The sequence below is a fragment of the Haliotis asinina genome, chromosome 1, assembly GCF_037392515.1.
Source record: "Haliotis asinina isolate JCU_RB_2024 chromosome 1, JCU_Hal_asi_v2, whole genome shotgun sequence".
Taxonomy (NCBI): domain Eukaryota; kingdom Metazoa; phylum Mollusca; class Gastropoda; order Lepetellida; family Haliotidae; genus Haliotis; species Haliotis asinina.
The window spans coordinates 33,877,035-34,113,685 of record NC_090280.1 but is presented as its reverse complement, the minus strand read 5'-3'; the positions used below and the strand labels follow the sequence as shown (position 1 = coordinate 34,113,685).

The 236,651-nt window shown below is 40.0% G+C and overlaps 7 protein-coding genes, 1 long non-coding RNA gene and 1 pseudogene across 9 annotated transcripts; 3 read left to right on the top strand and 6 right to left on the bottom strand.

The window, feature by feature from the left end:
- Positions 1-21,929: 21,929 nt before the first annotated feature.
- Positions 21,930-77,683, bottom strand: LOC137290613 (A disintegrin and metalloproteinase with thrombospondin motifs adt-1-like). The gene is made up of 20 exons (XM_067821675.1): positions 77,381-77,683; positions 54,902-54,995; positions 53,165-53,359; positions 52,390-52,578; positions 50,851-50,998; positions 50,134-50,201; positions 49,370-49,558; positions 42,417-42,605; positions 41,614-41,808; positions 40,847-41,035; positions 40,350-40,538; positions 39,463-39,660; positions 38,277-38,465; positions 37,473-37,661; positions 35,254-35,454; positions 30,806-31,000; positions 29,372-29,560; positions 28,703-28,891; positions 27,324-27,494; positions 21,930-23,628 (listed from the first exon to the last, which is right to left on the bottom strand). The coding sequence occupies exons 1-20, from the start codon at positions 77,681-77,683 to the stop codon at positions 23,426-23,428; spliced, it is 3,672 nt and encodes a 1,223-aa protein (XP_067677776.1). The 3' UTR covers positions 21,930-23,425.
- Positions 77,684-81,873: 4,190 nt separating this feature from the next.
- On the bottom strand, positions 81,874-85,175 carry LOC137271967 (uncharacterized; annotated as a pseudogene).
- Positions 85,176-93,388: 8,213 nt separating this feature from the next.
- LOC137278558 (uncharacterized) lies at positions 93,389-95,325 on the bottom strand. Its single transcript, XR_010956666.1, has 2 exons — positions 95,234-95,325; positions 93,389-93,488 (listed from the first exon to the last, which is right to left on the bottom strand). It is a non-coding gene; the product is annotated as an uncharacterized lncRNA (long non-coding RNA).
- A 1,781-nt stretch (positions 95,326-97,106) lies between these two features.
- On the top strand, positions 97,107-103,532 carry LOC137278548 (uncharacterized). Of its 2 annotated transcripts, none has more exons than XR_010956665.1 (2): positions 97,107-97,175; positions 101,725-103,532. XR_010956665.1 is itself a non-coding variant. In XM_067810984.1 (2 exons), exon 2 carries the CDS (start codon positions 101,817-101,819, stop codon positions 102,987-102,989), a length of 1,173 nt encoding a protein of 390 aa, XP_067667085.1. In that variant the 5' UTR covers positions 97,136-97,251; positions 101,725-101,816; the 3' UTR covers positions 102,990-103,053. The 2 variants fall into 2 exon arrangements, 1 of the variants encoding a protein (XP_067667085.1); XM_067810984.1 differs by having other exon boundaries at positions 97,136-97,251; positions 101,725-103,053.
- A 3,343-nt stretch (positions 103,533-106,875) lies between these two features.
- On the top strand, positions 106,876-113,624 carry LOC137278542 (uncharacterized). Its single transcript, XM_067810972.1, has 2 exons — positions 106,876-106,967; positions 108,714-113,624. Exon 2 carries the CDS (start codon positions 108,847-108,849, stop codon positions 112,621-112,623), a length of 3,777 nt encoding a protein of 1,258 aa, XP_067667073.1. The 5' UTR covers positions 106,876-106,967; positions 108,714-108,846; the 3' UTR covers positions 112,624-113,624.
- Positions 113,625-114,444: 820 nt separating this feature from the next.
- On the bottom strand, positions 114,445-128,255 carry LOC137290581 (protein amalgam-like). Its single transcript, XM_067821625.1, has 8 exons — positions 128,096-128,255; positions 124,313-124,449; positions 123,291-123,507; positions 121,590-121,750; positions 119,564-119,675; positions 119,107-119,257; positions 118,191-118,336; positions 114,445-117,479 (listed from the first exon to the last, which is right to left on the bottom strand). Exons 1-8 carry the CDS (start codon positions 128,154-128,156, stop codon positions 117,355-117,357), a joined length of 1,110 nt encoding a protein of 369 aa, XP_067677726.1. The 5' UTR covers positions 128,157-128,255; the 3' UTR covers positions 114,445-117,354.
- A 4,862-nt stretch (positions 128,256-133,117) lies between these two features.
- On the bottom strand, positions 133,118-144,673 carry LOC137290573 (lachesin-like). The gene is made up of 7 exons (XM_067821612.1): positions 144,397-144,673; positions 142,171-142,277; positions 140,796-141,048; positions 138,463-138,623; positions 137,939-138,140; positions 137,102-137,335; positions 133,118-136,124 (listed from the first exon to the last, which is right to left on the bottom strand). The coding sequence occupies exons 1-7, from the start codon at positions 144,443-144,445 to the stop codon at positions 135,991-135,993; spliced, it is 1,140 nt and encodes a 379-aa protein (XP_067677713.1). The 5' UTR covers positions 144,446-144,673; the 3' UTR covers positions 133,118-135,990.
- An 11,858-nt stretch (positions 144,674-156,531) lies between these two features.
- LOC137278538 (esterase OVCA2-like) lies at positions 156,532-164,830 on the bottom strand. Its single transcript, XM_067810958.1, has 8 exons — positions 164,738-164,830; positions 164,381-164,403; positions 162,837-162,907; positions 161,606-161,674; positions 160,784-160,902; positions 159,930-160,011; positions 158,962-159,099; positions 156,532-157,042 (listed from the first exon to the last, which is right to left on the bottom strand). The coding sequence occupies exons 1-8, from the start codon at positions 164,765-164,767 to the stop codon at positions 156,903-156,905; spliced, it is 672 nt and encodes a 223-aa protein (XP_067667059.1). The 5' UTR covers positions 164,768-164,830; the 3' UTR covers positions 156,532-156,902.
- An 8,768-nt stretch (positions 164,831-173,598) lies between these two features.
- On the top strand, positions 173,599-220,724 carry LOC137290562 (multidrug resistance-associated protein 1-like). Its single transcript, XM_067821601.1, has 30 exons — positions 173,599-173,723; positions 189,652-189,828; positions 191,360-191,476; positions 191,964-192,092; positions 199,027-199,152; positions 199,923-199,984; positions 200,374-200,514; positions 201,136-201,414; positions 201,880-202,060; positions 202,243-202,563; positions 203,482-203,619; positions 203,930-204,076; positions 204,213-204,297; positions 204,754-204,823; positions 205,047-205,173; positions 205,825-206,001; positions 206,901-207,068; positions 207,451-207,637; positions 208,065-208,158; positions 208,308-208,434; positions 209,347-209,578; positions 210,183-210,493; positions 211,710-211,909; positions 212,395-212,518; positions 212,683-212,784; positions 213,323-213,469; positions 213,934-214,092; positions 214,868-215,034; positions 215,503-215,697; positions 215,918-220,724. The coding sequence occupies exons 1-30, from the start codon at positions 173,676-173,678 to the stop codon at positions 216,030-216,032; spliced, it is 4,653 nt and encodes a 1,550-aa protein (XP_067677702.1). The 5' UTR covers positions 173,599-173,675; the 3' UTR covers positions 216,033-220,724.
- The last annotated feature ends 15,927 nt before the right edge of the window (positions 220,725-236,651 follow it).

Sequence of the window (236,651 nt, the reverse complement as noted above, 5' to 3'; positions counted from 1 at the left end):
AAGTGTATTGCTAATGGGAGGACACCAAACATGTTGATTCTGATAAGCAGACTCTGTGACAGAGAAAACTCAGTGTCTGGTTTATTGGCACCTACATGTCTGTCTGCCTGTCTGCTAATGCACAACTTCAATTACTGACCATTCGCAATTTGAAATTAACACCCATCGGTCTTGTAAGCCATAAACAAAGGGCCGGCTATGCGTATCGGTATATAAACCAGTGCCCAATGACAAGATGTCGTTACACTTGAATGCACACCTAGGTATCGGTATCACAGCTGCTTCGTTTTGAGGGAGCTAAACTGAAGTAAAAATATTGCACTTTTGATTTGCGATTATATTTATATTATTTGTATTTTCACAATCACCGATGCGTTATATATTTGTTATATATCATGAACATAACACTTTGATAACAGTGTTTTGGTTGCATGTGAAATGGTGTTAAAGAGAGCATACATTTAAGAGCAAATGTCAATCTGAGTTTTCCAAGATATCTGAGTATCATTACCTTGGGTATGAAATATATATATATAATGTTCAGCTTTATCTTTTGTTTAATGTACTGGGAGAGATTTAATAAAGTGCGCACTGGTATAAATTGTAATTTATCTTTGTCATGGTGGGGATAAAAACAATATACCAACTGAATTGGGTCAATACTCAGGATTATTTTCCTTTCTTTTTTGTCTCTCGTTTTTTTTGTCCTGGGGCATCGTGGCGATCAGTTCACCCAGAGACAACAATCAGAATGTATGGGTTTTTTTATAATGCCACATCAACATGTAAATTTAAGAAAAGATAGGAATGGTTTCAAAATTGAGGTCTCTGGATGACACAGATAACTAAATGACTTTCCTCAGGAACTCCCTGGAATACACACGGGCACGTGCGTCTTTCCTCATTAACTCTCTGGACGCCATTGGGGCATATATGTGTTCCCTTAACACCTCTCTGTATGACACAGGGTCATATCTGTCTTTGACGTTAACTCTGAGAAAAAGAGAGTGGGTTATATATATGTCCTACCTTATTGACTCTGAGTGTGATATGTGGGCATGTATGTTGTTTTTCATTTGCTCTCTGGATGACACAAAGACATACATGACTTTCCTCAATAATTTGTCTGTAATCACTAACTCTCTGGATGACCCAAGGGTACATATGCCTTTCCTCATTAACTCTCTTGATGACACAGGATCATATTCCATGCTAACTCTGAGGAAAACACGGAGGGTTATATGGACATGTATGTCTTTCTTCATTTGCTGTCTTGATGGCACAAGGGTAGATGACTTTCCTCGTTAACCTTCTGGGTGACACGCACGGGAGTTCGAGCATATATGTGTTTCCTCATGACCATAGGTGCATATATAACTTACCTCATTACCTCTCTGGAGGAAACAGGGGCACAGATGTCTTTCCTCATTAACTGTCTGGATAACACATGGGCGTTTATGTCTTCTCTAATCAACTCTCTGGATGACACAGTGGCATATAGGTGTTTCCTCATTAACCTAATGCATGACACAGGATCACATCTGTTTTTCCACGTTCACTCTGAGGAAAACACAGGGGGGCTATATATATATATATATATATATATAGCTAATTCGGAAAGATACACACGCCCCTATGCCATCCAGAGAGTTAATTCAGAAAGACACATATGCCTCTTTGTCATCCAGGGAGTTTATGAGGAAAGTCATATATGCATCTGTGCCATTTCCTATCTTTTCATAAGTTTTCATATTGACATGGCGGCATGACAAACATACATTTAAGAGCATAATTGCTGTCGATCTGGGTTTCCATTTCCTGTGTCATTACATTGAATACGAAATATATATAATGTTCAGCTTTATCTTCTGTTTAATGTATTGGTAGAGATTCAGTAATGTGCTCACTGGTATAAATTGTACTTTATCTTTGTCGTGGTGGGGATAAAAACAGCATACCAACTTAATTGGGTCGATATTCAGGCGTAATTTACTTTCTTTTTTTTCTGTGTTTTATTTTAATTTTTGCCCTGGGACAACCCATCCATCAGTTCACCCTGGGACAGGATCGGTTTGTCAGACTCGCTTACTTGGCTGACACATGTCATTAGATACTTTTGATCACTGGATTGTCTGGCTCAGAGTCGATTATTCTAAAACCGTCACCATATTGCTGATTCAACAAAAAACAAAATAGATCATCCTTTGAGACAGAAAAAAACGACTAATACTATTCACTGAGTGTTTCCTTTGCATGGGAATGACAAGCACCCGTCAAATTATAAATGAATGGCTTCGTATTTCTTCCACAGACTGATAACACTTGAGGCGAATAATGAAGGTAAAAATGTCATCACTCATCAAATGTGCGGAGTGCAGATGAATAGATCTTGCTCTTTCCGCCACATAAGTTATAAGTTGTTCTGGTCACGAAGGGGACATGCGTTGATGTACCCTCGATGTCTGTGTATGGTCCCCTCCCCCTTCGGGAGAGTACATAAACAAAGGGACCCGGAGGGACCAGGGAATACAGTATTTATCTTACTGAACACCTGAATGTTAATTTGTAATTGTTTGAAGCACGGGTACAAATCTGTTTGCAGCCATCACTAGATTTTGCAGGAAAAAAAAACAGATTTAGAACTATCTCCTTTTATAGATTTGCATTCGCAAATTTCCGTATATCATACTTGATTCGATGCTTTTTGAGATAAAGAATTACTGCCACAAGGTACAAAAACAGTTCGGTATTCAAACCAGCCTTTCCACCGGGGTAAATTGAAATGGTACCCGCTTGTAAGCGGGGTACTTTGAAGATATTCCAAGAGTGGTCAGCTAACCAGACAGTGAGATTTATGTGTGAGGTAAGAAAATGGTGTATGTTGCAGTGGATCGACTTGCAAATAAACAACCAACTCTTAACTAAGCCAGTGAATCATCAATTTAAATTTATTACAGTGAATAATAGAAATGATGCACTTGCATATAAGTTCCTAGTTATCATGAGCACATTTGATAATGATTCTTTGACTGAAGAATAAATGGATTGTTGGTAATGAAGAAATATATCTAGGTATGCATGTATGCATATATTTCATTCAGCACAAACACGTTTGTGTTTATCTATTCCAAAAAAATAGTATAACATTAAGGTATAATACAAATATGTTTAGCCTCGGCTTTAAGACTCAGCTCATATTTTGTCAGGAGCTTGAGCCAATTAATAAGAGAGACATTTGTGTAAATACTAAGGTCCAAAACATTGAAACTGATGTAACTACTGAAGTCCAGCACTATGACAACGGTGAAAATCATGGAGTCCAGCACCATATGACATCTGTTCTGTGGTCCAACTTTTTGACGCTTCTCTGAGTACCTCGTTCCACAACTACCATTGAATTGCCAAAGCCGTATTAGCCAGGATGGTGAGCGCTATAAATTTGAATTTTATTTGTGTAAGTACAGAGGTTCAGCACATAAATGCCTATATAAGTACTAACGTGCTCACGGGAAAACAGCTAATATGACTTTGGCTTATATGTGTGTATTATGTCATTAAGAGAGGTAGTTTTAAGAAATATTAAAACATTTTTCCCAACTATGTCTTTTCATTTGATCCTCTGATGATCACCCAAATGGTCATTTTCCAGGCATTACGGAAATATTTTTTTTAAAATATTATCACATAATCAAGTCAGAATAAACAATGGATAGTAACAACTACCTGCAACACTGTTTAAAATTGCGTCGGCAGTTGCATTTGACAATCAATGCTATGAATTAACTCGTACAAACTTTCAAGAAGAGTATAAGCTTGATAAGTCAACTGAGAAAATCATTCTTAAAAAAATATTCTGGATATCAAAAAAGGATAAAGGAAATAAAGGATGAATAATATATGCCGTTTTTCATGAAATATATACTGCACGCAAATCTGTTGAACTCATTTACATACTATAGCAAGAATCCGAGACGTCTACACATTGCGTCTGAGGAAATTTCAAGGGGTAAAATTGCCACGATTTGCTGTCCTGTAAACGCCTTTATTTCGGATGACTTTACGAAAATTGTTTAAAAAAAACAATACAAAAAAGGAAAAACGATAATCACAGTATATTCAAAAGTGAAAGTTCAAACCTAAGAGACATTTTTTTTCTATTTTCGTGAGTACTTTCATGATCGGGAAAAAGACAACCGTGAAAGTACTGAGATCCAGCACTATAACACCTGGGTTAGTGTAGACATCCGGCACTATAACACCTTGGTTAGTGTAGACATCGGTACTATAACACCCGGGTTAATGCAGAGATCCGGCACTATAACACCTTGGTTAGTGTAGACATCGGTACTATAACACTCGGGTTAGTGTAGACATCGGTACTATAACACTCGGGTTAGTGCTGAGATCCAGCACTTCAACACCTTGGTTAGTGCAGACATCGGTACTATAACACTCGGGTTAGTGCTGAGATCCAGCACTTAAACACCTTGGTTAGATCTATAGCACACAGGTTAGTATTGAGGACAAGCACTGTAACACCCAGGATAGTAATGGGGACAAGCACTATAACACCTAGGTTAGTGCTGAAGTCAAGGTCTATAACATTTGAATTAGTACTGAAGTCTAGCAGTATAACATCTGGGTTAGTACTGAGATCCGGCACTGTAACATCTGGCTTAGTAAGGAGGACAAACACTATCACTGAGTACTGAGTACATATACTGCATCTGGTTAAGTAGTGAGGTCCATCGCCAATACACTAGTGTCTGGCACCTCATCTCAACTTCGTGTACGGAGGCGTCCCCAGAATTTGCAAAGGCTGGTGGTCACAAGTCCATGCCCCAGATTTGTCCACCAGCGACACATTTTGTTCTATATGGCTATGTTCAGGACATAAAGTACCACATGTGAAGTGTTTTATGTTTACTATATGTGAATGTGTGCGTGTGTGTTGATGTTGACGTTTTCGCGTGATGTAGCTGGACTATCCCTGGTGGAAAACAGTTCAATAAGAAATATGGCACTCACCTCCAGGTCCTGAATCACCTTTACCACCAGCACCACCAGCGCCAGCTGCCCCATCTTCCCCAACTGCCCCACTTGCGCCACATGAACAGTTCTTTGGGTTGATTTTGTAGCCAGCCCTGCAGCCGCAGACATGGTCAATACACTGGGTCAAAGAATCCACACATTCACCATCATTGGAACACCTGTCACCATAGTGACGGCCCTTACAGGGATCTGAAATTATATGGCGAGTAGGGTTCAAGCTAAATTACGGTGGTGTGTAATCAATCGAGACTGAGCCAGACAATTCCGTATTCAACATCATATGCATCGATCCTTTCAGTTTGGACACATACGATGATAATGTGTTGATCACGTCAGCGAACCTGACCACCCATCCCATTAAACGGTTCTTACGACAAACATGGGTTACTAAAAACCATTCCTAACATTCTAGCCCATATCGTCATGGATATTGGATTCGTTACAACGGCTCCATTACGTGCTCTTTACTGTGTTACCGTCTATCCATAATCAAACCAGAACCATACCATCCGATGATTAACCCCACGTGCATCGATGTACATAATCTGCATATGTTGACTTGTATCAACCAAGACAACGAATTTGGCCAGACGATCCCTTTGCTCTTTCAACAGTAAAGGTATCATAAGTCCGAATGGTCTGCAAAGGTGATCTACCTTCGGCTGTTCACCGTCTTACGGTCTGTACCTTGACATACATGGTATTCTGTATAGTTGTAGATCTACGTGTTACTTTTATGTCTACATCTGCGATGTTCATGTGTCATGAATGTGTAACCTGTTGTAGACTAGATGTGGCTGCAATGCTGTGAATGTGACTGAACATCCAAACTCATTCACTCATTCTAAGGTGCCGTTATTTGGTGGACGTATGTTTTCAACAGCTACGAAGTATACTAATAACAAGCTTTACGTACCCATTACTGTGTAATATTCACGGCCGTGGACAGTACTTTGTCTGCTTTGGGAACGGTGGAACAAGGTGCAAGATGATGCTGAACGTCGGTGCTGAAATGCAAAACATGCTGTTCTCATACTGCATTCAACACTGCACTTCAGCAGCGAGAAACGCCGGTGTAGGGTTCTAGTTGCCCTTAAGTTGTCAGGTGCTTTGCACTTCTTAAATTCCCACTTCTGTAAATACGTTCCCTCTGATACAACTGGCAGTAGCATCATGGACGAACATAGAGCAGCAAGCATCATCGTCCTCATCTTGGCTGTACGCGCAATGTCGATCTGGGGGGCTGTTTGCTGAGCCACGTCTTGTGTGGAGTACAGTTCTGATCAAAATTATTATCCCCGCAATCACATGCACATTCTGAAGTGTAGGCTGCACATCTGTGCAACAATTATGTTCCTACTGTCAAGATATTATACGACTGCACTACTGTTTTCTCGATACAGTTCGACACATATGTTCTGCATTCGGTGGTTTCAATTTTCCTTTCAGCAGCATTACTGAAATGTCGAACGTGATGTATTTGGTGTGAATATTGCAGGTTGTGTTCCCAACGATTGGTTTGCTTGTTTCGACGACTGTTTTATGTCTGGGGCCACTTTTGTGACGACGTTAAAACACCTACTCACCTCAAAATTATGAGTTATTGGAAAATATGGCAGTAACTGTTCAGCGGGTAATCGTTTTATCGGTTGTTTTTATCGGTAAAATCTGAACAATCCGAGTTCCTGCTGATAAGGGAATACATCATTACCAGTTCAAAAGGGTGATTCTAACCTCAATCGTAGATATTTTCTGTTTAAGCCAAAACTGTGTAGTGGTAAAGATAATAACAATAAAACTTAAGAGTTCTACAAGAAAATATCAGAAACGATCTCACAAGTCTTACAGAAAACATATTATCAGAGCTAACAATTGAAGGGTTGAGAAGCAGAACGATTTGACCTAAGTCAAATTAGATCAGGTTGTTATGACATAATATCCTATTAGTCATGATGTTGACATCTACATTGTGGTGAAATTTCAAGTTGATACACTAATATTTCACAGAATTACAGCCTGTTAAATATGCATGTTTTATGGAAAAAAAGACCTAAGTCAGACTTCGGTCTTCATCTGAACGCACTTAGGTCATTTTGCCGGGTAAGCACATGTCACACTGGAAGGAAGCTCTGAGAAAATTTCAAAATTACTTCAATTCTTTGACTGAAAGTAGTACGTATTGAGCAATACCTTGTGTGAAAATGGCAATATATGTATGTAAAACCAGACAATCCTGTGATCAATAACAAAAGCATCGATCTGCCCAATTGGGAACTGATGACATGTGTTAACCAAGTCAGCGAGTTTGACCACCCGATCCCGTTAGTCGCCTCTTAAAACAAAGACAGTCGCCTTTTATGGCAAGCATGGGTTGCTGAAGGCCTATTCTACCCCGGGGCAATTCACGGGTGTTATGATAGTGTCATCAGTTAGATTCATAGGAGACAGAACTATTTTGGCTAAATAATGGAATTTGTAAATCCCATTTTCTCTTGTTGGGGTGCCTGTAGACTTCAATGAACGGATTGCCATCGGAACTCCAAGTTGAAGTTCTGCAGTATATTTCCCCATATGCATTCATACAGAATACAAGGGTTGTCTGTAGACTGTTCCGCGAACTAGTGGGAAGTCGATATCTGTGGTCACAATTCACATATGTCTGGACCTTCTGCTCCTGTGACTGTTGAGTGAAACGTGAGAGGCATATAAACTTTTCCAGGTATTTGCAATTGTTCATAAATCTTCAAAAGTTAACTGTGAGCATACAACATGCCCCCTTCATGAGTTATGTTGGTCAGATTCCCAAGCTTACAAATCTGACATTTTTAGGGTAGATTACTTACGGTATCTTAGATGTCTTGGGTGCTTTAATAACATGTGCGAGTTTGACAGATCTCATCACTCATGGACTAAGAGATTTAACTGAGGGTCATCTTTTAGAAATTGTTAAGAGGGTAACTTGTACATTCATAACTCCAAACCTGTCTCAGCTGAAACAATTCGGTAGATGATATCAACCAGGAAAGATTTGCTTTCATGTCTGTATATCCGAAAGAGGACCAACATGCTTGGCCGAGTGTAGCAGACAGACAGACAGACAGACAGACAGACAGTTTTATTCGGTAATATACGGGTCTATGGCCCAATTTACAGTTGATATATACTGAGTTTATAATGTCACGTGAACACAAATATAAAATAATTATCTAGCAAAAAATATATGTTTTAACAAAGTTGCAACTGAATGTATAACAAGAGGATTTTCGGATGTTAGTAAATTTTCCATTTACATAATGTTTTCATGGACATGTATAATTTGTGGAAGATATCTCTCTCTCAGATAATAGTACATTAAATACATCTTCAATAAAACCCAATTTACAGTTTGCACATTTAATTAGCTCAATATCTTCTTGTTTGTGCCTTCTGGAAAAATTAACATCGAAATTGTGCAGGGAAAGTCTAAATTTACAGATGGCTCTTGGTTTCTAATAATGTTAAATATTTTTCTTGCTCTATAGCTGATTTTATCGAATTATAATGACATAAAAGGATGAAGATGAAATACTATTGTGCCAGTTTTGATAATACATATCTTTGTTGTTATGAGGATAGATATAGCTCTTCATCACCCAAGTCTTGCTCAATCCAGACAAAAGAATACCCACAAGTAAACAGCAAAGTTCTAACATTTGAAACCCAGTTACAACTGGTCTTGCCATTTTCATCAAGAGTTTTTAATAAATTATAACAATGATAAGGATATCGATGTCGTTCCATCTTTAGAAATTTACTCCAATATTTGACCACTCAACTTGGCTGAGAATGGAAAGAAGATAGTGCCCTAATCGCCTAAGATGGCCTTATTTGAAGCAAATTTTGTTGGAGAAATTTGGGCATAGCATTATGGATTATATTTAACATACTTTTAAGAAAGAAATGGATTTACTTTCTTCCATATCCACAGAGACCATGTGCATCTGTTGACAGTAGACAGTGACTGTATGAATTAAGTAGGCATCGCCGCTTTCATCTCTTCTATTCAACATGGAGAACTTCACAACTGTAATTGTAGCAATGCACATGCTTTTAGTGATGATTCAGAGAGTGGCACTGGTTCAACATTGGAACTGAGGAGCAGTCAGAACACACTGAATCTGTGACGCTCAGTTCCAGTGTGTTCCAGTTTGCATGAGTTTGACATTATTCCGTTTGGTGACTGACGCTCAGTTCCAGTTTGCATCAATTTGTCATTCAATTCGGAGACTGACGCTTAGATCCAGAGAGTTCTAGTTTGCATGAATTTGACATTCAATTTGAAGACTGACGCTTAGTTCCAGCGTGTTCCAGTTTGCATCACGTTTATCTACCCTCAGAAAATTCACATCAACATGTTCTACTATTTCAGCTACAGGTTCTCTAACAGAGCAGAAATGTGAAAATTTCCTGGAATATTTAGGAAATGTTTATATTTATTGATTGAATGAAGACATTTACACATTTCCTGATTTGAAACTTTTACTGTAACATACATATTATATTCCATAAGGATAAATTGTTTTTTTACAATTTCATGTTCAGAATATTTCATGTTTGAATAAATTTGGTAATAATTCTAATATGGAGATATTTTTCACTCATTATGACAGTATTGCAGTCTGTAAACACGTGGACAAGCATTACTAGTCTCCTGTAAGTTTGAATTGAGCCTCAGAAAAAAATACATCGTTATAAAACACTGTATCCCTCTGAAATGTTCACAACGGACATGTGCAATGGGTGCATTCATCTTGTTTTGTATCTTTCTCATACATATCGCGCTATTTCTTGAAATGATTTTATGCATAATGACTTACGTTGTTTTGCTTCAAGTTAGTGATTCAAGTTGTTCTGATACGACCAGGTTTCGACTTAGGTCATTCTGACAGGAAACGGAAATTCCATAATCAGTCATTAAATACATCGTTTTTTTAAAGTCTCACGAGTATCAAAAACCTCTGTCCACATTTCCGATATGTGTGGGAGGCATATACACAGGCCTTTTGAGGGGATGCTTGTTGTTTTTTCATAAATCGCCAAAGACCGAGTTGCTGTGCCGGAAGTATACAAAATTAGGTCGTCAGCGACGGCTTTACGACCTCCGGTAATCTGATTGGCTAACACTTTTATGTACAAAACACACTCCAGTTTTTTCACCCAAGTGTTGGAAAAGTGTACTTATCAAGGCAACAACGAGTTGAGACGCAGGGTAGTGCGTGTTTCCGTGATCATCAGCACTGGTATCGCTTCGTGACTCAAAGGAGGCCATACGTTTCATTCGTGGGCTCGTCTTTTAGATGGTAGATACAACAATGACGAACTTGTTGAACTGTTTGCAACCCTTCGATATTCCCAGACGGCAAGGAGAATCAATGACACGGACACGCACATTACTGACGAGAAGAGAATGGTCAGTGCCCACACGTTTGACAATGACATTAGAATCTATGTTGTAATGTCTGTATGGAATAAAGAAAGCGTATATCTTTACAAATGTCTTTATTATTTATCATCACGTCTGGAATGCCTATCAAGGAAATTAAATGAATTGAGTGATGTTTCATTTTCTTTTTCTGAGAATTGTGTATGGGCTTTTAATGTGTTGTTGAGATCATATATTGATATCCTTTCTTTCCTTTAGAGTTGGAATTTGTTCTTCGAATTGTTAAGGAGAAACCACTGGTGTTTGGGGGTATTCAAGTTGTGACAGTTAGGGACTGGTGGCATCTTTCTCCGGTTCTAAATAAAGAGATAAAGGACGATGGAAAACATTGCTTTCTGTGTGATGTCTTTAAAGAGATATTCAAGCGCAAGGTGATCCTTTCAAGGTGGCGTTTTGAGGCAGTCTAAAGTCCAGCTCCTCGAATCAGTAAATGAATTTGAGAGAGGATGTGCATCTCAAGAGACACATGACCTTATCCAATCTTTATCTCGACCACTGATGTTTGATCGTGGAAGTTCTACATTCCTTTTTTAACAAACATTGAGGTGGACTGACACATTACCAACAAATTTTATGAACTACCAGGAGACATCCAACGTTACCACGCTGCAAATTACAACAAACTTAAAAAGGATCACAGCTAAGAAAACCTTATGCCTGAAAGTAAATGCCCCTGTACTGCTGTTTAGGTAGGGGTGGTTTTGTCAATGGGTTCATTGGCAAGGTGCAAACTTTTGAGGCAGAGGGACCCACATTCAAGTTTCTAAATGACACCTTGAAGCTTCCGAAAGAGACATTTATATTTGGTGTGTATGGTGGCACAATTAAGACAACCGTTGCAGAGATAATTCAATTCCCCATTACCCTGGCATGTGCCATAACTATTCACCAAACACATGGAACGAGACTGCCCAATCTAGTGACTAATTGTCGCAACATTTTTAGCCCAGGATGCTGTGGTGTTGCGCTCGGGAGGGTGGTCTCCTCAGAAACTGTTCATGCTGTTGGATTCTCAAAGGGATGTATCAAGAAGCATCCTGCAGAAGTTGAAGTGTTTTATAAGGAAGAGGGAGAACCTATACAAGAAGATTTGACTCGTTGTTAGTATGTAAGTACAACCTGAACCTACATTATCCACTATTTTTAATAAATTGTTTCTATTTATAATCTATATTTCATCTGAGAACTACTATAAATTTTAGCATGCAGAATCACAACATATGTTTTGACAATGACATTAGCAATTCACAGGTGCATATATGTTGTTGAAGATATTGAAAGAATAAATGTTTCAACATCTCTTATATGGATATTCTTGCTCTGTGCTGATGGATTTTCTATCAAAAGGAAGAGCAGACATTCTTTACTTACTGTATGAAATAGAATTATGAACTGAAATATTTTGTTGAGGATTTGGTAAGTGGCCATAATTTGTATGTATGTGTAGCTTTCATTGCCAGTTTAGTTCTGATAACACACTGAAGTGTGTTTATATTGTTTTCCAGGACACACCAGCTGCAGCGGACGAAGACACTGCTGGGGGCCATTTCTCAGCGAAGGACACATGTTCCATTCTTGAATCCTTAAGGCATTCTAAAGCATTCTCACAGGAACATACAAACTTCAATAAGGCTGTGATGACCACCCCACACAGATTGAGAAGCTTCTTCAACGAACAGTTTCATCTGCTACGCAATATGCTATGTGAAGACGACCCCTCTGCAGTGCATAAGATGACCAGCGTCTTCAACATGAACCATCTCGATGTGTCATATGATGGGTTTACAACTGCATGTAAAACCCTGTTCTCTCCTGCACCACCTAACAAGCTCTTGTGTGCCTCCATTGCTTCTACAATTCGGAAGAAGGTTGTATAATTAGTGCAGCTGGAGAAAGTAGAGTCTGAACAGTCTGCATCAGCTCCTTTTGAGATACCTCAGTCAGGATATAGCAAGGTGAGATATGTGGGAGGTTTCACTGTTGCTAAAATAAAGCTTCACTACATGAATCGAGTGAGAAATGAACTCTCATCTAAAAGCTGTGTGATGGATACAGTAGCCTAAACAGAAGCTGATTTGCTACAGTCTGTGATAGTGCAGCAGAGTGACATTCTCACCACATCCAAATAGCCAGGCAACTTCATAGACATTTCAAGGAAACAGAACCTATTTGGACTTACAAATGTTTCAGATGATATATCGCAGCAGGAAAACGCACAGGAAAGAATGTTCCCATCATCTACTCAAAGGCAGTATCATGCATGGCAGTAAGTCCGAGTTGAACAGTTTTACAAAACTAGAGTCCATGATCATAGGATCTGCTCATGAGCCATCCCTTCAGAAGCACATGAAGAAAGGTCTCATGATAACGAAGCTGGCAGACAAGGTACAGTCGTCTGATGGCATAGTTCATGTGTCCACCTTCGAAAATGACACCTTTGAAGGGAAGACACAAGAGAGGAAGTTGTCAGCAACAGGGGTGGGAAGAGTAAAAGAAAAAGAAAAACAAAGAAGAACAGAATCTTCCAAGGATGATGACGATGAACAACGTAGGAGGTGTGATGGGGTATTTGGTGATAACGAAGATGAACTCATGTGTACTTTTTGTGACAATTGGCATCACAGATCGTTTGGTGGCATTAAAGAATGTAAAGAATGGGAACAAGTTTCTGGAGAAAGGGCATCATGGTTATGCCCGATGTGTTCTTAGGTTATCTAAGTTTCAGTGGGGTAATAATGCTCAAAGGGTTTTCAGAGAAAGTAAGCATTCCGTAATATTGTAATGGCACTGACTACTGAAACTCAAAAACATCTGCCATGGCTAAAGTACACATTTTCTACATTAGATCATTATAAGCTATGATTACAGAGATGTGTGAAAGGTTGTGCGCCAATGTTTCTAGTTTTCTTTATGCATTCGACTTGAGAGATATAACATTCTTATTATGCTGTTGGTAGCTCTTGGGTGCCGGTAGTAGTTGGGGCTTGCCGCTCCATGGTACATCCCACGTTGTTGGGAAAAATGGTTTTACACTATATCGCTGTTCACATATAATGGTGTCACTGACCTTCAGATTCTTGGTGACAACATCTACTAATTTCACAAAGCCACTTAATAGGAAGCCAACATCTTCTTTTGCCTCCCATGACATAAGGTGGTTTAGTGTTTCACTCTTCTCCCAATCAACACACCACGAGAGAATGTTCCGCTGTTCAGATACATGGCAATCTGACAAGCTTATGGTGGCGCGTCTGTCATGAATTATATCAGCGAGCTTCCTTGTTCTTTCAAGCAGTGATACTGCACTCTGCAGAACTGAGCCAGATTCTCCCAAACCCTTCTGGTATTGCCCCATCAAGTTGAGCACATCAGAGTCCAAAACGTCTTCAGCAAGATGATTTCGCAACTTTTCTGCTGAATTGGGGCTAATGTGACCATTTGTTAATTTGTTATGAGGAGACAGCCCATGCTGTTTATCCCACCCACGACTGCCCAAGCCTCCTCAACATTTTCAAATAAATGGGTTTGCCATCAATCATTAGGTGCCTTGTATGATAGTTCCCGGTCCCACTTTTCAGCAGATTGTTCCTGATTTTTTCAGCAGGTGTTATGGGTCAGCTATGAGGTTGTTGGAATATGGGTTGACAGGAAGTGATGTCAACTGAGACCAGATGGGTAAGGACGGGTACAGAGGTGTAAGGTTTGTTTGTTTATTTTCTTAAATATACAATTTATTTTTCTCAGTGCATTGTGTGAATGTGGTGACCGAGTGTATTGTAATACATGGCTATATATATATATTGTCCAATTGTTCAAGGATGGGTTTTGTTGGTGGAATCCATGTGAATTCATAACTGAAAGTCTTCCGAGAAATAAACGTCTTCACCTCTGCCAGCGTTGGCTGTTATATGAAGAGCTGGTGACATTTCAAAATGCATTTTAATGAAGGCTCGATTTGTCGCAGCTCCATCAGTGGAGCAATATAGGACATGAACGCCACACTGCTCCAACTTTTCAATGTTATCCCAAAAGGATTTATACAGTTGCGGTGCCCATTTAGAAAGCGAAACCCATTTAGACCACTGGAAAAAAAAGGAAGTACGTGGTTTGCCAGAGGAACTTCATTATCACGTTTATTTGACTTTGAAGCTTCCCACGCAACTCCATTTGCATTTACACCAATTAATTGGACCTCTCCATGCCTCCTAACGATTTGATTTCATCAAGCACAATCCCACCGTAATACCCATGTTTTGGCAGATCTCTGTTTTTAGCCTCAGGATACATCCATTTAAAGGCATCATCGCTGACACCCGCATCTTGTTTAACAGTTTTTGTATCTCGACAGAGCGACTGCACTCGGCAAGAGGAGGCAGCCTCTTGATATAAGCTGCTCATATGATTGGGTTCTAGTCCAAAGTGATAGACAAAGTTTTATCATTTCAGGGTGCGACCTTCTATGGTGTTCGTAAGATACACTTGCATTTTTAATTTGGGCAAAGATCATGGAGAGCTCACTTTCACTGAGATGTGGTGCAGCAGTTCTAAGCATCAAAATAATTTGTTCTGGACTTGGTGGTGTCTGGCTGCACTCAGTGCTAGATTGTGCGTCTTCAATTATGTTACCTGTCTTGTTGATGTGACGTCATTTCCTATATTGTCTTAAAAAATGGTGCTACTCACTACAGATGAAAGTCAGTTCCTGTTTCATTACCAAATAGCCTGTTTGCCCTTAAACTGGGCTCAGTTGATGCTGTTGTGATGATCACTTTGATACTACCAGTATATATTTTCACATATGTTGAATATTGTGTCCACACATCAAAACGCTATAACCCTATGTTACATTTCGACTTCATTTTACAAATTTTGTATAACAAATTATCTATAAAAATAACATTTCATTGTGTAGTGGGTTCTTGCATTCTAAAAACAACAAGAAAGTGATGAACAGTCTTTAAGTAATGAATATGGTGGACGAAATAAATCAGAGATCACAGAGTGACTTGAATATTCATAATCATCACCGATTCATAGTTACATTGGTCACCATTTAATAATCATGAAAACGTCTGTTTATCAATTTATTTTTTTCATCGGTGCATCAGTAAACCATTATTTATTCAGTAGGTGCACTATATACACCTGCTTGGTCCCTAGTTTATTCTGTCCAGATAGTGAAAATACACAAGAAGAAATATTTGGTAATGGACTAAGTTCTGGTAATTGAAGATGTTCATAAAATCCATCTCTCGTATGCTGGTGTTGAAAAAGGCCATGGCATAAAATTCTGGATCTCACATTAACCTTGTAAAGTAGAAGGTAATATGTAATGTGTGAATATTTTAAACACTCATGTGCTTTGAGATTATGTTGTAAAATAGTACATCCAACTGGTATATTTCAACATATAATTATTTCATCCAATACTTTGATAAATTACAACATCAAAAAATGGTAAACAAATTTACTTAACATTGAAATATAATTATGTTTATATTCTATGGCAGAACACATAACACTGACTAAATGATTTATTATCTGGTTCTTTACAAAATATGGTGGATAGTAAACCGGGACTTAGTTTATCGATTTTCGGACCCACGGTGGGCGCCTGTGGGTGCTTCAGCACATTACAGTAGTGACATCGAACTTGACGACTTCCGTAACGGTAAAGATTATCACCACAGTAAAACCCTAACGGATAAATTTAATCGGAAGACACATTTTAGGAAATAAAACTGAAAGTTACTAAAAACCTTAACAAAATAATGAACCTCGAACGTATAAATATTTCAGTGTTTACATTCCCGGATGTATTCCCGGATACATCCATCGAACACTGTCGTTATCATAACTGCAAATTTTACCTTGACTGCTGAAAAATAAATTCTGTATCTGTTCGGATTTCAATTAATACATATCATAGGCAAATGGCTTGGATACAGGTATGCAGTAGCTAGTTTATTCAAAACGTAGTCAGGGTTGGGATGGTGCCACGGCTGTATATTGTCAACTGGTGGAATCGTCATCAATATTCATGTCGGTCTTGACGCAAGAAATACTTCCAGATTGAAACTGTTGTATGTATGTGATATTATTATCTGTCGTTTATCAGTATCTAGTATATCATCCAAATCCAGGTTTGACTCCTGGTCTGATTTATTTGCTAAACTAAAAGCAGACCTCGGGTATTGTATTTTCCTTGTGTTGATGTTGTGACTCTCGGGTATGACGTCACGCGACCACGTCACGTGACCGGCTACCTCATTACCTTGCGACATGCTTCCGAGTTTTAGATTCACAATATAAGCTGTATTATGAAATGTTACTGTTTAAAACTGTTTTTTATACGTATATGTATTTTATATGTATAGTATATGTACCTAGGTGTTCATTACGTTCTAAACAATGTGTAGAGGCCTTTGTACAAATCTTTTAAGGTTTATTTTTAATTCAGTGATGTGCGGTTGTAAGTGAAGGTCATATTCAAATTGAGTATAGTGGCTGAGAAACACTGAACTGCAAATATCATTGTGCTACGTCTGGTAGGCTATATGTATGGTATGATGCGTGGTTCGAAAGACCACACGACGTCATAGACGCCTTTGGGGTGTGAACATCTACCCGTCTAGCAGTGCACCGTGAAACATGTCAGACATGGAGGGACCTCCGACGATGAGGCAAATTTCCGAGGGTTTATATCCCGACAAAGGTTCAACTGGGTGTTCCTGATATTGTTGGAATATTGCTAAAAGCGGCGTACAACTTCACAACTTCACTCCCTCACTCACTTGGTAACATGGGTCGTGCCAACAGGTGTCACCAAAAGTCATGTTCTTTAGAACGTCACTGAAAACGATTGCTTTGTTTTTGCTTTTAAGCGTATTCTGTAAAAATGTAAGCGATACAAACGTAAAAGTAAAGTATATATGCATTTATTTCAAACAGAGAGTCAAATTTATATTTATGATGATATCAATTTTCACGTGAATCAGCTGAACACCACACGGAAAAAAAACAATCTACGCCATCACACCCCTTCCATCTTTCTCCACCCGGCCTATTTCACATAATACCTTCGAGCTGTTGCAAAAAATTATCATCTCCTTTAAGTGAGGTCTAGGGTGATATTCCGCTGAACATCTAATGAGGTAGTGTTCTAAGACTACCACGTGTCTTGCAATGGTCAAATACAGCAGACGTCAATAAAACATGCAACCATAAAGAGTGGTTATCCTTGCCATTATCAAATTTGGTATGTGAAAAGGAAGTTGATAAAATACCTATATACGAACAGACCGCACATCTACAAAATTGCAAGCAAGTATTTTAATAAGCAAAATTCAACAAACAAACTTTAGTGAATTTGGAAATTACATCACACATGGTCAATCAGACCGTCCAAGTTAGTAGAGAATAATTAAAATTTTCTCAACATCCACACCAGTTAGCCGCATTATAGCTGGGATATTGCTCAGTGCGACGTAAAACAACAACCAACCAACCCAACAGAAACACAATGTCCTTCAAACATCTCTGATGCATATATCACAAAACGTTGTCGTGAACTGAACGCTCATATTTTCTTCAGTTCATAACCAACATAGCCTAACGGATGTATTTTACCTGCTCTGTTGTCAGTTTGAAGCCTTAAATATCACTTTTTGAAAAAAACATTTTAAGTATTTATTTGAACCTTGCAATCACAAACGTTTATGAATTGTGCATGGAAATCATGGTATGTTTGTGTCGCTCCGTACTACATAACCAAAACATTCAATAGCATACAAGGGAAGAAAACGTAAATTCACTAAGCGTACAAAGTTGCATATTTAGATATAAATTCATGACGATGTACATACCGCTGTAACCATCATTTCATAAATCATTTGTGAGTTTCAATGCCATATTTACACACAGGCACTGTAGCCTTGTAAATTTATTCAAGTGTGTACATCGTCGTGGCTAAAAAGATAGGGTAATCAATGTTCGAGGGCCTGATTGACGAATACCATTGTATCCCAATTGCGTAGATCGATACGCGTGTTGTTCATCAATGGATTGTCTGGTCCAGTAATTATTCATGAGACACCAGTTGCCTGTTTCATCCTGTGATGAATGCAAGAGTTCACTTCAAGCATTGTGCACCCATCTTCTAGTTCAAAACTTGACAAAAACAGTTGCGTTTCTTTTGCTGTGAAGTATATATTGGGGCGTTTGTTGGAGGCATACTGGCTCAATGAGTGATGACATGCATGTTTTTCCTCTAAGAGGTATCAACCAAAATGTTTTACATCAACCCTCATTCGACTTGGCATCCAAAGAAGAATCATCGTGTTGCCTAAAGGTTGGTAGCCTTGATAAAATCGTCTATACCCCAAAAGAGGAAAGAGGATTGGGACTATCCGTGTTATTCTAGCCAAATGTTTGACAAATAGACGGGTGTGCTTTGTTGCAGTCTTCATCATCCAGAATCCAGGCATCAAATTTCAGACAGTTTTGACTGCCCGATTTGGAAAATTCTTGGACAGGTTCGCCATCCAACCAGAACCACCGGTCATTGCTGTCCTTGTCGTGCCCGCCAAGGTACACGTCGATGTTTTTGTTGCCTATTATATCTGAAACATCCAGTGATAACAGTAAACACAAACAGTTAGAATCTTTTCAAAGGTTAATATATACTCTCCTATCCTGGGATTGGATTTGAGCAAACCATGAGAGGATTGTGACAATTTAGTTTGTAACAATTTTGCAGATTTTCATGTCAGCCACTGGACTGATTCCATTAAGTACAGATCGATATGGTACACCTGGAATATGGAATATCGATAAATGAATAAAGATATATATGCATATCTTTCAAAAGAAGAAAATAAATTTGATAAATAAACAGCAGGTGACAACTTCATTCGTTGAAGTATGCATTCACTCCCGCATGGCCAACTTTACAACTTTTTAGTTTTCTCAGACCTTCAGACATCTGAAATGGCGACCTGATGTATATTTAATCAGGAAACCCGCCCTTGGATTCAGGTGGTGCTTAATCAGTTGTGTACATGCAACATCAGCGTTCAAAATACACGCCTGACCGACCCGCCCGTCACGGGTTATTTTAGCACGGACTCCCAAATTCTCAAATTGACCTGCGCGACGGTGGAGTTAAAACTCAGACATGTTTCATTACCAAATAGCCTGTTTGCCCTTAAACTGGGCTCAGTTGATGCTGTTGTGATGATCACTTTGATACTACCAGTATATATTTTCACATATGTTGAATATTGTGTCCACACATCAAAACGCTATAACCCTATGTTACATTTCGACTTCATTTTACAAATTTTGTATAACAAATTATCTATAAAAATAACATTTCATTGTGTAGTGGGTTCTTGCATTCTAAAAACAACAAGAAAGTGATGAACAGTCTTTAAGTAATGAATATGGTGGACGAAATAAATCAGAGATCACAGAGTGACTTGAATATTCATAATCATCACCGATTCATAGTTACATTGGTCACCATTTAATAATCATGAAAACGTCTGTTTATCAATTTATTTTTTTCATCGGTGCATCAGTAAACCATTATTTATTCAGTAGGTGCACTATATACACCTGCTTGGTCCCTAGTTTATTCTGTCCAGATAGTGAAAATACACAAGAAGAAATATTTGGTAATGGACTAAGTTCTGGTAATTGAAGATGTTCATAAAATCCATCTCTCGTATGCTGGTGTTGAAAAAGGCCATGGCATAAAATTCTGGATCTCACATTAACCTTGTAAAGTAGAAGGTAATATGTAATGTGTGAATATTTTAAACACTCATGTGCTTTGAGATTATGTTGTAAAATAGTACATCCAACTGGTATATTTCAACATATAATTATTTCATCCAATACTTTGATAAATTACAACATCAAAAAATGGTAAACAAATTTACTTAACATTGAAATATAATTATGTTTATATTCTATGGCAGAACACATAACACTGACTAAATGATTTATTATCTGGTTCTTTACAAAATATGGTGGATAGTAAACCGGGACTTAGTTTATCGATTTTCGGACCCACGGTGGGCGCCTGTGGGTGCTTCAGCACATTACAGTAGTGACATCGAACTTGACGACTTCCGTAACGGTAAAGATTATCACCACAGTAAAACCCTAACGGATAAATTTAATCGGAAGACACATTTTAGGAAATAAAACTGAAAGTTACTAAAAACCTTAACAAAATAATGAACCTCGAACGTATAAATATTTCAGTGTTTACATTCCCGGATGTATTCCCGGATACATCCATCGAACACTGTCGTTATCATAACTGCAAATTTTACCTTGACTGCTGAAAAATAAATTCTGTATCTGTTCGGATTTCAATTAATACATATCATAGGCAAATGGCTTGGATACAGGTATGCAGTAGCTAGTTTATTCAAAACGTAGTCAGGGTTGGGATGGTGCCACGGCTGTATATTGTCAACTGGTGGAATCGTCATCAATATTCATGTCGGTCTTGACGCAAGAAATACTTCCAGATTGAAACTGTTGTATGTATGTGATATTATTATCTGTCGTTTATCAGTATCTAGTATATCATCCAAATCCAGGTTTGACTCCTGGTCTGATTTATTTGCTAAACTAAAAGCAGACCTCGGGTATTGTATTTTCCTTGTGTTGATGTTGTGACTCTCGGGTATGACGTCACGCGACCACGTCACGTGACCGGCTACCTCATTACCTTGCGACATGCTTCCGAGTTTTAGATTCACAATATAAGCTGTATTATGAAATGTTACTGTTTAAAACTGTTTTTTATACGTATATGTATTTTATATGTATAGTATATGTACCTAGGTGTTCATTACGTTCTAAACAATGTGTAGAGGCCTTTGTACAAATCTTTTAAGGTTTATTTTTAATTCAGTGATGTGCGGTTGTAAGTGAAGGTCATATTCAAATTGAGTATAGTGGCTGAGAAACACTGAACTGCAAATATCATTGTGCTACGTCTGGTAGGCTATATGTATGGTATGATGCGTGGTTCGAAAGACCACACGACGTCATAGACGCCTTTGGGGTGTGAACATCTACCCGTCTAGCAGTGCACCGTGAAACATGTCAGACATGGAGGGACCTCCGACGATGAGGCAAATTTCCGAGGGTTTATATCCCGACAAAGGTTCAACTGGGTGTTCCTGATATTGTTGGAATATTGCTAAAAGCGGCGTACAACTTCACAACTTCACTCCCTCACTCACTTGGTAACATGGGTCGTGCCAACAGGTGTCACCAAAAGTCATGTTCTTTAGAACGTCACTGAAAACGATTGCTTTGTTTTTGCTTTTAAGCGTATTCTGTAAAAATGTAAGCGATACAAACGTAAAAGTAAAGTATATATGCATTTATTTCAAACAGAGAGTCAAATTTATATTTATGATGATATCAATTTTCACGTGAATCAGCTGAACACCACACGGAAAAAAAACAATCTACGCCATCACACCCCTTCCATCTTTCTCCACCCGGCCTATTTCACATAATACCTTCGAGCTGTTGCAAAAAATTATCATCTCCTTTAAGTGAGGTCTAGGGTGATATTCCGCTGAACATCTAATGAGGTAGTGTTCTAAGACTACCACGTGTCTTGCAATGGTCAAATACAGCAGACGTCAATAAAACATGCAACCATAAAGAGTGGTTATCCTTGCCATTATCAAATTTGGTATGTGAAAAGGAAGTTGATAAAATACCTATATACGAACAGACCGCACATCTACAAAATTGCAAGCAAGTATTTTAATAAGCAAAATTCAACAAACAAACTTTAGTGAATTTGGAAATTACATCACACATGGTCAATCAGACCGTCCAAGTTAGTAGAGAATAATTAAAATTTTCTCAACATCCACACCAGTTAGCCGCATTATAGCTGGGATATTGCTCAGTGCGACGTAAAACAACAACCAACCAACCCAACAGAAACACAATGTCCTTCAAACATCTCTGATGCATATATCACAAAACGTTGTCGTGAACTGAACGCTCATATTTTCTTCAGTTCATAACCAACATAGCCTAACGGATGTATTTTACCTGCTCTGTTGTCAGTTTGAAGCCTTAAATATCACTTTTTGAAAAAAACATTTTAAGTATTTATTTGAACCTTGCAATCACAAACGTTTATGAATTGTGCATGGAAATCATGGTATGTTTGTGTCGCTCCGTACTACATAACCAAAACATTCAATAGCATACAAGGGAAGAAAACGTAAATTCACTAAGCGTACAAAGTTGCATATTTAGATATAAATTCATGACGATGTACATACCGCTGTAACCATCATTTCATAAATCATTTGTGAGTTTCAATGCCATATTTACACACAGGCACTGTAGCCTTGTAAATTTATTCAAGTGTGTACATCGTCGTGGCTAAAAAGATAGGGTAATCAATGTTCGAGGGCCTGATTGACGAATACCATTGTATCCCAATTGCGTAGATCGATACGCGTGTTGTTCATCAATGGATTGTCTGGTCCAGTAATTATTCATGAGACACCAGTTGCCTGTTTCATCCTGTGATGAATGCAAGAGTTCACTTCAAGCATTGTGCACCCATCTTCTAGTTCAAAACTTGACAAAAACAGTTGCGTTTCTTTTGCTGTGAAGTATATATTGGGGCGTTTGTTGGAGGCATACTGGCTCAATGAGTGATGACATGCATGTTTTTCCTCTAAGAGGTATCAACCAAAATGTTTTACATCAACCCTCATTCGACTTGGCATCCAAAGAAGAATCATCGTGTTGCCTAAAGGTTGGTAGCCTTGATAAAATCGTCTATACCCCAAAAGAGGAAAGAGGATTGGGACTATCCGTGTTATTCTAGCCAAATGTTTGACAAATAGACGGGTGTGCTTTGTTGCAGTCTTCATCATCCAGAATCCAGGCATCAAATTTCAGACAGTTTTGACTGCCCGATTTGGAAAATTCTTGGACAGGTTCGCCATCCAACCAGAACCACCGGTCATTGCTGTCCTTGTCGTGCCCGCCAAGGTACACGTCGATGTTTTTGTTGCCTATTATATCTGAAACATCCAGTGATAACAGTAAACACAAACAGTTAGAATCTTTTCAAAGGTTAATATATACTCTCCTATCCTGGGATTGGATTTGAGCAAACCATGAGAGGATTGTGACAATTTAGTTTGTAACAATTTTGCAGATTTTCATGTCAGCCACTGGACTGATTCCATTAAGTACAGATCGATATGGTACACCTGGAATATGGAATATCGATAAATGAATAAAGATATATATGCATATCTTTCAAAAGAAGAAAATAAATTTGATAAATAAACAGCAGGTGACAACTTCATTCGTTGAAGTATGCATTCACTCCCGCATGGCCAACTTTACAACTTTTTAGTTTTCTCAGACCTTCAGACATCTGAAATGGCGACCTGATGTATATTTAATCAGGAAACCCGCCCTTGGATTCAGGTGGTGCTTAATCAGTTGTGTACATGCAACATCAGCGTTCAAAATACACGCCTGACCGACCCGCCCGTCACGGGTTATTTTAGCACGGACTCCCAAATTCTCAAATTGACCTGCGCGACGGTGGAGTTAAAACTCAGACATGTATAAGTAATAGTACCTTTTGTGGGCATGTATCCTTTTGTCAGGTCTGGCCGGTTAACATCTAACCAGGCCTGTGATCTGGCTGATTTCTTGCGGAGTTCCTTACCCTGCATATAAGTTGTCATTTGAAAGGATTGGTTGGAATGGAACCAATGACTGTGCCAGTTGCAAGTCTTTTTTGTGGGCGTTGCACAGGGGAAATCAACTGAATTATCACAAAGTGAACTCTGACCCTCAACTGGCTTTCCATTGTTTAACTTGGTTCACTTGGTTGACGCGTGTCATCTTGACCTAATGGCGCAGAACGTTGAGCATGGCGTTGATCACTGGACCGTCTAGTCCAGGCTCGATTATTTACGACATATAGCTGGAATATTGAGTATTGAGTGTGGAGTATAACTAAATTCACTCACCCATTCACTCGCTCAGACTAACGGGAAAAGTATTACATAAAACTGCACAAAATAAAATAACACTAAATAAACCTGCTGAAAAGTACTTTGCATTAATGTTTATGTCATGTACCGCGCGTGGCACGTGCACTTTGTGCACAATAAACTAAGTCACTTTTTCTAATGTGAAACCTGAATGTTGTGCATAACTATGCGTACTTCATGTCGCGGCTTACAGAAAACCAGCATCCCAGCGCCATGGACATGCTGGAGACTGGAATGGAACAAAATACAGTAGCCAAACAGTTTTGTGTCCCTCGAAACAAGAACTCATCTCTATGGAGACGTGTCTAACGTGATGGGAACCTGAGCGATTTGCCTCGGACCGACAGTAACCTCGTGACGTCACGTCGCCAAGACAAACACATTCAGCTGACAAACCTATTCAGACCATGCCCAATCAGGCCCAGGACTGTAAGAACAGACAGAGGGAGCACAACGTCCGGCCCCGACAGCCTGTAATATCTCCAGTTTTGCTCCAGCCTCGCCGACAGACACGTCTTGCCTGATGCTGTCATTTCCGGTACAGGCGGTAAGATTAGGATGGTGGTATGTTCAGTGGGGAGTCGAGTCTACATTTCACCTGGACAACTAAGATGACCGGTCAAGGGTGTTCTGACGGCGAGGTGAACGGTATGCTGATTCGTGTGTTGTTCAAAGTCAATAGTTTGGTAGCGCATCCTTATGATATGGGGAGACTTTGCATCTCATGGTCGGACACAACTTGCCATTGTCAATGACAATGTGACGGGTCTGCGATACAGGGATAAGATCAGTGGGCTTCGTGTGCAGCCTTTCCTTCAAGAACAGTGACGTGGTTTTTTGCACTTCCGAAGTAATACCCGTCCACACGTAACTCGTGTTGTGACCGATTTCCTGCGACCGCAGAACATTCCGGTTCTACCCTCGCCAGCTGTTTCTCCAGACCATAAAGAGACGTTTACGTCAATCTCTGAATCAGCCATTTACGTTAGTTGAACTGGGACAAGCGTTGATTCAGACACAAACAATCCCTAGACTTTCTTCATCTTCTACGATTGGTCGATGTCCTGGGCATCAATGCCAACAGTGATAAGATATATACGATACTGAAGTTGTGAACTGACATTTGTCATCAAGGGTGTGTCCCGATGCCTAGTGTCAAATCATACAGATCCCGATATTATCCTGTCAACAGTTAAACACTGATTAAGGAAAACACTACAAATCAGGTCATCTGTTTTCATGAATGGCTTAACATAAAAAAATGCACAGATGAGGTTAATGTGCACCAAGGGGTCGTTTCGTTTTATCTAGACATTTCGTGCTGGTGACGAGGAGCATTTGTAATCTGATTCTGAGATGTGTGGGGAATTCAGAATTCAGTTTGTGGCAGCTGGCTATGACAAACACGTGATGTAAATGGCGTCGCAATACCGGCCTTCGCGAAACGTGATTTTGTAAGCACAATCTATAAATCCGATATGGCGTTAAATCAGTTAGTGTAGTTTCGAGACTACACAACTGATTAAGTGTCCATAGGCAACGTTTCAAAATTATCATGAGCTGTTACATGAATCATTAATATGCTATTTTTGAAATTCAGTTCTCCTAGTGATTATCAGATTTTCATAAATGCAACAAATACGGCTGTGAATAGCGATTTCGTCTTATGTCCAAAATGGCGACATTTACGATGAAGCATATTCTGCAAGGATATTTTAAGAATGAAGATTTTTATGGATATCAACTTCTTTATGAGAGAACACAACGTTTCGGAGTTAATGCTTACTCCTTCATCAGGTGAAGGAGTAAGCATTAACTCCGAAACGTTGTGTTCTCTCATAAAGAAGTTGATATCCATAAAAATCTTCATTCTTATGTATTTTCACTTCTAAATGACATTCAAAGACAGGATATTTTAAGACATTTAGCTTTGTCTGAGACAATAGTGGATGATATCGAGAAACAGAAAGAATCCCATAGACTTCAAAACTATAAAGTATATTTGTGTGCGTGATATATTTGGAATTTTTGAATTTCAATGTAAGTGAGTGTTGAAGAGGAAGGACACAAGGGGGTTATCGTGCAGGCTTGTCATAGTGATTGTACAGGCGCTTCCAACATTTTTAGGAAATGTAATGATAAATCGCTACGAATTTCAAACATCATATTACATATGTATGTTATGTAACTAATCATCTTTAATCTTTAACATTGGGCGTATATCTCTGGGAATATGTTAGTATATTGTTTTGCGTCATTACTATATTTTTCAGAGAATTCATTGAAAATCCTATATCGGGACACACATCGTTTCTAGATAATGAATGTCACGTGACAGCGATTCATGTACACGTGAATATCCATGTGACGTATTTATGGTTTACACACGAGTTATTCAGTCATCGCTCTCAGGCAAGTGAGATTGTTCTACATTTCCTATTTTCTCGAAGCAAAAAATGGGTATCCGGTGGGATAATTCATGTGACCATTAACCTTCTAAATGACAATTAATATTATCACTATGTTCATGCGATTGACCACTGGACTGTGTTGTCCAGACTCGATTATTTACATACCATCGCCATTAACAACGTAGCAACGTAAAACGTACTTGTGTACGGAAACTGATATATGACATGTCATTAATGGATGTCTCAGTGGACCTGATATTTCGAGAATGTGCAGAAATATTTCGAACTTACCTCGAATGACATCCTCAAAAAAACTGTGCATGGCATTCGTCTTGTATATGACAAGGTGTCCTCCGTGCCCCTCACAGTGTTCCTGCGCTTTCGCCCATTTCCGTTTCTTGGATTCATACTTATAGCACATGTTATGGGCCTCCACCTTCGTGAAACCCTTTGGACATTTGACTGAAACAGAGACGGTGCGTTCACAACACTGTACAACGCGTGCGTGTGCGTGCGTGCGTTCGCGTTTGCAACAGTGACAGTGTCTGTTTACAATACCTTCTATGTGTGTTGTTTGTTGATGGTGACCGTGTTAATCAATGTTACAGATAATGCATTTATGGCGGTGGTTGAAATATTGAAAGCACGTTGTGTTATAAAGCTTGACACCTCAACTTGTGTAGTCGTAATAGTGTGATTGCGAGTGTGAGTTCTGTGATAGCGTGATAGTGTGTCTGTGTGTGTGTGTGAGAGAGAGAGAGAGAGGGAGAGAGAGAGACAGAGAGAGAGATATTTTCTGACATACGTTGTGTGTGAATTAGAGAGTTGATGTGTTTAGATAAACCTAAAGTGTGCTCCTCACTATATATTAGGTCATCTCTTGTTCTCCCAGAATAATCGCATTTGAGGTTTTTGTTTCGAAAGGACAGATTTTACTTTTGCTAGAAAGACCTCTTAACAGCTTTTATTTTTCGTCAGTAAGATCGCTTCCCAGGTTTTATTTTTCCAAACTTTATATCAACATCAACAATCAAATGTGAGTATTTGATATCAATCTAAAAATATCGTTCGAGATTACGCTCAAAGTACAAATGATTTCCCTATCCAGACTGGAACTGCAGCTATCAGATTCGTAGGCAGACGCTCCACCGCAAGGCCACCAGGCCGAGGAATGTGGTACTGTTAAATTATCTACAGCCGTGCCCCATTTATCCGAACGTCAGATATCCGGAAAACTCGCCTTCCGAACAAAAATTCCTTAAAACGAATTCACAACGTTGTAAAATTACTCACATATCGGGAAATCCGGCTTCCGTAACTGTACGGTCATGTTCACATACAAAACACTAAATTATGTGCATTTTTGTCTCGTACATCCGGATGGCTGAGCACCTGTATGTTTACACACGCGATTACCGAGGGCCTCGCGTGCCGTAACAAAGAAGTTGGCGGTCTATGAAGCGTACTTGTAGTTACTGTGATTAAATTGATTTTATGTGCGCTTCAGTTAGTGTCAACAGACGCACGCGCACCCATACACACAAACACACAACGCACACATAAACACGATGCAAACACGCACGCACGCACGCACACACACACACACACACACACACACACACACACAGACAAACACACACTCCATCGCACAAATAATGAACCGGACATACGTGGGCAGTTTTCAGTGTTACAATCTGTCGTTTCCTGCTTGGTGCTCTGCCCGCCGCAGTGGGCACCCCCATGTTGTGGGGCGGGGTTGGTACACGTGCGTTTGTACTGGATGGTCTGTGTTCCCCCTCCACACGTCTTGGTACAGGCCTGACGTTCGTCCTCGACCCACGCAGACCATCTCCCGTCCACTGAACAAATTATAATATACACAACGATTTTCTACGGAATCCCAGAAGAGACATTGTCGCGCTTACGTCGTTACAAAAACAAGGAAAAAGTGATAAAATTAACCAAAAACGCAATATTTTAGGGAGTTAAGTGGGTGAGTTAGTCTTTATCGTCACATTGGCAGCCATATCTTGACTGATATTTTGGTCATTTGTCGCATTGTGTCGCTATTATTAGATTCCAGTGCCATTGACGCCCAAAGTAAAAAGGTGTAAAAATGCGACACATGATAACAAAACAGTCGGTTAGGCCTGGTCTTCAGCAGCACATGCCTGTCGTAAGGCTTGATCGGATGGTCAGATTCCCCGACTTCCCCAACAGATGACATCGTATCTAAATTACATAGATCGATGCTCGTGATGTTGATCACTGGATTTAGACCACCGCCATATGACAGAATATTGCTGAGTGCGGCGTTGAATAACAAAAACAGCTTTTACCTGGACATGGCCCGTCGTTACAGGCACCTGTCTGTGTGTCGATTCTCACACCTGAGCATGCTGCTCCGCCGTTTGACGGGAGGGGGTTGTTGCACGACCGCGTTCTGTTAATGGTCTGCGCCCCGTCCCCACACGTTACGGAACAGCTCCCCCTGCTGGTCTCTCGCCAGTTGCTCCATCCACCATCAACTGGGAGTCAGTAAGTTACACTGCATGATACCGTCATCAGCCAAAACTAGCTACCACAAAACACATTATACAAGGTGACACTATTGCTGGCATTAGTCCAAATCTTATTCTGTTCTTCAAAAACCCATTTGTCACCACGTTTACACACTAAAGAGCAAAAGAAATTATACTAACTCGAAATCAGTGATGTTACAAAACGACAAAACATCATTGTGTAAAGGGAAAGTGAATTGTAATAACAAGCGTATAGGGTACATGCACATGCAGTGATTTGGACTTGGTATCGTTTCTTTTGCCCTTTAATTTAGTACTAAACGCGTCCTCCACACGTTTTAGTGTTTGTTGTAAAAACATTCTAAAGATGAGAATTTATGGGTTTCAACTTCTTTATTTGAGGAACACGAAGTTTCGGAGTATATTATTTCTCCTTCCTCTACTTTAGTGTTTCAAATAATTTCATATGCAGCTATCTGTTTCCTTGTTGTTCCCTCGCTTGATGAAGGAGTAAGATTACACTTTGAAACACTGTGTTGTCAGCCATTCAGAAAGGTGGGGGATATTCCATTTTGCAAGCATATAACTAGTCAATTCCAAAGCATATGAGAAAAAGTCATATACATCCATACAGATGAAACATTTCCAAAGGAATGGGTTAAATTCTCAAATTTTCCCTTAAATTCTCTTCATCACCTGTTTCCTCCTTGGCTTCATCACGTGCATTTTAGCAATCTTGGAAATCGAATATCCTTCAGGGACCAATTTCGTTCGACAAAATCGATCGGTTGATAGGTAAATGGGTGAGTGTGTTTTAAGCCGCTTTTAGCAATATTCCAGCAATCACGACAGGAGAAACACCATAAATGGGCTTCACACAGTTTGCCCATGGGGGAACTGAAGCCGGGTCTTCAGCATGACGAGCGAGCGCTGACACCACAAGATTACCCCAACGCCCCCGATCGCTTGATAACAATTGGCAACGTGGTCGGTTGCTTGTCATGATATCCCAGTGTCATGAGCTGTTGCACTGTGTCTGGGGCCCGTGCAGATCCGGGTTAGAATTGGTCTTCATAAACATGTGCCTGTTGAAAGAGGCGACTCATCTTTTACGATTGTTTGGTCCATTATTTACAGATCGCCGCCATATAGCTGTGGCATATATTTGCTGAGTGCGGCGTTTCACAACAAACTGGTTACCATTTACTATTTACAGCCACGCAAGAAAGCTGTTAAGAAACTAAACGTTACCAGGACAAACTTGTTCGTTACATCTATTAATCTCCGTGGATGTTGAAGACCCGGAACATCCAACGCCGCCGTTAGCTGGAGCAGGATCGGTGCACGACCTCGTTGAAGTCACAGTCTCCTCCCCTCCCCCACATGTCGCCGTACATGTCGACGTAGAGGTGACCACCCAGGGGCTCCAGTTGCCGTTTACAGGCTCTGCAAGAGTGAACTGTCAGTCATCCAGAGAGTGAGGATAGTTTCATTTTAACGTTACGGGAAACAGCTGCACAATAAAGTGAGTGAATGAGTTTAGTTCTACGCCATACTCAGCCATATTCCAGCTATATGGCGGCGGTCTGTAATAATTAAGTCTGAACCAAACAATCCAATGATCAACAGCATGAGCATCGATCTACGCACTTGGGATACCACCACATGTCAACCAAGTCAGCGTGTCTGACCACCCGATCCCCTTAGTCGCCTCATGACAATCATGGGTTGCCCTAACCCGGATCTTCACGGGTTATTTTATAAAGGGTGTGACACTAGGCAGGACACGTGTTATGTTAGGCCGTCCAGCCTTTAAAGGACCACTAAACTCAATTTTTTTGTACTCTTTTTATCACTGCATATGAAAGACTTTTGGTTAGTCATAAACGAAACACCATTTATTTTTTTTTAAAAACTTGTGGTTAATTAATACCAAGCGCATAAAAGTTGATAAAAAGCCGTCTGCTTCTCTCTCGCCCGCAAACGAAACTGCAGACAGGTTACGTAACACTGTCGTCAGAGCCCTACAGTGACGTCATAGAAGGAACGTTTTCCCGTTAAATGTATACATTAGAAAATGTGTTGGAAGCTCGTCATTTTGCTAATTTCTCGACGTCACCAAAGACATGCCGAAATGTTGTGTTGCCGTCAATTGTCCCTTGGGGTCGGGTGATGGTGTCACTATGCACAGATTTCCACCAGACTCCGTAGTTTGTGCTTAAATTGGTTGTTAGTGTGTGCGAAGTGAGCTTTGTGGAAGCCTGTGGTGTATACTAAATCGGATGGTTCGCCCCCTACCACGCTTCCAGGATAGAAAATGGAGTTTAAGTTTCATCGAGTTTATAAAATTAAGACTGCTTACTACACATTGCTGATCAAAAGGATTTTGCATGGATATAACGCTTTCTTCCTCGGAAACGAGGTTGTGGTCGAAGTGACAATATTATCGTAAGTAATCTTATATTGACCCCTTATATTGACCGATTCCAAAAGTGAAATTGTTATGCTATAAGCAATGTCATGTAAAATCCTAATGTCCATCAATAAAATACGTATTTTACTACCAGTAGAAAGTAATTGTGATTTTGTAAGTCGGTGAAAACAAACTTAAATGGCATTCATCCTCAGACAGGGCGTCGCCATGTTTGAAAATCCTGAAGTCACGGGCTAAAGTCCGTTAGAATTATTGAGATTATGATTTGTTCTCATCAAGTTAGAAAATCAAAACTACTTTTTACTGGTAGTTGAATATGCATTTGAATCATGGCCAAAAGGACTTTGCATGACACAACTTTTAACATAAGGACTTGTTCCAAGGAAGCAAGGTGGGGGTCGAAGTGACATTTATATTGCAAGCAATGTTATATTGACCTCCACCTCACTTCCAAGAGTGAAATTGTTATGTTATAAGCAATGTCATGCAAAATCCTATTGTCCATCAATAAAATACATATTTTACTATCAGTAGAAAGTAATCGTCCTTTTGTAAGTCGGTGAAAACAAACTTAAATGGCATTCATCCCAAGACAGGAGGCCGCCATTTTTGAAAATCGTGAAGTCAAATCCATTTGAATTAATGAGATTATGTATGGTTTGTTCTCATCACGTTAGAAAATCAAAACTACATAAATATGTATTTGAATCATTACCAAAAGGAGTTTGCATGACACAACCTGTAACATGACCTAAACGAGATTGGGGTCAAAGTGAAAATACTGCGCGATAAATTTCTTCACTTGCTAAATTTACTTGGTTTGTAACGTTCACTCACCAGTATGTAGACACATGTCAATATACGTCTTTATACTTGGTCTCATAATCCTAATTACTTTATAATCATACTTGTATGCATTTTGAAACTTAATAAAAAGAAGCGATCTGCGAATGGATAACAGGAATGTAATATGTAGACATTTCATAGTTTTCCTGTATGAATCATAATTTGCACGCACGCCGTAGTGTATGTCGTCTGCATCATAACACTTCACGACGAAAAGAATGGTTCTGTTGAAAGCTACAACTTATCAAAAACAAAAATGCAAATATTGAAATTAAAGTTATAGGAGCAGTTGTCAGGCTATTACCTTCTTCGAGGAATGTATCCATCAATATCCACAAAAACAAGTGATATATAATTCATCTGCAGATATCCCAAGTGATGTGTCTTTTAACAGTCTAATATAAGAAAACGTGATGTATCGTTTCATGTTTTTCACATTGCTGTATAGTTTCATTGGTTACCCAAGATAGCACACCTGGCAACTAATTGCATAATGTGCGTCATTCTTTTTAAAAAGTTATTTAGTTAGCCGATAATGCGCAATCAATCAATGTATTGGCGGTTAATCCTTTGAAAGAAGGGTGTTGTTTTACATAGACACAGACACGACAGAGTGTTTTCAGTATAGATTAGTAAATGTACATAAACACTACCTTTTGAAAAATCCCCCATTTAAATCCCCATAAAACTAATTAATCAATCAGAGTGTTATCGGTTAATCCTTTGATCGATCCAGACAAAAGAAATGCCAAATGGGGGCCTTTGTCGGGTAATCTAAGTGGCGTTATCACTAATTATACCTGTTATAAATTCATTAACTGAGCATCAAGTGAATGATGACAAATAACGTGTAGGTTTATACCACCTAACACGGATTACAACCTAGCGACACCAAGTGATTTTGACAGAATCGTCTATGAAAACAAGGGTTGTAACTCGACAACTAGGCAAAACAGGACACAAAACTAAATGATAGTAGATTTTGAGAACATATAGCTTTCATTTTTCTCAACAGATTTCGCGATTCCAGGTTTGTACAAACCTGTAAACGAAATAGTTTAACCCCTGAAATGTAGATGAATACTGCACAGACCCTCATTTCTATACCCACTATTACGTCACGGAGACGTGCCGCTCTGATTTGTTGAAATTTCGTTTGCGGCTGAGAATTGTGCACTGTTGACAAAAAGGTCGATTTAAGGTAATTAAAGATCGAAATGAGCAGTTGTAATGACGGGGTTTCATTTACAACGATGTCAGCAAGTGATTTTGCATTGGTACCCTATTGGAGTATATGTGACCTTTAAGTATGGCTCCACAGCTACCTTTAACAATACATGTATTCTTAAGTGACACTTAAGTGACATCACATAACTCGCCAGCTTGATGGGGAAACCAGAAACACTTACAGAAGGAATTATAGCAAGTATTTCAAATAGTTTCCAACTTTGCCAGCTAATCAGGCTAGTCATGCTTGAAGATTACTAGCCCACAAAATAATTACTAGCCCGATATATAACTCACAACAAAACTTTAGAAACATTTAGAACACGCACTTTCTTGTGTATATCTATATGGTTACATCGAAGATTGATTTCACCACTAACTTGTGGGAACTGACTGCAAACGTTATGCAGATGAAATGTTACGACAGTCAATTCCTGGAAATCACATTGCTGAAGGTATGTGCAAATACTGTGCATATAAACAGCTGCGTTATGGTGTTGAGGATTCGTCAATTAAACTCGTTACGATAATCCTCGCAACGTTACACATCTGTTTTCTGATTCATTAGTTCGTGTATAAACAGTACCTGTAAACAGTATGGAATAGTTTGCAAAATAGGTTAGAACAGTTGTCTTAAGTAAGTGGCTATATTTACTTTAGTGGGTCTAAACTTTTGATGAGAAGTATATGCATGTACCAGCGGGTCTTTATATCATTGCAACACCTCACCTTCCCTCGACCTTCAACCCTTCAAATCACGTCTTTGTATCTTTGCATCACACCCCTACCCTCAACCTTCAACCCTTCAAATCACGTCTTTGTATCATTGCATCACACCCCTACCCTCGACCTTCAACCCTTCAAATCACGTCTTTGTATCATTGCATCACACCCCTACCCTCGACCTTCAACCCTTCAAATCACGTCTACTACTAATCTCTATTTACAGGGATCCGGTGGAGACGCCTCGTGGTTGACGCGTTCGCGCTTCGAAACACCGACCACATGGGATCAGTTGTCCACATGGGCACAATGTGTCAAGCTCATATATTGTGTCCACCCCAGTGATATTGTAGGTATACGTCTACAAGCAGCGTAAACCAAACTCACTCACTCACTCACTCTATCTGCAGTACAAAAGAGTTACAAATCCGTATTGTAGCATGTTTTCGATAAAATGTGATATACTCACGTGTGCATGAGAAGCGGTTGCAGAACTCCATGTTGAATTTAGTGGTGCCGAGATAGTATTGTGGACACGCTTTTCCACCATAAGCGGGTGCTGGGTTGGTACAGGATCTTATGTATGAGACTGTGCGTCTTCCCCAGTTCCCACAGGTGCGACTACAGCCTCCTTGTGAGCTCACCGCCCACTCGGACCAGGCTCCGTCCACTACACAAAGAAGCATATTACAGATTACAACTATTACTTCCTAGGGAAACGAAAATGCACATCTAATGTGGTAGCCTAGTGGTTAAAGAGTTTGCTCGTCACGCCGAAGATCAGTGTTCGATTCCGATTCTACAATGTGTGGAGACGAGGAAAAGATCAGGTTTGGTAGCTGGAATTCTTCTGAGGCTATACATGGATCTATTCCAAAGAAGCTTAAAGCTATCATTTTCCACCATGGATAGACTTCCAAACCCACAGGCATGGCAAAGACGATGTAACAGTAGAAGGATTGAGCCATGCAATCATGTGTTTAAGATCTGCTGTTTGTGCCATGGAAGGGCATCTCCTATAAAGGTGTTGGGCAGTTTCTGTAACCTCTTTGCAATATCGGCATTTCATACTGAAGTTTTGTTCAAGAATCACATTTAGGCGATTGCGAGAGAGAAATGACTGATCCTCAGCATCAAAAGGGAAGCTTAAGCCTTTACTTGAAGTTTCTCCACAAATGACCGACTCTGATATGTGCATGTGCACAATAAAATTCACGAAGAGCCTCCACATTAATCAAAATCCGACCTCCCGAAATGAATGGCATAAATAAACGATTAAGACAGGAACAATGTTGGTGGGCTCTGTTATCAGACATGATCCTTCTGGTCAGGCAGTCAAGACTCTGGATATCTTGTTTAGTCCAATCAGCTTCTCCTAAGGAATGGGAAAGGATGGCACAGCAAATGTTTTGGTGACTTTAACTTTGTTTCGAGATTTTAGCTCTGACCTCCAAATTTTCTCCAAGAGAGATTTATACTCGGCCCGAGGTTTATCTTCACTCTGGGCATTCTGGATCTTACTGATTTTCTTCCGATCCGCACAAAAGTCAAACATTAATGTTAAGAAGGTATAATTTGCATATTATACGGAAACACGCACCGTACGTGGAATTCTGTATGTTTCAGACAAACCCATAATTGTGGTCACCTAAATCTGACTAATCTGATCCGATGACCAACGTGTGCCAGTCTGTGACACAATATCGACAGTGGAGAAAGACTGTGTTTTATGTCATCTGAACTCTCTTTAAAAAGCGAAAAAAGTCATACTAAAAACCTAAAATTGTCACGTCGTAAGTGAGTTTTACACCATTTATGCAATATGCCAGCAATATCACGGCAGGGGACACGAGCAATGAGCTTCTCACATTGTGGAAAATCAAACCCGAGTCCTCTTCGTGACTACGCTACCCCATCATCCCATGTCACGAAGAAGACAAAAAGAGGGAATACTTCTTGCTCAAGAGAGGGTAGTGGGGTGGCCTAATGGTTAAAGCGTTGACTCGTTACCGGTTCGATTTCCCACATGGACACAATGTTATGTCATTTCTGGTGTCCGCCGCCGTAATGTTGCTGGAATATTGCTAATAGAGGCGAAAACCTAAACTCACTCACTCGTGCTCAAAAAATGATACGTGACATGTGATCCTGTGTACACAGCCTCGGCCAAAAATCAGTAGAAGATAAGTGGTGTTGGCCATACCATTGGTGGGTGATCGTGTGAAGCAGCTTGCCCCCTGAGGGTTTCAGGACATAGATCCTGCCCTACAAGGAATCACACGTCTAGGCAACTGTAGTTTGTTCGTAAACTGCCTATTTTCATCCAGCAGTGAATGGGTACCCGGTATGATAAGTGATGTCACTGTGAATCTACGAGCTCATCACAGACAGCTTGGGTTATTATTATATCATTACAGGATATTTATACAGCACACACATCCACGCAACTCGTGCTTCCCCATGGCTCTGGCATTTTCCCCTCGATCATTGGATGTCAGTCTCACGGCACATCATGTTATCAATCTCAACATCCTTGGGAGTATACGACTCTTGCTGCCTCTAGGTGCACAGATGTGATGACGGCAACATGTGCTTTCTAACATAGGGCAATAGCCATAATTATCTGATATCTGTCAAAAAGACAAAATAACAAAACAAATATGTTGATGTGAAATGGCAGTACTATACCTGGACAGTTGTCAGGGTTACAAGCCATATCTTCTGATTTATAACTGTCCCCGGTGCAGGGCGCTCCTGCGCCGACGGGGGAGGGGTTATTGCATAACCTGCTATAGTGACGCTTCTGCGTTCCACCTCCGCAGGTAACAGAGCAAGCGTCGGCCGAGTTCTCTGTCCAAGTGCCCCACTGGCCGTCCACTGGATCAGAAGAAGAGTGAGTCATATGTATGTGTGTATACATGTGTGTATGTATGTATGTGTGCGTATGTGTGCGTATGTGTGTGTGTGTGTGTGTGTGTGTGTGTGTGTGTGTGTGTGTGTGTGTGTGTGCAGTGATCGGTGCCCCTTAAAGTGTGCCTCATAACGATTATTTTTTATGCCGATTTTACTATTTCAGTTGAATCAAGCAGTACCATGTCTAGCTCTTTGATAACAGAGAGAACACAGGTGACACAGAACGACGTTATACTACTTACAAAGCTAATAGCATAGTCAGCGTGAATCGTGAGTTTGAACCTACGATCACAGGATTCTGATACGCCAAGTGGACGCAACTCTCAACATCATTAACCGACACATACGTTATATTGTGATTATATTTTAGAAAGTGTACAAATCTAAAAGAACTAGAATTTGTACTTTACTAAATAAGTGTAATCCCAAATATAACATATGTTACATTTGTCCATTTTCTAAATGGCATTGTGTAATCATCATTAACTGTCGAAGACACACGCAAGGAGAAGAGGTTGTCATAGGCATAGAATACCGTTTCTTGAAGCCAAAAGCATAAGTTTGGATATACCCACGTACCCGGACAAGTATGACTATTGCATTGAAGGTCCCGTACGTCTTTTGGGGAGCCACTGCATAAAGCTCCCCCAACGCCTGGGGGAGGGTTGCTGCAAGTTCTTGTCCGTGTTGACGTCATGGTGCCTCCGCCGCACTTCACAGAGCAGTCGTCGTTGCTAGGGTTACCCCAGCTGCTCCAGTTTCCGTCAACTGAAACAGGGCATCATAAACAATATAATTATAAATCCTGTGAGGTCCGGGTTACAATTGGTGTCCGGCAACCCAAGATGCGATCGTGTCCCTATTGTTTAGGTCGATTATTTTCAGATCGTCGCGATATAGCTGGAATGTTGCCGAAGGCGTTAAAAACAAACGGCATAAAACACAACATATAGTATTACGATTCAACGACGTTCCTAACACAAGATACGTTGTTGTTGGCACTGGTTTATTGTCAGTGTGATATGTGTGTTAGTTGTTCAGCATGTCAGATTGAGGTAGAGTGCGGGGGAACCGTAGATCATTGGATTTCGAACCCATCATTGCAGGATATTGACAATATAGGGCGTATCTAGACTCAGATCCAGTTAAGCAGCATTAGACGTGCAGGATTCTTGGATGGGTGACCGTCCTTGGCAGCTTGGCTCTCGGAGGCACATGTGATACCTTAGGCAAGTAAGTTTGTTCAAACATGTCTATGTCCATCCAGCAGTAACATGGGTACCTGGTATGATACGATGGTAGTCTGAGTTTGGACCTTGAGCGCCTGACAGGCGACTTGTATTCTCCACAGCGAGTGTTCAAGATTCGTTGTCAGTGGTAACATGTCAGCTCCTCCTAACATATCATTGTGCATTGATGAAGACACAATTTAAATGGAGTATTAATACTCTTAGAGAACTATTCTGTGTGCGCATGACTGAAATGACTTCACTCTCACAATCAGCTATTTTGATTGACTGAGGACATTTCTGGGCTAACCTGTCACACACCGACATGATACAGACACTCACACTGAAAATGGACATGTACACAAACGCACTCGCGCACGCACATATACACGCACGCGCACTACAAAGAGTATTGTAATAGTGCATTATGTCTTAGAATCCTCTAGCTATAGTGTTCGAATATTGCAAACAGTGACACCTAACTAAATTTACTAACTCACTGCCTCGCTCAATTCCCGCCGCGAAAGCCACAATACCTGGACACGCCCCATCGTTACAGTTTTCAGGGTCATTGTCAGTGTCTGACCCTAAGCAGTTGTTCCCGCCATTAGCAGGCGCTGGGTTCGAACACGTTCTCGTCCGAACTCTGTCCCGTGTCCCGGGCCCGCAAGTCACAGAACATGACGATAAAACATCCGACTGCTCCCATGGAGCCCACCCACCGTTGATAGTAACTGGAATATAAATAAGATGGATGATGGAATGCTTTCGACAATGTTGGTCGGTTGGTAGGTTGCCGCACTCAGCAGTATTCCAGCTATATGACAACGGTCTGTAAATGGTCGGATCTGGACAGGATAATCCCATGCTCTACAGCATGATGATCAATCTGCGCTAATGGGATAGGTTTACATGTGTCAAGCGAGTCAGTGAGTCTGACCACCCCATCTCGTTAGTCGTCTCTTACAGCGAGCATGGGTTTGTTGATGACCACTTCTAACACTGACATTCACGTTTCAAATTATCTAAGAGGCTATAAAAAGAAATCTGATGTAGTCTATCATAATTTCATTAAAGAACAACTGAGCGTACAAACATTCCACATTTTAGAGTTCATTATTCGCCCGGACGCCCCGTTGCTGGTTGAGAATGACGATGAGAAACATATGCTGAGAGAAAAATATAAAGGATCACAGGACAATTCAAGCGTTCCTTTGATATTTTCCAGTTTCCATCACTTTAACGCCATTCACAGTTGGTGATCCTTTATTTGTTTCTCTCAATATGCAGTACCTACAATAAAGTTTAAACTTATCACAATTTCTAAATTTCACTTTTAAATAAACACAAAGTATTTCTAACGAAACACAATACACGATACAATTCTTGTGGAGTCTTTCATAGAAAATGCGAAACGACTGACCTGAACAATCATGAGTGTTGCACCTTTTAGTCTCGTATTGGACCGGTGACCCCACGCAGTTGGAACCTCCATAGACAGGGGCGGGATCTGTGCAGCCTCGTTCTAAAACCTCCTCTCGGGTACCCCCACCACAGCTGACGCTGCATGTACCGTGTGACGCCTCAACCCAGGCGGACCAAGCTCCGTTTACTGTTTTATACAGAAAATGCTAGCATTAATTTAAATTATTTTGGTTGTTTTGGTTAAGTTGTTTTGGGTGTATTTTGTTCATGTTTTTTCTGTTTGTTTATGTTTTGGTGTTTATGTTGTTTCAGGTTTAATGAGGATGATAGGGGCGGGGTAGAGCTCAATGAAATCAATGAAATCAATCAACAAAGTTTAGTTTCAGTAGTTTCATGTATTTGCCCCTTTCGTTTTGGTTTTGATTAGTTTGAGGGCTAGGGAGTAGGGGGATGGGAATGATTGGGGGAGGAGGGTTGCATCATACAATCACTCACCGGGACAGCCCTGCTGATTGCACGGAACTTCCTCCGTCCTGGACCGGGAACCCGAACAGTAAGCGCCACCGTAGGAACGTCGTGGGTTGTTGCACCAGCGGTAGCTGTACTCGCGCTTCGTCCCTCCCCCACAGGTCGCGGAACACCTACTGGTCCATCTAACATACCACTGACTCCAGCCTCCGTCCACTGTGTCTCGGGAGGGGTCAATTTCAGAGAGGGAAATCGGAAGAAGAAAAACAATGAGAATTGGGCAATACATTCCTGTCCTGTGCAACTGAGTGATTTGTGTTCAATGTCATGTCCTTGCAAAATGCAAAGGTGGATAGGGACGTTGGGCTAGCCTAGTGGTGAAAGCTTTTGCACGTCACACCAAAGACCCGGGTTCGATTCCCAATATGCGTCTAACGTTTGAAGCCTATTTCTGGAGTCCCCCGCCGTCATATTCCTGGTGTAGTAATAAACAATATTGCTAACAGCGGCGTAACGGTTCTGTTTCAGGCTTCATGAGTAAACATACGAGTGTTTTCTGATGAAGACAGATTAACAAGAAATCTCTGAAATCAACATATCTGACAGGGAGAAAATGTGCATAGTAAAAATAAAACATAATAGGATGAAAAGAAGCCCTGAAACTTTCTTTATTTTCAGAATCTGTGGAAATCTAGATATGCCACATTTTGAGCTTACGTGGTCTTTCTTGCATTTATTTTCTTCAGGGTCTGTTTAACAGACTAGGGTGAAGACAATTTCAGACTTAGTCTTACCTGGGCAGCTAAATCTATTACAGCTGTACGTGTAATCAGAAGTGGCACTGCCTGGACAAGTGGCTCCACCACTGGCAGGTTCTGGATTGTCACAAGTTCTCTCCCTTGTCCGCGTGATTGTCCCATAACCACATGTTTTGGAGCAAGTGCTTTTCCGCCACACCCAACGACTCCAGGCGCCATTAACAGGATCAGCTGAAGAAATGCACAGTGTTTTCACGAATCATTTGGGGCTGATCTCCACAATTTGGGGAGCTTGAGTAGCAGATTAGTTGGCTCGCTATGTCCAATGAAGGGTTCGGTTTCTTACATGGGTATAGTTTGTGAAGATTATTCCTGGTGTAACCCACACTGGTGCTGTTGGAATGTTGTTAAAAGTGGCGTAAAACCCAGTTCACTCTCTCGAGGACTTGTTGTTGCAGCTGAATCTACGCCGACATTTTCTCGGAAAATCAGCAGATTCAAAGGTTAGACTCTCTAATACTGTTATAAGGCCTTGCTTTGAATTGCAACCGACCAACATTGTCACTCACCTGATACGTGGAACTGGTTGGAACTGGTCTTCATCGAAGTATACTTGTCGCAAGAGACGCCTAATGAATTGGTCAGGCTTGCAGACTTGGTTGATACATGTCATCGTATTCCAACTACGTAGATTGATGCTCATGATTTCAATCACTGGGTTAACTGGTACCGACTCTATCATTTACAGACCACCTGCACATAGCAGGAACACTGATGTACACGACGTAAAAACAAACACTCTTACAAACACATAAACAAACAAGCAAACACTCCCTCACGTGAACATTCGTGGGTGTTGCATTCCTCCATGACAGTCTCAGACTGGTCGCCTTCGCAAGATTCACCACCGAAAGCAGGTTCCGGATCACTGCATGACCTTTCGGACACGACTTTCCTTCGACCTCCCCCACAAGACTTTGTACATCTGCCGACCGATGTAACCGTCCAGTTTGTCCAGCCGCCGTCCACTGCAAAATAGAAAATACAACTGTTTTGGGGCTGCTACTCTGCATCCCGAAAATTTACACATTCAAACTCGGCCTAACTCGGCATTCAGTGGGATGGATAATTGGATATCCAGAAAGAACAATGCTTACTCGTAAAATGGCGCAAAAAGTTAGAAAAATACGGACAGCTGCTGAAAACAATAGATCAGACTATAGTTGGCAATAAGGTCGCTCAGCCAGGTATGACGACGGACCGTCCACTCAATTGGCATGGAATGCACGTGCTGCCTACGTGCACAAGGGGTCATCTCCAAGATATTTTATGCCTTTCCGTGTGTGTTCAATGTGTCCCATCCGTTGATTAACATCGTATGTGTCTTTTTTCATAATGTTTATGGTGAGATAGTAAAAGTGTAAGATACCCATAGAAAAGCTTAATTCAACAATCTTATTAAGTGTCTCGAAATATATAGGTAGCATGACCACCCGATGATCGACAGGACTGGATATCATTTGTGAATAACATGCCGTTTGCTTCGCCAGTTTAAAGTCCGTTTGAGTCAGAAACGGACCTATGAATTGCAAATTTTATCATTGTACAAAACTGCCACCTGAATTTAAATTGTACGTATGTTTATCATTTACTAATACCAAACAGCTTTCTTATATTTGAACATTTTCAGGACTCCACGCAAAAGTTGTTAGCAGTCACAGCGGGGTGAAATGACAGAAACGGAACAGCCACTAGCTCGTCGTGCGCGGGATACACACGCCTGATGAAAAATGAAGTTGAATGCTGACGTGAAACAGTTTATGATTAAAGTGTACGATGTTTTCCGTGCTGAAGCCGAAAGGGGCAAACCACTTTATGCCATTAATAAATTCCGTAGGCTGGCATCAAAAGCATTAGGAGTATAAGCATGGATACTGACAACTGTTCTAGAACGCAAACATTGTGAGGGTGATGCGAAGCAGGAAGGGATCGTGTCAAAATTACACAAATTAAAACATTTGGACAACTTTCAAAAGAACCTTGTAAGACGGTCTATACACAAGCTCTATTGAGAAAACAAATAGATGTCGCTGAACACTTTTTAAAAGTACTTGAAACTAGAACACAACATCAGAGTATCAAAGTACACACTCTTACACTCTTCCGGGTATCATTATAAGAAAATGTCGGGGGAGATTAGGCCAGTACTCTGTGAACGCTCTGATATCGTTCGCATGAGAAATAATTTTCTCAGGGTAATGAAGAAGAAGCGCGAGGAAGGGTTCGAGTCAGTGTAATTGGACGCGACCTGGGTCAATGCCCCGCACACAGCCAGCAGTCAGTGGGTACCCGATGGGGGTGATAAGGGGTCACCTAGAAAGCTGCCTCTAGGGAAAGGTGAGACACTAATCATTTAATGCTGGATGCTCCAGCAAAAGCTTCGTCCCAGGCTGCGACTTGGTATTCAGGGCAAAGTCCACAAATAACAGAGACTACCATTCCGAGATAAATGGCGCGGTTTTCCTCGACTGGGTTAAAAATAAGTACCAGCTCTACCAGAGAAGTCTTTTATCGTAATGGACTCCATGCCACAGCGTGCAGGACCCCGAGAGTAAAGCTCCGACATCGAACAGTCGAAAAGGTGATATCATATCATGGCTCGACATATTTCAAACCGCACGGCCTTCATAGGCAACGAAACCTCAGCTATATGAGATCATAAAGCCCACAAAGGTGAACCTTTCTACAAAGTTGACAGTTACATAGAAAGTAAGGGTCACAACATTCTGACACTTCCACCCTATCACTGTGACCTTAACCCCATTGAAATGATATGGGATATTGTCAAAGGAGATGTTGTCAGCTCAAACACAACTTTTAGATTACGTGACGTAGAGGTTTTGGTTAAGGAATCCTTTGACAGGTCATCGGCACCCTTCCTCTGCAAGCTGTCAGCTTCTGCTGTTTTTTGTTGACAGTTATATACATTGATTCTTTCATACAAGTGCATAAAATCGGTGATTTACAATGTGATTAACCACCCGCATCTTAAACCTGCAACCAAGCAACTCACGGGCAACAAGTCATAAAGTTCTGCACTGGAGAATTATTTCCATACGACGGCATCGGCGGCAGTTAGAGGTCAGGTAGTTACTGCAGCGGTTAATCAGTGCATGTTACTGATCAGTTAAAGTTAGTCATTTCTCATGCAAAATAAACAGCCTTCCTCTCTCCATAGATTCCGCGTAGCTTTAATAGTTAACTGCACGAAGCTACCCGGGGGAGCTGACGATAGAAGACGCCAACATTCTATATTCATGAAATCGATCCTTTCATGTGGCATCCGTCCTCGTATGCATTACCGTTACACAGTAGCCAAACCATTCTTTAAGATTTAATGTGTCCCATTCCATTACAACATTACTAAAGGAATGAAGTTAGCTTAATTCCTGGAGTAATTACCTGAGGAGCGCACTTGTCGCTCTTATGATTTATTGTAGTGCGAAGATATCCTGCATACAGAGAGTAAATATAAAGTGGTTACCGTCTATACATGGAATAATGATTTATTGTGATAACATCCGTTTACAGAATAGTTTGTTGGGAATGTTTATTATTTTCTCTACGATTTGCAGATTAAAAATGACATGCAGCAGAGAGGGTTCGGGTGATCCTGGCACATCCAGACTGGTAAGGCTCAGCAGCAGCACAGAGCCCTTGCCCCCTCTACACGAATGGGACGTCTCCCAGGAAACACTGACTAGTCGAACTACCAAGAACTTTCCGGAGAATGCGTAGACTCCCCCACACTGCAACCTTCTGCATTATCCAGACTGTCAGAAGGGCTGTGCTCGCGATGGAGAAATCGTGCACTCTCCTGATCTGTGCCAAGAGATCAGGAGGTACCAAACCAAGAGCACCGAGAACAACGAGGAGCCTGACGACAGTGTACTTGGAATGCAAGCGAGGCATTTCAAAGATAAATAGAATGCTTTTCCTGAATCTCGCCAATCACATTAATCCATTGGCTTTATCTCAAGGACAAGATCAGATTTGTTGGACAAATATGACTTTACGAAAACTTTGAACTCATTCCTGAAAACAAGAGCATCCCAAGTCAATCAAAGTGAAAAATTATTGCCAAAACAGCATTGAAGAAGAAAGGGGAGAGCTGATGGTGAGATCGAATCTCCTCTGACCTTGACCTTCAACATTTTATATGTCAAAGACTGAGATCTCCACTCACATTGCATGGCATGTGGCGAAGTCTGATCCACGGCTCAAACTTGCTGCAAACTTTGCTGTTAACATGAGTACGATTTGGCGTCTAGAAGCCGTGTATGGGGATTGCTCAAACTGTGGACAGCAGTGTAATGATCTCTTGACTCAGGTGATCTGTCACTGTCCCAGCTACCAATGCCAGAGAGACAGTCTGTGGTTCTCACTCACTGCCAGCCCGCCAGAAGTAAGTGTTGCACATCACGCCAAACCAGACACAGAGTTGGCGACATGTCCTTTGTCCTGCAGACCTCCTGTCACCTCAGAAACATGGTGAACTCTATTCATGATTACAATTAAACTTACGTCCTGTAACTATTGTTATAGTGCGTATTTCTGGACAGTCATCGTCCAGATATTTCTAAAAACAAAACCACTATGTAGCCAAGCCACGTGGGACTTGTTATTATTTAATTTGCATTCTTAATCTTATCACTACCGCAGGGTACATTGTCTTGTCCGCCACCCTCATCCTGTTTGCCACTTCCATTAATTACTGTTTAAGGCCTTCATTGGTCATCCCCTATGGCTGTGTCTGTCGTCACATCAGTTGTACAAGGAAGTGTTTCTCTATCTGTCCATTGTTGAGGCTTTGACTGTCCAATGTGGTCAAAAACGGTATATATATGCTCACATCTTTGTTGTCAAAGGGAGTCTGGTATTCCGACAGTCTGTGTAGTTAGGACCGCAAACAGGATTATGTCGCTCGTAGGAAACGCCCTGGGACTGAGCTGGAACCCCGCTCACTTCAAGCATGTGTACTTGCCTGTCATGTCTTGTGTAAGCAACTAAGGAAGTTGGAATTCAACTTTGCCTTTGACTTCGTAAACGTGCACTTTATCTCAATTAAGAGCTAGTTTCCCAGTCGAACATATACTACGCGTTGACACCATGGACACATTTTTCTCTTGTTGTATCTCTCCTGTGGAGGAATAAAGAAATTATACAGGCCACGACCGCGGTTCAGCACTTGCCAGGACCGTAATCAGTGGGAATCATGATCATCGTGTCGATTCTAATGTGCATTGTTTCGTAGAGAAGAGAAACCTTTCCGACTGCTTCATTTTGATTCAGTCTTCTGAACTAACAGGTGATATTGCCTATGACAACAGAAATACTTGCCGAAGCATAACCTGTATGATCACTCTTTACTCAGTGAGGAGCGAATGGCGAAAATGTTAGGCGGGTAACCCGGATACCCGGACGGGAGGGTAATGAGTTGTACCTTGGATACGTCAAGTTTATGTTACTATTAAACGACGTATTATGTTATTCTTTCATGCTTAAAAGGTTGCGTTGTCATTGAAGATTTAGACATAATTACAGTAACGTTTCTGAAAAATATAAATGGTTACGGTAGTGAAAAACACCAAATTTTGGGTCTACGAGATGAAGAATATTTTGCCCTTTCTTGCAAATTTGATGTCAGGAATTAACATAACGGGTATACGGGTAGGACTGTGTAGTAGGGGATGGGGTACCCGGGTAGAGAAATTGGACCCCTTCCAGTTACATAGAGAGATAGACAGACAGACAGACAGCTAGATAGACAGTGTGTGTGTGTGTGTGTGTGTATGAGAGAGAGAGAGAGAGAGAGAGGGATTCGCCCACACAGTGTCTAATCATGTCAACTGCAGCATGCCGGCTGTGTGGAAGCACGTGAATTTGCGGAAAAAATGTCAAAACGTACATTTTGGAGATTTTGCAGAATGCTTGTCGAGAGTTGGTATAAAAGGCCAGAGAATCGGTGGCCGAAAATCTCCACTAACAGAAAACTACTGAAATTATGTCACGGCTGACAGAGAGAGGTGGGGTGGGGTGGGGTCTAGTGTGGTAGGGGGAGGCATAGGTACGAGGCAGATGGGCACCAACAACAGCCATATTGCAAGTGCCCTGAACTGTATTCGTGGAACCATCATCAGGCTGTTCCAGCTTTATGATCAGACTGGCAACACCCGAGACATGCTACGATCAGGCAGACCACGTGTGATGACCTCCGGCTGCGCACACTTCATGTGCGCAACCGCGTCATCTTGACAACGTAAACAGCGGCAGCGGCTCTAGGACATGTCATCAGTTGACGTACCCTGCGTGGAATGGCATTGGCCCATGAACATCGTTGTTGTAGGTTACAGTGGCCAAGCACTGTACGCTGCTGGCTGGTACGAAGTTAGTACCAATTGGTTTCTACAGACCATGTTCCATAATGATGACCGGGTGCGAGTAGACAATGGCAGGGGGAGAAACACTAGCAATGAACTGTGTCGACGATTGGTCGTAATACGTGGAAACTTGAACACTAAGAGATACAGAGATGACATTCTCCAAAATGTAGCAATACCTTTTCTTCGCCAACAACAACAGGTAACACTTCTGCAGCACAACAACGCCAGGCCCTACACAGAGCGAATTGTCCAGAACTTCTTGAACGCCCCGAATACCTAACCTCTCCCACGCTAGCACGCTCAACGGACTTTAACCCCATAGAGAACTTGTGGGGTCACCTGAATCGCCATGTGAGAAGACGACCAAGACCCCCAGCGAACCGACAAGAACTTGCAGACGCTCTCGGGAAAGAGTGGAATATGATTCCGATTGACGTCATTCGTCGGTTGACGGCATCGATGAGACTGCGAATCTGGGCGTTTATTGCTGCTAGATGTGGCCACATTCGTCGCTAAGGATGTGTTTGCATGACCTAAGACTTGAAATGACTGAGACATTCAATGACTGACTCTTGTGAACTGTGCTATTCCTACCCGCCTGTCCATTACATGACACGTGCTCTTATCTGTGAGTTTCTCCTCGACACTGTTGGTGCATTGTCCCAAATGTTGGCTTCATTAAATGTACTATAACCTAAAACATTGCATATTTTGCTTTGATTTTCTAAATTATTAATAAGGGTGTTCTCTTCTTTTGTCAGTTAGTTGATATTCGGAAACTAAACATTATTCGCTACACTGCTATACTGAGCCTAACAAACCCCAGTAGAGAGTCGCGTCAATTAATCCTTGAGCGACCTGTGACCGTCCAATCAAATGCAAGTCGGTGAAATGGATTTAACCAATCAGGCAGCAGCTAATGCTTAGGGTTCGGTGTGACCAACTTTCCCAGTCATATCTCAACAAACGCAGATATTTGACCTGCGGTGTTTTCGCTTTGGACTTTCTGATGACACAATTACCATTAGCTAATATTTTCGCAAGCTACATCCTTGAATATTGACAAAGAGGCTATTTTTCTAGCGTTTGTTAGACTCGGTATTAACAGTATAACGAATAATACTGAGGCCACGTTGACCTAGACTGCCCCTAAAGAACTTCAGCCCAAATCTACCAATTATGGAAGACCCAATTTCAGGTTGTTTGGCTTCCACAGACTCAGTGTGGTGATCGGCTCTTTCCGGCATCTTCCGTCACAGGTCATGGCCTTGACCTCCGGTTCTGACCGTGGTGCTGGTGATTTGCACATAAGGTTAATGGTAAGTTTAATAGTTTACATTGTGACATACCTGGACATTCGTCTGTGTTGCAGTTCAGTTCATCTATTAGAGTTGCATCCCCTTGACAGAACTCTCCTCCACCAGAGGGAGCTGGGTGGGTGCATTCTCTCTGACGGGTCCGCTTTTTAGATCCACCCCCACAAGTGACAGAACATCCGTCCATGTCCACATCCACCCATGCGCTCCATCCTCCGTCAACTGAACAGACAGAAAGATGATCACTTATCACCAACGATAACACAGCATGCAGCTCTGGTCTTTCATGACTGTTAATCCACCCTTCACAGTTGATCCGTTGGTTTGTTGTTTAACGCCACATTTAGCGATATTCCAACTAAATGTAATTTAATCTGGACAAGACAATCCAGTAATCAACAGCATGAGCATCGACCTACGCAACTGGGATACGATGACGTGTCAACCAGATCAGGAGGATGACCATCCAATCCCGTCAGTCATCTTTTTGACAAGCATGGGTTACAACCATTTCCAACCCGGATCTTCACGGACCACCTTTTACCGAGTGTTCTTAGCGGTCTGTAAATATTCAACTCTGGACCAGACGAATCCAGTGAATGACACCCTAAGAGTTGCGATGCGATTACATGTGTGGGATACGATTACATGGTTGCTGAAGACCAATTAAAACCGCATCATCACGGGTCGTCAGAAAGCTAAAAGAGAGCCTCATATCCTCCAGTTCACTAACAATCTCCATCCCATTTTTCCGTCAGTCCTACGCAGATCAGACCTCCGCGGGCAGGGCGTCATACCTGGACATGCGTCCGTCATGCAGGTCACAGTACTCCGGGCTGTCTCCAATAACGAACGTTGACCATCACTGAAAACAGAATGGGTTTAAGTGAACGTTCCACGATTGCAAATAATATGATATACATGCATATTTAGAAACTGACATATGCCTGTGAATATTAATCAAATGTAGCCATCAATTTCGAATTTGAGGAAATACAGTCTTTGTCTTTCTAAGAGGAAAATACGTTCCAGTCGATACGGCCGCCCCCGTCTGTTTGTATGCCTTACCATCAGCAAACGTTGCTTGATCCGTTCAATGATGTAGACAATTAGTCTTTTTCAGATGTTGTACACTCTATGTGGTCCGAGAAATAGACGTAACAAATCACTCAAGTTAATGTTATCTTGTCGGTCTTCTTCTGACTACGACTTCGACGTAACTGGAATATCGGACACAGACACGAAACAGTCGACAGTTCCTTGGTAAGAAAAACCTCTTTTGCCGTTATATACAAATATATACATAATAATAAGCAATGTTTACAGAGCAGGACATTGTATACAGGCCGTCAGTTCAAAATTACCCGTTCTTCAAATACTCAGTAACACCCGGAATTTGGCCAACACATGACGTTTACCTCCTATCTCACTCGCTATCTCGCTTGCCAACCAGCGAACAGTCTTACAAAGTGAACCCACAGACAATGGTTGAATCAGAAACTATGTGCAGCTACCTTTGCAAACACTCCCGGCCACTGCCCGTTGGTGCTGGGCTGTCACAGTAGCGCTCCTTCTTGATGACCTGTGACCCGCCCCCGCACGTGACTGAACAGTCTCCCTCCTCCACTACTGCCCAGTCTGTCCATCCACCATCAATATTAGCTGAAACCGGAAACCATTAAATAGGTAAAAAATGTATTTCCCGAGAAAATGAACTGCACGGAATGGGGTGTGATGTTTTGGGTGTATAACAGCAAGCTCCCAGTATCGGCAGGTCGTTTGCTATACCAAACTACCTGTTTGCTTGTTTGTATGTTGGTTGGTTGTTGTTTGTTTTAAAATTGGTTGGTATTTGTTTAACGCCGCCCACAGCAATATTCCAGGTTTATGGCGATGGTTTGTACACATTTGAGTCCAGACAAAATTGTGATCAGCATGATAATCAGTCCACGCCACTGGGATACGATGGCATATGTCAACCAAGTCCGGAATCCCGTTAGTCGTCGTGTGATGACTGCTGTGACGCCGAAAACTATTCCTGCAAACAAACTGTTTTGTTTTAACATTTTCATTCTTAAAATAACTTGGTGCATTTCTTTGGTTTGTAATCTGGAAGTAGTTCATCAGACCACATGAAGGTCCGGGTTAGAACTGGTCATCAGTAACACCATCCTCGATATCTCCGGGGTATACGTAACCATAAGTCTTCACTATACCCTGGATGCATCTACGGCTCGGCCCGATAATTTTATTACCTCCATTGGCTGGCTTTTTATCCAATCATGTGTCTACGCTGGGAAGTTGAGCGAACCAAACACAACTCACTTTCGCTTTTTAAATTATCTAACCGATTAAACTTGGCAAAACAAACCATGGTTTTCTGAAAGAGGTCGAAAGAGTTCTTGTATATATATTTTAAAAGTTTCGAAGCTTTTAATTTGTCTGTATGATTTCCCCAAAATCTGAGTCGCACTGCGAGCAAACCTTCGCAGTTGAGCCTGCTACCTTTGTTGACACTGGCAAGCTCGGTTATAACGGCGGCCTAGCTGATTGATTGGCTACTGTGAGAAAGGGAGGTAATAAAATTGTCGGGCTGAGCCGTAGATGCATCCTGGGTATAGTGACGACTTATCGAAACGTATACCCTGGAGATATCGAGGATGCAGTAACACATGCCTGTCGTAAAACGGGATCAGGTGGTCAGGTTCGCTGACTTGGCTGACACATGTCATACTATACCAGATACGTAGATCGATGCGCATGCTGTTGATCACTAGATTGTCTGATATGGACGCGATTAATTACAAACCGCCGCCATATGACTGGAATATTGCTGAAAGCAGCGTGAAAAAACAAACAACTACAGTTTGCAGTATTGCTGAAATAAGGGCTGAAGAAAAAAGATAAGATATACTGGACGAAGATAGTTAGGGATATATATAAATATTTAAATTTTGAATAATGATGTACTTATTCACTGACACATTGATAAAATATCCCTCATAAAATACCATTGTCCCTAACTTATTTTGTCCAGTATATACTACACGTACGTGTGCAGTCCTGGGTATTGCAGGGCTCTTCATCAACCTCTTTAACTTCTCCAACACAATGTGTACCGTTGAACCTTGGCTTCGGCTTGTTACATCTACGTCTGGACGTCACAAACCTGGTACCCCCTCCGCATGAGCGACTGCATGTGCCGATTGTGCTCACAACCCAAGGAGACCATCCGCCATTCACTGCGAAACACAAGGTGAAATACACCTAAACGTCGTAACATACCACACGAGATTGAGTTTTACTTGCCTTAATTACCATATCCACAGCATACTCATATAAACACTTGATTTACCTCCGCATGTGTTTTCAACGGTGTTTTCGGACGGTAAATATTGTGTGAGGAATAGACAGCAAGGCGCGCAAAGATAAATAAAAATCACTTGTTCCTAGTACAGAATACATTTTCTACAGGACACCTAGTGTACGCATGTGTATTGCAGGTGTACGTTTTCATGTTGAGTAGGAATAGGTGTACTGTAGTGTACACACAAGAACTTGAATATGTATTGTGGATGTGCTATATTGGACTTACCCGATAATGAGGCGTATTTCAGGTGCATGTTTCCGTTGCTATGGATGTCTAGTGCACTACATTGTAAATGTACTATGATGTATTTATCCGGACATCGATGTGTATTGTACACGTATGTTTCCGTTGTTGGGAAGACATACATGGGTGCTCTAGTGTACTCACATGGACACTGATGTCAATGGAAAGTGTATCGATACTGATGATAGGGCCAGGGTGTACTATAGTGTACTCACCTGGACACCGATGTTTATTGCAGATGTATGTTTCCGTTGTAGAGAGGGGTCCGGAGCACGGCCGTCCGCCATTGTAGGGGTGAGGATCAGTGCACGTCCTGTTTTTAATCACTGTCAGTATACCGCCCCCGCATTCTACTGGACAAGTCCCTTCATCTATCACTGTCCAGTTGGTGAAGCCTCCGTCTGTCTTAACTGTGAAGGTAATGTGACATCAGTATATAAACAATGAAATAATGTAATAATGATACTTTCACCTGTAGATTTGGGATGTGGTTCCTGATGTTAATGAACACACGCAGTGCCCCTCATGCCTGTTGATGTTTGCGTCGGTGGCAGAGTTTTCAATTGTATTTGAATAATAAACACGTTGCTAAATTTTCATGTCCATTTTACATTCTAAAGACCTCATTGGGGTATTCTAGTGGTTAAAGAGTTCTCCGTTCTTGTATGAACTATTGCGCAGGATACAAATCAGACAATACATACAGGACAAAAACATTTAGGGGTCATGAAAATGTTTGGAGATGGTTCTGTTAAACTGTTCTCAGTTTTCACTAGTAATGAAAAAATGTTTATTTTGTTTGTTTTTATTTCAATATTTTTCATTAAAAAAATAAAAATGATGGGAGCTTGTGTACGAAGCTGTTCGAGAAGATAATTGATTTAGATTTTTCCGTCGTTTATTTCCCTTCATGAAAAATATTATCAGTTTCTACTTATGTCTATATTGCCTTCTTTTAATGAGGCATGTTTCATGCGAAACAAAAACAAATTAACTGTATTTCATATAATTTCAACACAATGTTCCTTCCAGACGAGTCAAGTCAAATATTGTCTTTGTACTTAAAGCACATGTTTATCATAGAATAAAGTATCCGCTTCAATACAGTGGTTTCCAATGTTTAGTATTTTATTAGCAATAGATTTCTATGGACCAACACATCATCCACAACACCGAGAGTTAATTTGTGTATTTTCCCTTCATACGTTAATAAGCTCCATGCAATATCAATGTAGCAAACCGACATTATTTTGTCAAGAAGTTGTTAAGTAAACATGGCCTAAGTACTCTTAGAAACGTTGCAAATATGGTCAAATCCTTTTGTGCTATGTTGACTAACATCCCTAATTACGTAACCCGTCTGCTTGACATAGCTGTTATCTAGACAGTAATACACACAAATGACAAGATTCTAAAGTGCTTTGTTCGTGTGATACATACACAAAAATTAAAGACCAATATGGAGAGAGGAAAATATTTTACTCTGCGTGAGGGCAAGGGTGAATATAACACGCCACTATTCAAATTTGGAAAATCCAGAAACGTGCAGTTATGACGAATATACACCGTGAATGATAAAATGAAAAACGACTCTAAATTTACATTACCTGTCCACTGGTTAAATTATTTACTTTCACTAAAAATTCAAACTTTTGGGGGCAGTAATAAATGTAAGTATGTATATAAGTATCATGACACAACATTCAACTTATTTAAGCAAATTTAGATGTGTATTAACATATATCTCCAATACCTAATATGGTTATTTGGATTGAGAGGTTACCGGACTGACCAGGCTTGTTGTACACAGATCAACGCTCGACATAGTTATTAAGGTAAACATAATTATGCGTGTAGTTATATGCACGTAATACTAACACTGGTATTTGGAATGGGAGGTTAACGGATTGATGGGGGTTTGTTGTACACAGATCAACGAAAGGCATACATACATGCTGGCAGACATAAATGAGATGTCGCTGCTTTCACGGGGATGCAGATTTCATTAGGGGCACACGGCTGAATGGCACAAGCATGTTTGGTATTCTGAAAACAGAATAAAGAAAATAAGCGTTGTATCAAAATCAGGTAATTATTCATTTCTCAATCCCGCTCCCCATACATCTGCATTGTGGCACCACTCCTAATCGGGTAGCGTCCGTTGTGTCATGTTATAACGAACAGGTTGTGTGGATAGTATGTCGTCATGTTAGTGTAACGTTCTTTCAAACGTGTAAGAATTACAGTCCTACAGAACTCTTCTTGTAGTAATATTTGGTGTATTCTATCAGCCAAATGGACCTTGATTGATTTGCTTTGTACAGGACCCGTGAAAATCCCGGGCCTTCAGCAACCCATGCTTGCCATAAAAGGCGACTATGCTTGTCGTAAGAGGCGACTAACGGGATTGAGTGATCAGGCTCGCTTCCCAATTGCGCAGGTCGATGCTCATGTTGTTGATCACTGAATTGTCAGGTCCAGACTCAATTATTTAAAAACCGCCGCCACATAGCTGGAATATTGGAATAAGTAAACTCATCCACTCACTCGTTTTGTACAGAAGAATAAATCCCATTAATGTATAGTTATTGTGAGAATCGTTTGGGTTTTTTGTGTGTGTATAAAAACACTTAAATCATCAGTTTAATATTCTTACAAAACATTCCCACGGGGTTCGAACTCGGATGCAGTAGTCATCCAGTGCAATACAGCATAAACCTGCAGATCTATCTGCAGCGTCTCTCAGCAATGTCTTCGATTAAAAGAACGATTCCCTCGTGAAAGGCTAAGCTTTTGATGTTTTTCCTTCCACGATAACATCAAATGATTGTATGCTCAATTGATTTCGCCAGTCATCATAATACCACTGCGTGCTACCTGCTGAAATTCTAAAGCTTTAAACACAGTTGAATGTTACGGCTGCCTCCATGATTCTAAATGAGTCCTAAACCATCATACAAAGAACCGTTACATTGTTACAAGAGTTCTATGGAACGCTTACTCGGTAAGACTAAACGAGGATACAATATAAGAACAGAATCATTAATGTGTTAGTCATTGCGTGGGAAAGTGAGTACAATCGTTCGAATGCAATTACGTAACAATTGATGGATTTAGTAAACATCAGTAAACAAAGAGTGCTTTCATCCACGAAAAGAAAACGAAAATTTGGTTACGACAAAGCAATTAACGCCCAAGGGACAGGGTCATTTCGGTTGAAATATTGATGCCCCACTAACAGTCTTGAACCACTTACTCTGATTCAAAACATGTCTCTTGCGGTTAAGCTGGGTGTCGATATGTAAAACCTACACGTTGAAAATATCACTTGGGGCATTGCAGCTGTATGGTCTCCGGGCAGTTCTATGTTTTGATGTAAGTATGTTTATCTGCCTGGACGATGGCATTCCGTCACCAACATCATCCGCATCTATCTACGTAAGTGTCATATGATGACATGGGTCAGCCAGGTCAACGAGCCTGACAAACGCATGCTGAGACACCTGAGTAAGAGGATAGGAACACCTGTATTTTCATGTGTTCCTGTATTCGTTTCCATCAGTATATACTACAACCCGCATGTTCTTTCATCAATATATAATAAAACCAGTATTCGTTTCCAGCAATATATACTACGACCGGCATTCGTTTGGATTAATATATAAAAACATCAGAACTACTTGGGTCACACACATTCGAGATATCTTATTTAGATTTGGGTTTGGTTTTGTCTAGGTTTCCCATCAGATTGGTTGCATAAAATCTTCCATCTCCTTATGTCAGTATGTGAAAAACTTTACAGTACATGGAATCGGTGACTTAATCAACAAAGCTGGTCTAAACTCATCTCCAGCGTTACCTGATCATTCAGTCTTAACTTCAATATATACAAGTACTGACACTAGAAACATTGGAAAGCCTGCAAAATACACTCTTCCAAAAAAAAAAAAAAAAGAAACGCAACATGAATTAAAAAATGATGCTTACAATTTTGTACACATATGTAAACTCAAACATTTTTAGGGTTGCACATTGTTTCTGGAATGTTTTAGAAGATCATGTTTGACCAAACAAAACCAAAAATGATTTTGAGCGATTTTATCAATCAGGACTGTGAAGATGTGCGTGAATGTCGTGCAGCACGAATATCAGGCACAATGATTGTTTCTCACGTGCAAATGAATCTCACAATTTTGAAGATATTCCTTTTGATTTCCTTCGCAACAATGAAAACATGAATCTGTTAAAGAATCGGGTATCACAAATTTGAACCAGACAGGCATAAATGAAATAAATCATTCTAGTGTCAACCATTAAAGAGGAAATGGACACCAAACTTGAACACTCAACGATTCATAGCAATCGGGACATAAAGAAGGTGGGGAAATCAAAATCAAAAACATACTGGTGTGAAGAGGGCCAAGTAAAGTGGGACACTGAGTGTGATAGAGAAAAGAGGTGGTACAGCGCAGCAAGAAAAGAATTTTACAAACTCCTGTGCAAATATAAAAGAAATTCACCGAAAAGAAAAACAAGCTGAAATCACATATTCCTTATGCAAACCAAGTAGTTTTTGGATAGATATTGGGAAACTTGGTATCAAAAAGTAGAAGAAACTCATGATATTTGAGGAAATAATCACAGAAGGATATAAAATTATGACTAAACTTGTGATGGACAGACTGAAAATGATTTCTCTTCTTTGTTCAACTGCACCATAAATATAGGAAACCTGTGGGCAATTCCATATATCCCATATAAAATCTGCTCAAAACCTTCAAACTACAGAACATCTACCTGGCTGCAAAAAACACAATCTTCTATCACCTGTGCAAAATAAATTTTAAAAAAGACGCTCGTCAGGACAATATTCATGCATGCTCTTCAACATGTACGTGCTCTATGAAAAAAGGTTTTGACTTTGAACAGAAATCTCCTCTGGCACAAGCTTACGCTTACAACTGTGTATGGATTTCATGGAGCTATGTTAAATGCTGTTCAGCCACCCTGTCGTGATGTTCAAAGCTGCATCAAAGTCAGTACTTAGAGAAAAAAATGGTTTGATCTCTCTTCAAGAGTGAAAAAGGGTGTTGTATGTTGGCTGTCACCAACGTTATTAGCCATGTATGTGATTGATTTAGCCGATAGCGTACAAAATCTGAAATGTGGAGTTGACATTGATAACATCAACATACCTATTTCGTTATATGCCGATGATGTTGTGCTTTTTATCCGCAAAGGAAAGTAAACTGCTAAATCTCCTACATGAGTGGTCTCAACGATGGAAACTCCTCATCGACAGATAACACATAGATCCTTCACTGGAGACCGGTGGCAATGCCTAGATCTACAGTGCAGTTCAGTTGTGGTGATTTGATAATAAAACAATTTGTTCAAAATAAATGCTTAGGTATGTGGATAAATGAATTTTGTGCAAAAAGGGATGTGTCGAGAGATGTGTAAATCACATGGTGTGATGAGCAAGTTTAATGCTCTGGGTGGCCTCAGCCACTCTGTGTAAAACCAGCTATGTGTAGCCTATACCAAATTGCAGGGTCTCTGTCTGGGGTATGAATGTGTACCAGAAAATGAATTAAATACAAAATAAGACCATCAGATTTCTCTTTGGGGTGAGGAAAACAGTTCTAACATATCTGACAGGGGTTATAGTGAAAACGGACCTCAGCGAAAATGGCCAAAGTAAAATTCGAGAAAACGGCCACAGATACGCATTCTAGAGAGATACCCAGAATAGAAACGAACCCTATCTATCAAATCTAACAATATTTCAATTCTTTCTTAAAGCGATATAATTCAATTCTTTATTCTCAAAAAAAAACAACCTTGGTGGTACAACAGCATATAATCTAAACATATATACAAATACAAAATCAGCTCAGATCCAGGATGGCAGGAAAACAACGTATTAACATCTTTTTCTGACAAGGGATGATAGTTTTACAATATATTTTGATAGATGCACTATATCTTCCGAAGTTTTAACAGATAGTATTTTCGTGAACTTTATTTCATTAGGAAAAATGATTAGATTGGTGGGTAGATATTGCTTCCTCAAAGTATCTAATGCTTTACAGTGGAAAATATAATGATACTCGTCCGCAATGTTTTAAGAAGTGCATAGCTGGCACGTTCTCTCGTCCCATGGAATATTATACCAGCGGACCGTCTCAGTAGGTAAATTATGGTTACATGTTCTAAATCTCAACAGTGGCAATGAAATACGTTTTGGGAGGAAGAGATATTCATTAAAATTAGGAAACGGCTTTAGATGTTGATAGCAAATTCCCTTGGGGGTAGAAATAATGTCATTGTGCCAGTATGGGATAAGCTGATCCTTAAGAATATATTCAACTTTTGAGACCAGCCACTGGGTTGTGCAAGTTGAAAAAGCATAAGAGTGTCCAGTAGTGTCTAATATACACTAATGTCCAAACGAAAATTGATCCCTAACATTGTTGATTAAACTTAAAAGTTTAATTTTGAATAAAGCAAAATACGACGTTATAACATTTCCTTTCTTCACAGACACTGAAAACATTTCGAAATCATGCTCTACAAGGCAAGTTTTCCCAAAAATGGTTTTCTTGCTTGTGCACGAAACCCTTGTGCAATTTTGTGTATAAAGAGTGAGTGCACACCTCACTGTCATCGCAGTAACCAGTAAAACCACCGAAAGAATGCCAAGACTTACAGCGGAGCAACGTGAAAGAGCTATCGGTATGATCTAAATGGGGGCTTCTCGAGGCCATGTTCCAAGAACCTTCGGGTGCTCGACCATAACGGTATCCAACCTGATCCAGCGGTACCAATAGACTGGCAAAACAAGGGACCGTCCCAGATCAGGGAGACCACGAATCACAACCGCACAGGAAGACCGGCACATCTTCATCTACGTAACCGCTTCCTGACGGCAACGTCAGCAGCAGCAACAGGGTTACGTCGCCGCCTCTGTCGACAGACCGTGGCTAGACGTCTTCGTTCCTTTGGCATCAGGAACTACAGACCCTACAGAGGAACGTTGCTAACCCTTGCACATCGGCAGCAGAGACAACGTTGGGCACGTCAAGTACGACGGCTCTCCTCTCGGACGAAAGCAGGTTGAATCTGTTCCAGAACGATGGCAGGAGACGAGTTTACCGCAGAGTGGGTGAATGACTCCTTGCTGCATTCAGGAGACCGAACCTTTCGGCGGGGAGAAGTATTATGAACTGGGGAGGTATAATGGGAGCTCAGACCACTAGACTCGTTGTCTCTGATCAGAACTCGACTGGACAACGCTACATTGACTAGGTTTTGAGGCCAGTAGTTCTTCCTTTCCTCCGTCAACAGCAGCGGGGCACTCTACTTCAACATGACAACGCCAGGCCCCTTGCTGCTCGAATTGTTCAGGACTTCCTAAATCGCAATAACGTCAACGCTCTGCCTTGGCCTCCACGTTCTTTTGACATGTCTCCGATCGAGCACCTGTGGGACCACCTGGATCGTCGTATCAGACAACGTCAAACACCTCCACAAACCCGTCAACAGCTGATTCATGCGCTCAGAGAGGAGTGGCAGATAATCCCTAACAACGTCATCAGACGGCTGACGTCATCAATGTGCAGGCGTGTGTTTGCATGCATCCAGGCACAGGGAGGACACACCCGTTACTGGCATTCACTTAAACCAGTCTGAGAGCTTTTGTGTGATTGAAGTCTGTGTCCATTTTACCATGTAAATTTCAATTTTCACCTTCTCTTTAAAGATTACGTCACATCATCATGAACTTTCGTGGCAACGCCATAAGAGTTTGTAATTTTTTGGTCAATAGATGCCGGTTCATGATACATAGGGTTTCAGTGGCATTGTGCCAATAATGTGCACACGATCAATATTTTAGCGGGTATCAAGTTTCTTTTTTGACGTGAGTATATATTTTAACGTGCTGTAGCCAGGGATTATATTTTTTACTTGTTCTTCTTTGGAATGATAGGTAATTGTAAATTAAGTTGTATAAATGGGCACCGTCTGGCTGATCTGGGTCAAGTGTGTCTGTCATCACCTCCTCAACAATAGTGACAGCGGACCGGAAAGGATTATTTCGTGTCAATATAAACACTACGTTATTTCCCTCCTTTTCTATCATGAACTAATCTTGCCTGTAAAATACGCATTCAGTCAAACTGTTTTGTTCATTGTGACTATCGAAACAACCAATCAGAAAGCTTATCCGCAATGAAGTAAATCCCTAATATTTAGGATATATATTATCATATAATCTCCTTTGATGCAACAATGTTGGCCGTTTTCTCTAAGCAATAGAAGCCGTTTTCTCTGAGATCGGAGTCCGTTCTCGCCTGCGCGGTGGCCGTTTCCTCGATTTGAGGGGATCCGTTTTCGCTGGGGTCTCCCTATTCCACTGTCAGAGGTGACAACAAAAGTCAGGATGGAAGTGCTGAGACAGTACCATAAGGCTGAACATGCAATAGTGATTCTTTACCTGCTGTTGTTCATAAATGGTCAGTCAGAAAAAAATCTGGGACTATAAAGGTATGGAACTTGTGAAGAAATTTCAGGTCCATGAAGAGCGTGATGTTATTGATTATTGTCTGTCAATAAACAGATCCCACCACCTCAACTGTGTTAGATTAGTTGTGTTAGATGTATGGGATAGAGAGAATTGAAACTTATTTAATGACAACAATAGTTGGTTAAATGGTAACAAGTCAAGAACTTATAGACTGTTTAACCAGGAAATATCTTCTTCAACATATGTCAGAATGCATTTCAAGTTGTTTTTACAGACAGAAGAATGACATGTGTTGGCATGTACATCGTCATGTTAGCACAGACTTCTAGGCACAAATGAGGGTGTAGATGTATAAATAAATAGATGCTAAGCGAAAATATTATTACCGTTGTGGGCATATTAGTAGGTCAAACTATATATGTGGTAAGTTAAGGAGTCATCGTATCGTATCTGAATGTTGCTATTTCTTAGTAAAACATCTACCATGGTTATTTATCATTGAAATAAAACTTTCGATATAGCATGTGTCCTTAAATATCTTGAGAAATTATGAAAAGGATATATCCTGCTGTTTAAAGTATAGACTGATCTTTTCGCTAGTAGTAATATGTGATATACTACTCGGTTAATCGACAGCAATCCAGACATGATGATCCAAACATGATGATCCAAACATGATGATCCAAACATGATGATCCAAACATGATAATCCAAACATGATGATCCAAACATGATGATCCAAACATGATGATCCAAACATGATAATCCAAACATGATGATCCAAACATGATGATCCAAACATGATAATCCAAACATGATAATCCAAACATGATGATCCAAACATGATGATCCAAACATGATGATCCAAACATGATGATCCAAACATGATGATCCAAACATGATAATCCAAACATGATGATCCAAACATGATGATCCAAACATGATAATCCAAACATGATAACACAAACATGATAATAAATTTAGATAGTTTCATATTGGTTTGGGGGTTAGCATTAAGGAATTCTTCAGCATGAAGCTAAACGTTCTGAACAAGTTGACATTCAAACAGGGGATGCGATATATTTTCTGACTGAGTTTACAAAATGTATCATGACAGGAAAGAACATTAGTAGCGTACTGGTATGGGTACCTGCCTCTCAACATTGACAGAAGTTGATACACCAAGCTTATTGCTCCCTATTACTCCCTTACAAGAGAGATTGTGACAAAGGTCGAGATGAAAATGAGATTCATTTTCTGCTTGAATGTTCATATTAGAGTGACGTAAGAAACATACTTATAACTTCATGCAATAAAATCACAGACTCTTTCCAGAGCTGAAAAACCAGGAGAAATTAATCTGGCTTAAGAACACTGAAGAAATCGAATATGGGCAAGCCCGGTGAATACAAGCGATGTACCATAAGCAACGATTAGCGATGTAATATATCAGTGATATTTATAAACTTCTGAATGTAACAGCTTTGTGATTGTAATGGTGTGTAAGGTATTACGTATATTGGCATCAGTCAGCGTGTTTGTCCATGTGAGTAGGCTTGTGAGTTCGAGTGAGTCGGTATGTATGAGTAAGTCGGTGTGTCTGTCCGAGAGAGCATGTGTGTCTGTCCCAGAGAGCATGTGTGTCTGTCCCAGAGAGCATGTGTGTCTGTCCCAGAGAGCTGGTATGGCTGTTTCAGTGAGTCGCTACATCTGTACAAGCAGATCGGTGGGTCTGTCCGTGTGAGTCAAAGTGTTGTTCTAGCGAGTCGGTGTGTTTGTCCGAGTGATTCGGTGTGTTTGAGTGAGTCGTTGCGTTTGTGAGGGTGTGTCAGTGTGTTTGAGCGAGTCGGTGTGTTTGTCCGAGTGAGTCGGTGTGTTTGAGCGAGTCGTTGTGTTTGTGAGAGTGAGTCGGTGTGTTTGAGCGAGTCGGTGTGTTTGTCCCAGTGAGTCAGTGTGTTTGAGCGAGTCGGTGTCTTTGTCCTAATGAGTCGGTGTGTTTGAGTGAGTCAGTGTGTTTGTGAGAGTGAGTCAGTGTGTTTGAGCGAGTCGGTGTCTTTGTCAGAGTAAGTCGGTGTGTTTTTGAGCGAGTCGGTCTCTATGTCTGAATGAGTGAGTCAGTGCGTTTGTCCGAGTGAGTCAGTGTGTTTGAGCTAGTCGTTGTGTTTATGAGAGTGAGTCAGTGTGTTTGAGCTAGTTGGTGTGTTTGTCCGAGTGAGTCGATGTGTTTGAGCGAGTCGGTGTGTTTGTGAGGGTGTGTCAGTGTGTTTGAGCTAGTCGGTGTGTTTGTCAGAGTAAGTCGGTGTGTTTTTGAGCGAGTCGGTCTCTATGTCTGAATGAGTGAGTCAGTGCGTTTGTCCGAGTGAGTCAGTGTGTTTGAGCTAGTCGTTGTGTTTATGAGAGTGAGTCAGTGTGTTTGAGCTAGTTGGTGTGTTTGTCCGAGTGAGTCGATGTGTTTGAGCGAGTCGGTGTGTTTGTGAGGGTGTGTCACTGTGTTTAAGCGAGTCGGTGAGTTTGTGCGAGTGAGTTGGTGTGTTTGAGCGAGTCGGTGTGTTTGTCCGAGTGAGTCGGTGTGTTTGAGCGAGTCGGTGTCTTTGTCCGAGTGAGTCGGTGTGTTTAAGTGAGTCATTGTGTTTGTGAGAGTGAGTCGGTGTGTTTTTGAGCGAGTCGGTGTCTATGTCTGAGTGAGTGAGTCAGTGTGTTTGTCCGAGTTAGTCAGTGTGTTTGAGCGAGTCGGTGTGTTTGTGAGAGTGAGTCAGTGTGTTTGAGCTAGTCGGTGTGTTTGTGAGGGTGTGTCAGTGTGTTTTAGCGAGTCGTTGTGTTTGTGAGAGTGAGAGTGAGTCGGTGTGTTTGAGCTAGTCGGTGTGTTTGTCAGTGTGAGTCAGTGTGTTTAAGCGAGTCGGTGTCTTTGTTGGAGTGAGTCAGTGTGTTTGAGCACGTCGTTGTGTTTGTGAGAGTGAGTCAGTGTGTTTGAGCGAATCAGTGTGTTTGTCAGAGTGAGTCAGTGTGTTTGAGCGAGTCGGTGTGTTTTAGCAAATCGTTGTGTTTGTCAGAGTGAGTCAGTGTGTTTGGGCGAGTCGGTGTGTTTGTCAGAGTGTGTCACCGTGTTTGAGCGAGTCGTTGTGTTTGTCAGAGTGAGTCGGTGTGTTTGTCCGAGTAGGGATATCTATATATATTCTCCCTGGTCCGAGTGAGTCAGTGTGTTCTTCTAGTGTGTGGGTGTGTTCTAACGAGTCGTTGTGTTTGTCCGATTGAGTCTAAATTGTCTAAATAATATTTGAGTTTGTTTAACAGTGTATGTGTGTCAATATACAGGAATGTTTTAAACGTGGTGGCTTTTAAGCCTAACGAGGCCCAGTTGTTACATATACATTACTGTTTTATACATTCTGAAACAACATGACACAGTAATAAATTAGTCCTCTCTCTTTATTCAGACAAAGCTTTCTATTTAATTTGCAACAGTCATGGATTTCAAGCTTAAGTACCTCTCCCAAGTGTAACTACTACAGTTCAAGTCATTGTTAAAGATAGAATCATATTTGTCGGCTATATTCCTTATTAATTAAGATCTTCATTGGCTAGCTTATGTTGATCGGCTGCCGCAACAAAACATGGTTGATGGGATAGTTTGGGGCTGTGTGTACAGACATTGAGTCTTGTTTCAGAGCTTGTATATTCCTTGCTGCGATCTTCAACAACAGGCACATCTATGGTACATGAAGTCCATCTTAATTAATTCAGCCATAATTATACACGAGACCAAACCTTACTCAACCGCTTCCAAGTAAACTAACGGACAAAGGGAATCACCGATGTTACAAACCGACAAACCACTATTGTGAAAAAGGAAAGAACATGTCACAATTTAATTCTGGACTCACGAATGTCCAGAAACACTCCGCACTGTGCCCACTCTCTCACAAGGGATTTGACAAAAATAAACATGCAGCTGTTATGAATATCTGCTAATGATGACAAAAGATATAAAACGTTTTTTGAAAACTCAAAATTTAAACTCGTTCACCCATAGCCAAGCCCATGGGCTAACAGGGTCCCATTCTGGAAGTTGTAAATGAATGAAAGTATGTTCATAAGTATCATGATACAAATTTCAGCTCGTTGTGACTTGACTCCGCATAATTGAGAGCAATCTCGCCGCTAAACATTTTAGCCCTGGGACGAGAATATTTACTTTTACTCGAAATACATGTTTGTTTTCCATGATTTGCAGTTTGTATATGAATGGAAGTATATTTGAGAGTGTTATGACACGATATTCAGCTCATTTTGACTTAATTCTGAAATTTTGTGTGTGTGTTTGATTTGTTTTAATTCGGTCTACATTAACTGAATTAAGTGAAAGTGAGTTGAATTTTCTGTCAGGATACTCATAAATGTAATTTCTTTCATTTCCAACCTCCAAAACATGGAAATATTCGCTCTAAATTAACGGAATCAAGTCGAAATGAGTTGAAGTTTGTGTTATGAAACTTATGAATATACCCTCATTCATTTATAACCTCCAAAACATGGGAAAATATGTATTTTGAGTAAAAGGAAATAATTTTGAGGTTTTTCAAAATCGCTCTCATTAGCGGAAGTAAGTCAAAATGAGATGAAATTTGTACCATGATCCTTCCAGAACATTAATTCTGGACGAAACTAAACATTCTCGCCCATGGGCGAGTTTAAATTTTAAGCTTTCGAAACACGTGTTTTTCCTTTTTTTTCATCCTTAGCAGATATTAATAACAGCTGCATGTTTATTTTTGACAAATCCCTTGTGACAGAGTGGCCACAGTGCGGACAATTTCTGGACTTTTGTGAGTCCAGAATGAAACTGCGACGTGTTAAAGTAAACTTAAATATCAGGTGTCTGCGCAACATGCCCATGTTTCTTTGAAACATTCGAAACACGCCCACTGTTGTTTTCATGTCTCTGTATTATGTTCATGTCTAATATGCCTACGAAAAGAACCGAAACAAAATCCAATAAATATCTTCTCTTTACGCTTGATCTGTTCTGGAGGATATCAATCAGGATACCGACTTGGGGTTGTTAAAATCAACACAAGATCATTTGCTGTGAAGTTTCAGGTTTTTCATGATTTGTTATCGCTGGATAACAATCAATAAATCAATATCCTTCCACTAATTTACCTTCCTTAACTATACATGAATGAGGCCACTGAGACCACTTTGCCTGTTTCATATTTCAATCTTTGCATAGAAATTCAGAGTGAAAGAATACTCTTTAGAAATATGTTTTACAATGAATGAAGAAGAAGAATGAAGAAGAATACCAATCACGCGCCTTTCCAGGCTTGATGTCTTGCTAAAGCGCACAAGTTGAGTAGACAAGAACAATGACTTCAACTCTCCTAGTCGACATTCAAACAGCTACAGACATTGGTGCTTAACATATGACAATTAAATGTGCTCAGGTAACACACTGCATACACTAGCAACACCACGCCACCCCTTATGGCTAAAGGCTGTGTAAAACTAAAACCACTGACCCACGCACCCACTCACTAGAGCAGGTGATATGTCATAGCCCACTGACAGAACCTTTTATCGAATATAACGCTCACAAAAGCGTTTCCCATTAAATAATTGTGTAAGGATTTCAGATCTAGCACACAGAAAACGAATGCCTCGCTTATGATAAAGTATGGAGGGATAAGAGGGCGATGGAGTAAAATGCGACCACGTCAACACTTGTATGTTCATAATGTTGTGGTGGAACAATTGTTTTCAAAATCAATCCAGATAATAGAAAGAAATTATCAGTGTATGTGTGTCGGTAATAAGACACTCCAACGGGAGTTACGAAAGGTTGGCTTCTGCTTCTAGAACTGTTTATCAAGATCCCATTTTGTGCATATGAGAATGCCCACCACAAATTGCAACAGAAATGATTTCAACTGTTTTAAGACCCGTAACCTATCCTTTATAACATATATAAAGTCTAGGAAAATCTCAGTGGTGGAACAAGGTCAAATTCGATCCTCAAGGTCATAGGGGTAATCTTCGCTTTTGAAATCATTGATGGCAATGCAAACGGATTCTACTCAATTGTGTCATGTTATATATCAAATGAAAGCTCTAATTACAGGCTTTTCAAAACTATATGGGATTAGATTTAATTTAATAGGGATTAGAATTTCTCATTTTTGCTTTGTTTTCCTCCGAAACAATTCCGAAAAATATGAAGATTGTTTGCCGACAACAATTAAAATATAATTAAATATATGATTACGTATAAAATATCTGCTAAAACAATGCTTTATTATTTTTAAAACATTGTTCTTTAATGTCTTTAAAAATAAGGAGAAATATTGCAGGGCATCAAAACAAGGTCACGGCTATGACGTAATTTTTCTGAAGTTGTCAACATTCTCATGGAAATAAGGTATGTTTTCCTTACATTATTCTTGATATAATGTTCAGGTATCATCATGATATCATAGAAATGGTCTGGAAGCTCTCTTCTATAAGTAATTGTACTTTGAAGCATATAGTGTTTGAAAGTCCCTCCTTGCAAACTTCTTGATTGATATAATACTTTCCCAACGACTACTATTACTGAACAGCCTTTAACAATACCTCAAACGATTTATATATTTTTTTATGGAAATAAGTCCTAATTTCATTGAAAACCTTTTAAACCTGATTTATAGAAGCTGAATTAATTTCCCAAACATAATCGATTACAATGACGATACAATATTGTTTTTGAATTATGGACCAAAATGATTAGCCCCAAAACAAAAGTTGTACTGAATGTTTATCAATCTTTAAAATGTTTTCAATTTTGCTGATGAATAATATCAAGGTTCCAGGAATTGATTTCCTACTTGCTTAAAAATAATCATCCAAAAGACATTTTTTCATGTATTTCAGTGTCTATGGAGTCAGGTTTAATGGAATGTGTGGACATCCTCTGGATAATGGTGAGGCGTCAGTGGTGTTGAGGAAAAAGGGGAGTGCTGGCATTAACATAGCAAGTTCCCAACGTGCTGATACTGTAGTTGTGAAACCAGGACAATCTGTCCACATCAAGAGCAGAAGAAAATATATAAATCCAAATGATATCATTGCGAGCCGAAATACAGAGACAATTCCTACCGAAAACCGAGAGTTGAGGTCACAGGAAATATCTTTTTCATTTAGAACTGACAGTATATTTTGTGGCAAATCAGCAAAATTCTCAGATAAAAAGAAGGGGCATGATGTATTCCAAGTTTGGACACAAACTTTTCAGAGTAACATCGAAAACATATGCGACATGCGAAATAACAGTTGGTCCACCAAGGTAAAAGCCAGACTGGCGTATGTACAGGACTTGAATGCTGCTGGTGCCATCAAACCTGCAGTGTCAACTTCAGAACAAACAAGAATATTCCACAATCATGCCATCTTCATGACAATGATTTTCCGAAAAAGTCAAAACTGATTCAAGGAAAGCAGATGCTTTCAATTATGTCATAAAATATCTTGAAGACAATGACGCAGGGCAGATTACCATCCAAGATCTCATATCTATAATGGAAGGCAGACTTGCTGGAAGTGATTGTGATGCGTATGGCTTTACATTCATGAAACAACAATTACAGGCGCATTTTGGTGATACAATTTTGATATCAGAAGTTAATGGCAAACCCAACAGTGTTACCTTCAGAAAGACAGCATCCAGTATATTGCATGAGTATTATAGCATGCCAAAGATCCAAGATCCTGAAAAAGAAAACCTGAGACTTACTGAAACAGCATCAAAACTAATCGCAAGTGATATCAAGTCAATGGCTGTCCCTCAACAATTCTACCCATCATCTGATGAACTCGCCAATGTGGATGAACATTTGAAGTATCGTCCAGAGTCCCTCAAGGTATTTCTACAACCATTTTTCTCCGAGAAGAATTCAGACCTCAAAATTGCGTCCATTGGTCAAGCTATTGTGCAGTCTACCAGACCAAAACTCCTTAGGGCACCACTTCAGCTTGGGCTTGGAATAGATCTCCATCACAGATTTGCCTCAAGATCCCTTATTGACGAACTGCATGACTTGGGTTTCTGCTGCTCTTACACCGAAGTCAAGAAGTATAAATACAGTGCTGCCTTTGAACAAGGGTCCGATATTCCACATCTTATATCTGAGTCTTCACTGCAATATATGGCTGACAATGTGGATCATAAAGTTAGGACTTTAGATGGATTCAACACTTTTCATGGAATGGGTATCATCGCCACAGTTACACCAGCAAACAGAAAGCCACAGCAGATGATATTGTAGCAATAGGGAGAATTAACATGCGCTTCTACCAATCTCCGTCTACTGGATTTCAGAGCCTCAGGTACCTTCCGATGACACAAATAGATGGGAATGACCCAACTTCAAGGATTGACATTCTTTGGAAGAGTCTTTGGCTGCTCAGTCCCACTCGGCAAAATTGGTCACGCATGATGCAGGCAATCCACAATGGACATCATCCAGGACAAGCTTCAGTTGTGTATCTACCAATGATTGACATGAACCCAATGTGACTTGTAATGTATATGCACTACACTAGTGTTCATCACGACACAAGCCATGAAAAACAATGTCACACCAATCGTCACTTTTGATCAACCTCTATGGTTCAATGATAATTTCCAATGAACCTTCATCAAGGGATTTGAAGAGCATCATCTTGAGGCTTGGAGGACTTCACACACAGATGAGTTTTGTGGGATACATTGGAAACATCATGTCTGGATCGGGTCTGTTTGAACTTTTGGAAGTGATATATGCCAGTACCACAGTTAGTCAAATTCTCTCAGGGAAAGCTGTTGCCAGAGCTATTAGAGCTCACTTTCTTGTAGACACAGCTCTCAATGGACTGTTGGTATCAAGAACGTTTAACGTGAGCCTTCCTAGCTTTGTGATGAAGCTGATCTTTCCATTCCCCTTCCTGATACTGATGATGATGATCTCAACATGGCCGCAGTGCTGTACGATGAGCTGATGAGCGAATCCTTGACTGTTGGTGAGGTATCTTCTTCAAACACATTAGAAAGCATTCACCATCGGTTAAACCAAGACAGAGATGAATTAGGCAAAATGAGGACAGCAAAACGTTGGATCCAGTACATGAGCATGGTGGATATCTTGAGGGATTTCATTAAAGCTGAAAGATTAGGAAACTGGAAAATGCACCTAAAGTCTATTTCTGACATGTTGCCATTCTTTGCAGCAGCTGGTCATAACTTGTACACCAAATCAGTTCCATTGTACCTTCGAATGATGACTTCCCTACAAGCAACACATCCACAAACCTTTGAACACTTCAACTCAGGTCATCATGTTATACGCAGATCCGATCGTTATTGGGAGGACTTTCAACAGATCTGGTGATTGAACAGGTGCTCATGCGGAGCAATAAGACAAATGGAGGACTTACAAGGGGAACAGGCATGTCTGAAACACAGAGACTTGTCTGGCTTATGTCGATGCCATTGTGCACTGAAGTCAGCAATGCCATGAATGATCTAACAAGTTGTGGAAACAGAAACTCTGAACTACACAAAGACATGTCTAACGCAAGACATTATAGAGACAAAAATGATTCCTTGAAACTTCTCCATTTTCTTCAAGAGAGAGACCTCAGAAACATTGCAAATGGAGTTGTTGCAAGTGTAACTGTGAATGCAGATGAAGCATGCAGTGTTGGTAACTCTATTTTGGACTCTATGACAAACACTACCACTTGCGATTACAAATTCTAAAGGACAGATCAAGTTGTACAAATAAACGAGATGTCTCTTACACCACAAGATGATGACATCTGCAACATTGGTCCGGTTTTATTGTTTCAACGGTTCCTGATTGCTGCTCGGCAGTCAACACATGACCTCCAATCTTTACTAAAGTTTGAACTTTGCAGTTACCCACCTGCACTGTTTTGACTCTCCCTTGTTCCTGAAGGAAGCAAACAAACCTGCACTGGCTTCTGATGCTGTGTATGTTCTCGATGGAGGGGCTTTGCTTCATACTCTGCCTTGGCCACGTGGAGTATCCTATGCTGAGTTGTGCACCATGCACTGCACATATGTCAAAAGACACTATGGTGGAGCTACAGTTGTGTTCGATGGATACTCAACTTCATCGACAAAGTTTACACATATGAGACGAACTGGTGGACTTATTGGACCAACAGTTAAATTTGATGATAGTATGATCTTACAGTCAAGGAAAGAATCATTCCTCGCTAATAATCAGAACAAAGAACAGTTCATCACGATGCTGTGTTCCTATTTACAAGCTGAAGGAAGAGACACAGTTCACGCAGCTGGTGATGCTAATGTTGTTATAGTTCAAACAGCAGTTTCGCTCGCATGCCAGTCACCAACAGTTGTCATAAGGGACGACACGGATCTACTAGTCCTCCTGTGCTATCACGCAAATCTGGAATTGTGCGATATTTCCTTGCAGTCAACCCCCAAGAAATGTTCTTTGAAAAGAATTCCATTTTGGAATATTAACGAAACCAAGAAGAAGCTAGGAGAAAACGCTTGTCAGAACTTGTTGTTCATACACGCTGTCTTAGGCTGTGATACAACAAAAGAATCCATGGAATTGGAAAAGCAGTTGCCATGAAAAAGTTTCAGGAAGAAACCAGCCCATTGAATCCATAGCAGCAGAACAGATCATTGAAGCTGGAGAGAAGGCCATGGTTTGTCTCCTGAATGGAGAATCAGGTGAAAGTCTGGACTTACTCAGACGCAGACGTTTCTGTAAGAAGGTAGCCTCAAGCCAGATGCATGTTCATCCCCAGAATCTTCCTCCAACCTCATCAGCAGTCAAGTATCACAGCCTCCGGGTTTACTTTCAGATTCAAGAGTGGAAAGGAAACCATCAACCGCTGAATTTGAGAGATTGGGGGTGGAAGAGAGATGGTAAGAGGACCTTACCCTTGCAAACAGATCTGCCCCCAGCTCCAAAGGAACTGTTGGCAGTGATCAGATCTAACTGTAAAACAAATATGTGCACTTCTCAAAGATGCACATGTAAGAAGCATAGATTGAGATGCACTCACTTGTGTAGTGTGTGTCGTGGTTGTGCATGTCTGAATGCTCAAAGGCTCGACCTCAGCGATGAATGATGCAATCAGAGAGCTGTTGTAAAGTAAACGGGAAAAGGACATTGCCATGTCAGTCAAAGAAGATTAGCTAAGGAATTCATAATGAAATACCATTTATGGAGTTGAGTAGTAAACAATTCTATTATAATTGACAGAATGACTTGTTTTTCATCATTGTATCTGATGGAAAGGTGTTGACATAAGAATCCCATTCTTTATTCTATTTCATCATTATTTGGAATGCCTATTGATAGATACAGATTTATCACAATATTTCATCATGTAAAACTAGTCCAAAAAGGGAACAATGATAATTTTGTTTTCATAATCATAGCAGTTTTGTCCAAGTGGATATATAACATGACACAATTGAGTAGAATCCAAAAACGTTTGCATATCCATCAAAGATTTCAAAAGCGAAGATGACCCCTATGACCTTGAGGATCGAATTTGACCTTGTTCCACCACTGAGATTTTCCTAGACTTTTTATATGTTATAAAGGATAGGTTCCGAGTCTTAAAACAGTTGAAATCATTTCTGTTGCAATTTGTGGTGGGTTGGGTCAGAATCTTACCAGGATGACTGGACTAGAAAGACTTTCTCGAACAAGTTATCGGTTCATTCGGGAAAAGGTGAAAGGATGTTCTGTAATGGTTCAGTTTTAAGCTGGCACATATTGAATATAAAAGTGATTAATAAGAGAATATATGTATGGCCCCAACGAGACTGTATTCATGAATGCACCCCCTTTCTTTCTTTTACAAAGGAAATCGCACGCAAATATTGTATTACTTTATCATATGCACAAAGAACTTAGTTAAGCACCCCCTTGACATACCTCACGATTACATGTGTCCTAGTCTTTACTGTTTGGAGCATTTGGGGGACATGACTGGCCGTCAAAGAGAGCCTGAACAGCTGGAACCCTCTTTACACGAGGAATGACCTGGACTGCCCCTTCAGAGGGTAAGGATGTAGACATGGGTATGAGGAGGAGAGTGCAAGCTCTCATACAGTGACATGGAGGTTACACTCAGTATTGACCTTGAATCGCGTAAGAGAGGCAAAATGACGCTTTAAATGTCCACATTCACAAACAAATTTAACATTAAACATTCCAGCGCCATACATATACAGACGTGGATTTGAATGGAAATCGGTGTTTTTGTTTTTGAAATGAGCAACTATAATCATAACAACAACATGGGTCATTTTGCAGGGCTGTTTATCAGCTGAGGATCATACGGTTAAAAAAGACTCAATCGGGTACCCCTCATGACGTGTTGATTGCCCGCCACTGCAAAATGCAGGGGTGGTGGTGGTTGGTGGTGGTGGTGGTGTGTGTGTGTGTGTGGTTAAGAGGTACCGTTCTCAGCAGGGTGCACGAGGACATATAGTCACAGTACTTTGTTCAGGTTTACTGCACGTTGCTGTGCTCGCAACTATTCATGTGGACACCATCTGGTGATATACCAACGGATACATGGGTTCTTTTAAAGTGCACAGGGTTGTGTACTGTACACTAGGGATTGTGACAACACTGAAAGAGACTGCACACAATGTTGACTCCAAGGCTTTTACACCCAGTCACAGGTGGGCTCGATCTCCTGGCATCTCTAAGCTCGCTGCATTACTCGACTGGCGCCTGAGACATCTCGCCCACCGCATCCCAGCAGTGCAAATAATATTCGGTGTGAGAAAGGATATGTCTCGAACAGCTAACTACTTGAATGTGATCAAACAACAAATTATTATTATTATTATTAATTGAGCATGGTTTGTCATGTTACGTTTAGCATTGATCACACTGATCAGGATAACAAATATAATTTCCGCTATTTTCAACCTATAAAACAACGATCTGTAAATAATCGATTTCAAACCAGTCAATCCAAAATAACAATTCAGGGCAGCGTAGCTGTAATGCTATTGTACAGACTATAAAAATGTTTCGAAATTCAACACTGTTTTCTAACAGAGCTGACACTAACACAACATAGACGTCTGCATATCTTCTGTTCTAAAACTATTCATCAAAGACCCACTTAATTATTTACAGCGGGACCAAAGAATGCATCAACGGTTTGAAGAAAGTTTAAATTCACGGAACAAGCATGCATATGTGACGTTGGGGAGACGTTTTAAATGTTTAATCATTTCCTTAGTCACTATTCCAGTGTCCCTCTAGGGGATGTTCTCCCCAGAATGCCAACAAACATACTGGTCTCTGTGTTGTTTCTGTTCATGTCGCATCTACCCCAGACAAATGAAATGTTGATCTGCCGCCTTCTCCAATTCTGATCTCGCGAGAATGGACGAGACACGACAGAATCCTTAATAATGCACCTTGGTGAAAAACACCTGTTCAGAATTGACCGACCTCGTAAAATAATGAGAAAACATCAGAAGTGGGTGAGTGAGTTAGTTTTACCAGGGATAATCTACAACATATAGCCTCCCTGGTTTTACTGAACATGTTATGGTCCAGCATTACCTGGGGGTACTCCTCAGCATTAGTTTATAATTTGGAAATGAAACCTGATGAATGAAAATTGAGTAACGGTGCACTCCACATTCTGTATTACAGTATATCTGTTTGGGTAATTAAGCTAGCGGTTGATAGCATGAGCATCGACCCATACCGTTTCGAGCTGAAGCTATAATATACGTTTAAACATTCAGAAACAAAAGTGACTGCTTGTCAGATTCCTGTCACAAACCCTTCCCCAGCAGCCTATCCAGGTGAACTGGTTCAGGTATCAGGTGTGAGTCGATGCTCACAATATCAATCACTACATTGCTTCGAAATAGCACTCTAGGAATTGCATACAATAATAAATAGACAGGGGGAGTAGCAATCGATTGACAAGTATATCGCCTGATTGGAAGTACAAATTGATTCGCTGGAGAGTAACAACTTCTAGTATGACTATTCTCAAATGGACCTAGCTTCAGTACATTAAAGGATTCATTATCTCCCGAAAGACCGGACTGGGGATGCGGGCGAAAACTTATAAATCGATGCTTACAAAAATAAATATGACACCTGTGATGACGAAAAGGACAAGTCCTGCTCAAACGAAAGCACCAACCAATCGCACAACAAGAGGACAGTGTGTCGGTGTGGTCAACGCTGTAGAATAGTCCTCCTAAACTTCGACAACTGTCCAGAACAAACCCGACAATCTAGTAACGCGATGAAAGACAATGTGTTTTCAGATTTCGCTCAAACTGAAAAGCTAAGCTAACACTGTTGCGTTAGTTTCAACATTTATATCGAGGTTCCATCATGCTTAGAAGTTTGTTATTGATTATGAACGACAGCTTTTCCTCGTTGATATGGCATAAAATACTAGATGGAAGACAGTGAAAAAATGTCCCTTGTGACATCCATTAGCGCACTGTTTGGAAACAGATTCATTAAAATCAGAGGATTGGAAAAAGTTATTGAATATCACGAACGTTTATGGAGCGTGCTGAATAAAGAGTTAGTGTGTATTTGTTTCTCAGAAATCTGTTTGGATGACTGAGTGTTGTATAGATCAGAAGCCGTGTTTTGTGTTTGAGGGTTTTAGGTGTATGTTACACTGTTGCATTTCATTATCGGGGTGAAGACGTGTAACATAACGGTTTGACTGTAAGTAACAGATTTAGTTTATTGCATTCAACAACATTAAAGCATATGTCAGAACACGAAAATATGTAACAAAAATTTTGGATTTTGTTGAACAAATGGAGCTGGGCATAAGAAAAGTTTTGCATGTATTATGTTTAGCAGCATGGAGATGCGTAACAAAAATGTTTCCTCGTGTTTAGCAACATGAAATCGTGTAACAGGACAATGTTTTATTGAGTCCCACAATATGAAGATATGAAAGAGATATGTTGCATTGTGTTTAGCACGATCAAGATGCGTAACAGAATTTGTGTGCGCGCGCGCGCGCGCGCGTGTGTGTGTGTGTGTGTGTGTGTGTGTTTGACAAGATGATTATTTGACACAATGTCTTTTTATAGTGGTTAACATGAAAATGTGTTACCAAACGTTTTCATTGCGTTTAACAAACGTGAAGATGTGTCACATAAATGTTTTATTGTCTTTCACATCAATAAAATGTTTAACACATGTGTGCCATATGCACGGGTGTATGTAACACTGTTGTGTTGTATAGAGTTTAACAAAGGAAAGTGTTTCTAGGAACTATTTTATAATGTTTAAGAACGTGACAATGTGTCACAGAGAATGTCTTTTTCTACACTGCAGCCTGAAAACATGTAACACTGACTATGGATTATGTAATTGTCTTACACTTCATGAAAATAGTGTCACAGATTTATTTTATAGTGAGATAATGTGTACTACAACTCTTCTATTATGCTTAACAACATGTAAATGTTTATTACGGAACATATGGATCAATGTACAACAGACAGACAGGCAAACATTTTTAAAAGTGTCTGTCAGTATGTAAAACTGATCATAGTGTTCAACAACATATAAATGTTGCGAGTTATAACGTCACATCCTTTAGTTCAGCCATGTTGTGCTTGGGTGTGTGGAACACAGTGTGTCAGACCACCGTAGCAGTAATACTATTTTACAGATCATAAGAAATGTTTCCAAAACCAACAAAGTTTTCTAACAGAGCTGACTCAAAGCAGACCATACACAAAGATCTGCACCTTATTGGCAGCGGCCGAGATACCGACCACGTCATATTTTCCTAACAGGTCTCACTCGAACGGAACATAAACGTGTACAGAAAGATCTTCACCTACCTGACATGGAACAGATTTAACATCTGCTCGCAAACTTTTCATCCTGGGCCGAACATTTGTCGGGGAGGTATCTCCGGTCTCCGCCTTCATGTCGCACCTGTTGTTGTCGATGTCCATGTTGACGGACCTGCAGTTCCGTAAGTACCAACACATGTGGGAACACCTGTAGACGGAGGACAACATGCCGGACTTTATGGACTTCATGTCCAGTTTTTCACTCTTGTGTTGATTAACATTACACTGGGCTTGCAGAGTCGCCGGCAGCATGCAGGCCAACAAATACAACACAGCGGACAAAAACATTATACTCCTAATCCAAACAACAGTATATCGGACACACGTCCAACTCTTGAAGTAACGAATGCCGCGTGCAAGATGAGGTACTTCGTGATTGTTATTCATGAAGGTTATTGATCCTGCAGGTTATCCCAAGAGAAACCTTATTTGTGCTGACAAAACGGCATTGTTCGTGGATACTCTACAATACTTAAAACGTTAATTATAGATAGCAAGTCTCTAACTTCGTGATAGTGCGATTATCTATATTCGACGTATTGGCTGTTATTGTTGTTGACTGTTCTCTTGGATACTGGATTGCGGGGAATGTTGGCAATGGACGCCTGACGCTGGGCGGACTTCCACTGGAAAGTGAGTTTAGTTTTACACGCTCTTGAGGGAGGTATTGCAAGATAGGTTTTGCAGAGATGTACTGCATTTTTAATGGAGTGACGGGTGACGGCTCACCAATGATCTACAGCGGTGTGCCATATATTTAGAAACAAACATGGGTGACGTCACTGGCGCAACTCACAGCAGCATCAAATTCATTCTCGCATAAAAAGTAAATTACTGGAGTACTGACCTCAGTATTTAGTGATGTATCCGCAGACAAATATAGGTTTTTTATATGGTTCACAGATATATTATCCCACACATTTCTTGCTCCAAGTCCTCACGAGTATTGATGTAAACAATACCTAGATTTTTCAGTCAAGAATATCAATATGTTTCTGAGCATTTGTGTTACCTTCCACAACAGTTAGTGTCTCAACACCGTTCCAAGTAACACAGGCCCAGAGGATCACAGAAAGACGTGCACGACACCCGGCGCTCAAACACTGAGGGGTGTACTCTTCTCCTGGTCTTCTCCACACGTACACACGGTTATTGTCTCCAATAACTATTTTACATTCATCACTCAATATGACACATATCCACTCTTCATTACCTCGCCATCGAAGTTTCCCTCTGGCCCAAGCGAGACGGTTTTTCACAGTCACTTCTCTAATCCTGATGTTCTTTCGAACGACACGTCTGTGATAATTATTTTCGAAAAATTTCCTTTGAATTGTACGCTTGGAGACAGTCCTGATCCTATTCTGGTTATATGCTGAGGTAATTTCTGATAACGGAGAAATGCGCCTGCTTTTCACTAACTTTAAAAGTTGGCGAGTATCTCGTTCAGTCAGCGATCGGCGACGTCCATTTCTAGGCCGATTTTCTGTGCTTCCTCATTCTCGAAATCGTCTTCAAATCGTCTCCAAATCATTGTAAACTGTATTCCTGGCTAGACCAAGACCACTGGATATTTCACTGTATTTTTTGTGCTGTTTACGATTGTGCTGTATGATTAAATCTTTGACGAACTATGACAATTCACAACTCTTCCCCATGCTACCGGAAATCGTCAGTGTAAACAAGCAGACGACAGAATACGTTACGTGATTATCACAAGTTCAAGGAGAAGGTTTTCGTTTAGCGTCAGGTTAAGTTTCACGACTGTACTTCACCTATGACTTACAGAATCTGGATTTCAAGTGAATACTAAAATTTTCAGATTGTCGCTATTGGGGATTTGTTCCTAAGTATATGGCACATCGCTCTACAAAGCTCGGGGCGGTGAGGTAGCTTACTATTTCTCTCCTGGATGCGTGGCAGGGGGCGAACCATCCGATTTAGTATATACTACAGACTTCCACAACGCTCACTGCTCACACACTAACAACCGATTTAAGCATCGCTTCGCACACACAAACAACCAATTTAAGCACAAACTACGGGGTCCAGTGGAAATCTGTGCATAGTGACTTAGTTTTTATTTTACAAGAATGGTGTTCCGTTTATGACTAACCAAAATTCTTTCATATGCAGTAGTAAAAAGAGCTGTACCAAAAAATTGAGTTTATTCGTTCTTTAAGGCGTTCGCGCGTCAAACTGAAGACACGGGTTTCGGGATGGATACAAAGTATGAAGAACATTACTGGTGCATTATGCTGTGATATGGCTGGAATGTAGCGTAGAGCTAACTTAGAAACGTTCTGAAAACGTTTGAGAAACGTTTTAGTGAACCGAGTGTAGAGATATAAGAAACGAAGGACATCTGATGTCACTGCAACTCTATGTTACCAACACTATGCATTTTGAATCTCCTCCAGTAATTACATACATGTAATTCAATATATTAATCATGTCACCCGTTATTATCTACTAAAATGAAAACAAATCAACGATATGTTTTAAAGAAACTTCATTTCATCAACACTTATGGAAATTAATCAGCCATCTTTCTCACCGGGCTCGTCTTGCGTCTAAGTTGACTTCTGAATAAAACAGAAATTTTATAAATATTTACTGTCACTTCACTCTTATTGAGGCTGATTTACTGCCTAGTAATATTTCTGCGTTGAACTACACTGGCCAAAATATGTTAGGGATATTGGTATGTTTATGGCTGATATTTTATCAGTGTGTCAATGAATAAATAGATCATATTTCAAAATTTCAAAATTTCCATATATCCCTAACTATTTTTGTCCAGTATTTGTTGAAGGGTACAAATTCTGACCAGTATTTATTGAACATTTACCAAGTTAGTACAGATCAATCAATCTAGACCAATCTATACATACCAAAAGAATCTAACAGCAACCAAATAAAAACAATTTATCAATTTGTGCAGCTGATTTCATCTGGTTATATTGGACGATACTTTCCCATAAATACGGGCGTCATTTAAAGAAGAAAGTTTTTACACGCAATAGTTTCACGGGACTAAATACTATGTATTTATTACAGCTGATCCAAGTTAGAAAAGATATTTTGCCTTTTAATGGTAGGATAAACTTAAATGTAAAAGTATTTCTTCAAGACATCTTCATTTCTTTTTTAAATGTCGCAATGATATATTTACTTATGAGGGGCAGACATCTGTTGTGAGAAATCACAGTCTGGTTGTTAGGGAAGTGGCGTGTTGTTTATGCTACAAAATGACGAACTAGACTTACTAACGCGAATGTAATGCGGTCCCCTGGGTTCCACTACATCGCAGATAAGAAGCTATACCGAAACGTCGCATCATAAAAATAAAGAAGTTGTCATCCACAAAGTATTATACTTTTCTATTATCCATCAACTTCTAAAATGCCAAACAAACAGATAAAAACGGTTTCTTACCTCACATAAATTTTTTTTTCTGTTTGGTTGCGCGTTCTTCTAGCCGTTTCAATGTACCATTTCTAAGCACCCAGCTGGGAATGCCGAATTCATTTGGTACTTTGTATTAGTAATTCTTTGTCTCGAAAAACATTGAATCACGTATGATCTACGGAAATTACCGATGTTTTGCGAATGCAAATCAACTGAAGAGACAAAATTCTAAATCTGATTTTCTTGTACGCAAAATCTAGCGATGGCCACAAAAAGATTAATACTCGTGCTTCGAACAATTCAGATTTAATAGTGAGGTAAGATTAATACGCTGTTCACTGGTCCCGCGTGACCCATGGGTTGACGAACGCTCAGTGTCGGTAACATCAAGGTTACGTCAACCCATGTTTCCCTCATGGCCAGTGAACAACTTATATTATGTTCTAATTCTCTTCGATCAACCGAACATAAAATATTTATTTTGTATAACAAACACACAACTTGGGTTATGTCTACCGCAGGTTACAGGCGAGCAGGTTTATTCACAAAGTACACGTTCAGTGATGTTTTCACAGTGTATCAGGACGCAATCGTCTTCCTGACATATCCAGGATATCGTCTGCTCCGCCGTCCGTGGTCTGTACATGTGCCTGTCACATCACAGCTACATACAAACATCACTTTTCCAAAAGGATTGAGCATACACACAAGTAACCCACGGTTTTAAATGCCAAACAGCATTATCTTCCATACGAAATCATTAAATCGATGTATGTGAAACTGCTCGCCTGCACAGTGCGAAGACCTCGAATGATTAAACATTCCTTTTCAGACACCAAGAAATCTCTCTCACGTGACTTCGTGACACCACTTTCACGTGCAACTCATACTGCTGCGTTAGCCAAACCTTTACCGTATTTTACCCAAAATAAATTCATTTATGTTCTAATTCTCTTCGATCAACCGAACATAAAATATTTATTTTGTATAACAAACACACAACTTGGGCTATGTCTACCGCAGCTCGAAATTAAAAGAACGGGTAGATGTTTTGCGACATTTTATTCTTACAATCCCAACAACGATGTAACACTCAACAATTCTTTTACATTATCTTTGACATATCCATCTTTTGCATTTTCAGAAACCCAGCGGCCATGTCTTTTGAACAAACGGTCTGGTACACCTGCACTGGCAGCAGTAGCAGCGCCGCCAGAACGAAAACTGTGCAAGCCAATTTTCTTAACATCTTCCCCTACAAGTTTGAATTTTTTTCAATAAATATCTCTGGCTCTGGAATATGAAATATGTGCGTCTCCCCTCAGAATGTGGCATCCACGTTTTTTACAAAAACATAACTTTCTGAACAGGTATTCCTGCGAATATTCGCAAATTCCAGCTTTCTCTATGTAACGCCGAAGCATAGTAACAGGACAAAGTTCGGATCCAGAAGCTGAAATCAATACATATTTACCGTCTCTATATACATCAGTTTTGCTTTTTTCTATAAAAATGCACATGTACCCATCAAAGAAATTTACATCTGACCTTCTTATACAAACAACTTCAGCAAATCTGAAAAAAACTGCAAACGAAATGAGTGACATTGCAAGAAACCTTAAGTCTAACAGTGAACAATCCTTTTTACCGAACTCAGAAACTAGCTTTCGCAACATGTCAGTATCAATCGGTTCTTTCTTCTGTACAGGCTCGCTGTAATGCCTCTCTGATGTTTTTGATAAGATCATTCCGGCACGGATCCTGCAAACACGTCATTCTGTGAGCCCAGCTTATACCATATATAGCTTCAACTATAGTTGGTGAATGTTTACCTTGTTGAATAAGGGAGGTAAGATACAATCCAAACTGAAAAGAATTTGCCGGTAAACAGCTCACTTCATCAAACGCTGATGCCCACTTTTGCCATAATTTAAATGCTCTTTTGTATTTTTGAATCGTTGAAGTTGCTTTTGATTTATAAACAATATGAGGCATGCTCTTGGACAGATTGAGCAAATCTTCATGGACCAAAGATTCCTGCTGCTTCCATATGCCAACCGAAAACAAATCTGCAAAATTCAACAAAAAGCGTTAATTCTAATGGCAATAATGTGCCCACTGAATTTATCAAATAAGTCTTTTTTGCTGCCCCCTGTAATGGAATTGTGAGCACTAAGCTGTATCATATCTGCAACAAAGTGTCTAGATTCGTCCTTCGAAAATAACATAGGCCAATAAGGGGCAGAAATCCACTTATGAAGAATTAGTGTTGTTTGTGCTTGGCTATTCAGAACGAAGCGAATGGTCTTTGGTAAGGTGTACCCAGTTGTTATCCCCCGCCCATTGCTGTGTGAACGTGTCTACCGCTTCTGTGTCAGGAACCCAAACCCTGGAATTAAACCTCGCTAACTTAGTGTTAATGTGATTTGCAAATCGGTCAATGGAATGTGGTCCCCACCGTTTATCCAGGAATCTGAAAACCAAATCGGTTATACTCCAGTCATCAGAATCTTGAAACCTGCTCAAAGCATCAGCCTTTTCGTTCTCCGATCTAGGAATCCAGCTGAACTTTAACTTTGTTACAGCTAGTCTTCACAGAATAAAGATTGACATCGCAAGTTTTTGTAGCTCTGTCTTGAAACTTCCGCACGAAGCAATGTGACAGCAAGGTTTACTATCTGTAAACCATTTTACCGATGTTCCACTTAATAAGTTTGCAAAAGCATTCAAAGTTAATTCGATAGCCTTCATTTCCCTCCAAGTTGAGCTTAACATTGCTTGTTCCGAGTCCCATGTACTCTGAAAAACATGCCAAGAGTTTTCAATATGGCCTGCACAACCGGTATCGCTCGCATCAGAAAAAACAGCAATCATAGGCGTACAGCTCACTGACAACGATCTTGGTTTTAATAAATGAAGATTGTCTCTCCAGAACAAAAGTTCATACACACATTCTGGATTATTCATTTTCAAAACTTTATCCCAGGAGGGAGACTTCTGAATCTCTGCATGCATCTGCCTAGAAAGCAGACGACAAACATCACCAAATACTGGAGTCAACGATATAATCTTGCCTGTCAAACTAGCCAATCTTCTCGCCGTAAATCTAGGTAAAGCAGCCACAAAGCCTTTAAACGCACATATAATATCTTCTACCTTATTCTCCGAATCTGACAGTACACCATGATCTAAATCCCAAACAAATCCGAGCCATTCCATTTTTGTTTTTGGAACCCACACTGATTTTTCAACATTATGCACAAAACCAGATTTGTACAAAGTATCTTTAACCATATCAGAGTGTTGAGAGGACAATTCTCTTGATTCGTCATATCCAAAACCATCATCCAGATATACCACAATGTTTATAGAATTTGTCCTCCAATGTTTAACTAGAGGCCGTAAACACTTTGTAAAAATGTACGGGGCAGAAGATAGTCCAAAAGGCAGTACTGTAAAGCAGAAATATCTTACACAACCTTGAAACTTCCAAGCAAAACCCAAAATCTGCAGCTGGCTTGGGTGGATATCAATATCATGGTAACCTGACTTGAAGTCAAATTTAAACATGTAACCAGTCTGTTTGATAAAATCTAAGGCAGTTTTGTGGCCCTCAAAAACAATCTTCTCTTTCCACACGAACTGATTTACAAATCTCAAGTCTAAAATGAGTCTTTTTACCTGAACGTTGTGTGGAAACCGACAGAGGATTGACAACTTGGGGTGAATTATCTAGCTGAATAACACACTTGTTTTTTAGCAATTCCTGAATGGCGTGAGTAACAAAATCTGCATTTTTGATAGCCGATATATTATTTTTAGCAAAATATGTAGGTGGACTTTCTATGAAAGGAATGATGTAACCGTGGCGTATAGTATCAATAACAAACTTTGGAGCACCAATGCCAACCCAAAACAATAAATGCCTCTTTAGACTACCTTTGACACTAACTGACGATGTGGATTCGAACTCATACGTTCTAAACTCTTGTAAACAAGCCAAATCTGATTGTACAAAAGTACCTTCAGAGCCCGCAGTATGTCCACCCTGTGTTCCACTGTCTAGCATTTGACTGTTCCCCTTGTCCAGACTGAATCTGTTGTTCTCGTGTGACGTTGCTGACTCTGACAAGCTTGTAAGACGATCTGACGAAGTACTACTTATTGAGAGTTTCTCTTGGTTGGTCACGCTCGGTTGAACTGGATGTCTGGGCTGCACGTTGTGACGCTGCAAGGGGGCAAGACGCCCTCCAGTGTCCAAATCCACCGCAGTATAAACATTGTTGGTTAGGAGACGGGCCTCGTTTGATAGAACGAAAGGGCTGATTCTGCACAGGGTACAAGCTTGATGTGTTAACACTAACGTCATTGTTAGGAGAAGACACCGTAGCAGACATATTCTGATACTTTCCTCTAGGTCTTAAGGAGGAAGCACGGCGCTTACGCAAGGCTTTCGTCTCCGCTTTCTCAAACCTACGTTCTTCCTCTGAACCTGAAGCAATTTCATCGCCTTCCAACTCTGATACAATACCCCAACCAGATGGAGAACGCTCAGCCAGCCTGATATGCTTGTTACGCCTGTGAACGTCAGCAGAAAGTGATTGCAGAGACTCTAAACCCTCTGCGTAACGCTGTGTTTTAATAAGCCTGAAGGATGTATCTATCTTATCCAAAAGACCAAAATTGAACTTGTACTGTAGTTGATTTCCTTTGAAACAGAAAGACGTGATTTCAGAATCCTTGTAAGCTCTTTTAAAGGCAGTGATAGATCTCTGTTTAGTCTCTTCTATAATCTCTCTTTGAACAGTTTTTAATTTTATGTCCATATAGTCTTTAAACAACTGAAATGTTTCATACCCTTCTACTGTGTCCTTTTGTGTTCCATTTCGTTGCTCGTCTGATTCCTGGGGACGTGAAGGATGTAATACTGACTGTTGATCCATTGAAAGACACGTAGTGGTGAAACTGCTCGCCTGCACAATGCGAAGACCTCGAATAATTAAACATTCCTTTTCAGACACCAAGAAACCTCTCTCACGTGACTTCGTGACACCACTTTCACGTGCAACTCATACTGCTGCGTTAGCCAAACCTAAATTCATGTATCACGCTGGACAGTTAAAAGTGGATGTTGTAAATTATAAAACGTCTGTAGTGATAGGGTGACTGGAAGTGCCTGCATGGAGGCAAGATAAGGACTCTGAATAGATGATGAATGTTTCAGACTGGTTTTGTTTAGCATAGAAAAACATGTAAAAATAGGTTTGGTCTCAGCGGTGAATTCGAAGGTTGAACTATTGTCTGGAATTCATCACACTTTCAAACAATGTCCAGAGCATACAGATTCTTTACGTGTACCGAGAATGGTAGGTGGCGGTCTACCTTAAAAACGAGGTGTTTTGCCTCTTATAGAATGCGTTGCAAACCGAAAATCACTTAGAACAGGGAGCCTATATAGATGTGGTTGTAGATTATCACTGCATAGAGTAAGCAAATGAATCGCGTATTCCGGGCTGCAACAGCTCTAAGCGTCAGTCTAAGTAAACTTACGCTAGTGGAGTGTAACGAAAAGTACTGAGAATAAGTTTACTTACACCAGTGGAGTGTAACGAAAAGTACTGAGGATAAGTTTACGTACACCAGTGGAGTGTAACGAAAAGTACTGAGGATAAGTTTGCTCGAAGCGTTTACCGCTCTTCTAAAAATGGCGGAGCGATTACCGTTTGCTCGTCTGGCGCTTATAAGCAACGTATTAGGATAGTCTCGATGATGAATTTGTGATTGTTGATGACTACATTGAACCAGTGGAACAAAGCTGATTTTTGCCAAATGGCAGCCGAACAGGTTTGTTCAGCCTTCGAATTCAAATTTTCCTTAACCGCCATTTTGGTTTGAGAACGAGGCGACCTCATTCAGCGATTGCTGCGATTGCAAGCGGCTGAAAGTTAGCGCTCCGTTGTCAGGTGAATCACCGTACATCGCATGCAAGCGATTGGTTGTTTGCAACGCACCCTTAGATGCGTCGGTGCACAGATGATGAAGAAGAAGAATTTTTATTCAAGGATCTAGCGTATATACATACATAAACATTACCGCAAGTTACGATTTATCCAGTTAGACTTATCAAATACTGGCTTTCAACATAAAGTGATTTTACTACAATTTTTCGTCAGCATAAAATGCAAATGAGTAAGAATTTATAGTTCTACGTCGCTCTTAGATATATTCTAGCAATATCACGACAGGGGACACAAGAAATGGATTTCACTCATTGTTCGCATATAGGAATCAGCTCGGGTGTTCAGTGGACGCTTTAACCAATAGGCTATCACACTGACAGGGCTGGAATGTTGCTAAAAGCGGCGTTAAACCACACTCACTCAGTGAATATCAGTTTCCCGGCAGCAGATACCAACGAAATTGTACAACAGAATTAATGTCAATGCATCATTACAGTTCGATAGTCGCAAATCAGCTGCGACTCTAACATACTATTAACTGCTTATAACTCTTTAATGTGTCTAGGTTGTTGTTTTTTTGTTTGTTTTTTGTTCTGAGCCTTACTGCAGAACCGCTTCTTTGAAATCTGCTGTTGCTGTTTATCATTAATACATATATTTCACTTTTGACAAACTCAACGGATGGGATCCGTATCGCCGTCTGTTCCAGTCAGTCGATCTCGTTATCTTTTTTCTTTTGTCAGTTACATAGCAACTCCTGTTTTTTTTTTCATGCAAATTGTAATTGTGCAGGCTTTTCCAATGCAAAGATCCCGTGATTATTTGCGTTTATCATTTATTTAGCAACCTCTGCACTTTGTCAAGCAAATTGTGATTGTACAGGCTTTTCCGGTCCATCGATCACGTGATTGTTTAAGTTCATCATTTATTTAGCAAACCCTGCATTTTTCACGCGACTTGTAATAGTAGAGGTTTTTCCTATCCATCGATCACGTGATCGATGGTGGGGCAGGGCATGTGAGTCAGAGTCTCAAACACCGGGTGTCATCAATGATGTTCAGAGATCAGTTTCGCCGTCGTACAGCTGGAACATTGCTGAGTGCGGCGTAAAAGTATACTCTCGTAGAGTCCTGTGCCAGGATTTTCACGCGACTTGTAATAGTAGAGGTTTTTCCTATCCATCGATCACGTGATCGATGGTGGGGCAGGGCATGTGAGTCAGAGTCTCAAACACCGGGTGTCATCAGTGATGTTCAGAGATCAGTTTCGCCGTCATACAGCTGGAACATTGCTGAGTGCGGCGTAAAAGTATACTCTCGTAGAGTCCTGTGCCAGGATTTTCACGCGACTTGTAACAGTAGAGGTTTTTCCTATCCATCGATCACGTGATCGATGGTGGGGCAGGGCATGTGAGTCAGAGTCTCAAACACCGGGTGTCATCAGTGATGTTCAGAGATCAGTTTCGCCGTCATACAGCTGGAACATTGCTGAGTGCGGCGTAAAAGTATACTCTCGTAGAGTCCTGTGCCAGGATTTTCAAAGTTCTCCTAGCGCTAAGATGGTCGTAAATTAAAGCTAACGTATGGCACTTACGACAATCTTAGCGCTAAGAGAGCTTCGAAAATCTAGGCCCTGGAGTTTCCTCGTGCTACAGGGCAATATTTAAGTGATTTTCAGAAAGTAACTTACTCTCGCTATTTTTTTCCACTTGCCCTGATTTTTATGACGTAAACATTATGATGTATTTATGTAAGAACAAGTCAACAAGTGATCATCAGCAAAGAAGGACAACTGTAGCTACTTTTTTTTATCATTGCAAAATGTAGTAGCCACATTTTGATCAGATATGATATGATATCAATGTTCACTGGCAGTTTGAAACCTATAGCGGAAATTGTCTAATAATCCCTGGACAAGTAAGAATCCATTGTTTGACCACCCGAAACGAATACTGACTTGTCCCGGGCGTCGGGCGATGGGGTTTTAACCCCGTTTAGGGACAACTGCCTTTTTCACCAATAACCAATGTTTATTGTTTTTAAATTCATCCTTGTTTGTCCTATGAACTAGGTTAGCGCTATCAGGTTCAGAACTGGAAAGAATTCCGACGTTGGCCCAACATCAATTTCATGTCGTTTTTGCCCTGTCTTTATGGTAAAGATGCGGAGTACATTATAAAATTTGATGCATCGGTGACAAGCATGTTGTCCGATCAAGTTCCCTATTTTGACTCGTACCACACTTTCCCGAACTATTTCAGATGAACAGTCGACTACTCTGTCATGGATTCTGTGGTTTGTTTACATACAACGTTATACAGCCGTTCTACTGCTGAACCAAATGTTCATGATATAATCACAATTACCTGCTTTCGGATTTCTTATGAATGTGGGATCGCTTCTATTTCGTGACGTGGAAACCTCTGAGAGTGTGGAGAACTGTCACGTATATGTACTTGAGTTACTTTGCAGTTTGCCTTCTTTAAATCAATCTGATCTTATCATTAACTCGAGTACATGGATACGATGTAGTAAACCCATAGAGTTATGTATTATCGTATACATGTACTGTAATTCTAATGTCACTAATTCAGTTCCTTTACCCCGGTTGGAACACAGGCCCTCATGTCATTGCGAGGATTAAAGATTATTTTTTAAATTAAAGACTTTGAGATAACCCCCGACTTCAAACGCTTCACAGTACAGATTTTTTTTAGTATAAAAATTTTAAGATGACCCCTGACGTCAAACGCTTCACGGTACATTGTTTAGATGAAATGTACTGTGAAGCGTTTGAAGTCGGGGGTCATCTCGAAATATTTATATTTTTTTAAAAAATCTTTAATCCTCGCAGTGACACGAGGGCCTGTGGGTTGGAACTGGTCACCAGAATAAAGTGGTTCTTATAAGAGGTGACTATGAGGACTGAGTGGCCCAGTTTTCCCCTGCCTGCTTGCAAGAAAGGATAATGATAAGTGTTCAGGTGCTCGTCACACCTTCCCTGACAAATTTTGTTTTAGTGACAATGTCAAAGCGAAACATTCAGATAAATAGCTACTTTTGAAGATTCGCGTTAGAATTGATCCGCATCAAACGTTTGGAATCACCAGTGTAAATGTAGCCACTTACTTCAGTCAACTGTTCGAAACTAGATTTTGCAAAATACTCCATACTGTCGAAAAGAAATGTTCACACATGCACTGATATATTGTTAGCAAACATTGTAACGTTGAAAATATTATTGTGATGAGTTCAATTGATAGTGAAGCTCAGAGACAGTCATATCAAATCTTCACACCATATTTGCATAACAATTTAATGCATGTTTATCGACCAGTTCATCTGTATAAAGTCTGAAGTTGGTTCCCTTCAAGTTAGTGGAGAAATTCATCTTCCATGCAACCACTTATACATAACATATAGTGTGTGTTTGAAGTGAGTCTACACGTTTGATGGGTAGTGTAACTTATACCTAAAACACAGACAATTAATTGGGGAAAAAAACAACAACAAAAAAAGATGATGCAGCTTAGTAGTCTCTTCAGTCTTTCTAATTTGAATTAATAATTCAAAATATTATTTCCTTGTATTACAATCCGTCGATTATTTGATACTGCAAAGAATGTTGACATTTAGATGACTGATATATTATTAATTATTACTGAAGTCTAAAACTGCATATTTAGAAGTTTAGTTTGATGGCAAATGTCGATGACAGGAATATCAAATGAAAATTTTAGGCGGTTTACCTGGACCTCGCTATTGATATATGAATGTTTGGCGATAGGGTAGTCAAGTGGTTAAAGCGTTTTCTCGTCACGCCGAATACTCGGGTTCGATTCTCCACATGGGTACAATATGCGAGGCCCAATTCTTGAGTCCCCACTGTGATATTGCTGAAATATTGCTAAACGTGACGTAAAACTATACTCACTCACTCAATGAATAATTGACGAATGTAGATCGGATGAAAAACAACGTGTCTGACGGGTTTTGTGCACTGTGGGTGTCCATGGCCATGGCATTCCTTTATCTCTGATTGGCAAACACTTCTACCTTACATCGACTAGTGTAAACCTCGTCTAAATTCGACGGAAATATACTGGACAAAAATAGTTAGGGATATTTGTAAAATGTTGAAATTATGAATAATGATGTAGATATTCATTGTCACACTGATAAAGTATGAGTCTAAAAAAATCAATATCCCTAACTTATTTTGCCCAGTATGTGAACAGTGCAGACAGAATAGAAATACATGGAAAGGCAAGCGGAAGATTTGAAACAGAACTGAGATGAGCATGGGTCAAACTTGAATATGAGGGCTTGACCACTCAGACTGGTCTTCAGCAACCCCTGGTGTTCTTCAGGTAACCGAGTGCTGTTTTGGTTGGTGCATGTCAATATATCTGAATTGCCTAATCTCTCCTCATGATGACAATCACTGGACTGTCTAGTCCAGAACTGATTATTTACAGATCGCATAGCAGCATTGATATCAATCTTTATCAAAGATTAGAGCAATGACACTGCTGCATAGTACATTCATAGTACATTTCAAGTACAGAGAAAAACAAGAGTCACGTTGTAATAACTATCAAGAAGTAATACTAACAATAATAATATTTGGAAAAACAATACTTTCAGTCTGTATCATGAGTTGTACACAGAAATCTAAGCCTTTTCAGGCCGAAGGAGATGTGACACTACTGCTTGACAAGTATTAGATGAGCCAGCGCAGTGAACGCGTTTGTGACAAGCAGGCGGGGCAAGTAATCTGGACGAATACACTTGGTGGATACAGGATTAATTACCGTAATGCACTTACCTGATAATTTCATAGTACTTTTCAAGTACTAAAAGAAAAAATAAAACGAGTCCGTCACATTGTGGTAAATATCACAACAGTCAACTAATGGTAGCTGGTATATCAATGTTTATCAAAGGTTGCCATATCTTACTAAAAGTGTTGACTTTTAGTTTCACATTTACACTAAGTTGTTCAATGTTCACTATATCCTTGACGGTTTTTACAGACCAGTCAAACCCAAACTTTTTTGAGTTAATCCTGTTATTGTGAATGAATATTTTTCGCGTTCAGCTCGTGACACTGAAGAACCGGATTCGATTCCCTACATGGGTACAATGTGAAGCCCATTTTCTGGTGTCCCCAGCCGTGATATATTGCTGGAATACTGCTAAAAGCGGCGTACAGCAAAACTCACTCGAAAAAAAGAAAAGGAAACATTACCCAGGTTGTTATCAGTAGCTCCATGCATACATGGGCACGGTCTAGCCGTGAAACTACAATACAAGAAACTCTGGCTAACTTATCATGGTAAAGTTCGAGCACAGGCAGCTCAACACATCAGCCCCAGTTCCGGAGCAATTGTCAAAATATGCCAGTACACACACTCATTCAGCATAAGTCATCGTGTTAAAAAAGGCAGTGTATGTGTTTAGAATAAGGTCAGTTCTAATTACTGAGTGGATGTACATTTAAAAAAGAACAACATATATTTATATTACACAATCACGGCTGTACATAACATGCCTCCATCAGCTCTTAAGTTTAATATGATACTCGCTGGTGGAGCAACTGATTTTATTTAGTGCAGGTGAACCTGTAGGTTCTACTACACTAAATCAGAATAACATGCTCCCCAAGCGAGGACTGTTTGGAAACAACTCAAACGGACAGAGGCCTGTGACAGCTGTGATTGGATGAAATAGTGTAAGATATATGTGTTTTAAAAGCACATCCATCCAGTAATTAAAACTGATCACAATTTTAAGTATTCATTTTTTATCACCATGACTTATGCTTATGTGTGCACCGATATTTTCAGGTACATGTGTAGGTGACATTTGGTGCGTAATGGAGGGTTGATGTGTTCCGCTTCCTGTGCTGGGAAAAATCAACGGACAATTTGTACACAATTTGTGTTTTATTGTAATTAAATGCTAGACGGTACCCCTATGTACATAGATTGGTTGTTGATAGCCTGGATATATTTTTTTTTCAAAAATATAAGGTTACTATAGAAGTCTAACATTTGGTGTCGTGTAACCTGTAGCCTCCCAGCTAACAAAAGTACGTTTTGAGGACGTTGTCTCAACGTTACGTTTACGTCCCCAGAACGTCAGCATATAACGTCCCACTTACGTCTTTTTTGTGGAGTCGAAAACACGTCCTCACAACGTTATTTTCTACGTTCATACGACCCAAAAATAACGTCCCCGCGACGTTATAAACATAACGTTGTCACAACGTTATTTTCTACGTTCATACGACCCAAAAATAACGTCCTCGTGACGTCATAAACATAACGTTGTAACAACGTTATTTATAGTTGTTTTGGGTATATACGTACTCAGAACGTACAGTAGTCTGAGGATAAATATTTGTATTAGGTTTCTGGGTTGTTGTCACCATGATCATAACAATATCCAGGGCTAAAAGTCATAGTTTCCGTTGTTTTTGTTAGATTTAAATTACGAATGCTGAAAAAAGGTAAAGTGATCAACAGTTCGAAAACTCATTTCAGCAATTATGAATGTGTGGTTTGCATTTTTCGAAACTGTCTACTTTGAGCCCTGGTAACAAATAACAGAGATTCTTCTTTTGTTTACACTGAACCATTTATTCCAGTATAATACATTGCTTAGAAACGTTTCACTCTAGACTTGCACTTCCTCATCTTTCCCAGCGGCAGCGTGCATCTGAAAAAAGAATAGTTTAGCTTTAAGACTAAATGTTATTCAAAAGCACACGATTAGAACATGCCGTTACATTTTTAACACCCTGAATGCCGAGGTTTTTTTGTTGTTGTCTGCATACAGCTATAAAATTACACAGAAAATGTACAAATCATGTTCATCAATATTATCAGTTTTACTTATAACTTTGAATTAAATTGCTGTTTATTAGCCTGTTCATATGAAACTGCAATGTGTGTCCCAGCATACTGAATATTGTACATCACAGGAACTGAAGCACATGTTGCAGTAATGGCTACGTGTGATCCTCTAACAGTTGTGTAGAGGCTTTAACTGTGATAGATCCTATAGTACACTACTGAGTCAATTTCCCGTGTAAATATTCAAACAATGAAAAGCTTTCAATGAATGAAAACGCATACCCTATATCCACATATGATATGATGATGATGAACAAGGATATATCAAGATACTGACATTAGTTTCATGAAAAAGTATCTGAACGAAAAATATAAATCACAATGCTGAAAGTGCAGTCGGAATGATATGGCCATTGTGTTTGCTCTTGTTCAACTGAGCTTCACCTCCAAGAAATTGCCTAACATGTGCAACGATGTTTGCGTGTGACATCACTATCGAGGGCCGATTTCTTTCAAAATAGCGGCCTCGCTGACATGGGTACACAGGATTTTGCGAGCAGTTTCCTTGATTTAGGGATGTTTTGTACATGAAAGTGAGATGTAAGTAATCAGAATTATTCTGACTCTGTGTATTTATATGTATTTATCGTTTGCATTGTAAATGACAGAAGAAGCCAGAAATGCCGATAATTACTGCTGTCGTTCAGCGTGATTTTGCGTCAGTCATGGTGTCACGCTGCACTTACTCGACAGTTTTTTTTTATGAATGATCAAATGATTGCATCGTATCTATTTTTAATTTTCTATTTCCTGCTACGATACTCTGCCTCTGAATATTCAAAGCGTATTGAGCCACTGTAAGCAATGATTAGACGGCTAGATGTCTGAAAATTTCCGAAAATGCTACGTGGTGTAAAATCGGATTTTTTTCATTTCAAAAAGATAACCACGTGGGTGGGTTGAGGGAGGGGAATGGTATTTCACACGGCAGAAATGTCCTCTTATCTAGATTTGCCTCTTTGAAGGATAGAATTACATCCATGGGCCTAGCCATGGGCCTCCGTACCGCCTTGGAGCATGCGACAGTTATGCCTACGTTTAATAACACTTGTGTAACAACTAACGGTTTCAGATGTGGTATACTACACTCAATATGACTATATTTATGTAAATATTATTCAGACAAAGAGAAACACTCAAGAATAAAATCGCTTACCCTGAATCAACGTACGATATGGTATGTAAACACTACTCAGTATCCAAAATGGCGGAACTTTTACACGCACTTACTGTTAGCATGTATTTTTGAAAACATCCCAGCCGATTCTAGGTTCATCGGCAAAGTTTCAGAATTATCATTGATGATTCCATGCAAAATTGATGTCAGTGATCATTAATATGTTATTTAGAAATTCAGAGCTCCGAGTAATTATCCGATTTTTACAGTTAAAAAAATATATCAAATGACACTGTGAATTTCGGATGTGTAAAAAGTAGGACAAGTAATTAGATCTAATCAAGAGTCAGTTTCATTATTCTTAATGAGTACATTCTGAATTAATACATATAATTTACTAATCTAAACAAAACAATAAACAAAATACTCACTGTTATGGCGATGAGCCCGTTTTAAAAGTGAGGAACAGACACAGAACCCTGTACACGTAGGACTGGCAGCCGCGCGAGAAGTGTGATGTCAGCGAGCGGGAAAGTGCTCGCACAGGCAATGACGTCACATGAAGAAGTCATGTGTAATGTGCCTCAATCTGGATCTTGTGGGTTAAAAGATCTAGAAGGAGACATGTTTCATAACTTCCCTGAAATGAGTGAAGTCAAGAGCACAACAACAAGTGTATAATATAATAATAAATTGTATGCAACAAAAATAAGGTAAATACTATGAATAAACTTCATTATATACTGAAGAGATAGATCTATATGGTAATTTAAATAGAAAATATCACATGCTTCGATCCTGTTAAATATGATATTCCATCAAGTAAACTCCGGGATGAGGAGAATAAGATGTAACGATGTTCCAACGGGTCAGTGCTGGCAAGCCGTGGACAGAACGTCCTCCCAACGTTATGCGAACGTTGCACCTTGGTCTGAAATACACGCTGTTACGACGTCCTGGTTACGTAAACCGTAACGTTGTGACAACGTCTGTAAATGACATTCTTATAACCTTCAAACGTGAAGTTATCTATTTGCTTCAGTTGAACGCATTTAACAAAGCAAACAAAACAAATTTATTCAAAAGTTGTTCTAGATTCGATATCGTCTTGATAAATAATTAGATGGTCAACTGCAAATACAAACACCTTCTAACAGGTCAAGTAAACAAAATATATGAAACGAACGTCCTGACAACGTTACAAGTACGTTACACCAAAGTATGAAAAATACGTTGCAAGGACGTAGAGAGAACGTAATGTGTAACGTTGTGGCAAGGTTGTGATATGACGTTATCCTAGGACGTTCTAATAACGTCCTAGTTACGTCATTTCCCGACGTAACCAAACCCTGACGTAAACATAACGTTGTGGGAACGTCGCGTGTTAGCTGGGCTTCCATAGACGCCACGATTATCCGAACGAGCCTCATTACGTTCATCACAGCATCGACAATATAGACATGTGGAACATAAGTATGGCTCTACGCCACCTTCAGCGTCTTCACTAGGGAAGACATGCTTTTTAATCAATGCAAGGCATATGATGGAAAGTTTAGGGCTTTTGACGAAATTGCTCATGATATCACTCACGCCGGTCTCTGCTTTATACAGACGTCCTCATAATAGCTCCCTCCCGTGAAGATCCGGGTTGGAACTGATCTTCAGTAACCCATGCTCGTCGTAAAAGGAAACAAACGGGATCGGTTGGTTGGCACATGTCATCGTATACCAACTGTGTAGATCGATGCTCACGTTGTTGATCACTGGATTGTCTGGTCCAGACTCGGTTATTTACCATATAGCTGAATACGGCCTAAAACTAAACACACCCACTCCAAAAGCTCTATTGAGCATGGCGTGTAATATACACGGAACAAACACAATGAATTCCAAGCATACAATGGCAGCGAAAGCTATACTGCTGCTAATTAAATTAACATTGTTGGCAATTTGATATATGACAAAGAATGGAAAAAAATGATCTGCATGATAGCGCTGACATCTCAGCTGACGGCTCAAACCTGAGAGTGCTAATTGTGTGAAACTTTAGAGGCACGCATCACAAATTGTGTCCATTTCGAATATGCCGAAATGTAATTAAACAATGTGATATCAAATATATTTCACAACGTAAATCGATCTTGCGCACATACTGTAAGATGCACGAGTTGCCTCCCCTATATCAATCGCTGGCCATCTCAAGACAGCGTATGCTACTTTCGCTTCGTTTTGCAAAGAAAGAAATCACTGTAAGGAGCTCGGACAGAAACCGTACTAGTTTCTGTCTATTGATAGTTTTGCGCAAATCAATTCATCGACCAGTTTTATCTTCCAGAGTCCAATCGAAGGGCTTTGATCAGCTGCTTACAACAGGTGGGTGTGTTCAGGCGTACACATGCTATAGTGATTCTGGGAGGAACTTTGCCTGTCTGTATGTTTATGACACCCTGTGAGTATGCATGACTTAGTGTCTTACGACCTCAATGGGGCGATAGGTTGTGTCGCGTGTCAAAATCCTAGTCCAGCCCTACTAATTCCGTGCTGTAGGTTACGTTAGAACTTGTACAGTTGTAGCCAATGTAGGTGTTCTAAGTAACCTCAAACTCTGTTCCAGTTGTCAAGGGATTGAAAACTCTTGCGTGTTAATAGGTTAGTACAGTTCTAGACTAACGCTTAGTCCCTGAATCTGTTTGAAGTTATCAGAAACTAACGATTTAATTTAAATTGAAAAGGAGCGCGCCAAGGAGATGGGAGGTTCTAAACCAGAGGGAACCAAGAATTGCTTCATTGAGGCTTTTAGCATTACAGAAATAGCTGGGTGTAAGGCAAGTTGCAGATTAGGAACAGTGACACAGGCTAGTAATGTAGTTTAGTGCTAACATTCCATTATGAACTTAGGTTAATTATATTACCTAAGTAAAATATTTGTCATGCCAGCAGACCCTCTCATCATTGAATTTATAAAATACCAGCCATCACATTTGTCACTCATAGACACCGACAGATGAATAATTTATTCTTTTGATATACCATTTGATAGAAAGGAACAATTTCATTTATAACTGAAGTAAAGGAGCCCCAGTGGAATTGGAGACAGACCAGAGCCTAAGGAAATGTTGATTTGCTTCAGTTACAGGTTTACCATCACAGAAAGGACTGGAAAATATAATTGTTCAAAGACAAAGAGACTGACAAGTATTCAAACAGTACACTGTGTGATTAGACTGAAAGGTATCTTAGTATCTTGATAAAATAAGTCAGGGTATGTTTTGACTGCTGCAAGCCATTGCACACACATGAGCATGTTGTGCTGTACATATATGCAATAGAGAATGTAATGTTAAACCCAAATTTCAATCCGCTGCACCCCATTTCAACCAATATCAACGTACTTCACTCAACTGACAGGGACAGAAAACAACATTCACTTACTAGGTGAAGAAAAAACTAAGCAGTTGTCTTCCCATTTTTGGATTGCAGGTGAGGATACATCACCAATCATAGTCTGTCTCACAGTGTCTCAACCACATTATTTTCCTAAATGCCCAGCCCTCCATGCAATGCTAAGGCCGTAAGTCTAGTTCCTCAAGTTCTGAATTTCCCATCTCACAGGGCCTCATTTTCACTTCATTTATTTGTTTATATGAAGCAACCAATGAATAAAGACCTTAGTTTGTTTTTGTCTGAGTAAATTAAAATTGTATTTCATCCATTTTGGTACAATATTCTTGATGAAAAAATTTAAATGTAAATGAATTATTATTTTTTCCTGCAATATTGATAATTAGTAATTCACCAAGGTCTCATTACACAATCCCTGTGGAGACTGCTATCAGGATCCTTATAGTGAATGAGTGAATTTAGTTTTACGCCGCACTCAGCAATATTCCAGCTATATGGCGACTGTAAATATTCGAGTCTGGACCAGACAATCCAGTGATCAACAACATGAGCATCGATCAGCACAATTGGGAACCAATGACGTGTCAATCAAGTCAGCGAGCCTGACCACCCAATCCCATTAGTCGCCTCTTATGACAAGCACAGTCGCCTTTTATGGAAAGCATGGGTTGCTGAAGGCCTATTCTACCCCGGGACCTTCACAGGTCCAGGATCCCTATAAATTTGAATTTTGATTAATATGATATTTGAATGACATTCATAACTGTATACACATGATGAATTATGAAAGAGAAAGATAAACTCCAAAACACTGTGTTTCTCAAAATAGAGATGTCCATAAATTTCGATCCTTTAATTTGTTTAACATCTTCTAAAAGCTCCAATGGTTGGAGATTGCAGTTCAACATAAAAATATAATGTTCTAGGATTTCCTGAATAAAAGATCTGAAGCGAGTAATTAGACCGTCGTTAAGAAATTATTTCAGCTGTAGCAAGTAAGTTAGTCAATTTGTATGCAGCTTTTAGCAATATTCCAGCAATATTGAGCACACCGGGAACGGGATTCACACATTGTGGAGAATCGAACCTGGGTCTTCGGATTACCTTACATGTCATATCAGAAGCTATTTCCAATGCTGATAGTAATGTTTGGTAACATCGTATTATGTCCATGCTGTTGTGCCTGCAGATATTTACCATCCTGTCATCATATATTAAATTATCAACATATTCACTGAGCAACAATATGCTGTTCACAGGTGTTGCAAACTTGGGATCCATTGATTTTGATTCATGTATATTACAAGTCACACTGAATTCAACTGCTGGAGTTTGGTTTTTCGCCACACTCAGCAATATTCCTGCAATATGATGGCAGTCTGTAAATAATCAAATCTGGACCAGACTGTTCAGTGATCAACAGCATGAGCATCGATCTGCCCAATTTGTATTGTCCACCAGTTCCGGTTAGTTGCCTTTTACGACAAGTATTGGGTACTGAAGACCAGTTGTAACCCAGAACTTTGTGGATTCTGATAGTAATGACAGTGATGGAATATTGCCAGAGTGGCATAAAACAACATTCCATAGCTCGTATAAAATTTGTATTATAATATAAGTTCAATATGCTGTTTTCATAAGAACAAGTGTTTTTGTTTTATATCTCTAAATTGCTTCAATCACTCAGAATGATTGGTAAATTTCTGTACAAGTCATCAATTATACTGTACTCGGTTTGAAAATGTATAACTTTATCAAGTCACATTATGGCTGAAATAATGCCAGTGTGACACTCACTCACTCACTCACTCACTCACACACTCACCCACCCATTGTCTGAAGATGAGTAGAAAAACCTTTAGGTGAGTCTGTACAAAACATGTCTGGCTTGAGTTTGGCTCTTAGAATCATTTTCAGTTGAATTAAATGTCATTTATGAGCTGATCTTACTGGACTGAACTGAATTGTTTGGACTACGACTTCAGACTAGTGGATAAAGAAGCAGATTGTGGAGTCAGTGCCTTAATACTAATGATAAAACTTTAAGATTTAGGCCTGTGATTGAGATTTGTTTAGGCAGGAGCCAGTATACATTAAGTCAAGACTGAAGAAACCAGCGGTTGATACAGCAAGCATCAGGCTGTGCAGGTACAATGATGTGTAATCGAGAGAGTAGACTGACCAACTAAACAGTATGTCAAATATAGTTAGTCTGACAGACTTGAACACATTTTCTTAAAATGATGTGAGATCTTTGTTATGTAGAGAGACAGTGTCATGGATCTCCTTGTAACCCGTAATAAATCTTCAGTGTACTTCATCTAAAAAGGAAGTAGTATTTTCTACAGGGGGTGTAGCCTAGTGGTTGAAGTGAGTGAGTGAGTGAGTTTAGTTTTACACCGCACTCAGCAATATTGCAGCTATATGGCGGCGGTCTGTAAATAATCGAGTCTGGACCAGACAATCCAGTGATCAACAACATGAGCATCAATCTGCGCAAGTGGGAACCAATGACATGTGTCAACCAAGTCAGCGAGTCTGACCACACGATCCCATTAGTTGCCTCTTACGACAAGCACAGTCGCCTTTTATGGCAAGCATTGGTTGCTGAAGGCCTATTCTACCGCGGGACCTTCACGTGTACCTAGTGGTTAATGCATTCATTCATCACACCAAAGACTTGGGTTTAACTCCCCACATGTGTGAAGCCCATTTCTGGTGTGATATTGCTGGTTATTGCTGAAAGCTGAAAAAAAACCTCACTCACTCACTCACTCACTCACTCACTCACTCACTCACTCACTCACTTACTCACTCAGTACAGCTGAATTTAGGTGTCCCACCACAGTCTTTTTGTTTACCATTTTTTTCCAAAGAATGAATTAAAACATTCAAATTACATGTGAGATTGTTAAACTAAAATTTGAAGTCCAACTTCTCTGCATACAGAAGACTATGAGTGAATAAACTACACATGGGTAACAAGTAGACCCATGCATGCCGTATGAGGCTACTAACAGGATCGGATGGTCAGATGCGCAACATGTCACCATATACCAATTGCATAGATCAATGCTCAGGTTATTGATCACTGGATTGTCTGGCACAGACTCGGTGATTTACAGACCGCTGCCATATAACAGGAATACTGCTGAGAATGGCATAAAACAAAACTCACTTTCTCAATCCTAATGAGCTAGTGTCACAAGCTTTACAAATGTTACAGTGTATATGATAGTCTTTTCATGAGATGGTGATTGTTAAGTCCATATATTGGAGCATTGGAATTTCCTGTATTCGGTGTGAAGTGTTTAAAAGCTACACCTGTTTTGAAGTGTAACTTTATTTTAAGGAATTTCAGAACTGTGTACGGGTCATCAGTGAATGCATGATGCTATCAGACCATTTTTACATTATGGCTGAATTTGCCACGAATAGCTCTAAAATTGCTTATCCAGCATTAAATATTCACTGACTCATTCACTTACTCACTCACTCACTGTTTCCTCCTGTATTTCAGGGTCAGGACAAAAACATCTATGACACACAACATAGCACTGAAAGAATACAAATTCTAGGCAGGACATTAGCATTCAGAAGAACTTGCCTAAAATGGACGGGAAGGACATCCAATGCCAGGGAGACATGACTCCACAAGACCCACCTAATAGTGTTTGTACTGTCATCTTCGATAATCTCCCTGAAAGTAAATCAGAGTCAAACTTGCACCTGGAAACCTCTGCCGTTTTTGATGAGAGTTGCTTAAGGAAAAGGAAAAGGATTCTTTTGTCATGTCATAAACAAATCTTGGCAAAGGTCAGGGAGCAAAGATTGATGTCAAAGAATCGTCAAATGTTCAGTCAGAGGTTTCCAGCTTCCACACATAATGATGAGCAATGCCAGAATGATACAGGTTCCAGTCCTCTGATTGTTTCAGTGAGACCAATATCACAAACTGCCTCTGGAAGCATGAAGTTGTCCTACACTATAAAAGATGGTTGGCTCTCAACATCTCTTCAGAAGGCTGGACAGAGCATTAAAGATGACACAAGCATTTCTAATGAAATAAATCAGCAGGAGGCAGGGTCAGTGTGTCTTGGACAGTTGAAGATAAAAGAATACCCTAAAGAAAACATAAGCATTCTTGCGGAAACAAATCTTCCAGAGGTCCGGCCAATGTGTCTTGGACAGGTAAAGATAACAGAACACCCTAAAGAAGACACAGGCGTTCCTGCTGAAAGAAATCATCAGGGGGCAGGACTTGAATGTCTCGAACAGACAAGGATACCAGGGATCCTTGAAGATGACCCAATCATTCCTGCTAGAATAAATCTTCAGGAGGTAGGGCTTGAATGTCTTGAACAGACAAGGATACCAGGGATCCTTGAAGATGACCCAAACATTCCTGCTGGAACAATTCTTCCGGAGGTATGGGCTGAACGTCTTGAACAGATAGGGATTCCAGTGTGTTTGCATGGTAACCAAAAGGTTCCTGCTGAAACTATATTTCAGTTGGCAGGGGTTGAATATCTTGGACAATTGAACATGCCAGAAGGTTTTCAGGATGACCCCATTGGTCATGGAAGAGCACTTGGTGAAATCCAGACAAATTGCAGTTCAAGTCTGGAGAATCTTGAGTGGGTCAGCTCTCTTGGACCTGAACATGCCATAACTGTGTTATATACAAGTCCTAGTGTTGACAATGGCACGAATAATGAACATGACAATAAACTAATTGAGGAACAGTATCTGCAGCCAGTGAAAAAGAGAAAGGTAAAGAAGTGACTGCTGCCACTGAATTAGAATTGGATAATTGAACATGACTTCCACCCTGCAGCAGAGTAGGCAGGGAATTACCCGTATGGATTAGGAAGTGGATGGAAGACCAAGGAATAGATCTCAAAATTGTTGATGGTTTCTGAGAGTGATGTTTGTGTCTATTGCCTTGTGTTTGTGTTCGGCATGTCCATTTCTACAGCCATGGAGGAATGTGTTGGGACAATAACACCCATGAAATGTATAAATCAGGGTGAAGATCGCAGGAAGTGCTGAGGAACTGGCTACCTGTGAGGACACCAAATGATAGCCCCAGAGATTTCAATTAAACAAGAGGGAGATATCAAGAGAGGAAGGTGGTGGAGAGGTCCTGCACATGGAAGTAAATTTTGAAGATGGTCATCAGTAGGGATTAATTTTTTTTAAAGTCACTTACCACAGGGCAAGAAACTTTAAGAAAAAGACTTGTCCAGAAAATTTTCCACGTGCCCTGATTTAATGGCATGATCATGATGATGTAATTATGAAAGAATAAATCAACATGGTTCTTGGTGTTACCGTTTACTGGATCATTAATCAAACAGTAATAAATAGCAAAGAAATATAACGCTACTTTATTATGGTTGCAAACATAATGACTACGTTTTGAGCAGATATGAAATGCAATCCAAGCTTATTTCCAGTTTCAAACCATAAAGGGAAATTGTCTAGTAGCCCACAGACAACACATAAGATACTGTTATTCGATTGCCCACAATGAAAAGTGACCCAGGTGTCGGGCGATGGGATTTTGAACCCCTGATCAGCTTACATGGAAGAAAGCTTTGAAGATCTCCAGTGATCTACGTGTATGATGAAAAGTTTGAAGATATGCAGTAGCTTCTGGTCAAGAAACATGAAAGTCGGAGATTTCCACAGTCATTAGAAAGATTTGAAAACTTCCCGTGGCCTATAGAGAATGATGTCATTGAAGTGAGGAAGGGTTTGAATACCTCTAGTCATTCATGAAATTGAAGGACCTGTACGAAGAAGAGAAAGGTAAGGAAGTGGAGTATCAAAACAAAGGAGGAGGTTTTGATCAAACATATGAATCTACAAAAGATATACTTTTCATATAATTTTGACATTTCGTATTTACTGATGAAATCGACAGCTGACACCCTGACGTGCACCTGCTGTTCGGATGATGCAGTGTGCAGCTGCACTACCCATCTTGTGAGGAACACATGGTTCATACTTACAATCTCATTCTTCACAGCGATCTTTCGATCTTTCGTAGCCTTGGAGATAAAACCAAGGTAGTAAGCAATGGATTGCAGGTTTGAAACCAGGCATTGGTGCAATGTATTGGAAGTTTTCAACAATGTGATATCTTACGAACATATTCAGTGACAGCATGACAAAGTTATGACTCTCACAAGACCTCTGAATTTGGGATTTCCATCAAAAATAGTCAGGAATCACTGATATTTCATGATACATGGAAACAGTCAGGAACAAGGGACAAATCTGTTGTTTTTGCTAATTTGTCAAGAGTGAAAAATGAGCAAGTCTCGTCGGGGTCGTGCTACGTCGTCGCATCGCACTCAGCGTCTCCGTTATCTAAAAGTATCCACTTGGTTGTATAGACATTACCTTCTTCTAAACTGGTTTAACATTTCATACAGTAAAGTCCATTTGTGGACGAGTTATACATGTTTGAAAATGGAATATTTTCACAACAGATTTCTCGTCTATATGATTCCTTCTTGGATAGTATATGTGCAGGTAAATTAGAAACCAAAACAATGAAAGCGACAAAATATAAGTTAATAAAACTGGCATCGATCTGCGTGCCGGATAAGCCTCTTATAGCATCGTGGGTTCTGCATTGCGGCATTTGCTTCTGGCTTTGTTTTATCCCTCAATGTTTTTTCTATCCTCCAACCGCCGGAGATGGAGCATAGCCTCTCCTAATTGCTCTTTGCCCTGTACTCCCCAAATCTCATTGCACGCATCAGTGCACACTAATCGGTACAGTTCGCGTGTGTGCCGGATAGCGTATCGCTGTCACAACAAACTGTGTAGCTAAATATTATGCCCTGTAGTTATTTTTCCCTGTAGGCATTAGTAAACCAATTCACCAGATTACCAAGGAACAAGGTTTGGCATCCAACCAACCAACAGGAATTAGCACCAGCAGACACAGCATCTCTTACACTATAAGACATAGTGTTATGGATGTCAACTTCTCTTTTGTTTACACAACGTTTTGTGTAAGCAATAAAGAAGACGTTCACATCCATAACCCTTTATCTTAAATTAGAATACCGACTAAATGCCTCTCAAGAACCTCATCTCTAACAGTGATGTAAAATGATTATTTATATGGTGTTCATGTTTGTGTAATATATGAATACGAATATTTAGTAAAAATTTCTCGCTCTCGCACTCGCTCGAACAAATTAAATTTCTCACTCGTTTCCCATACAAGTCGTATGACTCACTTGCTCATGTAATCTTTTCTTTATTACCATTTCTACAGCAACCCATGCTTGCCATAAAAGGCGACTATGCATGTCGTAAGAGGCGACTAACGGGATCGAGTTGACTTGGTTGACACATGTTCCCATTTTACGCAGATGGATGCTCATTTTGTTGATCGCTGGATTGTCTGGTCCAGACTCGATTATTTACAGGCCGCCGCCACATAGCTGGAATATTGCTGTGTGCAGCGTAAAAGTAAACTCACTCACTTTATTGTTATTTATTTTATTCCTGTACATTTGTACAATAAAACGCTGTTAGCATGAGTGACAGTACTCTTCAATGACGTCACGTTCAGTTGTTTAATTAATTCACAGAAGACACATTACAGACACAATAGTTACTAGGCAAAACTAATATGTGCACATATTATATATGACACTGGTTATGATTCACCATGTTGGTAATAAATATCATTATAAAAGGGTTCATTCATGTGTAGACACGAGCCGTTGTCCGGTCGGTAAGGCAGCAAGCTGGGTGAAGCATTCGTTCGTTAAAACCTTCATAACACCAAGGCTCCTTTCTACTTAGCAACCGTCGGAGTAAGACAATCTTTACTGTAACATGCACGTGTGACAGTCGGAGAAGCGGTGCAAATGCTAAACCGGGCCCATTCGTTCTTCGTGTGTAATCCAATTCTGGTTTCCCCACCATAATGCGCCTTGAATATAGCGCGCGCACGCACGCACGCACGCACGCACGCACGCACGCACGCACGCACGCACGCACGCACGCACGCACGCACGTACACGATCACACACACCTTTTGGTCCTGAACATTTGTCAAATGACAGGTGAAAACGTGGGAATGAAGTGTGCACCCACCCACACTTACCCTACCCCAAGAGTGTCAAATAGACTGTACGCCCTGAATACTCTTAATAAATCTGAAACCTATGAGAAGCGTAGAGTCTTCAGTGATGTATTGCATGTACAACGTCTGAAGATAGTCACCATTTGATTCGGATATCAACTGACCATTTGATTTTACAAAACTATCAGACCATATCAACCAACGATTGACATCGTTATTTGCGACAATAAAAAGGAAGCTCTTCATGAAGAGTAGAAAAATTCACAATTGCAAAAGTATATTATATTTCATGATATTGCGTTTTGTGCGTGCATATATTCGGTCAAGCAACCTGTGTGTTTGAGAGCGCTTTCAACTCATATGTTTGAGAGCTCATATATTACGAAAAAACCTAAGCCGATGTCATTTCGTATGGATAGAAGTGAATATGTTTCACACAGTTACACACAAAAATGCGTAAAATGGAATAATGAGATTCGATCCCTGATCTACAATTTCACCGCAAAATGACGAGAACTGAATTGCCCAGCAGGAGTTACCTCCCTTCTACCTCCCAGTTGAAGCTGTCAACGCCACTGCTAATACAGTCAGTCGAGTCTTGATTTTAGTTCCACTTCAGTTTCATCAAAGGGCTTTCATGACAGGTAAGAATGCAAACAGAGTCAGATGATTTGCAACCCCATCATTGTTCAGTCAGGATTGTACAAACAATGAATCACTGATCTCAAAATAGCAACATCTTGATCGCCCGTACTATGTGGTAGTCCAGATAGCATTCATTGTGCTGCTTCTTCAACACTCAGTCTTCACGATGATAACGTGCCTCTTTTGTATGAATTAAGTCTCATGTTAGGATCGTTGCCGTATATGTCAACTGAATGGAAATTGCACGGTGGTACGGTCAAGATGGCCGATTTATCAGTTTTCTCTATGGCGGCCATATTGCATTTCCAAGGTCTGCAATTTGTTTTCAGAAATCGTAAATTTTATCAGCATTATTGAACTTCATTGTGTTAATTTGTGATAGAATGTTTCATGTGTATGCGCTTCAAACGACATACATTTTGCTGTAAATGTTCCAAAGGAATTTATTATTTAACGTTTTGAATGCATATTTATATTATTTATGCATACTGGAGGTGTTTTCATATAGAAAATCAATTAAGAATTCCCATACATGATGTAGTCTTTTTTTTTGTCAATATAACAGTATGTTTACATCATTCTGTCAATGTCAACAATTATTTCATAAATTGAAAACCAAAAGTCACTGGGTTCTTTAATCCGATTGTTTGGAAAATATGATCGAATGGTATTTAATTCCCAGAAATTGCAAGACTATGCCTTTGAATACTTACAAATGTCAAAGAGTGCAGAGAGAAAATCATGTGCGGATATTTTGGTTTATTTTTGTGTCTCCATGTCGATAAACATCATGCATAGCTTCAAATACTCAATAACACCCAATACGCCAATAACAAATTGACCAACACATGACGTTTATCTCCCAGTTACATGAATGTTACACAAAGTAATTAGATAGGTAATATTAGCTGTCATTTAAAGGATGTTTTAATCCTTTCATCAAGATAATTCAGCAATCAAAAATAATATTAATTTTGATATTAGAAATGATAATTTCAGTAGCCTATGAGTTAAATGGTTTGCTTGTCACACCAATAACCTGGGTACGATTCCCCACATGGGTGCAATGTGTGAAGTGAGTTTTTTAAGTGTTATGCTGCTTCTAGCAATATTCAAGTATTATCACGGCGGGCCAACGTCAGAAATGGGCTTCATACCTTGTACCCCTATGAGGAATTTAACTCTGGTCTAAGGCTTGGCCACGAACACTGTTACCACTTGGCTGCCCCACAATGTGTGACGCCCATATCTCTTGTCCTCCAGAATGATATTGCTGGAATGTTGTTAGAAGCAGAAAAGAACCATACTTACTCACTGTTGACATGATTAACAAACATGATGGCAGGGATGACTGTAAGGTTTCATTAGTGAAGGGTCTGGAAAATATCCGACTGATTAAGATACATCTTACATGTAAAGACACAGATACATGAAACACTTATTAAGGTACCAAATCAGTTGATTTGGACAGGGTTCGATTCCCCACATGTACAACGTGTGAAACCTGTTTCTGGTGTCCCCCATCATGATATTGCTGGAACATTGCTAAAAGCGACATAAAACTGAATTCACTCACTCACTAATCTAAAACTGATATGCCATGTTATAACCAAGATATTCCTACCACATCGATCTCATGTCACACGATATGACCATTAACCTCCGACGATCTAACATGCCATTCACTCACTCACTCTTTATTTTATCATTTCCTAAAATTTTCACACTTTTGTTTTTTGTTTCAGACTTACAAAATCTAATGTGTGAGCAAACACACAGGAGTAGAGGGAAGAATGGTCGCATGTATGCCTTAATTTGACAGGAATGAAGAAGCATTCAGTACTTCACAGATAAAACAGATCCTGGTGGATTAGTAACATGGATGGAGGAGGATGTTACATTCAGGGAGATATCATTATCAAGCAAGAACCTGACACTGATGAAGACTATGGCACCATGTCCCAGGAATACCAAGAAGGTCCTGGAGGAGACTGTCACAGACATGACCTCCTGGTTATGTCACAGACTTACTCTGGTGACCATGACAACATGGGTAACTCTCAGAAATGTTCTACAGAATATTCTGGAATCCATGACTACAAAGTTGTGTCGTATGACTTTGAGAATGAGGGTATTGGTAAATACAGTATTGTGAAGACAGAGTATAGTCCCACTGACTCCGATGATGATTACACAGTGAATGAGTCCTCTCCACATATATCCAAAGGAGAGGCTGCTGAAGAAACTGTGGATGCGGATGTGGGACATCCTGTCATCAAAGAAGAGAGTGTGGATGACAGCTACAACATTGCAAACAACCATACCAATGTTCATATCAAGGAGGAAGTGTTTACCTTGCAGGGTTCACAGCAGAATCTAAAAGAAGAGATGGAAGAAGATGAGGATGAGGTAAAGCTAAAGAAATCATTTAAAAGACAACAACGATTAAGGAAAGTGAAAAGAAATCCTAGTTTTGAATATGAAAATGATTCCCCATGTTCACGCGGAGAAGGTCTTGAGCATGAGACTTCAACCGAGTTTGAAATTTACATGGACAGAGAAGAAGAACATGAACATGGTATGTGCGATAACAGTGTTCAGTCTCAAGATTCAGGAAGCTCACATAGCATGGAGGAAAGACTCCCATGTGACAAAGAGGACAATAGCAAAATGATAGCAAGGTATGCCTTGTATGATGTAGAGAATAGTGAAATGGTGGGAATCAAATCAGTCAATCCCAAAGTGTGTGAAATCTGCAACAAACAGTTTCAATATGAGTTCCATAAGAAGTTTCACATGCAGAAGGTGCACCCAGAGACACTGGAAAATGATAAGAGGAAAAACAGTAGAGAGGATGACTCAAGGAACAAAGGAGGAAAAGGAAAGTTTAATCCTCGAGCTCGGTACAGTAAGACTTGTTTCATCTGCAGAAACAAGATCTACACTCATCCTTATTACTTGAATCTTCACATGCAAGAAGTTCATCCAGAATGGCTTATTGACAACAAAATGATTCAAAATCTTACTGCAGATGATAACACAGACACCTCTCAGACTGGAAACAAGAATAAAGTATGTCCAGTTTGTCATGAGGAATTTCGCTTTGCCTTTCAGCTCAAATATCACATTCAGAAGGCACATGCTGAGATTCTAGTGGAAGATAAGAGAGTGGACACTACTAAGCTTCCGTCCAGAGAAGAATCAGAGATCACTGTTGATGATGAGGCATCTCGCTTAGTGAAACCAGTGGTATCCACAAGTCCACTTGGAGGAATAAAACTGACATACACTGTCCAAGATATTCTTAACATTAAAAGGAATATGGAGAAAGAGACTGCAGCAAAGGAAGCTAAAGAGGCGCAGAGGCTGGCAAAATGTCTCGAACCCAAGAAGAGACTTGGACGACCTCCTAAGTCTCCTGGTACCAGAGGTCCTGGAAGGCCAAGAAAAGTGTCCAGAGAAGGTAACCGTGTCAAAGAGGCCCCCAGTGATTCGCTTAACAATAGTGAAGAAATATCTAAAGGGATTGAAATTCCTCTTGCTAGTGGAGAATTTTGCATGCACATCAAGGAAGAACCAGCTGACAATGGTCATGATGCAGTCAGTGTTAGAATTGATGATGATGACACTACCAGTCAGCTTGGCTCTGATAGACATTTATCTAATTACAACACAAGCTGTGAAGAAGTTACCAATCCTGGAACACTGAATTCAGATATCAAATGTGGTATTTATGCATGTTCTCCAAGTTATACTCAAAAGACTGATGGTGAGGGTGCAACTGAAATGAGATTGTCTGAATCTGGATGTAAACAGGAAGAGTTCAGAGTTGGTGAGGAAAAGGCCAGTTCAGCAGAAAACCATCCCCAGGAAAGAAGGTCAGATATCGATGAATCTACTTCATCTACTTGCACAGTATCTGATGTTTTAGAGGCTGACACTGAAGGTAGGAAAGATGGACCTGAAAGTGTACCTGTTCAGACTCATAGCACCAGACCTAAACGGAAGAGAAAGAAAAAGGAGCTAAAAGATATGCTGCCTCTGTCACCAGTGAAAAGGAGAAAATTGAAAACTAAGACAGATCCTACATCAACTCAGGAATGTGTTAAATCCAAATCAGATAAAAGATCAGCAAAAAATACAAACAGGACAGTGGCTGCCAGTTCTGCTCACATCTATTGTGGCCAGTGTGGCAGGATCTTTGTAAACTCCCAGAAATTCCAACAGCATGAAGCACAATGCCTGACATTAGAAGCCCCTTCTAGTCATGCAGGCTATTACCCCTGCCACAAGTGTCAGAAGGTGTTCCAGCATGTAGCAGCCCAACAGCTCCACATGCTGCGGGACCACCCTGACATAAGCCACACCTGTCCCTTTTGTGGGAAAGTTTTTGCCTATCAGAGTGTCATGAAGAAACATTTGTACACACACACCAATGAAGCTGTGAAGAAGGCCATCACTGCCCTGAAGGAAGACTCCACAGCCTCTACTGCAGGACAGGAATCTGTACTAATTAATCTTATTTCCGACCTGGGTGTGGAAGGTGACACAGAATCCAATGGCCTTGAGAATAAGATTGGTGGTTTAGAAATGTCTGTTCCTCTGAATAATCTAAAGAAAGGATTGGCAGTGTTAAGGTCTCTACCGGAGGTTCTGGGTCCTTCTGGATTGGCAAAGGACGAAATACCACCTCAAGTGCATTTGATGAAAAGTGAGGGTAGGTCTCAAATCTCAAAAATTGACACACAGGAGTTTTGCCCTGGACAAGGGTCTGAAGCAGCTGATGGTAGTTTATATGCTGTAGAGGATGACCCAGAGCACAATCAGAGTTCACAGTCCCCACAAACAGTTCCACCCTCATCAAGTGTCACATGCTCATCTTCTTTCCCATCCTTATCACCTGTCTCAAAATCAACACCCTCATCATCTTCACCAACAAAGACCTACCTATGCAAGAAGTGTGATGGTGTCTTCCCAGGCCTTCCTCTTCTGTACAAACATGAGATGGAGAGCCACCTCAGCTTCATCTGTCATTACTGCTCTAAAGGTTTTGTTTATGAAAACATGCTAAGGAAGCACATGGCAATTCACAGGGAGGCAGACAAGCATGTATGCATGTGGTGTGGCAAGAAATTCAGCTACATCACAGGACTGAAGAACCATGCGTTGACTCACAATGGCAGTTTAGAGAGTCACAAGCTTATGTGCAACAAGTGTGGGATGTGCTGGTACGACACAGAGGGATACCTACCCCAGGCCTCAAAACAGCTCATTGGGGAACATATGCAGGAGTGTTTCCAAAACATCCCTCTGGATGATCTTCAAGAGACTAATACGGCATTTGGTGCTAAGCACACTTTGCAGAGGTGTTTAGATTGTGATAAAATATACAATCTCAACAGTGAACATTCCAGGAATGTAAAAATGACACATGTGTTTCGATGTAAAATCTGTGATTTTGAGTTAAAAAAGGTCTCAGATCTGAAGAATCATGTCTTTGGACATCATGATGAAGCTAAGCAATTTGTCAGTGACTATAAGGAGGACCAAATTTTCAACTGCAGATTATGTTCCGAACACTTTGCATATTTGTTTGAATTTATGTGTCACATGGCAGACCATAAGAAAGAAAATTTAGAAGACAGAAAGGTCTGATGTTGGTATTATACACACACTGATATTCAAGATCCCTTTCCAGATGAGAATACATCGGGAACTATCCCAACAGAAAAGGAATTTTTTTCTGCCCAGGAATCATTACCATGTGATACAAGATTTGGAACCTCTAAGGGGCTACCTAAAAGCATATGATGGAATGTACGCTTGTGAGTGAGTTGAGTTTTATGCAGCTTTTATGCAGCTTTCAGCAATATTCCAGCAATATCACAGCAGTGGACACTGGAAGAGGGTTCACACATTATACTCATGGGGAATTGAACCGGGGACTTCTGTGACAAGCTGTTGCTTTAACCTCTAAGTAACCCCACAACCCCTTGCTTGGGTAATGACATTTATTTTAAGTCATAAAACATTACCATAAATCGTAAAGCACACACTCTCAGTCTGTTTGTGTAGCCACATAAGAAGTATGTACCACATTTATCTATAAATTTCACAAACACACCAGATTAAGGGACCAGTGATATTTAGAATATTGGATGGGTCAGAGATTTTTTATGCAAATATGTTTTGAAAATAACTACCCGTCTCTAATGCTTGTAATATTTTTGGACAACCTGCTTTGTGTCCTCATACTTTTTTCATGACCTTCCCCCAAAAAAACAAAAGCAGTTCCATCTTATGTTTTATGTCCATTCATTCATATTGTTCATCAAGTATGTCTGCTACTTTTTATGGGGTTCCTATAGAAACCATCAGGATTTCAGGAATTAACGCAAGCATTGTATGATGACTGGCTGTAGATCCCCCAACTGGGATGATCAAGACATCTGGTGGCCAGCACGAGACGTGTGTAGCTAATTTTATCCAAGTGTAAGGCAGTTACTATGCCAGACAGTTATTGTGGACCTTACTAGTGTGTGTGACATAAATGAAATGTGAATTGTGTTGTCTGCTTAAACGACCCCGGCAGCCAAACTTATTTCACCTTATTTTACAGGGATTTTTGTTTGCAACAACTAAACCCTCAATTAGTGCTCAAATTCGGTCTTGTGTTGTCAATTTTCAGACTGAACTCTGACGGAAGGTCATATGAACAGTTGGATGTGCTTTGTCTAAGCACCATTTTTATAAGGTTGAAGATACAGTTTTACTTAGTGAAAGTGGGTGGTGCGATATTTATGACAAGGTGCATGTCTAAGTACATGCTAATGTGTGTACAGCTGCTTCTTCTTTCCCGAACTGATGCTCTCTGAAACCTCTAACCATCTGGGATTCCATACCTCAGATCTGCATGTTTTCGATTCCTCAAGATCTACTGAACATGGTTTCAAGTGTTGATTTCAGTGTGGTTGGTTGATTGGTTGGTTGTGTAAAACCATGCTCAGCAATATGCCAACTCTATAGCAGTAGTCAGCAAAGAATAGTCTGGACCAGATGATCCAGTGATCAACATCATGAGCATCAATCTATGCAAATGTGATCCAATGACCTGTGTCAGCCAAGTGATTTCACTATGGCAGTTTGTCATGTGATGCCAGTCATGTGTATGATGATGGGAAGTTTCAGAAATACTTTACAGACAGTGAGTGTCGTACATTGGAGGATACTCTGAATAAACCCATACTCACCAACCTTTGCTGGATGTAAGAGCAAATTACTGTACATGATGGTCAGGCCAGGTGATCGGTCATCATGACCCCAAAACATGGATTGCTCATGATATCAATCACTGGCTTGTCTGGTCAGTACTCCTTTAGTTACAAACCACTATCACACTAAGTGTGTGACATTAGACACCACATACACCATTTGGCAGCAATGAATTAACTTATAGAAAACAACTCCACAGGTAAGTAGAAAATACAAATTGGTTTATTATCAAAATATGTACATGTCATTTCTTAACACATTTTCTGGAATGTTGATATTTTATTAAATCAGCTGCAAAAGTCTGAGATTTATTAAAGGCACTAGGAATATTCATATATTCAGTGTCAAAGACAAGTCTCAGAAATACAATTTGATCATTCTCGTGTAATTTGTACACAAATGTTTTAAATACTTCTAATTTTGTAAGGAAAAAATTAGCATAAAAATGTTTGTATTGCTTTAGGGAAAGTCTGAAAATTTCTATCCTTCAAACTGACGCCTTCACAGTTTAAAGAAAGAAGGAGTTATCTAAGATCACATTAGTATGCTGAATGTGATTGACATCAACCGTTATAACGGGATGATTGAAAAAAACAGTCAGTCTGACTCAGAGCTCTGTGGGTACAACTGCTTGGGTTATTTGTTATGGAGTGGAAAAAACATCCCTTTTACAATTAAGTTTCAGGTGGTATGCTCAAAACTTTAACAAATACATTCTTGATTTTACTTCTGAAATTTTAGACTTCCTCTAACATTTCTACAAAGCATTATCGAAATACAGGATAGTTCCAAAAGCAAATCAGTTACTATTTTGTCCCTTTTAACCAATATATTTAATGAAAAATGCTAATGTTGCATGGAAATATAAAGAACTCATTCTAATTTTAATGAATTCTCATGGTTACATGATTTGCTATATACAGATGAAGATGGATTAATCAGTATGTTAAATGTATGTACATCATTGAATTGTGGTAGGTCATTACCTGTACTGTGCATATATGTCTCCACACAAAACTATCGATCAGCTCATTTACTATTACATAGAATAATTCATGTACATGGATAAAAGGGCTTACTTTGTTTTTTGACATATTGACATTGTTATGTTAATATCCCCAAAACACATCCACATAAAAACGTATGACTAAAATATGTAAATTTGAATTATTTTAAAATTGTAAGCATTTCATGTTACAAGAATACTTAACTGAAAATACCACATGCATCATTAAATGTAGACCAAGAATCATAATCCAGAAAAAGCAACTCCTAGCAGAGCTAGGGTACATAACTCTCTACTACAAGTCATGTCAACTCTGATCACTTGGCAAGACTGTAAGAGCCAATTACTATTTAACTATATATTCTTTCACCAATCATGGTGATACAACAATTCTTACAATATCTGCTAAAAAACTTCTCTACAGATATAGATACAAAATATGAACATGACATGCTAATTCTGTATAACCCTCATGACAATAAACATTTGGAAAAGCTTACGTACATATCTCGATGTCAAGCTACCTTAAGTCAAGATTTACACATGGGTGCATCAAGGAATGGGAAGAAGTGGGGATTCACATAAATCACTAAGTCCAAAGGTTAGAGGGGATATGCTCGACAGGAAAAAATATTCTCACCCTCCTCTGGATCTGACCCTGTTATGTCAGATGAAACTAAAATGCTTGCTAACAATCAGGGACTATACACAATGACTAAAACAAAACATTCAAAATTTGTTAATAACTTACTTGGCCAAATGAATTAAAACCAGCACCATACTTTAATATAACTTTATCATTCAAAGAGCGACCATCTGTTTCCTTCTACAAATACTTAAAATACAAATTACTTTAAGCCTCCAAACTGTGTTGTATTTGGCAAATACAAGAATAAACGTAAACGTTTCTGAAGGCGTTGTCTGATGAAATGTTCTCAAATGGAACAAATGTGATATGTATGCAAGAAGCTCTTGATGGTGACTACAAGAATACTTACCTCTATTTATTGATAAATATTGTCAAAAGATATTCACACACGTTTCCAGTTCTCTTCTATCCCACTGGCAAAATTAAGAATATGAAAACATCCTAGCTATGATAACTTTACAGTCCATTACTACATATTTACACATGTGATGAAAAGCGCAAATGGATAAAGAATTATGAACTGAATTGTTAAAATCCAGTTATGGTATAAGACTGGTAGTGTAGCAATATAATGATTTCAGGGGTTTACTAATGATACAATATTTTATCCCAAAGTAAGGCCCAGAAAACAGTACATCGACTGGCAAACCATGTATTGCATTATGTAACAAGTTATCTTTATTCAGAAACAAATGATAACAGTTGCTTTAGTTCATTTTGAACAGTATACCAATAATTGGCTATGGTGATGTCCTCTGATGATTTTCAAACATTATTTTGAAGATGTCTGAAGTGTGAAAGCAACAGAAGTACTAAAAGGAATCGTATCATACCACTGCAGGCTATGTAATATATCTACGTGTGTAGTACCTGACACAATGGTTGGACACGATACCATCCATATCCTGATGATACTCAAGCTATATAAGTTGTATCCTGTTATATATACCTATATTCTCTCTCTTTCTGCAAGTAAATTACAACACTTATTTGTTTTCCAATTTCAGAAGAACAAAGATGGCATATTTTAAAGAGAAACAAGTAGGCCTGAAGCATTTAGCGATGCAGATTCTGTTGTCAATGCGCATCATATGCGTTACAGTACAGGAGTTGTACTATAATACTGTATTGCTACACCACAAACCCTGACACTGGAGCAGGGTGTACAGCTGTCACCCACAGGGCAATTCATGAATATGTCTATAAACAAAAGGTAAAAGACAATTGTCTCCACTGGCATAAAACATACAAAGACAGCTGTGATATCAGATGATACTGTCAAAATCTGGATTTCTCTTACGTTTTCTGAAGAAAATTTGCTGGTATGTTAAATGTCAAACCAAAGTTATCTGGTTATCTGGCACAAGTTTCAAAACAGCACTACAATGTGTACGTGCCTGGTTTATCAAAAGATCACAGAAGAGCATCATGTTCCCAAGCCAATGAAGAGTTGTTACATTTAGAAGTTCAGACGATGGAGAAGGCAGGTGAAGAGCAGCATCAGTACTGTGCCGGTGCTGATGACCAGAGCAGATGAGCGACTGTTGATCACTCCAGTTCTGTCCGGTGTGGGCTCATCAGATGCTGCAGAGAACAAGACACACAATATTATTGCATTAGATTCAGACATCACACTTGTATATGAATACCATATTTCCTCTAATAAGCACCCCGATGCTTATTTTTATCAACAATTCCATACCCAACGCTTTTGCACTTATTAGAGGAAATAAAGTACATTATATGTATATCACTGTGTATTTTACCTCACACATAAATGTCATTTTCTGATCATGCTTCCATCATTTTCAAGCCAGTACAAGCCAGTAATATTTTCCATGTTACCCACTTGGAATGCCAAACTATGGGAATTCATGTGGTACTTTGTGTTAGTAATTCTTTATCTCGAATAATTGAATCACATATGATCTACAGAAATTACCAATATTTTGTGAATGTATATCGATAGATGGGAGACAACTTCGGCTGTTGTCAGTATCGGCCAACTGCCTAATTCTGGTAGTCCTTGTCATGATTCAATAGCCATGCTTCAAACAGTTCAAACTTAACACTGGCATGTTTGGTAAGATAAACAATTTCACTGATCCATCAGTTCCAATGGGTTGACTGTGGCGCAGGACCGAAGAACTAGAGACCCGCAGGAGTCAAGCTGCTGTCACCCATCATAGGATTCTCCACGACCAGCATTGCTTAACTTCAACTGATTTGTGTCCTGAGATCTATGTGCAAGACCACACACATCTTATGGCTGGAGACAGAAATGTATCAACTCACCATATAGCTCAATGGTAGTTTCTCCATCTCCCTGTTCATTGGTAGCAGCACACTTGAAATTTCCGTAGTCGGATGGTTGCACACCTTTGATAGTGAGGATGCTCGTGATACGGTTGTAGGCTCCAGGTATGTTCGTGATCTCATATCTGAAGGTACATGGACATGTTTAATGACACTTGTAGGCAAGTCATTAATAATGTACAACAGTAAGGCTAAACAAACCTGTCATACTGCAAATGTTCCGTTTCACAAGACGAGAGGAAGGCCTTGTAAATTATCAAAATGTGGAAGGGTAAAATTTACATCCCTTTAGAGTTCACACTAACAACAATTGATACCTCTGTTTAGGTTATAGTAGAGATATCCACACAGGTAGGGAGTAAATGGGGCCGACCCAGTGAGACTCAACTCCCTGGGAGTATATAGGGTTGACCAAGTGAGAATTACCTACCATGGAAGTACATGGGCATGACCAAGTGTGGATTACCTCCCCTGGAAGTATATGTTGTTGACCCAGTGAGACTTACCCCACAGGGAGTGTAAGGGGCTGACCCTGTGAGACTTACCCCACAGGGAGTGTAAGGGGCTGACCCTGTGAGACTTACTACACAGGGAGCGTAAGGGGCTGACCCAGTGAGACTTACCCCACAGGGAGTGTAAGGGGCTGACCCTGTGAGACTTACCCCACAGGGAGTGTAAGGGGCTGACCCAGTGAGACTTACCCCACAGGGAGCGTAAGGGGCTGACCCTGTGAGACTTACCCCACAGGGAGTATAAAGGGCTGACCCTGTGAGACTTACTACACAGGGAGTATAAGGGACTGACCCAGTCAGACTTACCCCACAGGGAGTATATGGGCTGACCCAGTCAGACTTACCCCACAGCGAGTATATGGCGTTGACTCGGTGAGACTTACCTCCCCTGTGAGTATATGGGGCTGAACGAATGAGACCAAGACACCTGCTCTGTTGTTGGAACAGGGTAGCCCTTGACGATGCAGATTAAACTTTTGTAGTAACCAGGAGCCTGGCCAACCCTGGGACTCTGTGCCATGACACGCGGTGAAACTGGAAACAATAAGTCAGTGAAGGAATTAGATTTAACACCCCTTGAAATGCATTCCAGTTCACTCTATAATTTTTATTCACATGCACTAGAGGTTAAATTAAAGGTTAAATTACGTTGAAAATTAAGGTTAGGAGGGATCATTCACATGTACACGTTTCTCCAAAATAATCATCATCGGCCCCACCCCGACAAATCATAAATTTAGTAACAATGGTCTTCAAGCATTGCATAAAAAGTTGTGAATTCATGAAGTTAATGCATATTTGGCTCTTATTACTGCTCTTATTATTAAGGGGCCTACTTACATTTCACCTGCAGATAGATGTTCCTGTAGTCCTGGCCTGCAAAGTTCTTAGAAGTGCATTTGTAGATGCCAGCATGCTCAGCCCTGGCACTCGGGATCCTCAGGTAATTATCCTGGAACAAAAGAGATTCTGACATGAGAGGTTTGAGTGAGTCTAGTTTTACACCACTTTAGCAGTATCCCAGCAATATCACTGCAGGGGGCACCTTAAATGGGCCTCACACATTGTACCCATGTTGGGAATGGAACCTGAGTCTTTGGAGTGAGGAGCAGATGACTTAACAACTAGACGACACCACCACCTGTCGTTAGAGAAAATACTGGGATCAGGTGGTCAAGCTCACTGACTTAATTTTCACGTGTCAGAGTGTGCCAGATGAAACCCAGTGGTTAACGTGTATTATGTCCCTAAAACTTATACAAACCTGTAGAGGTTATGAATTCTTTGAAGAATGTCCTCCTTAAGGTACGTATATAGCATAAAAATGTCCATTTTAAATGCCTACGACAGTTGTAACAATATTTAAATGATATTTTACAAAACAAAATCTCCATTGATCAACAAAATGAGCATTGATCTGCCCAAATGGGAACCAAGTCAGCAAGCCTGACCACCCGATTCCGTTTGTCGTCTCTTACGACAAGCATAGTCGCCTTTTATGGCAAGCATGGGTTGCTGAAGGCATATTCTACTCCGGGACCTTCACTGGTCCTGTTGATCCATCAAATGCACTTGAATATTCAACAGAAACAATAGTACGCACGAGCGGTATTTAACTGTTAAAGAATTAAAGCTATTACACCTATATTGTATAGACAGCAGACACATGTGCATAACTTGAGAAGCCATAAAGGATACAATATTTAACATGTTTAAGTAACTAGCACATCACTCAACAACAATTAAAAGACAACTCACTTTTTACATATAATGACTTAAAAGTAAGCATGTTAGATATTATAATCCCGTAGTACTCCTTATCCATGCCTAAAGTCTTGACCAGGCTGGAAAAATCAACCACGAGGAACGTGCCGTCCGCCATCTTACCGACCACATGGCTGGAAGCAACGGGCACCACGCAAAGTTACAACAATTCATGAATAAAAAAGACTGATTCCTGATAGCGTCCGTGCGTTAAAAAAGGAACCATACATACAAAGTTGGGTGCTAACTCACTTATTTTCTACTTCACTTTCGTAAGCTTAGCTTATCTGTAGAGAGCTGGGAATGGACGACTGTCCTCAACGATGACAGTATGAAAAGTGAGGTACGAGGCAGACAGCGAGAGTTACCTGCTCTACCCTGTTGTGGGCCCAGGAAGGGTCCTGTGGGGGTGCTCTCACAAGACAAAAAAAAGTTTTTGTTTTGTAAAATACTTATTGAAATATTGTTACAACTGTCGTACCAATCACAACTCACTTTCACTTCTCAGATTATCTAATCAATTAAACTAAACACAAATGACACAAAACTACCCTGAAGGAAGTAGAAGGAGCTCGTGCATAATTATTTTTCAATAGTTTCAGACCTGCCAATTTGTCTGAGCTGCACTGTGAACAAACCTTGGCAGCTGCAGCCGTTCTTTGTTCACATTGGCAAGCTTGGTTGCAAATGTGGCTCAGCTGATTGGCTGCTGTGAGAATTCTGAGCAGTCTATACAGACTCTGTGCAGTGTTTGCCCTAGACGTGAAAATTTAAGAGTCATCATGACACACGGTGTCATGAGAGGGAGTCATGGGCATGTTTTTGGGAGTCCACTTCAGTACAGAACCTTCATCAAGACATCAACTGTGATTGTTTAATAACAAAAATAGGTGAAGCAGGTCGGTAATTAATCAACTGGCAAACAATAAACTAAGTAAGTTGTTAGTTAGATTTTCTGAACCTAGGGCCCAGTAGCACCGCATCAACAATGATGCAAGTTTTTATATCCACTACGTATTTGAGATAATTTGTGTCTCAGGTACACAGGTTTTCTGCGTCTGGGCATACACGGTGAGCGTAACTGAAATTGAGATTGTCCCACCTGTAGCTCCTGTCCACCACTAGGCAGGAGCTCTCCAGCCATCCGACTCCAGGAGACAATGGGGAAGGGGCGTCCAGTTGCATTGCATCTCATCATAACACTGTCACCCTCCTTCACAGTCGTGTCACTGCTTGTTGCAAGATCAGAAATCCTTGGAACCTCTGCAACAACAACCAAACTATAAAACTGACAAACGAAAATATATTACTGTTAGATTTGATCTGTATGATCATCTGCCAATCTTTACAATTCACACCATGAATTTATTCATTTTAATGTGAAACAAAGAGAAAATGTCATCAATACCCCCACAATGGCAAAATACTCTTCATGAAGATGTCTACCAGTTATGATGTTTTGGGGTGTATATGGCAGAGTGGAACCCAGGAGAGTACTGAAAGGTTTTTAACTTCTGCTCCAAAAAGGAACACAACTGTCTCTTTTGGCTGAAGAAAAACTTGTTGGTATGGAAACATAAAAAATATTTTATTCAGAATTCAAAAACTACCAAAAGGCACCAGTACACCATCAGACCTATCTATGTGACAATTTGGTGAAGAAATAGCCAACAGTTTTAAAGTTCTGCTCCAGAGCATACACACCAAACTCAAAGATGATGTTGTTGCCATGGAAACACAAAAGTATGTTATTTAGAAATCCAAAACTACCACAAGGCACCAGTACACCACCAGATGTATCTATGTGCCAAGTTTGGTGAAGAAATAGTGAACGATTTTGAAGTTCTGGTTCAGAAAAGACAATGAGCACTGACGCGTCATCACATGGACAAACAAAGCACTTTAATAATGAGCGAGTTTGGTTTTATGCCGATATTTGCAATATTCCAGCAATATGAAGGCAGGGGAGGCCAGAAATGGGCTCGACACATGAATGTACCAAGGTGAGGAATCGACCACACAGGCCTTGCCACCACCCCTTAAATGCATAAACTGTTCTTGTCATGATATGGCTGATGTATTGGCAGTGTAAATATTAACTCACTCATTAAATATTCTGCAGAATTAAACCGGAAAAAGAACATTAAGGAAAACAGATAAGTAACAGCAAGTACCATCTTGAACAATCTTTGGTACATCATGGTTGAGAGTCAAACCACTGACCTGCTACTCTCCAGGCAGAGACACTATCCACTGAACAAATCAGGAGGTAAATGGATCTTCATCACTCTAGACAGAAGCTTTATCCATCCTTTCACAATTTAGCAATCTTTACTGAGGGTAACCTTAACTCCCACTCTTTAACACTGCTAGAAAGTTACTTTAGTGACTTACCAACATTGTAGCGCTTTGCGAAAGGAGGCCTTGATCATGTCTCAAGCCAATGCTTGCCTTGTATTTAGTAACACTAACAAGAAGCACATTTATGTCTCAGCTATGACCTTGACATCTGTCTGCCTGTACAAGACTTAGTAACCAGAGGCAGAGCTATGATATGGTGAGTTTAGTGTTACACTGCACACACCAGTATTCAAGCCGTATGGCATCAGGTTGTGAATAATTGAGTCTGGACCAGAGAGCAACATCAAGATATTTCAATCTACACAATTAAGATATGATGATGTGTCGACCAAGTCTGTGATCTTGATTACAGATCAAGGTATTCACCTTTTACAAAAGCATGGGTTACTGAAGATCAATTCTAACCCAGATCTTCACAGATCAATTATGTTATAAGGCTCACCTGTGACCTTGATGTCTTTAACGGCCCAAGCGTAGTTCTGTGAGCCTGTCTGTACTCTGCATGTGTACCTGCCCTCGTCTGTAACCTGCACGTTCTGAATCTTGAGCCTCCAGGCCGTGGGTGAGGGTTTCTCCAAACTGTACTTGAAGGGGTCCTCGCTATTGAGATCAGTGCTGATAGAGATGAGGGGACCTGAGCCTTGCACCAACCATTTCACCTGGAGCATAACATGCAATTACATAAAATCAACTAAAAATCATCACACAGAGGCTGACATAACACAATAATAGATCAATTATTTCACAGAAATGTTTGGGAACTTACAATAGTTACAGATGAACCATCAGATCCTCTGTGACATGCTCGCACCTCCTCCATGGTGTAGTGGCTAGAACAGTGTTTGTCATGAGGACCCACTCTTAGCAATATTCCAAGATATTGATGCAAAGTTCACCAGAAATGGGCTTCACACATTGTAGTTTTTGTACCCATGTTGGCAATCAAACCTGGGTCACTGGCGTGACAAGCAAACACTTTAACCACAAGGCTACCCCACTGTCCTCAATCTTTCCAGAAGAGCATGACTTGCAATTTTCTCATCTCTGAATGACATGAGTTGATCAGAAATACCACAGTTCTACGTCCAAGTAAATATATGGGCGTTACCATGGTTGCAAACACTTTGTCGTAATGATCTTAATATTTTTAGGGGTAAGAGTTCCTCCTGTTCCCCCATCCCAAATAATATTAATAAATTGAAAATTGCTAGAATTATTCTCAAAACTCACACAACAATTACTTGGGGACTCACAAAAATAATTAAAAGCCCCTAAATTAATTGTTGAACCACATTGCATTACCTTTGTTAATCTGCAGAAGAAAGAATACAGGTGCACAGAACTCTTTCCTTCTTAGAAATACTAAGTGTGAATAAGTAAAAATACCACATTGTGATGCTAACCTGTAAATATGTCTAAAGTAGAACAGTAAATATCTGTTCTGACAAGACTACTGCCACTTACGTCACTGTCAACGGGTTTGTTGGTGACGGCGCAGGTGAGAAAGGCATCCTGGTCTTTTGGGCACTTAATGTATCCATCAACTGAGTCGACCTGTGGTGTTGTGTTTGGGATAGTCACGATGGGGTCATCTCCATACACTGCAAAGTAACAACAAATGTGTCAGTTTCAGTTGTGCCAGACATTGGCGCTATTGCCTGACACTACCAATTTAAGGAGTATTCCAGCAGTAGAATTTCTATAAAGGTAGGGAAAATATAAATGGGCTTCACACAATTGTACCCATGTAGGGAAGCATGCCTTGGACTTCAGTGTGACGACTCTATCTCTTTTTATTTTCTTAATGCTATTCAAGCAAGTAAAAAGTTTGAATCTAAACCACACAATCTGCTGATTGATACTTGTAAGCGGTGATCCACACATCATACTCCATAGTTCTTGTTTTTTGCGGATCCGGCTGCCATATTTTTTCAAGAATAAGATCTTAACTCACAAGAAAATATTTTTTAGATTGCTTTTTAACCCATATTCACTTCAAAATTTGCCAAAAGTAAAATACTTTGAGTATTTAGAAGGAACATTACTTTGACTGGATTTTTTATATTTTTTTGCCTGCCTTTAGGTTTTAGGGACACAAAAATCTGTAAAACAAAAATACAATCTGTCATGCTCTAACAAGATTATTTACTTCTTTGTTGTTTAATGCCCCATTCAGCAATGTTACCACTAGCAGCCATATGTAATGTGAATAATCGAGCCATAGTGTTTCCTCCAGACCACAAAAAGGGCAGGGTGAATTTTCCACAGAAAAGGGCACCCTAGTTTGAAAAGGGCACAAACCACAATACAAAAAACAAAACAAAATGATCAGATTGAGCCTCATGTATTATTAACCTACAGTCTCCTTTGCTTTTTTCTCAGGAAGCTTTTCACAACAGTTTCCAAGTCGGTGTCACTGTGGCTGTCAGTGTTTATGCTGATCATAAGATGCTTGTTACAGTTGCTGACTCTCAGTCTGTTCCTGTGCTCCGTCACAACTAGCAACTACCGGGCAGGGCACCAGAAGAAAAGGGCAGGGCGCAATGCCCTTCTAAACATGCTAAAACGCTCTGGAGGAAACACTAAGCTGAGACCAGACAATATAGTGATCAATTGCATGCACTTCCATTCTAATCTAAGCAACTGGGATACAATGGCCTGTGTCAATCAAGTCAGAAAGTCTAACCATCTAATCCTGTTAGTAGCTTTTTTGACAAAGCATGGGACATGTCATTAAGACTGAACACTCAATCCTCACTGGCTAGTTTATAAAATACATTTCCGACCAGAAATTCTCAATAAGGTATTAAAAGAGAATATCAAGGATGTCACCGTGTGCTGTTTGGAAGTAAAGGAAGTCTGCATGTAAGTCATTCAGAATCATGGATGGAATTGATCCCTGCATGTTTTTAAAGGCACAGTGTTGTACTATATTTTGGCATATATTATATCACTTTAGCTTCCTGTTGATGCAATAAAAGAATAATTATCCCTTACAACTTGCCTAAAATCAATAATTGAAACTCCAAACAGAGACCACCTTCCATATATGGAATGTAAAAGAACTGCTCTGTACATTTAATACTGCTGCAAGTGAGTGAGTGAGTTAAGTTTTACGCCGCACTCGGCAATATTCCAGCTATATGGCGGCAGTCTGTAAATAATCGAGTCTGGACCAGACAATTCAATGATAAACAACACGAGCATCGATTTGCGCAATTGGGAACCGATGACAAGTGTCCACCCGATCCTGTTAGTCGCCTCTTACGACAAGCATAGTCGCCTTATACGGCAAGCATGGCCTATTCTACCCCGGAACCTTCATGGGTCTACTGCTGCAAGCATGTCGTCCGTGTTTGCTGAACTGGTCACAAGGTGTGAGTAACACAGTGTAAACATGATAAAGAACGCTCTAAGGGACATAAATGTATGTGGGTCTATTGAAATAATGTTCGGGCAGCAGAGGGCGAGAGAGGAGTTTCAATACAATATTGCATTAATTTAATAACATGATAAAACCATGGTGTTTTTTTAATATAAATCGTATAGTAACTGAGTTTCCCTTAGGGCTGATACTAGTGATAGTATTATTGAGAGAAATACATTATTTATTTATAGAGCCGTGTGGCCCTACTGTGGGGTGATATAGTGCAACAAATGGTCAAAGTGTTGAACTTGAAGCCTGTCATCATATCCAAGTTTCATATATCAATGCTTCTGAAGTTAATCAACAGACTGTCTAGACTGAAGCACTGTTTCAACTGGAATACTGCATACTGCTACACCCAACCATGAACAAACATTTCACCTCTGTAATCAACAGACTGTCTAGACTGAAGCACTGTGTCAACTGGAATACTGCATACTGCTACACCCAACCATGAACAAACATTTCACCTCTGTAATCAACAGACTGTCTAGACTGAAGCACTGTGTCAACTGGAATACTGCATACTGCTACACCCAACCATGAACAAACATTTCACCTCTGTAATCAACAGACTGTCTAGACTGAAGCACTGTGTCAACTGGAATACTGCATACTGCTACACCCAACCATGAACAAACATTTCACCTCTGTAATCAACAGACTGTCTAGACTGAAGCACTGTGTCAACTGGAATACTGCATACTGCTACACCCAACAATGAACAAACATTTCACCTCTGTAATCAACAGACTGTCTAGACTGAAGCACTGTGTCAACTGGAATACTGCATACTGCTACACCCAACAATGAACAAAACATTTCACCTCTGTAATCAACAGACTGTCTAGACTGAAGCACTGTGTCAACTGGAATACTGCATACTGCTACACCCAACCATGAACAAACATTTCACCTCTGTAATCAACAGACTGTCTAGACTGAAGCACTGTGTCAACTGGAATACTGCATACTGCTACACCCAACAATGAACAAACATTTCACCTCTGTAATCAACAGACTGTCTAGACTGAAGCACTGTGTCAACTGGAATACTGCATACTGCTACACCCAACAATGAACAAAACATTTCACCTCTGTAATCAACAGACTGTCTAGACTGAAGCACTGTGTCAACTGGAATACTGCATACTGCTACACCCAACAATGAACAAACATTTCACCTCTGTAATCAACAGACTGTCTAGACTGAAGCACTGTGTCAACTGGAATACTGCATACTGCTACACCCAACAATGAACAAAACATTTCACCTCTGTAATCAACAGACTGTCTAGACTGAAGCACTGTGTCAACTGGAATACTGCTACACCCAACCATGAACAAAACATTTCACCTCTGTAATCAACAGACCACAATCCATCAACCTGAATACATGATACTGTATAGAATGGGCCCGCAATAACGTAAGGAAATTTATCCAAATGATTTAAACCATGCCCGTAAGGTGGTTATTTGTGTTGCATAGACACATGTCTTTTGGGCTGTTGTATACTGAATTAAAACTACTCCCCGACCAAATAACAACTGACGACCAATTTGAATTGTGCGAGTTTTATCACAACCTATTCAACTCGTACCTCTCCACTAACATGACACAATGACGTTGTAACGTTTTTAGATCACAATGGCAGTTAGATGTGACAATAAATCCATAAATTAAATGGATAAAGATGACAAGAATGTTCAGCAGACTCTCAAATGGCTCCCCATACCAAAACACGGCGTCAACTTCAGGAAGTCAGCCAAAACAGGTAAACATACGTCGCGCAGGTAAAACAATGTTTGATCATTCTTACCTGTAAGTATTAGAGCTGTACAAACAGCAAAATAGAGCCACAGCTCCCTCCTCAGATCCATACTGCCTTAAAATATCACTCAGAACTCAAGCCCGATAGTTGATTAGCCTGTCCCATAAAACTGAACATCCGTCAACGCATGCGCAGGTAACACATTCTCACCTCTCAGGTATGTCATTGGACAGGTGAGTCATTCTTCATGATACAAAACTTGGATTCGTATACGGAATGGAGTAAAATATGTCTAGAATAGAATTGACACGAATGGGTTTTTTATTCCACTGATATAATAATTGAAGGAATATATACATATAATATAACGGATTGAGTGGGAAAGCACTGTAGAGTTAACATTGAAAACTGGGTGTTTTTTCGTCAGTTCATGCAGGGATACTCTATATATACTCTCTATATAGGCTCCCTGGTTCATGAGAGATAATAATATCGGCATATGATCTTGGCTGTCACGAATGGTTTGTTTAATCAGGGAGCCTATCCCTGGTTTAATATTTACGCTGCACTCAGCAATATTCCAACTATAGAGCAGCGGTCTGTAGATAATGGAGTCTAGACCAGACAATCCAATGATTAACACAACAGGAGCATCTCCGCCACTGGAATACATTTGTCAGTTTGTCAACCAAGTCAGCGGGCCTGATCCCTCGATCGGGTTAGTCGTGTCGGGTCGCTCACGAACAAAAAGATAATCTTGTTTTCAGTGAGACATTGAGACAACGACATCTTCAAGAATAAGAATCCAATGTCCAAGGAAGGAAATAGTTATTTCACTCAAACTTTGGATGTTTAAAGGTTATTTTTCTTAAGCTAACGTTTGTCGTTTTAGATGGTATTATGTGCATACATTCTCCATTGAACATTGAAACCGTTTACTGTTTATTCACCTTGTTTTCTCTTCAAGGCTATGAGATTTGCGAAATGCCTCTATATGAAATAGATTCCAGATTTTAGATTTCAACTTGACATTAATTTTTCGATAAATTTGGGGATGATGTCAGCCTTTGGGTGAATGAACATTGTTTAACGTTGGATCAGTACCTGTACAGCTATTCCCTGCATCGGTCAGTGGTCTTTCCGTCGATTTTTTTTTTTTTTTTTTTTTTTGAAATGTGGAAAACACATTAACTGTTGGTATTTCCAATCACTGTTCAATTGTATCCCTAAAATATGCATCTTTAGCCCCATCTTTAGCCCCACCATAAAGCATGCTTGAAGTACCCCTATTTTTTCTTCTCGACCAGTGGTGCAGTGTGCAATCAAATTTAATTCTAACCTCATATGATCATCCATCACAAACTTCTCCGTGGCTATAGCGTTGGCTTGTCACGCCGAAGCCCCGGGTTCTTTTTTCCCGAAAGGGAACAATGTGTGACGCCCATTTCTGGTGTCCCCTGCAGTGATATTGCTAGACTAGTGGTAAAAGCGTCGAAAAACCGAACTCACCGACTCACAGACTGCTTCTGAAGAAATGGAAGGTTAAGTTACGTTACTAGCGTATCTTACCGGGTACCCGTTCACAGCTGGGTGAACAGCGCAATGTGCAGCGTGCAATCGAATTCAAGGTTCCACATGATTAAACAACGCCAACTGCATGTGAGGCAATTTCAGGTTAAATGACCTTACCGGTTCATGTTAATGGGTATCCATTTACACCTATGTCAATAGAGGAGGTTGGGTGTTTTTCGAAAAAGTATCTTCAAACCCGCATCTTCAGCGTCCAACCGTGTAAGAGTGAGTGAGAATGGTTTTACTCCGTTTTAACAATATTTTAGCAATATTATGACGGGAACATGAGAAATGGTCTTCATATGTTGTGTCAGCGCGCGGGAGGTGGGGTGGGTGGGGGGGAATCACACGTGACGAGCGATCGCTTTAACCATTAGGCCAAACCATCGCCCCAACCGTGCAAGAAATTGAGTATGGTTGTACTCCGCTTGTATTTCAGCAATATCACGGAGCGGGACACCAGAAATGAGCTCCACATTGTGTCTATATGGGTAATCAAACCGAGTAAGAAAAAGTGAGTGAGTGAGTGAGTTTAGTTTTACGTCGCACTTAGCAATATTCCAGCTATATGGCGACGGTCTGTAAATAATCGAGTCTGGACCAGACAATCCAGTGGTCAACAACATGAGCATCGATCTGCGCAATGGGGAACCGATGACATGTGTCAACCAAGTCAGCTAGTCTGACCACCCGATCCCGTTAGTCGCCTCTTACGACAAGCATAGTCACCTTTTATGGCAAGGTGTAAGAAAAAGAGAAGACTGAGGGTGTTGTGTTAACCAGATGACGTCACGGTCATGTCATCCTACAAATTGTTTGGATCGACACCAGTTTTGTCAATCACTGGATTGTCTGGTCTACGCTTGACTATGGTCCGTTTGGCTCAAAAGCGGACCGATGGGCTGCACTCTTAACTCGAAAACATAAAATGATCAATGAAACGCTGATCGTGATGAAAACATCATACCAACTCGGTGAGGTTTTTGCTGAGTTTTTGTCCTTAAAAAAGTTGTTTAAGAATCTATCATTGAAATATTGACACAGTTCACTATTTGTTACGAGAGAGGAGTGCAGACAATGGGACAACCAGGTGTGCGAGAAACCATGGAGACAGCACAGCACAGGTTAATGAATAAATACCTTGTCGGCACTTGTGCACGTGCTTCTCTAACACATGGCTATCCCTTTCACTGCACCTCCCTCCTAACCAACAGTAAAATGCGTCAATATTTTAATGATAGTCTGTTCAACAACATCTTAATTTTTACGACAAATGTTCTGCAAAACCCCAGAGAGTTGGTAGGATGTTTTCACTACTTCCACTTCCGTTTCATTTCCTTCAGTGGCAGCAGTCTTTTTTTTAAACTTTATGACTGACGTTTTTATGTATTTTAAAGTTAAACAAAGAGTGTTCTGTTTGCAGGAGCAGTTTATTTCTTTAATTTGATTATGTTTGCAAAACAAAACTCTTGTTCTGAAGTCATGTATTCTTCACTTCAAAGCTTCAAATAGAGAAATGTTTTGATTACAACTTATTTGTTCATTTAATAAACATGGATAGAGTAATCACTGTCTCAAATGTTCATCAGAAAGTCTTCATTGTCTTTCACTGGCAGATTGTGCAGTCTGTGCTTCTCGAAGAGCTGATCCAGTGACTGGATCTGGATGAACTTGTTGTCCACACTCCCCTGTTCCTGCAGCCAGACTGGGTCGAACAGCTCGTGCTCATTCTCACATATGTTGTGCACGGCAACTGAGGCTGCAGTGAGTACTGGCACAAACTCCACATCCTCATCAGCGCGCTTAGATAAACGTCTCCATCGCCCCCTGAAGTGGCCAAATGTGTTTTCAGTAGTCATGCGTGCACTAGCTGCTCAGTCTGCAGTTGAAGTAAGATTGTTCCCCCGTCAGAGCACCTTTGTTACTACACGTATATGGTTCCATTAGCGAAGGACACAATGGATACGCAAGGTATGTGATGATGACAACGGACATACCCACTTTCTGATCAGTAGGACATACACGGACCATCATCTCTGCCGTCTGCGGTAGTATCTCACCACCATCTGCCAAAGCCCTCAGCTTAGAGTTTGAGAACACCCTTCCATCGTGAACTCGACCTGGTCACCCTATGCAGACATCAGTGAACCTGTACTTACCACCACAAACAGCTTGCATGATACTTGAGTAGAACCCCTTTCTATTCCCATAATCAGAGAGGAATCGTTGAGGGGCCACCATTGGAAGGTGCATTGCATCAATAACACCTCCACAATTTAGAAAGTTCTATTTCATTTGGAATCCTGAAATAACCCTTTTACGTTCTTCGCCTTCAGGGAACTTGACCACAGCCTTAAATATGTATGTGGAAATGGAATTACACACCTCATGCACAATGCACCAGACAGTGGACTTGTGTTTTCCAAAAAGATTGGCTATGGTGCCATAGTCTCCTGTTGTAGCGAGAAAATATACTGCAACTGCGACTCTGTGTTCAAGACGCAGCTTGGTGAATTCTGGATTGTCGTCTAGGTTTTTGACAGAGAAGACATAACATTGCTTCTGACATTCGAAAGTTCCCTCTCCACCGAGCATCATCAAATGTCTGTACCGTCACTTCCCACCAATGTCGACATCTCCCTCTTCCAAAACACTTCCCTCTCTATGTAATGTGGATGTCATACATAACACCAGACCTTGCAAAAATCTCTTCTCCCTTTCCTTGACAGCCGCCTGTATCTGTCCATGGTCAGATTGAAATGAGAATGATGAATACCCACCTCTGTCTTAAAACCCATGTAAACGCACATTCAACAGGTCTCGGCAGATATATGAGACAGATCTTGAAGTGGTGCCTTTTGCTGTTTACAGATATATGGCCTTTATTTTTTTCATGAATTTCATGGAAACAATTCAAACCGAGTCTAAAGAAAACATTAAGTATCTGTCAGAACCAGATTGAGCCAGACTGTAATTTCATTCTGCAATCATAGGTTTCTGGCACACTCACAGGAGGCAACAGAGTAAACTGCATCAACTGAGATGATACGTTCCTTTGATCCATTGACAGCATAATAAATATATGACTCAAAAAGTAAGATTAATAAATCCTGTCAGACATGTATATATGAGCATGACAGATTAACTGAATCAATATTATACAACAAAGTTTTTCTAGTAGGGTAGTAGTCAACATTTCAAGATTTGGGTTAGAATTCATCTTCAGGCACACATGCTAACTGTGAGCCGCCACTAACCAGTTTGGGTGGCTAATCTTGCTGACTATGTTGACACATGTCATTGTATCCCAAATGCATAGATTGATGTTCATGCTATTAATCACTGGACTACCTGGTCCAGGCCCAATTATTTACAGATCGCTGCCATGTAGCTGAATTATTGCTGAAAGGATTGTTAAACAAAACAAAGACAAAAAATAGTTATTACAAAGACTAGTAGTGAACAAAGACTCTCAGTTCAACAAATGACATTAGATGATTATCTGAAAATGTTTTATTTTGTATAAAATGCTTGCACTATACAAAATACATCAGTTGTAATAATCAATGAATCAAAGTATTTACATTTTCAAGATAAAAAACCATATCATACATAGAAAATTACATGCACGAACTAACTCCGTGACTATATTTTCGAAAGTTATTTTGTAAATTTTCATAAAATCTTGTATAAAATTACCTAATTCAACTGATTTCACTTAAAAGCATAGTCTAAAAGGAATAGCACCTTATACTGCTAACATTTGACAAGAAAACAAAACTAAAAAGTCTAATCAGAGCTTATATACAGAATAGATCAAAGCAATGAATAATGACATTTTACTTATATACAATTAAGATCTATGTCTCACTTGACCTTCCATATGGATGTAAAGATCTGTTAAGGCCAGACCAATTCTATTTCTTGTTTTACAGAGACCTAAGCCATTTTTTTCAAGAATACATAAATATCCCCCACTCAAAATTAAAATCCTAATCTTTTATTGGCACAAAATGTTCACTTACAAAAAGTCTTTTAGATTTTTTTTAGTTTGCTCGCATACACTTCATAAATAAAATAGCAATATTAATAGTGTTATCCATAATATTGTACATAAACGTTTGTGACAAAAGAGAGTTAAAATTTATTCACTCGATATACAAAGTTTTGTCTTCATACATGGTGCTGCTTCTAAATTTTGATCATGATGCTGTAATGTCTCCATTCATCAGCCCTCAGAATCATATACAAAAATACTTCCTTAAAACTTTTTTAACCATTTTGAGAGCAGATACTTCTCTGATATTTATCATTAATCAATCAATGTTTAGTTTACAATTTACAAACACTATGATCCATATCTGCGACTATAGACTTCATAAGAGTTGACAGACCAGACAAACTTGTGATTATGGTTTAACAACAACTCTCTCTTCATGCTGTCTATGAAACTAAGTTCTTTCTATTTTCCCTCAATGAACAGCATCATATTTGCAAGAGTTTAGGAAAAGAACAGGGAATACTCTCACAGTTTTGCTGAAAATTTGTCAAAAAATACAAAAAAAAAAAAAAAACGATGGAAAGGTTGGCAACTGTGTCACCTTGTGTGGAATTTCCTGAATTTAGTCTTGTATACAAGAAAAGGCAACTTGTGAATTGTATATACTGCTCAAATTAAGTTCAGGATCACCCATTTCTTTCATGTTACAGTTGTAGTGTGAGTGAATTTAGTTTTACACCACTTTTAGCAATATTACAGCAAATGACATCAGGAGACACCTATTTGAGGAATCAAACCCAGGTCTTAAGTGTAACAAGCAAGCACGTTAATGACTTGGCTACCCCACTAACCCTATAGCAATAGGAACAGGCTGCGCTTTAGTTCTCGAACAGTATATCTGAGAGGGAATCAATTGGAGGTATTTTCAAAACAAAATATTCATCAACTGCTGCAACTGCTAGGTACAAATAGACCCATCACAAATGATTACCAAGTGTTTGGTTTGTACGTACATAAGTCAGAAACATAAAATCAAAAGTCCTGGGTATGTATCACCAGTAAATGACTGGCCGACAATTCTACAACTTACATGTGACAACACAATCCATGTGCATCACCAGAACACAAAAATATACTCCATAGAAAAGGAAAAACACCAGGACCTGGATTTTTTAGGCTCTCTTAGCGCTGATACAGTCAAAAGTCAATGTTTACATGTGGCACTTACGACTATCTTAGTGCTAAAAGAGCATCGAAAATCTAGGTCCAGGCCACAAATGGAAAAGGAAAAAATAATTTTATAGTTTAACGAGAATTTTTATCAACATTGGGAATGTTAGGAATTGAACCCAGTCTTCAGTGTGAATTCTAGCAGACACCTTTTAAAACACATTTTGTGAACACACGAACTTAACATTGAAACAAGCACAAAATTTAACATGCTTGAATTATTGCATAGTGAGCTCTTTGCCACAAAACAGCTGGAGCGACAAATTACAAACTTTATATAAGGAGGCATTTGAATCCAAAAGTATGAATCCTAACATACAAGTAATTTGACTTGTGGGCATATGAAAACAATTTTTTGTATGTTTAAACCAGGCAATCTGAAAAAGGATTAAGTATCTGATAATAGGGCAGAAAAACAGGCTATGCTCTGGACCAATGAATGCATAACATACAATATGAAATTGCTTGTAAATAGCTGATATGAAAAGGTTCCACTTGCCCAGAAAGGAGGATTGCAAGGTATATTGTTATGATTATGTTATTTCACTGTCACGATGATCCATGCCCATGGACACCTTGGTTCTGGAGAAGATGCTCTGAGCGTGGGCATCTTAAAGAACCCATTTAGAAATTTTTTTAAAAGTAGGAAAACATGTCTTTAACATCTTATACAATTTCATCTGACAGAAAGCTGTAATATCATTTTACTTTCATTTAATAATATTTAAAATATTTTCGTACTTAAAAAATTTGTCAGTTCTAGTATGCCAATAGAGGTTGATACACATCAGTCGCCAGACCTGGTGATGCAGATGTATTTGTAACCATGGTAACAGCTGATATGAATGGTTGACATAATTTTTACAAATGAGGTCATGTGGGATGAGAAATGTGACTGACTGAAATTTGGAACAATTTAAATATGAGGCTGTAATGATTTGACTGTTGTATTACCGAATATTACCAGTACATTTTGACAAATATGGTTTTGTGAATAACCCAGTGATAAAATTTTATTGATGGACAATGTTCTTTCTATTTGGTAGAATGTACAAATTATACAAAATCATGTATGGAATGTTGTCAAATTAATGTAAAAACACATAAAAACTATTCTGTCACTGACAGAACTTGCTGATGATTATCTGCGGTCGGATGCAATGACAACATATGGCACAAGGAAAGTGATCGCCATTACTAGGAGGGAGACCTTGACCTCGGTGGCCTTGGAGCTTGACAGAGATGGACAGTTTGGACCCTGACACTCTGTTGTTTCTGGAAACCAAACAAGAAGAAATAATTATTTCACATGTAATCTTCTGTTTTTATCATAATGCATACATGCACACAGACACAAACACATGGGACATGTATTTGTAATACTAACAGACCTGGTGTATGCATGCACACATACTTACATACATTGAGATGCACACATGGTATGTGCATGTACACACATACATGGGCATGCATACATACACACATGGACACATATGCACTGATATACATGGACTCACTGAGGCAAACAACTAGTCCTGTTCATGTCCTGATCTGACCAAGACAATGCCAGGATATGACAGGTAAGATGACATGCACTCAATATTAACTCAGACTAGCCAGCCAGTCCATGAATCAGATCTTACCAATTGCTATTGCACAAATTACAAAAAAGACTACTGCATCATTACAAGAATCACACAGATCCGGCCCATCCCAACCATGCTGTTTATGGGCAGCACCTTCAGTCTTGTAACTAAATATGGACAAGGCCATTATGCATGCAAGGGCACATAACTGAAATCTGTTTGAGATGATAATGTAGTTCAAGGGTTATTTATGGCTCCGAGATGACTGAAGGAGAACTATTCTTACAGTCTTGACAGTGGTCAGGAAATCCAGCTGTCAAGTTTATATTTAGCATGTCTTCTGATCTGTTCAACAAACAATTTGAAATGACACAATTGTTGATATGTCTAAAGTTTGATTGGATCATCAAAACGTATGGGCATGTACACTTTCACAAGGTACAGTGGTTCAAGTACACTTGTCACATCAAAGGCCCAAGTTCGACTCCCCACGAGTACAATGTGTGAAACCCATTTCTGGCGTCCCCTACCATGATGTTGCTAGAGTATTACTAAAAGCGGCATACAACCATACTCACTCATTTTCACTAAGGCACAGCTAAGCTATCTGACTGATGCCCTATGCCGAAACAAATTGCATTTCTATCCTAACAAACTCACACATACCAAACATTGTGATGGTGGCCTGGCTGGACCCCTTGGCGTTGGTGGCAATGCAGAAGTAATCAGTGTAGTCATTGGCTTGCACGTTCTTCACCTTCAGCGTGTACCACTCTTCACCTGCCTTCAGGTTCTGGTTGTCAGTGGTCTGCTTGTTGAAGTCAAACTTGTCGTCGTCATTGATTGGTGCTCGGCCGCCGTTTACAATCCGCTCCCATCTTACAGTTGGAGCAGGATATCCTGTGAAAGGTAATTTCAGCAATTTGCAAACCCTTGTTCTTTTTGATAGGAAACACTTTTAATGGACAGGCAACTTTCATATTGCAACAGATGCGCATTTGATGTAGATCTGAACACTGTTATTTTGTAAACAGTTTCTTTAGTAATACTTATTAATCAGAGAGTAATCTCAAAATGCCAAACTCAATGAGTTTTAATTCAGTAATTGAGAATTTCATTTGTAGTTTTGCTCAAACTAATCTGTGAGACACAAGTCCCAGGGGTAAATGTTTTGTTCCAATATCCCTGTAGACAGTAGGCACTTTACTGATTTTAAAAGCAGTCAGAAAAAATGCTTTTCAAGTGAGAAGAAGTTCACGGAAAGAAACCTTGAAAATCTAACTTTTCCCATTAGACAAGACCAGTGAGTGGACAATAGTTAATGACCCTGTCTGTACCTCAATGTTCCAAAATAACATTTGTAGATTTACATAACTTTGGATACAAAATTCACTGACCACTAGGACCACTAGAAACTTCTCATTTAATGGTCCTGATGAATTTACCAGTCGAGCACCACTGGCCCGACATAAATAGTGGAAGTTGAATGAGAAATTGTCATACCTTGTGTGATACACTCCAGCTTGGCCCAGAACCTTCTGTTCTGGGCTTGTCCGACCGAGTCTTGCACCACACGCACCGTTGGTGGATGAAACACTAACACCTCTGCCAGATGCTCTGCTGGTGGCTTTATGTTATTGTCTGCGACGCAGCGGTAGACACCTCCCATATTCACGGTGATGTTGACTAGCGGCAATACTGCTCCCTGTGTGAACAATATGTGATTACAGACTGAAATTCAGGACGGCCTGTTGGCCCATCATGTCTAAATTGTGCTATGGGCTAGTAAAATCCACAGCTACTATCTTCACTGTGGTGACAACAAGCAGCAGCACTGTTCCCTGTGTGAACAAGGCGTGATTACAGACAACAAAATTCAAGATGGCCTGTTGGCCCGCAACTACTTATTGTGCTACAGGCACTAGTGAAAGACCACAGCTAGTAGTAGCCCTTCCATCTCCCCAAACACAATCTTCCCTTCAACATACATCACAATTCATGATTGAAAAGGAACATATTCTACTAACCCTGAACTGAGGTCCACCTGTTGGCAGCTTGAACCCATCAGAGCGGGTCCATGTGATGTTTGGTGCTGGGATCCCAGTGGCGGAACATGTCAGGTTGGAGTTGGACAATGGATCCACGACTAACACTGTTGTCGTCTCACCAGGTCGGATCGATGGTGCAACTGAAAATAAGGTCACCATGGTAACAGTCTTAAAATTTGTGTCAAGCTTGACTCGTATGATAATGTTTTGAGTCTTTTACGAAACTAGTTGCATAAAATATGCAGAATTCACACATCATGTAAAACCCTGCAAGATCAGGTGGTCAAGCTCGCTGAATTTGTCATCACCAGATGTACCTATGTCCTCATTTCACATTATTGGAGCTTCTGTGGTTCACTGCTGGAGCCAGGATTGTCTGGTTCAGTCTCGATGATTTACAGACCTCTGTCATATAACTTGAATATTGTTGCATTTGACATTAAACAACAAACAAATAAATACCAATGATTATGCATCAAATATTTCAAATCAAATTTTCATTAAGTTCCCCTCAAACAGAAACATATGAGAAACAACAAGCCTTATTACAACTGAAACTGTTTAAATTTTGTTTTCTTCGAACAAATACAGGTGGGGACACTTAACCCAAGGGTACAGATAAATATAAAGGAAATCATTTCTTGCCAAATTTAGGGCCTTTTCTAGCAAATCACTGGAAAAAAAATTCACATTTCATGCCTTTTCATGCCTGTGCGAACCCTGATACCTATGACATGTCAGAAAGGCAAAAGGGGCAAGTGAGTGAGTTTAGCACCATGCAGCACTCAACAATATTCCACCTGTATGGTGTCAGTCTGTAAAAACAGGGGTTCAAAATGTTTTTAGAAAAATCTCTTGCCACAAGACAAGTAACTTTAAATAGTAACTTGTCCTGAATAATTTTCCACTTGCCCTGATTTTTATGACATAATCATGATGTAATTATGCAAGAATAAATCAACATGGTACTTGATGTTCATGTTTAGTGGGCTCTTCGTTGAGAAGGGAAAAATAGCTCAGAAAGATAACTCTACTTTATTATCATTGTGATATGTAATAGCTACATTCTGAGATATAAAATGAAATCCAAGTTTATTTGCAGTTTGAAACTGTAATCTAGTAGCTCATGGACCATTCTCTTCCCCCAGAGGTTTCTTGTTATATCTTCCTACAAATATCTGTACTAATAAGTAATATAGCCATCATTACCTGGCCTTGTAAAATCCCCTAGTGGCAAAGAAATCGAAACACAGATTATCTTCCTTCTTTCTATCCAATCAGAACATGTGTTACATCACCTGAGATCCAACTTACCTAATACAAGCAAATATCACACCACAAATACTCCTCCTGTGCCGGGGTTAGTGTTGATGTGACACAAAAGATATTTAATGGCTAAGTTTTCAAGACGCCATTGATCGCCTATTACATGACTGAGTTCTGCCTAGAAGAAACGTTTGCAAATCGCAACCTGGAACAGGTTCTACTTTTCCTGATGCATACAGAAATTACTGAGATCTTGCGAATTATCACTTTTGAAGCAGTGTTGCTGATTGCACAAGCAAATCTGATTGCAGCCAATCACGAATCCTGAACCTTTGAACAGGGGTTCAATTTTTTTTTTAAAGAAAGTAACTTGTCCAAATTTTCCACTTGCACTGAATTTATGACACAATGTATGATGTTAATGGTTACTGGACTATTTCTCGAAGAGTGATAAATTTCAAAGAGCAATAACTCTAAACTACTATTATTGGGAAATGTAACAGCTACAGTATGAGCAGATATGAAATAAACTCCAAGTTTATTTGCAGTTTGAAACCATAGGTGGAAATTATCTAGTAGTCCATGGACAAGTTAGATACCATTATTGATTGCCCGAAATGAAAACTGACTTGTCCCGGGCTTTGAGCGATGGGATTTTTTAATCCCTCCTTGCACCTAGAAAAGGTCATATTAGAACACAGGTTCGTAGGAATATATGAAAAAAAACTTCTCGGGGAAAAGAATGCCCACAGACAAGTAAGATAGCATTATTTGATTGCCTGAATTGAGAACTGACTTGTCCCAGACGTCAGGCAATGGGATATTTTAACCCTTGAAATAATCGAGTCTTGACCAGAAAATTCAGTGATCAACAACATGACCCGGAACATACACAAATGGGATACTATGACAAGTGTCAGCTAAGTCAGAAAGCCTGACAAACTGTCGTATGTCAAACATAGGTTACTGAAGATCCATTCTAAATTGGATCTTCACGGGAAAATATACACAAAGAAAGCTGCGACTTAAACATATCTGAGTATTACCCTGTACAGTGAGGGATCCTATCTTGCTTGGCCATTTGGGGGAAGCGAGTGCCTGGATCTTCACGTAGCATCTATATCTGCCAGCATCCTGCTGCCGAAGTCGACGGATTATCAACATGTACGTGACACGGTTTTCCGGGCCTCTCGTCTGCACCTCGTACTTTCTCTTGCCTCCCTCGATGGGGTTGTAGGACAAATCGATGCTCTCATCTAAACTGATAATCTGGCTGGTGTCCATATGTTCCCATGTCACCTGAAGGAGAAGAACAAGTGAGATACCTTCAGTAGATTAACCCTATTGTTTTCTCAGATTTGATTTCTTCTGTGTTCTCAGGCTCTGTTAAGTGTTAAGTATCCCACACTCATGAATTTCAGTTTGAAAAGAATGGCAGCACCATTACGTTCTTGTAAATATTTTTACATTCACTGATATACCCCTATTTACCTAAACCATCAAGGATTTACCTATATTCCCATAAATTACCTACATTCACTGTGATTTACCAACATTTCCTATGATTTACCTTTATTGCCCTAGATTTACCTACATCATCTTAGGATTTATCTATTATCTCCAGGATTTATCTACATACTCCAGAACATATTTTCCCTGGCCAAGTAGGAAGATATGTTATTTTGTTAAAAAAGTTCTTCATCAAACTTCTTTGCAAAGCCAACAAAGTACAATGCCATAATGATAAAGTAAATCACCAGAGTCTCCTCAGCTTCACTGGTTCCTGACATAAATGGGAAAATATGTTGCATTCATGTCCCCCTCCCCTTTTTTTGGGTATCCTTATAAGTGCCCTTTTTAGATATAAATCAACTGGGCACCTGGGATTTGAAACATATCAAAACCAGTACATGTCTTCCGTTTTATTTATAATTTGTTAATGGTTAAATGCTGCCTACAGTAATGCTCAACTACATGGCAACTCTGTTTAATAGTGAGTGAGTAGATATGGTTTTTAGGCCATTTTTAGCAATATTCCAGCAATAAAATGGCTGGGGGCATCAGAAATGGGCTTCATATTTTGTACCCAAGCGCACAGAGAATCAGCCCCGATCTTCGGCATGGTGAGCAAACGCTTTACCACCAGGCTACCCCATCACCTTTGTTTAATACTGGTTGGAACAGACAATCCAGTGGTCAACATCATGAGCACTGACCTGAACAATTGGAACATGGAGACATGCTCTCGTGAAGCCTTTGAGTGTCCACAAAATCCCGTAATCAGCATGGGTTGCTGATGGCCTGAATTCTAACCTGGATTGCCGGAGGTTTGGGGAACCGAACACAGGTTTTACTTGAGACTTTAACCACTAGGCTATCTCCTTGTACTGGAGATTTGGGACTGGGTGCCTTGACACTTACCACATGACTTAGTTTGTTGGCCACTGTGCAGTTGAGCCGAGCAGTTCGTCCGACAGGTTTAACTTCTGGCCAAATCTCATCCACAATTTCTGGATCCTGAGCAACAACTGGAATCAACGAATGACAAGACTTTAGAAAAATATTTAATTCCTAACTCCATACTGTAAATTAAAGATGTGACAATACAAGTGCAAGTGAAGACAGATGGATTACTATGTATTTGTAGTGTATTAGCCTGGGTCTCCTTTCACAAAGTACCAATGCAACCGTAGTGGATTGCATAAGAACATGGTAAACCTTACTAAAGGTTCCTTCGTGAAAGGAAGAACAGTTTTCAGAGTGAGTGAGTGAGTGAGTTTTTCCATTACATTGGCTATATCGGGCTGCAACGATTAGTTTTAATTCATCGAAAATCGAATCTGACTCCTTAATTAAGATTACCATATAATTAAATGTAATTACAATTAAATATCCATCTAAAAGTGCAGATCTGTTCCATATCACAGCCTAGATGTAAAACAAACCAATTCTATATTATAAACATTACATTTGTAAACATATTAAATTCCATGAATTAAACCTAGGCCAAGGATAACCCATAACAAAAGGTAGACCAATTTCCTTGGATTCAAGCAACTCATGGTACTTCAACGACTATCTCTGTTTCCTACATAGTTCCAAGGAGTATTCATGTCATCACTTTAGTCACTAGAAGCTGTATGCAGGGATAATCAACGTTAAAACTGAGTGTGTTTAGTTTCAAGATGCACACAGTAATATTCCAGCCACATGGCGGCGGTCTGTTAATAATTGAGTCTGGACCAGACAATCCAGTGATCAACAGCATGAGCATCGATCTGTGCAACTGGGAACAGATGACATGTGTCAACCAAGTCAGCAAACCTGACCACCCAATCCCATTAGTCGAATGGCAAGCATGGCAAGCATGGGGGCGAACCATCCGATTTAGTACATAACACAGGCTTCAACAACGCTCGCTTCACACACACACACAACCAATTTTAGCACAAACTACGGTTTCCGGTGGAAATCTGTGCATAGTGACACCATCACCCGACCCCAAAGAGCAAACGACGACAACACAACAATTCGGCATGTCTTTGGTGACATCGAGAAATCAGCAAAATGACGAGCTTCCTACACATTTTCTATACAACTAACAGAAAATTGTTCCTTCTGTGATGTCACTGTAGGGCTCTGGCGACAGTTACGTAACCAGTCTGCGGTTTCGTTTTCAAGTGAGAGAGAAGCAGACGGCTTTTTAGCAACTTTTAAGCGCTTGGTATTAATTAACCGCAAGGGTTTTTTTTAAAGAAATGGTGTTCCGTTTATGACTAACCAGAAATCTTTCATATGCAGTGGTAAAAAGAGTACCAAAAAATTGAGTTTAGTTGTTCTTTAAGACAGTGTAATTGTAAAGGAGTACAAAACTCTCAGGATCATAAAGGAGTGGTATATTGGAAAGGGGTATCTAACACTAGGGATCCTTAAAGGATGGTATACTGGAAAGGGGTACCACACACTCGGGATCCATAAAGGATGGTATACTGGAAAGGGGTACCTAACACTAGGGATCCATAAAGGATGGTATACTGGAAATGGGTAAATTACCCTAAGGATCATTAAAGCTTGTCTTATTGTTAATGGTTGCCCATCCCTTAGGATCATTAAATGGTGCTTGGTAAAAGGGATAATTAACCCTGATAACCATGGGAATGGGATCCAAGGGCTTAGGAGAAAGTTGAAGTTAACTGGGCTCACTGTCAACCTATGCTATGATTAGTGATGCCTGAGCCACCATCATCATCCGGCTGAGTCAGTTCGTACTAGTCGTCTGTGCCAATATAAATTCTGTTGCCCTTGAGTCTACTCTAATCCCAAATGCTGTTAGGAAATAAAAGCTGCACAGCCTACTCATGAGGCCAATCTATGATTTATTTCATGTTTTTATATCTTCCACATTGACGATGCCAATCGAACAAAAATGGAGCCCAAGAATATTTTCTTGTCAATATTTACTGGACATTAGGAGTAAAACATAAATTTATGTTCAATGAGTGTGGAAATAAAAGAGTATGTCACGTTAAGCTAACAGAGCATATCAACTATGATTCATTTCTGTCAACATATTTTCTCGGCCGCCATTTTAAACCGAATCCGGAAATACCAACACCAAACAGCGTTACTTTTGTCCCTTCAACTCACCTGTTGTCGCCAGAGTAGCAGCAACCACCACAATTAATATTCTATCCATTCTGGACACCCGTGTTTATTATGACACCATGCGATCGCAAAATATCAAGGCGAAACCACACTGAATGAAGTATAGTTCTACACCTTGATTTTCACCTGCGTTTTCATACCTGAAGGTCACGTGACCGTGTCCCGAATAGAGACTGGGTCGTGTCTACTAATGTCGGTATTTTCAGTGGGTCTGCGCATACAAAGATGGATACTGGTTATAATAACAATAACACTTGTTATGTACTTGAGTTTCGTTAAAGTCGAGTTAAGGGTTTGAAATGACAATTATCGTCGATAATGCTAAAATAGCTGAAGTGAACAAATTATGAGACTCATTAGAACACGGTGACCCAGTTAATTACAGGTGAACGGGCCCCCACCTGCAACTAAAGTGTAAAAGTAGGATCATTCAGCTTTCAGGATACGAAATAGGCACAGAGTAATGATGCGCACAATTTCGGTTCAGTTAGCATTTTAAAAGTTGATGATCAACAAAAAAATACGATATTTTATTGATGACTTCTTCCATATATTTTGTGATTAAGACAATTTTCCCGATCATTGTTTGCAGACATGCATATAGTTTCACTAAAGGAACCGAGCAACCTAAAGGTGCCGAACAATTTCATTAGCAGCTCATTTTAAGGTAGCACTTACAATGACCAACCAACCTTTCTTTATTTGACAACGGTACAGATCTGAATGCATTATACAAAACATAATATTTAAGTGAAAACTCGGTTTCCATCAAGTCTATTACGTACAAGTACGCTTGAATGTGTGTAAATACTCAATAAGTTTTATTTTACAGATGCGTATAAACAAAAATAAATAAAATAACTAAGGTATATTGAGGGGTTAATTTCAGCACTTGAACTTGGCAACTGTATTCTTTCGTATCGTTTCTCATATTACAGATCAAACACAAATGATACAAACACAAACCATTAAACCTGCAACCCATGCTTGCCATAAAAGGCGACTCAGCTTGTCGTAAGAGGCGACTAACGGGATCGGGTGGTCAGGCTCGCTGACTTGGTTGACGCGTGTCATCGGTTCCCAGTTGCGCAGATCGATGCTCATGTTGTTGATCACTGGATTGTCTGGTCCAGACTCGATTATTTACAGACCGCCGCCATATAGCTGTAATATTGCTGAGTGCGGCGTAAAACTAAACTCACTCACTCACTCATTATTGTTTTACAATTAATGGCAAATAGCACGCAAAATCCCCGTTTGGGTTTGAATGAGATGGGTACATTCTATTTTGTTACTCAAAGGAAAATTCTGACTCACAGTTGAGACGAACACGATAAGCGAGTACCTAGCCCAATGATCCCACAGTTACTGTTATTATCTGTAATAATTTTGTTCGCCAAACATTTTGATACATTTTATTACTGACGGATTACTTCTTTGATTTGCATTCTAGAAGTTGGGTAGACGAAGGATGAGGACTATTGTAGAGATATACAACTTCTTTGATTTGTACTCTAGTAGTTGGGTAGACGAAGGATGAGGACTATTGTAGAGATATACAACTTCTTTGATTTGTATTCTAGTAGTTGGGTAGACGAAGGATGAGGACTATTGTAGAGATATACAACTTCTTTGTTTTGTATTCTAGTAGTTGGGTAGACGAAGGATGAGGACTATTGTAGAGATATACAACTTCTTTGATTTGTACTCTAGAAGTTGGGTAGACGAAGGATGAGGACTATTGTAGAGATATACAACTTCTTTGATTTGTACTCTAGTAGTTGGGTAGACGAAGGATGAGGACTATTGTAGAGATATACAACTTCTTTGATTTGTATTCTAGTAGTTGGGTAGACGAAGGATGAGGACTATTGTAGAGATATACAACTTCTTTGTTTTGTATTCTAGTAGTTGGGTAGACGAAGGATGAGGACTATTGTAGAGATATACAACTTCTTTGATTTGTACTCTAGAAGTTGGGTAGACGAAGGATGAGGACTATTGTAGAGATATACAACTTCTTTGATTTGTATTCTAGTAGTTGGGTAGACGAAGGATGAGGACTATTGTAGAGATATACAACTTCTTTGATTTGTATTCTAGTAGTTGGGTAGACGAAGGATGAGGACTATTGTAGAGATATACAACTTCTTTGTTTTGTATTCTAGTAGTTGGGTAGACGAAGGATGAGGACTATTGTAGAGATATACAACTTCTTTGATTTGTACTCTAGAAGTTGGGTAGACGAAGGATGAGGACTATTGTAGAGATATACAACTTCTTTGATTTGTATTCTAGTAGTTGGGTAGACGAAGGATGAGGACTATTGTAGAGATATACAACTTCTTTGTTTTGTATTCTAGTAGTTGGGTAGACGAAGGATAAGGACTATTGTAGAGATATACAACTTCTTTGATTTGCATTCTAGAAGTTGGGTAGACGAAGGATGAGGACTATTGTAGAGATATACAACTTCTTTGTTTTGTATTCTAGTAGTTGGGTAGACGAAGGATGAGGACTATTGTAGAGATATACAACTTCTTTGATTTGCATTCTAGAAGTTGGGTAGACGAAGGATGAGGACTATTGTAGAGATATACAACTTCTTTGATTTGTATTCTAGTAGTTGGGTAGACGAAGGATGAGGACTATTGTAGAGATATACAACTTCTTTGTTTTGTATTCTAGTAGTTGGGTAGACGAAGGATGAGGACTATTGTAGAGATATACAACTTCTTTGTTTTGTATTCTAGTAGTTGGGTAGACGAAGGATAAGGACTATTGTAGAGATATACAACTTCTTTGATTTGCATTCTAGAAGTTGGGTAGACGAAGGATGAGGACTATTGTAGAGATATACAACTTCTTTGTTTTGTATTCTAGTAGTTGGGTAGACGAAGGATGAGGACTATTGTAGAGATATACAACTTCTTTGATTTGCATTCTAGAAGTTGGGTAGACGAAGGATGAGGACTATTGTAGAGATATACAACTTCTTTGTTTTGCATTCTAGAAGTTGGGTAGACGAAGGATGAGGACTATTGTAGAGATATACAACTTCTTTGTTTTGTATTCTAGTAGTTGGGTAGACGAAGGATGAGGACTATTGTAGAGATATACAACTTCTTTGATTTGCATTCTAGAAGTTGGGTAGACGAAGGATGAGGACTATTGTAGAGATATACAACTTCTTTGATTTGCATTCTAGAAGTTGGGTAGACGAAGGATGAGGACTATTGTAGAGATATACAACTTCTTTGATTTGCATTCTAGTAGTTGGGTAGACGAAGGATGAGGACTATTGTAGAGATATACAACTTCTTTGATTTGCATTCTAGAAGTTGGGTAGACGAAGGATGAGGACTATTGTAGAGATATACAACTTCTTTGTTTTGTATTCTAGTAGTTGGGTAGACGAAGGATGAGGACTATTGTAGAGATATACAACTTCTTTGATTTGTACTCTAGAAGTTGGGTAGACGAAGGATGAGGACTATTGTAGAGATATACAACTTCTTTGATTTGTACTCTAGTAGTTGGGTAGACGAAGGATGAGGACTATTGTAGAGATATACAACTTCTTTGATTTGTATTCTAGTAGTTGGGTAGACGAAGGATGAGGACTATTGTAGAGATATACAACTTCTTTGTTTTGTATTCTAGTAGTTGGGTAGACGAAGGATGAGGACTATTGTAGAGATATACAACTTCTTTGATTTGTACTCTAGAAGTTGGGTAGACGAAGGATGAGGACTATTGTAGAGATATACAACTTCTTTGATTTGTATTCTAGTAGTTGGGTAGACGAAGGATGAGGACTATTGTAGAGATATACAACTTCTTTGATTTGTATTCTAGTAGTTGGGTAGACGAAGGATGAGGACTATTGTAGAGATATACAACTTCTTTGTTTTGTATTCTAGTAGTTGGGTAGACGAAGGATGAGGACTATTGTAGAGATATACAACTTCTTTGATTTGTACTCTAGAAGTTGGGTAGACGAAGGATGAGGACTATTGTAGAGATATACAACTTCTTTGATTTGTATTCTAGTAGTTGGGTAGACGAAGGATGAGGACTATTGTAGAGATATACAACTTCTTTGTTTTGTATTCTAGTAGTTGGGTAGACGAAGGATAAGGACTATTGTAGAGATATACAACTTCTTTGATTTGCATTCTAGAAGTTGGGTAGACGAAGGATGAGGACTATTGTAGAGATATACAACTTCTTTGTTTTGTATTCTAGTAGTTGGGTAGACGAAGGATGAGGACTATTGTAGAGATATACAACTTCTTTGATTTGCATTCTAGAAGTTGGGTAGACGAAGGATGAGGACTATTGTAGAGATATACAACTTCTTTGTTTTGTATTCTAGTAGTTGGGTAGACGAAGGATGAGGACTATTGTAGAGATATACAACTTCTTTGTTTTGTATTCTAGTAGTTGGGTAGACGAAGGATGAGGACTATTGTAGAGATATACAACTTCTTTGATTTGCATTCTAGAAGTTGGGTAGACGAAGGATGAGGACTATTGTAGAGATATACAACTTCTTTGTTTTGTATTCTAGTAGTTGGGTAGACGAAGGATGAGGACTATTGTAGAGATATACAACTTCTTTGATTTGCATTCTAGAAGTTGGGTAGACGAAGGATGAGGACTATTGTAGAGATATACAACTTCTTTGATTTGTATTCTAGTAGTTGGGTAGACGAAGGATGAGGACTATTGTAGAGATATACAACTTCTTTGTTTTGTATTCTAGTAGTTGGGTAGACGAAGGATGAGGACTATTGTAGAGATATACAACTTCTTTGATTTGCATTCTAGAAGTTGGGTAGACGAAGGATGAGGACTATTGTAGAGATATACAACTTCTTTGTTTTGTATTCTAGTAGTTGGGTAGACGAAGGATGAGGACTATTGTAGAGATATACAACTTCTTTGATTTGCATTCTAGAAGTTGGGTAGACGAAGGATGAGGACTATTGTAGAGATATACAACTTCTTTGATTTGCATTCTAGAAGTTGGGTAGACGAAGGATGAGGACTATTGTAGAGATATACAACTTCTTTGTTTTGTATTCTAGTAGTTGGGTAGACGAAGGATGAGGACTATTGTAGAGATATACAACTTCTTTGATTTGCATTCTAGAAGTTGGGTAGACGAAGGATGAGGACTATTGTAGAGATATACAACTTCTTTGTTTTGCATTCTAGAAGTTGGGTAGACGAAGGATGAGGACTATTGTAGAGATATACAACTTCTTTGTTTTGCATTCTAGAAGTTGGGTAGACGAAGGATGAGGACTATTGTAGAGATATACAACTTCTTTGTTTTGTATTCTAGTAGTTGGGTAGACGAAGGATGAGGACTATTGTAGAGATATACAACTTCTTTGTTTTGTATTCTAGTAGTTGGGTAGACGAAGGATGAGGACTATTATAGAGATATACAACTTCTTTGATTTGCATTCTAGAAGTTGGGTAGACGAAGGATGAGGACTATTGTAGAGATATACAACTTCTTTGTTTTGTATTCTAGTAGTTGGGTAGACGAAGGATGAGGACTATTGTAGAGATATACAACTTCTTTGATTTGCATTCTAGAAGTTGGGTAGACGAAGGATGAGGACTATTGTAGAGATATACAACTTCTTTGATTTGCATTCTAGAAGTTGGGTAGACGAAGGATGAGGACTATTGTAGAGATATACAACTTCTTTGTTTTGTATTCTAGTAGTTGGGTAGACGAAGGATGAGGACTATTGTAGAGATATACAACTTCTTTGATTTGCATTCTAGAAGTTGGGTAGACGAAGGATGAGGACTATTGTAGAGATATACAACTTCTTTGTTTTGCATTCTAGAAGTTGGGTAGACGAAGGATGAGGACTATTGTAGAGATATACAACTTCTTTGTTTTGCATTCTAGAAGTTGGGTAGACGAAGGATGAGGACTATTGTAGAGATATACAACTTCTTTGTTTTGTATTCTAGTAGTTGGGTAGACGAAGGATGAGGACTATTGTAGAGATATACAACTTCTTTGATTTGCATTCTAGAAGTTGGGTAGACGAAGGATGAGGACTATTGTAGAGATATACAACTTCTTTGATTTGCATTCTAGAAGTTGGGTAGACGAAGGATGAGGACTATTGTAGAGATATACAACTTCTTTGATTTGCATTCTAGTAGTTGGGTAGACGAAGGATGAGGACTATTGTAGAGATATACAACTTCTTTGATTTGCATTCTAGAAGTTGGGTAGACGAAGGATGAGGACTATTGTAGAGATATACAACTTCTTTGTTTTATATTAGCGACTTTTCTAATGTCGTCATCACTTGCTTGACAACGACATTAGGATCTGTGTCGAAACGTCAAGACAAAACAAAGAAGTTGTGTATCAATTAAATAGTCCTCATCCTTCAGCTGACAGATTAACTACAAGAAGAAATGCTTTGTGTCCGTGAACTTCCCTGAGACGTATTCATTGACACTAGAAAGAAATGAATGTCGAAACAGAGACCTTTTTGATTATTGGTCTTGTTTTGAGAAACTGTTTTTTAATCTATATTAAGTCACACTGATGCTCTGTCCCCCAGTGACCCAACATGGGTACGATGTGTGATGCCCATTCATTGGTGTCATATACCGTTATATTGCTGGAAGCAGTGTAAAACTAAACTCTTGCACTCGACAGTGACAACTTCCCATTGTTTATGTTCCAGCTACGGCGAGTCACCTAATTGTGTCCTGCTTCTTCTTTGTCTTTTTCAAGCCTGGTAAAGACAATGTGTTTAGTCCTCTGGTCTGGAGTGTTGTAAATAGAAGTGCGAGTGGGTGAGTTTTACGCCGTACTCAGCAATATTCCAGCTATATGGCGGCGATCTGTAAATAATAGTCTGGGCATGGCATTCCAGGGATCAACAGCGTGAGCATCGATCTTCGCAATTGGGAACAGATCACATTAGTCATCGAGTCTGACCGCTTCCAACCACAAGTATAGTCAGCGTTTATGGTATGAATGGAAGAACGATGTCTGCATGGAATAGAGCCATAAATAAATTAACCTTTAAAAAAGAGAGAGAAAAAAAAACAATGTTTGCATGGAATAGAGCCATGTCTGCAGCGAATAAAGCCGTGTCTGCATGGAATAGAGCCATGTCTGCATGAAATAAAGCCATGTCTGCATGAAATAGAGCCATGTCTGCATGGAATAGAGCCATGTCTGCAGCGAATAAAGCCACGTCTGCATGAAATAAAGCCATGTCTGCATGGAATAGAGCCATGTCTGCAGCAAATAAAGCCATGTCTGCATGAAATAAATCCATGTCTGCATGGAATAGAGCCATGTCTGCAGCAAATAAAGCCATGTCTGCATGAAATAAATCCATGTCTGCATGGAATAGAGCCATGTCTGCAGCGAATAAAGCCATGTCTGCATGGTTTACAGACTGCTTCCATACAGCAGCATAAAATTAAACCACCCATTCTTTACAAGATCTATACATATGGAAATTAATTAAGCAACACCAAATTCAAAGACACATAAAAACTTAACAAAGTTTAACGAAGTAATTTTGATGATTGATTATTCAATTTTGATGTATTGACATACAGCATGAGCTTTTCATGGGTTGATATGACGCGCGTGAAGCTTGCACAGCGCACGTGCATTGCTTTAACCTCAACTTTCGAAAAATGCACTTTTTCCCTGGGGTGTTTACAAGCGCAGGTTGTCGATTGCATTCGGTTTTTCATTCATTTCAATGTCATGGCACGTAGGAAATTATCAGAGGCCACTCGTTGGCAAATAATCGGCATGAGGAATGCTGGTATGTCTCTAAGACAAATCGGGACTCAAATCGGACGACATCATTCCATAATTTCAAAACTTTTGAAAAAATACCGGGCCACTAATGAAGTTAAAGACCTGCCTAGACCAGGAAGACCCAGGAAGACCACAGTCCGGGAGGACAGAGCTTTACTGAGACTTGTACGGCGCAGGTCCTTCGACTCGAGCTCTCGGTTGAGACAGGAGTGGCTTCCAGGGAGACCCATCTCGAACAGGACTGTTCGGAATCGTCTGAAAGCTGCAGGATACCGGGCAAGGAGGCCAATCAAGCGACCCAGACTGTCTCCAGCCCATAAGGCAGCCCGACTGGCCTGGTGTAATGACCGTTTGCACTGGAACATTGCCTCTTGGAGGAAGGTCCATTTCTCAGATGAGAGCCGGTTCTTGCTGCACATGGTGGACGGTCGTACTCGGGTCTGGAGGCAGAGGAACACAGCAATGGCTCCACGGAACATCCAGGAGACTGTGGCCTTTGGGGGAGGTTCCGTTATGGTATGGGGGTGCATTTCCATGAACTGCAAGTTGGATATCATTACCATCCGTGGCAACCTTAACGGTGTTCGTTACCAACAGGAGGTTCTTGACAGGGCTGTGGTACCTCATTTTGAGAACCATCCTCTGGCAACGAGACCCATATTTATGGACGACAATGCTAGACCTCACAGGGCGCATGCTGTAAATGATTTTTTGCGGCAAAATGCAATTGACAGAATTCCATGGCCTGCCATGAGCCCTGACCTCAACCCCATTGAACATTTGTGGGACTTTATTGGCCGTCGTGTGAGGCAGAGAGACCCACCAGTCCATAATCTCAACGAATTGACGGCTGCCCTGCATGAGGAGTGGAACAGGATCCCCCAGAATCAGATCCGGAGACTCATCCAAGGAATGAGGAGGCGTCTGGAATCGGTGGTGCGTGCGCAGGGAGGACACACTAGATATTGATGAAAGTCGGTGTGCAGACTCTCAGATGACTGTTCTTTCTTTCCATGTGACATTTGTGTTAATACACCTGACAACAACGTCTGTGGATGAATAGTAAATTGTGTCCATTTTTTCATGAATTTAAGACAGTTTTAAGAATTTGGATTTCGTTGCAATAAAGCAAAGTCTTGATACTTTTTCCCTTTAAGTTGTTTGTCAGAGATCGTCTGTTGAATAAAAAAGTGTCAAACTATATCAACCCGGCATATTTTGATTGTCAGAACACTTCAAAGTTGCTCCAATAGAAAAAATTGGGGTGTTGCTTGATTAATTTCCAGGTGTATACATTGATCTCCAATCAGTGACTGATACTTCATTTTTAACACTGATATCTTTAAGTATAATACTGACAATTATAGAATATCTTTAATATATGAATATGAAAATGGATCGCCACACATATGGGATCTTCGAAGTGCAGTAGACCCGTGAAGATTCGGGTTAGAATTGGTCTTCAGTAACCCAGTGTTTACCTTTAACCCTGACATGTTGCAGGCCCTTAAAGGACACAGAACCATAAAACGTGGGTCCCGATAAGAATGTGTAGGCCCTATGTTTTAAGGTGAAATAGCGGGTTTGGTGATTGAAAAAAAATGCAACCCTAAGGACCCGCAGAAAACAAAAGCTTTGGCTCCCATTTTTTTAATGCATATGGTTCCTATTCACAAGAATGTCCCAAGGAACATGCACTTTACAATCTTTATATATCATAGTATTCCAACTTCTGTTTATCATATTTTTACTTTTATATGTTCATATTTCAAAACACTAGCCTGAATCATATATTCACAGACCGTCTTCATACATACATCTGAAATATTGCTATTTACATCTTTAAATAAATCAACCTTTAAAATAGAGAGAGAGATAGAGAGAGAGAGAGAGAGAGAGAGAGAGAGAGAGAGAGAGAGAGAGAGAGAGAGAGGGAGAAAAAACAAACAAAACACTATTAACAGGGATTATGTGGTCAGGCTCACTGACGTCAGTATCCCAGTTGGCAACATTCTCTGTCCACACCATAATATATCCACAGTCGCGTATCGTGAATATTATGATTTGAACAATGTCTCTAACTGAATTTAAATGAGTAAGTGAGATTAGTTTTATAGAGCTTTCAGCAATATTCCAGTAATATCAATGTGGGGAGCACCAGAAATGGGCTTCACACATTGTACCCATGTAAGGGGGTTATCCCATATGCCCCCTAACTGAAAGTAAAATATCGTAGCTGGTATATCTTAAATTAATGATAATCTGTAATGAATATGTGGATAAATCTAAATAATAACTCCATAACCTGAATCTAAGACATCATCAATTAATTTCAAATAAGAATTTCTCCATTATGAAGGTAACGGTTTCAATATCTTAAACACAATAAGAGATGTTATGAAACATCTATTAAAAATAACTGTAACATTTTAAGATATCTGAATGTGTTATTTTATATGAAAAATTAATGAATGATATCTCCAATAAAGGATTGATATCTAAATTTCCAGATTGATATCTTTCACTATAACATCAATATGGAAAAGAAGGGAAGATATGTTTGTAATCAGAATAAATGTGAAAATGGATTGAAAAGTCAGAGAAGTTTGATTCTTTGAGTGAGGTACCCGCTTGTGTTCACCTTAATTAGGTATCAATTTTCATTTGACTAACCAAATAAACTGTATCCATCACACTCAAACTCAACTTGGTGTTTAGACATTTCCCATTAATTGTGAAAGTGTAATGTTTGTTGACATGTTTGTTATTTATTGTTGATCTGCAATATGAGGATATGACAAGAAAGACTGCAACATCCAGGTTCAGGTGCTGAAATTGAATCTTGTACGTAATGGACCTAAAAGGAATTGAGTTTTCACGTAAATATTTGCACAATTTATGCAGATACACAGCTTATAGTGTATAGTACCTCTGTCCAAACATTTGGATGCTTTGTAATATAATAACAGCCAAAATTTGATGGTGTATATTTACCAGTGTGAGAAATGGTTTCCAAATTTTGCTAGCCAGTCTGACTCCTATCTCTGAAAGTAAATTGCTTAAACAATAATTCCATGGCCCAAAATTTGACTTCTATAACCTAAGCAAAAGATAACACAAAGATAATATACCATGCAGGAATTTCTGAAATATTTCATTGATGTTCAAACAACTTAAATAAGTTCCTAATATGATGAGTATTACCTTAGATGAGGAGGCCATAACCTTGCAATATTGACAAGTGTATTATAACATAACAAGTTTGAGAGAGAGACATATACTGAACAGCCAAAGAAACACAAGTTCCGAAAAAATTAAAATCTCATAAAAGTAAGCTCTCATGTTTATGTGTTCTATTTAAAAGCTTGACAAAAAGTCAGAGTTGTGTTTCTTTTGCTGTTCAGTATACAAACTGCCAAACTGACCAACGTGAAAGTTCATTTCTTGCCCCCAAGGCACCACATCGCAGAACTTTCAAGACCCACTACCAGAAATATCTCGTCAAGCATTTCATCCAGCGTGCTGGAGACGACCGGCCACAATCGCTTAATCTCCAAGATTTCTTTCACAGTGAGTTTTGTTACATGTACGTATAATATATCCAGACATGACTGTATGCATTGATTGGTTGTTATATGAATATTCAAGTTTTTATGTCTACAAACTGTAATAAAGTCTTTTGAAACTTGTATACGTTCGTATGTTTTTGTATTGCCATGTCAAAGGGAAGTAACTCTACTGTAGTGGTGTTCATAAAAGTTCGTTTCAGTAGTCCATACGTTTCACTATCCAAACATTTTTTATGAAAAACAGAAGTGTCCAGATTAACGCGGCCTGACAGTACTTACAAAATTATCCCCATGAAAATGTACTAGTCAGTGGGCAGTGACTGTGGAGATGTATTGTTCTGACTGGAGTTTTACTAGCCTGTGGTTGTTTCACATATTGGTATTGAGATCTAGCGTAATGTTATGTTCTGACAATAGAATCTGTAAAGTATCAGAATAATCGTATTGCCACCATTGAATCATGATGATTGTCTCCAAGGATCCTTGCCATTACTTTCATGATATGTTGTCTCACCTCATTAAACTGGTATCAGGATTTATTGTCTCACCATCTAGGCAACAATACACAGTTCTATAAAATACGACCACCAAAACTTTCAGTACCCTTCCTCAAGTTACGGCCTTCAAGTGTGACCTCTTGAATTGTCTATCAGTTGTGAATTCATTGACAGGGAAAGAGTTGATAGAAAACAACTGACAAATATTGTATTTTGCAATGTCTTTACACAACATGTAAAAAAGCACCAACACCAGCAAATGCACAGAATGTACAGACTGAAAAAATAACCCAGGGACACAAAAAATATTCATTGTGCCCAGCTCTTTGCCAAAAATATATAAATGCTGTACAAAAGCATTTCAGTACTTTCAAGATCTTCAAATTTCATGGAAGGAGCTTGCAATCAATTCTTTGGCATCCCTGGAAAACCCAGCGAAGGTCAAGGCAAAATCCTGAGCCTAAATTTTCGAAACTCAGTTAACTCAATCATGCGCCTTACACCCTAAACCCTCCAAGGAACTGAACCCGAGTCTTTAGTGTGACAAGCAAACGCTTTAACCACTAGGCTACCCCTAATTGACTACGACTTCATGACAGTCATTTTGTCTAGGAACTGAAGGTAGATTTGTTTCTGTGGTGAAGATGCTGGGATGAAGTGTCCTCCAGGATGCTGCAGAATCACAGGCTCCTTGTAACAAGATAGAAGTGCTTCACTCATTTCTGAAACAAGAACATCCATACAATAACAGGGATTCCAACTCAAGATCCTGTGACAATAAATTTCTAAGGAGCACTTATTATACTTTTTTTAATAAATACCTTTTCTTCGTAATGTAAGAAGAAAGAGAGAAAGAGAGAGAGTGTGTTTTTGCTTGTTTCGTTGTTTATAGTCTAAGGCTGCACTAAGCAATATTCCTGCCACAGTGCATCAGTCTGTCAATTATCAAGTATGACCAGAGAACCATGTGATCAGTGACATGAGCATCGATCTTTGCAGTTGGGATGACATAAGTGTCTGTTGTTTAACACAGCACTCAGCAACATTCCAGCTGTATGTCAGTGTTAACAACAGAGTGAAAACATCATGAGCATCATGCTGTCTCAGGGAAACATTCCTCAGTTATCTCCCTTTATTGCTTTGCTAACAGACAGTCCTAAGTATAGTTCCCACATATAATAATACTGTTCAAAGTTTTCTCCACAACTGATTTCAAATAAGCAGCAATTATGATGCAAGAACCAAGCTGCTGTGTCTTGGCATAATATTCCAGCCATCTGTAAATAATCAAATCTGGACTAAACATTCCATTGAGCAACAGTATGAGCATCAATCCATGCAACTGGCATGTGTTGACATGTATCAACCAAATGAGCAAGTCTAACCACCTGATCCCATTAGTTGCCTCTTACAACAAGCATGGGTTACTGAACACAAATTCTAACACAGAACTTCACAGTTGGTGACAACCATGGGTTACTGAACACAAATTCTCTCACGGATCTTTACAGATGGAGACAAACATGGGTTAATGAACACATATTCTAACACAGATCTTCACGGGTGGAGACAAGCATGGGTTACTGAACACAAATTCTAACACGGATCTTCAAAGCTGGAGACAAGCATGGGTTACTGAACACAAATTCTAACACAGATCTTCACGGGTGGAGACAAGCATGGGTTACTGAACACAAATTCTAACATGGATCTTCACAGTTGGAGACAAGCCTGGGTTAATGAACACATATTCTAACACAGAACTTCACGGGTGGAGACAAGCATGGGTTACTGAACACAAATTCTAACACAGATCTTCACAGGTGGAGACAAGCATGGGTTACTGAAGGAAAATTCTCGCCACAGGGTTCCGTATCAGTCATGTTTTATAATATGTCTTGAATTAATTGATATTAATTGATATATAAGTTCAAGAAAATGACCAATTAAGTTAAACTCGCTGTACAGTTGATGTGCATGAAATTCTCAAGAAATTCCATAACACGAAATCAAAGCTACCTTAATGGATACGGTATAGGTTCCATCAGTTGTCAATGCTTCACATGTTCAATACTGTATGAATCTCACTTATAAATATATATATGTATTCCTGTATATTTAAGATGATTTTTTTTCATTGGCAATCAGGAAAACATGCATGTTCTCTGTAGCAGCAACTGTAGTTGTGATTTGATCCCCAGTTACCAATTTTGTCACAAAATGGCTAAACAAAAAAGATCACTTCTTTGAATGGCATTTAGAAGTTGTGTGATGACCCATAAGGAGATGACCCATTTCTATGGATATATAACTTCTTCAATATAATATGAGTGACATTTTTGTGCAGCTACTATCACTGCTTGATAACAGTATTAGTAGCCAGACAGATGTATCAATATTAAATACATTTTCTATCCATAGAACTCTCTTCAAAGTAAAGATAAAATGGTCAGGCTTAGTGACTTGGCTGGCATTTTTATACCACTGCTTATTGTATCTATCACTAGCTTTTCTGACCCAGACTCATTCCTTGAGACTGCCATAATGCAGCTGAAACATTGCTTCGGCACTGTGTCAAATAAACAACAAAAAAGTTTTCTTGCCCGATAACAGTGCAAAAATATAACATAACAACATTTACCTTTTGGTATAACCTTGTCAGTGTCCCCAAACACATGTAGCGTTGGTATTGTAACTACTGTTTCATAGAAACTTTCATGAGGTATTGATCTACTCTTGAATCCCGCCACAAATATAGCGAAGTTAAACTTGAAAAGATCTGTGGAAGAAAGAAGAAACAATTTCATAGTCGATCAGGTTCAAACAAAGTCCCTGGTGTAAATTCACTGCTTGATAACAGTATTAGTAGCCAGACCGATGTATCAATATTAAATACATTTTTGTATCAATATTATATTACCAGTTTCACTGGTAAGTACCCCTTGTAATTCTGGGTAAGAATTAATGAGAACTGTGGGTGGGTGAGTGAGAGAGGCAGGGAGGGAGGGAGACACCAGAAATGGGTGAAGAGAAGTTAAATTATGAGACAGACAATCCATACTGTGTTTTACAGGGATTCTGTTCTCTTCAGTTAAAAATGTCTGAAGAATTCCTCACTGATGATGAAATGTATTGGGTACATTCACAAATTGAATTCCTTAATCTCTTCCTTTTGGACTGCAGCGTTTGTGGTTCCTCATCAAGAACTTAAACTGGTCACTTAAACTGCACTTTTTAAGATTTGTTTTGCTTGTTTAACCTTGCACTCAGCAATAATCTGGCCATCTGGTGGTGGTCTGATAATATTTGAGTCTGGACCAAACAATCCAGGGATCAACATCAGTTCACGCAATTGGTATACAAGCAGTATGCCTGACCACCCAATCAGATCAGTCGCCTCTTATGAAAAGCATGGCTTGCTGAAGACCACATCTACACCCTGATTCTCACAGGTTTACTTTATAAAGATTCATGAAAGAACTGCTCTCCTCTGTCAATGGCCACAACGGCCTCTCTCAGTGACACACTATCATGTTCTTCCCTCCATCATCACCTTTGAAGAGAAACATCATTTATAGCTCAGCAAAATTTTTCTGCCAATGTCCCTACCTGGGTTTCTTTCCCTCAGACAACAAACTAATGACAGCAAGCAGGCTCCTTGGCTGAATGCTAGGACCCCGTCAAACGGACCCTGGAAGAAAGGTTGAAGCACTGGTATCAGTTAGGTCTGTATAGAGAGTTACAAGTACAGAATATTTGTTTTGTAATTGCTTAGATTCAAACATTTCAATACAACCAAACGTGACTGTCTCATATCAACTAAACTCAGTTCCCTTAGAAATATGTGGTGAGATAAAAATGACTTTCTTATGGATGAGAATATCACAAACTATGCTAAACAAACAACCTTTAGTGAATAACTATATGTACAGGAGCATAAACATGCCTCATTCTATAAGGATCACAAATACTGGTCCATAAAATACAAAAATACCATGAACATTGGAAAACAAGTTTCATAAAGACCATGAATATTGAAGCCGCAAGAGTGAAAACTGATGTTGGTCTTGCTCCTACACATGAAAAACCAACATTTGTTTTAGCTAGCCAAATTCCTACACAAGTCTTGCAATGCTTCATGTGACAATCCAGTTTCTGAACGCGCAATGAATGCCACAATGTAGTATTTGTATCAAGAGTTTGTATGGCAGGAACAGAATCAGTATTTACAAGACCTCTCCTTGATGAGGTGGTGCGGTAGCTTAGTGGATAAGGCATCTACTCGTCATGCTGAAGCTGGGTTTGATTCCCCACATGGGTACTGTGTGTGCAAGTTGATTTCTGGTGCCCCCTGTCATGACATTGCTGGAATATTGCTGAAATCGGCATAGTACCATACTCCCTCACTTCTTCTCAACAGTATCAACAGTATAAATAGTCTCTAAGGACTCTGGTGGGTTTACCTGTTCCACAAGTGACTGTTTGACAAATTCCACAGATTCGTCATATCCCTTGCAGCACTGACTCACTTCCTGGGCATTGTAAGTGTCGTCTTCCTGTGAAAACCACCATCCTCGCTCATCTGAGAGACAGGAAAAGGGGTTGGAATTACAAGACATGAGCTATGTGTCATCAGTATAGTTCGTCTCCTCACTCACTGCCTGGCTATCAATACAGATCATATAAACTGATAATCATTAACTTAACATCAATCAATGACTGATAAATATCAATAAGATACGTCTAAAAGAAATTCATATATTTCCCCCACTATGAATGGTGACATGTTTAAGCATGGGCTACTAACAGTAAGTGTCCTCGCAAAATTTAGAAGAAACCCATGAATACAAACTTACACTAGTGTAGTGTGTGAGTAAGTTCATATTGATAATTGTTGCTAATTTCTCCTATATACAATATTTCCGATTATCTATCTTCTTAGACAGTTAGGTTAGGTGATGCGGAGTGAAATGAGGTGTGATATCATACTTAAATTATTTTACTCATATGATGTGTGGCTGCTTGTACTAGCCCAGACTTTAGCGGGTATTATGGTGCTAGCTAATTCAGATACCATGCCACAGTTTAGCATGAATACCCCACTCAGACACATCATACTGACTCCGAGCCGACCAGTACCTGTTGTACCCATTAATGCTGAGCACCAAGCAGGGACCAACAAGTACCATATTTTATGTCTTTTGGTTCAACGTGGCCTAGGATCGAACCCGATCAATGAAGCAAACCACATGAAAGAAAAGTAACGGTAAGATATTTTTACCTACCTGAATTTTGAGCTTCTCCGTCCTCTGATCCCTTCGCTGGTGGAACAATATGAGGTGATGTGATGAACACTGTAATGGATAAATACATATTTAAGCCCAATTACAAGCACACAGTCACACAGTCATGTCAATATTTTCACCTATATTTTATATATTGGGAGCATATGCACTCACTTTAGCTTCCTGTTGACGCAGTATAAGACTTCTTATCACCTGCAGCTTGCCAGAAAGTAATAATTGAAACTTTGACGCAAACACTTTCCAAACATATAACACTTGCCTTGTATGAAATGTAAATATCGAAAACTTTCACACACAGTGTTATCGGTGTGTGCTGAAATGACCTCACTCACAAGTTGCGTTAAAAGGATATGCATAGAAAGCTTTCCAAGGGACATAACTGGATTGACTTTATCATGTCAAATATTGTTCAACCGTTAGAGGGCGCAAGAGTTGATTTAATGCAGTGCTGCATTGATTCATTCAAACTTTCTGATTTAATATTGTAAAATAAATACATTTTTTGTGGAATATAGTAGCTTCCCTTAGAGCTGAAAGTTAGCATTATTGAGAGAAATGAAGTATTATTTTTAGAGTGTGTAGAGTGTGTGGTGTGACTTTGTGCCTTTAGACCCGTGAAAGTCCTGGGGTAGAACAGGCTTTCAGCAACCCATGCTTGTGATAAAGGGCGACTATGCTTGTCGTAAGAGGCGACTAACGGGATCAGGATGTCAGGCTCGCTGACGTGGTTAACACATATCATCGGTTGCCAATTGCGCAGACCGATGCTCATGTTGTTGATCACTGGATTGTCTGGTCCAGACTTGATTATTTACATACCACCGCCATATAGCTGGAATATTGCTGAGTGCGGCGTAAAACTAAACTCACTCACTCACTCACTTTGTGCCTTTAACTCACTCATAAGACTTAATGACATGTTCAGCAGAATACTGCTGAATGTGGTATACAAACATTCTGCTGCCAGCCATTCAACCAACAACAGTCCTGTGGTGGGCCTACCTTCAGTGTTTGTCAGTTTATGGAAACTCATATGTAAAGAAAATTGATTTGTTGCCATGGAATCATTTTCACTGTGAACAGAAATTAATCTTTAACACAAAGTAAACACGCTGTATATATCATGTTCTTGGTGAAACATTCCTTAGTGCATGAATGATTTGCAGGAAAAAGAGTTCCTAATTAGGTCATCAGGAGGGATAAAACTCACCTAATTCTGCATGCTTCTTGATAATCTTCCTAAATGCTCCTGTACGTTCCCTGAAAGTATGTCCATTCTGCCTGCAATGAAATTTTATTTCAACATAAAATAATGAAAAAAAAATCATATTGTGCCATTTTAGCTTGTCTTGGATCTTTAGTCAACTTTACATTTAAGGTGCCACTAGTTCAGAAAAACAAAGAGTCGTTGAACAAAATTCAGCTTTGAAATTCTGTCATTGCTTGCACAAATATGGAATGTTTCCTTTAAAGTCTAATGAATTGAACTAAATACAATGACTTCATAAGAAGAAATATGTGGGATATTATCAACTTGACAATTTCACCATAGGAGATTTGTTTGTTTGTTTGTTTTTAATACTCCACCCAGCAATTTTCCATCAATATGATGGCAGAGTGTAAATAATGGTGTCTTGACCAGACAATGCAGTGATCAACAGAATGAACATCGATCTACGCAAATGGAGAACAATGACATGAGTCAACTACAGCTGGGAATTGGTTAAAATCTCATTAATGATGATTGGTTCATTTTCAACCAATCAATTATCAAAAATAATTGGTTTGCATCATTTATAAAATCTTCCAGTTATATTTGATAATGCACAATTTCTTTTTTGGCAAACTGAACAAAATGCGTTTGCAAATTCACAACTTCAAAGGATTACTGGTATGTTAGAAAGATAAATTTCCTGGTGTCTTTAAGGTAAATTCAATCATGACGAGTTCGAAGTGCTTATGAAATGTAAATTTAATGCCACAAACAAAACCAATCATTCGAAAAATATTGTTAATGCAAACAAGTATTCCAAGATTGTTTGTGTTCGATTTAAGTGAGTGAGTATGGTTTTATGCTGCTTTCAGCAATACATGTATATCGGCAATATCACATCTGGGCCCATCAGAAACGGTCTTAACACACTGCACCAATGCAGGGAATCAAACCTGGGGTGACGAGCGAAGACTTTAACCACAATGCTATGCAACCTGAGACCGCCATGTTCAATTATGAAAAAACATGATCAGCTGATTGGTTGTGTAGTAAATCCAACCAAGTTTCATTTGTTTCCATTAATCTGACTTAATTAATCCATTAATCCACTTAATTGTGTCAACCACCAAATCCTGATCGTTGACTATTTCAGTAAGCATGGGTTCCTGAAGACCAATTCTAATCTGGGTATTCACTTGTCAGATGTTTAAAAAGGAAATGCCAGCCAGGATAACACTGCCACAAACAGGCGTACATTAGACTGTATTACGCTTGACAGAAGAATACAACGTATAATTTATTTTTTTCTTCTGACCAGTGAATGGTTTAATTCCTCACAACTTAAATTTGAATTTCTTGACATTGTGTAATAATGTGCCACCATCGCTGCAGACCGGGATTTGCTATGTACATGGGTAGAATGGGTTGATTCAGTTTCTAGTATCCATACCAGGATATTCCAGGCGTATTGCCAAAAGCTTTGTATAGTCACCTCGCCTCACAAACTCACTCAGCACTGTTTTCCTTAACAATCTACTCACCTATATCCATGTAAGCAGAGTATCTGAAATAAAGAAGAAGACATATACTCAATATCATGCTCATTATAACTCATTTTCACGACAACAGGGTATCAACAAGTGTGTGAGTGTGAATGATTACAATAAAACTTAAAGTAAATATGTAATGATCATGTTTGACTGAGAAGGGCCGTTTTGATTATTTTGCTAGGACAGTTTTGCCGTAGGTTTACTTTGCACTGCGCAATCTCCCGTTCCCTCGTGTCTCAGACGACGGAGATGAGTCCATATCAACGGAACTCAAAAGTACCTTAATCGTTTGACACGAGATTAAATAGATTGGCTTTCACTGTTATATGAGCATATTTTACTGTTTACCCGTAAGACGTCTGGTTTAGTGGAAGTCATCACACACAAGACGAGAACTCCGCCAGATCGCGAGGGTTATCGAACACGGCACTGGCATAAAACGGCACTAGATGTAACACGTGGAATATTGAGTTCGAAATAAGTCTGTTAATCTACGGAAGAAAGAATATGGGGGAACGGAATGATTTCTTTGAATTTTGAAAGCCCGTGCGTGCGTGGGGTTGGGTTCTAACCCCCTAGCTGACCCGCATCCCCCTCAACCCCTTGTGGATCCTCCCATGGTTCAGTGTACCGCTCACTGCTCTGTGCCGTGGATACCATTCTCCTATCAGAAAAAAATATTATAATGATGATGGTGATGATGACAATTACACTGAGAATACTTACAACGCGCCCTTTGCAGGCTAGACATTATACTCAAAGCGCACAATAACCCAAGTCGTCTGTTAGGAGCCAGAAGGTTAATAGTCTAGATCTATTTCACCGGGTACCCATTTTCTGCCGGGTGAACAGAGGCAATTTTGAACGAACTCGCTTGGCTATGGTGAGACCATATACACGTATATCACACGTGTTTCATCGTGGGACAGAACTGAAGTTCTAGAAACTCTCAGACGTCCATGACCAACAACCAAACTACGTCTTACCATTCCATATCGCCGTACAAGTGTCTTACATTAGCTGCTTGAAGGAAGCCATTTGAATAAAAAGAATTAACCGATAATCCCGTGAGTTCATTAATCTCTTTGATACCAACCTTTAGTGGTTAAAGTGTTCACTTATCATACCGAAGACCGGGGTTCACTTCCCCGCTTAATTTGCATACAGATATTTGAACACTGTTAAAAGCGACGTAAAACCAAAGCCACTCACTCACCAGTACATACGGGAAGGCTCGTTTTGGCTAAAACGCGGATGTTCTTCCGGAAAATTAAATTCATGAAGTGTTTACTTGACTGATTGATAAATGGGATCAACTATTTAAATAAATGGCATGATAAAGTGATGTGCATTCAACCATTTGTGTTATTGCAGAGGCATATAAGGCATAAACTATCATGAAAGAATATATAATTGAAGAACATGATCAAACACAGCCTGTATTTTTTAAATGATAGGTTTTCAAAGCACATGTAGCATATGGCACCATTGGCCCAATGCTGGTATTTTGGTCCGCGAGTTACGCTTGTGCCGGCAAGGGGCTCACAGCATTGGCACAGCTGGGGAGTCACTGTCTCTCAGCCACCAGCTCGTACCAGCAGATTCCCAGCACTGACCCATGTGTTCTAAATTTAACCTGTTTATCAGTTCATCTGCTACTTTTAGTTGTGAAACTTGAAGATTAACTTACAAATATAGCTAAAAAGCCCTTGTGCAGTTTCACACAATCAGTGCACAAGTGTTTTGGCGAATGATAAACGTTCATAGTCTAATATTAATTTAATAGAAACTACGAACAATGGAAACATTTGAAACTGTTGGAAATGGTTGTAATTTGATACGCAAGTGCCACTGAGTTAAACTTGGCCATCCTCTCCGTTTACTGCAGCAGTTCATTTCAGTATTATACATGTCACTGTTTTCTGTAATCAGAAATACATGTACATACACTTTCCGATCAGTACCACATTTGGTAACAATTGCATACTTGACTGACTGAGATAGTAAAAAATTCAAATTATGTTATGAAAAGAAAGTGTTTGAAACATACAAACTTGAATTAATGAAATTTTCATTAAATATTAATCAAAATTGAAAGGAGCCCCAGAGGTAAGGCAATCTAGAATTGTCAAACTTGTGACTTTATATATGACAATACACAATAATATCCATTAAAATGTTTAATGAAATTAGAGTATTATTGATACAGCAGCTTTATTTACTTTTACGTCCAAATTCTATTTCCATTTCAGAAGCAGCACGGAAGAACCCAACGTGCACGAAGGCGTCTGATTGCGAACTGGAAAGCCACATAAAACTGTCGTTTCGGAATGCTCCAGACTGGGACGGTGGGAGGACGGAAAGGACCCTCCTCGCCAAGCAGAAAAAGAGCGTTGCTGCTGCAGCTGTGACAAACGTACAATAAACAACTCCATCATCAAAAATTGTGTTCCACAGGAGATATCGCTTGTGTGAGATCTTGTGATATAGCTCCTGGGAGATGCTATGGCATCACTGCACTGCACGTCTAAGGGTAATACAGTTTTGAGAGGTGTACATTTTTCATTGAAAACTAATGAAGCATGATTTTTGATGATGCATAGAATCTCATTTCGTTACATTTTATTATAAAAGAGAGAATTAAAGCTAAGAAGATACATTTAATTTTTGTTTGTTTTCTGTTTTCAGTCGTATAGACTCAACTATTTACGACATACACACATTCCAGCACTATAAGACAGCACTTGCAGACCTTAAGACAATTCGTAGATATTTGTTAAAGTTCTATTTTTTCGTAAGACATAATAATAATCTGTGAACACATGTTCCGTTTCTTTAAACTTTTATATTTCATTCTTGTTCAGAAACCTTAGAATTTAACTTACAGTTGGTAGTTACTTTAGCAAAAGAGTTCTTACAGTATCACAATCGCAAGAGATGGATGGTACAGAAAACCAAGATACGATTTCTTGGCCTTAGTCAATGAAGAATCATATATGTAGATTAAAAAGCCAGGATGATATGACTGGCAAAGGAAGGCAAAGCTTTTGGCTACAGACTTGCACGCCATCATTGGGCCAATGATGGGCCAACGTTGATAATCAGCACTGGCCCAATTTTCTTTACATCGATGAGTTTTTCTGACCCTTTGATCCTCTGAGATATAAAAGATGTCAAAATGATGTGAATCTATGCTGATTTTTTTTATGATAAAAGCCCATTTTTATAAAAAATAGTATGGCCCTGGGATGTTTAATATTGCATTTATTGATGAATGTTAACTAACATTCAAAATGTCATATTGTGTGCCAACAGGTCTTTGTTTATAAATTGTCACAGTCAAGGTCTTGCGTACCGCACTCAATAAAATGTAAAATATGGCACTTTTTGTCCCTGTCTGGTACCAGGCATTAATGGGTACAACAAAGACTGGACAGCTCGAAGTCAGTGAACTGTGTCTGAGTCGGGCAGTTAATGAAAGAGCTCGGGCTTCTGCAAATGACACTAGCCTGAAAAATAGCGTTATCCCTTTGACCTAGGTCATTCCCTCTTGGGTTGGCAGGCAAGACATGCTGACGTCATTTTATTTCTAGGAGATCGACCTAGCAGTTCAGCATCGTATTTCGATAACATTTTGGTGCTGTCCAGAATCTAGTAATGTAAGCACATAAATGTGAAATGTATATAAATCATGTTTTGTTTTTTTACTTTTTAAATAAACAAGTACAAACATGATTCCAAATTTGGGAATGATTTATTAAAAAATAGTTTAATAATGCAGTTTTTAATATTAAACATCGGCATGTGTTGCTGTTGATATTGGTGTGTATGTTATTGTACTGACTGACTTTAGAGCTTTTATCCAAAAGGCCATTAATCTTTACATTTTATTTTATTTTTTTAATTTCCAATTTTTCATTTTTATTTTTTAAGATTGATTTCTCAAAACGTACCAAAACGGTGACATGAACAGCAATGAAATTTACAACATTTTCATGTGTCCATGAATATGTGGGTTAGAATTCACATTTAGCAACCCAGGTTTGCCATCAGAGGCGACTAACGGGACCGACTGGTTCGGCTTGCTGACTTGGTTGACTCGTCATTGAACAACTATTGAGCAGCTGTATGTTCTTGATGTCAGTCACTGGATTGGGGGTGATGGGGTAACCTAGTGGTTAGGGCGTTCGCTCGTCACGTCCGGGTTCAAGTGGGCACAATGCATAAATCCCACTACTGGTGGTTCTCGTCGCGATATTGCAGAAATATTGCTGAAAGCGGCGTAAAACCATATTCACTCACTCACTCACTTGCCTGGTCCAAGCTTGATTTTATTCAGACAGCCATATGTATAGCTGGGAAAAAGCTGAGTCTGTCGTCGTGTGTGAAAAGACGTACGTCCTCACCGATACTGCTGAATCCATATACATGTAGCAGAAACTTTATACACATGTTCCAACTATAAAAGTACACACTAAAATTCCCATATGGCTGATGGGGCAGACATCCCCGTGGCTGAGTGGGTTAGACAGCTGACCTGTGCTGGTGATTAGGTGCCTGACTCTGTGGGTGTGGGTTCCAATCCCGGATGATACTCAATCTAACAAAAGTACTAGAATCTGTAGTTTACTGAAAAAGTGCTGTCCCAAATATCACGTGTGTTACGTAATTAGATTGCTGGCACGAAATTGCTCCAGATAACGGATACTATATTAGTTTGCTTCGACGAGTGACCGTCGACCCGAGACGGAGAGTCCTAAGTTCAAGGAGTCTCTATCACTCCGGCAGTCGGCCGAGTACAACCATAAGTGATGATCATTAACTTGAACAACATTATGAGGGCAGCATTGTATTTGTTACACGTATATAATGCTGCATTCAGGAATATTCCAGCTAAACGACAACGGTATGTACATAATCGAGTCTGGACCAGACAGTCCAGTGACTAACATCACAAGATTTACGTATTCGGCACTCGATGACATGTGTCAGACAAGTCAGCGAACCTGACCACCGGATCCTGTTAGCCATCTCCTTTACGACAAGCATGGGCTGGTGAAGATCAATTCTAACCCGGATCTTCAAGGGGATGGAACAGATTGATTGACACTGGAATGTGGCAGGTTGAATCCGGATTGAGCAATACATAATTAATATTCTAGCTTCATCTGAGTGGACACGAGAGGGTTTATCCTGATGGAGACTTATGTTTAACTATAATTTATAATGAAGCGGACATTCCCTTGTGGCGTCATTCATCAATGACAAATGACCTACAGCGTCAGAAAGGATCGACGGGAGGTCAAGCTGTAACCTAACCCTTACTTCTGTTGTAATAACTTTATTGCGTGACCATAGTGCGCGACCTGTGATAGAAGACAATTCAGTGATAAACTTCAAACCGTACATGCTTTTAAGTAGCGTCACAGTCCTTGAACCTCTTACCCACTGCCTTGACCTACCCGAAGTGCTAAAGTTGTAAATGAATTAAGTGTAGGTTTCCTAAGGTATTACTTCTGAATCTCTTTTCTCACTGGTGCTCCTTTAAATATAAATTGGTTTATTTGTTACTATCAAAATAATATATACCCACCCAACAAGCGTAGGTCTAGCTACGTTATACAGCTAGCGTGTACAAATCGCTTTCGAGTGTAAAGTGTTCATAATGGATTTTTGTGTATATTTTCGGACTCGTCCCCGTCGGTATATTTTTGAGTGAGTGAGTTAATATTTAACGTCACACCATTGAAACAGAGTGCAATCTTAAGCTTTAACTCACACACACACACTATCTGACATGTAAATCTGTATCCCCACAATTTGTAGACTTAACGTAACTGTGTGAGAGTATCTCCCCCAAAGTTTTCAGATTTGTAATTTCAACATTTACAGCTCAGAAACTTAACACACTGAGGGAAGCAAATAAGAGAACACCACTTCATGTCACTGTCCCTGTATTTATTCTCAGATTTTATCCCACACCGTCATTTTAGCTGGTGATGAAAAATGGAAAATATTTAAGGAACGCTTAATTTTTCCCGTGATGCTTTGTTTCTAACAGCACACACAGACACACAGACAGACACACACAGACAGACAGACACACACAGACAGACAGACAGGCAGACACAGACACACACACAGACATACATATATTCATTTGAGCCGTATAAGGTATTTCAAAGATATGACGTCTGTTGTCTGTTATTTGTTAATCGATTTCTTTTAATTTTGTGTTTAATCCACGTAGAAGTGTTCTGGTGGATGGAGATTGAGTGTTAGTATGTTTTAATTTATCTTATAACACTAATTTAACGCGCGCACACGAACATCCACACCCACATACACACAGTGTGTGTACAGTATGTGTGTACTGTTAGAAACAAGGCATCACGGGAAAATTCAATATGTGTGTGTGTGTGTGTGTGTGTGTGTGTGTGTGTGTGTGTGTGTGTGTGTGTGTGTATTTAATTTTCATTTGATTCTGCAATTGCCTACATTTGATTAGCTGTAACCCAAGTAGGATGTAATACTCAGGTAGAGCGCCCCTGTTTAAAACTGTCAATACAAACATTTACACAAAAGTAATAATGAATATGAATTCCCGGAGTACTGATGTTTTTTTGTTTCTTTTGTTGTTTTTTTTTTGTTGGTGTTGTTGTTGGGGTTTTTTTGGGTTTTTTTTTTTGCTTTCGTTTTGGCAATATAAACAGGTGAGAACAATTTCAGTGCGTGTTTGTTTCCTCGTGTAACTGAAAACAGAAAATGTCTATAAAACCGACAATGATTCCTTCAATAGTTTGAAAAAATGTAATATGTGGTTTGGTAATTTGTGTGAAAAAAAACCCACCCAGAGTATTTAAATGCTGACTGCAACAAGCAATGAAACACCACCATAGGACCCATGTCGGGTTTGAAATGTACATTGGAGCCGTAAAAGACTGTTGATTATTATTTACTAGTCGATTTGTCTTAATTTTGTGCTTAATCCACGTTGAAGTGTTCGGGTTGGTGGAGACTGAGTGTTAGTACGTTTTAATATATTTTATAACACTAATTTGAGATTGAAAATCAAGTATATGTTAAAAGCTTCATACATATGAAGTCTCTTTTGTTCCTCGAGTTACGTCAACATGAAGTGTCGTCAAAGACTGAATAGACTGTGGAGGTTATGGCTTTCGACCTAGTGTGTCTGACTGAAGTGTGATCAGAAACGGATATTATACATAAAAACAACACACTCGTACACCCTGAAAAAGAACAAACAACAAACAAAAACCACAAAAACCCAACAAACACAACTATAAAAAAACAAAACAAACAAACAACAGCTCTCCCAATCCTAACAATGTACCTAAAAGAGTGAGTGACTGTGTGAGTTTCGTTTTATGCCGCTTTCAGCAATATCCCTGTCATACCACGGCATGGGACACCAGAAATTGGCTTCACACATTGTACCCATGTGGAGGATCGAACCCGGGTCTTCGGCCTGAGGAGCGAACGTATTTTCCACCTGGCTACCCCACAGCCCCACAACCTAAAAGAAGAATGCAACAAAAAAAATAAACAGCAAACAAATCCACAATAAAACAACAATAAAACACAATAACAAACAAAACAAAGAAAGTTGATGTGTAATAAAAACCTTTTTTCAACAGGAAATTATAAAAATGTTGACTGGTGCGTTGTTTAACACTCAGCAATATTTCACCTGTATGACAACAGTCTGTAAATAAGCCAATCCAGTGATCAACATCATGAGCATCGTTCAACACAAATGGGATACGATGACGCGTCAATCAAGTCAACCCGATTCAGTTAGTCGCCTTTGATTTTCGATAAGAATGGGTTGCTGAAACTCAGTATTACTACTCTAACTCGGATCTTCAAGGATCTTCACCCCACGAGGATGTTCGATGATCTTCTAATCAATCGTCGGTTTTTGAGTGACTGCATCTGGACCAGACAACCCACTGATCATGATCAACGATAAGATGGCATGTGTCAACCAAGTCAACGAACCTACTAACAATTATCTTCTTGATTTCTTTATTCACTTATGGCTACAGTGAAGCATGATGAGGTTTACAGATTTTAATATGCATTCGGCTGTATACATAGTTAAGTACATACTTTAATATCATATACATGGATAGTAAGGTGATGGAGTTTTTGTTTGAATCTACAGACCACATGGCGGCAAAATATGGACAGTCTTATCAACAGTGGATAGTATTTGTCTGGAATACATCAGTCATATCAAATAGTGAAGACTTTATAATAAACTGTTTGAAAATAAACTTTTTTCTTATTTCGTTCAAGTTTTGAGAGTTTAGAAGGCTGTGCTACTTATCTTCTATTACCTTTAACCTGCACCATGTAAATATTTTATAATTATACTAATTATAACATAATAACAATACTTTCAAAAAATATTGATATTGTTAACGTACGGTGCTTTTGAGTAACTGAGTGGATTGTGTGTAGGTGAGTGAGTAAGAGAAGTTCCACGCTTTTATCAGTGTTCCAGTGTTCTAGGTCTGTATAAACATAGCGTTATCTTGCTTAATGGGCCAATGCATCGCTTGCGTGGGTTTTGCTGTGTCAGCCAAAAAAACTGAGGCGACGTATCAATTTATAATGGTTTCTTATCACGTATTATAAAACAGCTGAAACTGGGTTACATGAGGCTATACCAACGCTCGTAGAATATACCGAAATTTGGAAACGTTCGGTGTACAGAAGGCTAACTATATTAGTGAACCGTATCCCGTTGTTTTCCCCAATAGTGACACTGGCTGTCTGATTGTTGGTAAGAGACGGTAGTGTGACCTAGGTCAGCCAAACAAAACGAACACTGGTTTTGCTTTTGGACCATCTATACATTAACTCCAAACTTCGTCTTTTCTATTTATCGGATCACACCAGGAGTATATAAATTAAACTTCAATTCAGTCCTCTTGACGAATGGTCAATTCACATGGCCATTTTAGATACGACATCTAAATGGTGAAATAATTGTTTTTAAAAATGTCATGGTGATAATTTTTGTGTGATAATTTTTAATGACAACATCAATAAAAACAACCGCATCGTTGATAGCAGTAAAACACAACAAAGAAATGAAAGAGCTTTAATAAGTTCGCGAATAAAATGTCTGGAACATTCGTTTCAAATTTGTCACCTCAGCGAGATCTTCTAAAGGAAATAATGTGCCTTGTCATTGTAACAACAAAGGGGGGTAACTCTCCTTGAGAAGCTGTCTTCATGACAGAACTTCGCAGATATGGCCGAGAGTGACGGCTTTGAAGCCTTTTGCGGCGGGGTGATATTCGTGAGTATTTATGAGTGATTTGCTAAACAACTCACGGTATTATCTTTATCATACTTAATGCTACCCATCAGAATGTCTAAACTGTTTTGCCGGTATTCTTAACATAATAACAAAATCATCAGTTGAAAGTTATCGCAGACCCAGTTTTGCTGACTGTGAGGTACAGATCAGCATGCGAGTCTGTCTTAACTGACCCGTATCTAGGTCCGTATGTCTAAAAACTGGGTACATCGTGTTTTTCTGTTCTAGCTTCTCTGGTTGTGTTTCGCTGTCACCTGCTTTGAAATATGCAGCTGAAATATGTTGACAGCGTGAAGTAGCGAATGTTATGCTGTGTAATTCTGTTAACGGTGCGTGTGTGTAAAAATGAGTTTGTCATTGTGGGTAAACATTGTGTTATGCAATGTTTGACCTGGCATGGGCCCATTATACTAAGGTGTCAAAACAGCCATAGCGTTAAGACAAGACTACCCCGAGTCTATGTTAAGGAAGGGGATTTACGGTTACCATAGCGCTAAGAAGACGTATTGCATAAGGCACACCCAGGTAATTTATAACTGGCTTGGTGGTGTGGTGTGGGGTAGGGTGGATATACTTTTTGGCCTGGGGTGAACCTGTTCTTGGGTCCGTGTAATGTTTTACTAATGATAGCCCTATATATCTCTCTCAGTCATAATAATCCAGATTATCTGTTTTTATGATTTGATGCGGAAAAAGTGATTAAAAATTGTCATCCTTACAATAATTTGTTATGCCAAAGACCCACGTTTGATTCTACAGTTGGGTAAAATCTGAAGCCCATTTTGGCGTCTCCTGTCGGGATATTGTTGGACTATTGCTAATAGTGGTGTAAAACCAAACTCACTCATTCTTAATTTTGTCAATGAATGATGTTCTGTAGAGACAAAGCAATTGTCACTAAGAAACTTACATGTGTAACTATTTCAGAGTCTGTGCATGTGAACATTCTGTCCCTGTGGTGAATGTAGCTTGATTTTACTCATTTCAGTTTTCTAAAAGATATGTTTAATCCTACAGGGTTTTTCACACATCACACAAATATGTGTCCATTATACAAGAATGTTCACAATGGACGCAGAAAGCCCAAATGCGTGTCTTGAGAAACACACAAATTCCAAGATCATGAATACAGTCCATCAAGAATAGAGATATCTGTATTTTATACAGACAAATTTTATGGACGAACAACTCCTTCTATCCTTAAAGTTTGTCCATATACTATTATATAACTTCAATGTAATGTCACCCAAAGAAGTTACCTGTGTCCAATATTTCACCCATCACTCGTGACCATCGACTCACTCTAGGCTCTGAAGTAATTATCTGAACATACACCAGTTCAGTATTTTACAGGACCCTCATATTACCAGAAAAGACTTGCAGCATTTATTGATGGGGTCCATCACTTCAGTAAGTCATGGTAAAAGCCTGGTCTTACCAAGTATTCAAGCTTTGTGTGAATGTTATTTTAGACACATACATTTTATTATCCAAAACTGTGTATTGTGTAATAGAGGATACTAAACGACCGTCCCTGTAATATCATTTTTATTAAACGAGTCAATGATTTGGTATCAGATGAGCGAAAGCGGTATTACACTAGTGGAATATTGAAGTAACGGGCGAGTAATAAGTAGTTTTATTACACCATGCCATGACAATGTTATGATGTCATGAACTTGATGACATCACAATGCTATGACATCACTGCACTGCAACTCTGATGGTAGTACAGTGTTTAGAGATGTACATTTTTCATTCAAAAGAAATGGAGAATGATCTTTTTTCATGTCTGCTGATATCAACACTTGCTGATAAAACTAAAAATATCCTGGCAAGTCTGGGATATTTCAAACTTTATTAACTTGTGTTTATATGATTGATATCAGTAGACACTTCAGTAAGATGCTGACCTACAAAACTAGTGATCCAGAAGAGGCGATATCAAACTTCTTCTGTAACAAGAGGTCTTTGTGTTTTGTCAAGGCTATGGTAGAGTGAATATTATCATGTGTCCCATATATAGTAGCATACTTTTGCTATTTTGTATAAAAGCAATGCTAACATGCAGGATTCCTTGAAAGGTATGTCGAAGAAAACATGAAACATTTGCTAATACATACAACATTTAGCATTTTCATGAAAATGTTATAACTGATTCACATTTTGACCTACTGAGGTAAGAATGAATGAAAGATAAAGAGAACATTAATGTGTGCAGATATTAAGGTGATTCTGTTAAATTGTGCTGAATTAGCATCAATTAGCAACAAACTATGTTTGTTTGATCTGGAATTGATCAAAGTATTGAAAATGGTCTGTGACAGATAATCACCTCTGACAATAATTAGTAAATATGATAAAAAACTTTGTTTTTATTACAATGATTTATGGTGTCAATATTCAGTGATATTTTTTATTTGGAGCCTTATCTCTCCATATTAGTATAACCAGCAAAGAAATAACCACTGCATAAATAAGAATTTTGACTTTCAAAATCTGGGTTCGAAATGATGGTTTTATTTGTTTTAATATAAAAGCAGCCAGAAAGCTGTCATGATAACATTCAGTAATAGTAAACCCATGTGCCATTAATACACCAATTTGACTCCCAAGTAATAATTGCATATTCTTTGAGCAAGTTAAACATGTACTTTTATTAGACTGAATTTATATGCATTTTGTTGTGTTTCGTCTAAGTATAATATTTGCAAATAATCATTTGTGGACATCATATGGGGAAAATATATTCATCAAGGAGTATGTAAACAAGAATGATATGCATGAATTCTAGAATAAGGTCATTCACGGTCGTGGTAACTTTTAGCTCTGCAAACTAGGTCATATGTACCTGTATGTACCAGCCGGACAGTCAAAGGTATTGCTGGTCAGGTTTGGTAGCTACATGCTTGTTGAAGATGAGCACCTTTACTGTTGACTATGGGATCATATATGAGAAATGTTCAATATTGTTTGTGTAGGAAATGTTTGTTGGACAGTCACTTTTTTTCTGTACTATTTACTTTGTTCTTTTTGGTTTCTTTGCCTGTAGTGATGTTTTGATGATCGAAAATCGACTGAAAGGAGGATTAAAAATGTTTATCGGTTGTAAAAAACATTTTTTCAATCAATCAGAATTTTGTTGGTCCAACATATTTCAGCACAGCACACATGAACGATGTAAAATAAACATTAAATTTTACGATTATTCGCAAAGAAACATGAGCTCTACAGTGTAAGCTATGCACATTGTAAGATTTTAGCCTCTTTTATTGTTCAGTTACAATTCCAGTGTCTTTCTTGTAATGATGCATCTCATTGCATGGCAGTATTATGTATGAAAAATAACTGGGGAAAAACCCTTGAAATTGGTGATTACATTGAAAATCTATGTGTTCCAATTATAATCAATCCACCACAAGTCTTCTGATAATCGATAGTTATTGATTTCCGATTCCCCAAACTACTTATCTGCAATAACAACCTGACCTGGAAAATCTGAAAAAAGACGCTAACCAATTGTTTTTGATGAGTGCTAGATGGTATTAGGAATGAATCAATCATCAGTTTCAGATTTCAACTGGTTCCCAACTCTAGACACAAAACATGCATATATGTCACATGCATTTGTTCATTTTAAAGGTGACTAAACTGTCACGACAATCCTACATACAAATTAACTATTTACTCAAGGAAATGTGAACATGAAAGTGATTGAGCCAGAAACAATTTCAGAAATGTACTGACTGGCTCCTATGTATGTAAAACACTGTGTGGTACCTTTTCACCATTAACATAGCCTGACAAATGTATGCTGACAAGTGTTGTGAACTTAACCTGGTTCATTTGAGACTATATTTACTGAGGGGAAGAAGGGAACGTCTCATAAGTTTCATGAATTCATTTTCACTGATGGATAGTGTATGGTTAAAAACTGATTGATCATTGTGGTTCTAAGTGGTATAGTGACCAACCATGGGGTGTTCTTGTTCTGAATGATGAAGTATGGGATGTTCTTGTTCTTAGTGATAAAGCAATTGGTTATACCTGCTTGGGTTGTCAGTCAAGATGTGATGAAGTAGTTTTATGATGATTTTGTTTTGGTCACAGTCGTTTTACTCATGACTATCTGATTAAAACCAATGGGGATGGACCTCCCATGTGTCTCTCTTGTGATGAAGTGTTCACCATCACGCATATTTTACCTGACTGTGTGGACTTTTCGACTGCAAGGAACTCCCATCGTGTTGCGAGAAATCTGACAGATCTATTTTCTATCAGTTATTTGTGAGCAGGCATCTGATCGTAAATTACCTGAGGAAAGTTGACCTATATCATGAAGTGTAGTTTTGTAAGGAGAATACAAATTGCTTGCTTTTTGTGTTTGGTACTATGACATTTTCTGCTTTTAAAATGGTAGTGAAACGAAAATTTATGTTTTTGAAACAAAACTTTTTTGTACCATGGACTTACAACGGCAATCAGTGCAAACTGGATCTAATGTCACTATATGGCTGGAATAATGGCAAGACAATGTAAAACTCACCTTGGCTCAACTCTTAGTGATAAGCCATGAGAAATTCTTGTTCTGAATGATAAACCATGGAATGTTCTTGTTCGTATTAAGGTTATGGTTTTTGTTACATGCCACTTGATGTTGTTAGTGACAAACCACAGGATGTTGTTAGTGACATACCACAGGATGTTGTTAGTCACAAGCCATAGGATGTCCTTGTTGTTTATGATGTTCTGATAAAGCCATAGGATGTCCTTGTTGTTTATGATGAACTGATAAGCCATAGGATGTCCTTGTTGTTTATGATGTTCTGATAAAGCCATAGGATGTCCTTGTTGTTTATGATGTTCTGATAAAGCCATAGGATGTCATTGTTGTTTATGATGAACTGATAAGCCATAGGATGTCCTTGTTGTTTATGATGAACTGATAAGCCATAGGATGTCCTTGTTGTTTATGATGAACTGGTAAGTCATAGGATGTCCTTGTTGTTTATGATGTTCTGATAAAGCCATAGGATGTCCTTGTTGTTTATGATGAACTGATAAGCCATAGGATGTCCTTGTTGTTTATGATGAACTGATAAGCCATAGGATGTCCTTGTTGTTTATGATGTTCTGATAAAGCCATAGGATGTCATTGTTGTTTATGATGAACTGATAAGCCATAGGATGTCCTTGTTGTTTATGATGAACTGATAAGCCATGGGATGTCCTTGTTGTTTATGATGAACTGATAAGCCATAGGATGTCCTTGTTGTTTATGATGAACTGGTAAGCCATAGGATGTCCTTGTTGTTTATGATGAACTGATAAGCCATGGGATGTTCTTGTTCTTTGTGATAAGATGGTAAGTAATGGGAATTTTCTTGATCTTCCTGACAAGTGAAACATATTCTTAATAATTTAGAGTAAAAGATCTGAGTGTTTTACCTCTGTTACATTTTGTATTCTGACAATTTGCAATGTTGCAACCCAAAAACTGGACCTTAGGCTAGTATTTATTCTTCACACTGAAGACAGGTTCTATTCCCCTTATGGGCACAATATGTGAAGCTTGTCGCATGATTCCCACATCGTGAAACTGAAGGAGAGTTTTTGATGGAAGTGATTGAAGACTTCCCCACTCAGGCCAACTTGATTAGTGTGTCTGACTAACCTTCCTGCCGTTACAATGTAGTGAAGTTGTTGTAGTGACCTTCTGTCTTGTCTTATCACACATTGTCTTATCAAACATCACAGCCCAGAAATACAGGCATGGAGCAAGCACCTGCCGATCAACTTGTTAGGGCACCACAATCTAAGTCACCATGTCAAAATACAGCTTCACTATACCATCCATGATATACCAGTTGATGGAGAACTATTTCTTATGTGTTTTGTATATGGCCATATAGCGGTGGTCCGATTAATTGAATCAATCGAAGAATGGTTATAGTGACTAAACGAGCAAAACAAATGAAAACGCAAACGATTTTGGAACTTGGTTGCATCAACAATACTTTTCACAAAGTTGGCTTTGCCAAATTTACATTTCATAAGCACTACAAACATTTTCCAAGTCACGACTGAATTTTTTAAAGATTCCAGGAAATTCATGTTCCTGACACAGTAGCATAGTTGTCAGTAGTCAGACGTTAAAAATGGAAAATTTGCAAAAAGTACCAAAGAAATACTTGTTCTTTCTTTTTTTGTGTATGTATTAACAAGCATTACAGGAAAGTTTGATAAATGAGACCGACTAATTATTTTTGATGATTTATCAGTTGTATTGAACTAGTCATCAATTATGAGATTTGGACCAATTTCCAACAGTAGCTGGCTATTGATGTGAATTATACAGATTGATAATCATTCACTAAATATCATTTGATTATTGATAGATATCGGAGAAGTAATTTGAGCAAAAGTGTCCAAAGAAGTCCCACAAATTTCACATCACTGGTGATCGGTGACATGTTTATGAACGAAATGCTAACAATACAGCTCGCTGAGCATCATGTAGAAGAAGTACATGAATAAAAGCCATAAATAAAGTTTGTATTTCCCGAGAAAATTAAAACTATTTTCAATGACAGAAATACATGTACAGATCTGAGTTAGTATTGGACACATTTTCACTGTTTCCTGGTGGTGTACTTAAGATCAAATTATACAAATAATGCTCACCATGAGTCATATAGTGGGTAATTCAATGAATCTGATGAATTCAAATTATTGAAAATCAGTTTTGTCACGCTATCTCACATCTAAATATGTGGGGTCTAATTGAATACCTGTGGCCATGACAAGAAATCCTGTTGTGTATGATAACATAGTTTTAGGGTTGGTACATAGGATTCAGGAGATATGATGCTTAAATCCTGCTCTCAAGTTTACAATGTTCCAGCAATTTCATTCCATGGAACACCATCATTAGGCTCCATACATTGTACCCATGTAGGGAATCAAACCCTGGTTTTCGGCATGACAAGATGACACCTTAACCACTAGGCTACCCCAACAACCCCAGGTTTGCATGATGTTTCTGAAACAGTATATTGAAATAAAATAATTGCTGTGGTGCTTCATGTCTAAATCTTGAAAAGAGACTCTACTTTTCATGACTGAAGCCTTGCATTACCTGTGCCCGAGAAAAAAAAAGATTCTGTCCCTGCATCATAATTATGTATTGATTGAAATCAGGTTGTGCTTGTACATGTATTACCCGATAAGACTCAGGTTAGAATTGTCTTCACCAAACCCATGCTTGTCATAAGAGGTGACTAACATGGTGGTCAGACTTACGGACTGGGTAAATCCACTCGTATACCAATTGAGTAGTCCAATGCTCATGATGTCAGTCACTGGATTGTCTGGTCCAGGCTCAATGATGTACAGACCACCACCATTATGGCTGGAATATTGCAGATTGAAATGTTAAGCATTATCAAAATCAAATATTATGTTGCAGCTGTTTGTATTATAATTGCATAAAGAAAGTGCCTCAGCTGTCTTGTTAGTTTTTTCTTCTCTTCTGGTAGAACATGATACAAGATACAATTGCCAGATTCAGCATCTACTTAAAATGTCAACCCATTGATGTACAAGAATAGATAATGGAGCAGAAATACTGACAGCTGAAAGAAAAACATAATTAACTAGTTTTAATGATAACCTTTGAATAATTACTGTCATGGTTCAACATGTTATCGAGTACATATTACTATCATTACTACAAAACTGCTTTGTCCTCAACTGCATGTGAACCTGAAGTAGTTTTTTATGACTGTTAAACTGTGTTATCTCTTAATGGTCTACATTTTAGCCTTTTTGTTTGTCAAGGCGCACCTTACAAAATGTTTGTGTTAGGCACCCCTGGATTGGAATTAGGTCATGCTTAAAAAAATACTTAGATTTTTGTTATCTCACCAAGCCATCATTTGCGGGGCTAAATTATTAGTTTACAATTTGAATTAGTCTTTAGGTAAGCGTTATACTTTTGCTCATTTATTGACTAACAATAGTGGGTTTAGCAATGTTCCAGCAAAATCATTGCAGGGGACACCAGAAATGGGCTTCACACATTGTACACATGTGGGGGATTGAATTTGGGTCTTCCACATGACAAGAAGGCTTTTGCCGCTAGGCTACACCACCGCCCTGTAGACTAATTTTGGTTCCATTTAAACTCATGGAGATAACCATTAAGTTAGAAAATCTACACTTCATTCATTTAGGGCTTATGCATCATGAAAAAACTAATATGGTTTAGGGACTGTGAGAATGACTTTCTTTATTATGACGTTCTTCCTTGAGTTGACCTGTGAAGGTCCCGGGGTAGAATAAGCCTTCAGCAACCCATGCTTGCCATAGAAGGCGACTATGCTTGACGTAAGAGGCGACTAATGAGATTGGGTGGTCAGACTTGCTGACTTGGTTGACACATGTCATCGGTTCCCAATTGTGCCGATAGATGCTCCTGTTGTTGGTCACTGGATTGTCTGGTCCAGGCTCAATTATTTATAGACCACCGCCATATAGCTGGAATATTGCTGAGTGCGGCATAAAACGTAACTCACTCACTCACTCTTCCTTGAGTTCTTCATTTTTTACAAGGTCACACTGACTGGTCACAGCTTTGCAATTGTGTAAAATTGTTGTGAACACACATCATGTGAAGCCACTTGTACACAGACCCGTGAAGGTCTGGTTTGGAGTGAGTGAGTGAGTGAGTTAAAATTTAATGTCACATCGGCAATATTTCAGCCATATCATGACGGGAACGGAACATTAAAATGGAATATATGAGTATTATAACAATCAGTCGACGAAGTACAGTTAAACAACTAGAACATCACAGAAATGAATGTAAAACTAGTAGCTATGCCTAAAACAATTTATCTATAGAGGACAATACAATATAAAACCGGGCTATAGATTGCCAACAACTGAAGGTAGATCACCATACTAGGGACCATGGGGACTTACAGTACTTTTGCTACCTGCATGGACCCTAGCTGGATTTACATCATCCCCTCAGCCGTCAGCAATTTTGGAAATCTAGCCATACAATAAAAATACACTTATACTACCATTAAAAACGTGGAAATTTTGAATTTACTTCGTATGTTTGTGGACTTAGTCTGGTTTGGAACCGGTCACCAGCAGCCCATGATTGTTGTTAGAGGCAACTAACGGGATCTGGTGGTTAGACTTGCTGACCTGGTTGACACGTCACCATATATCAGTTGTGCAGATCGATGTCCATGCTGTTGGTCACTGGATTGTCAGGTCCAGACTTGATTATTTGCAGACTGTCGTCACACAGCTGGAATATTTCTGAGTGTGATGTTAAATAACAAACAATCGCTATTACTCAATTCCTTCCTTGTGAGGCTCAGAACGTACCAGGGCAGATGGGTAGCCTAGTGGTCATAGTGTCTTCTCGTCATGCTGAAGACCCAGGTTTGATTCCCCATATGGTACAATGTGTGAAGCCCATTTCTGGTGTCCCTGCCATGATATTGCTGGAATATTGCTAAATCCAGCATTAAACTTAAGTCATTCACTCACTCAGAATGTACCAGTCTTTCCTCATACATTAAGACAGATATTTTAAGTCGCAGAAATGAAGTTAATATTTTTAGAAAAATAAATGAAATCTAAAGAAGCAGTATAGTATTGGTAGTAATTCAAGATGTGCGTTTGACCTTGTAATATTTTCTTATTCAGGGCGACATACTTAGTAACCATGATAGTTGTCTCTATTTGCACTATGGACATGAGGAGTAATGTGGGCTGTATAATTCACAGATGATGTGGAATGTAGTGCAGCTATTGCTTGTAGTGGTGAACATGTATATTGGTTATGTCTGCAGCTGTGATGATTCATTGATGCATATTGCCTATCAGAGACACAGCATGCCTGCCTGCCTACCTACCTACAACCACCCAACCACCCCCACCCCATACCCCACACACATCTACCTACCCATCAGCCTACCTACTCAACTAATTGCGTCAGTGATTTCATTAATTTGAATAAACACTAACAACAAGTGCTGAACTGTTGGTCGTCCATCCAAAAATTGTGATTACAAAGCTGACAGACTGTATCTGAGTGAGGAGCTCCGATATACTATGTATGCCCACAATGCCTGTTTGTCCCTGGCTGCCAGTGGAGCTGAATGCATCGACATGGTTTGCTGACTTATGGCTTGTCAACAAGCTGAAGGTCACTCAGAGTTGAAAGAATATATTCAAATTATGGAGTCCAGCTCACGTCTGGAATGACTGGACAGTCCAGATTACTTTAGCTTTAGGTTTAAGAATTGTTCTGGGTTCCTTCTATGTTAAAGTTATTTTTCATTGTAGACATTTTATTGAAACAAGATAATTGCGTGTTTCTGTTAACCAGTATGTCCTTGGCGTTGATCGGTAGATAGTTAGAATGTCATGTAATTTCAAAGGCTGTCTGTCATCATGTCTGGCAAATTTTAGAATCAATTTTCTAATTACTTCTGCCAATTTTATTTCTCCTAGAAAAAAATGACTTTTTTGCAATGACATTGGAGGATGTCTAATTAGAAAAATAGCAGTTTGGGAAAAAAAACAGGCTAAAAGTAGCAGCATTGATGCATTGTGATACCCTCAACGTTTCTGATTGTTTGTTAGGGTCTCCAAGGTTTCAAGCACAATGTAAAGTGTGATCACTTGACCGGAAAAATTTACAAATGATTGGTTTTTGAAATGTTAGCCAGTCACGATGTTCAGGTGTGAAAGTGCCAGTCGAAACACTGGTAACTTAATTTCTGGAAATTTTCGTTTACTCTTCTTTATATGGCGGGTGGGTTTAATGCATTATCATGCTTTTGATCACTTGATTATCTGATTCAATCGATATAGCTGGAATATTTCTAAGTGCATCATCAAAGGAAGAAAGTATGAAAGTAAGATACAAATAATCAAACATTGAATAACATGGTTCTGGGACTTTGAGACAGAATACCTTTGCAGCTTGCATGTCACAGTGTCTTTACATTGTTATATAATCACTCTAATGCAAGGAACAAACTCCAGCAAACTCCATCTCATGTGTGATCCACAGGTGCTCCACCCACGAGAATAGAAGAAAATTAGGTGGGACATGAAACAGCATTTTTCCTGAATTATTTATTAAGCTTTCTTCTTATTTGTTTAACAATATGTGATCTGATTACCATCTTGGACCCAATACGTGCATTATTGTAAAACTGAAAGTCATATTTAACAGTTAATTGCCAACATTTTGTTTTTGCAATCAAAAGGGCAGGAGGAAATCACAGGAGATTAGTGGTGACTTCTTGAATAGTCCCATGTGTTCACATCAGATTGCTTTAAAGGGGCACTGATGCGGAGCGAATAATGTTTCTCGCCAACGGTCTAATTACGAAATCAAACCGCAAATTGGTCAGCGCCCGCTCCTTCGACCATGACGGACAAAGGAACTGGGCTCCTGTCCATATTAGCAGAATTTCTTCACCTAAACAGTCGGGAGGCCGGATGCCCATCATATGCCATTTCTTTAAAAATATCCATGGTATTCCTTGTCTGATCGTAACCAAATATCCCAGCAGTGTAGTTCTTTTCGGATGCTTGGATGGTATAGTTACTGATCCAGTTTGATCCTATTTCAGTGTTTTTAACCTGATATTTAATCATGTTACATGGAAAATATGATGTCTACAGGCATGTAGCCATTTGTTTCAGTACGGAAGATTGCAAGGCTTTATATTTAGGTAATTCTGAGTGTTGGTTCAGCTGTGATAGCAAATATCTTACGAAACTTTTGGTAGCTATGGTAGCTACAATGGTTTATTATTTATGATAATAAAAACACACAGTTGATTTATTTGAATTCGTAAACAAAAAACGATGACTTTGGCTATGGTAGAGAAATCTGAAAATTTTCTTACGTAAAAAACCCTTATTTCACCTATTTACCCAAGTACACAGCAAATGCCCGTGTGTATTCCTTATGTAACGAAATTCGTTGGTATCCTCAAAACAGTTTCGGCCCATAAGTGTTTTCAGGCTGCATGCGACACAGAGATTACATCTTCCTTGCTGTAACTCGCGTTTGATGGTGTAAACCTACACGTGTTATTTGTCATCATTCTCTTGATGGTCAATTCATGAATTTATAACAGGTATAATTAGTAGTAACACAACTTCGGTTACTCAACAAAGGTTCCCATTTGGCATTTCTCCTGTCTGGAGTAAATACTCAACATTATAAATTAAGGTCTGTAATGGCAAATGTATTGTATGTTATGTAATATGTGCATGTAAGTGATGCAAGAGGGCTTATCAACTAAGTTACAAAAACAAACATCGATCAAAGGATTAACCGATAACTCACTGATTGATTAATTACTTTTATCTTCTAGCGGATTTGTCAAAAGGCAGTGTGTGTGGATGACTACACCCTGTCGTAAAGTGTAAGTGCAAAAACAACATCCTCCCTTCAAAGAATTAACCACCCTTACGTTGATTGATTGATTGCTCATTATTGGTTAACTAAATTACTTAGAATAGTGGACATCATACAATTAGTTGCCAGGTGTGCTATCTTGGGAGACCAATCAGAGGTTTATCTGGTTTTCACCAACGAAAGACGTGAAACGATGTGTTACTTTCTCGCAAATGAGACAGTTGTAAGACACGCGACACAGAGCAGGATTACTTACCAGCTGCAGATGAATGGAATATGATTTCTTTTACGTGGATATTGATGGATACATTCCTGAACAAGGTAGTAGCCTGACATCGTTGCTATAAAATTAGTCTGTTTTACATTCATTTTTTTTCATTTTGTTTTAATTTATTTGTTGTAGCATTCAGCAGAATCTGTATGACAGAAAAAACACACTAGATCGCGTATGTGTGTGAAATAGGATCCACATTGGCATTCTATACAATGTATAAATGTTGCTGTTATGTTAGAAATTTACTATGAGTATAAGCAGATCGTGTGTTCTTTTATTAATTTTCAGAATCATACTAGTATGACCATAAACTAACTAGGGTTATGAGACAAAATATAGAGACGTTTTCCGTCCTAATAGTTTTTTACCATTTCTGCCACGGGCAGATGATTAACCTCCAAAGTGTTTCATTTGTTTTCATAATACATTTGGAATGAAGTAAAAATGACTTCACCTCAGTTGATCTGTCTATAATTAAACTATCAATTGCGCTTACGGACTGCGCAGCAGAGGTCACGAACCAGTCACGAATTCTGGGATATCATCCGGGTACTCACGGGAAAAAAACAATAACAAAAGTTTACACCAGTCCACGGAAATTGCTCCGCATCAGTGCCCCTTTAAATTGATTTCGATCCCTGTCCCTGTTTTAGCACTTTTTCCAAAAGACTTTAAAACATGGTACTTTTTGGTCCAGGCTTGGTGCTCGGCATTAATGGGTACAACAAGGACTGGTCAGCCTAGAGTCTATATAATGTGTTTAAACAGGGTATTCCTGCTTTAAACTGTGGCATTGTATCTCAGTGAGCCAGCACTACAAAACCAGCTTTTGTCTGGGCTGTGTGTTGTCTAATGAGTGTAATATTCATTGTTCAATCCCATTTCACCCTACCTCACCTCAAATTACAAATGAAAATGACAGTCCTTTTTTCTGTATTTAAAAAATGCAGTGCATGACAGGAATGACAACTGAATTATTATGTCAAGTGATGATGGTTGGTAGCATGTTTCTTATTTTCATGGGTGCTGCACATGTATGAAATAGGGCACAATACATGAAATAGCAGTTATGCTATACACCAGAAAGATGACAAAATGAAGTCTTTTTATTTTATGTTTTTAGTTTCCATCTGCATGCTGTACAACAACAAAATATGATTTTACTTGGCCTTTATGCTCTGTTGAGTTGTAATGCAAGGTTCATCCACTGAACTCAGGATTCATGGTATAGTGAGGGATGACTCTACCAGTAGATTGTAGCCATGAAAATATTGATGTTCTGACTACCCAATTAAAGATAACTGATGTGTAATTGCTTAGCACTTTAAGCCCTCAGTATATTTTATTTGCAACTCATGGTTAGATTTCTAATCTTATTTGTAAAAGACATTGTTGGTAGGAGGGCTGAAAAACGAAGAGAGAACAAACTAGCACAATGCGTAGGTAAATCTTGTATAGGTCAAGACTTCAGGTGATTATCTTTGGATAGTGTAGTGTGGGTAACTAGTACTTTTATATTTATACAGAAGTGTTTTGTTTATTTAAGGATCGCAGACTGTGTTATTTGAGACACTATTGATAGTTTTTGTATGTTGAAACACCAGGCTTTAGTCTAGTCTCCATAAATCTCTAAGAGGTTGGACCTTATCAGTTGTGGAGTTCAGTTAACAGTCACAGAATGCCCTGTACAGGACTCCATTTTGACATTGTATTATCTTTAGTGAATTATGGTTTCTCGGTTACTCCATTTTTTTAACAGCATGGAGTTATGTAGGGTCATGTTTTACATGCTGTGATCAATGTGTTGTAGTCATCAATTTTGTGCAATTTTGATTATACCCTTGGCTGTGTCTATCATCACAAAATTTCTGAGTCCCTGACTGGGATTTGAACAACGGACCTTCTGATCTGAAGTCAGATGCCTTGTCCACACACCCAAAGAGGTTAATCCCCTCAGCAAACTGACAAGGTAAGGACGTCATCTGTGGGATGACTCCATGCCTACATTGTCAATACATCTCATGGGCAATTCAATTGTCTGTCATTGTATTTTCATCTGTCTGTTATTGTTTCCTCATCTGTCCATTATTGTCACCTGTGTAGTTTATCTGTCCATTATTGTCTCTATCTGTATTATAATTATTATTTCTTCATCTTTAGATTATTGTCTCTCTATCTGTCGATTGTTTCTTCATCTGTCCATTATTGTCTCCATCTGTCAATTATTGTATTTTCATCTGTCCATTATTGTCTCGATATCTGTCCATTATTGCCTGTTCTCGTTTGTCGATTATTGGCAGGTGCAGGTTACCTTTAGTAACAGGTTGTACCAAGTGCAGGTAACAACAAGCCCTCCAACATTGTGTGTTTTAATTGGGAAGTAAATGACTGGAAGTATTTCCCCACATGACTTGTCACAGCGTAAACATTTGTGTACTGATGAATCAGTAATGTAGCAGTAATCATATGATTGAGATTTATAGACAAAGGAAATGCAAAATTGAAACAGCTTTATTCATCATTCATCGTCATATGATCTGGATCTGTTGATGTATCACATACTGTGTACTTGTTATGAAACTTACTAAACAAATATATATGTTATGGTTTATATCCAGTGAAATTATTTAACACTGCAACACAAAGTTTGATGGTACAGCCAAACCTATAATCCAGGCTGTACTCAGTGCAGGTACTGAATGAAAATGACATTGCACGTTGCCTGTAGATAATAGAACAAGGTGAAACGTAGTCAACACAAGTAAAACTATGTTATTTTTTTCTACACCCGTAAGATCCAGCTTTAAGTATTGATCTTCAGTAACCCATCTTTGTTGCAAGATTGTCAAAAAAATGGGATCATGTGGTCAGGCTTGCTTACTTGTTTAACATTACATCATATTGCAGTTGCATAGATAGATGCCCATGCTGTTGATCACTGTTGATCATGTTGTTGATCACAGGCTCGATTATTTACCAACTGATGTCATATAGCTGGAATATTGCTGAGTGCGGCATAACACTACATACACACATACTCGCATACATCCATGTACGCATTCTTCCTAGATCTGTGATCTGGGTAAGTATTGAGTGGTCAGACTTGCTGACTTGGTTGACACATATAATATTAAACTCACTCGCTGATTTCTTCCTGTTTTCAGAATGAGTCACTGTTGGTGGAGAGCAGCTGGCCTCACTTCACGTCATGTTTCCAGGAGAGTCTAGTTGTGTGGGTGCCCTGTGGCTGGCTGTGGGTCTCCCTGCCTTTCTACCTCTACTACCTCTGTCAGCAGGATGGCATCGCCATCCCCATCAACCTCCTTAATACACTCAAAACTGTAAGACATTCCCAACTGGCTTATTAATAGGGGTGAAATGGTATACTACGGTTGTAGTAGAACCTCAGTATTTGCACATCGGTTCCATATACAGTAATGGAATAAAATAAACCAGTGTTTTCATATTTGTACCAGCATTTTTATGAACCTTTTCTAAAATGTCCAGAAATCTAATCATTTTGTCAAAATCTATACATTTCATGTCTTTCTTGCGTTATTATAATACATCTTATACTGAACCCAAATGTATCAAACTGAAGACCTTTTATCACAATACCTACTGTGCCTTTGAAGATCCTGGTAAGAGAACATCATCAGCAACTCGTAGGAGGAGTAGGAGGTGACTAACAGGGTTAAGTTGTCAGCTTGCAGACAGGGTGGATATGTCATTGAATCCCAGTCACCTAGATCAGTTGTCATGATTTTGTTCACTGGATTTTCTAGTCCAGATTGGATTTTTTACAGACCACTGTCAAGTAGTGAGAATATTGTTGTAGTTCGACAAACAAGCAAACAATCCAGCCATGTGATTAATAATAGTTGTTCAACACATTTACAGATACAAAGTGTTAGTCGAGCTAAGTGAATGGCTGGTGGATTGTTACCCACTGAATTGGGAATAATTCTGTGATAGGATTCCTCAGATGTCTTTATTTCTTTCAGCTATGTTTTTATTAGGTTTCATTAGTTTTGGTGGTTTAGTATGTGGCTATGTTTAACTCCTGATCATGATGGCCCAGAAAGTGACAGTCTGTTTGTCTAGTCAGATGAATTGCAATTCAATGGCATTTTCTTGTGTAATCAACCAAAGAACCTTCACTGGGATAAGAAATGAAAGAGGAGTGATACATAGTTCAACCAAGATGTTGTTTTGATGAAAAAGATGAAAGGTTGATCATGTTGCTATTTATGAGGGTTCAAAGCCTATCACAGGGCTCAATTTAGTGCTTTGTTACTTGCACTGGTGCTACCCATATTAAAAAGTGCAACTTAGTCATGAGTTGCAAGGTGCAAGTCAGTTTTTGAGAAATAGATCAACAATATTGAATAAATCTAACTTTATAAGCATAAATATGCAAGCTTATTTTTCTTCCAAATTTTGAATAGCTATGGCACCGAAACTTCATAGACACATCTCGGCAGTGACAGCTCATGTAAACAGGGATCGTCTGTGTCTCTGTGTTGCTATGGTTTCATGGGTACTACATGTGTATGTGCACCAAAACCTCTGATGTTTTAGTAAACTGCAACCGAAATTTGGCTGGTTGAACTAGATTTTTAGTTCAGATTGCACCTGGTGCAAGTAGGTTAACATCTCTTGAATTGAACCATGCAAGAATAGACTGACATTTATTTGAGCTCATACTACCAGGTGAAGCCAGGTTGAATCTTACTGCACAAAGTGTACAAAGAACCCTTCTGGATCAGCTTCATACAGAGCTTCACTATCACAATACTTGAGTCAGGTGCAGTTTTGATCAGATGAATATATGAAACTGATGATTTTTTTAGGTCTGTGTTGTGCCTTCAGTTTTTCAGCTTGTTCCTGTTTTTCCTGGCTATCATTGACCTCATCAAGGCGGCCAGCGATGATGGCAAGGTCTACGATGTTGTGTATGTCTCTGGTGGAATCAAAGCGGGGACCTATGTAAGTGTGATTTTTTTCGCTCTAGTGGTATGATTGCTTATAATTGGGAAAGGGTTAAATTTGATGACATTGTAGAAATCACAATGTCATTGCATTTGAGTATTAGTTGATGGATTTCAATCAGTCAGATAGCTGGATTTAATTATCGGTACACATATTCATGATTTCTTTCTAGCATTTCTTCTTTCATATTTAGAGGCAGTGGGGTAGCTTAGTGGTTAAAGCATTCGTTTGTCACACTTAAGACCCATGTTCGACTCCCCATGTGGGGTCAATGTGTGAAGCCCAGTTAAGATGTCCCTGCCATGATATTGCAGGAATGTTCATAGAATATTTTAGTCTTTTGGAAACTTGGACTAGCATGGAAATTCTTAATCTGAATTAGACAAGCCATACATGAAAAGTTAAATTTATCGAATGTTGGTGTTGCCTCATCTTTGAGCCCTTTGACTGACATGACTAGAGCTTTAGTATGTGGTGTTTGTAGTTGCTGTCGGCGATTTTGGTCCAGCTGGAAAGGAAGAAAGGCATCATCACATCTGGTATTCTCTGGTTCTTCTGGCTCATGACCACACTTGCAAATATCATCCCCTTCTACTCCAAGATCATCCTGGAGGTCAGTTACCATGGTTACATCCATGGAGTCAGTTGTCTGTTACATGAATGGTCAGTGTCCATGGTAAAATCAGTCAGATCTCATGGTTACATTAGGCCACTCTGTTGCTATGAGAGTGGTGGGGTAGCCCAGTGGTTAAAGCATTTGCTTATCATGCAGAAGACACAGGTTTAATTTTTAACTTACCTTACCATAGGTCTTATGCATATTACCTCTAGCTTCGCTAAACGAGATCAGACAGTCGTTGATTCGCCATCCCCTCGATGGCTACCTCATGTAATCTACGAATGTAGTCACGGAAGTGACGTGATCTCTCCACTCGCGCGAGAGCGCAGAATCCAAAATTCACTTTTACCTTTAGCGTTCGTGCGAACGGACGTGTTGGTTTGCAGTTTTTTTTTCCTACTGTGTGTAGTTTCAATAAAGTTGCTACTCCTTGGTAGGTATGGTTTGTATCCCCTCATTATGTATCAAAGTCAAGTCATACAAGCATTTAATGTGCTTACCTTGCTACCTCGTGTTGTTCTTTTCTCACTCAGGCTTGGCTTGGCCATGTCGGAGGTGAGAACGACATGGCGTCCATGAGGGTAGTTCATCTTGTTGGTGGTTTGCCCGTCATGTTTCTGCCCATGCTTGGTCATTTTCACTTGTGTTTTCGGTATTTAGCATACTTTTTTCTGCCATGAATTTCAGCGTAGCGAAGGCAGCCATTGTGGTTGTTATTTTTCGCTGCCCCGCACTTACGGGTGTGCCTATTTTTTACGTAGGGGTGCAACTACTTTCTTCATTTTTATGTAGGGGGTTTTCCTCCTAGTATTGTATTAACATGTCGTCAAGTCGTGGTTTCTTGTCTGTTACAGTTCTGTGTATGACTCGACACTATTGTACTGTCTGCAAGGGGCAGAAATCAGCCAAGGACCCACATCCCTGGTGTCCGGATTGTGCGTCCGCTGTTTGTTCCATCGATAGTCGGTGCCTACACTGTCAAGCGTTATCTCTCACCGATTTCAAGACCTTTTTGGCGGTTCGGAGGGAACGTTTTACGCAAGGTAAGAGAAGAATGTCGTCGCCAGCGTCTTCCTTGGGATCCTTACCTGACGACCAAGATCTACCACCGCCTTCAATACCACTATCAACGCCGAGTGTGGAGCGCTCATCTATTACGCCGGCGCGCTCCTCTCCAGAGCCTACGCGTTCGGACGCCTTTGTAGATTTATCTCACCCGGATGCCTTATCCCATCCTGAAGTTCAGAGGCTTCTGCGATCTCTCTTGACGCCGGGCGCTGCTGTACTCCCTACCTCGGTATCTACACCTTTACCAACGACAGCGCCTAGACTTACGCCAGCGCCGTTGCCTGTACCAGCGCCTCTGCCTGTCCCGGCGCCACTGCCTGTCCCGGCGCCTTTGTTTACATCAGCACCGGTGTTTTCGTCAGCGCTTATCCCGACGCCAGCGCCTATTCCGACGCCAGCGCCTGTACCAACGCCAGCGCCAATATTGTTGCCGGACCCTGCTCCTATAACTACGTCTTATCGGATCCCCAGAGTGTCTCATACGCTGACTAAAGAAGAAATGTTACAGCGCCAGCTGGATGAAGAGCGCGCTCGTCGTTTAGAGGCTGAGCGCTCCCGGCGCAGATCTCGTTCTAGGTCCCCGAAGGGTCGGCGCTCTCGTTCTCCACATCGTAGCAGGCGCCGGCGCTCCCGGTCGGTTTCCTGCTCTCCAAGGCGCTCCTTAGAGGAAGACTCACGTACCAGAAGTAGACGTAGAGTGCGATCTCGGTCAAGATCACCACGACGTCTCTCTAGATCCCAGCGTTCGCGATCGCCGGAACCACTGCGGACTTCCGGCAAAGAATTTAACACTAAGAACTCTGCTTCCAACTCGAGTCAGCGACGAGAATCAACCTCTATTTCCTGGGAGGAACACGAGGAACAGTTCTTTTGCCCAGACTATGAGGAGGAACCTGGCAATGTTGGTGATAGTGATGGCACCTATCTTCCCTTAACTGGTGTCTTTGAGTGGATTGCCGACAGATTACCGGACTGTCCTTCCCCTTCTTCGGATTCAAACAACCCGGCGTCGATTCACTTGACTCCTGAGTTACTTATTCCACCACACCCTATGGTGGCGGATGCGATTACTTTGTTAGACTCGGACTTTGCGAAGTTATCCTTAAATCCGACCATCAAAGCGTCGAAGTCTAAGAAATCAGATTATAAAGTGCACAGTCTGGATTTTGCCGACAACGGGGCGGCGCTAGACGATTCAATTAAGAGGTTGTCAAGTTCAACTCCGTCATCTTACAGAGTTCAGGATTCAAAGTTAGCAGCTGTTGATACTGAACTGAAACGTATGCTTAAACCTATCTCGGTGCTTGCGTCAGCCACCTCCGCTGCAGCCTTGGATTTGTCAGAGGATAATGCCTCGAGGGTGGATCATTTAACTACCATTTTTGCTTGGCAAGGCAGAGTACTCCATGACCTACTTGGACACTTACGTGCGGCGCTAGCCATGACTACTACTATGCGCCGATCTGGATTTTTAGATGCTTGTTCTTGGCAAGAGGAATTTAAACGTCAACTTCTTCGTGCACCATTTACGTCTAAGTTCCTGTTTGATGAAAAGATACCGTCGGTGTATAAACAACATGCCGAACTTACTAACACGGAAGTGGCGCTGTCAACTTTCGAGGCCTTGGGCTCTGCATTTCGTGGCCGAGCCAGGGGTAATGCCAAGAAAAGATATGTACCCAGGAGAGAGTCGATCCGTTCCTCGTTTGGGAGGGGACGAGGTCGTACCAAAGACTCAGATGTCCAGCGCAAGCCTCAAGAACGTGGCAGGGATGCCCCAGCTACGTCCGGTCGAGGTAGGGGCAAGCGTCCCTACTCCGGCCGCTGAAGCCATGGACTACTACGACTGGGACCTCCCACCCCCAGTCGTACCAGTTCATCCGACCCCTGTAGGTGGGAGACTAGGGATCTTCTGGGCCAACTGGACATTCCTGGAAGACCCGTTTGTTTGCAAGATCCTGAGAGCCGGCTACAAGCTACCACTAGCCAGAGCTCCGCCGTTGACTACCACTCCCCTGTCACGAGGGTACTCAATAGATCAACAGGTACTTATCCTAGAAAACATCAACATTTTATTAACAAAACATGCTATAGAGATAGTGTCAGAACCCCATCTCTCCCCGGGGTTCTATTCACCCATCTTCCTGATACCCAAGAAAGGTTCCACCAAAATGCGGATGATTCACAACATGGCGACTTTCAACAACCTGTATTTAGCCGAGCCCCCGCATTTCCGAATGACATCACTGGATCAGATCCGAGCCAAATTGTCACCCGGAGCTTGGATGGCCAGCCTAGATTTACAGGATGCTTACCTGCACGTTCCTGTATTCCCACGTCACAGGAAGTTCCTGCGTTTCATATTCAACGGAGTACACTACCAGTGGCGAGTGCTGCCGTTTGGAATTTCTACGGCCCCGTGGCTTTTCACTCGGGTCACACTGCCTGTCACCCGGTTTCTGCACCTCCGGGGGATAGACTTCGATCCTTACATCGACGATTGTTTTCTAAATCACTGCAATCCTCAGTTGCTACGCAAACAACTGGACTTCTCCACACGCCTACTTCAACAGTTGGGATGGATTATCAATTTCGAGAAGTCGCAACTGAAACCAACGCAGGAGTTAACATTCATTGGGGGGTTGTTCCTGACTCGGCTCAATCTAGTCAGGGTCCCTCCCGATCGATGGCAGAAGATTCTCGCCTTTACGGATCGAGCTCTGTCCCTACCTCTCACCCTCAGAGAATGGCAGTCTCTGTTGGGCTTGTTGACGTCGGCGCAGGACCTCACCCTCAGAGGACGGCTTATGCTGTGCCCACTACAGAGGTTCCTATTACCATTCATTCGAGAGAACGACCTCCAGTCGTCATTTCTTCTACCCCCGCACCTGCATCAGTACCTCAGGTGGTGGACGGTAGAGTGGAACGTCTGCGCCGGTGTTTGTTTGACAAACTTCAACCACGACCACGAATTGTTTGTAGACGCATCCCTCTTGGGATGGGGTGCTCATTTGAACGGCCAGACAACCTCAGGGCTGTGGTCAGACGCCGAAAAGGAGTGGCATATCAACAGCCTGGAGATGCAAGCAGTCATCCTAGCGGTTCGCCACTGGCTACCGGTCCTAACAGACTCCAGACTCCTGGTAGCGTCCGACAATTCCACGGTCGTGTGGGTGATTCACAATCAGGGTACAACCAGGTCCAAACAACTTCTGGACCAGATGTTCCTGTTAGCGGATCTGGTAGACAGCATCGGCATCGTGATCGCGGCTCGTCACATTCCCGGCTGCAAAAACATTCTGGCAGACGCCCTGTCGCGCCCCGGCAAACCATCCCCGACGGAGTGGATGCTTCATCCGGACGCATTTCGCCAGATTTGCTGGCAACTCGGGAGACCACTGGTAGATCTTTTTGCCACCAGTTTCAATCACCAGTTACCAACGTACGTATCTCCCGTGCCGGATCCACAGGCGTGGGCAGTCGACGCGATGTCTCTATCATGGGAAGGACTGGACGCATATGCGTTCCCTCCTCCAATTCTTCTCTCGGATGTAATCGCCAAGATCAGACTGACGCAGAACCTCCGACTGCTTTTGGTCGCACCTTGGTGGCCAGCCAGATCGTGGTTTCCCGATCTTCGACGGCTCGCCAGCGGAGACCCTTACAAACTTCCAGAGTGGTTGCATCTGCTTCGACATCCACACAGTCGACAGCTGCATCCGGATCCACGGCGATTCCATCTTCACGCATGGGTCATCTGCAGAGAGCATTAAAGGCTAAGGGCTACTCTGCGCACGTGGCGAACGTTATAGCTCGCGCGCATAGAGTTTCTACCCGTTCTTTATATGACGACAAATGGCGCTCTTTTGAGAATTTTTGCGCACGAAGATCTCAAGATCCCATGGCAGCATCTCCTCAGTTTGTGGCACAGTTCCTTCTCTACCTACGGAACTCTAGACATCTCAAAGGCAGTACCTTAGGCACCTATTTGTCAGCTTTGAATTCTGTCCTTGCTATCAAGTCAGATTCACAGATCTCCAAGATACCGGAACTTATTGCGCTTCTCAAAGCTTTCAAGCTGGAAGACCAGAAGACCAAGTTTCGTCCTCCAGCTTGGGATCTTAATGTTGTCCTTCAACATCTCAGAGGGCCGCCGTACGAGCCATTAGAAGAAGCCTCCTTTGAACATCTTTCCAAGAAGACGGTTTTCTTACTATCATTGGCAACAGCGGCTAGAGTCAGCGAGATCCATGCTCTTGACGTTACTCAGATCCGATTTGAACAGTCAAGACACGGACGTGCTCATTTGGGTTTGCTTTGGGATTTTGTGGCTAAGAACCAGCTTCCCGGGCAGCCTAACAGGTTATTCTCCATCCCTCCTTTGTCTACGATCTTGGGTCATCATGACTTGGAGGAGGAGCTGCTATGTCCAGTCAGGGCTCTCAGATGCTATATTAAAAGGTCAGCCTCTAGGAGACGATCCCGCAAAAGGTTATTCATTCCCTTTGCCGTGTCCTGCAAAGGTGAAGTAAACAGAAATACTATTGCCCTCTGGCTCAGATCGACTATCCTGGCGGCCTATGACGACAAGCACCTGCCTCATCCGGTAGCAAGTAACCCGCACGAGATCAGGGCCTTGGCGTCTACGATGGCCCTCCATCGGAACTGCACAGTACCGCAGATCATGGAGGGCTGTTTCTGGAGGTCATCAACTGTCTTCGCATCCCACTACTTGAGGGACTTGGCAGTTGAAGACGTGGAGGGATTACAGTCATTTGGTCCATTGGTGGTTGCTCAGCAACTTACCCGACCATCCGCCCATTAGGTAACTACACTTCTACTTACCTTTGGTCTTAAGATTAACCTCACCCCCAGGGTGCGTCGGTTTTTCTTTGGAGTTCTATTGGGTTGCTCTTTGTCCTGTTCCAGGTATTATCCTGAGACCGTTGACATTGGCTTTCCCGAGTTCTCCTGATGCATGTGCACGGTTTGCTGAGGGATGGTCCTCTGGAGTCCACACCACCATCCATCTGTCGAAGCCATATGCATAAGACCTATGGTAAGGTAAGTTAAAAATTTGTTAAAATCTAAATATTTTAGATATTTAAATACTTACCTTACCATAGGGCGGTGACTCCCTCCCAACGCTGGATGCTCCTCCCCACTTTGGACTCTTCGGACCTTCCGGTTGACGGTAAAAGTGAATTTTGGATTCTGCGCTCTCGCGCGAGTGGAGAGATCACGTCACTTCCGTGACTACATTCGTAGATTACATGAGGTAGCCATCGAGGGGATGGCGAATCAACGACTGTCTGATCTCGTTTAGCGAAGCTAGAGGTAATATGCATAAGACCTATGGTAAGGTAAGTATTTAAATATCTAAAATATTTAGATTTTAACAAATTTCCCACATGGGTACAATATGTGAAAACCATTTCTGGTGTCTCCGGAAGTTATATTGCTGAAATATTGCCAAAAGTGGCACAAGACTAAACTTACTGTTGCCATGGTTGCATCATGGTCAGGCAGTTTGAGTATAACTACACTATTTACGTCACTCCTTTGCCTTGGATACATTAGTCATATCTATCCAACACCATGGTTACATCAGTTATTGTAGAAATCAGTTGAGAAATCAGGAAATGAATATTACCTTTCTTTTATCACATGATGAAGGACATACTGAAGGACAAAATGGATTTTTTCAAGCTCATTATTTAGCAGTCTCGATACACATGATTTCACCAATAGTTTGACCTCTCGAAAAGTGTTTGAAGTATACATCCCGTGATAGCAGAAGATAGTTGTGAAATAAGCCTGGAACTAGATGACCATGATGTATCTCGGGTCTGTGTTTCAGGATTACAGTGACCACTTGTTCCGGTTTGCCATTTTCTACATCTACTTTGCCTTGGTGCTGACGGAGCTCGTGCTGCACTGCTTCGCTGAGAGGATGACGCGGGCCGGATATTACGACATGGGCAAGGTATGTACACTGCTTTGCTTAGAGTATGACGCAAGCTGGATACTACAACATAGGAAAGTTAGTTACACTGCTTCTCTGAGAGGATGACACAGGCTGGAAACTATGACATGGGTTAGGTAGGTAGACTGCTTTGCTTAAGAGTATGACGCAAGCTGGATACTACAACATAGGAAAGTAAGGTACACTGCTTCTCCGAGAGGATGACATAGGCTGGAAACTATGACATGGGCAAGGTAGGTGCACTGCTTCATTTAGAGGATGATGTGAGTTTGATGTTACGACATGGACAAGGTAGGTACACTGCTTTGCTGAGAGGATGACGTGAGCAGGATACTACGATATGGGCAACGTAGGTACATTGTTTAGCTGAGAGGACTTGTTTGATTTTGGTTTTCTCTTGTTTAACATCACTTCCAGCTATATGGATGGAATCTGTAAATAATCGAATCAGGATTGGACAGTCCTTTGATCCTTTGACCAGAATTGGTCTAATCCCTGCTTGTCGGACAAGGTGACTAATGGGATTGATTGGTCATAATAGATTGACTTGCTAATATGGCTGACACATGTCATCATACTCCAGTTGCGAAGATCGATGCTTATGTTGTTGATCACCTGATTATGTGCACCAGACTTGATTAGTTACAGATGGCTGCCATATAGTTGGACTATTGCTGAGTTCACTAACACTGGAATGTTGTCATGGTTACTGGGTTCGGGGAGCAGCATACTTTCAGATGTCTGTTTTTGCAAACATTTTCTATTTGCAGAAGCCATCACCAGAGCAAGAATCATCCTTCTTCAACAGGATCATATACTGGTGGATAAACAGGTAGGCACAATGACAGCTTTGATTCAGCTGAAGCTGTTACACAATGTACAATGCATTGTAGATGCCACAATTTTGAACTCGGCATTTATTGAACATATCTCCTTCTGACCAGAAGTATGTTACTGCAGATATGATGGCTTGTGTGTTATAGTAGATGAGATGTGTGTTAATGTAGACGAGAGGTGTGTTACAACAGATGAGATGTGTGTTACAGCAGATGAAAGGTGTGTTACAGCAGATGAGATGTTTGTGACAGCAGACATTGTTTGTTACAACATGAGATGTATGTTACAGCAGACATTGTTTGTTACAACATGAGATGTATGTTACAGCAGACATTGTTTGTTACAACATGAGATGTTTGTTACAGCAGACATTGTTTGTTACAGTATGGTCTTCACTGGCTACAAGAAAGGCTTGGAAGAGTCTGACTTGTTTGAGCTACATCCGAGAGACAAGAGCGAAAGAGTGGTTCCTCAGTTCAACAATGCATGGGACAAGGAGGTCCTGAAAAGTAAGCTTATCAACGAGTAAGTACATACACAAACACAGTGTGGAATTCTTTAGCCAAGCTCATGTTTTAGGACCAGGGACATTATTTTAAGGTGCACCCAATATTTTGATTAAGCTGTAACAGACCTATTTATGAACAAGTTTTGCACTCATTGCAGCTACTGAATCAAACCCTGCTTTATCCATTTCAGTAATTAGCTGCTTCAATATAATGCGTAATGCTATGTACTCATTTCAGATACCCTGTTCAGATTATAGTTTGAGGTTCATAATTCAGAGCTCAGAATTCATAGTCAGTACTCGATTTTCTTCAGTCTAATACTGAAATCACCTGTCATAACCAGCTCATGGTTCCTGAACATGTACAATGATTACAACGGAAATAAAGTTCTTGGAGACTGTTTGAAGCGTTTGAAGACTTGATTATTTACAGACTATTTACAGATATAGCTCTAATACTGCTGAGTCATTGCTCATGATGTTGATCACTGAATGCTGATCCTTTTAGCAGGGCACTAATTGGTTGGATAAAAGGCCATACTGAAGTGATATATTCTGATCTTTGTTTAGTGGTGACAAGAACTAGAGACAGATTTTTTCTGAAATTACACCCTCTGATGGGTACAACTGTCTTCCAGAAAGAGAAAGCGACACGCGAGAGTACATTACCGACACGACATGGGATCCAAGCTCCATATAGACATCCAGTCCACAAATGAGAAAACCCCCCTTCTGAATGGTCCTAGCAAGAGTGATGAAGTCAAGTTCAAGGGCACAAAGGACGATGATGGCATCAAACTAAAACAAGCTTCACTCTTCAAAGTTCTCGTCAAAACATATGGGCTTGAGATTTCACTGTCCTGGTTCTGCAAGTTCATCTATGATTTACTCCAGTTCGTCAGTCCAATTCTGCTCAAGTGAGTCTGTTTTAATTGCCTTTTACTCATTTTATTGGTCGTCTGACGTAAACTGTCTGAGGAAATTATTTGACTCAAAGCTTTTTTGATAAATCACAAGCCTAGTAATAATAATAATAGGGTGATAGTGATGTTTTGGGAGAAGCATGACCCCCACTAAAAGTTATGTGCAAAGTGACCCCCTGCATGTCATGTACAAAATCAATGACCTCACTACTCTCCATAATTTTTTCGCATGATTTTAAAATATTTTTAGGTACACAATTGCTGAGCGATCCCCTAGTAAATTTGTACAAAATTTGCTGACCCCCTTACCTTCCTAGAACTCCCACTTAGTGTCGTCATCAATATTGGTGGGCCATATATTATGAAAGTACCCTTTGATTTTTTCTTCTTTTTTTGAGAAGATGTAATACATGTGTTGTGGATGTAAATGAGGTTGTAAAGGTATGGTGTCTGTTCCAGCGCACTGATTGGCTACACACAGAACCGAGAAAATGAACAGGAGTGGAAGGGCTACGTGTTTGCCTGCTCGTTCTTCGTTGTAGCCACTGTCCAGTCCATCTTCTTCCACCAGAACTTTCATCTTGGCATGACGCTCGGCATGAGGATCAAGTCTGCTTGTATCTCTGCTGTCTACAAGAAGGTGAAAACTTATTGCCAGATAACACGTTTTTTATTTGTTTGTTCCTTAATGTTTTAATTTTTAATTAACCTGATCACTTACTGTCTAACTCAACCACACACACGCTCACTCTCTTCATGTGAGTAGTCAACTCTCAGTCTTACACTGTCAATATTTGACTCTCCCTCTGTCACACTACCCAGGCCTTGACTATCAGTAATGAGGCCAAGAAGGAGTCAACCGTGGGTGAGATCGTCAATCTGATGTCCGTGGACTGTCAGCGCCTTCAGGATGTGACAGGGTATCTGTGGATGTTGTGGTCAGCACCACTGCAGATCAGCCTGGCTCTCTACATGTTGTACAACACCATGGGTGCCTCCGTATTTGCTGGCCTCGCCGTCATGGTTCTGCTCATGCCCATCAACGCCTTCATTGCAACGAAACAGAAGAACTTTCAGATCGAGCAGATGAAGTGCAAAGACAACAGGATCAAGCTGATGAACGAAGTCCTCAATGGAATGAAGGTAAATAGCTGAATTACTTGTTTTTGAGCACATGAGTGAGTTTATGCTGCTTTTAATGGTATTCCAGCAATCATGGCAGGAGGAATGAAGTCCAGAAATGGGCTACACACATTGTACCTATGTGGGAATTAAACCTGGGTCTTCGGTGTGACGAATGAATGCTTTAACTACAGGGCTACTCCAGCAGCTTCATGTTTTGAAGCAGCATGGCCCCTGAGTGGTATTCAGAAAGTGACCTCGCCATATAATAACAGGTTGGTGGGGTAGCCTAGTGGTGTCCCTTACCGTGACATTACTGGAATATTGTTAAAACTAAAACTCACCCACTTGAAAACATGTAATGCTTTTTAAGCATCTGACATAAAATCACACACAATGGAACAAGTCAAAGGTGATGAACGAAGCCCTCATTGTGAGTGAGTAAGTGAGAGAGTGAGTATGATCTTGGCAATATTACACTGAGGGACACCAGAAATGGACTTCACTCATTATACCCATAAGGGGAATCGAACCAGGGTCTTCAACATGATGAGTGAACGTTTTACCCACTAGACTACCCCATAGACCCTGGACATCAGGAGTTAGTCTTCTGAGGTTTTGTAAAAAACACAGTTTCATGGTATTGCTTTTAAAGAGTGGTCACTTTTAATCAAACCATGCCATGATTATCCACTTCTAAGGGAAGTAACCGTAACTGTGATTCTTTGGAATACAAGTGAGTATACGTGTATGAGAGTTGAAAGGATGAGTGCATGAGTGATAATGGTTTTATGCCAATATTCCAGCAATATCATGGCAGAGAACATCAGAAACGAGCTTCAAACTTGAAATAGGTCTTTAACCACTACATTACAATTCACTGCTATCTATGATAACCAGTATTTCTTCGTGGACACATCCTGCGTGTTGTGTTTACAGGTGCTGAAGCTGTATGCCTGGGAGCCGTCCTTCAAGGAGAAGGTGCTAGAGATCAGGAACAGGGAGCTCAACATCCTCAAGAAGGGGGCGTACCTGCAGGCAGGGGGCACTTTCTGCTGGACCTGTGCTCCATTCCTGGTATGTTAGATGAGGACTTGATTTACTGATGTTGAGAGTAAGACAGGTTTAGCATGACTATCAACAGGTGCGCAGGTGTAGACTGAATGTTTGCAACTGTGGAGGTGTACATGTGTACAGTGATTGTAGGTGCAGGATGAATGTCTGAAGGTATGCATGTTTCGTGGATGTTTGCAGGTGTAGTGTGAATGTCTGAAGATATTCATTGCAAATGAATGCTTGAATCTGTATAGTGAATGTATAAAGGTGTTGTGTGGAAGTATGCATGTATAGCACAAATGTCTATGTGATGTGAATATTCTCCCCGCAGGTAACCTTAGCCACGTTTGCCACGTACGTCCTGGCCTCAGAGAGTCACTACCTTGATGCCCAGAAGGCCTTCGTTGCCCTCTCCCTCTTCAACATCCTCCGTTTCCCCATCAACCTACTGCCCATGATGGTGACATATGTAGTGCAGGTCAGTGAACCACAGACAGGAAGTGTACTCAGTCTCTGAAAAAAACGCACTAACACATCGTCCTCCCTTCAAACATACATGCTGTTACATAAATAAATACAAAATAATAAAACATGCTGATGGTTTTCATTGACAGGCTCAAGTCTCAGTGGGCCGAGTAGGCAAGTTCTTGAGGAATGGTGACTTAGATCCGGACAATGTCTCTCGGGATCCTTATGCTGGTGAGCATTGTCAATTTCTTCTTGCTCCTTGGGAGCCCGACTGTGTGTTATAGACAAAATGTTTGCTTCAACATGAGCACATGAATGTTGTACGATGTGTTTGTTTATTTATTAATGCTGCATCATTATCAGTTGTGTGACAAACAGTTCAAATACAAATTAATGATAAACATAATAAATATCTGAAATGCGGTTTGCAAATAATCAAGTCTGGACCAGATCGGATAATCCAGTGATAAACATCTTGAGAATTAATCTGCACAATTGTGTTCAGTAATATGTGTCAATCAGATCAGTGAGCCTGACCACCCAATCCTGTTAGTTGCCTCTTACAACAAGCATGGGTATCTGAAGATCAGTTCTAAAACAGATTTCCATGGTTACCTCCTTAATGATGCTACCTCTCTGTTTCAAAACTTGATGTCTCAACTTTCTCAACTCACTTCTGTATTTCAGAAAATGCAATTAGTGTGAAGAAAGGTACTTTCACTTGGGACAAGACGTTGCCCACCCCTACACTCAGGAAGTAAGTCGTCTGTAGGAACATCATCCTCGTCAGTCAAGGGCTGTTTATCTCCTTTCCATGCGAATAATACACCAGACCTAGTCACTGTTTTTATCCATGAAGGAACTGCAAAAACATTAGTGCGATCTCGTCATTTAAAGGACACTGCATAAGAAGGCTGTTATTGTCATAACAGTTTACTGTGTTCATTTTTGTGATTTGACCCTTCATGTTCTGTTTCCAGTGTGAACCTGGAAATCCCAGAGGGTAAGTTGCTGGCTGTGGTGGGGCAGGTCGGCTCAGGCAAGTCATCCCTGATTTCGGCCTTCCTGGGTGAGATGGAGAAGATCCAGGGAGACGTTGTCCTTAAGGTATGTGTGTGTTTGCTTGCTTGTGTACGCGAGTTGTCTGTTGTGTATGTGTGTATTTGCTTGCTTGTGTACCCGAGTTGTCTGTTGTGTATGTGTGTATTTGCTTGCTTGTGTACGTCAGTTGTCTGTTGTGTATGTGTGTGTTTGCTTGTCTGTGTACTCGAGTTGTCTATTGTGTATGTGTGCTTTAGTCGTTAATTTTTGTGCAGAAAATCCTTCAAGCAAGGTCATTTTGTTTGTTTTTGTCTAATGGCACACACAGCAATATTCCAGCTACTTGGTGGCGGTCATATGTGAAACAACAAACCAGTGGTATCATGAACATAGCTCTAGCAATTGGTATACAGTGACGTGTCAGCCAAGTCAGTGACCACCTGATCCTTTCAGTCACCTCTCATGACAAGCATGGTTTGATGAAGGTCAATTTTAACCTGTTGTGGATCTTCAAAATAATGAGTGGGTGGACGTGTGGGCAGGGGTGGGGGAGGAGGGTGGTTGTGGGAGGAAGAGGTGTAGGTGGGTGTTCAGTAGATGTGTGGGTCAGAGAACAAGAAGGGTATCCAGTTCTACAACATACATGTGGTTTTGTCAGATCATTATTAAAGCATCTATTTATCCAGTATGTATAGGCATAAATGTTGATGATTGCAGAGCTCTATAGCATATGTCCCGCAGCAAGCATGGATCCAGAATGCCACACTGAAGGACAACATCCTGTTCGGGAAGCCTTTCGAACAACGCAGATATAAAAAGATCGTTGATGCCTGTGCCCTGCAGCCTGACCTTGACATTCTACCTGGTGGAGACCAGACAGAGATAGGAGAGAAGGTAAGCAAACAGAATCCTCTCTATATGTTTCGTACATACCCAGATCACTCAAGCACTTTGGCAAAATGTTCATTAAAGGATACACGTCTTGTCTTGTCTGCCAGTCACTCCTCAAGATCCCCCCTTCATATTGTCAAACCTTTGCGGCAGTAAATTTATCAGATTTTATGAAACCTGCTGACAATTCCTCCTTTCTTTACCTCCTTACAAGAACACTCAATGTGAGATCACACTTTTCTGCATAGAGGTGTTGGGATAGCATCATGGTTAAGGTGTTCGCTTGTCACACTGAAGACACAGGTTCGATTCCTCACATGGGTAGAATGTATGAGGCCCATTAAGGGTGTCCCCTCTGTGTTAATGCCGGAATATTGTTACAAGAGGCATAAAACCAAACTTACTCACTCATTACAAGCTGGACATTCACTGCCTAATCAAACTGTATAGGTCTTTTCATGTAGATAACTCAAAACTCTGTAAGCCTGGTCTGTAGGTGCCAAGTCAGGTCAGGGGCGTTGTTTTTGATATGAGGATGATTTTCTGGGTCTGCTGAGGGGATATCCCACCCCAAGGATTTGCATTTGTTGTGGAGAGTTGTGTCACTTGTGGAAACCAGAAACTATTTATTGTGGGTCTGAATGCTGCATGGAGTGTGGTAGCCTTGTGGTTAAAGCGTTAGTTGTCATGCTGAAGACACAGGTTCGATTCCTCACATGGGTACAGTGTGTGAAGCCCCAATCTGATGTCTTTTGCTGGAATATTGGTGTTAAGTGGCATATAACTACACTTTTTCCCTCCCTCACTCACTCACTTGTCCACCCATCCACCCACCCACTGAATGCTTCATTACATTTGGAATACTGTCAGCAGCAGCGTGTTCAAACCAAATTTGTTTCCAGGGAATCAACTTGAGTGGTGGTCAAAAGCAGCGTGTGTCACTTGCCCGTGCTGTGTACAATGATGCTGATATCTACCTCATGGACGACCCCCTCAGTGCCGTGGACTCCCATGTAGGGAAACACATCTTCCAGGAAGTTGTTGGCAGCAAGGGAATCCTCAAGTCAAAGGTAGCAGACCATCGCCTAGGGTGAACTAGTAGGGACATGTTTTGACACAATTTTTCATTTGTTTGTTCCTGCAGTTTTGGCCCCAAAATGCCAACTGGTACTTAGCAAGTCTAGTGGTTAGGCATCTACTCGTCATACCGAAAATCTATGTCTTGATTCCCCAAATAGGTACAATGCACGAAACACATTTCTGGTGTCCTCAGCAGTGATATTGCTGGAATATTGCTAAAAGCAGCTTAAAACGGAACCATAAATTGATTTTTCCCTCTATGCCAAAGGCACTTGAATTTTCTTGATAGCCCTGAATACTGGTTTGCTGCGTTAGACTACTTGTCTTTCAGTGCATCCTATGTCTAATGCTTTGCCTTGATTTGAATCCTAGACCCGAGTCTTGGTGACTCACGGTGTGCACTGGCTGCCGATGGTAGATCAGATTGTGGTGATGGTGGATGGGGAAATCTCCGAGCTGGGATCATATGAAGAACTGCTGAGTCATGATGGACCCTTTGCACAGTTCTTAAAAACGTACCTCACTGAGGATGTTGAGGAAGAAGAGGACGACCCAGAGAGTAAGTTGATCAAAGATCATCTCAGGGAGTAAGTTGACCAGGGACTCATCAAGGAAGTAAGTTAATCAGAGAGTAAGTTGTTGAGCAGCTGATCTAGAGAGGAAGTTAACCATAGGCCCGCTCTGGTTGTAAGTTTTCCAGGGACTGGCCCAGAGATAACTTTATGGAACCAAATACAGTACATTCAGTTTGATCCCTGTTTGGATGGCTACAGTGGTCATTACTCAGAGATGATGATGATGATGATGATGATGATGATGATGATGAAGCTGTTTTGTAAACCCCAAATCTGTCATATTTCATGAATTGCCTCTTTCTTTGTAAAGATTCGACTTTTGATATTCATTTTCAGAAAATGCCCAATCACGTTTTGAGTTTAAAATCCCTGATTTGATTGTTGTGAGTGATGAATATATTTGTTTTATAGTCCAAGCTATCAAATCTAAGATACTGCAGAGAGTTGACTCCGTCACATCTGATGCCACATCTGGCGATGAGCAGATGAAAGCAACATCACAAAGGTGGGCATAGAAAAAAAAATTCTTATTGCATGTTGTGTTCTCTGCCCCGAAATATTGTGTGTTATATTCAATTAAAAATATACATGAACTTGTCACAGGTTCAGGAAACACTCTTTGAAACTGAAAGTGTTTAAATAATTCTTTGGCAGGAGGTTGAGTCGTCGGTTCAGTAGGACTGTGTCCGAGTCGGAGAAACCAGGCATACCAGAGAAAAAGGCAGAGAAGGAGAAAGACAAGGAAAAACTGATAGAGGAAGAAAAATCGGAAACTGGGAAGGTCAGAACTGTTTGCTTCTTCTTTTATGCTTAAAATGATAAATGATGCTATCTTTGATGACAGGCCACCACTGCGATCTGAAGCTTTAGCCTTACGCATGCTTCTCTACTTCTTGTTTTACCATACCCATCTATAAAATATACGCAGCATGACAGCAGCCAGATGAAAACAGGCCCATTTGAATATAGTGTTTTGTCCATTCGATATGCGAGTATCCTATGATTATGTAGTCAGATCCAATAGTCACACAGGTTTTCAGTCACCACCCGTTGCAATAATATTACAGTAGTTTTTTTCTGCTTCATTTGTCTCATCTGAAGTCTTAACAAATGAATATATAGTTAATATGAAAATTTACTAAATGAATATATAGTTCATGTGAAATAAAGGCAAGCTGAAGTGGTTTCAGTCTCTCTTCAAACTGACAATAAACTTGAAACTCAGTTGAAGTAAACAGTTATAACATTAACTCAATGCAGCTCCAAGTGATATCCAAACTAACAGAATGGAAGTCAGATACTAGACTATTGATAGTCGATATCGACACACACTATCAATACATCGATGGTTTTTTGTTTGTACTATTGGTTAATTGCTATCAGATCAATTGTAATCTGTCGATAGTTTGATGCATCGTTACAGTCTATTCAGAAACGTACCAATTTTATGAATATATTAAGTATCTGTCAAGAACAAAGCTTGAGCTTACCTCAAACAGCACAACATTGCATACATATGGTTTAAAGCTGTGTCAACACATACTTAGGCACAGAAGCAACAGGCAGCTTGTCAACAATTATAATCTTTATCATATAAGTGTCCAGTTGCTATACAGGTGAAGACTAAACTCGAGCCATTGTCTTGTTTACACAACTATAATCTTTGTCATTAAAGTGTCAAGTTGTTTTACAGGTGAAGGCCTCAGTGTACATTGACTATGCTCGAGCTATTGGCATGTTCACAACAATCATGATCTTCGTCATCTACGGTCTGTACCAGTTTGCCAATGTGTACTCCAGTGTGTGGCTGAGTCAGTGGACGGACGACCCACTTCTGATGAATGCAACGCTGGCAAACACGTCAGACTATCAGGATCGCAACAGCATGTATCTTGGAGTGTACGGAGGTCTTGGTGTTGCACAAGGTGGGTGTACGATCTACATGATCTTCTTTATAAAACTTACCTGATAATCATGGTTAGAATTGATTTAGGAATCCTTGTTGTAAGAGGTGACCTGTGGGATCGGTGGTCAAGATTGATGACTTGACTGACCCTTGTCATTGTCTTCCAGTTGTGTAGATCAATGCTTATGATATCACTCAGTGGATTGCCTTTTCAATGATCTTGTTTAGTTAGTTCATTACAGTCATTATTGACTGACTTGTTCGTTCGTTACAGACATTATTGGTTAGTTACAGTCACTGCTGACTGCAGTTATTTACAACCATTACTGACTGGCTGGTTAGTTTCAGCCATTATTTACTGACTTGTTAGTTTGTTACAGACATTATTTGTTCATTGGTTAGTTACAGCCATTACTGATTGGTTGGTTAGCTACTGCCATTACTGACAGGCTGGTTAGTTACAGCCATTACTGACTTACTGCTGAGTGTGTTACAATCATTATTGGTTGGTTACTTACATCCATTATTGACTAGTTGGTTTGTTACAGCCTTTGTTGGATGAACAGTTCAGGCATTATTGGTTAGTTAGTTCATGCTTTTAATAGTCAGTTGGTTTGTTACAGCTGTTATTGTCCTCTGCTACTCATTGCTGGCATCAACAAGGATGGTGAGAGCTGCTGGCAACCTCCATGCCAAAATGCTGTCCAATATCTTCCGCTCGCCTATGTCCTTCTTTGACACCACACCCATTGGCCGAATTGTTAACCGCTTCTCCCGAGATGTTGAGACTGTCGACAACAACCTCCCGTCGCTTCTGCGTATGTGGATCAACACTGTCTTCTCTGTTGTCAGCACCATCATCGTCATCAGTTACAGCACCCCGATCTTCCTGGTTGTCATCGTCCCATTGGGCTTCCTCTACTGGTTGGTGCAGGTAAGTAGACACAAGGGCAGTAGGAGACTCCAACAAGGACCCAGGGTCAGATGATCAGACTTGCTGATATGTGTTATCATATTTAGATTGAGCAGGTTGATGCTCATGAATCACAGCTTGACCTCCCGTCCATTCTGATTCTGCTCATTATTGTCATTGCTGAATGACGTTCCAAGCAATTGTTTGCTTATTTATAAATTAGCTAACCATAAGCATATCCATCAAGTTAAAGTCATTCATGTCCATTCAAATGAAACTTGAATACTTATTACATGTATGGCCCAGTCTGGATTCATTGTGTCACATTCCAGTTTCCTTTCCCAGTAAAGATCCGTGTTAGAACTGGTCTTCTGAGTAACCCATGCTTGTAAGAGGTAACTAATGGGTTCAGGTGGTCAGACTCGCTGACTTGGTTGATACATGTCATCATATCCCAATTATGCAGATCAAAGCTCATGCTGTTGATCACTGGATTGTCTGGTCCTGAATCGATCATTTACACTGCTGCCATATGCCTGGAATACTGTTGTGTGTGGAGTTAAACAACAAACAATCAAACAATAGGCTAAGGATTGTCGTGTCTTGAAAGTTTAAGGTCTGTGGTGTTATCTGCTATCACGTCAGACGAAAAAAACTTTGAAATATTGTACCTGGTTTTCCCTGATTGCATTCAATACATGAAGATACTGTTATGCCGCTTTCAGAAGTATTCAATCAATATCATGATGACAGCCACTGGGATTTAGCTTTACACACTGTGCATGTGGCAATCAAATCCTGTTTTCTGTCATAATGAGCAAACATTTTATCCACTAGGCTACCCCCATCTATCACGATTCAGTTGAAATAGATCAGGACAAGACTGTATGTCATCATATGTGTGAACTGTTGCTCATTACATCAATCACTTGTCCAGATAACTTAAGCTAGCATCTGCTGATGTGTATCTATAATATTGATGAAAGCAATGAAAACAATTTGCAAAATAAACAACAAACAAAAAGGTTATGGTGTCCCATCTTCACTCATGCATTCAGGGTATGGTAGCCTAGTAGAGCATGTGCGTGTCATGCTGAAGAAACAGGTTCGATTCTACACACTGGTGCAAAGTTTTAAGCCCATTTGTCATGTTCTCCACTCTGATATTGTGCAATATTGCCATAAACATACCATAAAATTCACTTGCTCCCTGTTACACATATGTTTTCACCCTCAGAGATTTTACATCCCGACTTCACGTCAGCTGAAGCGTATTGAGTCCACTACTCGCTCACCCATCTACACCCACTTCAGTGAGACTATCACCGGGGCATCCTCTATTAGGGCATATGGAGCTTCAGAAAGATTCTACACCGAATCCCAGGAACGAGTTGACAAGAATCTTGTCTTCTACTTTGCGGGCATTGCGTCCAACAGGTAGGTTAGTGTGCAGGGTCAATGACTGCAATTACTGCTGGTTTGGAACTTTTGGAGATCCAGGTTAGAACTGATCTTCAGTAACCCATGCTTGTTGTAACGGGCTACTAACGGGATCAGTGAGCAGGCATGCTGACTTCGTAGACACATGTCATTGAATCCCAGTTAGGTAGCATGATGCTCATGCTGTTGATCACTTTATTGTCTGGTCCAGACAGCCGCCATATGGCTGGAATATTGCTGAGTTCAGTGTCAACCAAAAGCAATCAACCAGTTACTGTATGTGACTGCAGATGAGCCGATGAGATACCTGCTTGTGATATCAATTCTAACTGAGTTTGATCCAAACTCATTTTTTAAGGTGGTTGTCATATTTCTGCAGAACTAATAATAAGAGTGTTAGCAAAGAAAGAAAAACACTATGTATGAGTGTCATTGCAAGAAATATGCTGTAACCAGCATTAATTGTGTTTGTTTTTTTACAGATGGTTAGGATTTAGACTGGAGTTCCTTGGCAATTGTATCGTGCTGGCGGCAGCCATGTTTGCTGTGATCTCGGAGGACCTGGCTGGTGGTCTTGTCGGTCTGTCCGTCTCCTATGCTTTACAGGTAGAGTGTTTTTACAGATATATTATTGAATTTATAGTTGAGACAGACAAGTTTATTTCAATAACCAGAAACAGTCCCAGACATACATTGATGCCATATAACCCATGAAGATCAGGTTTAGAAGTGCATGACATGATGTCATTGTCCTTTTGTGTGCCCTGCAGGTGACAGGTGCTCTCAACTGGATGGTGCGTATGACCTCTGATCTGGAAACAAACATTGTGTCTGTGGAGCGTCTCAAGGAATACTCTGAGACCCCGACAGAGGTGGGTATACTTCTCTTGATACTGTGTGGAAAGAATTTCAGACTGAAAAACAAGCCAGTAGCCGTGTGATGTGGTCTTTATAGTCTTAACAAGATGTCATTGCGACATGGTAACTGTCTGTATATGTACCTATCTAGGTCACTCAAAAGTAAATTTGATAATAGTGAGGGCTTTGTGGTAGCTTTTGTGGTTGATGTGTCTGCTTGTCATGCTGAAGCCCTGGGTTCAATTGGGCTCATGGGTACATTGTGTGAAGCCCATTTCTGGTGTCCCCATCATGTTAGTGATGGAATATTGCGAAAAGCAGCTAAAACCCTGTTCAGTTACTCTTTCAAGGGATCACTAATGTCTTACCAGTTATGGAGCATTAAATTCATTAAATGTTTTTATTGTATGTGTTGATGCCTTTCTTTCCCAGGGAGAATTAAGCATTCCCCTTTCTTTGTGAAGCTACATTATCAATAAAGCAACTCGTTATTGTGTAAATTTAAACAAAGATATGATTTATTATTTAATGCTCTATACTACTATTTCTCAGGCGGAATGGATTCTAGACAACCGTCGGCCCCCTTCAGCATGGCCTCAGAATGGCAAGATCAACTTTTTGAACTATGCCACACGATACCGACCTGGCCTTGACCTTGTGCTCAAGGGCCTTACTTGCGAGATTAATGGATCCCAGAAGGTATCTGGAACTGACAATGGTTTTAATGTTTTGATATTGGTCTTCAGCAGCCCATACTTGTAGTAAGACTCAACTGACAGAGCTGAGTATAACCCATGAAGATCAGGTTCAGAATTTGTCCTCTGCTCGTTGTAAGAGGCAACTAATAGGATTGTGTATAATCTGTGAAGATCTGGATTATGAATGGTCTTCTGTAACCCATAGCAGCAGGCAGCTGACACGATCCAGTTTAGAGGCAGAAACTAGCATAATGCACATCATCGTAATACAGTCACATAGGTTGATGATATCACTGGATTGTCTGGTTGATACATGATCATTCAAACCCTCAAGCCCTAGACTCATTCACAGAGATATATGGTCGCTGGATTATTGCATTTTGTGGCATAAAGCAGCAAACAAGTGAAACATCTTTTTCAATTCAACAGATTCAGTATGATGTATGATGTCTGATGTGGTTATAGGTTGGGATTGTTGGAAGGACTGGAGCAGGCAAGTCGTCTATGACGGTGGCGTTGTTCCGTCTTATTGAGGCAGCATCTGGAAGCATCATCATCGACGGCATTACTGCTGGAAATATTGGTCTCCATGATCTCCGGTCCAAGCTGACCATCTTACCCCAGGTAATGATACATGCATCTAAAACATATTGTATTAGTGTGTTAAGAGTTAAGTCCCCAGAGCAACGTCCTCTGTGAAACAAAGTCTTTTTCAGTGCACTGACATGGTAAAACACTGTCAATTTTAGGGACTGTTCATAATTTATGACCAGGGGGAATGGTGATGATTGTCATAGAAAAGTATGTACAAGATAAGTGACACACAAAAAAAATGTCTTATATACAGTATCATTTACCACCACCACCTTCTATGGTGTTTAAGCATACAATTAACATATGCTTATGTACAAAATTGCTGACATCTCAGAGTACATGAGTACAAAACTGATGCCCCTGTACTTCCCCATACCTAAAGGGTGTTCTCGTTTGTTCTTCAACACCATACTCAGCAAATCACTTATAGTAAGATGATACAATATCCTCCACTGATAAATGTAATTGTCATTCTTTTTCTATATGAGGTCTAATAGTCATATAGTTGCAAGTTATCTGTTATTCTCTAAACCTGTATGCACCTGTGAAGATTTGGGTTAGAATTTGTCTTCAGCTACCCATGCTTGTCGTAAGAGGTGACTAACTGGATCAGGTAGTCAGACTTATGACTGGGTTGGGACATGTCATCGTGTCACAATCGTATAGATCAGTGCTTGTGATGTTAGTCGCTGGATTGTGTGGTGCAGACTTGATTGTTTACAGATCACCGCCCTGTAGCTGTGATATTGCTGAGTACAGTGTCACACAACAAACAACCCAACCAATCTAAGACTATTTATTCCAGGACCCAGTTCTGTTTTCTGGCACGATGAGGATGAACCTTGATCCGTTCAACAAGTACACAGACACACAGATCTGGCAGGCACTGGAACATGCTCATCTGAAGAAGTTTGTGCACGAACTGCCAGTACAGCTGGAGTATGAGTGTGGAGAAGGAGGACAGAATCTCAGGTAAATGTGTCAAACACACCGCAGGACTTGTTTCCAGGAATTGTCTAGATGCTCAGGTCTGATCAATACCATGGGGATCAAGGTTGAAATACTTCTCCACCTCTTGACTTTTTGTTCAGTCTGATCCAGTTCCATTGGAAACTACAGGTCAGAAATGTGTCCAGAACTTTACATGTAAAATATTTATTTAAGGGGAGAGAAGTATAGTATTGTTTTCTCATGTTCTTGACCTTGGCAGAGTGTTGACCTGACCTGACCTACTGGTCAAGAGAGGTCATGTGATGATATGTTTTCTTGATTTAGTTGATTAATTTAAACATTTGTCCCACACCCCCACCACCTCACACCACACACCTCTGATGACTCCAGAATCAGTGACAAGTCATCCTTGAATCTCAAGTCTGTAGCTACCAACTGTCCTGACATTTGTTACAAATGTTGAACTAAAACACAAAAACTTCTTTCCAGTGTTGGGCAGAGACAGTTGGTCTGCCTAGCGCGGACGCTGTTGCGGAAGACAAAGATCCTGATTCTTGACGAGGCCACAGCAGCTGTGGATATGGAGACCGATGATCTGATTCAGCAGACGATCCGTACTGAGTTCAAGGACTGCACTGTTCTCACCATAGCCCACAGACTCAACACAATCCTTGACTATGACAAGTAAGGTTTTTTTCTTAAATATCTGACCAACCAGCTCTTCCATTTCCAGGATAGGTTGAAGGTTTGGACTTTTGTTATTGAGTCAAAATATTTTTCATGACAATTCTTTTTGCTTAAAAGGGGACCTCAAGACAAATATTCTAGCAATTGCAGGAACTGATATATTTTTAAAAAATACTCTACCTTACTCTCACTTACCTAACTGATGTCCATATTGCAGGATCATTGTGCTGGATCAAGGATTGATAAGAGAGTTCGACAGCCCAGATAACCTGCTCAAGGACAAGTCCTCTATATTCTATGGCATGGCCAAAGATGCAGGTCTCACATCGTGATAGAATCCATATATATATACCGGCATATGTATGCAGGTCGCAGCACATGCACGCAAATACATTGTGTATACATACACACTCTCATCAGTGATTGGACAGTTTCAGACAGGGAACTAAAGTAGTTCCAGAATCCAGACAGACAAACCTGATGTCTTCTTGCAGCTTGTCAGTAAATGGCATAATGTCTACAGCAGCTCTTGTACTTAAGATGAGAAATCCTGATCTCCATTTATGTTTTTCTACCTGATATTTATCATTTTCTACAATATTAATGTCATTTATACTTTTGTAACTGACTAACCCGTGATGAATTTAGAGGTTGTGATTAGGCATATGATGCCGTGCTATCAGAAATAGTTCCAATCTCCACAGGTGTTGTTCCAAATACTACCACAAGAAGTCCCTAAACGTTCAGAAATAATCCCAGTGCCATCAGATACATTCCCAGTCCAATCAGAAAAAGTTCTGTAATCCCAGTACCATCTGAAATGATCCCAGTGGCATCAGAAATAGTTCCTGTCTCATCAGAAATAATCTCAGTACCACTAGAAATAACCCCAATACCACCAGAAAATAGTCCCAGTCTCATAAAAAATATTCCCTGTCTCATCAGAAGTAGCTCCTCAAAGGGGTAAATTCAGATGCAGATTTATCGGGTAAATAGTTTTAGCAAGTCTTGATTTGCTGGACAACAGAAGAAGGCATAGATAATGGCCATTTGACCTAAAGCATGTGTTAATTATGATTGCTTGTTAAATGATGTGTAGTGTTTTGTCTGCAATGTAATAGTGGCAACACTGTCATTAGTGCATGTAGGATTGTGCGAGTCATTTCATGGGACCTTGGGCTTAATATATGAATATATATTGAACCATATGTATCAACATCATACTGATAATATCATGATTAATTAGAAAGGGTATTGTCAAGAATAGCCTTCTATACAAATTGTGAAAATCATGAATTCACACTCAGTTATGTTTACCATATACACCACTCGAAAGAGTTAAAGAACGCAACACTTCAGAAATACTGTTGACTCCACCACCATGAACAGTGAAGTGAAGCCTAATTTTGCCTGAACTGTGATAGTTAAGACACAGACATTTGTGTTGCAGTGCTTTAACATGATAGTAGTTCAGGGTGAAAGTGTGACAGCGGTTGCCAAGGGTATCTTTGATTACCAAGGAGAAGACTAGAATAGTGCCCTGATGTATGGAAAAAGTGAACATTAACGTCTGTGCCTTGGGTCTTTCACCAGAGCATCTTGTAATTGTTTATGCTAATCTTTCATGGCAGGTTCATGGCCTTCCAGCTGTTGTGTTCTTTACTTGTTTTGAGTAGTGTTAGCATAAATAAAGATTGGTGAAAAGGAGAGATAGAGATATATTGTTTTAAAGTGCACACAGTATGGGTAATGTATGGTGTTTAGCATCCTTGATAAGCTCCAAGGTATACTTTCCGATAAATCTCCACCATACCCAGGGTGCAACTGTGGCTCGGCCCTATAATTTTATTACCTCGGCTCCCTTTGCTAGCTCTGCATTTATGCAGAAGCCAGTCAGCTAAGCCACCATTAAAACTGAGCTTGTCAGTGTCAACGAAGATACTGTTCACAGCTGCAAATGTTTGATCTCAGTGCGACTCAGATTTTGGGGGAAAACATGCAGGCAAACTGACAGGTCAGAAACTTAAAAAACATATATGCAAGAACTTCTTCTACCTCTTTCAGAGTACCTCTGCATCAGTTGTTACAAAGGTTAATCGGTTAGATAACTGAAAGTGAGATGTTAACTTCCCATCATAGACATCCATCTGACTGGATAAAAAGCCACTCAAGGGAGGTAATAAAATCATTGGTCTGAGCTGTAGGTACATCCATGGTATAGTGGACGTTTATCGGAATGTATAGCCTGGAGATTATATACCATGGAGATTATCAAGGACTGGTGTGTAGCTGATATCACTGATGATCTGACGGACTAAAGCTGTTTCTGTTACTCCGGTTAACTATGCTCGTAAGAAGCACACTTAAAATGAAATGACAGATATAACAGATTGTGTTGCTTCTCCCCACCCACTTACTGTGAGTTTTGTAGAAATGCATATAGAATGGGATAACCACAGTTTACTTTTGTTCTTTCCAAACATAATGAATAAAGAAAAATGTATGAAATTCCATGTTGGTTTTGTCAACTTTTTAAGACTGTTTCCTTTTTTCTTAAACGTTTACCGGTGTGATGTTGCTGGAATATTGCTGAAATTGGCATTAAACTATACTCCTTCCCTTTAAAGTTTAAAATATAAGAGAAATGACAAAATGTGAAGTATTTATGCTGATTTTCGAAACATTATGTCCTTGAATTTCTTGGCCTTGACGATATTGATCTCTGATGTTATGTTATTTCAGCGAGTCTAAAACTGTAACAATTTGACCTGACAAGATGTGAGTGTACATGTGATGACTGGCATTGTGTTTTATCAGCACATTATCTGCTCAATTTTAATAATTGTTGCTATTATCATGGAATTGTTGTGTACATTGTCTTTTTTATGCATCAGATGTGTTGTTGTACCACAGGAGTTGCTTCCCTTAGTTTTATCAGGAACCTAAGATCCAGAGTTTCGGATTCTAGGTTTGTTTAAGTTTGTTTGTAGTTTTATCAGCACCTTACCATCCTTGTGGTTTTATCATGGTGATCCATTTTGTAGACCTTTGCCCCGTTTCATATAGTGGAAGTCGTGCTCCGACGTTCGTAAGCCTATGATAAGCTGCAGTTATGACAGGTCATAACGTTACTGTGACTCTGTGAAACAGGACCCTACAAAGCTTTTGGGCTCTCCTCAAAGCTCACATACTGTCGTGCAACTGAAACACTGTTAAAGGAGCATCAACATCCTGTTATCCTGGTTCTCATTCTTCAATGGGTGCACCAAACCAGTGGCTGTGTCACTGTAACCTCCTGGAGGGCATGTTGCTCATTATATCAGTCACATATGAATCAGTGAATTAATTATTTACATGCCACTGACATTGCTTTGAAACTGGGTGGTGGGGTAGCCTAGCGGTTAAAGTGTTTGCTTGTCACTCCGAAGACCTATGTTTGATTCCCCACATGGGTACAATGTGTGAAGCCCATATTTGGTATCCCCAGCAGAGATATTGAGGAAAGAGCATAAAACTAAACTCAATCACACAAACTTGCATGAAAACTGTCACCGTAAACAACAAACCAATATGATTTTTTTAGCTACAGATTTCTGCCGTGAAGGGGCAGTTGGTCGAAGCATTCTATCATCAAAGTGAAACCCTGTGTTCTACTCTTTGTGTGGATACAATGTGTGAAGCCATTTCTGGTGTTTCCGGCCGTGTATTGCTGGAATATTGCTGTAAGAGGCATAAAACCATATTCACATATTTCTGACATTTTGAAATGACATGCAAACTGACTGCTAATGATATGCAATGGACTCCTGGGACATCTCCACGAGGGATGGTTTGTAAGTTGATCATATAAGTGTGGATGTATCCCCGAACAGCTAAATATGTTGATGAAAACATTTTGTTTATGCTTTCCTGAACACTTTCTCATCCCAAAGAGACGATACTTCAAACATCAGTCAGTACTTTTTGTCTTTACCAAACAAATAAGCAGCTTATCTTTGTTTCATAGTTGATGGAAAAAAAACACAAAAGTGATAATTTGATGCTAATGTATTTCCTGCAGGTCTTATGTTTCCTGTTTTGGACTTTGTTGTTCACAGGCATCACACGGAGTATTTAATTGTAGAATTCTGTATACAGGAATATGCAAATCCATATTGTAGGGAATTGCAAACTGCAAATCCATGTTTTGCAAATCCATAAATCAGGGAAACAAAAATCCATGTTTTCAGGGAAACGAAAATCCAGTTGTCAGCGAAATACTTTCATACTTTCATTCATCTGAGTGATCATCTGGATGTGTGTATATTGACCCATTGGTGAATATATTTTGTACCATGATACATATTTGCAAATCATGTATGGATACAGTACAGGTATAAACTGGATACAGGTATTTATGTATGTAAAAAGGGTATGAAGAATATCATCTGTGCATAACCATTTTCTTCCAGCATGTGCCAGTTATCAAGTGACTGATTTAATAAATCAGATCCCTCTAATAAATGTTTTTGTTGGCTACTATCAATTTCCCTTTTGGATTAAATGTTTTAATTCAAATGTAACCATGGTATTGTTTTGCCAGTTTATAAGCATTTTTAGCATAAATATTTAAATTTGATATGCAGTGTGTTCTAAAATATATAGCCTTTAGGATGTATTTAAATCTTGGCCCTGTTAAAACATTCTTTTTTATATTTTTGTCTCATTGTGTGTGCTTTTCATATTGTGTTACAAATGTTTCTGAAATCTTTACATGAGCTGCAGTACTTAGTAATGTCATGTACTTGCTTATCTCGTATATATCCGTCTATTGAGATCCTTATGTTATTATTATACAAGATCAACTCAGGATTATGCATGTTGATTTTACACCCATTATTTCTTATTTAGACAGAGGCTCTATGACGAAGATCATGTTTAGTGTTGACTCTAATATCTATATTTTCAAAGTAAAATGTGTATTTTTGTATTGTTGTATTTTTCGATTTCTTCTCAACGTGGAAATTAAAATTTTATGTTCATCGCATTGTAGATATTGTTTTTGATCTTATACAATGAAATCATTCTCCTGTATGCATGTTAAAGGTGCATTGCGAGTTTGGACCAGACAATCCAGTGATCCCTTCTCCCAAATCAGTCTTTCAGCAGGTGGTCTCTTTCTCAAAGTGGTCTCCTCTGAAGTTCTCAGTAAGAATTGGTTTTGAGCAAACCATTCTTGTCGCAAGAGGCGACTAAAGGGATCGGGTGGTCAGGCTTGCTGACCTGGTTGTCACAATCATCGGCCAGTTGCTGAGATTATCTGGTGTAGACTGGATTATTTGCAAGCATCCGCCTGATAGTTGGAGTATTGATAAGTTCAACTTTTAAAGGCAAACAAACAAAACTAATCAAACATACACAAAAAGTGAAAATATGTTCAATGCCACATCAGTATGAGCAAGTCAATGTCCAAACTACACTTACACAAGGTAAAGATAGCAACTCTATCTTGGCCCATCAGAAGTTCAAATCTCATTCATTTAAAGCATATTTGGGACATTATGCCCACGGATACCCTTCTATACAAACGTCCAGTGGTCAAAGCTTTCGTCACACCAGACACCCGGGTTCGATTCCGCACATTGGTACATTGCAATGAGTAAAGTCCAAGCGGTGTAAACCCATGGGTCCCGATCCACAATACGTTTGTAGCGCTACATAATTAGTAATCATGTGTAAGCCGTTTGTGTTTTTGTGTTTTGTGTTTTTTAGTTTGGACATTGACTGGCTCATGAATACCGATGTGATATTGAATATATTTCACTTTTTGTGTATGTTTGATTAGTTTTGTTTGTTTGCCTTTTTTCTGTAATAACGGTAGCTGTGCCGCTGATGTTACCCCAGTTCACTCCAGATAAGAAACATTTTGGAATTTGCTAATGTTTGTTGCCCAAGCAAAGCCACATTAAGTGATGTCCCTCCTTCTTTTGTGGAGCCAAAAGCATGATGCTGATAGAAGCCGCATGAATCTGGGATTATAGGTAGTTGCTGAATTTATATCAGTTTGTCAGACACGGGCAATGATATATCAAGGGAGGCAACTCTTGCAACCTTGGCGATGTCGCCTAATATCGCACGAATCGCTAATAAAATCGTATGTATCACGTTAACCATGATACAAGCTGAGAGCAAGTCTGATAAGTCTGAGAGAACCATAAGATACGATACATTTTCTGTCCTTTTTTTCTGCCAAACTCCGCAGTCGAACCCAAATCCAGGATGGCTGTGATACAATCGAATTTGGACCAGACATGTCTTCATGTGTTTAACATCACGACCATCGCTCTATGCAAATGAGATAAGAAGTCAGTGAGACAGACTACCAAATCCCGTTAATGTCTTACTACAACCACTGGTTTCTAGAGACCAGTTTTCTGGAGTACAATTCAAGTCACAAGTCCAGAGGTCCATGCGTGCACGTTTGTGTTTGTAGTAGTCCTGATTCATACCGGGTCTATACCAGTAAAATATACTGTATTACCACGCCATACCTCGTCGCAGGGGCGGTGGGGTACCCTAGTGGGTAAAACGTTCACTTGTCACTATGGAGTCCTGGTTTAGATTCCCAGGTTGGGTACAGTGTGTGAAGACCATTTCCACTGTCCATCGCCGTGGTATTGCTGGAATATTGACAAAAGCGGTGTAAAACCATATTCACTCATTCCAGGTCGCAGTGACGCCCAGGGATACCCGGGACGGGTGGGTAATGAGTTGGATTCGGATGTACCCGTCTCAATGCCCGAACCCGTTATGATTATGATTAAAAGGTTATATTGTCCTTGAAGATTTACACATAATTACAGTCACTTGTTTTGTATATGACACATTGAATTATCCTACAGCTGTGATTGAGTGATTCTGCGCAAGATGTTTGTATTTGCCAAATATACTCCCATCCAGTAATTAAAACTGGTCATATTCAGAACTTGGTGCTGCCTTTTTTAACATGATGGCTTATACTGATTGTGAGCACAGTTATGTTCAAGCGGTTGCCATTTGGGTTGGTTGGTTTGGTGTCCAACGCCGCACTCAGCAATATTTCAGCTATATGGCGACGGTTGTGGGTAATCGAGTCTGGACCAGACAATACAGTGATCAACATCATGAGCCTCAATTTCCACAAATGGGATATGAGGACATGTGTCAACAAAGTCAGCCAGCCTGACCACACGATCCCGTTAGTCGCTTCTTACATTTCTAGCCCTGACCTTCGCGGGTCTGACATTTGGGCGGGGTGGTCTCTTTAGTGTCTTCTACTCGTAAAAGTAATTCATTGCTGTTGTAATTTGTTTTATTTCTGCTTTCTTGCCAAAAAAGGGACACGTGTTCATCGATCTTAGTTACACATAAATTTAGAAATAACACAAAAAAAAAACCCACAAAAATAACGGTACTACTGAAGTCAATGGGAAATATTTGGTTTTGTGTAACCTATATAAAAGTGGTACCAACAATCTGGAAAAAAAACCGTATTAAACATTCTCCACACAGCTAACTACTAACATCAGTCTCAAGTTGGAGCTCAAGGAAAGACGAGATGTCTCCTCTCCTCGCGGCAAATCCATATTTTACCATTTGACAAGGTTCAAACAGTGACCATGTTTTTGTTGTTGACTGTGAGACTTAAAAAAGGTGTTTCTCACACAAAGGCTCGCGGACTTTCATCTTGCCTCGACTTACCTACTAGTTTAATCTTAATAATTCTCTACAGTGGTCTGTGCGACTGCGAGTTGTAAGAAGACTCCACACGCCAATTATCATCAAAAGAGGGGTAGTTCACCTTAAACTCCCCGATCTGTCTGTCGTCTTCGTATTGTTAGCTCGGTGATTAGTTGTGGAAGATTTGAACTGAATCTCAGTCGGTGGTGAAAAATGAAAATCCCCAGTCTCTGCCATAATGCCTTCTTGTCGATGTAGGTTAAGATGAGTTGTAAGAGAAACAGCATGTGGTCTGATGGGGTCGCTTTTGAGGCCATTGTCCCGATGTACGTCGGGGTGGGAGGAGTTTGTGCTGTTTGGAGTTATTTGAATTAAGACAGCAAGTATGGTGTTGGTTCATGTAATTTGTGTTCGTACTCTGATGACCCTGTCTGTTAAAAATGTTCCAGTGCAAATTTCGAATTTTATAATTCAAAATGATGATTTTTATTGCAAGTCGTTGATCTGAAACTTGACGACCGATGATTGAATGGTTTCGGGAGGCTAGTTGGGTTGGAAGCAAAATGAGACATGTCGGCGAAAACGAAACGAGCAATTCAATGGAGTGTGACCACAAGATGTGATTGTGGTGAAACAGATTTACAGACAGTACGGCGGGTTTGACAATAGAACTAGTCCTTTCTTTACTAACGCCTCAGTAAGCTATAGCAAATTGTTTACATTCATGTACGTATATACTACAAAGTCTGTTATAGAAAGTTTCAACACCCTGTGAAGGAACAAAGGCATGACATGGAGTTAGCTTAAATGTGGATCTATATTAAAACTTAAACTAAATTAAACTTCATAGAGATCTTAGCTCGTGTGACATCAAAGCAGTGAGGTTCTGTTTCATTAGTGGTTTCGTCTAACAGCTGGCTCGACTCCTTGCGCATCTAGATCTGTGAACAGTTGACTTGATGACATGTTGAACAGCAGTCATGCTCAGTTGTAGAATATTGAACTCGTGGACTAGCGGACTTTCTTACTTGTTGAATTGGGACTTGCTCTGTTCTTGAATAATTGACTTGTTGACTGATTGACTTGTTGACTAGTGGATTGCCAAGCTGTTAAAGATTCGGCTTGTGAACTAGCGGACTTGTTGCATATTGGACGTGTGGTCTAGTGGACTTGCTGACTAGTGGACATGCGAACTAACAGACTTGCGGACTTTCTGAATAATGGGCTTGTATACTTGCTGACGTGTTGAATAGTGAACGCGCGGACTTGCGTGCATGTGAATCAGCGGGTTAAAGGACCAGTGGAGTCTCAAATACGAATCCGGTGGAGTCTAATAGACGAATCTATTCCTGAAATTGCTAAAAAGTAAACTTTCACACTAGTACATATCCATGTATTCGTAACACAAGTACGTCTGTACGAGTGGATGCATGTGCACACATGAATGTAATTTTTACTCTGCTTTTTCACACAAGTTATTTGAAATGCCTTTTGCACAACGCGTGCGTGTACATGTACACATGATTAATGTAGCATGCATTTTGTAAATACGAATAATAAAAAATCCTTAAAATTTGAATAATGTATGTAAATGAGTGCGTTATTACGTGCGTGTCACTTATCTTATCATACGTTTTGTACATCTAAAAAATCTAAAAATGCCATTAACACAGATTTCATACTCTAAAGCGCATATGCGTGCCTTACCTTACATTTTGTGAATCTGAATACAGTGAACGACGGTTATGTTGACCTCAAGGGGACCATTAATTCAGTTCGTAATAACCGGAGTTCGTTATACACATTTAATTTATCACCATTAATTCGTCATAAGGGTTTCGTTTTAAGCGTACTAAGTCTGTTCGCGTTATAAAGGTAGTTCACCACCAAACTAGACTGACACTTAACTAAGTGCATTCGTTATAAAGGTAGTTCACCACCAAACTAGACCGAAACTAGACTATCTATAATTTTGATAGTTAAACAATCCGATTTGAAGTAAAAAGGAGCCCCTGTGTGAGGCTTCATTTACGACTTGAGCATTGCGCACAGAGGCTTAGACAGTGGCGAAAACATTTTGGTTCCGGAAACTGGATACAGACTACCCCAAAACTTACAGACTGATCTGAACTATACCTGTACCAGTTGGAGTGAGAGAATTTAGAATTACCCCGCACTCTGACATATTCCAGTTGTATGGTGGCGGTCTGTAAATAAATGGAGTCTGGATCATACAATCCAGTGATCAACAGCATGAACATTGACCTATGCTATTGGGATACGAAGACATGTGTCAGCCAGCCTGACCAACCGATCCCAATAATCGCCTCTTACGACAAACATGGTTTACAGAACACACACCAGATGGAAGTCAGTTTACTATACCATATAGATCAAAAACTTTCTTAACTTTTTTGAGAGGCACTTAGAAGTTGGAATGATAAGGTTGGATAACAATATATGGATGAACAACATTTACGAGGTATGTTTCATTCATGCTTCGATTTGTACTGCGAGTTACCAGGGCAAAGGTCATGTTTCAGTGACCACAAACACGGGGTAGCTCCGTCCGTTTCAGACCACTGTGCACCTGTGTACAATTATAGACAACAGCAGGCAACCACCGTGACGACACAACAACAGGTACACACCATGGCAATTTAACGACACGATCGACCGTGACCACACTTTCGATATTGATAAAAGTTGCAGGTCATTCATCTGTCAATCTTTGGGAATGATCTACATTCACAGCTGTCAGACTGATCATTGAGGTGTCATTCGTCATCTTCATACTCATACACACTTCCGGTATAGGAACGTATAGTGTGAAATATTCTCACGAGAAACGTACGTAGTGTCATAAACATTGTCGTAGAGTTTAAACAGGACAGTTAGATAAGGCCATAGAAATGAATTATAAGTCATATCGGAAACTGTATCTTTGGTCAACAGTCAAGGACGGTTGAATTGAACTTTGATCAGTCTTTTGGTTTGGTAGAGCCCTGTTCCCCATTAATCATCTTTTGCGGAGCGGCGGTGGGGTAGCCTAGTGGTTAAAGGGTACCCTCGTCACGCCGAAGAAACGGTACGATTTTCCACAAGGGTACAATGTGTGAAGCCCATTTCTGGCGTCCCCCGCCGTGATATTGCTGGAATATGCTAAGAAGCGGCGTAAAACTAAATCCACTCACACTTTAGCTGTCGTGTCGAGTCCATTGCAAGGGCAATGTTAGTCCAAGGCGGCATAGTTCCCTTGATCTCACCCTAAGCAGGCGAGTTTGATCAAAATTGCCTCTGTTCATCCTACAGAAAATGGGTACTGGGAGGGATAATTCATGTGACTATGACCTTCTAGTGCCTAACAGGCAGCTTGGGTTATCAGAGGAAATAATGTTGTTCGTTGTTAGTGGACTATACAAACGGACACAATATGATTATGTTTTACAGATTAAAGATAGTATGCAGCGGAGAGGGTTCGGGTGATCTTGGCACATCCAGCTTGACAAGGTTCATCGTCAACTCAGGGACCCTCTACACGCAGACTAGATAGCGAATAGGATTTCTCCCAGGAAACGCTGCCTAGTCGAACCCACCAAGAACATTTCGGAGCATATGTGGGTTTCCCTTGGGTACGCCAGATGATAGTTCCAATCCAGGTTGACCCTGTTACCATTGTCAGCGTGAGTGAGTGAGTGAGTGAGTTTAGTTTTACGTCGCACTTAGCAATATTCCAGCTATATGGCGACGGTCTGTAAATAATCGAGTCTGGACCAGACAATCCAGTGATCAACAACATGAGCATCGATCTGCGCAATGGGGAACCGATGACATGTGTCACAGCACCAGCATGGTAAACGTCCCCGCTTCAGCATGGTAAACGTGTGAGACATGCACTACTTCGAGTTTTCCTCCTAGATTAGGTTGACAAGTCGTAATAGAGAACTGTACTGTGAGCAGCGGCGTGAAAAACACATTCACATATAGGAGCAGGAGGGGGTGTACAATATAAGCCCTTTTGATGTAATATTTGTTGAGATGACTACGACGGCAATGGTGATGATGATGATAATAATAACGACGACAATGACGACCACAACGACGACCATGATGTTGAGGACGACGACGATGATGAAGAGTGGGTGAATGACTTTTTAGCAATATTCCAGCAAAATAAATTTATATCACGGCGGGGTGATAGAGAAGCAAATGATGATAATAATTGTAATAATGGCGATGACGACGACGACGACGACGATGATGATGACGATGACGACGACGATGATGGTGATGACGATGACGACGACGATGATGGTGATGGTGATGACGAAGATGATGACGATGACGACGAAGACTATTACATGTATATTTATTGTCACTATTATCGTCCTCCTTGGTAAAGCTATCATCAGTTGACTTTTTCCTCCTGTTACTTAGTCTCACCAGTAATGGATACTTTAACCTTTAAAATCTATTTCAATATTCTTCAGTTACGGTCGGAACATTTAGAGGTGAGATAACGTGTATATAAATAACAAACTTCACAATCGATGTAAATGGGAGGAATACGATATATGCCACTTAACAGAAGTTTAAGAAGGCTTTTGTTGATATCATTCTTGGGCGGTAAAGCAGGCCAGAACTAAAAGCACGATAGGATTTGTGAAGGCCATTTCTGGTCTGTCCCGACGTGATATTGCGGAAATGGTGTTAAGAGCATCGTTTGACCTTATTCACGAGTTTTATGCCTTTTTAAGTAAACCCCTTTTGATATCATGTGGTTGGATGTAACCTGTGTTTTATTTTGAGTGACACTTTCTCAGGTAAACACAGATCTAGATCGGGTTAGGCTTCGTGTACTGGGGATAAGTGCCTGACTCTGAGAGTGGGGATTCGAATCACGAATGGGTCTAAATCGAACACAAGTACTGGCATCAGTACGTTAATGAGAAAGTGCAATTACAAATATCACATGTAGTATTCTAAGACAATCTAACCTAATGGTTTCCCGATGGCTCCTGAAAACAAATTAAATGTTTCAAAACATCACAATATACACGGTTAATACTTTGAGGCACGCCACTGATCTAGGGTTCAAAATCTGGCTTGGGCTAGATTGTTGCCATGTTTGTAAGCTTGTAACCAGTCACCAGTCTACAGGGTCGGGTAGCCTAGTGGTTAAAGCGTTCGCTCGAGACGCCGAAGACCCGAGTTCGATTCCCGACAGTTATGTGACATTGCTGGAATGTTTCCCAAAGCGGTGTAAAAGTATATTCACCAACTCATGTAAGCTCTAGTTCACAGGAATAAACGTTTCAGATCTGCACCATTTCAGTTTTTCCTGCCTTATGAAGCTGACGCTTTGGGATGCCACTGACGCACTGTTCAGAGGGGCGTAAAAACTCCAACTCAAGCTCATGCATTGTGTAAGATGTCAATATTCAGAGCATTCCCTCAAAATAAAGTTTAGTACATTCAATACCCAGATGACAGACACCCAAGAATTGGTCAGTAACCCATGCTTGTTGAAAGAGGGTGTTCATACGGATCAGGTGGTCAGGCTGGCTGAATAGGCTGACACAGATTTTCATATCCCAATTGCGTAGCTCGATGCTTATGATGTCACAGGTTTGTTTTTTCATACATGATTATTTACAAACCGCCACCATATAGCTGAAATATTGCTAACCAACCAGATGATAACCCAGACAGCATGTAACCACCTACGAAATCCAGTTTGAAAATCCAGTCAGAATAAGACACAGACTGTCGTTTATAGTACCGACTATAAACACAGCTCGTCTCTTCGAGATGTCAAGTGAATATTTGGGTATCCAAGGTTGACTGAGCAAACGGGATTACACGACCCCTCTGAATAAAGAACGCCTTCAGATGTCGATTTCTAGTAAACACAAAGGAACATATTGTACCAGCCATTTCATCACACGAGATGCGCCTTAAATGCAGTTCATGACGCCTTGATGACTTAATTCATACGAAGTTATGTACATATAGACACCCTCTCTGAACCCTTGTGTACAATGATTCATTCACAGCCTCTCCGCTTCACAGTATCAGACAAAGCTTGCGAATCATTGAAACTGATTGTGATGAAGAACAAGCGAGCAAGTGTTCGACACCTATAGAAATGATACCGTACTACATCTACAAAACGTGGTTACAATGATGATTCGGGTTAGAACTGGTCTTCAGCAACCCGTGTCGTTTAGGCAACTGACAGTGGGGAGAGTTGCTAACTTGCTTTACACGTGCCACCGTATCCCAGCTGCGTAGGTCGATGCTCATGGTGTCAGTCTGGACCAGACTTGATTATTTTCAGACTGACGTCATATAATTTTGCTGGCGTTGAATTAACAGGAAATGGATTAATGGAACTGGTTAATCAGGCAGATGATTCAGTCTGTTACCGTTTATCCCCTGAATGACTCTTGACATATATTTGTTAAATACATCGCCAAACTGTTCTCATTTGGGTAAATGCGGTAGAAACTGAAGGCGATGATGAAAAACATAACGTATACGCCAATGAGATGCTTTAAATAGTTTCCCCATTTAACAAGCTGATGCCCCGTCGCCTCTGTATGAAGGAGTCGTTTGTGGATCTAGTTGCCCGTTTATAATGGAGGTGATTTCGGAAAATGGATATTTACATGTGAGTGTGAATATTAACAAGTCCCCTGAACTAAGCTTTTCAAGTGAATGATTTGATAGAAATTTTATGGGCCACTCCTCGGCACTATGAACAATGGTGACAATTGTGTCGTCGTGGTAGTCGTATTATGATGAAGACGTTGCTGATGCGGAGACGAATTTGTTCCCTCCTCCTGAACATGGACAACGTCAGCCTTGCAACTTGCGATATAACTGTGCATTAATAAACACTTAACGCTGTGTGAGTCTTGAAACAGTGCTAAGCCTGTGTCGAATAATGTAAGGTATGCGTAATGTCCATAACGTACTTGTATGATGATAATGGTGATGATGATGATGATGATGATGATCATCATCATCATCCACACTGTACGTTAGCGTAATTGTGATGTAAGATTACATGCGTAGAGAGAGAGAGAGAGAGAGAGAGAGAGAGAGAGAGAGAGAGAGAGAGAGAGAGAGAGAGAGAGAGAGAGAGTCACCATCATGATCATTCACACACTCTAAATGTGTATCGTAAGTTTGTGGTAGGATTATGTGCATCAATATATCATCATCATCGTCGCCACATCATCATCTCGTGATCTCTACGCTTTATGATATATTCGGCACAGCGTTGCTCTCCATTGAGTTGCTACCGTACTAGAGACTGCTGCCGAGCATCTGTGCCACAAATGAAGTTAAAGCTTGCTCGTGTAGCTGTCAAAAGAAGATTTCGTAACGTACCATCCTTTTGATAAGGACTCCACAGTCAAGAGCAGATACACCAGAACAATTATTAGAACACCTTCGTCAATACCAACTACGGATCTCCTGACTCCAAGCATCCTTTAGCAACACCTCACTCCCATTCTCAAAGCTGACCTGCCTCCTACACGCACACACCTCTACGCACTATAAATATATTAAACTGGTCGATGCCACATCTTTCGTGCAATTATGTGCAAAATATGCATATCACGATCGGTTTTGCGTTTCTTTATTTCAAGAGTATACATCTATGTGCAGCCCTATCACCCAGCAGAGGGACTATATACCGATATTGGTACAGAGTCCTTCCCCTAACCGTCATCATTTCATGTAACTGTTTCTTATTCTACTCCAATCTGTAAACTACCGATCGGTCAACTTCTTTGATCGCTCGCATGAGGCCCCGCCATATCAATGTCCAAAAATAGTGCGTGCCCCAATTAACCGTCATTAGTCTCAGCAATTGCCAATTTCGGTCACTTGATCCAGTTGAGTCCAACTGTGATCTCGCCCGGCCGGAAAGCACCAAATTTCGTTGTACTGTCACTAAATCAAATTACTGTTTGATCAAGGAAGCTGTAAATTTAGCCGAGGGCATTACGGAGGACCTGGAAGGTGTGTTCGGTTGAATGCATTCGGTCACGGGGGAGTTGGCTGGGTTTCTTAAAGGAGTTAAAGCTTTGATGAACTATTGTGGTTTTAATCCAAAGGTCAACATGACCCACCTCTGATGGGAACAGGTGAGGTTTTTATCAAAGAAAATCCTTACCTGGATTTGACGAAAGCATTGTATAAACAACCTTCTGGTAGAGCAATTATGTTGGTTTTGATGTAATTTGTATCCAAGTAATTTCCCCCGAGAGGTCAGATTTAATTTACTGGAGTCAAGTGGACGAGTTTAGCTTATGTTCGGTATAGAGCTTTGTTTTGTAGGTTTCAGGACTTGGGGAAATGGCGCCTTTTGACGAAGACAGCTACTTGCGGGGTCTGGATGGATTAGAGGGGCAGACAATATGGAGGGGATAGCTGTCTGGAAGGTTCTATAGACATTATCAGATGTGGCAAGGTCTATGTGTTCTGCGATTATTATCTATGCATAGATCAATGTTCATGGCGCAAACTACTGGATTGCCGGGTGCAGATTCGCTTGTCTACAGACCATTAACAAATAATTTGAATATTGCTGAATGTGGCGTTTTACTGCAAACCAATATGCCAAATATTGCCATATGTAAGACATGCAAGTGTTGATTCTCCTTAAAAGAGAAATTCGGAAACATTTTAACTATTTCTAAACATAATGCTCATTACAAAAATACTGAAGTGTCTGTAATGAGTGAGTGAGTGAGTGAGTGAGTGAGTGTGTGAGTGATCCATGCGTGAATTCTATAGAGATATTAAACAACATATGATCAGGGATTTCAATTTCAAATATGAATTTTAATGGAAACATGAAACAGACTTTTCAAACGGTATGGGCTAGAACAGACTGCTTGGTTTTTTTTCGAGTATTTCCAGGCCGACGTTAAACATACTTGTTCTGCAAAAGAAAGTACACACTCGAAATTGGGGGTTTCGGCATTCGTTTCCTCATCGAATACTTGCTGGACCAAGAGTGACACCTGTCGCCAGAAATAACGTAATCTTATTTGAAAAAGAAAACATAACATAATGATGATGACAACAAACACTCAAACACATAGACAATGTAAAAACCAGAAAGTCTGTATTAGAGGATGTAATGAGGATAGATTTAGCACAAAATATATAAAGTACACAATATATTCTGATACCCCCAAATCTCAGATATACTACCACCGAAAAAATCTTCTTTAGCATCCTGTTCATCGCGTCAAGTCTATATCTGGGAATACAACATGCAGCTCCATTCATGATAAATTGGTCAGTCATGATAAGAATGCAATTTCGTCAGGTGAGTTATGTCTCCTGTCCAGTCAATGGTTAACCGAGTCTTTAATGTCCGTCATTGTTGATGTCACGTCGTACCTCCCTCGACATGTGACCATTCAGTGGATGCTAGCACTTTGTCATCATAATTAAATGGACCTACCTCGGACATGAAGAACGTGCTTGTGTCGGACCAGGTGTGGAGGGTTTTGAGAGATTAATGTTACTATACTTGTATTGCACGGACCAGGCGGAGAAGAGACATTAATAATATCTTATCTATAAACCGTTGGAGAAAATGTCAGAATGACACGTCAGTAATGTATGGGTCAGATTAAAGCAGCTTGTATATTTAATGGCTAATCTTACTATCAGTATCCCTGGAAGTATGATCTATGTATCCCAGGTAGTACGATCTGTATATCCCTGGAAGTATGATCTATGTATCTCAGGTAGTACGATCTGTATATCCCTGGAAGTATGATCTATGTATCTCAGGTAGTACGATCTGTATATCCCTGGAAGTATGATCTATGTATCTCAGGTAGTACGATCTGTATATCCCTGGAAGTATGATCTATGTATCCCAGGTAGTACGATCTGTATATCCCTGGAAGTATGATCTATGTATCCCAGGTAGTACGATCTGTATATCCCTGGAAGTATGATCTATGTATCCCAGGTAGTACGCTCTGTATATCCCTGGAAGTATGATCTATGTATCTCAGGTAGTACGATCTGTATATCTCTGGAAGTATGATCTATGTATCCCAGGTAGTACGATCTGTATATCCCTGGAAGTATGATCTATGTACCTCAGGTAGTACGATCTGTATATCCCTGGAAGTATGATCTATGTATCTCAGGTAGTACGATCTGTATATCCCTGGAAGTATGATCTATGTATCCCAGGTAGTACGATCTGTATATCCCTGGAAGTATGATCTATGTATCCCAGGTAGTACGACGATCTGTATATCCCTGGAAGTACGATCTTTCCTGGAAGTACGATCTGCATATCACAGCAAGTACGATCTGCATACCACAGCAAGTACGATCTATATATCTGAACAGTACGATCGGTATACCTACGGAAGTACACTCTATATATCCCATGAAGTTTGTCTGTTGAAAAGAGGGAGTTCATGTGATACATTCAAGGCATTATTTCTTCGCTTTTGCAATGATGTTTTGGAAACACAATCTTGCCGCGTTTTCCTGCTATATGTAATTATAGGTCAGTTAAAAGAGAGAGAAAGAAAGCGATTCCCTCAACGTTTATGAAAACACATAATTTACGACGATTTTAACCGAATTTAAAATCATAACATTTTGAATTAACACGACTTCAATGTAACGGAGACCACAGTGATAGCCATTAAAATATCGTGACTTCAACAGCGAGCCCCGTTCATCCGTACGTTTTGCAAAATTCACCGACTTCGGTGTGAAGTACTCCAGTTATGCCAGTGAGTCATGGTGATGTCCATAAAGCGTATCCATACATTAACACTGACCTGGGACATGTCTGTAGTACAGAACCCTTTGTGGAACTGACCCACACAAACGCACTGAATGCAGGAGTTGTTTGAAGATGTACCGGTATGCTGTTTAGACGCTGCTGAACCCGAGAGTGACCTGGTTCAATGACCAGTGTGTCGAGTTTATCATTAATCATCATCACTCTTCATCACCAGCATCACCACCACGACATCTCTCCGTTGTGAAACATCTTTGATCAGTCAAAGGGTTAAATTAACTTTCCTCAAGCGATGCCATCTGATTTGTTTAAAGTTCTGTTTCATGAAACCTTTGTCGTGTGCTTTTTCTGAAACGATAAGCTTCATACCTGAACCATAGAAACTTAAATGTGCATTTAAAGATTACTAAGGTTAAAAGCGCTAGAAGAAGTACTGATGTTACTGCGTTTCGCATTAGTCACACACATTACGACACACTAAAATGTACGAGTCTGTGAGTAGAAAAGCCAAGTTCGTTTTCCACCTGTTTGTTAAAACTGAGTTCGAAATGAGCAAGTTTAGTTCATCACGTATCTGCGTCATAGGTGTTACAGCTGACAAAAGGCTTCGCAATTAAGTGCAGCGTGTTGCATCCCGTACAGTGAGTTAGTTTAGTGTTACGCCGCTCTCAGCAGCATTCCTGCAATATCACGACGAGGGACACTAGAAATGATCTTTATCCACTGACGAGCTGACCGTTTTAACCATTATTTTACCCCACCGTAAAGGAGAGATACTGCGGACAAGATCCTATGATTATTGTTCAGGTTTAGTCTAGTTTTTGAAGCGTTCTCTCGTCATGCCAAAAGTCCATCTTCGATTCCCCGCATGGTTACAGTGTGTGAAGTTCATTCTCGTCCCGTACCGTGATGTTGCGAAAAGCACCGTAAAGCAATTATGATTCACTCGCCAAGATCGTAACAAAGTCGAAATAAGGCATCACGTTAGTCTTTCCTTGCACATCAAGCTCATGTGCACGCACGCACACACGCAAGTGCGCATAAAACTACAATGTCGTTCAATCGACATTAACCAAGTTTGTTCAACCACTTGTAATTTCGCTAAGGTTTATGAAGACGACTGATATGCCACAGTTAAACAGTGTCAGATATATATTCACGCTGCATCCAATACACAGGTGAATAAAGATGATATGGTATAACTTACCTTATCTTACCTCACACATGAATGTCGCTTTCTGATTGGCTAAGCTCTATTCTGTTATTTTCAATGTACCCCGCTTACAGACGATATATTATTTTCAATGTATCCGAACTCTTCTGGTGCTTCATGATAGTACTTCTTTGTCTCGAATAACATTGAATCACGCATGAAGGACGGAAATTACCGATGTTTTGCGATTGAAAATCGATGGAACGGAGATAACTCTAAATCTGTTTACCTTGTGTCGCCTGCAAAATGGCGATTCGCCTCGCATTCGAAAAAAAGTGCTCCAAACAGTTCAATATTAAAATTCAGGTGTTCGGTAAGATAAATACGTTGTTCACTGGTCCCACGGGGGCCATGGGCTTATGTACGCTCGAGATTTGTTTATGTTCCCCTCGCCCTGCTTGCTCGAGGAACATAAACAAACCTCGAATGTACATGGGCCCATGCCCCCCACCCCCCTCGCCCCACCCCCTCGTGACCAGTGACCAACTTATAATATAAATCGCCGTATCGTGTTCTTTAAGGTTATGAAAAGATACCCAGAACTTATCAATAGGGTTGATCAAAATGTGATCTAATCTGGTACAGTCGGACTCGCTGACTATTCGATACATGTCATTAGATGCCAGTTGATAGAATGATGCTCACTATGTCAACCACTGGGTTATATGGTGTACAGACCTGTGTCATACACCTGAAGTATTGCTGGGTGAATGGTTAACAAGCAAATAAGCAAGCAAGTGAACGAAGGAACGCACGAATAGTCATCGTAAGTAACTACTTGTTTGTCTGGTAAAGGCTCGATTTGATCTCGTATAATGTTGCTAGTTTGCAACAAGAACAATCATTTCGATTTATAGTGGACAAAAACAGTTCGAGATATTTGTAAATTTTGAAATTATGCACATTGGTGTATTTATTAATTTATACAAGTGTATAATAACAGTCATAAACACACCAATATCCCTAACTTATTTTGTCAAGTATATTCACATCAGCCGGTGTCCTGTACTGTAAGTGGCAAACCGATTGCATAATTTTGTTTGTGTTTTGTTAAACGGAAGTATTCACATTCAGCGTTGGCCATGCACTTCCAGTAACCGTCCATATTATACTCTTCAAACGTTCGGTAAACTTCATTTTTATTTTCAGACTGAAAAAAGTGGGAGATATATCGAGGTGAATCAATGTTGGTACGACAACGCCAAATGATGATTTGGGAAAGACGCGAAA

What these genes read in the sequence shown, in the direction of transcription:
- LOC137290613 (XM_067821675.1), bottom strand. Translation starts at nt 77,683, where the DNA reads ATGTTTTTGTCCGCTGTGTTGTATTTGTTGGCCTGCATGCTGCCGGCG. An exon ending in GGCCGGGAGTGTTTGCAAAG is followed by an intron (nt 50,202 to 50,850) that starts GTAGCTGCACAT and finishes TTCTGTTTTCAG; the next exon opens with TGATGGTCAACGTTCGTTAT. An exon ending in CAACACTCATGATTGTTCAG is followed by an intron (nt 39,661 to 40,349) that starts GTCAGTCGTTTC and finishes TTTATATTCCAG; the next exon opens with TTACTATCAACGGTGGGTGG.
- LOC137278542 (XM_067810972.1), top strand. Translation starts at nt 108,847, where the DNA reads ATGGATGGAGGAGGATGTTACATTCAGGGAGATATCATTATCAAGCAA.
- LOC137278538 (XM_067810958.1), bottom strand. Translation starts at nt 164,767, where the DNA reads ATGACTTCCACTAAACCAGACGTCTTACGG. An exon ending in CTAAACCAGACGTCTTACGG is followed by an intron (nt 164,404 to 164,737) that starts GTAAACAGTAAA and finishes TCTTTATTTCAG; the next exon opens with ATACTCTGCTTACATGGATA. An exon ending in TCTGAGGGAAAGAAACCCAG is followed by an intron (nt 159,100 to 159,929) that starts GTAGGGACATTG and finishes TTTCTTCCACAG; the next exon opens with ATCTTTTCAAGTTTAACTTC.
- LOC137290573 (XM_067821612.1), bottom strand. Translation starts at nt 144,445, where the DNA reads ATGGATAGAATATTAATTGTGGTGGTTGCTGCTACTCTGGCGACAACA. An exon ending in CAGGTGGACCTCAGTTCAGG is followed by an intron (nt 138,141 to 138,462) that starts GTTAGTAGAATA and finishes TTGTTCACACAG; the next exon opens with GGAGCAGTATTGCCGCTAGT. An exon ending in GCTGGAGTGTATCACACAAG is followed by an intron (nt 137,336 to 137,938) that starts GTATGACAATTT and finishes TACCTTTCACAG; the next exon opens with GATATCCTGCTCCAACTGTA.
- LOC137290562 (XM_067821601.1), top strand. Translation starts at nt 173,676, where the DNA reads ATGGCCGAGAGTGACGGCTTTGAAGCCTTTTGCGGCGGGGTGATATTC. An exon ending in GTCAGTCCAATTCTGCTCAA is followed by an intron (nt 201,415 to 201,879) that starts GTGAGTCTGTTT and finishes TGTCTGTTCCAG; the next exon opens with CGCACTGATTGGCTACACAC. An exon ending in AAAAATCGGAAACTGGGAAG is followed by an intron (nt 208,435 to 209,346) that starts GTCAGAACTGTT and finishes GTTGTTTTACAG; the next exon opens with GTGAAGGCCTCAGTGTACAT.
- LOC137290581 (XM_067821625.1), bottom strand. Translation starts at nt 128,156, where the DNA reads ATGGATCTGAGGAGGGAGCTGTGGCTCTATTTTGCTGTTTGTACAGCT. An exon ending in CATCTATCTGCAGGTGAAAT is followed by an intron (nt 119,258 to 119,563) that starts GTAAGTAGGCCC and finishes TATTGTTTCCAG; the next exon opens with TTTCACCGCGTGTCATGGCA. An exon ending in AACTACCATTGAGCTATATG is followed by an intron (nt 117,480 to 118,190) that starts GTGAGTTGATAC and finishes TGTTCTCTGCAG; the next exon opens with CATCTGATGAGCCCACACCG.
- LOC137278548 (XM_067810984.1), top strand. Translation starts at nt 101,817, where the DNA reads ATGGACGGGAAGGACATCCAATGCCAGGGAGACATGACTCCACAAGAC.